The sequence below is a fragment of the Diplotaxodon limnothrissa genome, linkage group LG7 (assembly GCF_057381915.1).
Source record: "Diplotaxodon limnothrissa isolate DT_005_m linkage group LG7, D_limnothrissa_male_GT1.1, whole genome shotgun sequence".
Lineage (NCBI taxonomy): Eukaryota > Metazoa > Chordata > Actinopteri > Cichliformes > Cichlidae > Diplotaxodon > Diplotaxodon limnothrissa.
In genome coordinates, this window is record NC_140602.1 from 55407412 (window position 1) to 55691249 (window position 283838).

A 283838-nucleotide genomic window follows, 5' to 3' on the forward strand; every position below is an offset into this window, starting at 1 on the left:
TTTGTTCTGCATATTTCCAGTCTGCTGAGAAAATGTGGGATCATTGTCTTTGTATAACCAACTGCAGTCGAAAAAATAAAAGACTTCTGAGACATCTAGAAGACTCAATGAATTACACATACAGGTGCTCAGCTGGAAGCATGTGGATCAAGCCAAGTGTGTTTATGAGCAGAAATTTATGTTAATTACTCCTTAGACATGTGACAATTTGGCGAGAAAATTAAAGGAGCTTCATTATCACAGTACAGTATGTCAAGTAAAAGATAATAGACGTCTTGGTTTTATTCTCTTTACTCCTTAATTCCTTTTTTTCCTGTTTTTCAACAAGCACACACAGAAGACTACTGTGCTGCTCATCATCACAGAAAGGAAGTGAATCATTATGATTCAGTGTTATTTGCACACAGAGCCACATGTCCCATGGCCATCGAGAGTCAAAGAGATTAACACTGGTTGGGAAAATCTGGAAATGTGCAAACAAACAACTGTGAGCCCTAGATCCACAAGATATGTTGCATCTGGGCCCACTCCCAATGTCCACACGCGTAGCTTCAAGGACTTTGATGAGCATTCCTGCTGAGACACTGTGATGGCTTAATCTTGTCCTTATGTCAAATTGTGAAGTGCACAGCTTGCTGACAGACTTTTTGAGGCACGCTTTGCATGTGCATTTCTGTAGACTTTGCCTGAGGAAATTACCCACATTGGAGAGCAGTGTTAAACAAAGGGTTACAAGCATGCGACCAACAGCATTTACAACTTCTTTTTGTTGTTTTAAACCTACTCAAATAAGCATGGAGGGAGCAACCAGCCCTGAGGTAACAGAAAAAAAGATATTTGCAAGAAATAGAAAAGGCTTTATTAAACACATCTTATCCTTGAACGTATAGACTGAGAGACTCAACTAGCACAAAGCCTGTTTTGATGCCATCAACATTCTTTGCCATTCATAGTCATACCATTTCAGGCCATAGCACAGTAAATGCCCCTTGTAGGTGACGTCTGTTAAGCCTGTGGACGTTTAGTCATTAGGGCTAAAGGTGCCTACAGAGTGACTCATTATAGAAGCAGGAGGACATATCATAAAAAGAAGGCCTCTGCTTACACAACTCAGCTAGATATTTCCTTTTTGATGGAATCTCAAACACACTGACCTCTATGGGACATTGGACCATGATCAAAGGTATCTCCACTATCACAGTCACAACCCGCCATGATAACACTGGTCTATTGCCCGCTGTTATACAGTGTATCTGCCTCTAAGGTGGGTACTGGTTTGGGGCCCTCATACTAGTCTAGATATTTTCCTCAATTCTCATTTGCTTTCGAGCAGACCACAGGACTGCATGTGATTCTAATTTTCTGAAAACGAAACTTTTGTTTCATAAACCTATCAGGGAATTGCTGATCATCATCTGAAGAGTAATTTGTACTTTCAACCAAGAAGGTGTGTTTCATATCCATCCAGGTAGTCGCTATGTTGCAATTACAGCTGTGCAAACCTTAATCACATGCATACAGTTGGAGAATACTTATGCGTTTTTGCTCCTAGATAAAACTACTTACACTCAGTTGAAAAAAAATCAGCTAAAGTAATTAAAGTGGCAAACCTGTTTCAGCTAATTAAGTGTCTTTGAAATGTAATACATTTAAGAGTGCTAAAGCCTAGCTTTTATTCTGCAATTTGTTTTTGGCCTTTCTTTACCCAGCTATGGATGTTGATAATTTGCATTACTATATTGTTGAAAGAAATAGAAATACAATATGAATGATCTCTGTGCAGGCAAGGGTAAGAAAGTCTCTACTGTGGTCTAATACATAAGTGACTCTAAAGGACATGAGCGATTAGATTAAATAGAAAAAATAATAATTTCTAGGCTGTAAAATCAAGACAAAAGAGTTAAAGGCAAAACGAAAAATTTGTGCCTTTAAATTTGCACGTGTTATTGGTGATTTTTATTATACAGGTGAAAAAAAAACCCTGTAGGTTATGTGTAATAACCACCAGTCTTATTACCATTGGCTTTATATTCATATTAATAGTAAAAGCTGCTGCATCACTGTGGCTGTGACATGTGGCTTTAAAAGAGTACAGACCAGACTTGAACATCACTGCTGTGCTGATATATTCTTGTTCAGTCTTAAATTGCCACCTTCATCTCTGCATTACTGAATACTGTCATTGTTGGCCAACATAACCATAACTTCAAATCTCAACTTGTGCTCAAAACAAATGGCCCTCCATTTATCTCTCCAGGGATAGTGCGTCTAACAAGGGCAGAGGCTTTTTGTTACTCTCTGGTATTTTCACCCAGATCAGCTTCTCTTGTCATACACTGACACCTGTGTTTTACCGCAGCATGTTTTCAAGCAGCATTTTGCCCTTCTTTTAAGTGAGAACGGCTGACTGATTGAGTAGGACAGATGACTATTCAAGTTTAGGCTAGAGCCAATCCCAATCCTTCCTCTGGTTTTCCACTCAAGGTCGATGGTGGAACAAGGGTAAAGGGTGTCATTCGGCCTCCCAGAGGTACAATTCACAGTGGCAGACAAGCAAAACACCTGAGCTGTCAAGCACCAATTTAAGACCTTGCAATATACTTGCCTTACTTTTTCACAACTTTTCACAACTCAGGAATGACTGTTACAAACTGCCGGTTGGAAAGCCATTTTTTAAATTATGACTCGTTGACATCAACAAAAAATGGCAAAGACAAGAAGTATGCATACTTCAGTGATTCACTCAGTGATTTTGAAGAGTCAGAGGCTCTTTGTGAATAGCACGTTCTTTGTTGTAAGTGCCGATGGTAGAAATGTTAAGTCAACAAGCTACACAGTCACATGTTCATCTGACTTTAAGGGAGTGAAGCATACCATGATGAATATTTTGTTCTTTGATAATTTACTGCCACCATTTATAGGTTTTCCATTTCAAAAACAGAATCTTACATGCTGACACACATATTAAATCATAACCGCACACAATTTATTGTGCTTGTTTTGAAATGAGAGGAAATTTAAAGCTTTGTGGTTAAGAAGGAGAAACAGATAATTGGTCTCAGAGGATGTGATACATAATCTGAACTTTGTTCTGAGTATCATTATGCTGTTTCAACATGTACACTGCCAGTAGCACAGTTGGCAGTTGTCCCAGATTTTTTAAACTACTTTAATAGCACTTCAGCTAACAAAGTTAAACTTAAAACTACCCAAATCTAACAATGTGCATCAAAGTACATCAGTGTTCAAAGTACATCAATGTACAAAGAGCATCATAAAAATATTAAAAAATAGCAGTTTTAGATGCAAGTTTTGCCATATACATGCACATGTGTACTTCCATTATTACATTATTATCTTAAACAAACTAAAGTCGTTTAAAATAGCCTTTCATTGCTGAGATGTATTTGAACTCAGTGAGCACAGGTATATACAAGTATTTAATTAAGGTCCCAACTTTAATACCACTTGAAAGAAAACACATGTATTGCACAATATTAAATATAAATATATAAAGTACTATGTTTCACTTACTGCATTATAGCCTTACATTAACCTGTATTATCACTATCCAGCCACAGGGTGGGACACAAGTGTACTCCTAGCACTATTCCCAAGTCCAGATAAATTGGAAGGGTTTCGCCAGGAAAGACATTCTTCAAAAAGTCTGTGCAAATCACATACGAGGATCATCAAGAATGAGATTTCCATATCAGTTCAGTGGAGCCCCTGGGTTAACAATGACTGGGCCAGTGCTGTTAACCAGCAGGGTGCTGGTGGAAACTATGCTGATGTTGGGTAGAGACAAATGAGTTAACATTCTTGTATGTAGTGAAGGACGACATGCAGTGTGTGGCAAAAGAGGATAGGAACGGTGTGAGATGGAGGCAGATGATTCACTGTAGCGACTCCTCAAAGAAATGGTCAAACAGACCTGCATTAATAACCACACATTTTTTAATATTTGTACTTATATGGATAGACTATATTGATATATTTTGTAAGACTGCTCCTAAGGACAGAAAATCATTGATTATAAGATTTGGACATGATTCACGTTCTGGTTTAAACCTCTTCTATTTACTCTTCTCTTGCTTCCTGTGAACCTTGACAGACACTTGACAGAGAGAAAAAAATCTGGCTCTGGAGCCTACCTATATTTCAAGCATGCTGATTGGCTGTAGCTCTAAACCCTGGGGCAATATTGCACCAATCACCAAAGACAGTTTGTCTTCACCTTTGCATGAATGTCAGAAGCTTCAGGGCAAGATTACTGGAGGGGCTTTGCGGGAATTCAGTTAGTCAATTTGATTTCCATAAAACATAAGAAGCAACATATCTCTGCACATCTGACTTGAATAGATTTTTTTTCCCAATCACATCCTAGTGTGAGAAGCATTACTCTGTTGAGAGAACATGGTTTTTCTCTCACAGTGGGCTTGATATACTGTGCACTTTGAATTTTCTGAATGCCGACTTTTAAGGCAAATAGAAATTAAGCTATATTCGTCTTATTTAGAGGTGATCTTACAGTGATACAAACTAAGAGATTATGTACATTTTTCAGGCATCGTAGCTTTTGGAATTTCAACATGTTTGTGGCTGAATTGCATATTCATGACTAATTTCAATCTTTATTAATTCAGAATTTTTTATAGGATATCTGCATCAAAATGATAGGGTGCTTTGATCTATAAGGTAATTTGCACGATTAATGAAAATAGACTTAGCTGTTTTTCATGACTAGTATTCAAATAATTTTTTCAAAAATCACATCTAATTCAATAATATATTAATAATAATAATAATACAATATGATATAAAATCAAGATTAAATATCCCCAGTTTATTCTGACAAATTCGTCTACAAAACGGTCAAATTACATTTCAGCAGTACTAAATGTGTCAAAATCAGGGTTTGGTTCATGTAAACCAGCGCTACCAGGGTCATTACTTTGTTATGAAATCATATGGGAGTGCGGTGGTCTACATATTGATAAATATTAAATATGATATCCAGCATGTACTTGATTACCCTTGTTGCATTTCTTTCTTTTCTTTCTATTAGACCTACATTCATAAAATCCTAAGCCTCATTCCAGAAGCAGTTTATGGCAATATATTAGCATATATATACTCTATAATGATGTACTGCTTCACTCGACACTCAAATATAGTTGAAAAGCAAGGAAGAGAAAGACCTTGAAATCGACTATATCACTGTGCCCTTCTGTGTCAAGAATCTCTAAGTATCAACAGTAGAAATTGTTGCTTGAGAGCACGGTGCAATCCCAATCTCCACCCTAAGGTCTAATCGCTGAACCCTCACAGACTTAATGGAAGTCACAGCTGTGTGACTTCACAAAGGCTCAAAATTGTATAACAAAGGGAGGAATGGGAAATAATATTGTCATATCACAATACACATTACTTGGAAACGGCGAATTACCATTAGGAAAAGAAAGAAAGAAAAAAAATAGCTATAGAGACACAACACCAGAATGTTTTAGAGTCACTGCCAAAACTATCATGTCAGGAGAGAAATAAACATTTGCAAGAATGCTAAGCTAATGGTTAAACTCGCCATAAATAACCACATATTATAAATAACCACGTCAGCAAATAGCCACATACTGTCATGTACAGATGCATTTCTCAACAGTTTTATTCCCTAACCTATTCTTGTGCATACATTATACATTATGGGTCAGTATAGAAGGCTAGTAATTTTATTATGAACAAGTCCCTAAGGATGAGAATGTCTGCAGATATGCAGACCTAGAAATTGAGTGAAAAAAAAAGTTTGGAAAGACCAATTTAAAGCCCTTGTGCCTTTTTATGCCCTTGTGCCCTCAGCCCTGACATGTTTAGCTGGAACACGCCCCTCAAAGTCCATGTCTCAGGAGCCTGGGTCTTTTTGTATAGTTGTGCAATTTCTGAGCACAAACACTGAATAAAGACAATTTCTAGATTTTTTTTTTTTAGTACTGTCTTTCCTGGACATAGCAGGCACTTACAGTTGTGCACGTTCTGTAAGTATTTGACATAGGTTTGTAATTTTGCATTTGTATATCACAACAGTGTATCCTAAATTAAGTATTCAAGAAGTGATTGGAGAGAAGCTTTTCAACTTCAATTCAAGGTTTAACAAAAGGAGTGCATTAAGTGTTTTAGTATTATGGCTATTTTTATACATAGTCCCCCATTTTCAATTGACTGAAAATCAGTTTCATGGTTGAGTGAGACCTGTATCCTCATTATTCTGTGAAAAATTAAGCAGATAAAAGATCTGGAATTGATTCCAAGTGGCGAATTTGCATTTGGCAGCTTTTCACTACAATATCTTAAAAAAGAGGGTTAAAGAGATGTTAATGTAACTAAAGGAGGTCACCAAAGACTGAAACACTGAAATAAATCATCACTTTAGATGATTCTTGAAAAGAAACCCTATGCAATGCCCAGATCAACAACACCAGAAAGCCCAGAAAACCGTGGAAGACAGTGAAGTAGATAATTGCTCTTAGGGAGGTGGGGATATCATTGTTAAAATCTACAATCAAATCAATGCCTTTGTGTTTACAACAAGAAGCAAACCTTTATACTAAAAAAACAGGAAGACTAAGACAAACTACCAGAAATGATCTAAAAGAGTCTGCACAATTTCGGAAAAAGTATCTTGAAACTAAGGTCAACTTGTACCAGAATTAAGTGATGACAGCTCATGATATGAACCATAGCATATCAACATATCATCTGTCAGATATGGTGGAGGTAATCTTATGGCATATCCATGTCTTCAGCAGTAAGTATACAGGGCTAAACGCTCTGCTCAGATTCAGCCAAATGCTGCTTTACTGTTTCATACTGCAAAAGGATAGTCACTAAAAGCAAACTGGAAAAGCAACTCAGTAGCTTCTCAAGGCAAAGAAATGGGATATTCTCCAATCTTTAAGTCAGTCACCTGATCTCAAACCAACAGAGCATGTTTTTTATTTACTGAAGACAAAACCGGCAGAGAACCCCAGAATCACTGAAGGAGACTGCACTAAAGGCCTAGTAGACCATCTCAAAGGAGGAAACATAGTACTTGGTGATGTCCATGGGTTCTAGACTTCAGGCAGCCATTGGCTGCAAAGGATTTTCATCCCGTTATTAGCCATGTACAAAAAAAGCTGGGAAATCTTGCAATACTTTTGTTAACCCCATTATGTCATCATTCAAAAACGTAGGCGCCTAACTGTGTCTGGATTTCATACAGTTGCATGTTGCATTTGATAACGCACTGAATTCACAGAAGTTACTGGCAATAAAAATCCAGTTTTAGTCAGATTCTCACATACACCAATTAATTAATTCAGCCCTGTCCTGGACCTAAGATCCAGCCAAAGGCGAATGATTAGCAGGGGGAGGAAGAGACCTTCAGTCATATCCCTCTTTGTCCTTTTGCACAGAGAATCTCCAAGTATCAACAACAAAAAATTGTTGCCTGAGAGTTTGTCCCAGGGGTCTGATTAGCTCCATGGGCCCCTGGTACTGCCACTGGAATGGCTCTCTAAAGTTTGAGCCCACAGCTTGAGGGCAGTGACTCTTTGTTGTCTCTGGTGTGTCCTGCTTCATTTACCACACACAACCACAACCACAAACACAGACACTCATGCACACAGAAGACTCGAGTCTGCTCCTTGTGCACATGAATCCTGCCTCTTAGTAAGTGGCATGTACCTACTTGTTTATGCTTAAAAGGAGAACAAAGGTTTGTACCTCTAAACTCAGTGGAAGAACACAATCTTTGTTTTTATTTAACTCATTTTCTAAACAAGACCTGAATTCCACATATACTGTCTATCCCATAATACCTACAGGACTGATTCCTAAACTACCATCCTACCATTTACAGGAAATAGGTTCAGGGAGACATCAGCATCAAAAAGAGTGTGAAAGTGAAATAACATTGTCATAAACTCATAAGCCAAATGCGTTTTTGTTTTTTTCCTTCTGATTACTGCAAGTCCTCTTGATGTTCAATGCATTGAAGTGAATGTTTTTTGTCTTGCCAAAATAAAAAAAAACAGGCAGCCGAACTGGTCCACTGTGGAGAGTTTATTTTACATACAAATATTTCCACGTTTGTATATAATATTGTGTATGAGAAGGAAGAGCTACACAGTGATGAGGAAAAACGTGCACATATCCATCTTCAGGAAGCTGATTAAGCCCTTGTCAAAGTGTGCTGTTTGCTGTTGAGGAAGAAAAATCCTTGACATCTTAATGACCTTTGTGAAGTTACACTACATCCAATTAAGTATGGCACATGCATACTGTATGAAATCCCAATATATCTAAACAGACCACCAGAAGTCTTCATGATTTAAATTAGAGTTTAAAAAGAAATGTGCGCAACTGTAACTGCAGCAATTGTTACTTCACTTCCTCTATTGCCATGGTGATAATTGCTATAGCCATGAAAGGACCGCTGCAACAATTAACATTAACCAGTCTGGCACATGGCCTGCACAGTGACCTAAATAATAAACATAAAATAGAGTTATTCTCTTTATCACACCAAGTGCCTTATAGCAAATGGGTTTAAATATATATATTCACTTTTGAAAAAGTAACTTTTGTTATGTATTTTCATAATACTGTTGGTATTTTACAAAGTGCAGACCAGCTGCTTCATATATGTATATTTATAGTATGCCAGCCTCTTCAGTTAACAGTAGCTCTCTGTTTGTCCTTGATAGCTTGCCACGCAGCTGGTAGACTATGTTGCATCTTATTGTGAAGGGTTTTGACTAGATGTTCTAGCAGTTTAGCATCATCCAGCACTTCGGTCACATTTAGCTATGGGCAGAGGCAAAAAAAAGTTTGAGTTTTTGTTCTTCCAATGAACAATGTTTGACTTTTGTCTTTGTCTCAACTGTGACGTAGGGGTAGGCAACACACACAAACACACACATACACACACACTCATTTTCACATGTTAGTGAAGACATTAAATTGACATAATACTTCGTAGCCCCTTACCCTGACTTAAACCATTACCCTAAACCTAACCATAAGCTAATTGTAACCCTAACCTGAAAACCACATTTTGAGCCTCAAAAATGGCTTCAGATTTGTGAGGACTGGCATTTGGTCCCTACAAGTATAGTGGCATGCCAATTATTTGGTCCTCACAAAGATGTTTAAACAACACACACACACGGTCCCAAGCGTACATCCTCACTTGATGCCCAAATGATTCTATATGTTGTTTTTGTTATTGTCATTCTCTAAATCCCTGTATAGCTCTGGTTCACCTGTAATTTGTGCTCTCACTTGGTTAACCTAAATATAGATCAGTGCTAATTGCATGACTTGTTTTTGAAAAAAAAAAGAAGTAGAAGGTTGTTACCTGTGTTAAATCCATTGATTCCATATGTTTGTGGTTTACACATTCAGCTAACATGCAAAAGATCCCTTTTTCAGTTCTGGGTGGAGGCTCAAAGCCCTTGGGGGTTGCATCAGGAAGGGCATCCATGGTAAAATCTGCCAAATCAAACATGTGGACCTGCTGTGAATAAGGTGGCAGCTGAAAAGAGCTTTTTAAACTGTGTTACATCCATCCTGCCTCCTCCTTGCCATTAATTTCAAAGCTTTGCTTTTTGGTTGCCAAGGTGATGAGTTTCAAGTGCTGCTGAAACAAAAGTTCCTATTGAAATATATTATCTGCAAACTGGTCATAAAATAATGTGAATTCTTCTCGCAGTAGACGTGAACAAACATATTGCTTTTATCACAACATTTCACATTTCTCTGCAGGCTGTCCTACATGTGCTGCATATGGACTGGGACAAATTTGTTGTCGGTGTTTGTTTGTTTTACTTTTGTCGAGTTGTGCTTAGTTTTGGATAATATATTAAAAAGCCACCTTAGAGAGAAGTGATGCCAGTATCTTGACAGGGATTTGATTCAGCAACCAGCAGCTTACCAGCGAGGTTAAAGCCAGCCTCACCAAGGAACTTTTATTCCATCCAAGCTTTAAATTAGTCTCAAGAATATTGCAAAGAGAAAGATAACCACTTTTAATCATCATGCTTCTGTCATTTACATTTATATAGCATGGGTGTAAAGAGCCTTACTATCTAACCCAAAATGGCAATAGTTTCCTCAAACTTGGGGACCCTTTTTTAATAAAATAACAGTTGACATAGCTGATGTAAATATTTGTCACTAATAAAATAACACAGACATTTCTTTTTTGTCCTGAAGGGTGAGAATAGGGATAGAAATTTGTTTTGATGAGACAGCAAACGCCAAATGCGCAGCAGGTTAATGTGACCACCGTGTCTTTCGAAACACAAAGTGATTACGAAGAAGACATGATAGAAACATTTAACCAATACGTCCTTGCTTCTTTTTGCAGCACTGGCCTTCAGGCAAAAGAAACTTGAAAAATAAAACAAACTACACAAAGTCGCTGAGTGGGAGGATTAACGTTAAGAAAGTTTTGTTCTCTAAGCTGTAGGTGCAAAGAGGGTCGGCTATGCAACACTAATGCAGACTTTAAAAGTTATATTTTTCAAAACTTAATGTGGATAGAACAGAACAGAACTGTTTACCAGACTGATAAAAATAATATAAATTATAATAGTTTTTATTGTTCTCTGCGTTCATATATTCGGACACTCACTGAGCACTTTATTAGCAACATATGTGAAATATAATGTAAAGAACGAAGCTTGTGTTTTTTTTAATATACAAATAAAATAATGTTGTGATTGCTACTTTGGGCTAAACACTTTATGTTGACCACTAAATTTTTATATCTGCCTTTTTGAGACGTGAGATACTTTAATATTTCTTCATTATGTTAAGAAGAAACAAGCATCAGCTAGATTATTTTATTCGTAGTATACTACTTGTTGTTGTTTTTTTTAATTTTTGTGTTTTTTTTTAATAAATAAACATGCTGGCCATGTTAGATCTTCTACATTTTACACTCAGTGGCACATAGGACAGAAAAAGAAGTGTCATTTTAGCCTTGCTGTGCCACAGAAGATGAAACGTACTGAGTTCTGCAGGAAATTTACATCATAGCTTATGAAGTAACTAAAACCTTCGACATGCACCTCCCGAGAAAATTACATGTCAGGTCAATGCAATGAAAGTTAAAGTGTAGGGTCAAGAGGGGTTACGGTTACGTTAGGACATACAAGTCTAAATCAAGCTTTAGCAATGATATCTTAGGTGTTAGAAACCTTATTAAGCCTAATCTTTCTCTAGTTTCAAGAAGACTAATTATGACGCCGTAATCCTCTAATGCAAATGGCATCTACACACTTTTGCTGTGTGTGGCTGTGTTGTCAACTCATTAGTCAAGTCAGGAAAAATCAACATGGTATAATAATAAAGATGAATGATAACCCTGAATTTCTCTTAGCCTAGCTTTCTGAAAAGGCTTCATAGTTTTTAAACTGGCTTCTTGAGCATAATGATGATTTAATTAATCGACACAAACATTAGTCTACAGATTTGGCACTAGGCTGTAATCTATGAGCCTATGAACTGATCCATAGCTTAAAAAGTGGAAAAACCTTAAACTGCAAATTTGTCATAACAAACGTAACGTATCAGTTATTTTGTGAGCAAAAAAACATACTTGTAGTGAAAGAAATTCACACATCACTGCCACATATCAAGGGTACTTTGATTATGCAAAAATGTCTTCTTGATTCCTTCACTTGCGTCTCTTCCTTTTTTTTTTTGCATCTCTTCCAATCAATAACATCATGTAGACGTTCAAACTAACAGACCTTTTTTCTATACGCTTATTGTTGGGATTTTTACCATCATTTAACATTTCTTGTGAATTTTCTAATTTATATAAGGATTAATGTTATGTGTCATGATTTTCAAGGTTCAAGGTTCTTTATTTGTCACATGCATAGTTATACAAGTATAACACACAGTGAAATGTAGCCTGACACGCTCCTCGACATGTGCAAAAATTGGGGGGGGGGGGGGTGTGTAGAGGAAGAACATTATATATATCTACATATAGTATATACACTGGGTGAATGTGCAGTAGTAGCAGCAAGCAGGTGAATTCTGTACATTAATATGAATAGACATCTGACTATTTTACAGGATAGACAATATAAACATATTTAAAATTAAAGGAATTGAAATGTACATTGTGCCTTGGTTTAGTGTCTGGAAGAGAGTCCTGTCTCAGTCAATTATAGATGATGTGAGAGGGCGGGTGTGTGTGTTTAGGGCATGGATGGCTTGGGGATAGAAGCCTTCCGGGCAAGGACAGTCTCTCTGTCCTTGCCCGGAAGATGCGGAACCTTCTACCAGATTGCAGAAGTTGGAACAGTTTGTTGCCTGGATGGGACGGGTCCTTCAGTATCTGCGCTGCTCTAGTCCGGCATCTCCTGGTGTAGGTGTCCTGAAGCGGGGGGAGAGCAATCCTGCAGCAGCGTTCTGCTGTACGGATCACTCTCTGGAGAGCTTTTTGGTCCTTCACACAGCTGTTCCCGAACCACGATGTCATGTTCTGTGTGAGGATGCTCTCCACAGCGCCTGTATAGAAAATCCTGAGGATCTTTGGAGAGACCCTGAACTTCCTCAGTTGTCGTAGGTGATACAGGCGCTGCTTAGCCTTTTTGGTCTGGACCTGAATGTGGGCAGCCCATTCAGGTCCAGACCATAGTGCCCAGGTCTGAGCACATAGTGCTCAGACCTGGGCACTATGTGGCACCTTTCTGGGCACATAGTAAACCACCACATAGTTCTGAAAAAAATGGGAACTAACACTGACTTGACTTAATAAGCTACTGCAGAGGGCTCCTCTCTTCTTGCTCCGGGTCTCCTCAAAGTGTAATTAAGGAACTGGAAAATCCTACATAGCACAGAGGGAACAATTTCCGGGTCGCAGGAGGAGAGAAGACGAGAGGAAGCATCGGTTAGACTAATGAAAAGCACCCAGAGTCTTTCAGTTAGTCGAGTGATTAAAGTGGTAGGTTCAATTTTAAATGCCCTAAAAAATGTTAATGCAGCCTCAGTTATATGGCACTCCAACATGTTTGGAGTAGCATACATTTTGGGAATATATTCGCATTGAAGAACATGATTTATCCACCATGAGGTCATCTCAATTCTTTTTTCCATACCATCATGTCCTGTTGAAAATCATACTGTTGTTATGAGGGGAGGCCAGATTTTCTTGGTCATCTTCCTGCAACATATATAGCAGTAATGTATACCTTTTTACACAACTTCACTGAGTGTGTTCATCCCGTGCATCTGCTCACAAAATTAATAACAGCTTCTTTACGCTGCCCAAACAGGGCTTTATGAGCATGCACTTGTTCCTGAGACTGTATCCGGATATAAGGCGATCTGTTACCTGTCTAATCTTCTGATATTGTACATGTCTGCTTCTCTCTCACGAATGAGGGGAAACCATAAGAAAATCCCTTAAAAAACAAAACTGAGTTGTTTTGGCTTTACATTAGATTTGCATTATTTAGCATCTATATTTGCAATATGCTGCTGATATATATTGTTCAGTATATGGATAAGTAATTCACCTTAACATGCAACTTGCTTTTTCCACTCAAATGAAATATTCAATAATTCTGTCTTTGATTGAGCAAAATGCTGTATAAACATTTAGCACTAAACGAAAAAGGACAAAATGTATTTAGTGTCACCATTCACCATATGAGTGATTTGTTCAATAAATAATGCTATGCTTTTATCTCGGCTTTTCCATTATAGACCGCAGTGACTGATTTATGAATACTAAGCACTTTTCTGTTGAATTGGATAGAAAAACAGACCAAATACTTTGGTTTTCTCCCTTTGCTTTTGTAACATTATTGAACCTTTTAGCCATCCACGTCCTTATAGCCTCTAAATAACAAAAGGCAGTGGTGAATTGAAAAGTCAAGGCTATTATTTCAGTATTGGCTCACACATTGTACAGCGTGGTTCAAGCAGAGCTGTTGAGCTTCAGGAATGTCGGACATGTACGGTTATGACTGAAGGTTGAAAGCATTTCTCTACAGACACTCCTGCTCAAAGACTGAACAAAGCATCTTCAACCATCTCTTACAGTGGTATACCTCATTCTTATAACCCTAATCTTTGACCTATGACCTTTAAGCAATACATACTAAAATGCTGTATTTTTTTGTCTTTACCCAAATGACTGGAGCAGAACTGGCAGAAATCTTTGGTTTCTATAAGTTGTAAAAACTTGAGATTTTAAATATATTCATGCAGTGTGTGATTTTGCTAAATTGTGTGGTATCACTGTGATGCCATAGGGTGTTGCATTGGGAAAAAAAGAGTATGTTCTACAGCTCTCTCCATACTCTTTCATTTGATATATTACTCATTATGGTTTCTTAAAAAAATGTTTCAAGTAAAGCGCTATACAAATGCAGGCCATTTACCATTTTACCATTCAAAATTGACCTTGGACCCACAAGGCCTGACCCAGTATTGTTGTGTAGTTTGAACCAATCCATAAAAAAATTGGGGCAGTATAGTTTTTACTGATTTACACATTTGCCATGGACCTTGACCCTCACCCACTTTTCACCAAAAATAAATCAGCTCGAGCTGTTATTGGTATCAGACAAAATTTTAAAATTATATCTTGAAAACTGTGGATGCTGTGTAACAAACAGACAGACATACTGTCTACCCTCAGGGGGAGGATAATATTTACTTGATTTATAGTAAGCTCTTGTAATTATGTAATAATTACTAATTGTAACAATAATGTTGCATAATTGGGTCATTTTCACATGAACAGAGGCATTTTATATGACTTTACAAGTTAACAATATAAGTAAAGCATATGTCTTATTTTCCTTTTTCTGTCAGAACAAAACTGGAATGTTTTGGTAAAAAATTATGCACTTTATTTTATTTTTGTAACACACTTTGAAGCAGGGTAACAGATTCCTTAATTGCAAAGTGCAAATCAAACAGTGCCAAATTGTAACTAACCCGAGGACAACTGTTTGTACACTGCCCGATTTGTACACTGAATTTTTTTTTTTTTAAGAAAGTTAAAACAGCATCTTTTCATCGTGGAAGACAGTTTGATTATTTATTGAGTTTTTAAATTACTTTGTTATGAGCTATTAACTGTTTTTGATAGTGGGACACGTATCTGTACTACACAGAAACTGTCCATGTCTATAGCTTCTGGATATCTCTTAGTTCGCAATAGACAAACGCTGTCGTTTTAGTGGTCACAAAATGCCACCCAAAATAATATTACCCACAAAGAGCATTGAGCATTCTTTATTTCCTATGAACACTTTAGGGACAATATAGCGCAGTTCAAAGCCTGATAGAGCTGTCAAGGGACATCCAGTTATGTTATTATTTTATTGTCAATCACCAACAAGCTTCTCAGGATTTTAGCACTTCTGTCATCTCTCAATGAGTAATTACAACAACATATTATATGGAAGCGTTACAGTGCAGCAAGTCAGTGTGTCATTTTACAACAGCTGTTTTCAAAACTGTAAACCAGACATATCCATTCAGTTAGAGCATTTCTATTGTCTATGTTTTCTTTTTTCTGTTTCTTTTTTTTTCTTGGGCTTTCTGATTACTCAGTACTCTTAAAGCCACATCAAATATTTAATGCACAGTTTATAGCTCTTTATATTATCAAGTAGTTAACCTTGCTTGACTGGCTGACCTCTGGCTATGACTTGGGGAAATTAGCCACTACATTTAGGTTCAATAGGGTAACAGCCGAGGTCAACCTGTGGTGATTTAAATAAAAACAGATACACAGTTTGAATGAGAGATCCCAGTATTTGCTCCAAATTGAAACTGATATTGCGAAACAGAATATTTCAGACTTTTTTTAAGTGATTAGAAGGCTGCCATCATCTCGTGACATTTCAAATGCAGTGACAATAGACAGGCTCATCACCATATTCTCACAGTATTCTCAGTAAACGCCAGCAGTAGTTTGCGAATGTGGGTTTTTATATAATCCTGTATTTAGACACAAATTTAAGGCAACTTAATAAATGAATATTAACTTTTGATTACTTTATACTTCTACTTCAGTACTTTTCTTATGGATTTATTGCACTTTAGTATACTCTTATGCCATTAAATTCATCTTACATACAACTTCAAGACATACTTCTCAGTTAAATATTCTTTGAAGATGTATCAAATCATTATGGACTGATATCAGTTAAACTACCCAACTGCATATAATGTAGAGTGATGAAAAGTAGCTATGCATATTAGAGAATTGTAATTGAGAAGTTCTGAGGCACTTTACTGTTTTAATTTCATGCTACTTTATACTTCTGCAGAACCATTTCAATGAGAAATTGCCTACATTGTTCTCCACTACATTTATCTGACAGCTATAATGACTTACTTTACAAATTCAAATTTCAAAAACCTTTAATGAGAATATCTATCCAATAGCAAGAATTATTTTCACCTCGGCCAACTATACCATTAAAATCCTATTTAAATGCTAATGTTTCTGTAATTGTATAACACAAAATAATACAACTCTGACAAAAGCCAATTAGTCGGTACTTCTATATTTATTGTAGAATTTGCTGATGATATGCACTTTCACTTAAGTAGTGTTTAATTCAAGATCCACAGTTGGAGTATTTTCTTAGAGAACAGCACTACTTTTGCTTACAAATGGATCAGAGTATTTCCATTACAACCATATCCCAGCTGAATGGCTACTTACAGTACGGATGAAGGCTTCAGTAATAGTGCAATATCAAAAGCAATGCTTTGCAAGTGTTCTCTGAAAATTAGAGCGGGTATATTATTTACATTACTTAAATATTTCGCGCCCCATTCCACATCTCATTTTGAAAAGTGAGAACTATCGCTCCAATAGAACTTGGGTGGAATGAGAGTAAAGTGAGAAAACGCCCACTTAATTGACACCAATTGTAAGCCATATGGTCATATGTTAACGGCAGTAATTAGAAAATCGTAATTTTCCAGACAATGCCATTGGCAAGAGATGCAACACACCGGTGTCGATTTTAATGACCACACTGTCGTCCAGAACTACAGGTTCGAATGCCTCTGGAAACGTCAGAAACAGGACAGAGGTAATTGGTCATTACATCTGGTCAATACAGGCGCGAGCACAAACAACTGTCTGTGTGCACGTGCACACACGCACACGTTTTGTCAAGCCCTAACAGGTCCACCGGGGTTTCAACAAGACCTCGTACTCACTTTTTTTTTTTTTAATCTCCCTCTCTCTCTCTCTCTCGCCCTCTCTCGCGCTCTGAAACAGCGAAAGCTGTTGGCTCGCGCGCGCTCAGTCTAATTATTCCACTCTCGCGCAGCTGAGTGGCGAGTGCTGAAAGCTCCGCACCGCTTTCCATCTCTTCCTTCCGCACTGCGATTCCGTTAGGAGACGGTCCTCTTTGGCGGACACGTACTAGCCCACCTGGACAGAGGTTTTCATCAGGACACGGAAACGTGTTAAAAGGAGGCTCGTGCAAACCCGAGGCCGGTGCCCCCAGACCCGACGGGGAGGGAGACAAGCAGAGCAGTGATGGGACAGTTCTCGGGAGGATGCTACCTGAGTTTTTTCATCTTTGTGCTTCTTGGTTCGCAGGCGCCGACCACATTAGCGAGAGGTAAGCTCAACACCGAGACACTTTTTGAAGAGCTCAGTGCTTTTGGGGGCGTCTCAGTCCTCCCGAATAAACTCAATAAAAAGGTGTATGCCCCGACAGACTGTGTTTCTGATGCTGACTCTACTTGTTTAGGATTTTTTTAAAGTAATCTTTTTTCATGTCCAGGTAGTGTTAGCAATTTATGTTTGCTTGACAAACAAACAAACAATAAAGCTTCAGACACCTTTATAAATCACATAAATTCAAATTAAATTAGGACGAGTTTTTTCTTCTTTTTTTGTCGTGCGCAACAGACTGGCTAAGATTTGTTTATAAATGCTGCTTTAATAGGTTTAACGTCAGTTTCTTCTAGTGCAACAAAATGCTTATTACTAATCTAAATTTGCTTCCTTAAGGATATTCTCTCTGGAGTACAGTTAAAATGACTAGGTTCTGGTTGACTTTGATTTCACTCAAGAAATGTTTGAGAGTCTCCTCGTGTTTTTTGTTTATTTTATTTATAAGATAACATAACCTTTATTAGTTCCACGCGTGGGAAATTTGTTATATTTTCAATGTTAAACCCATCTCAGTTAGACAAAGTCAGTATTGTGATGGACCAGTTATAAGTGGTTTAATAGCAATTAATAACAATGTCTTAATTCAATGGCAGTGACTTTTACCTCAAGAACACCGACTCATATCCTTTAGCACGGCATAGTCCTGTCCTGTCACTCATTTTCTTACTGCTCTCATCTTACTTTTCTTCTTCTGAGGCTTCTCAAAAAAGCTTACCATTCATTCATTCTTTCTGTTGTTCATGATGACACTCACTGTGAATGAAAGCAGACTGTAATAAAACTGCTCACACTTTAAATACTGATTATATCGTCTATAATATACAAACGTGCTGTTTAGTGACTAAATTATGCACAAGGTATGGTATAAATGACACATTATTCACATTTCAAGTGGGCTTTCTAGCAATTATATGCTTTTGAATATATTAACATTGGTGCCCATGTGCATCATTGTTGGTTGCTGGGTGATTGTATGGTAATGGAGCAAACTAGTGAAACATGCTTTGAATGTAGTTTTCCACTCCTATGCTTTGTCGTACTGAAATTGAGAGCCAGGACAATGTTTAACATTATTTGTTAAATCATGGCATTTTGTTTAATTATGATTGCTGGTGAGGTGGGGGGGGGGGTTATGTTTCGCAATGTGCAAATTGTGATGCTATGTTGATAGCATACTGGTAAAACTAGAGAAGCTGATAGCTTGGTGGCCTTCCTCATTTTTCTTGCTTTACTTTAAACAATAAAATACCTCCCCCCCTTCGCCAAATATGCACGCACATGCATATCTTCTGACAGTAGCTGCTTTTTGTTCGAATGTTGACAGGCATGCAAAAAAAAAAAAAAAAAAAGGCTAAAAGGCTCATTATTTGTGCGCATACAATGTAACTGGGAAAAAGTACTGTACTTCAAAAACCCAATTTGGGGCTTGCTCTAGCCATTTTTATGTCCACTCCTCTGCAACTGGATGATCAGAGGGTTGGGTTTTTTTTTTTTAACCTTATGAGGTTGCAAGTAGACTCCTGCAAAAAGCTGTAAACAACAGATGCAGCTTCAGCTCCTTTGAACATTTTGTCAAATCTAGATTACATGTGTTTTTGGTGTTTCCCCTACATAAGACAGGCCCGTCTTTTATGACATTATATCACATGAAAGTAAACATCTGAATTTATCAGTTATGTGTCACTACCAGATTCAGAATGTCTGATCATCAGTAAGCTGGTTACTCATGATGTGACGTGTTCTATTTAGCCAGCAGATTTGAATGTTCATTGACTTAATGATAATACAGAAAACTGTTTTACTTAACTGACAACACTAATGAAACCTGTGGTTATGCACATGTTATATGCTGTCTTTTGTCAGAGAATAGATAATCAGAGAATCTTTTTTGCTTCCGCCAAATCCATCCTGACCTATTGACATCCATTTATCTCATATGGTAGCGTAACAAAGGTGCATTTGCAAGTCAATTAGTTAACTAGCCCCAAGGTTTTTATTTTTGCATCCCAAGTTTTGAAATCAGCTTCAACTTGGAAATTTACATAGCATAAATATTATATTAAGCCAAAGTATCTTAAGGGCAACTTTGCATGTAAGGATCAGGGGGTTTTACCGATCTTTTAAAGAAAAGTAGGTTTAAACTAAGGCAGAAATGTGTTTGAGATAACCTTTCAAGACTGACTGTAAATTGTATTTATAGAACCAGCTACCATGGCTACATTTCCATGTGAAGTGTTACATGATTTTTTCAAAGTCTTGACCTAACATGCTTGGATAGAAAAACAATAATAATGTTAGTGCATGAAAGGAAAATGTGCTTGTCTGCCCTACACATTTTTTAAAGGCTGCATGGACGTATTTTGTAATATATCTTTCGGATTTGAAATGGCTTTCACTTGGGCTTTAAAAATATTTATAACATACAATAATACTGATGTCTGCAGTTAAATACTTTATTCAGACATGAAATTAAGTGCTATGGAAAGGTAGTCTCCACACACACACACACACACACACACACACACACACAACTGGTTAAATAATGTAAAAGCAAGATTACTTTGCACATGATAAAATATAAATGGCACGTTACTCACACGTGTTGACACTAAATTTCACTTCCATAGCCACATACATGTAGAGAGTCCCCTATAAGTAAATATTATTTATCAGTTAGATGCCAAGTTAAAACACGGTCATCCAAATGCATTCAATGATGGGATAAATCACTTGTGTTCAACAAGCAATTTTATTCTTAATGTGCCGAGAACACCAAGTGACAACAAAAAAAAGACCTTAACCCAAAAGAGGAACCTTGCAGTCAGTGCCTGCAGGGGGATTCAGCGAGGAAATGCTGCTGATAAAATGTTGAGCAGCACCAGTGAACATTACAGACGTGTTCAGTGTTTCTCCTAGGTTGACTGCTTTGGGGGACAGGTAGGCTGTGGGAGTGATAACCCCCACAAAGCTTCTTTAACCTTATCAAGTCTAATTGAGGAAAACACTTCTGACAGCTAGTAAGGAAGACAAAGGGTGAGCTGAGCAGGGTCGCACAAAGATACTATCAAAAACAATTCCAGCAGTGCCAAACAACACCACTTGAACAAGAGGTTCAGTGGTCAAGTGCCAAGGAAGGCTGGTTCTGTGGCTTGATATCCACCTCCACTGATGATCAGATGGATTTCAGGTGTGGATGATTCAGGCGCTCAGAGAGGGGCGTAGCAGACAGGCGTGAAATATAATAAGAGAGAGATCTCTTTTAAAAAGAGGCCAGAAGAAAGTTAGTGGCCATAACAAGCTTATTCCCCTGTGAATAAGAGCTCTATTGTTGTCTAAGAAGAATTAATATCATATCTGTGCGACATGGCTGCAGTGGGTTGGAGTGGGTTCTTCATTATGATGAACATGGGCACTCTAGATATATATTTCTGTACTCTAGATGCATCGAATATATTTGCGGCTGAAAATTGCTCCCCAACAAAAACAGCATCAATTTGTTAAAGAAAAATCACGTAAATATGACAGATTTACAGAGCACAAAGTGGACAACATACAATAGCATATACATGCATACAAATAGTATAACAATGACACATACTATGGCATATAAAAGCATTAAATAAAGCATAGAAAACCACCTGAACACAGCCAATTAGCAAACCATTGGTATTGCAATTACTTTAGGCTATAGCATAATGCACTTTATGTATAGCTATTAATAATGAAGTAGCCTAGTTTTAAATAACGGGTTCACGATTGTCAAATCTTTATGCATAACATCTGAATTAGTGGTTTTGGAATTTTTTTTACTGTCACACCAGTGGGCGAGTCAAAATTTCAAGGTGTATTTATTGCACATGATGTTCCACCAGTTCCTCCATAATAATCCATAGTCATGACTTTTCAGTCATAGCATTTATTTTTGTCTGTGTTTTTAGCTGTTTTCTTATGCATAGAATAACATCAGCAGGCTAATAAAATATTAAGTTGCACTAGCTAGGTTAATGATTTTAGCTTTTGTATTTAAAACCTGGCTTACAGTACACTGGTGAAAAAGGCCAGTCCTACTTCTGCTTTAGCTTGCTGCCCACTATATTAGCAGTGGTCAACTTCTCCTGACAGGTGATTTACTCAGGTGCAACTGAAGTCATAAGACAGGTAGCTTTAACAGCACTGTCTACTGACAGCCTTTCCCCTCCTTTTTTCTGTGGTCAGTCATGTGGTGTGATGGGTATGTATGATTTTCTATACAAATGAAACTGATCCATTTCCTCCCTTGTTAACCTCTTTGCTGTCAATCAAATTGCTTTAATCTGTAATGCTCTACAAATACACTGGTTTTCTCTGTTACAGAAGTTCTTTAAATTATTATTTTAGGGCACCCATACATACAGTAAAACAGTCTATTCATAGCTTTTTGTGTAGGTGTATAGCTTACAGTTTGCAATAAAAACGTATCCCTGCCTGTCCTTGCCTCACAGCCCATCAGTAGGTACACCGTTTGGCAACAACTAATTTCAGTTTTTCAGAAGAAAAGTTTCTGTTAGTCTTAATTTTGAGTCAAAATTCCCATGTTACTGTAAACGTATTATTTAGGCTAACATTCAAATATTAAGTCAATAATTGGTAATGGCACCTCAAATTTTTTACTAATACTGCTAGTATTGTGATTTTGGCTTCTCAAAATTAAACGAACATGATTGAAAGATATTGAAAATGCATTTTCTGCCAGTAGAACACAAAGCAATCAAGTGCTCCCTAAAATCATTGCATAATAACCATGTCTACATGTGCCAATCACAGCTGTTCCCTGCACCACTCAGCGAGAACTTTCCTGAGTGCACTTGACCGCACTGATATACTACAGACCATCAAAACAAAAATCAGCTGTCTGTCACTGGGGAAGGCAAAGAGCTTGGGCCTGTTCTTCGTACCTCGCTAAGTAAGTTAGCTGGATTAGATTGTTGACGATTTTGCGTGATCCTGGATCGTTCGGTTCCCCGAAGCTCATCCGGGACTTGCTGTCATAGCAACAGAGCCGTAAGCGTAAACCTGCTCTGGAGCAGGTTTACTTTATGTAAACAGGATTAGATCGCGGCCACGCAGGTATGTCCGCTTCATTTATACGAAAGCAACAGCGATATTCCACCACTGTTTCACCATAAATAAATAACATCAATGTAACTAAAGATAATGCAGCACTTGATCCTTTTATTGATGTCACACAGATACATACAGGTCATTTCCTAAAAAAGGGAAATGTACTATTAACATTCTATTACATGTATGTGATTATTACAGATGTAATTCATATTTCAGAGTAGTAATTGTAAATTACTTCGTGTAATCAAGATGAGAGACCACGGCTATAAAAGCGAAGGTGGATTTGGGAAGCCTGTCGCAGCCATGTCCTGTCCGTATACGCGAGCCACCCATTGCGGAAGGTGCAAGATTGATAAGGAGAGTCCTCAGAATTCAGCGTATATTACGGGATAGACAGGATCCTTTAGCTCAGCGCGACAGTGTGCTCATAGAGAGATATCGATTTTCCCGTGAGGGTATTATTTACATAACCAACTTGTTGACGAGGGGGTGCAGGACCACCACCTGTCTTTTTTTCCTCTGCCCTTTTCTTGGTTGCTGTTATGAACAAACTAACAGAGTATTACAGGCCAGTATTACCTTGCCAAGAGACGAAAAGCAATCTAAGAGATAAATATTACCATTCTGTAGAATACTCCTGTATTCCACTTTTACTTGTTCCCATGTTCTTGTGGGTCCTGTTGTGGCTCTAATGTGAAAGGGGATATAATATAACATATTATAATATAATATAATGCCATATGATATTGGACAATATAGTGTCATATGATAGATCTACCCTACCGCCTACTGGTGTCGGCCAGAGGGGCCGATGGCGCGATATGGCAGCCTGGCTACAACCGTAGCTGCCTCCACCAGTGTGTGAATGTGGGAGTGAATGAATAGTGGTATCGTAAAGCGCTTTGGGTGCCTTGGAAAGCGCTATATGAACCCAATCCATTATTATTAGTATTATTATTAAATTACCTACGAGTTTGATTTGTCAGCAACTTTCTGCCAGCCCTCTCTCCTTGCTTCTGCAGCCTTTGCAGTTTTCTCTTGCGTTTTAATTAAACTCTGAAACTCCTGAAATCCCTCACTCATGAGTTCTTGCTCTGCTGCCGGAAAATACCGAGCGCGCCCCTTCGACATTTTCAGCGGGTTGCCGATCAATGTTTCTACTATCGATGCGTAGCCCCTTTTACGACACCCAGTGATGTCACATTACTGCGTCCAGCTGTACTAATCGTCAACAGCAGGCGTGTTCGGGGAACCGGATTAGCGAGCTCACGGTTAGCGCGATGGTTTGGTCTTGGATGTGTCATTTGATCTTGGATGTAGTAAGCGACGTACGAAGAACAGGCCCCTTGTCTCTTGAAGCAGATCATCATCAGTTCTTTAGAGAGACTTCAAATTTAGGGAAGTGATGTTCACCAAGAACAACTCATATGCAAAGAATGCTGTAGAGCTGTGTGCACTGTAAACCATCACAACAAACTTATTCAGCTATCTGAAAATACACCACAACTTGCAATATGATGATTGCATGAAAGCAAAGAAGAACAATACAGTGGTTGCTAACATAAATTGTATAACTGAGAATGAGCCTGTAAAGCGGGTGAGTGTATTCATCCAGCTCACAAAGACACACTGAAATCACCACAGGAATCACATTCAATTTGGCTAAATATATTTGTTCAAATAACATACTGGACAAAAGATGTGCTATGCCCTCGCGGATATTTTTTTCCACTGTGGCAAAACCTGTGCTTTATGCAAAAAGCAGGGAAAGTAGAGAGGGATCTCACAGCTGTTGGGACTCTGCAATAAAATGTTGATGTCACCAAAATCAATTATGTATCAGTGACAAATGATTGTGATCTCAGTAATTGTGATAGCCCTTTTGGGCATATTCATGCACCCCTAACCCCTGTGTATTATTTTTAAAATTCAGTCAGTATTTTTATTTCAGGAATATTATTTAGTTTGTCATTTAACATCTGTTTTCAGTGAAGTATTAATTTTATATATTGAAATTGCCGCCAAAAACAGCAACAATAAATAGCAATTACTGCATCTCTGGAAAATAAATATCATTTTATGTAACTTCTACTAAATGTTTTTCTTAAAAAAATACTACATAAACAATTGTTGATAACACTGATGATGATAAGTATTGTATCAAAGCTGTAAAACACCACTATCTTGATGCCACTATTAGTTCAATCAGTTTGTATTTGCATTTAAAGTCTTTCAATTCTCTTAGTCTCTTAACAAAGCAGAAGAACAGAGAGAGATACCAGCCTAGCTGAGCTTTTGAATTCATATCACTGCATACAGTGAGAGAAGACCATCATTTGCATGGCAGTACTGTCCATAGATTTTTGCTGAAGGGCTGTGAAAAGTGGCTACATCTAGTAACAGAGTCGTTTAGTTGGCAACAGTGATGGGATCTGAAGCGTGATGATGGATTCTGTGGGGGAGAGGGATGTTAGGTGTACAAGCTGGCACAGTCTGCATTGAAAAAAAAGATTGAATTCTAAAAGTGAAAAATGAATATCTACCTAACAAATGAAAACTGGAATAGTTGACAATTGTGTTACAAGCCTATTTTGTCTAGGCTAACATGTAGACAAAATTTAAGCAATCAAAGAACCTGATAATTCCAGAAGGTTCACAAACCTTTTCTTGTAACTGTGTGACAAGGTAAGACATTAAAACAAAAACAAACAGCAGAAAGGCAGGTTTCTGTGAAAGGCATGACCTAAGGATGTGAATGAATTGGACAAGATTCAGCAGCTTCTTTTAAAACATCTCTCAACATCTCAGGTCCAAATGGGCTATATTAGGTAGGGTCGTAAATGTGCATTGGACCGTAAATTGTCAACCCAAAGCAAGACTAATCAGGTTGGTTGGATAACTACAGTGCTGTTATAACCTTTGTGCAACAAAAAGCTTATGCTATATGTATAATATTAGGACCATGTTTGTTGTCTTTCATAAATTCATTGATCAAGCTTCTGTGAGTTGACCATGCAACTCCTTGTGCTACTAAAAATGCATCTGGGCTTGAGCATGGAGTAAGTGAAAAAACTTAAGAGAGAAACAGAGATACAGAGAGGGAGGGGAATTGAAATAGTGGATAAAAGGCAATGGAGTCATCTCTGCCATGTTTAATTTATCACAAAAATGACTGCCAGAATCTTGCTCAAGCTCTGGCTTTCACGTAACTGACATTACACATGATATGAATTCACGAGCCCAGCTGGGCTAGTATCCACTGTTGTTTTTATTCTGCTGGAGATCGCATGGTGGTCATATTCCCAGTTTCACTACTGCATTATTTAAGGGGAACCCATTTCTCTCCCCAACCTATCAACCCCATCTTCTGTCATTTATTCTCCACATTCCGAAGGAGCTGAGCTCATGCAGTCAAAGAGCCAAAAGAAATATTCTCTACAGGGAATATAGAAAGCTGCAAAATCAAATATGTGGAAATATTGACCGTGTTTTGGCTGCTTGGACAAAGCCCTAACTGTAAGATAGCTATTCTTTTTTTATGGGATCCTGGGATTTTGAAAACTTTTAGATATAATATTTCCTCCAGATCTTTGATTGGAACAGAGTCCTTTTTGTTGGCTAAAAAAAGCCAAAAATAAATAAATAAATAAAAAACCAATAAAAAAACCACTATATTATAAACTGGTTGCTGGAACATTATATATCTATTCAATTCAAGCATGGTTGTGTAGAGCTCTTCCTTACTACAGTTACTACAGTAGAGTACAAAGACCACTAATTGTCTCAGCAAAGATTTCAATTTATTGTTTGGGATTTTATTTTTAAACACACAAAACATGAACAGATTTCCCTGATATTTATTATGTGTAGTTGTGCATTTACTCATTTAGTTTATGCTCTGCCCTATTTCAGTCATCTGCTAGCTGTGTTTATGGTGCTCCAAATGCAACAGGAAAGTTGCAGAATGCTCTCTGCTGGACAGACTGGACAGATTACAAATGCGGCTACAGAGGGATTGCTTTACAGTTAATGTCAGATGATAATATTTGCTTGGCTATATACTGGTTGAGGTCTACTTAAGTGTCTAGTCGGCTTATGTGAGCTTATATATTTTTATAATCATTATTTATTAAACAGTATTGTTACTTATGTTATCCAGTGACCAGAGAGGTTTAGGAATAAAGAACTGTGGACAAAAACACCAATAGCCACAGAGATCCCGAGAAGAACAAATGAATCCCTATTAATTTTAATCTAGAGTGACACCCCAAATTTTTCTGGAATAGTTGCCATATTTTTTCTTTATACTGTTTTAACATATTAAGGTTTATAAATTTGACAGCATGAAAAGCATTTTTGTATATTTTTATTTACATTTTGTACGGCTTCTCAGTTTTTGTGGTGTAATAGTAAAAAGAGAGGACAGACTAAAAAATAGATTTGTAAAAGTCAGCCAAACCACTATTTATCCATTAACCTAGATAAACCCAGTACTGACAGGTACTGATAGGTGTTGAATCCTCAAGCATAGCTTATACAGCTTGTGTTTTCCCATAAACCCACTGCATTATGCCCATATGTAAGTTCTATGTGCTCACAGGTGGGAAGAATAACATGGTGCCAAATATTGCTATTTCACTTCCCTCCTGCAGGTTTGCCCTCAGCCTTGTATCCACAACCTTTTCACTTACTCTTCGATAAAAGCGCGTATTGCTTCCTTGTGTTTTGAAATAATACTGAAAAGGAGGCCTTGGAGATAACTGCCCATCCACAATGCACCATTGAATGTCTCACTGTTTAACTCAAGGGCACTGGCACAAATGTTAGATTCATAGCGTACACCATTCACTTCAATGCCAAACACTCTCTCTTAACCTCTCTTTCTCTTTCTCTCCCTTGTAGCTCACAGTTTATACCTATGGGTAGCACTGTTGTTTCCTCTAAAGTGCTTGTGTTTTTGTAAATGCCCAGACCCTTCATCGTTTTCTTGTTGTCCACACCTCCCTTGCAATTCCTTTCGGTGTAATTTAGTTTCAGTTGTTTATAGCTGTGACAAATGTTTTGGTTCTGCTATCATTTCTCAACTCACCTGACTGAAGGAGGAAGGAGCCAGGACTGCAGAGGTAATGTAAGAGAGCAGGGCATGTAAGATGAAAAAAGCAGAGGGAGAGAGAAACACAGACGCGAGGTTTACAGTGCAGAATATCTGAGTATCTCATGTTATCAGTAACTGCCACATCAGTTTGTCAGTAACACCGAGCGCCTATCTCTGCTCTCCATGATAAATTAATTTCAAGCATAATCAGAAGCAAATACATATTTAATGACTGGGTAGTAAAGTACTGGTATAGTGTGTGTTTACAGAATGTCTGCTTGGTATGTGTACATTTTTTTTACATGCAGAAGTCATCATGATTTTAACCATCACATCAGCAGTTTTTGAAAGGCACCCCAGTCTAAAAAGGACCCTCACCATAGTCTATCATATTATGAAGGACATAACTGATTGATGTGAAACATACTGGAAACGTATCCAAAAAAAAGGAAATTGTAGGAATTCCATAGAGATAAACTTGCGGATCACAACCAATTAAGGCTCCTTTGTTCCTCACAAAAGATATCTTGCCCCCCATTATATTAAATGGTTGTGCTTTAGACCAGTATGTTTGTCTTTTTTTGTTGGTGGTGGTTTGTTGGTGGTGGTGTGTGGGGGAGGTTGCGTAATGCACAACTGAACCACAGTTATGCACTTGCGTAGACAAAAATCAAAGTTTGCGAGATGAAAGAGTTCTTAAATGCCATGCTTTTTCCAAATTGATGGCATTCAAGATGAACTATGTTTAAATGTTCTGGATCTTGTTTTTTGTTTTGTCTTTGTCCCTTCTCTTTTATGAACACAGTACTTTTTGAAAAGTTGGTTGACTGTTGCGAGACAGGCTGGTTCATCCACATTTCTTATGTCTAGTATTGCCTTTTTGAATTCATATGCATCCTCAAGGGCCATTTGGTGCTTTTATGAGTGTCACAGAAACAGGATGGGGTTTAAGAGTCCCTCTGAGCATATGAAGCTGACATAATACCTCTCTGAAGTCATGTGTGACTATATGTTTTAAAACCAACAAAGCTCTGTCATTGATAAAATAAAACGCAAAGCTGGATGACAACTGCCTTTGTGCCTTTATGTTTTTCATTCCTGGAGACAAAAGAGAAGATTATCAAACACTCTTTGACAATTGCTAATCTAAAATGTATGAAACCGAAAATTATAGTGAACTGTGCAAACAGACTGTCTCATCGGTCAAAAAAAACAAACAATGAATAGCAACTACAACTCAAAATCGCAGCTTATTGCTATGATAACCTATAATTGGTAACTTCTGTTCCCAAAATAGTAAGAGATAATTATTTCTTAAGCAAAGTAAGCTTTTAAACAACTCTAACTCTGTTTCCCAAAGCAATAATAACAACATTAGTGTAGTAGCGAGACTTAAGAAACATGTGTATGCATGTGTCAGTTGTTTGTAAAAATTTAACATCAAACAAACATAAAACAAAATAAATGAAGCTTCTGATTAATTTGATGGCTCTGGATCCTCAAATAGATGCCTGTGTTTTTGATGGAGAACCCAGAGCTCCTGGAGAACATCTCTCTACAGAAAAAAGCCCTTTCTTGGTTCAAACTTGCCCCTAACATTAGTCACTTGAGACTGTTCCTATACATTTGTTCTTTCCATTTTTTTTATTCATTTTTGAACATATTGTGTTCCATCCATCCATATGTTCAAGACAGATCCACTGCTGCTATCTTATCTTGAATATCGATTTCAATGTGTTGAAGTGCAGTTGGTCTGCAGTTCATCTTTGGACATGCATTGGGTCAGAAGGTTTTATTGGTTCAGACAGGAGGCACGCAAACTGCTATTCAATTAACATAGTCTTCGTAGTGAATTCAAAGCCACATGACCTCCTGCGGTCATATTGAATATGTTATATTTATAATTAATTTAAATGTGAAGCTTGTGCTGTTTGATTATTATTTAAATTGAAAGTCATTAAGAATTTTGAAACAAAATATGAGTTCTTTACATTGGTGAATGACTTGAACCACTTAAATGTTCATTCATACATGAAGGGTGTGTGTTTTCCTCTGCGCCGTCAATGTGGTTGCAAGGTTATGCATGTGTAACTTTGATGAGGTTCCCCTTCAGCCAAGGACTCCCCTTTGTCATTAAGACAGATAACGTCTATTCTGTGCATCGATGTGGTTACATTCGTTTAAAAGCTACTTTTGTTTCAGCTCACAGACAGCAGAATCAATAAATCGTGTTACCAGTTTCTGCTTCATTTCACCTTAGCCGGTTTAGACCAACTTAGCCCCAAAGCTGAAGACAAAACAGAACATATAGTATAAAGCCACAGTGCCTTTATATAGCATTTAGCATAAAGCATCTCAGATTAAATAATTATTATTAATTTAAGACCAAGTCACAGCATTTCCCTGAAGACACCAAGAACATCTTATTGTATGCCTTCACCTATAAAACCCCACATTCCTCCCCAAAGTATTAAAAAATAACCTTATTATCCTACAATTCCTTAGAATAATGGATGCTGTTGTTTCCTGATATTTTCCACAGTATAGCTTGGTGATGGACACACATCATCCTGCGGCACTCACTTCCACATTTAAACTGTTTTGCATCATCTGAGAGGGATAAAGGTCCAACAGAGGTTTGCTTAAATACAGATTTTTCAATAACCTATTGGAAAACATAAAAAAAATATGTCACCACATTTATTGTGTTGTCCACATTAAATGTGGTGATTCAGGTGTTTTGTAAAGTGGCTGCATATTCAATAACGCCTCTTTGTGTTTGCGTATATTACTTTTTGACAACTTTGTTGTCAAAAGTCACATTCGAAATAGATGTGGAACCCTCCGTCTTAGAAGGTGAGATATCTACAGTGTTTCTGCTGAATGACTCTTGGAATTGTCAGCCTGTCATGGTCTTCAGCCTGTGCATACACATGTACTGACAACAGCCATATTCAAAGCACTGAATTGTAGAAGCATTCGAAATTGAAATGTCAGGTTGAAACCGACATGCCGCGAATTAGAATGAGGGAAATGGAAAAGATGAGCTATTGTGCTCTTCTCTTGATATTTTTTCTGTGCATAGTGTTTACTGACTGTAGCCAATACTTAGAGACCACAGTGGATAAAAACTGCATTTTTCAACAGAAAACAGTCGAGCTTGTCCTCTGTGAAGTACTATAATGAGAGTCCAGCAATGGCCACATTCTCCCACTTGTTATCTTGAGATTTGCTAATGTCTAGGTATACTTCTCTTTTCCTGTGTATGTGTGTGTTGTATACTTGTAATCCAAAACAAGGCCTGATAAAATGAAGAGATAAAACCCAATTACCAAGTAAGCAGTCCTGAGTCATCTCCCATTTGTTCCAACCATTGTCTTCTCTACTACTCTTTATCTCGATTTGTATGGTTTACTCAAAGACCAGACCAGCTGATTGTAATCTTAGGTGAAAAGAAACGAGATAAAAAAGAAATTCTGAAAAAACAGAAGTGCGAATGAGCTAATCGATGCCAAGCAGCTTGCACACAGGGAATCTCTTTTTCTTTAGTGTAATCTTCCAGCGTGATTGTGAAGTTTGTGTGCGCCAAGCTTCTGAGGGGACCAATTAAGGAACGACGGAGCAGGAGTCTGAACTGGTGGCTCTCCTAATAGCCTACAGGCTGGAGTGGTCCTGATCCATAGTCAGTCGATAACACGAGCCTCCCTAGTCTCAAGCAATGAATGCCAACAATCAGATTCAATACAGCAAAGAAAAATAAAAGCCAGAATGTGAATGTGACAAAACGTCCTTTTCCCCCCCTTTTGGCACCACAAGATGTAAGATGTTTTGCACAGTAAACCCAGGTCATGGCTGAAAATAAATTGAGCCGAAAAGATATTTGAACCCCCAAGCAAGTGTGAGACAAACCACAGAATGATTTTGACCTTTAGAAAAGATCCTACAATCTAAGATCTTTTTAAGCTTTAAGCTCATCATCTGAGTGTAAGTGTATGTGTATTCTTTTAGGTTGGATTTGGTCTGTTTCTTCACTGCCAGCTGAGTACTGTGTTTGTTGTATCCCGTACATAGTGGAGTGATATGCTCCTGACATTCAGCTCTCTCTGCTGACCTACAAGGTATATGATAACCTACAGGAACAGTGGGTTTGTTTTCAAGGCTAATGGAGAACACTCCCAAGACAGAACAGAAGTGGGTGATGTTATAGCCCATCTCAAAGGGATTTTGTTCACTCTTTGCAATTTCACCTAGATGGTATACAGCCCATAATCTAATGTGACTGCTTTAATCTAATCGATAACCATAGCTATCGTTTACCACATTATAGTAACAAAGTATACTTTGAATTACTGCACTAAGTGGGTTCCTTTGTGTTGAGCTGCATGATATGTGCAGACTTGGGTAACCCAATTGCATTGTGATAAATATAATGCATTTAATAATACATTTAAACTCCTTGGACGATCGGGGCAAGCATTTCGCCTGTATACTGGTATAGAGATATCTGAAAAGTTCTCACTACAAATGAAATCATAACCAATATACTGGTACGTCTGGTATATGGCCCAGCACTCAATATAATGTAATATAGTATATTATAGACACACACAGAGAGATATTACTTGGTTGGGCTGCCCAGGTACAGCCACCCATATATACAGCAACTCATCTGTGCAACCATCTGTGATTGATTTGTTAGTGGACAATCCCTTTGCTTTATTGTTTTTCTTGGAAAGTTGACCAGCTAGCTCCAACCATCTTGGTCTTATGTATTCCCTGTTGGCTGACTCAGTAACTCCGGCCTCTGTTGTGGTTTAATTCAGTTGCTTCTCCAAAAAGATCTTGTTCCAAGGTTGGGCATACTCCAAATCAGCTCTTGGACTGCATAATATAATATAATATAATATAATATAATATAATATAATATAATATAATATAATATAATATACACTTAGAAGTGTAAGTTTCATTATGCTGGTGAAAAACCTGCTTTGACATCCTGTCATTTCATATTATTTCCACTCTTCTCTTTTCAACCTGACAGATAAAGGCATTTTTGCATGTCCATTGTTCTTTCTATTGTGTTGTTTCATTAATGCCGCCCATTAACTGCTTCTGGGAAATATCTGAAAGTGGGATGGACAGAAATGCATATTTTACAAGACAGCCTTGTTGTTGGCGTTAAAGCTGTGCAAGTACTGTAATGCCCAGGAATCCTTCTCTTTGTGCTTAATATGCTTTATTCTAATTCTTCATTGAAGTGAGATAAATTGCTAAATGCTGTGAGTAATTGAATATATTTTGTACTCATCCTCACATCTGTATTTGCTATAACCTAATACTGCATGTCCATTGCCATATAAAATTAACATTAATCTAAAATGAATATATTTACATAGGAATAAGGTATTGATTGTATTTTGTGGTTCTTCTAGTGAAGGAAGCCAAGAGACAGGTGAAGTTTGCAGACCTAATGTGGCTATAGGTGCCACTGATTTCAAAAGCATTTGCACCTCATTCCTTCAATTCAAAGGTGAAGTCAGTTTTGCTTGAGAAGATAGCTAAGCAAAATAAGAGTGAAGTGATATTAGTGATATTAAGAGCTGTTCAATTTTTATAACAAATAGTAAGGAAAAGTGTTTCACTGCTTTATTAACTCTTTAAGCATACAGCACACTGGACCATCCTTTATGGCAGATATTTCTGTCCTGCAGTTCATTGTGACACACTATCATACTGTTCATGAAAGCAAATGATGACAAATGAACATAACTGTTAAGTGGTGCAGATAATGTAAATACTAATATTAAGTTTTGAGTTTCATGGGTTAACTTGATATTATGCACTCAGCCTTCAATAATAACCAAGGTAAACCCACAGGTGAACAATGAACATGTCACGGTCCTGGGTCGGTGACCCAGTGCTTTGAGTTTCTTGTGTCTCTGAGTTTTTGTATTATGATCTTAGTTCTCTTTGTTGCCCCAGTTTATTCTATAGTCTAGCGCAGGCATGGGCGAACTACGGCCCGGGGGCCACGTGCGGCCCGTTAAACGTTTTGATCCGGCCCGCCAAACTTGAAAAAAAAATGTAATAAATTAACCTTGTTAATGTTTTATTTCCCCTGCAATTCTGATGTTTCCTCACTAGATGGCGCACTCTAGATATATTGGCTTTGTTGAGGTGAAGCGGCGTAGGCCTATTACTCCACGTTTGCACTTTACCCTGTGACCTACCGCCCCTCTATGAAGATGAGCGGACCCAAGAAAAGGAAAGTGGACAGAGAATGTCGAGTGTTCAAAAAGGAGTGGACAACTAAATATTTTTTCACTGAACACCGATCATCTGCTGTTTGCCTGATATGCCAAGAAACTGTGGCGGTTTTTAAAGAGTATAATATTAGCCGTCACTTTGCCACAAAGCACACAAATTATGCTAGCAAGCTCTCAACAAAAGAACGGGAATCTGCTGCTGAGAAGTTGGCAGCTAATTTGAAGGCTCAGCAAAGTTTTTTTCACCGTCAAACTGCCATTCAAGAATCAAGTACCAAGGCCAGTTTTATGCTTTCATTCAAAATAGCAAAGGCCAGCAAACCACTGTCAGAGGGCGAGTTTTTAAAAGAATGTATGGTAGAGACAGCAGGTATTTTGTGCCCGGAGACCAAAGACAAATTTGAGAAAATCAGTTTATCACGGCGGACAGTGACTCGCCGTGTAGAACTAATAGATGAAGATATCACCAGCATATTAAACAAAAAGGCAAAGTCATTCACTTTTTATTCTGTAGCACTGGATGAAAGCAATGATGTCAAAGACACTGCTCAGCTCCTCATTTTTATCCGAGGAATCAACGAAACCTTTGAAATAACGGAGGAGTTTTTGACAATGGAGTCTCTGAAAGGACAAACACGGGGAGAGGACTTGTTTGAACGAGTGTCTGCTGCCATCGAAAACATGAAGCTTCCCTGGAGTAAGCTTGTTAACGTCACCACAGATGGATCTCCAAATTTAACGGGAAAAAACGTTGGCCTGCTGAGGAGAATCCAGAATAAAGTGAAAGATGAAAACCCTGACCAGGATGTGATTTTCCTCCACTGCATCCTCCACCAGGAATCTCTATGTAAATCAGTGTTACAGCTGAATCATGTTGTGAATCCTGTGGTGAAACTTGTCAACTTCATACGCGCACGGGGACTTCAGCACCGTCAGTTCATTGCGTTCCTGGAGGAAACTGATGCGGATCACCAGGACCTGCTTTATCACTCCCGTGTCCGCTGGTTGAGTTTGGGCAAAGTGTTTCAACGAGTGTGGGAGCTCAAAGAGGAGATTGGCGTGTTTTTGGAGTGGCAGGGGAAGACTGATGAATTTCCTGAGCTGAGCAACAAGAGCTGGATGTGTGACTTTGCGTTTGCTACGGACATATTTTCACACTTGAATGAGCTCAACGTGAAACTGCAGGGGAAGGAGCAGTTTGTGCATGACATGCACACAAACTTGAAAGCCTTCAAATCCAAGCTGGCTTTATTCTCCAGGCAGATTTTGAACAAGTCATTCACTCATTTTCCTACACTAGCCACGCTGAAAGAGGCCGGAGCAAAAGTAAAGAAATACAGTGAGTCACTGGATGCACTGCACGGAGAATTCTGCCGTCGGTTTTTGGATTTCGATAAAATTGACAAGTCACTTCAATTGGTGGCCTTTCCTCTGTCACAAGACCCTGAAACAGCTCCAGAGGAGCTTCAGCTCGAACTCATCGACCTTCAGTCCGACCCTGCCTTAAAAGAGAAATTCAGCTCTCTGAAACTAAATGACTTCTATGCTTCACTCAATGATGCCGCGTTTCCAAATCTAAGGCGAAAAGCGCAGATGATGTTGGCTTTGTTCGGCTCTACCTTCGTGTGTGAACAGACATTCAGCGTCATGAACATCAACAAAGCCAGCCACAGATCAAAGTTAACAGACCTACACCTCAGATCAATCCTGAGAATCGCCACAACAAAACTAACTCCAGACTTTGATGCGCTGGCTAAAAAAGGAGACCAACAACACTGCTCCCATTAAAATGTGTGTCTCCGTGATACGCACGTTGTTAAAATGAACAGTGCGCGCAGATCAAATATAACGCTTCACAGACTGAGAGTGATGTGATATCCTGAAGGATAACAGAACTTTCAGTGCTTTAAAATAAAATGTTCATTTATTTGATTTTCAGTGTTTAAAGGCTCATTTCGAAGTCAGAGATTTTATTGTAATGCTTTTCTTCATTTAAAAAAAATGAAATTAAAGCACATGTTTTCTCCATATCCCAAGATGTGTATTTTTCCCCCAATGAGGTGATGTTTTCAAAGCATGCCATCTATCTACTCCTGTTCCGGCCCATTTGTCAAATGTTAGAACTCAATGTGGCCCACGAATCAAAAAGTTTGCCCACCCCTGGTCTAGCGTCTTAGTTTGGCTTTCTTGTATTCTGTTTAGTTTTCTGAGTATTTAGTAGCTGCCCTCTGTGTCTCTTTGTTGTTTGTTTCTGTGTTTCTTAGTTTCTCTGTCTCCACTAGTCAAGTCTGCATCTGTGCTACTTCCTGTTTTACTTTGAAGGTCTGTGTCTCATGTGAGTGTATCGTACTTTGCTTCCTTGTCTCGTCAGTTCTGATTTCCCCCAGCTGTGCTCTTCTTCTGTGCCTCATTCCCCTCGTTTTTTCTCCAGTGTATTTAAGCCATGTATTTCTCTGTGTCAGGCTATGTCCACACGTACCCGGGTATTTTTGAAAACGCAGATTTTTCTATGCGTTTGCGCCTTTTGTCCACACGTAAACTGCGTTTTCGGTCAGTGAAAACTGAGATTTTTAAAAGCTCCTGCCAGGGTGGATATTTTTGAAAACTCAGTTTTTGCGTTTACGTGTGGACGAAAAAAACGGAGAAAACGCAGCGTCAAAAGTGTGCGCATTTTTTGACGTCATACTGTGTGCCAGGTTATTGTTTCGGTCAAATGAATTTCTACAATGGCGGACTTACACAAAATACCATACTGTTTATTTTACTCTCTGCAATGCTTACATATACACACACAGTTACTGCCCCTCCACACATAGGACTCAGTTCTACTTCTATGCGCCATCTTTGTTTACTCTTTCCCACCCAGGCTGACTTCTATTTGGCCAACATTTCTACACGGATAGGAATATAGCGCCACCTGCTGCTTTGGCATGTTCCTAGCAGCGTTTTCCTTCGTTTTTGACTTTTACGTGTGGACGGGATTTTTAAAAAAAACGAAAACGGAAAATCTCCGTCACAGAAACCTTAAAAAAAGGCACGAATTACAGTGGCTCAGCTCTTTGCCAGGAAGCAAATATAAGAGTGAACAGTGGGAGCAAGTAGTCTCAGTGTGGCAAAGATTTCATTTCACAAGCTAATACATTAATTTTGTCTTTTAAAAAAAACTAGCTGTGGTTGAAAAGTTATTATTTTCACAGTTTAGAGAACATTGTAGTTTCACCACAGCAGACCCAAGTCAAATACATTCCCTGTCACATTATTAGCTGTATCCAGATCTGTGGCACTTAGATTCTGTGAGCACTGAAGTTCACTCTTCTTTATGAGCACTCACCTCATGACATTTTCCATCGAGGTCAAGGACCAATGAAGAGGAAAAGAAGTAGAGGCCATTCTTTGGACTGAAAAGTTTTGTAATACTTTTTAGTCACATGTTTGCTCCTAGATATGCTTCTACAGCAGGTCTACTTTTAATCTCGAATGTGTGGAAACGTTAATGTTTCAATGGTGATCACTTAGCGCTATGGAGTTGTGGATTAATTTGAGGATTTTTGATAATAAAGTTATTCAAGTTACTCGATGAGTCAAGTAACAGTCTTTACCTGGAAAAAGTGATGTTAATATTTAAGCTGTTAGGATTTAGCAATTGCCAAATACTAACTATATTAAAATGGGACATCTAAGTAAGTTGCTATTTTTTTTTCTTTTTTGTAGTCTGTCCTGTCAGGCAGCTTTTGCAATTAGAATTATGATCTGAATACACTGTTGTGCCAAACACATTTTGCTTTTCCAAGGTCGGCTCTATAAATTCTCTATAGGCTCCTCTTGTTCAGGGTTTATCTGTTTATTTCTTCATTTCTGTTTGTGTTATTTAAAGTTATTACATTATATGTGTTAAACAGTATAACAATGTATAAGGCAGGACAGGTGGGAGAGAGAAAAAGGGGGGGGGGGCATGTAATAAAAGGACAGAGTACAAATAGAAATGCATAATGTATCGCCAACTACTCCACCTGTAAGAAAAACATACAATACCTGGAACACAAAAATTTGAATCTAGCACCACACTAGAGCAGGGCGATATGGCCAAAAATATTTATCACGATATATACCGTATTTTCACGACCATAAGGCGCACTTAAAAGTCTTAGATTTTCTTCAAAAAGTACGGTGCGCCCTATAGCGCAGTGCGCCCTGTGTGTTGTAAGGAGGACGTAGTAGAGAACACCATGAGAACGCTAAAGGGTGAAGTGTGGGCGTTGATCGTATATACTGGACAATCGCACATACCTGTATAAAAGGACAGGTATGTGCATTATGTGGAACATCGTTGTTTTAAAACAACCCTGAAAATGGCAAAGAGACACGCTTATGAAGCACAGTTTAAACTGAAGGCCATCAGCTATGCGGAGGAACATGGAAATCGAGCAGCGGCGAGAGAATTTAAGATTAACGAATCGATGGTTCGCAAATGGAGGAAGCCAGAAAACAAGCTCCGGCAGGTCAAGAAAACGCAGCTGAGTTTCCGCGGACATAAGGCGAGGTGGCCCGAGTTGGAGGAAAGACTCGAGCGGTGGATCATCGAGCAAAGAACGAGCGGGAGAAGCGTTTCGACGGTCACCATTCGGCTAAAAGCAGTTTCACTAGCTGAAGAGATGAACATTGAACATTTCCAAGGAGGTCCGTCTTGGTGCTTTCGTTTTATGAAACGGTGCCATTTTTCCATCCGGACCAGGACTACGGTAGCGCAGCAACTTCCAGCGGATTATAAGGAAAAGCTGGCCATCTTCCGCTCCTACTGCAGCAAACACATCGGTGACAAACACATCCAGCCCAGCCACATCACAAACATGGACGAGGTCCCGCTCACTTTTGACATCCCGGTGAGTCACACTGTGGAGAAGAAGGGGACCAGCACGCTAGCGATACGCACAACGGGGCACGAAAAGTCTTCTTTTACTGTTGTGCTTGGCTGCCATGCTAATGGACAGAAACTGCCGCCTATGGTGATTTTTAAGCGAAAGACTTTGCCTAAAGAGAAGTTTCCAGCAGGAATCATCATTAAGGCAAATGAAAAGGGCTGGATGGATGAGGAAATGATGAATGAGTGGCTGAGGGAGGTGTATGTAAGGAGACCAGGTGGTTTTTTCCACGCATCACCATCGCTCTTAATCTGTGACTCTATGCGTGCCCATCTCACAGCCGATGTGAAAAAACTAGTGAAACAAATGAACTGTGAGCTTGCTGTCATTCCGGGAGGCCTGACAAAGGAGCTCCAACCGCTGGGCATCGGTGTGAACTGCCCGTTCAAAGTAAGGCTGCGAACGGCCTGGGAGCGATGGATGACCGATGGAGACCACAGTTTCACCAAGAGTGGAAGGCAGCGCCGGGCGAGTTACGCCACAATTTGCCAATGGATTGTAGATGCTTGGGCTAACATGTCTGCTGGCACTGTTGTTCGAGCTTTCACAAAAGCCGGCATCATTTCCGAGGAGCCGCACGGCACGGAAAGTGACTCTGACAGTGAAGAAAGTGAACTTGGCATGTTTGATGGAGATTTAGCACAGCTGTTCAATTCAGACACAGAGGATGAGGACTCCGATGGGTTTGATTGATGATAAAAATGTGAGTACCAAACTTTGTTTTGCTCCTGCTTTATTTTTATATACGCACACTTGTATGCTTGTGTGTTGTTGATGATGACGATTACTGGTAATAAAAATGTGAGTACCAAACTCAGTTTTGCTCCTGCTTTATTTTTAAATATGCACACTTGTATGCTTGTGTGTTGTTGATGATGACACAATAGAAATGTGAGTAAGGTACCGAACTCAGGTTTGCTCCCGCTTTATTTTTAAATACGCATACAGTACTTGTATGCGCCCTATAATCCGGTGCGCCTTATGTGTGTGTTAAATACAGTAATGGCACACATAACTGAGACTGCGCCTTTTAGTACAGTGCGTCTTATGGTCGTGAAAATACGGCATTTGAAAATTTGCGATAACGATATAATTGACGATATAATTGATGCGAGACAAAATACCAGAGGTGTGGACTCGAGTCACATGACTTGGACTCGAGTCAGACTCGAGTCATTAATTTTATGACTTTAGACTTGACTTGAAAAAATGTTCTAAGACTTGTGACTTGACTTGGACTTTTACACCAATGACTTGGGACTTGAATTGGACTTGAACCGGTTTACTTGAAAAGACTTGATATTTCACCCCAAATATAAAATTTAACATACATATTATATAGAGATTGAAAATGTGACGTCATTCAGGGGTAAAACCGTAAAGGATTCTGGGAACTCGTGGCAAGAGGTACTAGCGCACGCAGGCTTTCAATTGAAATCAGTCACACAGCGATAAAAAGAAACACAAAAAATGGCAAGAAGCTGTTGTATTATTAACTGCAATAGCCGGTCGCATGACAGCCACGGGAAGCCGACGGGTAAAGAGATCGGTTGTTATCGGATTACGTCGTTGAAGAGAAATTGTTCGAGCCATGTTTCCGAAGTAACAAAGAGGCAACGGGTGGCCTGGATTGCAGCCATTCAAAGACAAAATATAACGTCCCAGAACACTCCAGCTCACAGGTTAGTCTGCTCCAAGCATTTCCACAAAGGTCAGTCTGCTGTTGTAGTTAATGCGTCATTTTCATAACATAATTGATGATATAGGTTACAAGCAAGTCTGGCGCTGAACAGAAATTGTCGCGCTATGCTCCTTTATTTATTGTGCATAAATAGTGAATTGTCCTGACACAATATTGCGTTTCGCTTCTGTTATTATGGTACATTGACAAAAACATATACTTTTATTCACAGGATAAAACAGTTTTTTTGTATCACTAATTGTCCAGTACAATTACAGCATACAGTATTATTGTCACTGCTACATTTCTGTAACGCGTACCAGAAATTATTTCCACTGCTAATTAATTACCGTTGAGCTCAAAGGTCCTATTAATAAACGGTTAATGAATGTGTATTTATGAAGACGATTTGTGAGACTGGTAAACTTATGATAGGTACGATGGTCTTTACTTTCTACACGGTGCATTTCAAGGTCCTGTACCCATCCGTCGGTAAACTGTACCTGGGCTTGTTGCAGTGACCTGAAGTTACTAAACTTCATGAGTGTATGCACTCACTCCAAGAACCATATAATTATAAATATGCATATAAATATGCTACAATGAGATAGCTGAATTCATCTAACTAGCAAATGTTGTCCAGGCTAAGTTGGTGATGCAGTTTTTTTTAATATGTATGATATTTTTGTCATGCGATTTTAAAGCCGGTCCTACAACCGCATCCAAGAATAACATGCGGCTTATCTCAGAACTGTCGGTGAAAATTATTCTTGGAGCTAGGTTTAATTGAGCTGCATTTTAAAGAGGTGCAATTTCACAATTTGTGTATATTTTCTAAGTTCACTATTTTGTCATGTGTTGAGAAAAACACAGATTTTAAAATTACATGGTCTAATATTTACATTTAGCATAACTGCAACATGCTTTTTTTTTTTTAAAGACTCGAAAGGACTTGAAATTCAAAATTTCAGACTTGTGACTTTACTCTGACTTTTACACCAGTGACTTGAGACTCGACTCTGACTTGCCTGACATTACTTGAGACTTGACTTGAGACTTGAGGATAAAGACTTGAGACTTACTTGAGACTTGCAAAACAATGACTTGGTCCCACCTCTGCAAAATACAACTTCAACTTTACTAGCGCAAAAAAACCATCCATTTATTTTCACTTAAACAAGCAGCTGTTTTTTTATGTGCATTAAAGCTATATAAAAATTTAACAGTGCAAATGCAACTTCCTTGCTGAAAGTTTAACCAAAAAACATTTCCAGTAGAAATGGGCTGACATATCCTGAGCATAACCATGTATAATATCCACTGAAGTTAAAAAGAGGTGCTTTGCAACATTAAACTGCAGTGTGCCAAATAAAAAAGTCAAATATGTATTTTTCGGACCACAAGGTGCACGGGATTATAAGGCACATGAAGCAAAACAAAGCAGTCAGATAAATCAAGCTTTATTCAACTCATTCTTCTTTCTTCCTCCACTTCTGTACCATTGATTCATTAATGCTGTATTCTGTCACAGCTGCTCTATTCCCATGTTGTTGCAGTATATTAATGACTAACCTTCTATTGTGGATGGACTATCTCAGTTGTTCTCCTGACTGAAGTTTTGTCTGTTTACAGCATCCTGCCATGCGATTGCATTTGTCTCTAACCATCAGGAACCCTCACGTTAACTTCATCAAGTGGAAAAGTGTTAGCGTTCATCCTGTAGCTTCACTGTTTATGTTATGCTAACATAGCTGTGTCGCAAGCAGGGACTGTAATCCGATTACTTTTTTCAAGTAACGAGTAAAGTAAGGGATTACTATTGCAAAAACGGTAATTAGATTACCGTTACTTTCCCGTAGGAACGCTGCGTTACTGCGTTACTAAAACTGTGATTTTTTTGCGAGAATGTCTCATGACAGTGACGTAAGCAAGTGCGACGTTCGTGACAACAGCTGTGTGCAGATCAACAATGGATAATATAACGAGTGCGGGAGAGAGTATGAGCGTGCAGCGTTTAAAGCGTGGAAGTACTGACCTTACTTTAAGTTTGATTCCATAAAAAGTGACAAAAACATTAGCATCCATTGTGCGTGGGAAGAAAACTCCTTTTTTCAGCGAAAAAAAACCCTAAACTTCCAAGCAAGCACCGAGTGCGCTACGAGGTAATGGGAAATTCACAGAGAAACTCGCGGATTCTTCAACTGACCGCTGCGGCACACCTGCACCAGGGTAAACCTCCGCCTACCCAACTCCTGCTTTACAGGTGAAAATAGAGCCAAAGGACCGCTAGTCTTTGACTTTATTTATTTTCTGCTGTTATTTACTTGCATCTATTTGAAAGACTGAGTGTAAACACAAAAAATAATTTATTTTATGTTCTGGAATGTGCAGAAAATAGGTTGAAATATTAAACAAATTTCTTCCAGTTAGAGAATGTTGCATATAATTCAATTTTTGCTTGATGCATAAAGTTAAAAGATTAAAACTAATAAAACTAGTTTTAAAAAGGGACTTTTCCATTTGATTACATTTTGTATGATAGCTTATGCAGAAAAAGTAGAATTGGGCTGAAAGATCTATCGCTTTATCACCTATTCAGGTTGTAAATCATGTTTTTAAAAAGTAACTAAGTAACTAAGTAATTAATTACTTTTGAAAACAAGTAATCAGTATAGTAACGGGATTACTTTTTTGGGGAAGTAATCAGTAATTAGTTACTGATTACTTTTTTCAAGTAACTTGACCAACACTGGTCGCAAGCGATCACGTAGCACATCATTATATACCAGCTAGCCCAACTTCAGTAACCCTACAAACGTCACTGCTGTTTAGTTTTCTGTCTTCATTTATGTTGAAGTGATAGCAGAGCTGTACGTTAAAATTTTGTCAGAAATCTCTCAGTTAGAACATGCTATATCATGCTTAGGTAACTAGCGAAACTAGCGAGCTAACTTCCTGCTAACTCTGTTAAATGTAATAAATTCTGTTTTCATGGATGCCTGGATGTTAAACTTAATTGTCACACCTGGTAAAGCAGCAATGCTGATTGTTTTATTAAAGATGAAAGAATTTAGACAGTTTTTAACTCTCAGTGATGCCGCAGTGTTCGTTTGACTTTGGGACCTGAAGGGGACGGAGTTTTGGACCCAGATTACTCCCATTTTACGAGCACCTTAGTCCAACAAATACGGCAATAACTACGGCCCGCTTGCATGTTCTACTAAAAAAAATGTGCTTTGGTGGGTATCTAACAGATAAATATGTGCGTATGAAAACAAAGTCACTGCACATGCGCGTTTTACCCATATTCTATCGCGATATTTTATTTTCTTATCGTTGCCTAACATTGTACCGGTATTACCGTGAACGGTATAATATGGCCCAGCCCTACACCACACACATTACAGTCTTCTTGTGGTGTGTGTGTGTTTGCGTGAGTATGAGTGTGAGAAAAAGAAAGAGAGAGTGTGTCAAGTGTGTGTCTTTGTCACAAAATGTACTGTAAAAATGAGGGTGGCAAACCGCAATGATGCCCCCAGGAGCCAGAGGCAGACAGAGATGGACCTAGGAGAACCGGACCATTCACAGGCCCCCAAGAGTACTGGAGACCTAAGGCCACACATCTCAGCAATATCTGCACAAACCATCCCAACAGGAGAAGGAAATAGGCCCTAGATGGGGTGCCTACAGTCAAGAGGTGGGAGTCCCAGATGACCAGCGCCAATGGGCAGCCGACCCCACTAGAGGTCAACCACCCTGGTTCGAGCCAAGATCAGGGTCCCAGGACTTCCGACACCCAAGACCCGACACACACACATTCACCATTCGCTCAATCAATCACACAAACCTAGCCAATCAGTAATGACACACAGAGACACGTAAGTTAGAAAGATCCTTTCTAACTCACCATTACAGTGGTCACTTTGCACTTTCAGGCATAAATTATGAACCAGTTCCATTCAAATTCCCTACATGGGTGTTCACCAAAATATGCTCATTAGAGTTTTCTGACCCACTGCTCCTGTCATACAAGAATGACTAAATTGAAGCAAATAAACATTGTGTTACATATACCTTTTCTACTGGGAGAGCACTGTCATTTTTTAAAAAAAGGCCTGTCATATAGAAATAATAGTATTCGAACAAATCACCGGTGCTTCGATTTTTCTAGTTACCACAGTCTTCTTGGAATAATAATGTTGCAGACACAAATTGTCACCCAAGACCCAAGACAAGACATCTTTGTGTTGGGTCCTTTTACGGTCCTTTATTTTCAGTGCTTTTTCTTTCTACTTAACATCCTATTGCAGATAATTTAATTTAATTTGTTTGCCTGTTTTTGTTAGAGAGAACAGTTTAAAATACAGTTCTGCTAAAAATGTAGCATTACTTTAAAGCAGATTAATAAGACACCAGCAATGCTGTGTAGTGAATGCTAGCATAAATAAAATGAACTGAAACAATCATCATTATGTTTTCCAGAAAAAAAAACCCTTTGTCATCATCGTCATTTATTCTCTAGACGATAAACTGGCACTTGCGAATTGAAACTTTTTGATATAAAGTCAACATGCCTGCAACTGCCGTCTTTTCCCTGTCTGCCTTCAGATCTCTGCAAGCAGTTGTTGCATAACGCAAGGTGTTCAACATCAAATTTGTCATTTTTTTTCAGACATAGCTAAGGCTGCTGTATTGGTGGGGTTATCCTCCAGCTTTGAACTACAGTACAGTGTAGCTGGTGATTATCAACCCAGATGGGAAATCAGTCTGTTTCTGAACTAACTGACTCTCTCCTCATTGTACTTCCTTAATGGAGGCTTTACTGTTGAATTATGGGAGAAGCATTGATATTAAGCAACAAAGGACAGAGCCAAGGCAGTCATTAGACATTCTTCTTCATCACTGACCACACATTGCATTGTTTGTTCCTTGACAGTTTTATTACCTATAAAACTTGATGTCCTTTTTCAAAGATAATTAACAAATTTTGCCAGACTTCAGTATTTTAGTGCCCATATCCACTGAGTGCACTAAGGATTAGTCATTAAATATATTTGGAAAACCTTTGACATTGTTAATATCATGGCACTGAAGATGTAAATGTTGCTCAAGCAACCTCTGGATGACCAGTTTCAATCATAAGGTGATTACATAAGTTGATGGTATTCAACCTGTCTCCAAGTAATTGTGGCCCAGCTCAGACTGACAGGAAGCACTCACAGGACAGTTGGCGAATGTTTGGTGTTAAATTTATAAATGCAGTCAAGCTGCGCTGATGAGAGCAACTCGTGTGGAAAATGTCTCAAATGGTTGCCAGCTGGTTGTATTATAAATATATATTGTTATAAAACCAAGGTTACAACACGCCTTTCTCATTTTACAGTGAAATCTGTGTTCTGCAGAAAGTTTGTCAATATTTGTGAAGGAATTTCTGAATTTCTTTGAGGTTCTGGCAAAAAGAAATTCAGAAATTCCTATAATATTCCTAATTTAAAATAACTATTTAAGTTAGATAGTTAATGTTAAGAATAGAAAAGCATTTGTATGAATATGTGAATGGTTGAATGAGGTTTCTGGTAAGAAAACGCCTTGAGTGCTCAAATAGAGTAGAAAAGTGCTATATCAGTACCAGTCCATTTAGCAAAGAGACTCAGCTTGAGGTTTCACGGTGAAACTATTAGCCAGTGGGTTAAATCATTGTAGCTATTTTCTCTTTTATTTACAGTCTGTGGTGGAAAGAAGGGCTCATACTGACACAGAAATGTTTTAATGGTAATTTAAAAGGAAACAACACACTGTTAAAGGTCTGCAGTCAGTGGTCTTGGCAGCCAGCATCCAAAGCTAATAGAAACCTGTTACGGATAAGAGGAACAGGTGTGAAGCAGGTGGCTGAATTTGATTTGACTGTCATGGTGGCAAAACAGAATAGGGGCAGTGAGAGGGCAGACATGAAAGTTGTGATCTCCCTGTTTTATTTTCTTCCCCCTCCCCCTCCTCTACAGGTAGTGGAGCATTAACCTTTAGCCAATGCTTCTAAAATGAGGGCTGGGGCGAAGGGAGTCTTGTACCCTAACAGTACGCTACCAATCTCCAAAATCTCTGCTTTTTACCCCTGTGACCCTTCCTTATTCATTCAAAAATGAGGGCTCAGCAAAGGTGGTAAGCTTTGATCAAGTTAGCCCTCTCTCCATATAGCTTACACAAGACAAAAAAACCCTGTGTGAGCACATCAGAGAATGTGTAACCTGAAAGCTGAGTTAAAGAAACGTGATCAGGGGCATCAAATGAAGTCCAGCTGTTTTTATACAGTGTTCTCTGACTGTTTGACTTCTCAAAGTTTAATTTCTTTTAAAATTATGAATTGCTAAGTAAAATAAATGCTTACAGTCTTGTGATAAGTTTTTTCCCTTTGCATTCCAGATGGTTTAATTAAGCAAGACAAACTGTGTTTTCTGAACAGTTTTTTCTGAATCTCAGCTGTAGACTTCTAACTACTGTAGCTTGGGATAGGGAAAGTGTCGTGCCTTTATGATTTTAACCCTGAGGCATCCTTTGTCGTTGTTGAAACTGATATATGTAATAGGCTGTTTTATCTAGCTATGCTTTACAGTTCCATCTCCTTCTATGATTTTACGCCTAAAGGATGCGCTGATCCAGCCTTTTTTTTCTCTAGACACCAATTCCAGCTAATCTCAATAAAAACTTGGGAGGCTTTAAATAGAAACATAACTTATAGTATTAACTATAAGTGGAGTTTTCTACACATTTTAATTTCATTGGAAACTGAGGTTCTGAAAGCAGTCAAATGCATTCCAGTTGCTAAAACCATTTTTCTTCTGATTTAAAGTCATTTACACTTTATCTTTTTGTTCTGTTGGAGATGTGGAACTGGTGCTGTAGAAAAAAGAAAGGTAATTTTGTGTAAATGTATGTTTTTGTCTATTAGGCTTTTAGGCAGTTGTTATTTCAAGTTGTGGAATCACTTCATCTGTGTATCATTAACATTAGGGCTGGACCATATCATACCGTTCATTCATTGTATGTATAATGTTGGGCAACGATAAGAAAATGATATATTGCGATAGAATATGGGTAAAAGGCGCATGTGCAGTGCCTTTGTTTTCATACACACATGGCAGAAAAAGCATGGCGGCGATGGAGAATGAGGAGGGCGAAAGCGGATGGTTAAAAGAAACGGATGAACTAGAATTGGTTTGTAAAAATGCGAAGACTTCAGTGGTGTGGAACTGGTTTGGCTTTCGTCCGTCAGATACACAACAAAGCACTATTTTTGGTAGAGCATGCTAGCGGGCCATCATTATTACCGTGTTGTTTGGAAAATACGGCACACTTAAAATCAATCCTTTGATTTTTCTGAAAATCGACAGTGCCCCTTATAATCCCGTGTGCCTTATGTATGAATTCTGGTTGTGTTTACTGACCTCGAAACAATTTTATGTCGTACACGGCGCTCGAAAATCTATCAAATGTTTCAGTACGACTTTGATAAGCTACGAACCCGCACAGTTTGATGGATTGTCAGAGCATTACGGCTATCGTAGGCAGGAGCCTCGCGGAGTGATACGTACTGTGCTTCAACATAATATTACAGTACTGTGTGTGTATAACCTCTTTTTAAGTTTTGTGGATATTATACATGGTTATGCTGAGGATATGTCGGCCAATTTCCACTGGAAATGCCCTTTTTTTTCCTACCTGTTTGTCTCTCTACAGATACATAGAATCTCCAAACTATCAGGTTGTACTGTGCCACTGTACTGTGATACTGGAGTTCAGTTGTATGGTATTTTACTTGCCAAAAGGCGCCATATGCTATTTAATGACAGGTAGCTCTGTTCAGTTTTAGGACTGGTGTCCCATTGCGAGGTATTTGTCACTGTAACCCAGATGAACCACCACAGTATTAAATGTCGCAAAAGTCTGGTTTGGAATAGAAGTGAAAAAACTGGGATTGCAGCTATATCATGGGGAGATAATGATAAGTCAATATTTTTTCTGACATACAAAGAGTGTAATGAAATTATTGCTTAAGCTCATGACCCAACTGCATTTTTTGATACATTTTCTTTCTTTGTGGGCCTATTTTTGACACAAATTGAAATCTGATTGCCAGTGAGTATGACAGCTCAGTCTAACCTTTGGAGAAAGGCTAAGAATAAACACTTCAATAAACTGTTTTTGATGGCTGGTAGCTGTTGTTACCTGGACATTCAGACACTGTACTGTTTTGGAAAGGTCACCTGTCCCAAACATATGGATAATTGGGCCTAAAATACCACCTGGCATGTTTTCTTCTCACAAGGCGTCCTGTAGTCTTTCAACCTTTACAGACATCCTATTATACCTTGTACCATATGGAAAGGCATTCATGTTCTGTCAATCCACATAAGACATAGTTCAATTCATGTATGTCAAGTTTAGCGGATCATTTCCTAGAAATTCTCAGGGTAAAGTATTTGATGCTAGATTAAAGCCATTTCCGTCATGTCTTTTTATGGACTATAATTGTTGGTGATGAGCAAGATGTGGTTTTGATCCAAGTTTCAGTTAATAACGTGCTTCTTCAGAAGCCAGCAACACTTCATGCCTCCAGCCCACATTTTTTTTTATCAGTGATTAACATAAAAAAAATATCAGATATTTAATTTAAGTAAAAGGTCTTTTATATATATATATATATATATATATATATATATATATATATATATATATATATATATATATATATATATATAGCAGGCAAGGCATACATGGAACGCCATAACCAAGTGGCCGGCATAGTGTACAGGAACATCTGTGCCGAGTATAACCTGGAAGTCCCGAGGTCAAAATGGGAGATGCCCCCAAGGGTGGTGGAGAATGACCGAGCTAAGATCCTGTGGGACTTCCAGATACAGACGGACAAAATGGTGGTGGCTAACCAACCGGACATAGTGGTGGTAGACAAACAGAAGAAGACGGCCGTAGTGATCGATGTAGCGGTTCCGAATGACAGCAATATCAGGAAGAAGGAACACGAGAAGCTGGAGAAATACCAAGGGCTCAGAGAAGAGCTCGAGAGGATGTGGAGGGTGAAGGTAACGGTGGTCCCCGTGGTAATCGGAGCACTAGGTGCGGTGACTCCCAAGATAGGCGAGTGGCTCCAGCAGATCCCGGGAACAACATCGGAGATCTCTGTCCAGAAGAGCGCAGTCCTGGGAACAGCTAAGATACTGCGCAGGACCCTCAAGCTCCCAGGCCTCTGGTAGAGGACCCGAGCTTGAAGGATAAACCGCCCGCAGGGGCGTGCTGGGTGTTTTTTTTTTTTTTTATATATATATATATATATATATTCTCTATGAAAATCATATTAATTCACATTCATTTAATAATAATAATGGATTGCATTTATATAGCGCAATGTGCAATTCCACTATTCATTCACACACTGGTGGAGGCAGCTACAGTTGTAGCCACAGCTGCCCTGGGGCAGACTGACAGAAGCGAGGCTGCCATATCGCGCCATCGGCCCCTCTGGCCATCACCAGTAGGCGGTAGGTGAAGTGTCTTGCCCAAGGACACAACGACCGAGACTATCCGAGCCGGGGCTCAAACCAGCAACCTTCCGGTTACAAGACGAACTGCCAACTCTTTGAGCCACGATCGCCCCGATTTCACTCTCAACCCACAGTAACTCTGTGTCCCATGACTTGAATGTATTGAATGTATGTAGGTTTGAATGTTTTATTGTAGGGCCTACCTTACAATCTAAAGTGCACTTACTTTATATATTTTATATCACTGTTGTTGTGATTTGGCAGTCTATAAATAAAATTGAATTGAATTGCTGCACTATAATTTTACAAAGGCTGTGTTACATGGTTAAGTTACTTTTTTGGGTTATGATGTTACACTTTTACTTAAAAGTTAAAGAAAAAACTACCCAGACTACATTTGTTCTTACATCTAAGTTGTTATGCCATGTCACTGTGATTGCACTGTAATGCTGCTGTTGCTGGCAGCATGTGGAAATAGATTCACACTTTGAATTAGGTAGTCTGTCATCAATGACAGTAGCTCAGTGTTTGAATTGCTTTCTGCAAGCTGCAGTCATCAATAAAACATTCAGTATTGTCTTTTCTATCATGATAGCAAATTTCTTTGAAATATTAAGATAAAATTTTGAGGCAATATTTTCTACACCTACTTCGGATTGCTGCTTAGTTTCAGACAGTTTAACAAAAAATCTTAGCCCTGTATGATGACTGTGAGAGCAGATATTTCTATTATGATAATCACATTGCTTTAGTTGTGACCACAACCCCATCTACTCCATCAAATATTAGGTGTAATTTAATTTTAATGCAGACTATAGAGGTGGCTTGGAAACTGTAAGATGAATAAATTGGTCCACCATAAATTTTTGTGAAAATTTTTTTTTTCAAAACTCACAAGGGTTTAATTTCAGATGACACAGGATACAAAAGAATGTCATCGAGTAGAGAAGAACTTTAAGTTGTAATAGAATAATTATACAATGACTGAATGTGTCTGACAGATGGCATCACATGCTGTGTTTTGGGTTTTTTTCTGAGTCAGTTCTGAGAAAACTTCCTTTTAGTTCAAGGTCGGGACATTAGTGGGGGGTTCTTCTGTTTGTAAAGTGAATGATTTCCTGTTGTCAAATGAGAAGGCCATCGTATTTGAGTCATAGTGGTCTCTAAACATAGCAACAGATGTGGCCTTGGAATCAGAGATTGAACAGAAGGTTATATTTGTTAAGTTAGTTATGTTTGAACGTTATATACTTCTTCCCTATGTTCAGTGTGTGTGTGTGTGTGTGTGTGTGTGTGTGTGTGTGTGTGTGTGTATTTGATTAATAGTTGATTACAAACTTATGATGTCTTTGATATTTTGTACCAAGCCACAATACAGGACTGTTTGTTACTTGCTCAAAAACAAATTTTTGTAGCCTTGTTCAACCACAAGCACACAACTGTACACTGCAGTGACAATATTGTCCACCTGGGCAAATACATGTGTGTGACATGATAGCATCGTGAAGTTAGAAATGAGGAAAATATGTGATATGTGTTTGTCTGATTTTCTCTCAGCAGGCAAATTCACAAATTGCAGTTCATTTACTTCTTTGTTGTTGTTGCTTTTTTCCTTTTTTATTATTATTATTGTCTGCTCATCCACATTTACAACAAAGCTTTTGAGTTCTACCACTTTTGATGTTATTCACTTGTGTGGAGGTGGGAAATTGCTATTCACTCAGAAATGCCATCACCAAGGGGAGTTGTCAAGCTCTGATCTGCAGCAAGGGCATACATCGATCTGACCTGTGCATGATGGTCCCCCTGGACTAACCACATGCAACCCCGCTTCCCACTGCTAGCTGATGGGTGTGGGAGACCACGAGGTGCCCTCTTCCGCTCATCTTGCCGTTCTTCGGTTTTTCCAACTCGTGTGCTTTTTGTCTTAGTGTTGCAAGGATGAGTAAGGGCTCTGTCCTGGAGGCATCTTACTCGCAGCCCTCTCTGCTTCTCTGCTTGTTCTTCCTGCCTGCTTCTCTGGAGCTGTTCTTTTTTTAAAAACTCAAGTGTCAAAGTTCTCATCTTTCCTCTATAGGGAGGTTTGCACTTTGTCTTAATTTGGGCAGTGTTGTTTTCATCCTACCCTTTTAGGAAGTGCAGAAAGCAAAGAGCAGCTTTGTAGATTTCTGTGCCCCACACCTACACTACAGAACTACTAATTCTTGTTGTTTGAAGTCTGGTCTGTTGGTTATAGCTGTTAGATGATCTTGTGGATAAAGACTGAGAATGAAGTTTGTACAAAGTTTTCAATCAGCAGACTGGAATTAAAGCGATTAAAGTAGTTGGTCACTGTTCCTAGATAGTAGATGCTCACATTTCATTAATATCCTGGCACTGTCAGTGGTTCTGTGGCATTTAAAACATGCTGATTGAGAGTTTAATTATGTTCTCATCATAAAGTTGGCGTAGGAAAAGGCCTGTAAAACAAAGTCTCGGTGAACTTAAGCAATAGAGGACTGTAGTGAGAGAAATCATGGTGAGTAACTGCACTATAGCATCTTGAAATATAGGGAAATAAAAGTCATGCGGTGTAAGAGTCAGAAAATGCTTTGTGGTTTTGCTGCAGCACTGGGTTGCTTTCTGTTCAAGGAGATGTTGTTACAGGTGATTGCTGTTTTGTGTGTGCTATGTGTATGTTATCTGTATTTGTGTGCAGGGGATGTAGGGCTGTCAAGGACTGGTATTGAATAGTTGATAAGTACCGCACAGCTGGCTGAAACTGTCAAAATCCCTACTGTGCTGTTGTCCACACTAAAAGTTGAGTCCTGTCATCCTGCTGGTCCCTTCTGACTACAAATCTGAAGGGGTTTACCCACTCACAATTTAACCATTTAACTTAAATTCTTTTCTAAATCCACTTGTAACATTTTATCTTCGATTCTACCTTTCTTAAGTGACAAAACAAATTTCCCACGTGTGGGACTAATAAAGGTTATCTTGTCTTATCTTATCTTATATGTTTTAATTGTAAGTTTTCTGTCAGCATAAAATAAAGCCACAATTTTTCCTCCTACTTTTGAAGACCGTTACTACTGCTACCTAACCTTTTACAAAGACGATCTTATAATAAACACATCTGTTCTGAGTTTGCTATTTAACCTGTGTGTGAGAGCCAAGTTACACAGGCCTAGAGACCAGCTGGTGACCTCTTGGCAATTACCAGTCGCTAGAGAAAAATTAGCTGGTTGTGACTAGTTTCTATAGCAAAGGCAACTTTGCAATTGATTGCTAAACCCCAGTCAAACACTCACTAACTAACCAGTGAGCTGCAGTGAAACTTGGCAAAAGTGGGATGCAAAACCTAGTGACAAGAGGAATCACAAGGAGGTTTTTGGTTCAGCATCTTTTTTGCAACTGATTTCACCCAGCAACAGCCAGCAGCCTCCAGCAGTTTTTTTTTGCCTAATGACCAGAGGTTGACTCTACTGAAACCATAGATATTGCTTGATATTAACATAAAAAAACCACCGCAAACAATTTTAAGAATCTGCCAAATTTCCATATATATAGATTACCTTTAAATGGAGAATTGGAAGGAGTCAAATCAAAGACATTCATTTAATGAGTACAAAGAAATCAAATATCATTAATTATTAATTATGATAATTAAGGGATTAATCGATACCAAAGCTGTGGTACATTTAGCCTTAAATGGTACAATTCCAATCCTTATCTCTTAGTGTTGCCACTGTTCTTTGTTGCTTTTACGGTAGATGAATGAGAATATGTTGTAATTACAGTTAATCAGAATAGGGGAAATGCCAAGTCTTAAAATGGAATGAAAATTCAATAACCCCTTAGTTCTGCTCCAGAAAATCTCTAAGAGTTCATTTAAGTGATTAATTATGACAACAAGAAAATGTTCAGCCTTGGAAAACACTGGCTTGCAGTAATTATTTTGCACAAGCTCGAGAAAAACTCAGTCGGTCAAAAACTCATTTGGTTAAATCTGCTTATCTTTACTAGTTACACAGTTGATGATTGGTTAAAACCTTTACTTACGTGGCTTCTTATTAAGCCTACATAGAACTTCTTTCATGTTTAAACTCTCACAAAATGCTGATTACAGCAGACGCACTTTATGAGCAGGAAATGTTGCTTTCGTTTCATTTTTCACTAATCTTGTTCATGAGTCTTGAGTGCTCCCAATAAAATGCATGCCAAGGTGAACGAATTTCTCCAGAAATGCTTTGCAAAATGCAAGCAAGAGCATGCCAAGTCCCCTGATCTTCAGCTCATTGAATTTAATATCATTTAACATGTCACAGTGTTTTAGGGTATGCTTTATGTTTTCTTATTGGAATGTGCTTGTATTAAACAGTTTTTTCATGCTTTTAATTACTTTATTCTCAGATGTGTTCCTCTGTGTGTTTTTGTGCATTATACAAAAAATATTCTCTCCACAGTATTTACAACCACAGCTGTCAGAACCATGAAAACTTAACAGTTTATAGTTTAACAGTGCTGCAAGTATTAAAATTTGGCCTTCACTATCAAGGAAATTATCCTCTGTTGTTGCATATCACATTAACCTTCCTTGGCCTTTACCCTTGTTGTTCAACCACCCCTTAAACAGAGAAAACATCATAAACTAGATGGGATAAACTCCTAATGGTTTTTTGTTCTTGCTGTGCCTAAGGGGGTGTCGTGGCCTTTCATCTGCATCACCACAAACTCCACCATCTATGAGTTGGACTCTCATATTTGTCAACTTGAAATGCATATTTTTTAATAAATTCATTCGCCCACATTGGTCATACCTTTGAACCAGTGGAGATCTTATGCTGATACCAGCTGCACTTATGCATGCTGGAAAGTTTTAGAAATAGATTTTTTTTTTTTTTAACTTTAAGTCAAAGTGAGTTTAAGTCAAGGACTACTGAAACCTCCTATACTTAGTAACTTTCTTGGATCTGGTGCTAGGCATGCTAGCAGCTGGTAGCGGGTTTAATTAGGCTTTTAAGTAACCTTAGCACGCTAATTTAGAACTAACTTATTGGATAGATTAAACTTTTTAATGTGTGCTGGTGCTAGAACTAAAATCTATAGTAGAGTACAGAGGGGGAAGATGAATGTCTGTCAAAGATGTTGCAATCCTTTCCATAGTTGCTGGAATATTCCAGTTGAGCTGTTTGGCGAATGAGCAAATTGTTAAAGAAACCGCCATTCCTAGTGTGCCAGTGAGGTAGTTATGTGTATTTAAAAGAAAAATAAATAACTAAACTAACTAAAAACTAATGCATGAGGATGAAATTCAGAATACCAACTAAATTGTGTAAAAAAGGTGGGACCAAAGGAAGTGATCCAATCAGAAGTAATCTTCTTGTGGCATAAGGTTGATCTGCCCCCGACAAACAGGATGAGAAAGAAGCTCCCATGTTCCCTGTTTCTCATGAAAACCTGTCAGTGCTTTAGAGGAAGAGAAGAATAGACAAATGGACACATTTCACATTTGATATCAAGGAAAGTATGAGGCTTTGTAAACTTTTACACTGAATCAGCTTTAGATTTAGTCTAAAATATTTAGCCTCAAATCTAAAATTTAGATCCTAACTCACATTAATTTTAAACGGACTCTCTCAAATGCTTTGTTTTTACATTCATTAAATATTATCCTTAAAAAGTCTGCAAACAAAAAGCAAAGAAATCACTGGAATTAAACAGCAATAAATATTATCATATCTTAAATTTGATTTTAAAAAAAAACTTGAAAAGCTTGAAGGCAGCAGATCTATGGCAATGATGGCATCTCAAACTGATGGTTCACAATCCTTTTATTAAACAGCCGTGTATGTGAACACACCGTAAGAGCTACAACATACAGAATAAAAGACTATTAGTAAATCAAACAGTGTGTTACCTTTAACCTTTTGACTTATTCATTAATCACAAATTAATTCTCCTTACCTTACATAACAAATAACACTAAAACTTGTAAATTATTGCATATAACAGGGAAATCGTTGCATCGCTGCCTAAACATGACGAGGTACGTTAGCGCCCTCTAGTGGGTGAAAACTTAGCCTTTATGCTTAGTAGCGGTCAGCAGCTATATGCTCCGTAAAACAACAAAATACATATCTACAGGACAAACTTTGTTACAAACCTTGTTCCCTCATCAACCAGGTGCTAAGAAACTGCTTTCGACTCAGTGTTGCACCTTAATAGCCGTTCTTTTTCCCATTCCCGTCCATTAACCATAGAGCACACCTTCTCTCTGTGCATTAAAACTCGCGCTTCTGCCATATGGTTTACGCCACTTGATTTACGGCACCTTGTCACTCTGTGACTTTCAAAATAAAAGCATTCACTCCAACAATATAATAGCCACTCATAAGTTTACAAAACACTTTACCAAATATTAATGAGGTCATTTACACTCCCACCAAATCATTAAGAGCTTAACTGGGAATTAACTGAAGCGATAATGATTTCCTAATGAAGAAATGACCCGTAACCATTAAACTGTATGATAACACATAGTTCCATTGAACCTTAAACTTTAGAATACAGTTAAACAGTCTCTAATAGCAAAACCAGTTTCTGCACTGGGCGTTCCACTATAGAACGTTTACTTGAACATTGTCCCTTCTCAGTCTTCCTTTCTCCGAAGCAAATCCTTACTTTTCTTACAAGTCCGTCTTTGTCAGTTACTGTGTCCACTACACGTGCTAATCTCCATTCATTGCGGGGTAGATCATCCATCGTCTCCATGACAACATCTCCAACTTTCAAGTTTCTCCTTGGAGTGTGCCATTTCTGTCTTGTTGCGATGTTGGATAGATACTCCCTTTTCCAACGTGACCAAAACTGTTCTGATAAGTACTGCACCTGCCGCCACCTTTTACGTGCGTAAATATCCTCTTTGATGAATGTGCCTGGAGGGGGCAGGGATATCTTTGATTTCATAGTAAGCAGGTGATTTGGCGTCAAGGGCTCTGGGCTGCTTGGGTCACTTAGGTTGTCCACCGTTAGAGGCCTGCTGTTGACAATCGCCATTGCCTCATAAAAGAATGTCCTTAACGATGCGTCATCCATTCTGCCAGATGAAAGTGAAATTGTGAAGCGCAGAATGTTTCGAACTGTCCTGATTTGTCTTTCCCATACACCTCCTGTATGGCTTGAATGAGGAGTGTGCATTTTGAAGTCACACTGCTTCTCTGCAAGAAATGTGGTAATGCGATTGGAGTCCACTTGTTTTAAAGCTTCTTGTAGCTCATTTTTGGCTCCGACAAAGTTGCTTCCTTGATCGCATCTAATCTCACTGACTGCTCCTCTTATGGCTATAAAACAGCGGAGCGCATTGATAAAGGCGTTTGTAGTCATGTTGTCCAACATTTCTATGTGCACTGCTCTGCAGCAAAGGCATGTAAAAAGAAGTCCATAACGCTTGTGCTCTTTGCGAGCTTGTTTGGTTAGAAAAGGACCAAAACAGTCCATTCCACAGAATGTAAAGGGTGGAGATGGATCTAAGCGCTGCGTTGGGAGATCAGACATCTTTTGTTCCTCTGTGCGTCTTCTGAGTTTGCGACACTTCACACAGTGGTGTATAAAATTTGCTACGGCCTTGTTGATGCCTGGAATCCAAAATCCATTCACTCTGATCTCATTGATTGTAAAACCTTTCCCTTGGTGCTGTCAAGGCTCGGCTGTGTGGCAGGCAGGAGGAGGACCCAAAATGCAAAACTCACACACACGGGGATGAACTCAAAAGGCAGCTTTATTGCCGAAGAGGCAGAACATAGGAAATACAAAACTAAACTGGGAAAAGTAAACTAACACTCGGAGAGAGAGAGACACAGGGAAATCCACGCAGCATGAGGGACGACGTCACGCTGAACAGAGGGAGACGCAGACAGAAATACACAGAGGGTTAACGAGGGAAGTGGGAACACACGGGGAACACAGGTGACACTGATAATCATAACGAGACAGGGCGGGGTGAACTGAACACTGACGGGAGAGGTGAAACAGGAAGTACAGAGGTTCAGACAGGAGGAGAGAGAGCACGAGTAGAACACCAACGTAACAGGCAGGGGAGACACGGAATAAACACGAAAGGGGACGAGGGCTCATAAATACATAGAGGGCACACAGGGGGAAGAGAGAGCACGGGGAGAACTTAGACATAATGGGCAGGGGAAGCATGGAATAAAACATAAGGAGAGACGAGGGCTCACAGATACACAGAGGGGCACACAGGGGGTAAGAGCCATGAAGGGAGAACACTTAGGGAACAACACAACAGGGCAACTCAGAAAACATGGCCTAAGCAAGGAACAAAATACAAACATACAAGGAAACTAAGAACACTGGGCCAACATGGCCCAGAACCATGACAGTACCCCCCCCTCAAGGGCTGGCTCCAGACAGCCCAAACACAGAAAAACAAAACCAAACAGAAAACAACCCAGGGCGGGCGGCGGGGGCCCAGGACGGAGGGCTCGGAACAGAAAACAAAAGAAGAGCACAGCAGACACCGGAGCCCAAGAAAATAACCCAAACACAGAGCAGTTCAGGGGGCCGACCATGCGGAAGGCAACGGCGGAGACGTGGAAACAGTTCAGGAGGCCGGCCGTGCGCAAGGCAACGGCGGCGACGTGGAAACAGTTCAGGAGGCCGGCCGTGCGCAAGGCAACGGCGGCGGCGAAGGAGACGACGGAGCAGTTCAGGAGGCCGACCGCGCGGGAGGCGGCGCCGAAGGAGACGACGGAGCAGTTCAGGGGGCCAGCCGCGCGGGAGGCGACGGCGACGATGACAGCGCTGGTCCGGGGGCCGACCGCGCGGAAGGCGACGGCGGCGACGTGGACGCAGTTCGGGGGGCCGGCCGCGCGGAAGGCGACGGCGGTCACCCAGGAGAAGAGGGTCCGGGGGCCGGCCGTGCGGAAGGCGACGGCGGCCACTCAGGCGAAGGCGGTCCGGGGGCCGGCCGTGCGGAAGGCGACGGCAGCGGCACTCCAGTGTCAGGCGTACTGGCCGAGGCCCGGTGGGCACAGGACCAGTCGAGACGGGACCAGTCAAGGCGGGACCAGGCGAAGCACAGGCTGAGGCTGCAGCAGACGAAGGCTCTGAGGAGGCTGCAGCAGACGAAGGCTCTGAGGAGGCTGGGCCAGACGAAGGCTCTGAGGAGGCTGGGCCAGACGAGGACGAAGACTCTGAGGCCGGACCAGGCGATGACGAAGCGGTCGCAGATGGCGGCTGGACAGGCTCCTCGGGCCCTCCAGCTGATGCGGCGTGAGGCTGGACAGGCTCCTCGGGCCCTCCAGCTGATGCGGCGTGAGGCTGAACGGGCCCCTCGGACCCTCCAGCGGAGACGTGAGGCTGAACGGGCCCCTCGGACCCTCCAGCGGAGACAGGAGGCTGAACGGGCCCCTCGGACCCTCCAGCGGAGACAGGAGGCTGAACGGGCCCCTCGGACCCTCCAGCGGAGACAGGAGGCTGAACGGGCCCCTCGGACCCTCCAGCGGAGACAGGGAGGTGCTGGCCGGGCTCACTGGAACCCCCAGCGGCCGAGGTAGATGGCGGCGTGGGAGCCACGGAGTCCTGGATGAGCTCATCCGAGCTTCCAGCAGGAGCTGATGTAGAGCCAGAGAGGTTTGGGACCCCTGGCTGAATGTTAAGCCGAACAGAAGACCGTATTGCTATCGGGGACTGGGCCAATGGTCCAGGTGCGAGCTGAGCTACTGGAGAGGCGGATGAGAGTGGGAGCTGAGCTACTGATGGTGGTGAAGTAGATAACTGCACGGGGGACTGAACTGAGGGCGTCTGCACTGGCACAGGGGACTGAACTGATGTCTGTTGTAACGGAGGTGGTGAGAGTGGAGTAGGCAGTGGAGTAGATGACTTCACAGGAGAATGAACCAGAGGTGAGTGCACAGGAGATTGAGCTAGAGGTGGTAGTGGTAGTTGAGGGGAAAGTGGAGCTGGTGATTGAGTGGATGACTGTGCTAAGGGATGCTGCACTGGGGACACTGGAGACTGCACTGGGGACACTGGAGACTGCACTGGGGACACTGGAGACTGCAGTGATGGTTGTAGTGGAGGTGTAACGGGTGAAGGAGTGGCTGAAGTGGCTGTGGGTCGGGCGGCTAGTGGCTCAGCTACAGGGTATAGTAACGGCAGGGCTATGGGTTGAATGACTGACTGAGTAGCAGCCTGAGTGGCTGGGTGTAGTGACGGTTGTGGTGGAAGAAAAACAGGTGGTAGTGTGGATGATGGAGCTAAGGGCGACTGAGCGGCAGACCGAACTGATGACTGAAGCGATGGTAGAGGTGAAAATGGAGCTTGTGGTGGAGTTAATGGCTGAGCTAGCGGGGACACAGGAGACTGAACTGAGGGTGGCGGCGAGGGAGCTAACGGAGCTGTGAAGGGCTGCGAGGGAGCTAACGGAGCTGTGAAGGGCTGCGAGGGAGCTAACGGAGCTGTGAAGGGCTGCGAGGGAGCTAACGGAGCTGTGAAGGGCTGCGCAGGCGATAAGCAGCTCGCATTGACTTCCGCCACACAAAACACAGCCCCTGAATGAACAGTCATAATGTCTGGAAAAGACACAGAGTTCTCACTCACCACAGCAGGTGAATTAGAAGGCCGAATGTCCGGCTGTGGGGTGGCGCGTCGGCGGCGTGAATGCCGTTTTCTTCGGGAAGCCGGAGGTGCGGTGATGGAGGAAACCGGCAACGACGGAGAGATCGCGGCCGGCTCCTCATCCTCCGACCACATTGCTGCGAGAAAAGCAGCGGGTGAGTGACAGTCAGAGTGGAGGGTGGATGGAGAGGAGTCCAGTGGCAGCAGCGTGGAAACGTTTCCCGATTGTGGCGGTCGCTGTTGCGGTATGACGAGCTCGCGGATTTGTACTGTCTCCTTGGCTTTCTGCAGATTGGACAGTAGGCCCGAAAATCCTGAGAGCTCGTGGAGATGGGGATTCCCTTTGAGAATAGCCTCGATGGCGTTTATCCCAATGGACATGGTTTTAATGTCCGAGGCGTGGGAAACTCGCTCCCACAGGCCGAAGATGCGGGCCAAATCGCTTTCCCGGGAGGAGCCTGCTGGGTCCATGTCTGGTGACGTCGTACTGTCAAGGCTCGGCTGTGTGGCAGGCAGGAGGAGGACCCAAAATGCAAAACTCACACACACGGGGATGAACTCAAAAGGCAGCTTTATTGCCGAAGAGGCAGAACATAGGAAATACAAAACTAAACTGGGAAAAGTAAACTAACACTCGGAGAGAGAGAGACACAGGGAAATCCACGCAGCATGAGGGACGACGTCACGCTGAACAGAGGGAGACGCAGACAGAAATACACAGAGGGTTAACGAGGGAAGTGGGAACACACGGGGAACACAGGTGACACTGATAATCATAACGAGACAGGGCGGGGTGAACTGAACACTGACGGGAGAGGTGAAACAGGAAGTACAGAGGTTCAGACAGGAGGAGAGAGAGCACGAGTAGAACACCAACGTAACAGGCAGGGGAGACACGGAATAAACACGAAAGGGGACGAGGGCTCATAAATACATAGAGGGCACACAGGGGGAAGAGAGAGCACGGGGAGAACTTAGACATAATGGGCAGGGGAAGCATGGAATAAAACATAAGGAGAGACGAGGGCTCACAGATACACAGAGGGGCACACAGGGGGTAAGAGCCATGAAGGGAGAACACTTAGGGAACAACACAACAGGGCAACTCAGAAAACATGGCCTAAGCAAGGAACAAAATACAAACATACAAGGAAACTAAGAACACTGGGCCAACATGGCCCAGAACCATGACAGGTGCTGCACCTTACTGTGGAAATGATCTATTATTAGTTGAGTGACATGGTGACCTTTTGGAACTATCACTGGGTGTTTCAGTATTGAGGAGAATGAAGCATCTTTAAGTCTTCCTCCCACCTTAAGGAGTCCATCAGTATCAAGAAAAGTGTCCATTTGAAACAGTTTACTTTTGTGTGGAAGTGGTTTCCCGTTCTTTAGCAACCTTATCTCCTCTGCATATTCACTTGCTTGTGTGTCTCTTAGAATAACACATTGTGCATTTTGTCTTTCTTGTACTGTACTGTGGCCTGTTGTTTTGTCTCCCTTGGCACAGCGAATGAGTCGAGCTATGGCTTGGGTGGCTTTGTACCATGAGGAAAACTTTGTTAACTTGTCTGATAAACCTTTTTTCTCTGTTTTGAGCGTGTTCAGTGCCTGCACCTTCTTAACCTCTGGGTCTCCAAGTGGTATGTTCATGTCGATGTCAGCAGGTGGAGGTATTTCCTTAAATGGAAGTGGCATTTCATAATGGCCTTCAGTGTTTTTGTAAATTCCTTCCTTTAACATGTTCAGAAAGAGAATGTCATCTTGAGACACTGACTTGTTATCCTTGTCGTTATCCTTAAAGTCAGAGTCAAGGACCTTGATTACATCAGCTGGAGTCACTAGGGGAAGCTCTTTAACTGCAACTCTGTGACACACAGTAGACATGCTAGAAGAGTCACCATAAGATGATGTCGGGCCTACAATACTCCAGCCCAATGCTGTGCGAACTGCATAGGGTTCGTTCTCGCCTCCTAAGATTACCTGCTTTGGAGCTAGTGCCTTAGAGCAACTGTAGCCAATTAAAAGGCCGACTTCACATTCTAGCTGTGGAGGAATCTCGTTCCTTATTTCCTTGAGATGATTCCACCGCCTTGCCGTTTCACAGGTAGGAATGTGAGAGCGGTTAACTGGTATACATTCTTTAGTGTAAGCAGGAGGGAGTTCAATCATTTCTGAGGAGTTATAGCCTCTTACCTTGAGACCTGAGATGCGTTCGCTTGGCACAACAACATCCTTACCAAGCAGTGTAGTGAGCTTCAACCTTATTGGGGTAGCCTTAGCTTGGAGGTTATTAGACACATCTTGGTCAATGAACACGGTGTCACTTTGCGTGTCTAGGAGGGCATAAACAAGCCTTTCTGTACCTGGATGTTGTTCTGAAGAAACCCATACTGGTAGAATCATGGAGGTGCTCACGCACTGTTCACTGGCTTCTGCATTCAGAGACAGGGTGGTTGCAGCCTGTTCTGTGCTGATCTGAGTTTGTGGCTGGTTTGAGGCTGATTTATCATTGTTATAGTTGAAGTCGTGCAGACAGGTAGGATGTTTTTTCTTACACACTTCACATACAAGTCTGTAATTACAGTTCTTTGCGCTGTGTCCGGGTTTAAGACAACCATAACAGAGTTTTTTCTCCTTTATATATTTCCTTCGTTCCTCAAGCAATATTCCATTGAACTGTGGACAACTGTGAAGTTTATGTCCGTTGTTTTGACAGAACATGCATGGGGCCTTAACATTTGGACCTTTATTTTCAGTCTCAGTTATCGCCTGGGTATGGAGAACACTAGAGGTGGGCCTTTTGTCCTTTTGGCAGCCCTTACCAGTGTCTGTGGTGAAGTTTACAGAGTGGAGAGCCTGAAATGATGTAATCGGGTTGCACATGATCTCTGCTTCAGAAGACATGAACTTGGCAAAGTCCTTTAAACCTGGAAACTTCCCACTTTCTTTCATAAACTGAGTGGCCTGACGATTCCAACTTGCAGCCGCCCAGTTTGGTAACTTTTGAACGAGTTTTTGGTTCTCCTCACAATCGTTGAGAATGCTTAAGCCTTCAATGTGGGGCATGGCCTCGTGACATGTTTGAATGAAATCAGCAAATGCCCTGAATCCTGTGGAGTCATTTGTTTGGATCTTTGGCCATTTTGCCAGTCTTTCTCTGAAAGCCCTCTGTACCACAAATGGATGTCCATACCTGTGGTTGAGACGCTCCCATGCATCTCTGTATGCTTCACTGTCGTTTCTATAGAAGATGCCATCAAGCGTTTGTCGAACTGGACCTCCTATGTATTTCTTTAAGTAGTGCAGTTTGTCAGCAGGTGAGATGTTCCTTTTATCAATGAGAGCAGTAAAGGAAGCTTTCCACTCTATGAATTGTATTGGGTCACCTGTGAACGTGGAGGGCTCTGGCACTGGCAGTCTGTTCAATGCAACACTATCCAGTACTGCTTGTGCTAAGTAGAGGACATCTGTTTGTGGAAGTGAGGTAGACACTACATTGTTGTCAGGGACTTTACTGAGATTAGAAACTGTGGGGGCTTTCTGAGCAGTGTTACTATAGTCAACATCAGAGGCACTGATTTCACTCTTTATCTCAGTGTCATAGGTCCTTAGTCTAGCTCGTGCAGCCTTTAACTCCTTTTCAGCCTTCAGTTTCTCTAGCTCACGCCTTTGAGATTCGAGCTCCTTTCTTTGCCTTTCTTCTAAAAGCTGAATCTTTTCCTTTTGTTTTTCCTCCTCTAATAACACCTCATACTCTGCTTCTTTGGCTGCTAACTCTGCTGCAGCCTCTGCTCTTTTAACAGCTACTACTGACATTGCAGAGTATGACTTACTGGCAGAAGAGTTTTTACTTGAGTGCGTGACTGAGGAACTGTAAATGGACTGAGCATAGTCTGGCTCAAGAAGCTCACGGAGACGTATCTTTACCTTGTCCCTATCATAGTCATCTATGCCTGAGAGTCTTTCATGAGCAATCTTGATAATGTCTCTGGTGACTGCTTCACATGCGTCTATGAGTCGCCTTGTGCCACTCGAGGGAGTAATGTTTTCTCTAATTTCCATATACAACTTTATGACATTCTCCTTTTCATTCTCTAACATGTCCATGAGTGAAGCAATTTGATTGTTTGTTAAGTCTCCTTTTAATTGCTCTCGTGTTTTACGTACTTGTTTTTTCCATTCATCATAAACTTTGAGAAGCCGTTTTTCTTTCTTGTGGGCCTCCTCCTCCTGATACGCTTGCATTTTTTCAGTAGGCCTCCTTCGACGAACAGAGTGTGGAGGCTCCTCTTCCTCATTGGCCTTGGGATCCTCCGCAAACTCTGTCTCTTCTTCAGATGCTTCCATGCTGAGGACGGGGCAATTTAGTTGACCATCAGATCCCAGAAGACTTTGTGTGGAGCTGTGGAACTGGGACCTCGATGCTGAGCGTGGGATGGAGCTCTTCTCAGCTGGGGTCAAGCTCTTACTGTAGCATCCCCGGTTGAAAAGATGGTCTCTCAAACTGATGGTTCACAATCCTTTTATTAAACAGCCGTGTATGTGAACACACCGTAAGAGCTACAACATACAGAATAAAAGACTATTAGTAAATCAAACAGTGTGTTACCTTTAACCTTTTGACTTATTCATTAATCACAAATTAATTCTCCTTACCTTACATAACAAATAACACTAAAACTTGTAAATTATTGCATATAACAGGGAAATCGTTGCATCGCTGCCTAAACATGACGAGGTACGTTAGCGCCCTCTAGTGGGTGAAAACTTAGCCTTTATGCTTAGTAGCGGTCAGCAGCTATATGCTCCGTAAAACAACAAAATACATATCTACAGGACAAACTTTGTTACAAACCTTGTTCCCTCATCAACCAGGTGCTAAGAAACTGCTTTCGACTCAGTGTTGCACCTTAATAGCCGTTCTTTTTCCCATTCCCGTCCATTAACCATAGAGCACACCTTCTCTCTGTGCATTAAAACTCGCGCTTCTGCCATATGGTTTACGCCACTTGATTTACGGCACCTTGTCACTCTGTGACTTTCAAAATAAAAGCATTCACTCCAACAATATAATAGCCACTCATAAGTTTACAAAACACTTTACCAAATATTAATGAGGTCATTTACAATGCTTGTCTCTCTGTACGTATTCATGTGTTCACTGCGGGTCAGGAAACAGCACTGTTTATTTGTGTTTGTGTCATGGTCGGCTGTGTGGCAGGCAGGATGAGGACCCAATCGCAAAACTCACGGACTCAAGGGATGAACTCAAAAGGCAGCTTTATTGCTGACAAGATGACAGGAAAATACAAAACTTAAACTGGGCACAATAAACTAATACTTGGAGAGAGACACAGGGAAATCCACGCAGCATGAGGGAGACTACGACACAGAACTGAGGGAGACGCAGACATAAATACACAGAGGGTTAACGAGGGAAGTGGGAGCACACGGGGAACACAGCTGACACAGATAATCATAACGAGACAGGGCAGGAGTGAACACAACATGACGCATACTGACGAGAGACTGTCAAAGTAAAACAGGAAGTACAGAGGTTCAGACAGGAGGAGAGAGCACGGGGAGAACACAGACATAACAGGCTGGGGAAAACATGGAATAAAACACGAAAGGGGACAAGGGCTCATGAATACATAGAGGGGCACACAGGGGGTGAGAGTCACAAAGGGAAAGCACACAGGGAACCACATAACAGGGCAACTCAGGAAACAGAACCTAAACAGGGAACTGAATACAAAAATACAAGAGAACTAAGAATACTGGGCCAACATGGCCCAGGACCATGACATCACCCCCCCCTTAAGGGCTGGCTCCAGACAGCCCAAACACAGGAAAACAAAAAACCAAACAGAAAACGACCCAGGGCGGGCGGCGGGGGCCCAGGACGGAGGGCACGGAACAGAAAACAAAGGAGCACAGCAAACACCGGAGCCCAAGAAAAACAACCCAAAACACAGTGCAGTTCAGGGGGCCGACCATGCGGACGGGAACGGTGGAGACGTGGAAACAGTTCAGGAAGCGGAGGCTGGGCCAGACGAGGACGAAGTCTCGGACGAGGCTGGGCCAGAAGCAGATGGCGGCTGGACGGGCCCTCCAACGGAGACAGGAGGCTGAACAGGCCCCTCAGACCCTCCAGCGGAGACTAGGAGAGGCTGGAGAGGTTCCCCTGAACCCCCAGCGGAGACGAGCAGCGGCTGGAGAGGTTCCCCTGAACCCCCAGCGGAGACGAGCAGCGGCTGGAGAGGTTCCCTTGAAGCCCCAGCGGAGACGAGGAGGTGCTGGCCGGGCTGGGCAGAGCCGCCAGCGGAGACGAGGAGCTGCTGGAGGGGTCCTCCTGAACCCCCAGCGGAGACTGATGCAGAGCCAGCGGGTGCGGGGTCCTCTGGCACCGCGGGCGCTGACTGTAGCGGCACAGGGCACGCAGCCGGCTTAGGATGCGACGGCTGGGGCTGTGTAGGGCAAACAGTCAGTTTAAAGTGTGTCAGCACCGCGTAATCTTCAGCTGGTGAAGAAGGCTCACTAAGGCTTCCAGCTGAGGTGGGCAGTGACTGAACGGGTTGCTGGGCTAAGCACTGAGCTGGTGACAGAGACAATAACTGAGCTGACAAACTAACAGGCAATGAGGCAAAGGACTGAGGCGGTAACGGAGCGGATGACTGGGCAGACTGTGGAGCCGTTAACTGTGCTGAAGACTGAACTGGTGACAAAACAGGAAACTGTGCTAATAACTGAGCCACTGACTGAGTTATGGACAGCAATGCCAGTTGTAGTGGTAGTTGCGCTTGTGGTAGATTAGGTGTCTGGCTCTGGGTTGCTCTCCTTCTGGGAACAGGAACAGGTGCTAGGCCTGGCCGAACACCAGTCATCCCCACCCGAGGAACAGATACGGGTGCAGGGACGAGCTGGTCTCTGGCTGCCTTTACCCTGGGGGCTGGTGTAGGTGCAGGAGCTAGCTGGACCTCTGTCGCTCCCACCCGAGGAACTGAGACGGGTGCAGGAGTCGGCAGGGTCACGGCTGACCTCACCCGGGGAACCGGAACAGGCACAGGCGACGGCTGGGTGTCCATCAACCCCACCCGAGGAGCAGGTACGGGTGCCGGGATGAACGGAGCCTCTGCCAGGCTGGGGATAGAAGCAGGGACCGGCTGGACCTCAGCCACCCTCTCCCGAGGAACTGATACGGGAGCAAGGGAAAGCTGGGCCTGCGCTGCCCTGGTTACAGGAACTGGAGTTTGAGAGCAGAGTTCAGGAGCAGCAACAGACACTGGGAAAACCAAGTTATTGACGCCAAACTCAGTTTTAGGAGATCTAGGTTTAAAGCAAGCAGGTCCTAGGAAATCCACTGCTATAACACTCTCCAGGTTAGCGCTAGCAGTCCTGGAGGAGGTTAGCTCAGGGACAGTCACCGAAGCAGTTTCAAAACAGACAACATCAACAACTGTCTCTTGAGGAACGGTGTGCTGTCTAACACAGGTCAGAGAAGGAAGAACGCCAGAGACAGTTCTTTTCAGAATCGAGGCTGGAAGGACAAACACAGGTTGAGAAACAAAGTCAATTTTCATATAGTCCATAGGTGAACCAACTCGGCAGGCTGACTCAGATTGAACTGGATGGGGAGCCACACAGTCCAGGGACGAAGTAACACCCACAACCGTTTTCACAGCAACAGGTTCAGAGGAGTAGCGAACAGGATCAAGCATGCGTTGCCGTGGGTCACAAAACTTGACCCAATCAAGCAACTCTTTAACGCTTAACCCTAGTCTTTCAGTTAGCTTAGCAAAGGAAGCGACCATCTTGTTACCGCTCACTCGAGAAACTGAATGATTAAACACTGGTTGTGGACCTGACTGGGCACCACTGGACATGTCAAAAGACACAACGGGTTGGCACATGAAACAGTTACTAGAAGGAGCATCAGTTACAGAACACTCAGTCTCAGATGGTTTGGCTGATGATGGTGGTGGTGTGTGGCTGAGTTCAGACTGGAAAACCCCAGAGTGTACAGGCTGGTTAAAACAGTTCTGTGGGGCTGCAATGCTGGTAGCAGTGTGTGGGTGAGTCTGGTGTAGGATAGCCGTCTTAGGTTCAGCTGTCTCTACATGTAACACATTCATATCGGTTAAATCAAAGGACATACTGCGAGCTTTACAAAAATCAGAGGGCTCAAAAACACAAAGGTTGCTAGCAACTGGTGAATGATCCGACACCGAGGTGCCTCGCTGTATAGTGTCTCCAGAGTCCAAACACACAGTGGTGGAGTTATCCGATTCAGGAAACACAATGGCGGGCAAAACAGAGTTACTCACAGTGGTGGAAAAGTCATGAAGTCCGGGTCCAGAAAACTTGGGCTGAGAGTGTGACGCACAGTCACTCTCACCCAGGGATGAAAACTGCTCCGCTGCTCGGGAACGCCGGCGACGTGAACGCCGTTTTCTCCGGGAAGGGGGAGGAGACGAGCCGGACCGCGAATCCTCCAGCGGACCGGGCTGAACGTCCTCCGACTCTTCACACTGGAGAGGCAGCTCCGGGCGGATGCCTACGGTGGAAACGAGGAAGTCCCGGATGTGGGGGTGCAGCGCGCCGAACAGCCACGGGAGTCCGGACACCATCCGCTGTAGACGGACGGCTACGACCTCCCGGTGTTCGTCTCCTGGCAGCACTTCCCACTCCTGACAGTGATATTCCACCGTGTAGATTAAATCCTCCCGGAGCTCAGCGGAGGGGTTGTGAGTTGCTGGGTCCATGTCGTGGTCGTAGTCTTCTGTCATGGTCGGCTGTGTGGCAGGCAGGATGAGGACCCAATCGCAAAACTCACGGACTCAAGGGATGAACTCAAAAGGCAGCTTTATTGCTGACAAGATGACAGGAAAATACAAAACTTAAACTGGGCACAATAAACTAATACTTGGAGAGAGACACAGGGAAATCCACGCAGCATGAGGGAGACTACGACACAGAACTGAGGGAGACGCAGACATAAATACACAGAGGGTTAACGAGGGAAGTGGGAGCACACGGGGAACACAGCTGACACAGATAATCATAACGAGACAGGGCAGGAGTGAACACAACATGACGCATACTGACGAGAGACTGTCAAAGTAAAACAGGAAGTACAGAGGTTCAGACAGGAGGAGAGAGCACGGGGAGAACACAGACATAACAGGGTGGGGAAAACATGGAATAAAACACGAAAGGGGACAAGGGCTCATGAATACATAGAAGGGCACACAGGGGGTGAGAGTCACAAAGGGAAAGCACACAGGGAACCACATAACAGGGCAACTCAGGAAACAGAACCTAAACAGGGAACTGAATACAAAAATACAAGAGAACTAAGAATACTGGGCCAACATGGCCCAGGACCATGACAGTTTGCATATTGTTTGTTGACAGGAGTCTTTACGCTTCACAGAACAAAGGCAATGTTTTCAATTATAGCGAATTTCATTTGGGTGATGCATTGTCATGGCTACCGACTTAGACAGGTGCTGTTAGTTATAAAACGTATGCGTCTCTTTTTGGGTCTGAGATTGCAGCAGTAGGGAGGAAGCGGGGCTTCTTAGAGGGTTTCAATGGCCTCGGGGACAACTGTAGCACTCAGTGTATTTTATTCATTACACATTAGAAAAACCATCAGTAGTGTGTCCTCCAGAGAGTGTTTTGTTCAGGGCTGCTATGGCCTTCACTGTATGTCTAGCACTTCCATTTGAATAGCAAAGTAGTGAGAGTAAATAATCATTGTTAGAGTAATTGTGATTTACCAATTCACAGAAGAAAAATAATCTAAAATGAAAACTAACATTCAGGGCTTGAGATAATGCTAATGATGTTGGGAATGTAGACTGTGCAGTATTGAAGATTGACTGTAATGATAATGATTAAAGGCATTGATGACACCGATGCTAATGGTGATGTTCCACGGGCTATGATGGGGCTGATGGGACAGGTGCTTGAGGTCAGAGGGGCTCATTCACATTTCCAGCCTGACCATATATGTATATAATTATTTACATGTCCATCATTTCAGAGGTAAGACGAAGACTTCAAAATTAGATCATAATTGTGTCCTATATTCGACCACAGGGCCCCAGTGCCCTTCGCTGGTAGGAGCGCAGTTTGAGTGGTGTCAGGGGTAATCAAGCATTCTATTTTCCCACTCTCATCACTTACTGAAAGTGGGACGCCATCTCCCTAACTGGACCTAGCAGACACACTGCAGCCTGTACAATTATCGAGCCATTGCATGAGGTCACTTACGCGATCAGCGGCAGTTGAAGACAGTTCTTATGTAAGGGTCTACATGCAGAATGTAGCAACTGACAAGAGGTTAATGTGAAGCTGTTGCTGGCATGTTAATGTGCATGTCGTGTGCTTAACTAATTATTCATTTTTTAGCATGTTATCGAATCAATAAAGCATGAGAGACAATTTCGATGGTTGCTTTAACTTCTGAACAAAATCAGTAGCTTTGTATGGAATATGAAATGACACATACGGGGTAAAATGGGGTTTCATTCAGTGTTGCGTGTTCAATACCTTACAGACACCGTGTCTGGGTTTGGATAAGGACTCAGGGCTGAATAAGACAGTGAAATCGGTTCATCACAGCACCAGAAGAGCAGAGTCAAGAATTTTCTAGACGTGTCATTTTAGCTTCAGCTGCCCTCTCTCTTTCATTGGGTTCTGTTCTCTTGCTTTCTTTTATTGTCCTCAACAAAGCTTAAAACTGCTCCATAAATTCCTCGAGGTTCTGCATGCCTTTCTTGTTAAAGGGAACAGGCTCAATAATGAAATGAATAAAAGCAGGCTTAATGTTTTATGAATGTAGATGTGCAAACGGATTCTTGCTGTAAGGCCTTGTTAAAATGTGAGCATGCTTGCTTACTTATCAGGTGAGCTGATTAGTGTAGCTGTATAATATGCAGTTGTGTGTTGCTTTTTGCATTACTTTTCTTTGCTACATCTTGTGTTGTCCGTGAGCTTGTGCTGTGCGTCAGTCCAAGTTTCCAGGCTTTGTGCTGCATGTTTTCTCTTCATGACACTGTTTTTTTCCCCCTGTGTTCCCTGCCTTGTGATATTATGTTTTCATCCAGCTGCTATACCCTTACAGTATGTTGAGTCATCCACGATTCTCCAGAAGCGCAGAAGTGTGTTGTGTGCCAACTGTGCATCGTGACCTTGCTAAGGTGCAAAGAATCTCAACTCAATCAATGCTATTAATTAATCACACATCCTTGTAGTCTGTGATAGAAATTCTGGAGAAAGGTAGTGGGTAAATACAAGCACCCTTGTATACTACTGTACCTGATGGGTAGGCAATAGGCTGAGGTTTTAAGGTGGAAATATATTAATATATTCTTTGGCCCCTCAACCAACCTAGTGCTTAATGTCTGCCGCTGCGCTTTAATCCCATTTTTGTCGGTCTGCCATTTTTTTCTGATGAGGAAATATTGAGTGGAGAACCACAAACCCCAGGGTTGTTTCTCAGCAGCTTGCCGATGTGCTTGAACTGTGAAAAGGAGAGAGGGGGAGGAAGGAGAACAGAAGCAGGGGGTGATGATGGTGTTGTGGTAAAGGTGGGAGAGGGGGCATAGAGTTCTCTTGCAGGTGGAATTGTTTTCTATCTGCTGAACTGGAAAACATTTCAGAGAAAATATGTGGGAGGTTTTGTAGAGGAGTGCCAAACTGCTGTGGTGAATAGTAAAGCTTGAAAATACAGCTCTTAAATGAAACATACTTTACCTTTTTACTTTTACCGTTTATTGTGATCGCAATGAGGAAAGTGAGCGTACAGTACAGTAGTGACGCTGTTTTCATGACATATTCACATAGTACAGATTTTTTTTCTCTACTTGCAAAAACATTTGAATGAAAAGTAAAAAAGGGTGATTTTGTTGATCCAAGTCTCAAGAAAATCTGTTGCCATGTTTAACTGTGATCATCTAAATGTCCTCCCTTAGGGAAAAACCCTGCGAACTACATGCCTCCTAGGAATTTTTCTTTTCTTTCCATTTACATTGCCAATGTTAGCATTTCTTAACATCAGCTCCAACACTTTAGAGATTGCCTTGATTTGATCATGACAAAGAGGTGGAAAGGCAGGGTAACAGACAGAAAACCTTATTAAGCCATACATAAATGAATGTGGAAAAGGGATTTGCTATGTTTTGTTTAGTGCCGACCATTGAGTGTAACACTGTCATACTATTTTGCTGTTACACCAGACAACTTTTCACATATGGTCATGTGATTCTGTATCACATTGTTTTCTCCATTACATAAACACAGCTAATGTTCACACATATATTTTTTTAACATGCTGGATTGCCAGACTGCAGTAATATATTCCTGTATTTAGATCCATCTCTGTATACGTAGAAGACTGAAATCTTTTTCTTTTTTTTAATATTTTTATATTTTTTATTGAGCGTCAAGAATGTAATACAAAGATATACATGTAACGAAGTCACAATGCTCCTTTTTATATGTGTACCCCACCCCAAGAACATATTGGACACCAATCCAGAGAGAAAGAAAAAGAAAAAATTAATTAATCAATGAATTTAAATGAGGCACATCAAAATTCACCATATTTAAAGATGTGCACTTAAAAGGCAATAGTTTGCACAAAATTAATCGCCATCACAACAGTAAGGGTATACAGTAGCTGCCAAGCGAGTATCAGATGGGTATGGTTTGAATTTTCTCTAAATGTTTTAGCAATGTATCCCAAACTGCAAAGAATCTCTCCTTCGACCCCTTGACAGTATACTTTATTTTGCCACTTTGGGTGGCTTTTTTGACTTCCAGTGCAATAATATCCTTCTGCGCGCAAGCAGTGTAGTGAAAGCAGTTATGTTTTTGTAGCTTTTCCTTAATGTTCTATGTCCTCTGTCTGTAGCACCAAATATACCCATAACTACATTGGGTTGAAGCTCAACATTGAATGCTTCAGACAGTGTTTTGAAAATTGTTGACCGGTAGGCTTTTAAAGTTGGACATGACCAAAACATATGTGTTAAATCTGCAGAAGAATTTCTACATCTCCCACAGCTTGCATCTATGTTTGGAAATATTTTGGCCAGTCTCGTCTTAGAGTAATGAATGCGGTGAAGAATCTTGAACTGTATGATGTTTAATTTGGCACAAGAAGTGCTGTTGTTTACTGTTAAAAGAGCACTCTCCCAGGTCTCCTCCTCTAAGTCCACCCCCAGCTCATTCTCCCAGTCCGCTCTGATCTTTGCCATTGTTATATTCTTAAAGGAGGCTATACAATTGCTAATTCTTGAGATAAGACCTTTAGGCTTAGATGTGAGTTTCAACAGATCATCAACACCAGCAAATGGTGTTATATTTGGAAAGTTGGGGTTATAATGCTGAAGGAAGTGGCGAACTTGAAAGTATCTGAATAAGCTGGACCGAGGGAGGTCCAATTTTTGTGACAAATCCTGAAAACTTGCCAAGACACCGTCTATGTTCATGTCAGAAAAATTGTGGATGCCTCGTCTCTGCCAAAGAGCAAATTCAGAGTCTAGTCGGGCGGGAGGGACAAGGTGATTATTATGAATAGAGCTCAAACGGAAAAGATTTTTAAACCCAAAGTTCTTTCGAAATTGAGCCCATATTTTAAGAAATATGGAAGGCTGGAGGTGACCAAGGCTCTAAGGGAGGTGGAATGCAAGATGCCACTTCAATTTGGCACCAATCTTCATCTGGGGTGTGGAGCCAATAAATGATTTTTTGAACATTTGAGGCCCAGTAGTAATGGCCAAAATTTGGAAGGGCTAAGCCACCGAGGTTTTTAGGCCTCTGTAACAAATCCAGCCGTATTCTAGGATTTTTCCCATCCCATATAAATGAGACCAAAGCTTTATCAATAGATTTAAAAAATGATTTTGGAAGGTAAAGTGGGATACACTGAAATAGATAAAGAAACTTGGGGAGTACATTCATTTTTATACAATTTACCTTCCTTGCCAACGATAGATGAAGTGGCTTCCATTTGGCTTCCGATTTGACCTTTTCAAGTAGCGGGCAGAAATTTTCTTCATAAAGATTGTGCAAATCTCTTGTTATATTTATGCCTAAATACTTAAAGCCGTTTTTGGCTGTTTTGAAAGGTATAGCACTGCTCTGTATTTGAAGAGCCAGGTCATTAACAGGATAGCATTTGCTTTTACTGAAGTTCAGTTTATACCCAGAGAAGGAGCCAAAGCTGCTTAGGGTGTGGATGATATGGGGGACACTTGAGACGGGATCAGATACATATATTAACAGATCATCTGCATAGAGAGACACTCTATGCTCTTCATCCACCCTATGAATACCTGCAATTGATGGCAAGGTTTTGAGTGTAATAGAGAGGGGCTCTATGGCCAGTGCAAATAACAATGGGCTGATTGGACAGCCCTGACGGGTACCTCTTGTCAACTTAAAATATCATGAACGCTTACCATTAATGATTATAGAAGCTTTGGGTGATGAATATAAAAGTCTTATCCATGAGATAAAATTAGGGCCATAGCCAAATTTCTTTAAACAAGCAAATAGATAGCCCCCATTCCACCCTATCAAATGCTTTCTCTGCATCCAGCGTGATAACCACCTCAGGCACCACGCCGGACACAGGAGGGTGGATAGCACTTAGGAGCCGACGGCCATTCGTAAATGAGTGACGTCCTGGAATAAAACCGGTTTGGTCAGCAGATATTACGTCGTGGATTGTAGTTTCTAGATGTAGGGCAAGAGCCTTAGCCAAGATTTTTACATCACAGTTTAGGAGTGAGATGGGACGGTATGAACCAGGCTCTGTGCTGTCTTTACCTGATTTCAGCAGGAGGAAAATAGATGCTTCAGTCATTGTCTATGGAAGTGACCCACAAGACAAAGAATCATTAAACACATTAAGTAAGATTGTCGTTAGTTGGTCAGAGAATTTTTTAAAGAACTCAATAGGATCAGGGCCCGGTGCCTTGCCATTTTGCATCTCCCTTAGTGCAGTAGTCACTTCTGCATGCTTGAGAGGAAGTTCAGCTTCATTCCTATGGGCCGCTGTTACAAGAGGAACCTGAAGATCACCAAAGAAATGCTCCATATCAGAGCAGTCATTTGTAATCTCAGATGTATAAAGATTTGAATAAAACACAGTGAAAGTTTCTTTAATTTCTTCGGGGTCAATCGTTAACTCACCATCATCTTTTCGCATTTGTGGGATTTGTTGTGCGGCTGAGCAGCTAATGTGCTAATAAACGTCCGGCTTTGTCGCCATGCTCATATACATAACCTCGTGACTTTAACAGACGTTCAGTTTTTTTGGTTGATAGCAAATTATATTGTATTTGGAGGCCTAGCTTCCTTTTATAAAGCTCAGGAGAGGGAGAGACAGAGCATCTACCATAGAAATGGTTTTAATTAGTTCCTCTTGCCTAATTCGATTAATTTTGTTTTTTCTAAACGAATATGAGATGATTTCTCCCCTGATTACAGCCTTTAGTGTCTCCCATAAGAGAGAAGGTGAAACATTATCTTTCTGGTTAAAAATTAGAAAGTCATCTATTTTGTTTATATCATTTCACAGAAACCCTCCTCTGCCAGGAGAGTCCTGTCTAATTTCCAGGGCGGGCGTTCTGATTGGTAGAGAGGAAAGGCGAGGTCTAAAAGTACAGGGCATGATCTGACTCTACAATGGTTAAATATTCACTATTCTTGACTAAGGGGAGAAGATTCTGATCAATGAAGAAATAGTCTATTCTACTATATGAATGATGTACATTAGAGAAAAAAGAAAATGACTTACTTTGTGGAAATAAAAACCGCCAGGGGTCAACACATCCTATTTGGGCCATAAAATGAAATCTTTTTCTTGTGTCATTGAGTACTTACCTTTGAGCTAAAGAAAAAGGAGGTTTCTGAAACTTCAAGGGTCTCTCATTTCTGTAGTGCAAATATAAAAAGAAGGAAGGTCTGCCTCTGAGAATCCGAGAAGAACTTTGGTTCCTGCAATTCACAGTCCATCAGTGTAGAACATGATAGCTAAGTAGCTGGAATTGTGATAGCATCAATAGATATTATGATTAGTCAGATGGTTTCAAGAGAGAAGAAAATGAGACTGATTAAAATAATGTAAACTCCACAAGAATTAAGAAAAGAAAACCTCCAACATTTAATGCCCCAAAAATGAAAACTGAACACTGAAGTTCCAAGTGGCTGTTTGGCACTTCAGTGTTCTCAGGTGAGCTATATAGCACTTCTATTCAAAACCCCACAGTCGCTCTTACACTGAAGAGCAGCTTTGATAATGCAGATAAAATAAAGCTTATAGTAACGTGTGTAAAGTCTTTGGTTTGTTTACTTGTCCTTTTTCTTTTTGTTCTGTCACCATCGCTTTCACCTCACAGTTTTAAATGCTGTCTCTCCTCACCCTGCCCTTCTCTGTTTGTTTTATGTTTTTTTCTCATGTTGGAAGTATTTCTCTTTTATGCTCTGTTTGTCTCTTCAAATGTTTTAATGCGACATATTTGTGGTAATTATAGCACTGTTTGAACAGCAAGAAATAAGGTGCCTTTATTCAAGGAAAGGATGAGATGAAGTTGTGACATTGGGCTGCTGAAACTGTAGATTCTCTTAGCACATGACGGAGTATTTTTTGCTTTGTTTCTGATGTTTTGTAATGAATATAAGTGATATGTTAGACTGAAATGTTGACATTCCAGAAGTAATTAGCCTCCATCACTGATAGCTCTGACGTGTGACATAATGCAAAGAGAGTATCAAAGAGTAAAGGTCAATAAGTGTTTAACTGACTTGTAATTTTCTCAGTCGCCTTGTACTACCTTGATAAATTGTTTAGGTGGCACCTTAAAAGTCCTGTAATTCTGCCGGGTTTATGTGTAAACAATTACTGCATTCAATTATTGAGTCGGTGTATGTAATAACCTCTGTCGTCAGCCCGCTTGTACCAGCTTGTAATTCTTCAAGCTTTATGTGGTTAATAGAAGAGTATCCACAGTACCGAACGTAAACGGCCTACCAGAAGGCTGCCACGGTAAACTCGTGTTACTGCCCTTGGACAGAGTCACCTCCAGCAATGCGACTGGTGTGCTGTGCTTCCCTACGTTATTTGTATAAACAGCTATTGATCCTATAGGAGGGACTGGCACAAGTCAGCAACTTCATCAGGAGCTAAAAAGAAATGAAATTACATTTTTGATGGATGCTCCTGTCATAGAGAAAGAAAAACAAATGCCTGCAGCATCATAGGTCCTGCTATCCTTTCCAAGCAAGGACTGTGCAGGTAAACCAAACTATACTGTAAGTTAATGTAAAAGCCCTTAGATCTGTCATAGTTATTATTATTCATGTCTATGACTAGCGTGTCTCTGACACTCTTAGAGGTTGCTAATTTGTTTCTTTTTGGTGGGTGCACCTTCGCATTCCTTTAATGTTGCCTTGTTAACTCTCGACTCAGTGATCGAAATGTAATTCCCCAGAGCAGCGCTGGCTTGAGCAGTAGCTCTTGGAATGAGAGTGCTAATGAGAGCCCAGCAAGCTCTTTCATAATGAAACATCTTTGAGGCCAATTGTCCATCACTAATAATCATATGGTAATAACCACCGCAATAACCTGCACTGGGGAGTTACAGTCGTTTACTCTTTAAAGTGCACTCTCCTCTTCAGTAAGAAAAAAAGAGCGAGAAAGGCGGTGATAAAAGTTAAAACGGCAGAAAAAGACAGTAATGAAGAGTGCAGGAGTTTTATAAGAAGGAAAATATGTAGGTGGAATGCAATTAGTCAAGAGCTGGGAAGGAAAGTGCAAGAAAGAAAAAAGCAACAGAGCAAGAGGTGACTGTTTCTAACATATGACATACGAAGCATGAATAACTGATCAGTTGCCATCTTACGGACAGCGTTTAGGTGTTAACAAATGCGCCGTTCATCACAGTTTTCTTCCTCTGATGCAGGGTATGAGGACTGCATTAGCGCCACCACAGGGACTGGCAAACGGGAGAACATAGTGGAATCTAAATTTATTCCATCCAAAATCACAAGTATGCAAGCAGTAATTTGAGAATCAGAAACGGGCACAGAGCCATTTTGAATGCCACTTTAGGTTTGTCCATGCTTTGTTCAAGTTTCTTTCTCTTTTCTTCGTCTTTTTAAGTGTTAGAGATTTGTAGTGCAGGTTTATTAGTATGTTTTCTTGCCTGTCTTTAAACACTCAAGAGCAAATTATGTCTTCAAATACTAATCAAAGCCACAGAGACATTGCATTACTAGAGCCACTCTAAAAGAATGAATATACAGCCACGGAGTGAATATCATTAATTTTTGGAAAATTAAAAATATCAAGGGCAAGGACATCCGAGGCGTTTTATAACTCCATCTCCATGGTTACAAGGACAAGCTGTGTGACTGGTTTTGAACAGAATACACATCACTCTGATATCTGCTATGACATATTTTCCCATTACTTTTCAGCAGGGTAAAATTACACAGGGGAATAAACGGGGAAATTATATAAGCTTTTTATTTTCCACAGTAACTTTTCTGCTGGTCAAAACACAATACAGCTGAAACAGTATAAATGAATACCTTAGAGAAAAGTGGTGGAAGTTGGCACATTAATGGTATAATTGCAGCTCAGTGGAGAAGCCTAATGCTGTGGGTTTCCAGAAAAGCTATTATTTGTGTGATGCCATGGAGTGAGGGAAGGTCTGCAGTGATGGGTCAATAAGAGAAAGAAGAGATGAGCCAAGATAAACAATAATGCCACAGCTCTGTCTGTGCCGGCATCGGTCACACTGGCCTTACATGTGCAGCCCAACACAAATATACACACATACTTGCAGACAAATAAACATACGAATGCTAACCCAGTGGACCGTGAGAGACTGCTGCTGAGGCTAAGCACAGTAAATAGAAATGGCTCAATGCCCAGTGAACCCAAGCCTTACAACGAAACACAAAATGTTACACAACAGGGGCATGCAGGGTTTTTTTCTAAGGAAGGTCGTTCATTTTATTTAGGTTCTGTTAATCTATGATTAATTACCAATTATGTTTGGGCTTCCGTGCTCCCTGTTTCTCATTAAAAGATGAGAAAATGTCAGCACTTAGGAGAAAGAGACATATTGACACATGTCACATTTGATATCAAGGAATATAAGACACTTTGTAAACAGTGTTAAGCAACTCTCATCGGGAAAAACACAGCAAACTGATATTTAGTCGATCAAAACCACATGAAAACTAACGTAATTTAACATGGATGTTGAACAACTGAATGACATTTTAGTCAAAAGACTGACTAAATGCTTCATGATGCATTTGGAAGTACTACAGGTAAAAAGGCATATTTACAGTAGAATGACAAAGGGACCTTTAATGACCAGTATGATATTACAGTACATTTCTAACTCATGGAGAAACAATTATCTCTAGGAGATATTTTAAACCTACTGCAGACCAACCCTCAATTAGCAGCTTGTCAAGTTAAATCAAATTGTGATGAACCAAAAGAGTGCTATTTAACTTTTAACCTTGAGTTAAAAATAATGAACGCATTATGTAGGTCCAAACTGAGAAAGATAGTGGAAGTGATTTGTACTTCTGCAGGTTACATTACATACTATCTTACTTCTAAATGTTCCTGCCTCTCAGGAATTACTTCCTAATGTAAATGTTCTTGACCAGAATTATCTAGAAACGATGCTGAAAAGCTACTTTCTACCTGTATTTGTTGTGCCAGCTTTTCTGACCATAGCTGCACTGATCTGCTAAGCGTGTCCATAAAGCTCCATTTTCAACCATTTTCTTTTTTGCTTGTTTTTTATGCCAAACAGAGCTAAAGTCAGATTCTTTTTCTTCTGCCATATATTGAGCCCAGACATATTTTTCCTGGATTGATGGATTCAGTTACTTCTGAAAAAAAGTGAACAATAAGACTTTTGATTGTCGGACATTTTGCTTTGGCCACAAATAACAGGGGAAGTGGTTATAAGAACAAATTACAAAAGCGAAAATAAATGTATTGAAGTGAATGAATTGGATTGATAGAGTGTATTAAGAAAATTGAGGACTATGTCAACACATAATTGGATCCCCTTTTTGTGTGAACACACATTCCCTGAATGCAGACAGAAATGTGGGGTGCATAAATAATGTTGACAAGGTGTATAGCTTGAGTCATTAGCATTCTCATATATCAAAGCTGGATTTTAATAAAATCCTTAATGGAAAACTAAGTGAATCATTTGTTCAGATGTGTTTGTGGCTTTGCTTTTATTTCTAAAGCTGTAACTCTACATCCTCTATTAAAACTGAATTTTGAATAACTGGTAGCAGCCACTACCAAATCGCGTTTTGAAAATGGTCCCACAAACTAACAGTGAATCTTGACCAGCAAAACATTAACCACTGGGTCAGTGAAACTCTTAAACTAGTCATTAAGCGAGGAGTAAACATCACTGTAGCACCTGGAAACAACGCTGCCTGACCTTGAAATATGAGTGTTTTCAGCTCATCATCTCTGGGCAAAGGCATCCACCACATCATTAAAATCCAGTGCTTAGACAAAATCTGATTCAATAGTCACCACTGGTGAGGAGCGAGGGGCCCCCTAGGGTCATTTTCCTCATTTTCCTCTTACTTTCTCACCTGTTGTCCTGGTATGTGACCCTTTTAACACATACACACTGGATAAGCCGTTCAGTTTTCCAATAAATTTCATTCACAGTATGTCTGAAAATGATGTAAATTCAAATGGTTTGTTATGTGAAGGATGCCGGCGTAGTGCCAAATTGGTGGAGAAAAAACGCCTCATGCTACACAGCTTTTTATGTCTTATGCTCATTGTTCTGGATTTACAGCTGGCACATTTACTACAGTTCACTCATTCTCATCAACTCAAATGTTTTTAGAGGAAAACCCTCTGATAAACCCGCTCCATGCCTGACACAAACCATGGATAAGGAAGTTAAAAATGCTTTTTTCCAAGAATTGTTGGACAGACAGATAAACAGAAACAACAAAGATACCACCAGCTAAAAGCGTGAGTGTTGAACAGAAATCCCAATCTCAATTCATTCGAATGTACACTGGTTTGTGTTAAAAATCTAAGGAAATCATTTATTTTGTCAGCATCAGGCAGTTTCACCTTGAAACATGATAATATTTGTTGTAGTCAGTTTGTTTGCTGGCAGCTTTTAGTCTTGAGTTGATGGGATTTTAAAAATGAGAAATTTGTCCGTCCTTGGGGAGTTTACCTGTGTGTGCGTGTTGGCTCAATTTCAGCGCATCTGGGCCGATGAGCTTAAGCCATGGCAAGGCCTCTTTCCTCCATCTATATGTCCGTCCACAGTTCACAAGAATCCCTACTGCTCCTAGAGCATTGGTCAGATTTTATTGAAACGTGCGCGCAATGATCACCTTATAGCTCTTTACCCAGACGGTGCTCAAGGTCAGGGTCACATTTGTTGTTTTACTGGCAATAACTTGTGAATTGTGATGGATTGTGAGCAAGATGAGCTACTACATCACTGGTGTCATTTTTTATGATTGTAAAGGTAAATGCATTTTCAGTTTTACTAAAAAGTAGTGAGGAAAAAGAAAAGGAAACAGTCTTGTCTCTTTTTATAATCAGACCACATTCTTTTAGGCGAAACAACAGAAAAGTCTGGTGATGTAGTTAGCATGATTTCCGTACCAGTGCAGTATAATTTGTAACCTCTGACATATATATTGTAAACACATTTAAGGATAACATTTTGGACAACACAAACAAGAATATTGGCAGCCTCTATACACGTTTGGGATTTAACCCTCTCGAGGCAGGCGTTGCCAGTTTGCAACAGTTAAAAACTAATAACCTGATTTTTACTCAGAAGTACCACTGCAGGACTTGGTTGTGCATTAGCAACAAAAAGTTTAACTTTAGCCTAAGAGGGTTAACCACTTCATTCATTCGTTTACCTGTAAGTTAGAAACTTATTCACTTATTCACATGTTACCAGCTTTTTCGTTGACTTCAATGACTTTGAAGGTTGGAATTTGCTTATCTGTATTTTGTTTAACATTCCATAATTTGCATAGATCCCTATCACACTTGTGCATCTCATTGAAGGATGTTTATTTTGTCCCTTGAATATCATTAAAGTTCCCTGTGCAGTTCTCTAAGACCAGTAAGTCATTTCCATATTAAAGAACATGATGCAGTGAGTATATTTCAAGGTAAAAAATAGACAAGGTTAAAAACACAAGGCAACAAAATGGCCAAATTAACTCCAAGTACATGTACATGGATATTGATGATTTTCCTCTATACATTCAATTATTTTGATTAACTAATGTTTGTTTGGCTAGATTAACAGAATCCAAGATGATAACACAACAAAGAACGATTTGTACTCCTTAAAAATGGTTTAGGGTGAAGCTTACTGCAGTGCATCTAACACTGCAGGCAGAACAGCCAATAATAAACATTAGTAGTGAATAAACTGCTTTTAACTGTTATTCATGGTAAGGCCATCTTAATTACAAACACTAGCTAAATTGGTGAATTAGAGGAATTAGATCCCCTGGGATATGCAGTGTAGTGGCAAATAGCACCAGTTATCAATGCAGGGTTATTTAAAGGCCCTCTGGCATGCTTTTATCACAGATGTCTTTGTAGAAAATCTTCATCTGCAACCGTCTCTGGAAACGTACACTCCCACTTCTGCTACGTTACGTATTTCTGCATGCAAATAAACACAGTTCACAATGCAGCAGTTTATTACTTCACTCCTATCTGCAGCCTGGTTTTGTATAACTGAGTTTCTAAGTGTGAAAAACCGCACATACAGCACACACAAACACACGTATACACATCCTTAGTACAAAGGGGTCATAGCCACGTTGGCTGCGCACCCTAAATGAATGTAACAAGCATTTTAGTTGACCAGCTCATTATGACGTGATAATTGGCTCCGGACCATCAGACTGTGAGATGATGGGCTCCAATCTTGTTAGTTTGGTGCATGTGTGCAAGTGTAATATAGAGTGAATTGTAGTGTGCTTCTGTTTACAACAAAGCCTCTGCCTGTTCCCCTGGGTAAACTAACCAGCCTCACAGAACATAACAATAATGGTTCAATTATGTCTTGTAAGTTGTTGTGGTAATATATTTAATGGACATTAAAGGCTTCCCAAAGACTTTCAAATCTTGGTTTCACATCATGATGTCCATCTGATTTCAACTTTGAAAGAAGTCCTTGTTTTTTTAACTTGCAGGACGTTATTGTACTTGACCGGAAAATTGCATGCGTATTCAACTGGTTTTCTCTATCCTACTAGATTTCTAGAGCACTTTACCAGCAGTTATTGATGCCTTCCTCTCGACAATTCTGAGCTAATATCAGTTGTGCCTTGATGAGAAAAACCAGTCTAAGCAAAATGCTTGAGACATATTAAAATATTGATGACACCAATATGGATGTGATAAAGTTTGTTTGATTATCGCATTAATTTTGAGTGGTGCATTCTTAACCTGAACTGATTACACACAAGTGTGCATCAGTCTTTCCTGTAATTATCCCTCTCAGCAATAAATGATGCATTAAATGAATCTTTTTTTTTAACAAAAGTGTCAGTTATCAAAACTTTGTGCAAAATTTTAAAAATAATTTCTTCATTAACACTCAATTAAAGTGCGAATAAACATTTCCATTCACAATGATTTTAGAATAACAAACTACATCTGAGTATAATTATCGGCAGAACATGCCATCTATTTTAAGTCTGCCCCCCATAGCTAATTACACATTTATTTAATTCTGTCTAGCAAAATATCTGAATGAAAAGCATCTTTATGGTCTTCCAGCTGGTGTCGTTTTCTTATTAAACTCTGTTTGTTGAGTTGGACTATTTAATACTGATGGGATGATATTAGTAATTTTACGGGACAAAGGAGAAAAAGATGAACTAAGAATTAAAGTCAGAACAAGATGGAAAAGGAGAGGCACGAGGTTAAAGAGTAGGGGGAAGGAGGTAGTTTCAGAGAAATGAATCAGGGGTCTTGACGGTGACAGGGGCCCTAAGGCTGCGTGACACCTGGCATCTTTCATCTCTAGCCATGTCACGTCTCCCTGCCACAGTCCTCAAGCTAAGGATGCTGCAGCTACGCAATGGTATAGAAATGACAATGTGCAGCAAAGAAAGAAATTAAACAAAACCTCAGCATGGGCTGCATGTGGGGAGAAACTAGAAAGCAGACGTTTTGCCTCAGATCTATCCATATCACTGATGCAAAGACGACCCCCAAATCCATTACAAGCCAATTATATGTGCTGGGCCAGGGCTGGGGCTGGGAACTCACTCGTGAACTGCAGTGCTTAATCCACAAAGAAGAACTAATAGGAAATTTGAAAATAGAATCCACACTTGAGTAACTTTGGAGGGATTTGGTTGGATTAATGAACTGTCAGACTCACTGTCAACATGCTGGGGAGTGCAATCCTTTACCAGCCTTTGCTAGTCCGTTTCTAGTCTCAGTCTTTCTAGTTTCTCTCTGCTCTCTCTAACACAGCAAGTGTTTAAACTGACATGTTCTCTTCCTCATGAGCAGGATGCCAGAAGAAATAAAAATGGCTCTTGTACCACCTGTGCTTAATCTGTCTGTGCTAATGTCTCTGTGCTTTTAACTGTAGATCTCATCTGTTATATCCACACACACACACACAAATAGGGCAGAATACTGTTCCCTCATGAGTGAAGAGCCTAAATGAGTTTCCCCTCCTGGAGCAAAGGCAGCATCTGCTTTAGTCCGAGGGGACACATACTACAATCACCAGAGCTACCAGTCACCACTTAAAGATAGCACAAGAGGAGAGGAAACGAGGGCTGAAACCAAGAGGAAGAGAGGTTAAAGCGACAAAGAGTGGCTCACAAACAGAAGGGAAAAACACTTAAAGGAAAAGAGTGAAGGAGAGCTGTACAATTGAGCCTGTATGAGATCAATGGTAAGGATCCTCAGCGAAAAGCCTGAGACAGGAATACATATTCAAAGAAATCCAATTGTTTTCAAGACACTTGACAGGAAAGATAGATACACCATTTGTGGTATCTAGCAGTTCATGTCATTGTAGAAAATTAAAGGATAGATCCATCAGTGCATGATCTGGCCACAAACACAAGCACAATAACAAAGAAAATTGCTTTTTGATGAGCCTGTTTATAACAGATCAAACAGGAAGCACAGCAGCACAGTGAGTCATTTGGTTACCCTGAGGCAAGAATGTCTGAACATGTTGTAGACCTTTGCCTGTGGGACTATTTGTTGAAGCAGACATTTTTAGATACACAAAAAAAGAGTCGTGCCACTAAACTGGATACATAGACAAAAATGGTGAGCGGGAAAGTCCAGAGCATGTCATGTTCAAAGGCACTAATGAAATCCTTGTCTATTTTAATTCTGCTTATTTCAGCTACTGCTTTTGACACCACTATGTCGCCCCCCTGATAATTGAAGTTGGTTGATGTTTTTCGTCACACTCTAAAGGGTCCATACTTGGAATTTTTGAGCAGCAATTGCAATCTATTTGTAGCTGATTATTTTCATATTTTTAATTTGAGTGAATTTAAGTGTCAGAAATCATACTGATGTTACATTTATGTGAGAGCTGGGCTTGTCTGGCAGGTGAACTATATGGCTCCTTGTATTGAGATTTGTTTCAGCACAGAAAGCTGGGACAATAAGTAGCATAGCTGCAAGTGGTTGCAACAAAACAACAGCAGTAGATGAATGTTGCGTGGTTTGTTTTAGTATTGGAGCTGTCCAGCTGACTGAGAAGAACAGAGTGGAACTCGTAGAGAAAACACCTCTTAAAGAAACAGAAAATACATTAGCCGTGATGGTAGTCCTTGCCCTTGGGAGTAAACCACGGTAATTCTGCAAACAAAAGCCCATTCACTTTATAGCTTTCTTGCCAACACTATTCACTGTGATACGTCACATACACCAGATAAAATGAAAGGAACAGCCAATGACAACCACAACAAGCGCAGCATCACTTTACTGCTTGGTATGGTAGTGCTGTTTCGTAATACATTTTTAATATTAGCAGAAAAAATATATTTTTCAGTCAAGCTGTCATTACCACTACCATTTCAGGGTTTTCACTTCATGGCTATTTTTTCTTTAGTCTTAAATGAAAGTAAAACTCTGCCAAATCAAACATGCAGAGCAAACTGCTGTGGTGACCCCTTGTGGCAAGAGAACAGCTAAAAAGTTTCTTCTTCTCCTGGCATCTGTCACTCCTCTCATTTACAGTTTCTCTCTTCTCCAACATTGAAACTCCCACTCAGACTCCGTAGTAACTTTTCCATCCTACTCCTGTTCTTCATCTTCTACCACTTCTGTTTTTCTTCAGGTCAGTTTGGTGCGTGAGTGGGTGTGGAGATAGCACTTTTGCTCTCTACTCAGTGTTGTACTTGATTACCTTGCATCATCTGTCTGTACTATAGGGAATAGGCTTCTATCCAGTTTGACTGGCAGTTTATCTGTAAGTAGAGAAAAGGGCCACGGCAGAAGCAATGAGTTTTGGTGTGTATTGTGTATTTTACACATGTTGGATCACTGCTCTATTAAAGCAATAAGATATTTGTAGTGATAATCTGCCAAGAGAGACAAGACACAAAGCCCACTACTTGCACACTTGGTCCTACATCCTTGTCTTTAATATTGATTTTTCGTAGACATGATACATGTTTTTCCATTTACTTGTCAAATTTTATGTTCACAGACCCAATGCTGATCTAATAAAAGACAGTCTGAGATCCATTCTTGCTATTCGCCACCAGCGAACAGAAATGTATTGGCCTATTCCTGTTGGAACTATAGAGCAGTACGGCAGTCTAAAACACAGCAGCCTTGGGCATTTTGTTTGCATTTGTATGTGCGGGTAGGAGAGATGTTATGGCACTGGAGGTGATGTGTGTGTTTTGTGTGGGTGAGAGCTTGTGACAGCACTGAGTGACTCCTTTTTCACCTGTTAACAAAGACAAGTTGCTGAAGTTTCACATCAAAATAAAGTTAAATATGAAAGAGCACCACCTTTCAAATGCAGCAGACAAATGAAACTGTACTTAAGTCAATAACATAGCCTTTACAAGCCTGCCTCTGTGCCCCGGGGAGCTTTGTATGTGTTGGCACTTACAACCTAAATGTATATACTCTGCCGGGATCACATGAGGAGGAAATGAGGCCGGTGTTGACAATGAGTTGACATTGGAAAAGCTAACAAGCCATTTGTTGTTGGTATTAGTCCAATACACAGTAAAGTCATGGACTGCAAATAAAAGATGGACATGGCTGTCCACTGTGACGTGAATCATTGATTGCAAGAGAATTCCAACCAAATATGTCCCAGAATGCTTTTTCCTTCCACTTACAGGTTTACAATAATCAAGTCAAAGCAACACTCAAGAAAAAAACATTATAATCCAGAAACCCAGCGCTTACAAGTCAAGAGTATTTGTCATCACATTCTCAGCATGAACTTCACATGCAGGCCTGTAAACAGTTCCTGGTAGATTTAGAACTTTGACTGCATTATTGGAACTCTTTTGGGTTTATCTTGATGCACATGTTGTCTTTTTGCAAACTGTGAAATAAATAAGCATTTTATTTTTTACTTCTGGTACAGTTTATAAAAAGGATTGTATATAGTTATGACATTTATATCTAGATAAATATGTGTAAAAATATAGACACTAATGTTATCACATTTTATAGTAGTTTATTTCATTACTGTGGACTTACTGTGTTAAGCTGGATTTTTAAACATGACAGTCTTTGAGTTTTACCTGCTTGTGCAACCAGCCTCAAGTGGCCTCTCAAGGAACTGCATTTTTGACGCTAACAATTATATTTCAGCCCGGGAGATTGCCGCTTGGATGAAACGTGTTTGATAAAGTCGTTTCTGTTCTCGTGCAGATGCCTGGCATTTGAACATATTTAAACTCAATATATAAATACAGTTTAACAAGAAAAAGAAATGATGAATTAATAGCTGTCACGAGTGGAATGCGACCCATGTGACTGAATTTTTAACAAAACATTCATTTTCTGTTTGTAAATATGAAAAAATAATAAAATTCATAATAACAATAATTTAAATGAGTAACTAAGAAGCAGTTTGAGAAGTATTCGTCACTTGGATTCAGTCGTATTCAAAGGAGGATGCAGTGTCCCACTCTCACTGAAGATTCCTGACGTTGCTCCAAAAAGAGATAAATATGAAATATGAGAGCTTTCAGTACTGCTTATGCCTGCAAAATAAGTCAATTAGTCACGGCAGGCAGCAGTCAAATGGAGATTCTGCATGATGGTCTTAACGAGGGCCGCATAGGACAAGCGTCCGACAGCTCGTTAAATTAATCCTTTGGGTCTGCTGCAAGTGGAATGAGGCATGTGTCTGTGTGACCTGCTTATGTCCTCCACATTACATTACACAAAAACGTACACACACAGGCACACACTCACACAACAGAGTCTGAGCTCCAAATGGACTGGAGAAAATATTTCTGATCAAAGTTTCTTTCTGGCCCCATGGTTGCTCAGATTACATGAAAAACCCTGCCAGCGGGGAACTCGGGAGTCTCTCGCTCGCTCGCTTACTCACTCTGTCGCTTTTCCTCAGTCAGTTTTTTTCTGTGTTGTTCTATTTTTCCTTTTCTCTGACTCATTACATCTTATAAACATAGCCCCCTGCAACACAAGTGGTCTCAGTATGTGGGATCTAATGACTATGTTATGTGACAGCTTGATTCAGGAAGTCTGGGTTTTCCTGTGTGGTTTATGTATGATTCACAAACTAGACTAGCAAAGTTTGACTTTTTGCACCATGTTTAAGTAAATATGTACGCGTGTGCCTTATACATGTATATGACAGAAACAGATAAACTTGGAGTATTTTCCTTTGTTCATTCCCTCTATGGCCTCTTTATTCCCAGAATTCTCTCTTAACCAAATATTTTCCAGCTCCACACCGCACCTCCATCATATATGAAAGATCTCACCCGAGTCCCTTCCCATTCCACTTCATGAATAGCAAATCCACTGATACACTCTGTATTGCAGAATGGACATTCAGCTACCCTGGTCAGCAAATGGCTTTGTCCTATCCATCTCAATCTATTCAGCATTGCAGCCTCTGGTCACCCAACTGAAACATAACCAAAACAGGCTCTGGCTTATGTTTGTCATTCTGTGTATGAGCAGAATGTGAGACTCTTTCTTATCCTTGGGTGCATCAGCTAGCAATTTACTCCCCACTTCTTATTTCCCAACCTCAACAGAGTCCAATAAATTGCCCTGGGGAACTATTCTTGACCTCTTGTGTTTTCTGCTTTTCAAGGTACGTCTGCCTAAATCACTGTCTCACCCTCTCTGACACCTGTGTCTATGCGGCACAATTCAGATACGCCTCATAAAGTTATCACAAAACAGCTTTGATAACCCCCATACAAGCCCACACACACAGACACACAAATATCCACACAATATATACTTCACCATGCAGATAATAATGGTATAGACATTACTGGAGTGATTTAAAGTCAGGAATTGCACTAAAATATGTTATTAGAGAATGTTATTGGCAAATTGTGAAAGGATGCTATAATGCAGAGTAGAGTGAGAGCGAGAATAGCTTCACAGTAAATGTAGAGGATGAAGATGTGAGACAGGCTATTGAGGCTAGCTCGCAACCATCATTTGTTTTTCCCGGGTCCAAAGATTATCTGGTTGAGTGATAGAGGTGGCCTTGATCAGCTCTCTCCCCACGCACGGCCATATATCAGATGTCACACTGCTGCAAAACCATCAACCCTTTACTGGCCTGGGATGCACATATTTACCATGGTAAATGGCACGCCTTCTCAGTAAACACTCCTCTTTTTCACCAACCATCAGCATGCAGGAATTGATGGTGCATCGCTCGCTGTACATTCTCTGTAATTGCTCACTTCCACATATGCAGGGCGAAAAATGATCTGGACTAGTTTCTTGAGTGAAACTTTCTAAAGGCAAAGAAGGCTCTTGGTGCTTCCTCCCCCTTTTCTTTGTGCTTTTGATTATAGCACACACTCATTAGGCTGCCAGCATTTGAATTGTACGAATCTATCAAGTCGATCAGAATTAGCTGCAGGTCCTTTTTGTAAAAAGAAGTACAGGCTTGTCATGATAGAGAGGATGAATGAGTTCACTGAGCAGAGAATGGACCTAGAAAGCTGATTGCAAGGACTGAACGGAGAGGGGGAAATATGTTCACCCATTAATTAATCTAATAGTTTTCATGGGACAAAGACAGCATATCTCTGCTGACTGCATAACGAGAGTCTGGAACAAAGTCATTCACTGCATCTCATTTAAAATTATGTTAGTGTGGGCTAAAGACCAGGAGACGAGGCAGCTCATGAAAAAGAAAGCCTTTACCATACATATTTCTCTTGCTGTTTATTTAATAGAATATTCATTAAATCCTTTACTGCTAAATCCAAAAGAATATATATATATATATATATATATATATATATATATATATATATATATATATATATATATATATATATATATATATATATATATATATATATATATGTATACACATGTATACACATGTATATGCTCTTTTGGCTGTAGAAATGAAAGATGTTCTTTTCTCTGAGAAAGATTTTATTCTGCAGGGTTCAAAACATTAATCAGTTATGAGCGTGTCACATTGGAAATCAACAAATTAATTTTTAGCTGTTTTGATTGGTTGATGTAGCAGTGTGAAAGTGGTACCGGGATTTGATTGGAGAATTGAGGTGATATCACAGCTCAGTGGTGCAAAACATTCTGGGAAACAGCCTAGATCTTATTGAATTTTAATTCAATGGATCTATGGTCCGTATGATACAAGGGGAATGGGAGCAGGAGGCCTTCTGGGCATCGTAATTTACCTTACCCATTTTTTCCAGAGATTTCATATGATATCAATTTAATCTTCAACGTTTTATTTCACACATAGTGTACACAGTCACACATAGGCGAAGGATTTTATTTAAGGTGTTGTTTTGCTTGTCTATAGACCATTTCTATAACCGTTGTATGAAGTTGAATTGTATGCATTTAACACTAAAATGGAAAGGACGGCACTTCAAATAATGCTCGACAGGCTAAAGGTCTTGAGGGATTTTTGATCATTATAACTTATTCAGCTTTTCTGCACATTCACAAATGCTAGCTTTAGGTAGGCTGTTGGACCAAGGTAATTATCTCACCCACAGATCATGTGGTATTTTATAATATTTATTTACCAACGTTGGTGGTGAGAAGTATTTAATTAATTAATTAATTAAGCAATTAAATGTGTTGACTTTTGCCATCAGAAGTCAGAATTTGTGTTTCAGAATGTATGGTGAAGGCCATTAGTGGTACTGCACTGTATAAGGCATGTGGATTGGTTAAAAAAGAAGTTCATTATACTAACAAGTACTAACAAGAAGGTCACTGAGATTGCAGTCCTCCACCAAGGCTAATGCCCTATCTCGTAGTTTATTTAATGGAACGAGATCCAGATCTGCACTAAATTTACTGGGAACAGCAAACCAGCAAGTGGTGCTGAATACACACCTCTGTCAACTATAATTTATTAATCTAAAAAAGGGGAAGACATTCTAAAATGGGAACAGATTAAAATATGACATGACAAAAATAAGAGAGAAAATTTAACAAACAAAACGAAAAAACACATGAACAAAATAATGACAGCTTTCTGACCTGAATATGGGACCTAGGAGAGAAAACTTGCTCTCTCTCAGTCATTATGTTCCCTGAGCTGCAGCATCGCTTTCATGAACCAGCACACACCTTATCATCCCATGAGAAGACATGAAAGATGTCGTTTAGGGATTAGAGGTAGAGTCATTTTGTCTACTAATAAAATCAGAATCTAGAGTCATTACCTTAGATTTCTGAGCATTTAACTATAAGAAATAATAACAATTTTGAAGTTTGTTTTTAAAGTAAGCAAGTCAGCATTCTGCCATTTACATCAACCACAAGAAATTATTATTAGCTAAATACAATACATTATATTTACATCACGGTGACCAATGTCAGAACTGAAAATACTCCACAGGAGCAGTACACAAGTGGAAAAGTAAAGTCTATTATAAGATTCTTTCACTACAATAATGGACAAACCCATGAGAGAAAATGAAGCTGCTAACAGGTAAATTATTACTTATGCAAAAAGCAATTATAAATATAAGTAGTTGTGTTAAACAGGTTAGCCGAATGCAGTTATTGACACTTTGAAATTTAGGAAATGGGTAAAAGAACACATACAAAAAAGGAGTTTCGGTGTTTGTCTTGGCAAATATTTGCAAATAATCACTAACTTATAAATGTAGACATGTTGACAGAATGTAGCAATCAACCAAAGTCTGCAATGCTGGTTGCCAACTGGTTTTATTCTGATTATATTCATGGTTTGTTCGTAAACATTCATCATGTATTTGAATGTCATGGTAATTTGGGCTTTTACCAGTGGTAGCTATGTATATGTAGCGTTACTCCCACGCCTGAGCAGATGTAGCATTTCTGTGTCATGAATCACCGCACAGTAACACTGACTTTGTAGATAGAACATACAGCCTGTTCTCTGCTTACTTGATAGCTCTTGCTTAAAAGAACTGCTCTTTGGGGTGGCATGATTCCACAACATATATCTTCAATGACTAAAACAAGAATTTGAATTTATTTTATATTTCTTATATTTCAAGTATACATACAGACTCGCATATATCTTATAATCTTATAAAGTGCTGAAGGTTCTACAATATCTTTTAACTCGACGAGGCTGAGGGTTGTTAATTTTTTATTTATCAACGACAACTGTTAAAATTTTCCAGCATAAAAAGGATTTTTTTGACAGAACTAATTAGAATTAGAATTATGCTAAAAGCTTGTTGATGGGTACCAAAAGCCCTTGGATGAGGTGCAACTTGCTAAGGGACTTATTGGAGGGGTTCTGTGTGAGTATTGGATAAAATAGTAAATATATAGTGGGGGGGTTTCCCACTTGAGCACTCAAGTGCTCTATACAACATCACCCATTCAAGTCCATTCATAGACAGCACTTTTTTCTACACCCAAGTGATTTCTATCTAACATTCACACACATTCAAACACATTGGAGAGCAGCTTAGGATACTGCTTTCCAATGCATTAGGATACTGTGGGATGCAGACTGGAGCAACCAGTGTTTGACCCACAACGTTCTGACTTTTGAACCCATTTCTTGTTTTGGAAAGTCATTAAAGATGTGTGATATGCAATTATTCCACAATGTGAAAAGAAAAGTGCAAATAATTCATTAAAAGTCCAAGATTCTGTCCTATATTAACTCTGTAACTATTTATGGAAGAATTTCTGAATTCCTGTGAGGTTCTGGCTGGATTGTGAATGGAAATAGTAAATGGGAATTTCTGTGTATGTAGATGGAAGCAGATTTGCAATAAACAGCAACATTTTCATAGATTTATTACAATTAATCACAATATTATCACAAACTGAGCAATTGCCAACTTGACTCCATTCAGTTGCAAACAGATAGCAGACTGACTGCAACTTATTGCTGTTTTATCTGGACATATCAAAGTCACTTTGAAGTGAACTGGCTGTGAGTGGTTGCAGACCTTTTTCCTGTGTTTGAAGCAACCATTGTAGCAGCTAGTTTATTGCACATGGGAGAAATAATTTAGGTTGTACTGCAGTCTCCAGCCAATGTTTTCCCTTGTGTAACTGACTGTAACATGAAAGTTTGTTGTTTTGGTGCAGTTTATGGCTTTGAGATTTGCCCCCCTTTTCTTTTTATCAAGAAAAAAAATATTTTCCAGGGCTCAGAGAAAATGTGAAAATGCCCTCAGTTATGTTTCTGCTTACAGGTTGTCTCTTGACCAGATTACCCGAATTACACTAAGTATTCTATGAAATGCACTTAAAACTTGAAAGTATATTGAAAAGATTAATAAGAGCAATATTATTACAAAAATTGTTAAATTATGTTCGATTTCATTTCTGCGGTTGCTTTAATCTAGATTTTCTAAGAAAGTGCCAACAGGGGCAGGTGGCAAACTCTCATTAGTGGTGTGGTTTAAACTTTTGATTTGCATTAAATTCCTTTTAATGTGCTTTGCTTGTAATTATTTTTGCCAAGACATGGCATTCTGACTGAAAACTTAATCACACTGAAACAGATTTGCAGCTTTATAACGCTGATCAGCTTGGTTTCCCACAAGTTTGGGAAACGATCACATTGTACTCAATAGTATGTGCTCAAGAGCAATCAGTCTTTAATGAAAAAGAGAAAACAGCGTGACTTGAAATAATCAGCGAGTGAGTTGCTGGAACTCTGGAGGGCCATTACTCGCAGTGTTCATATTATTTTATTTTTATTTAATTAATAAGAAATGAGTTACAAACTTCATTGAAATTAGATAAAAAGACAGGCAACAGCACACACTGCAGAGCATTTCATAAAAAATGAAGATATTTCCATAGTACACAAAATGCTACCTTTTCCCAAACAAATTATTATATCAAATGAGCTTATCCCATTCTTTCAGCTTGTGATGGTTGAAAAGCTGCTTCAGCCAACCAAACTGTTCTTGCCCACCAAGAAGCCATAAGGAAATCCTGTAGCCCAGCTGAAAACGGTGAAACTAGACAGTTACATTTATCTCGACTCCGATTGTGCCTCTGTCTGTTTAGTGGTAGCTTTATATGGACACCTGACACGGGCGCTCTTACTGCTCTGGACAGTGCTCAGAGGGACTTGGGCCCCAAAGCTTTTCTGAAGAGGAATGACAAACCTAAGGTGGCGAGTTGAAAGTCAATCCATCAGTCTGAATGAATCTCTAGTAGCACAGCTGTGGACAGGGAAGATAAAATAGAAAAAAACATTATTGTAACATTGGATTGAGGGCAGTTCAGGGAGAGCTCCACTTCCAAGCATTTAACTTCGACTAGGCAAGGTTCCTTGGCAACAGGGATTAGTCACAATGCTCTGTTTAGGTGAAGATATGAAATGATGTTTTATGGATAAATTGTCATTGCAAAGGAGAAGATTACAAAACCTTTAACATAAGAAAAAAAATCTTCTGTAAAATCCATTAATACCCGTGAAATTACGGTTTTTAGTGAGTTACTTTGTAGGTTGTTGAATCAGTTTGTGAGAAGTTAACTCTGGGGGACAGAGCCATGGATTCACACCTGTGACAAGTTGTCTTGACAGCAATGACCTTTGAGGAAATGTATTACGGAAGCTGATACCTTATGGACAGGGTTGATTATTAGTCTTTATGTAGATTTTATAATTGTAAGATGTTTCTGAACCCTTAAAGAGTCATAAACCCTCCACTATAGCATGTCTGGCTAAAAAACAAAACCCCCAAAATCTGAGACTGTGCTTCTCATGTTGCCTCTGCAATATTTGCCTTTCTTTGTATTCATTGTTGCAGTCTTTGGTCAACTGTTGAGTGGTGTGCTCTGCCCCATAATGCTCCACTTTGTTCACTACAGCTAAAAGCAACACACTGGAGAAGGAGACAGAGAGAGACAACACTGAGCAAAAACAATTCACTACAAAGCTTTATAAAGACGGATGTGGGGGGCTGCATAATTTAACTGATAATTCTTTTTTAAGTTCATCAACATAAGCACAGTGTAATATTCTTTTATAACATAATTTTATGCATCATTGGTATAAAATATTTATTATTGATGGCTTTAATTTCAGAAGCAAGTAAATGCCATGAAATTAAGAGGAGCTGTGTTGTTGTCTGTGCACTTTTCTCCTATGACCTTGCCATGACTCTTGTGAAAAAAGAAACAACTAAAGGCCACAATAGTTCAACATTTTGTGTGTGTGTGTGTGTCTTGAGGAATATCTTAGCTGTGAGGTGAGATTTACTGTTTAGGTTGTATTTTGTTTGCTCAGCCATCGACTTTCTATTCATACTTATCCTTTTAAGGCTTGTGCGGAGTTCGGGTTGGAAACTAAAACCGCATCCACAAGTCAATAGTCAGGAAATACCCTGAACCCTGAGAACAGAGCTGCACTCTGTGCCTTAGAGAGAAAAGTAAAGTCTTTTGTTCACCTATCAGCTGAATCAGTGATCACTAAAAAATGTTTTCCCTTATCTTCTGAAAGGAATTGTAATGAAATGTCTTCAAATCTGAACCTGTTTGAGGTAATATTAATAGTATATGTAATTACATTTTGTTCTCCATCTGTGTATTCCCAGTTATTTATTTTTGCCATTGCGGCATTGAGACCCCTCTGAATATTCTAACACAGCAATCACTTGATAATCTAGACAGGTGTGGGCTGATCCTTTAGTAAACCAGGAGGTAATTACACTATTTGCCGTATCGACAGACTAACCAACAGTGATTTTACTCACACAGTCTTGGAAAAAGAAACAGAGAAAGCCACATTATATCCCAGTCTAACCATGGGAGTCTCCAAGGAGGGGGGTGGATTTCAGCAGAGAAGGAAAGAGTGAACACAGTATAAAGGGAGCTGCTGAAAAGACCAAGAAAGGAAGTTGGAGTGTTGCATAGTGAGCCAGTGGAAAATGGAAGCGTGTGGGAGAAAGAGGGAGTGAGTGAGAGGTAATGAATAGCAAATCAGCTCCTTTATAAAACTCCTGCTTTCACTGTTCAATCAGAGTAGCCCGGATTGGCAATTTTCCTCCGGCACAATAGAGCAGGCCCAAGAGGGCCCTGGCCTCAGTTCAGAGAGGGAGAGAGGGAGAGACAGAAGTAAGACCTTGCCAGTACCCGGCCCTACCAGCCACACTTCTGTCAAGTTTAGCAAAAACAGCACAGACAACAGGAGGTACTCAGTAGCGACTTGCCCTTTGACTCGTCTTTTCTCATATACATTTCTTCTGTTCACTGATGTATGAGGGTCGTGAAAGTGAACCTGTGAAGGTGCGGCAAGCTCCTCTTCCTCGCTACAGTTCATTTGCATAGAGGAACTCCCCGTTTCCTCCTGTGATGCAAAATAGCCTCGGGGGTAGAGAGAAAAGGGGGAAAGATGCGAAGTGACTGACAGTAGTTCACATTGTGCACACTGCTGGGTCAATGCTCCTTTTGCATTTTTTCCACTGCTTGGAGCTTTCTGTGTATGTGCACACACTTTTCCCGTCCTTAATCATTCTGTTGGATGAGACGTGCTTTAGTTCAGGAGCAGCAGCTCACCTTTCATATGAACATTCTGAATGCAGGATTATAAGTTAGTATGTGTTTCATTTGTTTTTCACACCCAAGCAGTAATTCAGTTAAAAGACAGTTCGTCCCCAAACTAGAGTTAGGCATCTTTTTTTCTGGCCTGCAGTGCTATTCATCCATCTAGATTGTTTGGGGTGAATTGTCTGGTTTTGGAGATATTGGCTCTTGTCTCTTTAAATAAAGTGGAACCAGATGGCAATCCTTTTATATTGCTCAAATTGCTACAGAAATTACATTTGGAAAAGTAAGCATTAGTGTCTGTTACCAGAAATTATGGCCCAGTTATTGGGCAGTTTCATTTTACTATTTGCCTTCCCCAGCCAAAAGAAGTGGGCAGCTAGCTAACATTACAGCTGAGCTAATGGGGCGGATGCTATTAGTGTTTACATCCAGTCACAATGTTACTAGTGTGACTGTTGTGATGGATGGAGATAGGTATGAATACATCCATGGCTCTGGAGAATGATATGGTTGGAAGGTGTAGTTTGGCAAAAAGAAAATAGTTCCTTCCTGAAATTGCTCACAACAAGTTTGGTGGATATTTTTTATTTTATTTTATTTTTTTGAGTAACTTGGTTACAATTTCTGGAAGCAGACATTTCTACTGAAATATCTTTTTGGGGGGGCGATTAGACTGCAACTAAGGAGTAGCCATTTAGTTCCATTATATTCAAGAGAAGGCAGACGTCTCTACAGTGGTTATCCAAATAATAATAATAATAATAATAATAATAATAATAATAATAATTGAGACAGATAAATAATGCTGAAGGCCAGAGGAAATTTTCTGAAGTTCTGATGATCCTGAGACATTGGTAGTATATTTCTACACTGAGCAATTTATGGAGTGAAGCAGCTGTCTTAGTTTAAGACAATTGTTATTGTATGACATGCCAACTGAAATTAGAAAAGAACTGCTCATTAAAAGTGAACTGAGCTTGAAAGAAAAAAAGCCAGTGACACAGGGCCTAGAGTGCCCTGTGTCACTCTAGGCCACCAGGCCCCTGAAACAGCAACATCTCCTCCCCCTGCATTAAGTCCCTTACAGCTGGCAAGCAATGTAGACACAAGGCTTAGCACAGAAATCTAATACTGGCATAGGCACAGCATCGGAAAGGCAGAATTACTAGAAGAGCAAGTTGGAATAAATAAAGGAGTTCAATATTCTGAAGTTTGCAGACAAGACTGTCATTGACAGTCTCTTCTAAGCATTCTCTTCATCGCCTTATAGTAGACCACCACAAAGTGCAACACAGTTTTTCAACACCAAGAAGTTTTATGTCTGTTTTGTTGAATCTATTCATACATTATCTTTTGTCAGCTGGTATGGGTCACTGAAAAAAAAATACAAGTATAGTCACAGTGTGCAGCAAAATGATAGGTGTTACACTGAATGACGTTTCTCACGTTTAAGGTCAGGACTAAAAATCTCCGACTGTTCTGGCTGATCCTCGCCACCCTTTGTCAAAGGATTTGAAGTTTTTTCTGTCTGGATGCAGGTACTGTATGCACGAGAAATAGACTCAAAAACTCATTTGTTCCAGATCTCATTGGTCTTTTGAATAACTTACTATAATTTTAATGTTGCTTTTTTTTTTATTTATTGGCTATTTATTAAATTTTCCTTAATGGGTGTGTGATTTGTGCTGACTATACAACAGATTGCCTCTTGGGGATAATAAAGATATGCTTGATCTTCAATCCTTGATCAGCAGGGGTAACAAAACATAGTAGATACTGTTGTGGTTTAACTGTGAGGTCAATATTTATCAGTTTCTTCATTTTTACGCCTCAGCACCGACGTAACCGGAAAAGTTGTATTTCGTGTTTATTAAATATAGCCAGGTGATTCAAGAATTTTATCTGCTTTAACTTGTTTCAAGGTTTTCTCTTACAAAAAAATTGGCCTGGCTCTGCATGTCGTATTTTATGTTGTACACCATCTAAGGCAAGGCTTTTATTCTATTACTGAACACTCAGAGAAGGAGTGCTTCTGACATCTGTTTTTCCTTGTTGGTTATTTAGCTATGGTTATTTTTTCGGCTCTGAGGTACTGACCTAGGGCCTGAGGAAGCGCTTGTTTTCTAATACAGCTGATACAGACAGGAAAAGATTATTAAAGATAGGTTAGAGAAATTGTTTGCCATCATCAGTGCATTAGTCTCATTTCCCTGAAGTGTTCACATTTTTTTTTATTGACTCCAGCATCATGATTTCTGCAGTTGTTTGTCACATAGGGGAATTTCAGAAAGCCAGTGAGGCAGCTGTATTTTTATATCTACCTGTTGCTCCTGACTTTTATATTCTAAATATACTTACCTGTATGTAATGTAGGATTTTGTTGGGCTCATATTTGTAGCAAGTAGCAAAAATCCTATATTAATTCTTTAACTAAATAACTGGTACAAAAAACATCCAGTTGAAATTTTTTAAGAATATTTTTAAAACAAAATACAGGTTTTTTTAAAAAAAGAAAAAAAGCCCTTTTTCTCTGGAGTACCTATGAGTACCTACTTGGATAAACTCACCATGGTTCAACAACGTTCAAAAGCAAATGTGACATTGTGAGACTGCATGCCATTGATTGGCTGGTTGGTGGCATTGTGCGATGAGTCATGAGAGCATCTCCTTCACAAAAATCAAAACTACCATTTTGGAAACCTGGCAACAAAAGACATGGCGACAAAAAACAACGCAGTGGTCCCTGAGTCTGACAAAAAGCTACAGACCGAGCAGCAGGTATATTCTTGCCATCCACCTTTGTTGTAGCATTCATGTCGCATAATAGTTATGTCATGGGATGCTTGGCCACGTTGCTATGACAACGGCCACGTAAATTAGATGGTGGTCAATTGTAATGAAAAAACAGTCAATCTGAGTCGAGTTGTGGTGAGCCATGGCGAGTGCGAGTAGATACTAATGAAAAGGGCTATACAGTTAAGGCAACAGGGACCATCCATTGTGATGATGTTTAATTTTTGTTTAGTCACTTCCTGCTTAGAAAGCAAAGGTTACTGTTTCAGTTCTAGCCAGAGGCACAAATCCACTTTGAGGGTTGCATCAGGCAGGGCATCACCTTGCTTTGTTCTTGTCATATTTTTAAATTGCTCTCTTTGGTTTTATTGTTTCAGTTCTTGGTCCTTTATTTTCCTTCTTTTATTTATGCTTTCTGGCCATTTTCTGTTTCCCTTGTCCTGATATCTAAGCCAGTATATATACAGCCGTGCTTCTTCTTGCTTCCTGTCAGCTTGTCTTGTACTCTCAATTAATCAAGCATCCCAGCATTCATAGTGTGTCATGTGTTTTATTTTTATTTTTTTCCTTATGTTGACTTTTGAGCTTCTTGTGTATAATCTTATGGAGTGTGTTTGGATTTTGCTTTTGATTCCTGCCTGCTTTTACATTTATAACTGCCGAATGATTTTGGATTAAATATTTGGATTATTGAACTTTCATTCGGTTCTGCATGTCTCCTGTGTTTGGGTCCTCCACCTGTGGAACCCTCACATCAATTATATGATTGCAAAATTAATTGCAAATAGTAATAATGATATTAAAATGTGGAACTAGGCTTGCACCTTGAGATGACTTGTTGTAATTTGGCACTATGTAAATAAAATTAAATTGAGTTTAATTGAAATGAATTGATGCTGCTTACAGGGAAAATAGTAGTTGGACCCAGTGGTGATCTCAAACCACTTATCAGGAATGTTAAAAGCCCACCAGAGTCAGCCAACTGATAACTGCTGTTCAGTTTAATCATTATAGGGATCCCAAATAAATGGTGCATATGATGGAAATTATGCTCCCATGAGAGGATGCTGATGGGGAATTTTCAGAGGGTCTATTGTTTATATGCAAACATAACAATTACAGTTGATCAGTTTTTGTGACTGGTATTCTGGATATTGTGTATGTATACTGTCTTAAAACCCCTTATTTAGGTAGACGTGTCGACCAAAAAGCAAAAGGTAAGACAAGAAGTTGTAGATTTCTATTGACGTGAGATGTTTGGAGTAAATCTTTGTATCTGAGGTGACGCTGAGAGGTCAAACACAACTTCCATTGTGTTTTGTGTGCTTTTGCAGCATTTTTCTTTTTGCTAGTGTTTTCTTAAATTGCAGTGTGTTTGACCTCTCAGGACCATCGTATATATCCTTAATAGAAATACATTGTCAGGCTTTATATAATAATTGTTAAGTTAATTGGTAGGGATCTGCATTTTAAACTACCGGTAAGCACAAATTTATATACTTATATGAGTTGTTTTTTAAATATTGATTAATCATTAGGTTTGATGTCTGTGTTTTCTTGTAATACCAACAGTTAAAAATGCACAGAGTATTTTTGTTACGCCAAGAACAAGTCTAACACTTGAGAACTTAAATTTGCATGATAATCACCTTAAATGATTAAGCTATATCTTTTTTTTATTTCACTCCCCTGACAAATCTGCAGCAATAGTTTATATTCGTTTATATGTTATTATATTCGTTGTCACTTGTTTTATGTTTGTAACAATACCCGTTCTAAACATCCTGTAGCATTATTATGTCCTCTGTCTTGTCTTCATCTGTTCATGTTGCATACTTCTTAATTCAAAGTGGTGGGACTTTATTCATTGGTTTCTTTTATGTGCAGAGCATCCTCATTGATTTATTGACCACATGTTTGGCCACATGTAGTTGTCCTCTTTCTGCTATCAGCGGGTCCCATATGGATCCCTTCAGGATGGACACACAGATGGACACAGTGGGGCTCCAGAGCCAGCCTGGCTGACACACCAGCCTCCTGTTTCCTAATGTCCCTCACAGAATGGCAGCACATCACAGAGTCACATCAGGAAGACTTTTGATTTATCCGTTAGCAATGAAATTATTAAAATGCAAATTTTCCTTAGCCTCATATATTTGCTCTGGTTGTATATTTTTCAGATTAATTAGTGCCCAGTGCTAGTTTATTCAGCTAGCATTCATCCATAGAAAGTAGTGCTTTCTATATGATGATGTTACACAACAACCATTTGAAAAGATACACATTACAGTTCAGTATGATTATCATCCACATACATGCACAGCTGTATAAGACACAACACTATAAGAAACGTTCCTCGTACTTCCAGTTATTTAACATACATGTATTCAATAAAATTAGTCCACAACAAGATTTGTTGCCCTCCAGTGAGGTTGGTAAAGGGAATTATCAAGCCCTCGTGATTTTGTATTGCATGGTGGCACTGAAAAATTAAAAAGATAAAAGATTAGAAAAGTAGAAAATATATTAAACTTTCAGCTCTTGTGTGGTGATAATAACCAAGGGGATCCAATTCCATCTCAGACAGACTGTTTGAAGATCAAAGCATTGACTTTATCTCCCAAATAGTTGAAAGCGACCAGAAAGAGGGCAGGGAAGGCCAGTGCTCTCCCTACATTCTTTTCCAGGCCTTATGTACCACATACAGTAGCTTATGCTGTTATGCTGGACAGTAATTATATGATTGATTCAGATGTGAATGTATAGAATATCATTCTCCAGTACAAATTTTAGATTTTGAAGAAGAAAAAAAAACTCTTAAAGAAACAATTTAGCTGAGCCTGGATCTTCTTTGCCTACATAAATGATCTACAGTAGATAATATTCTTTCATTAGTTTAAGAGAAATGTAGCTTTCAAGTAGCTCCAGCTTATATTACAATTAAATCAATTTTTACATGTAATCACAAATCATGTTGTAAGCCATGTCTTCAGGACATGCTCGTGAGCAGCAGTAAATTATAAAAGATCCCAAACCTATGAAGTTCTGAATATTAAATTAATTTCTACCTAATCTCCAGAACTCAGAAAATGGTACTTTGGGCTGCTCTATAGTCATCGTTCTAATTCTGGGCTGGTATGATTGAAAGCGTGAGTATGTTATATGTAGATAGAGTATGTAGATATTAATAAACACTATAGCTCAGAATAACAGCTTTAATTACAGTGGCAATATTTGCCGTGAAAACAACAGTTACACACCTTTCTATTTTTAAAGTGTAATATATTATCAAAATTCTATGTCAGTGCCATATTGAATATAGTAGACTGGTTTGACTGTATGTATGTTCACATTTGTTCATTATGCAGCACACCTTTCCTGTGCTTTAGTAGGAGTCAAATTTATTGTTTGTTTGAGGTGCAAAAGCACCGGAGATTAATTTTGCAAAGGGTCGCGCAACCTTAATCATTTATTTATTTTCATTGCCTGAGGCTCATAATATTCATCAGCATTTTGATGTATAGGTGGATTCATTTACTTCCATTTTAACTGTGGGGAGGCCAGACATTTATGAATATTTTCTGTGCAATTAACATGCCTTACAGTGTCGATGAAACATTTCACTAAATTACAGGGGTGAGATCATGTTTTAATTATCTCCCAGTGTATTCGAACAATGCTGTGAAAAAGTGTGTTCAGAGTTATGGCCATATTCAGTTCATTATTCAAAACATTAAAGTAAACGAGCCCAGAATATTGTATTTGTCCTCCTCTCACTCTGTAAACATCTGGGCTCTGAGGACAACTATCAAATTCACTTTCCAAATCAACAGCTATCTTGATCGCCGGTCTTACTGGTGTGAAGAAGCAATAACTCGATCTAAAAAATTATGACCTCTAGTTAGAGACATTGTCCCTGGTGAATACTATAACAAGGCCAACATTTGGCACTGGAACCGAGCATTTACCCAGTGGGAAGGCGAGCGGGATCAGACCTCTGGATGTCAGGATAATTGGCAAAGGCACCTGGATCATACAGCAGGAATGACAGACTAACATTCATTACCTTTAATAGTATTTCCTCCTTCACTCTGTCACATCTCCCTTTCTCCTTTTCTCACCATCACACACATTCACTCTTTTTTTTCCACTCTGTTTGTGTCTTTGCCCTCGTCAGCCCTCCCACCGTCATCCCGTGGGTCACCATGCAATGCCTCTTTGCCATTGTTATCCTTGGCACCTGAGAGATAAAGTCACTCCTGATGACTGATGACCACAGGTCCATGCAGAAATGAGCAGCAGTTTGTAATGATACAGATACCCTCAAGGCTGTATCTGTACAGCCATGTCAGGTCACAGGCTGGATCAGCAGCAGCGTTATGAAGTACATCGTAAAAGTCCTTGTAAATAAAGCAAGTGTTCTTTCAAGCAGCACTCACAGAGCAGAAGTTGAAAGAGACAAGTTCTTAATATGAATAAATGGGAGTTTCATCAACCTTTAACCTGAACACAGCAGAGGACTACCTAACTGATATTTGAGGGGCTTTTTTATGATTCTGCAGTGACTGGAGCAGATAATGACCAGCTGTGGGCATCACTCTCTCAGCTACTAAGGGACCTCATTGGCACACTAAACAACCTCATTATGACACTTTACAGATGCCATCTTGGCCACTTGTGAGGCTTTTATGTTGGCTTCTCACAATCCCCTGGTCCTGACAGTGCAGCCACGGTTCGGCTTTAGTTGGGGACCTCCGGGCTTCTGGGCCGGGGAGACATGAGGTCGACAGCCAAGTTTAGACAGTAAGCAAGCTGCAGCTCATTGTGCATTAATTATTCTACATCTCTCTTTTAACTTTCCACTCCCTCAGGTTGTTTACAGAGTAAAGTGAGATGTGAAATCCTGCCATAAATTGACTTGAAAATAACAGATTATCCAAAGAATTATGTATATAAAGTACACCCTCACACTTGTAAAAGAATTGCAAAAGCAGTTCCCCTGTCTTGTGAACAAGACGCAGAGTAAACAGTGGTTCTTAGCCAAAGGCACTGCTGCGATCATTTGTACAGCAAGATGTTTAAAGCATTGGTGTACAGTAGGATATTGATTTGACCATTCAAACCATCTTTCTGCAGGGTTTAAGATGTACTGTGTCTAGAGGTTAGTCAAGTGTAAGTGCAACTACATATGTCAAACCACACAGCTCAACTTCTAACACCACTCAGAGGAAGGAAAATCACCCAAAGGGCAAGTTATGCAGTACAACACATTTCATAACAAGTGAACTCATCTCTGCTTTGCATGGAACTATATAGACGTACAGGAAGCACCTAAGCATTTAAAAGTATAACAAAAGACTGGGAAAAACACATTCCTGAATGCAGAAGCAAATCAAAGATGAACAGCACTAACAAATGTATTTTAAAAGAAAGATATATACTGGGCTTTTGGGAATGACCGAAAAACTCAATTTAGGGAGTAAAACAATTCTATTATCGACTTATTAGCCTGTATTGTTTACAAAAGTACATACATATATAAAATGCCGAAATTGTACTGAAAAGGAAAGTGATGTAGCCATTGTTTCTTAATATTGCAGTAATGTTTTTCGTAAACTACTTTGCATGAAAACACTGGCAGACGCTCTGTGGCGTGAATAAGACACGGCGGGACCACGGAGCAACGTTCAGAGTCATCTTTATTTACATCTCACCACACCACAACACCCCCAAACCCCTCAGTCCCCGTGTTTTTAACTAGGCGGGCGTGATTAAGGATGCCGTGCAGGTGCGTCCGCCCTCCCTGCACGGCACCGCAGACCACGCCCCACCACATACCCCCATCGCCCGATTGAGGCCGGGGAGCCATCCGGCCGAACCTACTCCCCCACCGCCAGTGGGAGAGGGAATCAGCCCGGACAGCTGGCACCCCCAGGCCCCGGCCAAGCGACGGGGAGGTGCGAGTTCAGGCGGCCGCCCGCGAATCCAGCGGCGCAGGCAAAGCTGGTTCGGAAGTCGGACACGTGACAGGTGCACCCGGCGCGGCCGGCACAAGCGTGAGCCCCAGCTCACAGGTGGCTGGGCAGAGGTGTGGCGTGTACAGGCCTCTGGTGGTGGTGAGGCCGGTCTGGCGAGCACGGCGATCTCAAGCGTGGCGCCCGCCTCGCTCGCCAGTTCCACTCCAGCAAGCTCCCCTGGCACTGGGACCTCCAGCTCCTTGCGCGGCCCCTCCGTCACCGCTGTCGCTCCCTGCTGGAGCAGCCCATAGCGCGACTCCTCCGTCACTACTGCTCCCTCCGCCGCCACTCCCGGCTCGAGCAGCCCCTCGTGCAGCTCCTCTTTCTCCAACCGGCGCAGACCCTCGCGCACCTCGTCTGCCGCCTCCGGTTGGAGCGGCTCATCCACCACTCCCGGCAGGAGCAGCCCTTCACCTGGCTGTTCCCCCTCCTCCGGCAGGCGCAGATCCCCGCGCGCCTCGTCTGCCACCTCCGGCTGCTGAGGTGCCTCACGCGGCTCCTCCACCGCTTCACTGTCCTCGGGACACCCCTGTGGGGGTGGCGCCCAGGCCCAGAGCAGCGCCGCCAGCTCCCCAATCCTTTCCAGGTGCCGCTCGGACTGGTCCTGCAGCTCTTCCTGCTGGCGACGCACCTCCGCCGCCTGCTCCCGCTGGGCGGCCGCCATTTCGGCCACCCTCTGGGCCAGCTCCTCCATTCCCTGGCTCCGATATGGACCCGCCGTGCTGCCTCCTGGGTTTCGGCACCAATGTGGCGTGAATAAGACACGGCGGGACCACGGAGCAACGTTCAGAGTCATCTTTATTTACATCTCACCACACCACAACACCCCCAAACCCCTCAGTCCCCGTGTTTTTAACTAGGCGGGCGTGATTAAGGATGCCGTGCAGGTGCGTCCGCCCTCCCTGCACGGCACCGCAGACCACGCCCCACCACACGCTCTAATGCAGTTTTGCCAGATGCTGCCTGCATTGTACCATTACTCACAAGGTATCCTTTGGCGGTGGTCCTTGACACACTGGCCACAGCATTGTTGGCCACTGAGAGATAATAGTCCCATTAGAGACCTGCAAACTCTGCGTTAGGAGGTTGTGGTGATTTGTTCAGGTTCATTCTCTGTTCTATTTCACTTTAACTCACTTTTTACCTTGCAAAATAATTAGTAGTTAGGATTAGGGACTAAAACTACTTTAATAGGTTTGGGAAAAGATCACGGAACCCTGCAAACGGAAGACATTACATGCTGGGAGTAACAGGCCCTTTCACAAACCACCTTCAAAGGACATTTTTGTGCATTAGTGTGGCACCCAGCTTTGACAAAACAGCATTATCTGACACCCTGGAGTTGTACCTGCACTGATGGACAAACTATGCTAGGACGGATTTCGCTATCAGGTTTTCTTCAATTTTAAGTCTAATTAGCTGGAGATAAAAGAAAAGTCTTAAGGGAACCTATAGCATCTGCTGTGAAGAGCTATACTAGACATGTAAAGATCTAGTCTTTTAATGCTCTTATATTATAAGCTGAACATATCTTTTCGGTGCTGACATCAAAAAGGTAATTTAAGGCATGAGTCGACCTTTGTTACATGATAGACAGATAGAAAGTTAATGAATGTTAAAGAAACCTGGCATGTGCAGGACTGGATTGTAATAATAATTATTATTAGCTGAACATAAACTGATTTCAGTTGAATTTTCAGACTGGTGATTGCCAAGTGGAGGTGACATTGCTTCTGTAGCTCCAGTATTACCACTTAACTGCATCAGCATTCATTGCCCTCTATGCATTTAGTACTTTCCAGATTCTTAGTTAGATCCTATGTGTTGCCCTCCTCCTAATTTGTAGTATTCACAGGGAACACCCTAAAATATTTCCATGGAGATCGGCTAGTAGCACACAGCCTGAGTTTTAGTTCACAGCAGAAATTCCTTTTTCTGTAGATTAGCAAATGATGTTTCTGCTGCTAGTCTTTTTTCTTCCAGTAACAGCCTTAGACTTTTTGCAAATGATAGCTTGTTGAAGTGACAAAGAAGTTTTTAAGGCACAAGCAGCAAAATGTTCAATATTCAAAACATAAACACCAGCATTAAGCGAGGTCAAAGCAAAACTATAATTACTGCCACTTGACAAATAACTAGAACGCACTGCTTCTGTTCTGTGTGTGATTGCTTCTTCTTTACTTTGGGCTATTCAGTTTCAACCTTGGTATTAACGTGATATTGGAAAGCTCCTCTACAATTTAAAGTATTTTCCTGCAACTTCATTAGTCACAGCAGACAGATGCATTAATCCTGGCAGTTAATGAACTGCCTCGTTCTGTTACTCAGACTTGATTACATATAAAAAATGTGCTAGCTTTCAATAGCGCCGATGCTTGCAGATGTTATTCATTTCAGATTTGTTACTTGGTCAGAACACAAAATTCGGATTCAATTTAAAGAGTATAATTTTTCTTTATAATTTTTCCAATAATAAGATCCTTGCTATGTCTGCATTATGCACTGTACCACTAAGATCAGATCAGCATCACACTGCAAAGTAATTATGCAATCACAGTGAAAATACTTGAAGGTTCAGGTTGTAACCTTGCGATCTGCAGAGATATTTTTAGGAGCTGGGACACACACAAAACAATTTTCTCTGACATTTTCAAGCAATCAAACTGTTACTCATCTTCTTGACAAACCATATCGACACATCAGGAATTCACTTTGGTGATACAATTAGAAATTATGCATACATTTGCATAAATGTTTCCATAAAATCCTTTTGTTTTGTGCTTTCCCTCCAGTGAATGATGGCCTATATTCCTCTACTGATTGCAATCTAAACCTACTGCAACAGCAAGAATATTAATGGATAAGCTGTAATTCAGTTAGGTCGTGATTTGTAAGTACTCGATGTGGTTGAACTCTAATAGCGGCGTTAACTGACAAAGTTATTGACAGCATTATTCAAATGTCAATATGTTTTGAAAACTGTATCAGTGTGGCCATTAACCACCTTTCTGTTTCTTCCTAATGCTGTCAGACAGTGTTAGGAAGAGAAATCTTTCTGCTATTATCCTTCTTGAATTCACAGTTTGTGTGTGTTAATCTGAGTTTTATGCATTTGTAGCTTCATCTCAGTAGGTATGCAGTGATGTTGATGTTGTACCTTGCTGTTTTTCTGCAACATGCAACCTGTGATGATCAAAAGCTTCATCAAAACAGCTCGCTGTTGCAGATCAGCTGCATCACGCTCAGAATGTCCATTACAGAGTCTACATTGTGAAACTCTGAACCGTTCAGATAATTGGATTCCTCACAGTTTATCTCTAAATACACTATACTGTTCAAAGAAACACTCTTCAGGCAGAACCATTAAACTAAAATTATAGCAATTCTTATGGAGTCAGAAACATACAAGTGGAGCATGACAGCTGTCTTTGATTAGCTTTGACTCTACTGTTACTCGGTGGCCATCCTTATCTACTGTGAAACATATTTGCAACTCTCAAAGTCTTCGTGTTTCGGCTGCTGCGATATCTGTCTCCATCTCAGCCTATTCAAGCATCTTCTTCTGTCACACCAATCCTCTGGATGTCCTCCTCCATCACCTCTCCCTGTGGTCTTACACTTTTCGTCCTGTCTGTCAGCTCCATATTTGCCATCTGTTGTTCAGTATCTCCACTATCCCTCCTCTGCACATGTTCTAACCATCACAGCCTTAGCTTTGTCTCGAACACCCTCAACGTGAGCTGTCCCTCTGATGTACTCATTTCTAATTCTGTCTGTGCTGGTCACTACTTCTCATGCACACATGTATTGTGTCTTACTTCTAATGACTTTCATTCCTCTTCTCTCCAGTGCATACCTCTACCTCTCTAGGTTCTCTTCTACCTGCTCCTTACTCACACTACAGATCGCAGTGTCTTTTGCAAACATCATACCACATGCATACACCTACACAACGTCATCTCTCAACCTGTCCATCAAAAGTACAAACAAGAAGGGGATCAGAGCAGCCCCCTGTTTTAATCACACCCCCACCTTAAATCCTTCTCTGCCATTACTTCGTCATGCAGTACCGCAGTCCCTCTCTTGGCATCCTATCCCATGCTTTTTTTGAAACTCTCAAAATACTTGAATACATTTTTAGACAGCTTTGATGGCACAATACAATCAAGCTGTGCCACAAACTGCAGTTTTGAAATATCCACTTGGTCCAATAAAATCCTCACAGGGCCCCGTGTTAAATTGGCAAACTGAATTAAGGTTTGTGACTCTATAGCTAATTTCCAACTGCATCAAAATTGCACGGTGTGGGGGTGGGGGTTTAATAACTTAACCATTTAACTTTTACAGAGACTTAAAGTTATGCAAGATTAAGGATTTGGCTGCTTTGAATGAAAACTGGATACAGACACAGGCAGTTACAGCTACTAGCTAACTGCTGGACATCACGCCCATTAATTCCAGTCACTGAACTGTAGCAAACAACTCTGCTCGTGCTATTGTTGGTACTTTTTGAATGTATATTATTATTATTATTATTTTTATTGTTGTCATCTGGCAAATACTATTGATTGATTGATTGATAATACTTTATTCATCCCGAGGGAAAATGGGTTAAGGCTAACGGCCGTGCCAGCGCCATCTTACCCTTCCGACCATACATACATTACACAAACATCACATGGGGAAGACAGGTCAGAGAGGTATAACAATGGAAAATGCACAACATGAGGAAAGACGAGGAGAAAAAAGAACTCCCCCCAGACTGAGCTCCAACAGGGAGATCAGTCTATGCTATGTCTATACTTTGCTCTGTGTATAATTTCGCTAACATATCATCCAGAAAGTCTGTGCTCTAGTTTTGTTGTGTGAATTGTTATGTGAATAAGGTTAAGGTGGCAACAACTATCATTAATATACAATCTGCAGTTACAAAAGTTCTTTCAACGTTAATGTAACTCTATGTTATTTTATTATGTTTGGAAATTTCTGAAACGTGAATTATATGACACCAAGAGTCACACTTAAACACCAAGGCTGCCTTGCAGTTTTCCCTTCAAACATATTGATTTAGGTAAATATTGTTAGCTTTGTCCATAAAGAGAGATTGCACAATAACAGCAGGGAAGATGCAAAAGAAATGGAGCATGCTTTTTGCTGAATGAATTGTAACATTAACTTTCATATGTAAAATTGTCAACATTAAAGACACAGCTAGGAATTTTAGCATCTGTTGGCATCAGCTTGACAAAAGCCACACTGCTAATTTAATATGTACTGCAGCAAGTCTGGCTCTTAGCGTCACTTACCTGCATGCCAGATACCAATTTGTAAGGTTTTTAATTGGATATGTGGAAAACGAGTACATTTATAATGTAAATACTTGAGATTTACATTATAAATGTAAATCTCAAGTATTTACATTATAAATACTTGAGATTTGTGCAAGTTTTATTGCACATATTGCTACCTGTAAGGTCAAGATGTTCTTACAGTGTAATAACATGCATGACCTATATAAGATTTAGCGCTGCTTACTGATCACGTCACCCTAGTTAATAGTCAGGAATTGGAGGAGGGGGTGGAGCTTTTGTGACAACATTGTCTCAATTAAGCCAGCCAGCCAGCTAAAACATGCTTTGTATATTAAAGATGTGCCATTATGAATAGATTTTGATGGACAAAGCACTGGCACCGTCATTAAAGAAGTCCAGTGACACGCGTGACCTGGGGTGTGGAAAAACAACGAGGCTCCCAGAGGAGAACATCAGGCCAGGGTAACAGTGTCAGAGGAGAATTATGATGAAGGGATACTGATGCACTTGAAGTGTTTTTGTTCTAGAGGCTTGTAATTACAGCCAAGAGAGCCAGGGAATAATTATGTAAGCTCTATCAGTGAATGAGGGGTAGGTGGAGAAAATGAAAATCAGAGATATCATCAACCTCTCAAAGAGGAGGGACGAAAGAAAAGTGGAACATTACTACATTTTCTTCCTGTGTTCAAAATAAAAAAGAAAGAGAGCAAAGACTATTCTTTCTTCTCTCTCTCTCTTCTTGAGCTGTTCTGATATTTTCCTCTCCTTTTGTCTCCTTCTCTGGCATTTTTTTCCCCCCTCGACTCTTTGACTTTTCTATCATTTGCACTCTCCACACTGGTCTGTCCGCCTTTCCCTCCCTCCTTCCTCTCTGAGAGTGTTCCAGACTACTCAGGGCAATTACAATTTAAAATGACAAAATGGAGATCATCATCATGTCACAAGATCAAGTGAAATGAAATGGCCCATGGAAAAAGCCGACGTATGCTAGTGTGCAGCCCTGTGTGTGTGTGTGCGCGCGCTCAAATGTGTGTATGACGCAGTGTACTGTGCTTATTTGCTCTGCTGTACTTCTAACAGTGTATGACATCTGCCCAGTACAGTGCATTTGTATCAGAGTTTCTGAGTGAATCGCCCTCAGATGCAGTCAGAGCTAATGTAGTGGAACAGAAGGAGGGTCGTCCTGGTCTGCTCATTTTCCCATCACCATTACTCCCAACTATTCACTTGCACTCTTGATTGGAGCTGCATTCCTCTCGCGGTGAAGTCAGCATTTTTTGTAAGCCAGTAAAATACATATAAATCCTGCATGCACTGCTCCTTGATAGTCGTGATCCCTAAGCGGGATTTTATTCTGCATCTCACCACACTTTGACTCTCTTCACAGGCTTTTGAGGAGGGAAGAGAATTGGAGCTAGTCATAAAAACACACACTCCAGTGGGTTCTGTGTATTCTGTGGGTTGCTGAATTAGTTTTTCCTTTCTCTGCTTCCTGTAACAGATGGTCTTATAAACTTTAACACGACTTATGGAGAGAAAAAGATACACTAGAAGGACTTTAAATTCAGTTCTGCTGTTATTCAAAAACACACTTTTACATCCTAATGCTCTTCCAATATTGGGTGTGTGTTTTAAAACATGTTTCCCCCGCTTGGCACTAAATGTGGCATTAAAACCTGAGGCTTGTGCATTGAGCACTCAAACTTCCAGGTTGACCATACTGAGCTATAGCATTTCCTCACACATATTTCTCCAAGCGGGGTAACCTGTATTCAGTGCTACATATCTTTTTCCTCAGCTTTAATTACACTATAGTCAGACAAGTCATAGCAGCAGCCTCCCCCTCCAGTTGCTGTGCTGATCAATAAGTGGCCTGAATCCAAAGCCATTGCTTCGTGTAAGGTATACTAGCAGGAAAGTGGTTAAAAAAAAAAGCAGAGAAAAAAGCAGAAATATGAGAAAATTATCTCATTGCCTTGCTGCTGTGCACACATGCAAACTATTCAACTGATCATCTTTTCATAAGTGATTTAATTTTATCGTTTCAAAAGCTAATTTAATTCTTTACGCTCATTTTAAACTTCTGGTTAAAGAGGTACATTTTTTTGCTTTTTGTTTGCAGCAAATCAGCACAAAAAGAGTGTTTCCCCCTTGTTTTCCTCTTGAGCAGTCACAGGGCGTATTGTTTGGTAAATGTACATGCTGTTTGTCTAAATGCAAAGCTCAGGCAGACAGGATGAATACAGCCTTGCTCATCTTTAAAAGTGCCTCTTTTTTCCTTTTCCTTTTTTTTTGTTGTATATCTTTTCAAAAGAAATGTATTTCTGATATTCAGATATAAACAGAGCCACTCTGGGGATGATGCTGAAATGAACACGGTGGCAGAGTGCACCATTACTGTACCAAGTGCTAAGATAGAAAAAGAGGGAGAGAAGCAGGGGGTAAAGTGGGAGAGGGAGGGATATGAAGTGAGGGACACAGTGCTTGGATGGGTAGAGTGGAAGATTTGTGTAGACAGAGAGCAATATGGAAGAAGATGATTGAGAAAGATGGACAGGGAAAGATGAGAGAGAAAATAAGAGGGTGGATGATTTAGAGACAGCAGGAGAGCGCAAGAAAGAAATAGGGCCAAAAAGCAGTGAAAGGAATGGAGACAAGCTAAGGAGCCGGTGACAGGAATAGTATAGAGGAGGTGTCATCGTCAAGGGTGTCCAAGTAAGATGCCATAAAACACTCCCTTATTCTGCGTACTGTCACAGCATACCGGCTGAAACCCACAAATTGTCAGGAATCGCTGTGCGGCAGGCAGGAGTTGGACCCAAAATGCAGGACTCAGACTCGGGGAGGTGAACTCAAAACACAGCTTTATTTGCTGGGAGAACAAACATACAAACTAGACTAAACTGGGAAACCATAAACTAAGAACACACAGGGAGATCCACACACAGCATGAGGGACGACGTCACGCTGAACAGAGGGAGACGCAGACAGAAATACACAGAGGGTTAACGAGGAAAGTGGGAACACACGGGGAACACAGGTGACACTGATAATCATAACGAGACAGGGCGGGGTGAACTGAACATGACATGTACGGGCGTGAGAGTCACAAAGTAAACAGGAAGTGCACAGAGGTTCAGACAGGAGGAGAGAGAGCACGGGGAAAACACAGACATAACGGGCTGGGAAAACATGAAACAACCACAAAGGGAGACGAGGGCTCATAAATACATAGAGGGCACACAGGGGGTAAAAGCCATGAAGGGAAAACACTTAGGGAACAACACAACAGGGCAACTCAGAAAACATGGCCTAAGCAAGGAACAAAATACAAACATACAAGAAAACTAAGAACACTGGGCCAACATGGCCCAGGACCATGACACAAATAGAGGTGTGAGACACGCACACCAAGACTCAGACACTAAAGGCGCACTAATGCATTAACATCTCGCTTGGGTTTATTTGCCAACATTTTTTCTTTGGGTTTGTCGCGTATTACAGGGACACTGGTTCCCCTTCATATTTTCTTTTGGAGCAGGAGCGGCAGAAACAGAATAACCATTGAAGAAATTTATGTGAACAGGTGTTTTCTTTCGTGGGTAATTTTTCAGCCAATAAGAAGTGAGCGTATGAAAAAATGTATCTGACTGAAAAGTGTATTCCCCATCAGTTGCAACTTGTTGCCGGCAGTCACTGTCAAATCAGTTGAAGTCCCTTTTATGCTAGCTTAGCAAATCTCTGTGATTTCCTTGTAAATACTGGTTGCTGGGGGGAAATGTGCATCCACAACTGGTTGGCAAGTGTTTGCTTGCAGATGCTAGCATTACATTTTTCACACAGTCAAACTTCTCCCTGTGATTGCTCTGGTCACTAGCAAACATTTGCAAACTACTCAGAAAGTGTTAGTGAAACTGTGAGAGGTGTGATGTGAAACAGGGAACGTTAGCATTTGGTGTTAAAGTCGTGCCTTTTGAAATGTGTATTGCAGCAGCAAAGCTGCTTTTACTCTTTGCGGTTGGTGTCATACTTTCTCAAGTTTCACTGCAGCCTGAGAGTTAATGGTAAGTCTTTGCAAAAAAGTCAGCATCTTCCATGCAAACTATGGCCAAACGTGGCAACAGCTTTGGTGGACTGCACTCTTTGCAAACAGTTTCAGCTGGCAACAGTCAGTAACTAAACCCCATGCGGTCGGGGAATTCACATTTTTGCCTAGACGTGACGGTTTGTGTGCAATTTTATGCACAGTGCAAGTGGTACACAGCAACAATTAAAACAGTACACAGTTATTAAAGAATGTTATTAAAGGTTTAAAAAAAACCCCGAAATATACTTAAAACACTTTAAACCTGTCTGTTATTGTGCACAGGTCTGACTGTTGTGTGAGTGTTTTCTTAGTTTTAGAATAGGCAGTTAGTCTCCTGTTTAATCAAACAGGAACATCCCTATTAAATTGTCTCTAGGTACATCTTAGCTTTTCTTTGCTGCTACCTACATAATATAGTAGTCATTTATGCTAAGTGAAGTCATTTAAATCCTCTAATGACATATTTCAAATTTGTGGCAGATGCTGCTTGTGCTCTGTTGCTTTTCCAATATTTTTTCATAAATTAGGGCCACTAATTGGATAATTATGCTGTATTTTCTTTACCGACAATCAAGACTAATATTTTTCACTATCATCTTTTTCAACACTAACTCTTCTTTGAAACCACAGAAGACAATAAGTAAACATAAAAGAATGAGTGAAGTACCCCCAAACACTTTAATGTAATATGCATAATACATACAGAATGGCAGATGCCTGTACTTTCTTATTAGTGAGTCAGTTTCACACTAACTCCTGCCTTTTGGCCAGAAGTTATAATCAAATATACATAACTTCTTTCTTTGTTCAGACTTTTTTCCCTACATAACTAGGGACTCTCTGATCCCTGGAAGACTTAGTGCCTGCCTCCTGTCTTTCTGGCCACTGAAAGATAGGAGGAAGGCAGATACGCTGTGGTTCAGGAGCTGTTACAATTAAAGCTAAACAGTGCTGACTAGATCATGCCTATGTGTCTACAAAACCAGAAATGCTTTAGACAACTCATGCCATGCAAATCGACCTCTTGCAGATTAATTATATCTAAACTGCCACTGCATGTAACAGATGACACCATCTGCACATCAGTACAGTGCAGGCTCAGACACACCTACCATCATTGGTAAGGTTACACTAATGAAGCTATTGCAGAGGAGTGTGAGCAGGTGGTGAACGGGAGCCAAAGAAGGGTCAGTAAGGCAGCTGAAGTGACACTCAGCTCAGAGTTTCTAATTGCTGTATTGGGGGAAACATGGGGATATGACATGTTCCTACTTTGTTTGTTGCAGTATGGTGTGTGTGTGTGTGTGTGTGTGTGTGTGTGTGTGTGTGTTTGTTGTGCTGCTGTCATTGCCAGATGTTGTTATTTGTTAATAAGAACTGTAGAAAATCTGTTTTGCGGGTAGCATTCACTGAATGTGCTGATGGATATTTTCTTATAATTGTACAGTGACCCACACATAACACTCTTGTGATAAATGACACCTTAGTGCCTCAGTATAAACTGAGATTGGCTGTCATTATAGTGTAATTGGTTGTGAGGGTAATGTCCACACAAGGGGTGAGAGAAATATTTATGCTGATGCTGTCGTACTTGGCATGCAGGAGGCAGCACACACTGCAGCCAATTTTTGTGTGTATTTCTGTGTATGCACCTAAATGTTAGTTCGTGTGACACTGCAATGTGACATCAGACAGATGTTGAACTAGGGAGTTAAAGAGTTAAAGACCGGATAATGTCCAGTTTTGGTCTTGCATGCTTCTCTAAAGGGTAAATTGTAAACGTTCAGGGATGTTGTGCATCTGTGAAAACACAAATAGTTTCCTGAAGTGTCTCCAACATGTGTTTACTGATACTACTGTGAATTTGAAAAGCTGCTACAGGTCTCTAAGACTTTTTCAAATAATTTCAGTACTCTTTTAAACAGTCAGCATTCCTCACTTGCTGATATCAGGATTTCAGGAACAACCCATTAAGCAGCTGTTCAATTGATTCCCATTAGAAAGAAATGGCCAACAGCAAAAACAAGAGCAATTTTCACCAACATTGAAACCTCAGCTTTGGCAATTACTCTGCTACTGCAACAGGGGTGCTGTGTTCACTGACAAGGAAGGTACATGACTCTTAGATCTTTTCAAAGAAGCTGCGATTCATCTTTTGGACATTAATAAACTGAGAATCCTTGTTAGGAGGATGAGACTTGTTGACACTTGTAGGCTTTCAACAGCAGACAGACCAGAGAGAATATAAAAGTACATGTAGGTGAGCTAAGAAACCAATCAGTCATCAAGAGTTCTCTTTTAAACAGTATGGTTAATATTCCCCCAGAAGTGCATGCATCTTTCTCTGCTACATGCTTAAATTTCATGCAAAGTACAAGAGCAGAAAATTAAGCAGGATAGCTGCTTAATTTTAAAAGAACACACACCATGCATGAAAACTCTCTGTTATTGCTACAGAAGTCTCATTCATGTCCCATCAGTAGCTAAACTAATATAATGTTCTCAGCCATAAAACACATCCAACTTTCACAACAATGTGAACAAAAGTTTAAGTGACCGCAGCCTGTGGTCAATCTTTGTTCCAATTTTTGCCCGTTGATGGCCCGTGATGTTTTCTACATCATAAACCAACACAAAGAAAACAGCTTTTAATCACAATGCATCACCTCAGGGACATTTTGCATGCTATGTTAATACATTTTAAGTTGTTTTGTTTTTGTTAATCTCATTTCTTTTCACGCTTTTTACTTTGAAAAAATCAAGGTAAATCAGTTACAGTTACACTGTGTCTGCATAGACACATGCACACACAGACACACACTAGTGTGACACTTGCAACATGACACCTGCTCTCTCCCTAACAAGGTTTCGATCAAACTACTTTAGGAGATATTAAAATTTTCACCAAAAAAAAAGAGCAAAACCAGTTTCGTGTAGTGAAACTAATTTTGATCATCTCACCCCATCTCGTTGGGGTCTTCCTTTCACTGCTGCACATTTTGAACTTCTGAAGATCTGCCATGTGTCCTGTCTGTTTCAACTCCAGAACAATTTAGTCACTAAACTGGCAGTCCAGCAAGCAGAAGGTGGAGTTGGTAAGTGGATTGCTGGAGCCCTAAAGCTGATTTTGCTGATAGATGTTTGGACCTGACCTGAAGGCCTGACCTCTGGGGCAAACTGTAAATTAGATTTTTTTTTTTTTTCATCCAGCACAGACTGTGGTGCTGTGTCGCCTGTTTGTCATCTCTCTACCACCATCAGCAAAAGAATCATTTGATATACAGATATTATGAACTCTATGACAGTGAGTGTGCTGCATCTCCTGGGACCAGTTGAAGTTGTGGATGGCGTGACAGCATTAAGGCAGAGAGGAGAATGGAGACAAAAGAGGAGGCCTGTTTGGGATGTGAGTGATAGATGGCATGGCCAGGGAAATGGTCTGGAAGAGAATGCTGCGTCAAGCAGTCAACTGGCCAGGCATCGATTTAATCTTGTGCACTCTCCTGATTTGACCGCGTTACAGAGAGATTGAAAAGCCTAAGTGGATGTGGGCCTCTGTTCACTCACCTGAGCACACAGCACTGATAAGAGCACAATGAAGCTAGAAGCAGGCTGAAACACTGGCCGAAAAACAATGGGGGTAGAACATCACAAGACACAGGGTAAGACAGTTGTTTCAGGCCTGCTAACAAGCAGCTAAATCCACTAGAGGGGCCGCTCTATCGATTTATACCGGGGTTGGAGAAGTCACAAAGCTTATGCAATTGGATCTTGCGTATCCAATGGATTTTGACTCAGATATCTACAGAGATCCCTCTGGCTCTAAAACTATTGATTGGGCTTAAAAGAGGTTATCTAATGAATATTCTAAATGGTGTGCTAACCGTGAAGCATGTGTGTTTTGAATAAGTTTGATGGATTCTAATAAAGCATGAGGACTATCCTGTGGTCTGTTTATGTATAGCAGAGGGAAATTGATATTGATCCCACAACCATCCATGGTTTCTGTGCTACATGGCACTGCTTCTTTGATTTTTGCTGACCCTCTGCAGCCTCCAGTATAGGCGTTCAAATGTCACAAAGTAATCTTTCATTTAAAGAGAAGTTGTTCACGAATAGCATTAAATGTAAATGATCACATTTTGACATTTAGTCTGCTCACATTGCATTGTGGGATCGGTCGATGTTCAGGATTAGTTGTAATCCTGGGTATTTGGTGAACACATTCATTAATGGAGAAATGTGTCAACTGTGGACACTTTTGCTGACTTATGTAGTTTTGGAAAATACTTGAACATGCGCACATGCGTTCTGCCCCAGTCACTCCGCTCAATAAACCAGGCATCGGTTCTTCTTCACCTCTCCTCTCTGCCTGCACATTATGCACTGGTGCACATGCAAGTAGGCGTGCAGACACACACTTGACAAGCTGCATAAGCAGGAACCTCACAGGTCGACACACCGTGGACCTCTCGCATGTTTTTAAGATTAAGTGGCAGCCTCACCTTGACCCCCCGTGACCTCACTGTTGTTATGAATGCCATCGCTGCACTCTGGGATCCCATTAAATGAATTGTCTGGGACAATCAAAACAATATTAATTTTAGTGCTATGGTCATAACAGGCTTCTATTTTCATGTAGATAATGACTGCCACATTTAATCATGATTGCTTATTGATCTGCTCAGTATCCTCAGAGCATTTCTCATCAAACTTGTAAGCAAACAAAACCATTCCTCAGTAGTCAGATAGTGTAGAGTTATATAACTGCAACATTAGATGCATGACCAAAACCAGCATTTCCCGGCATCTATAAGAAATCCCTGTTTGCAAGTTATTTGTTTCTCAATTCTAAATTGGGTGTTGCCTGCGATCAGCAAAGATTTGCATGCTTATATGGCATTATTTAAGCATTGCTTACACATGATTTATAAGGGGAACGGTACACAGTTGCACCTTCAGCAAAACTGCTTGTATTCATATAGCTACAAACACATGAGGGAGCTGACCAGTAGATTCAACCCCAGTTTTTTTCCTGCTGTCCACTGACCAGAATACCAGAGCAACTGGGAGCCTTTTGCCTTTTGTTTTGCCCAAAGGCAACACAGCTGACAGCACAGTATCAAGCCGAAGTGTGTAACACACATGTCACCAAGTTTCCTCCAAGAAATCAAAGAGAAATCCAAAGTGGTTTTTCTTGGAGTGCTTTTTTCTGACACTGGCTTTGAGTCAGGTGAAAAATGATTAACAGGCAACAGAAAACTGCTTTGTCACCAGTTTTAGGCAAACAATGACCAAAACTCCAAACTTTAGCCTGTAGCTGCATCCACAATGAGCTGTTCTAAATTGCCAGTAGTTCATACAGGGTGCTCAGAGCTCCGTAGACATTACTGTCATCATCGTCTCAGTTTGAACATGCACAGTAAAAACACTGCAATTAATGAAAGAAAAGAGAAAAATAGAATCGAGGCATCTTTTTTTCATTTTGTTTTTTTGTTTGGTTATCTCGACAACATTTGTAAATAGAGACAGTACCCTTTAAAAGTAATGGGTTAATAACCATTCAATAGTTATTTCTCTACTGCATGCTTTGGCGAGATACTAGTTTGTAACAGATTCCTTAATGAGGCCTTTATGTGTGTGTGATAAAGAAACCAAGATGCAGTGATTTTGACTGAAGGCTAAAAGCTACTAGTTATCAATGTATCAGAACCTTACTGCCTCTGACGGTTGGTTGTTGCAGTGGGTTTATAGTTGCCATAACCTGTTAATTAAAGTCTAAATAAGAGATACCCTTCTGCCTAAGGTAGTGGTAGATGTTATTTTCACAATATTCATCTGGACAGCTGATGGCGCAGCAACCTCCTTATGGCCGCTTTAGAATTTCAGCTGGCTTTACTCAGCATTCCCTTTTGTGAATCTCACACATTGTTATGCTGAGATAGCAAGCCCAGTGTATAGTTCGTGCTCAGCGAGGTAGCCTGCAATACCTGAGACACTGAGCAATGAATGTGCGTTCTTATTTTTTGTTTGTCATGCGTATTTGTATGGTGTGCACAGATAATCAGGTTGCATAAGGTGGAATCTGGGACACTATGTGCAGAGGATATGCCACAAGGTGCTGAGCGTGCCCTGCTCCCTTGCTCACTTGCTCATTTGGTTGGTTATTCGAAGTGAAGCATCATTTGTGTGAAAACAGCAAAGAGATTATGTTGACATACTTTTGCCATGTCCAGCTAAGCTTGACAAATTTGGGTATTCAGCCTTAAAAGATTTCAGTTCTTGTGGGGGGTTTTTCAACTTTTTCTCTGTTTCTTTAAAAATTCATTAGGAGTCTTTGGCATATTACACTGAGGTCCTTAAGTTACTTGGAAGCAAAGCAGGAAATAGTCCATTTGGCATGTGTTACACAATGAAGCAGGCCTTTTCAGCTGCTTTGGTTTTCAAAAATGAAATAAATCCTGGTTTATGATATTTTTTGTGCATCTGAATGTGACTTGTCGTATTAAAAAAATCAGTAGATAACATGCCTGACAGCTGTCTGTATACTATATGATTTGAAAACATCCCTTGTTGAATTTCCCTTGTTTATTATTCATGTTACCTTGATCACATGAATGCCATTTACTGAAGAGCTTTTTGGCTGAATCACATATTTGCCATCCACACAGACTGCATTACTGGGGTAGTTAAAAGTAATGTTTGAAGGCCTCCACTGGGACATAAAATGCAGGCCAGAATGGACTCCAATGCAGTGCTTTGAACCACTGGTCTATGCTCACAAAAGAAAATCAGAGAGAAGGTGAGAGAACAACGCTTGGTAAGAGAAGGGTTGCAGGATAACATTACTTCCTTTCTTAAATTTTTAAGGGGCCATCAGAGATCTTTCCTTTTGATATATGCAAAGACTCTGGCTGACATGGAAAAGCACTGTACAGATGTTTGATTGTTATAAATTTTAAATATGAAGAAATCAGACTACTTTGGGTTTCTTGGGTCAGCTCTCTACTGTTGTCATAGATTCTTTTACCTTTTATTTGTCTATATTGCCATATATTTGGGATTAACACCAAAAGTAAGCAGTTATGGGCTGTGGGTATGACTCAATTCTCCAGCAGGAAAAGTAAAAAGAAGTAAATTTCACTGAATGATCCAGGCTGATAATCAAAATGACAGGAAGACTGTTTTTCCTGAGATACATCTTGAAGTAATATATTACAGTACTAAAGGATCCCATTTTGGTATTGTTTTGACTTAAAAAATTCTACTGTAAGTCTTTTAGTTGCAAACCAGGCACCAGTACCAGTATTTCACTGACAGACTGTAGCTTCAAATGATAAAATCTAACAATAAAATGAAAAAAATACTATTACCAATCCAATAGAAGTGTTTTAATTTAAGATATTGATTATGTGTAACGATTTGTAAGTCCTGTCACATAGTGGAGAGCAATATGGTGCAGTTTGGTGCAGTTTTTCATGTTTCTGTCAGGATGAACTGTAATGATTTATTACTTAATTAATGCTAAATGAAGTCAGAATTTTATGCCCCAAATCTTTAAAACTAATTTAGAGTCCAAAACATTAATTTTTGTTAAGTAGCAACTGACAAATGTAAGCAGGCTGACAAAGTAAATAAATGTTAGGTTATAATCGTCATTACTTTAATACAATGACATTTGAAATGAGCCTATTTAGAACCACACAGAAAGAAGAAGAAAAGCTTTTAAAAAGCTGCGGTCCATTAACCACCTTGTACTTTATGACAGGCTAATCAATGATAATAAGAAATAAGTGCAGCAAATAACTTTTAAAAAAATCTGAGTGTAATTTTTCCAGTCTCAAACATTTAAAATGGAAGAAAACAATTCTTAGCCTTGGCTCACATGTGGCCACATGGCAATAATTTATTGATAAATTTGTTCAATATTGAAGTACCACCACTCTCATTTGTGGTCAGCATTAAAGCTCTCAGGAAGACATGAACAAAAAAATGTGTGAAAAAGAGCACGAGCGGGTCAGTAGCTGGGGTTTGACTTATTTATCGCGCCCTCTTACGAAGTACACTCACAATAGAGTGAGCTGTCAGGTTGCTGGTATGAATGAAGACGAGATTGTATATGCCACACAATGCCTTTAATTATGTCGCCGTCTCTTCCCTGTCAGAAAACACAAAATGGATCAGAGGCCATAAGGGAAAAAGTAAGTAAGCAATTATCTTCTTTTGTCTGCTATTGCTGTCAGTCAGTGGAGGCTTGGATTCTAAACGACACCAATGCAAAAGCGGAACCTGAGCTCTGATAGATGATGTAATAATAGTGCTGCACACAACATTTTAATAAAGACACTCCATATCTCCATTTGTCATTTCTCAAAAGTGACTTGATTTGTCTTGTGAAACTAAGACATCCAAGTCATCTAGTAATCTGGAGGCCTTCATATATTTCCTCCAGAGGTGCAGTTAATTAAATCAGGTGTGCGGCTGTAGAAGAATAGGCATTACAAAAGCTCATGCTATGAGCAAAGGCTTGCTGATCTCGCACACAGTGCAAGTAATTTTCCACACAACAGAGAACAGTTGGTCATCTTGGCTTTGCAGCTTGTTGATTGCAACTCTTCATGTAACACCTCACTTTAGTTTCTCTCCCTTCCTCCTACTGTAGGTAGAAAATGGGAATACTGCATGAGAATTTATTTGCTGAATAAAAATGCATTAGTAGCTTGCTACTGTTGAGCAAGAATTGTATCAAAGCAATTACTCGTTCATTGCAACTCTTACTTCGAATAATCTATTCCATACAATGGAAATAAATGGGATGTATAATTTACCTCTTGTGCTCATTTCCATGTGTATGATTCATAATTTTTAAAAAATTAAATAAAATAAAGATCCATTTTTACCTGATGCTGGCTTCTAAGCTCAGCCCATCAGTTCATCCTCCATCCAGAAAAGGAAAATGAAAGTTCCTGTATCTGGAAGGATCCCCATGTTAAAAGACTTCTGATTGGCTGCCTCTCATCTGGTTCCCAAGAGAACAGTGTCCATATGTGTGCGTGATATTAGTTGGACATGATGCCAGTGATTATGTCACAGTTTCTAGGACAGAGGTTTGTTTGTTGTTTGGTGAGCAAATTTAAAGTGAAATACTTGAGTCCAACAAAATATTAAATTAAAATGCTCACATATCAAGACACCATAATGAGTAAATTGGAACTGTCCATCACTGAGACCTGGTCATTAGAAGTTTTAAAAAGTCAAGTCACAACTCTGACTCGATTTTCTAGGATTATCCCTGCACTCTGTGCAGATACAAGTCTGGAGCTTATTTGTTATATTTTTAGTTTACACTTCTCATTTCTTTGGTGGAATAAAAAGCCTTCTAGTGGGATCCTTGATGAAAGGCATATGAGAATGTGTGTGGCATTTATTTGGATAGGTTTGTCCCCCCTTCCTATATTAATCTGTATAAAAGCAAAATCTTATACAGAAATTGTTGATGGGATGGAGATTGGAGACTTTTTCTGTCAGTTTGACATCCAGGTAACCCACTTTTGCTTCAGCCTGTTTACTCTTTGATTATCGGGAGAGCTGAGGGAAGCACTATCTCCCACCTGCCAAAATCAGCCTGGCAAGCTGTCACAATAGCAATGAAGACACATATACCACCTGGGTGTTTGTAGGTGACACACATTCATGCAAAACTGCAACTGTACGCACACATGCACTGCTTTGTTATGTTGAAGTGCACATAGTTTTGTTTTGACAACAAACTATTCCTGTGGTGCTTTAGAAAAACATTATATGTCTGAAGGTATTAAGAAATCATAACAGCAAAAAGCAGGCCACAGTTTCTACACAAACGTACCAAATTTCCTGAAGCTGCTTTGAAATGCCTCCCATCTAGATATTAATATTCTGGCAAACTTTATTAACTTTCATAAACTTAAAAAACAATAATTGTGTGCACAGGTGTGAATTTATTTTAGATTTTCTCTAAACCAAACACACTCAAAAGTGTCATGGGTTTGCAGGAGGAGGACCCAAATGCAGACTCTTAAGGCAGGAGAATAAACTGAAAGTGCATCTTTATTTAAGCTGGTAGAAAAGTCCAAACTCCAAATAACAAGGTCCTTGCAGTGATCTTATAGTTCAGGCAAGGAAGACACAAGCAGCAAAAACAGGATGCTGTGAGAACGACTGGGGGGAATACACAACTATATATACACAAGAGGGGAATTAGAGGAAGTGAACACAGCTACAGGACATGAACAGAATCTAGGTAACGAGTCAAGCAGGAAATAAAACTAAATACAAAGCACAAGAGGCGAAGGAGTGCCAAAATAAAGTGAGAACATAGACGGGGGAAATAGACATAGACACCATCTAGCTGTTGATTTGAGGTGAATACAAAGAATTTGGAAGCAGTCCTCCATCCTCATAATTCAGTCCACTTTGTGCAGTGTGCTAGGACCACTGGCAGCAAAACAGGTCCAGAGCATGATGCCACCAACACCATGCTTGACATCTTGTACAGTGTTTTGTGTTCGTTAATACTCCTAACATACACTGTAAAAAAATGTAATATAAAAGTATTTTACTGTGTATTTTACAGTTTTGTACTGTTCTTGTAGAATATCATTAAATTCACATAAATAGACTGATTATACATTTCAAATGTAAATTAACGTAAAATCACTGTAAATGTAATAAAACATAATTGTTTTGTTTGTTAAATGTATCTGTCTGTACATATGCATATTTAGATTGTTAAAATACATTCACAAATGTATCATAATTTCACAAATATCTGTCCGTTATTTGAAAGATTGAACTGTTAAATTCAAATGTAATGCTATGGAAAAAATATATAAAATGATTCTTATAAACTTTTACATCAAATAATAATAATTATTATTGTCATTTAGGGCGATCGTGGCTCAAGAGTTGGCAGTTCGCCTTGTAATCAGAAGGTTGCCGTTTCGAGCTCGGACAGTCTCAGTCGTTGTGTCCTTGGGCAAGACACTTCACCTACCACCGACTGGTGATGTCCAGAGGGGAATTATAAAGTGGATTATTATTATTATTCCTATTACCGCAGTCATTGACCTTGTTTATAGGTAATTTCATTGTTTAATCACATTAAAATGTTCCTAATTTAATGTTTAAAAGCACTTGAAAAAGGCACAATCCCATGTAAAATTAGGGCAACAAACTATATTGTCATTACTAACCGTATTTTCATGAGAAAGTTATTTTCTGTTATTTTCTGGTATTATTTTGGCGCCCCGGCTGCCAGAATATTAGTGTTTTTTTAGGATTTTTACGGTGTACCTCTTATCACTGGGACCAGTTAGCCTAGTTTTTGTCTCGTCTGACCATAAAACCATAAAACTTTTCTCTAGAAAGCGTTTAGCTTTTTGATGTGGGCAGCTGCAAGTTTCAGTCAACTTTGAAGGTGTTGATTTTGGAGCAAGGACTTCTTTATTGCCCAATAAGATTTGACGTGTCAAGTTAAAAGACACTGTAGCACCTTCAGCACTATCATATTTGAGCCTGTCAGGATAGAAAGTAAATTCTAACTTGTGAGCTTGTTGTTTAAAGTCATTAAACTCAAGTGCACCAGTGCTAACACCTGACCAGTCACTCACTAACATATGTGGGAAAAATCTTCATTGGGATGAGTAGTGCTTTCTCCCTCCTTTATTTTTCACCATCCAGGCGTCCAACCCCCTACTGCTACAGTTGGGCTGTTGTCCAAAAGATAAGAGTTTGGTCATACTGAGCAGCTCCCATGTGAAGCAGGGTATTGCTGATAAAGAGGAACAAGCACATTTCTCTTGCTTTGTTCATGTAAATGTGAATTGAATGAGCTCAGGAATACTAGCACCTAAAAGAAGTAAAAAGAAGTGGTCTTCAGAGGCTAAAGTAGTCAATAACAGTAAAGAGTCAACATTTGTCTGTTGTTGTTTTGATTGGACAACATCTGGCATGCGTGTCTTTGTCAGTGCTTCAGTTGCACAGAGCACATTATCTGAGTGCGTGTATGTGTGAGAGCATTGTGTCCTAAGATGACAGATGAGAGGTTTGCATCAATATTTGAACAAAGCGCTCTGGCATCTCTTTCGGCTGAGGCCATGCTGGTTTTAAGACTCTGAGAGGCAGAGCAGAAACATATTGCTTGTGTGACTCACAGTGCAAAGAAATTACAAGTTGGAGAGTAGATTTAGCGCTCCGGGCATTACTGCAGTCTGACTGAAGTCACTGTGAGACTTGCCTGGGGATAGGGAGGAGAAAAACTGTAGGGAGGAAACAGAAGTGTGACTTAAAATAATGGTATAAAATCCATCTATTATCTGTGGACCAGCGTTGTTAATCAAACTTTAGTTTGGCAAGTTATTGCCAAAGCTATCAATGGGTTGTGCATAGTGGAGTCTGTTTTGGGGCATAGTATTTGTGTGCATCCTGCTGGCGCGCATAACACATTGAGTTTAACAGTTCATTACCTGTCATCTTGTCAGCAGGACACCTCTTGCTAGAGGCTGATGGGTTTTGATGTGGTTGAATCACAGATACTAAACATAATCAAAATTTCACATGTTCTGCGCCTCATTTGCCATTGTACCAGGAGATCAAGAAATCCTATTGTTCCATATCTATCTTTCTCCTGTGGCATACTTGTCATTCAAAAATCTTGAGTGGGAGTGGGGGGGGGGGGGGGGGGGGTGTCAATAACAGTAAAGAGTCATAACTGCAAAGGTTGCAATTATGCAGTCAGCTATAGTTGGCTGAGGAGCATAAAACTAGCGCATTTTAGTTCAGACTCATGGCTTATGTGCATTTCCTGAAAATGCTAAACATTTTTTTTTTTGTCTTCCTCCTGTACACTCGGTGATCTCAGCAGATGCTCCCCCAGTGCTTCTCACGATCTTCAACACCCACCTATCATCTGCTTCACCAATCTCCTTCCACCCCCATCTCCTCTGCTAGCTTCACCTCTGATCCTCAAACTAGACAATCCATCTGCTGCACCGATTTGCGTCAATAGTGCCTATGAAGACACCTCACACTGGGCATATATAATTAATGCAGCGTTGACCATTGCCAAGCTGTATTTATTCATGTATTTACAAAGACACATTAGCCTGAAAGTCAGTGTTTACACAAAGGCAAATAGCAGCAAATCCACAAATGTGTCTCTGGTTCACCAAGAAACTTTGCACCTTCTTTTTTCAAACTGTGACTGAAATGGCAGCACGGTGAAATAATTAACAAATAATTATGCCACTGACCCTTAATCAACAAATTTAGAATTAATTAGTATGTTTTTTTGTTAACCCGTGTACATACAGCTGCTTCTACTTATTTTTATCCTGAAACCTCTCGTGTGAGTTAATACCATTTCCTGTGTTTCTCTCCAGTTTGTTGTGTCATTTATTTGGTTTCCCAGGCTAATTAAAAGAGAACTGGAGATGCAAGATATGTTTTAGTTGTAATTATGTTACCAATGCTCCATCTACAGAACATTAAATGAGGTCCAGTTACTCATATGTAAGAATAATACAAAACATGAGACGTGCTGTAAAATGTTTCAGGCTTCGAATATTGGACAACACATTAAGGGAATGTTGCATTTTATTAAAGCCATACATTCTCCTCCTTTCTTTGTTTTTCTCCCTTTGTTTCCTGCAAACGCCCACACAGTCAAACACATTTTTCTCGTCTTTGCACTGTTGTCGTGCTTATAATCTCTGTACTGAATGGTATACGCTGGAGAATTGTTTTTGGTGCCTTACACCTGTTGGAAGTTTGAAATCAGAGGTCACACATGTGCCTCTGTGACAGAAAGCAATCTAATTCAATTCGCTACAGTGAACATTATGCATGAGACAAGAGACCCAGGAGCCACAAAAGGGACACAAGTGAGTAAATGTGCATTTAAAAAAAAGCTTCAAAGTGTAGAGAGTGGTGATGTGGTGACAGAAACCGCAAATGTAAGTTCTTTTTCATCCATTATGACTCTTTCAAACTGAAGTAAGCATGCTTTGTGTGAATGAAGGAACAGAAATTATCAAACCCGTCTATGTGGCACTTCATGCCTTGCTGTATATTCAGTTCCTCTCACTACAGCAGGAATAAAAAGTGCTTGTTGCAGCAAGCAGCTTTTCAGGGTGACCAAAATTAACGGGCTATATTAGCTATTGGTATCAGTATTTACAACAGCCAATAAATAAAAAGTAAAGTAAAGAAGAGGTATGGAATACTCCCCTCAACCATGTTATGAGTGCTGATGCTGCACTTTGCAATTTCCCTGTTGGCAACATGCATGTTTGTTACGCCACAGACTTAACAACCAGCTGATCCAAGCAGACACGAGTATAAACAAGTAACTAAACAAGTAGACATTAATGTTTTGTGTGTCTGAAAAACAAAACAATAATTAAATGACCAACATATAAGAATGTCAGATTTTTAAAATCATCACAATTGTTGATATCAGTCTTTAAATTCTTATATCAGTGGTGCCCAAAACCATACTGCAAAGACAGCAATGATCAGTTAACCCAGAAGAAAATATTTACTGCAGATTGTCAAGTTTGAATGTTTGATCATTTACAATAAAATTAAGAATCTCTAACTTTTATTGTAGTTTTATTTTGATGCAGAGAGAAAAAACAAAAAATGCATTACATAAAAATTATAAGCCCATCTGACTTAACAAATAACACTCAAACTTTTTCTTTTTTGAAAAAAACTGAGCAATCACACACAGCACATCCTGGAAAACAGTACATTATAAAGCCACCTATACAGCAAGAAGCTTCAGCTCAATAATGAGGAGAAATTTTGTGCCATTCCTCCTAATTGTGTCATAGACTTGCGTTAAGATCAAGACTTAAAAAAAAAACAAATTTTTTGTGTTGGGTCTGTGTGTTCATAAAGTGTTACAACCACTTCCTGTTAAGAGCAGGGCTTTAGGTTCTGAAGGCAATTGGCTCCTTAACAAAGAGGATCCTTCTGCAATCAGTTCTGCCAGGAAATGGAATATACATGCCATTTGTGAGCCATTCACAGGCTTTGTGTGGAATGTGGGTTGTGTGATTTTGTGTGACATTGGGGAAAATATCTATAAAGGCAATGTGGATCATGGTAAGCCTTTTTGCACTAGATGCTGGGTGAGAAGAGGTCTTGTTGTTAACTTTTCGTTTCCATATTGATAGCTCGCTATGAAAGCTGTGACCAAAAACAGTATAGTTTCTCCTCTTTCGTGATATTTTGATATAGAGACATGGGTTATTGCATCAGTGAATCCCCGGGAGCCAAAACAGAAGACTAAGTAAGTAAAGGTCAAAAAGGCTCTGCTTAAATCGGCCAATGTCAGTAGCATGCAGGTAGAAGCAGACAACACAGACAAAGACCAGACAAACAAATATCAGATTCAGGCAAAGGTCACAATAAAGCGGGCACAAACTAGCCTAGCTCTGTGGGATGCTATAAGCCTACTGAAGACTATCTGGAAAAAAAACTGATATATTTAAACTGATGATAAAGGAATGAGCACCAGATGTGAAGGGAGGCTGGAAGGTCAAGTGATGCAGGTGGTGGGGATATCAAGGTAACTGTAGGGCGAGGAGAAGTTTAAAGGTTTGGCATAGAGACACAAGAGGCTACTGGCAGGGAAAACAGCAGAAGAAGTGCACACGTAACATCTGGGTCATGATCTGTAGTCTGAACTCTAAGGTTGGGGTGGAAGTCCATATAATGTCTGAATTTGATAAATTTCCATCCATCCATTTTCATCAATTTATCGAAGTCAGGTCACCGTGGCAGCAGGCTATGGAAGGTATTTCAGATGTCCTTTTTCCCAGCAACATGTTACAGCTCCTCCTGTGGGATCCCAAGGCATTGACAGGCCAGACAAGATACAAAAAATCTCCAGTGAGCTCTTGGGTCTTTCCCAGTTTGGCTCACCCAGAAAACCTTTCAAAGGGAGCTGTCCTAGAGGCATCTTGATCAGGTGCCAAGAATTTGATAGGCATAAAACAAGAAACAGCAGGAAGAGGACATGTTGTTGGAGCCCTGTGTTTGTGCTGGCACAGTCAGAGTACCTACATGATCTTCAGCAGTTTGTGTGTCAAGATGTCAGTTTTCCATAGCTTCAGCTGATGTTTGACATGGATACAGGAGAGCGATGGGACATTTGAGTGTGCTGAATGTAGAGGAGAATTTGGCAAACACCAGCTTGTCTTTCTGAATCACAGCTGTCATCTTTCTCTTTGGGAAACAGTCTACCACCCAAAAGATTTACCGAATTAGTCCAGTCAGCGAGCGGCTTCTCCCCCTCATTTTCTTTAGATAGCAAAAGCGAGGAATATATTGAACTGACAAAAGAGACCACACATTGCTTGTAATTTTGCATATGAGGAGATGGCGTGTTAAATTGAAACATTAACAGGTGTCCTTTAAAGATGCCTTAGAGCTAATGTTATATTAGCAGACTGTTTGTGTTTATGGTACAAAAGTTTGTTTGCTTGTGATGCTGATAGAGAGGCAGGGAGAGGAAAAGAAAAAGAGGGTGTTTAATAGAGCCATCACTCAGCCCTTTGGCAGTGATATCTTGTTTTCCTCTCAGAGTGGGCTAGATGTGTTGGTGCCCCTTATGTGTTATTGCCAGGCGAAGGCATTGGTTGTAGATCACTGTGAAAACCGTGAAAGCACAAGGTGCAACGGTTCCCTGAATGACAGTGACGAGAAATATTGATAGGAGAAGATTCAGCCTGTCCTGTGAACATGCAGATGAACCAGTATAAAATCTGGCCACAAACTGAAAGAGTGCATGTTGCTAGAATGTTAAAAAGTATAACGTAATTTGAGCCAAATTGCAGAATACTTGCAGGAAGTAATGTGTGCATACCTCAAGCCAAGCCTGATTTTATGTATGTGTGTGTGGACTGGACTAAAGGTTACTTCACCTTGCTTTGATTTTACAACCACTACCAGTTCAGTACTGAATGATGTAAGGTGTGTAGTAGGCTTGTGTTGCTCAGACCTATCAAAAATATATTTAGGGCCAGCTCCATGTAAAGAAATGCTACAAGACTTTAAATCCTATAGCTTACTGGCAGTGAGTGTAAAGATTTAGGAGCGGGGGTGATGTAGGTTTTTCTAAAACTTAGTTTTCAAGTTTCTTTGGCTGTGTTTATAAGATGAAACAATGCTGATTTTATTATCACTTTTGCACGACAGTAAGGTTTAAGACACCCAGGATTTTAAAAATCTTTAGAAATTTTGAGAGATGTATTGTTAATGTGGTCATTGCATTTGGATGACACATTTTAAACATAAGGGAACCGAGGACTGCTCCCTGAGGAACACCTACATTTTAAAGACTGTACCAGGATCTAGAAGCACTTCAACCCATCTTCTCTAAAACAGCGTTAACAAGCAAAGAAGCATCCTACAGTATAGGCTTTGCTTGATGTTTGTGATATATGATCAGTAGTTTCAAGAGCAAATAACATAATCTTGCTGCCTAAACACTTAAGTCCTTATGTTTCCAGTTATACACCGAAATTACCCAGCATTTTAAATCAGAGCAGGTTCTTTTCCTGTATCTGTCTTATTATGTTCCAAACAGCTGAATAAAAACTGAAAACCTGAACAGACTACTTAGTGAAATAAACCTGTAATACTTTACTAATGCAGATGTTGATGGTACAGGTATTAATAGCAGAGGCATTAAACTGCCATGTTGGTAAGCATTAGTATAATACCTGATCTATTACCAGAAGAGTCATTACTCTGAGTGCTGTTGCTTTATTTGACAACGATTTGTTTGCGTATTCTTGCTCCCATCTATCATTTTCTGGATGCGCTCTCACGTCTATGTTTTGCATCTATCCAAACACAAACATGCCATGTCAATGTGCCGTTCGCAAAACAAATTGGAGCACTCTGTACAAGAAAAGCTTGCCTGCGGCTAGTCATTTTGAAATTAAAAGCATGTCTCTTTGTTCAGCTTCAATTCCAGGAATGAGGGAGAGAATGTGAATGTGAATGTGTCGCACGGTGGGGAGAACACCAGGCAAGTGCTGTGATTTTCACAGCCAAGGAATCACACAGACACTTTTTATCTATTTCCCTCGATCAGGAGACATCCGGCAGGAAAGGTAGGAGGATTAGATTAGCTAGAGAGAGGAAGAGAAAAGGGGAGAGTGGGTTCTCTAATCCTGATGGGATTTTTCAGAGGTACACACATCACTATGGAGTGCAGTGTGCAGTGGGGAGTTGGTATCAGGAGGGGAGGTGTGCGGGACGGTTTGCCTCACTAAACCCTTCACACTTGCATGAAAGAGGTTCCAGCAAACTAGGGGATTAGTCAGAGTGTAATTACACTTGTGGGCCTCAGAAGAAGCAAAACGTGTGCCGACTGGAACACATCTCAGACGGGCAAAGGAAGAAGGGAGTAATGCCTGTTAATGTGTTGCCAGTGTCTGTTCAGTGAATTCTTAAACTGAATTAGCTGTCTTTAGTGAACACCAACAACTGACTCCAAAGCTGCTTTTATAGGACTATCATTGATCTTCCTGATCAACATTAGGATGTCTGTATCTTGATCAATTTCAGTGAGATATTTATTGGAGTAATTACACTTAAACTTTTTTATAATAGCTATTTTTACTTTGTGGGAGTGCTGTCCATAAATTCAGTTTGTTCATTGAAAATTGTGTCTCATCACTCAAATTCTAGCTGGTTGTGAAGTAGTGTTTATATTTCATGTTTAGCACTATAGCAGGTTTACCTCATATCTCAGTTATCCCGAGAAATTCCCGTAAAATTGGCATTCTTCACTTTCTAGCAAAGCTGTTTCGCTGCTGTTTTTTGTTACCTTTTTTTTTTTTTTTAAACTTAAGAAAATAATATATATGTTGAGTCAACTATTGATGCTAACTGAAGCTCAGGTGTTGACACTCTCTTGTTGTTTTTGCACAACTGTGCACCAACTTAATGTGACTGAGGTAGTAAAGACCACAAGCTGGGCTGGTTGCAGAAATCCAGAGGAAGAGGATGAAATGAGGGAATGCAGAGAGACAGCTAAGTTAGCTTTATATGATATATGGATTTATATAGCACCTTTCTAATCACTTTTGAGCACTCAGAGCACTTTGTACTACATTCACCCAAACACAGTCACTTTTTCTACACCCAAGCACTATTATCTAAAATTCACATTGTAGATCCTGGGGTTCAGTGTCTGGCCCAACGATACTTCAAACACTGACTATTGAAACTGGGAATCAAGACCCTGACCTTATGATCATTATTATTATTATTATTATTATTATTATTATTATTATACAACACACTCTACCACCTGAGTAATAGCCAATATTGTGGAAATACTGCATACTCTAATTAATAATGATAGATTATTGTTTAGTAGGTGATGTGGCCAAGCAAGTAGCCAAAGTAGAGTTTTCCCTGGACATTTTAAGGAAAAGTAACATAACTGATTAGCATTTTACTTTAACTTTTACTTTAAATTTCTGTAGTCTATTGATACTAGATAGTGGAAAAGGGGTGGGATTAAATAAGCTTATGCTTCTTCCTGCTCCTTTTTGAACATGGACGTTATTTGGAGTTGTGGTTGCTCGTTTTCCTTTTGTTTGCTTTGTTCATTTGTCTCTTTTAATTCTATTTTTTTATACTTTTTCAACATGTTCAAAATAAAGATTCAATCAATCAATCAATCAACAGTAACTCAAGTAAATTAGTTCAGACTACAAGTAAACCTTGTGCCTGCACAACATTATTGCGTAGTTAACAGAAAAATGTTTTCTAACTGGGATATTGCATTTAGGGTCAAGTAATTTGTTTACATTTGGGTGGCACATCACCAGCTGCTAGTATCTCCAGGTTTGCAGACGGTTGTAGTCGACGGTGTGTCTTTGCCTGTGGTGAAGCAAGTTTGTTTTGACCTTTAGTGAGAAAAGTTTTATTGTGTTTGTTGCACAGCACTGTGCTTTGTTAAAATTATTGAAGTAGCTCTTTTTATATGTACTGCAATGTCACTGGATGCTCACACTTGTGTGTCAGCTCTTGCTGCAAAATCTGCCTGAATTAGTCTTGTTATACGTGCACTAGGGAGCGCAGGAGCTCGGGGTTGCTATGACAATGATAAGGTATGATCAGACATGATCTTGCATTATTGTTTCATCAGTCTGAATTTCGTTCTCATTTAATCCTTTAGGTCAACGAGGTGAAGCCCTCCAACATGGACAATCTGGGACCCTGCCTCACTTCCTGGAGGAGCCTGTCGATGCCTACATTGTCAAAAGTAATCCCATCAAGCTCCGGTGTCAAGCTCGGCCTGCGCTCCAGATCTTCTTCAAGTGCAATGGTGAATGGGTCCACCAGAGCCAGCACATGTCTCAAGAGCACACTGACCTCACAACAGGTACAGAAAGTTGTTTTTTTTAACATACATAACATGTGTAGGATGTGTGTATAGCGATAGTGTATGGTGTATTAAAAGAGTTGTATACACACATGATGTGTAAATGTACACATAATACTCAATTCCATCCTCCCTGTCAAACCGTATCTGGCATTTTACATTATGTGAATATCACTCATATCGCAGACAGCAAGCACTGAAAGTCTCAAGCAGGAACTTTGCTAATGGGGCTTTGTGACAATGCCTACGGCTACATCCAACCCTGTAAATGTATTTGCCTCACTTCTACAGACTACACTCTGTGTCACATTTGATCTGAGCAGAAATGACAACTGTTAGAGCATGAAACGCATCAACTTGTTCAATTTTGGGATTAGACTTTGAACTCTGAATGGTGTCTTTTACTGATGCAACTTACTGAAATCCAGTTGTTGTTTTAACTTCAAAATAAATCCATTCAGACCACAGAGGCATTTTTCCCTCTTTTCTAATACTCTTGTCAGTTTTTGTTGCATCACCTCACGATGGGTATAAATATCTCATGATTGCACTTGTGTTTATACAGCGAATTTAGCTGTAAAACAAAAATAATTATACTTCCCTTTTTCCTCATAATGTGCTTGTATTGTAATTAACTTTTTACAAGCGTATCTTGCAAGCAGCTCCTGTTTTTATTTCAAAAAACGTTCGTTTTATTTGTGGTCTTGTATCCATTTGTTCACAATACACATAATCACCCGTACTCAAAAATTAAAACTGTAAAAAAAAATGTATTAGTTGAATGATGGTTGGTGCTTCACTTAACACACAGTAGCATGCATTAATTCCTCTCACTGCTAACAACGGACCTCTAAATTTTTACTGCCTCTAGTCTGGATTCATAGCTCTGCTCCCATCTGGCTTTTTATCACCACTCATATCCGTCTCCAGTAGGACGGTCATAAGGAAAGGGATGTACAGAAGGCAAAGGGTTTCCAGAGACAGAATAGTATCTCCTCAAGTAAAATAGTTTTTTCTGACCTGGACTGTGTCAGGATGTTCTAAACGCTGGCTGCTGGAAGATGTATCGTAATAGTTTATTCTGAACTTTTGAGGAACTTTTGCAAAACAGAGGCAGAACACAGAAAAACTTAAGTTTTCCATGTACATCTGTATTTAGATGAATTGTTAAACTCACTCAGATTTTTAATGCTATTCTGAGGACTGTTTTCTGTCCTCCAACTGTTGTTATAGCACCAAAGATGTGGTGACAGTAAAGATAAGAAGCTCTTGCAAAGTAATTTAATAAAATATTTGATCAAACATATACACATATGTACCTATATATAGAGAAACTGGTAGAAACCACCCCCATAAAGTGACAGCTTGATCCTCCTACAAGTAGGATTTATATTTTGTTTATTACAGTTATACTGCAGACTCTTTGGAACAGTTCTGTTAAGCATAATGCATTTTTTACTTGAACTTAATAAATTAAGTTTAAGTTTATTAAAGCAGTAGGATCAGATGAATGTTATTAAAGGAGCCAAAACCCTATGCCACTCTGCTGTCTTTCTCAGCTCTGATGAGGTTCATTTTATTATTATTATTATACTACACACAGCATGATCAAGAAACTGACCTGACAGCCCATTGTTGATCAGCGGTGCTAGTTTCAGTCATTGTGCAAAAGTACTGTTTATAAGGTTGGGAAAATCTGCAGTCAGCTGAGAAGTCACTTGGATGAGTGACGAAAACATTTCTCCCACTGAAAACTGTCTTAAATTTTTGAGCTTAAGTTTCTGTCTCCGTGTTTGAGTCTACATTTGGGTCCTCCATTCCTGCCTACACACAGCCGGACCATGCATGAAAACATACTACACACTGGCTTTTGAGTCTGGTCTTATTGTTACACTACTACTCTACACTGCTATTTTGAAGCCAGCTTTTGTTTGTTTGTTTATGTTTTGCTTTTTTCCTAAAAACCAAATTATATTTCCCTTTTCCTGATAAAGTGCTTAAACTATGTTGCAACAAGAGTTTCGAAATGGGTTAATTATACTTGAAAAGCACAGAAGGTGGAAAATATGGATCTAGCCACAGTGATGTCATCGACTGCTGTGTGAAGTCTGTTTTATTTTCATTGTCACCATCTTGGTAAAAGGGGTAGCCATTGTTGTTAGCCAACTATTATAACTTTTATAAGTATTTGAGAACTGGGAGAGAAGACAGCATTGCAGCTAGAACTGTTGCCTGTGATGGTCGCGGGATAGCGTTTACACAGTTTCTCTGTCAGTTTAGGCACCTGGCTGCGTATTGGTTCATTTCAGCTTAGAAAACCATTTTTGGAGATGTCATATTTGGGAGCTACAAGGGGTCCATCATCATCCTCATTTCAGGGTCTGCTTACAAGTGAGGACACAGGAGATTGACAGATGGATTGGTGCAGTGTTTGCAGTAATGTAATAGGTGTAGTGGTCTGTTAGGATGAAGAGAGAACTGAACGTGAAAGTGAAGTCAACATCCTCACCCGCCACTAGCTATGGGTAGTGTCCAAAGAATGAAACTGTGGATTCACGCAGGACAAATGATCTCCCTCTGAAGAGTGGGAGTGGGAGGGTGAGGTGCTCAGTATTTGGTGAGGGGCTCGTGTCAAATGGACCCAGTTTTTGTGGCTCAGGCGTCAACCATAGAATGGATAGATGGCATTAAATAGCCTTAATGATTCAGTGGGGTATTTCCATATTTTATACAGTCTGTGTTTGGAAGCCAGATTCAAGTGGGCATTTCTGGAAGTGCTGTTTTTGGTACTTCTGTGTGACATATTTTTAGACCCAGAGCTTGCTGGTTGACCTGAACACTGAAGGACATAAGGGCAAAGTCAGTGACAAGCTGATGAACGTAGAGGAGTTTATAGTGACTAGAAGGCCTCAGAGTCACTAAACACACGCATGTGGCACATATTCAGGAAGACAAAACAGTCACTAAAAAATATTTGCTCGCTTCTTGAGGTTAAGAAAAACACAGCGAGTCTGTACTGCTAGTTACTGATATTCCCTCCTCTTATGTGTGTAAGCAAACACACATGTGCAAGCAAACACACGTGTGCAAACAAACACACGTGTGCAAACAAACACATGTTACAGATCCCGACTGATAGATAGACATCTGACCTCTGCTGCATATTTCAACATCTAACCCATGCCAGAGTTATTTCATTACTCGTGTATTGTATATGTCACGGTTCTGGGTCCGTTCGACCCAGCATTTTGAGTTCCTTATGTTTTGGTTTATTCTGCATCTTGGAGTGCTTTGGGGTTGTCTGGTGTTTCTTGATTATTTGTGATTTGTTAGTTACTATTTGAATTCTATGTTCTGTTTATTCAGGTTTAAGGAATTGTTGCCTATTGTTTGAGTTGCGTATTATTAGAGCTCCATGTTTCTGTTTACTTGTGATTTGCGTTCTCATGTTTTGTGTGGGTTTAGTTCCGTGTGTCATTTTCTGTCTGTGTCTCAATGTCGAGTCTGCGTCTTTGTGTAGTGAGGTCTTGTTTCCTGTTTTATTGTGAAGGTCTGCGTCTCTTGTGAATGTGTTCAGTTTTACCTCTTGTCTCGTCTCGTTAATTGCTCCCAGCTGTGTCCACCACCTGTGTGTAATCTCCCTGTGTTTCTCTGTGTGTATTTAAGTCGTGTCTTCTGTTATTGTAGTTGCTGGTCCGTCTGTGTATCTACCATGTTCTGTTCGTGTGTTCTCCCTGCTGTCACGGTCATATCTTCCTTCACGTTCAGGTTCGTGTTCTTGTTCAGGCTCAGTAGTTTAGTTGTCCCAGTATAGTTTAGTTCTCCATTTACCGTTTGTCCATCTATATTTTTGTGTTTAATAAACCACCCTCACACCTTTATAAGTGCCTGCGTTTGGATCCTATGCATGTTCAGAAACAATAAATACTAGCCTATTAAGTTCTTCATTCAGGCACATTAGTCCATGCTGAAGTAGTATTAAACTCTGAGGTAGATACACCAGTGAAAACAGTAAAAGTAATTAGAGAGCAGAAATCATTTGAGTTTAATGTATTCATTATAAGTGTCTGTTATTGATACTTTCTTTGGTCAATGCACCCTAATGGTAAATTGTACATTTTCATGATTATAAAATAATCTGCTTACCTTACTGTAATGACTGTAGTGTATATATGTCTGTATGTGTTATATCTCAGCAACACTTTGCACAAACATTATCAGATATACAGCGATTATTAATACTATATGGTTTGAAAAAACATTTATTATAAATTCTTTTGATTGAGAAAATGCAATGCTACATTCTACATTTGCATGTTTCACATTCTTTTTTTTTTTTTCTTTCTTTTTTTCTTCTTCTTTTCTTCTTCTTTTCTCTCTTTTATCCTAAATGATGAGGAGGACCAGAATACACAGCGCTTGTTCCACCTCCCTGTGAATGTGTGTTATCTTTCCTAGACTAACACAGGCCCTCATTCATACTCAGGTCTTTATAACTGGCCAAAGAAAGACTAATTTGGGTGGAGGTTGTTTTTTTTTTGGTGGAGGGGGGCAGCATGGGGGAGCTGTATTGTTTGCCTAATCCGTAGTGACTGGGAAGTTGTACACTGTGCAAATAGTGCATATTTGAGCAGCTCCGCTCCAAAGTAAAGCTCCTTCTGCCTTAAACGTTGAGATAAGCACTAGGCTTGGTTTTATTCAGAAAGCACTGTCTTAACGGTCATATTTTTTGCGGTGGGGGGGGTTTCCTCGTGGCATTTTGTCTTTTGTCTTATAACAGATCAGATAGTGTCACAGGGAATATTTTGTGTTGTTGTTGGGACAATTTTTATTTTACAACAATTTAGCTTAGCTCTTTGAGAGAAACTTTCAGGTGAAGGTTTTAAAAAAAGCTAAAAAACTGTGATTGATTTAGTTACACCAAAATGTCCTATGTGATTGGATGTTAGGGCTTTAATCCATTTCTAAAATGACAAACTGATAGCCATCTTTAAACAGTAGTCTGCCCGTGAGGAACCCACCTACCTTCACAAACACACTTCCATCACATGGATCAATAAGCAATCATGTCATTGGCAACCTTGACCAATTACTTTACAGTCAGCAAAGCTTTGTCAGTCATTCTGTAAGTTAGATGAAGTCCAGATTCATGAGTCTCATCTGGGGCAGCGTGATCCCCTTTTACTTTTTATACTGCTGCAATATTTTGTGCAATGGTGAAGTGCTCTATTCTAAAGAGAGGAAATGGAACATGTCTGCGAAAGTGGGTTGTACAGAGCAGGGTAAGCAGGGCACAGTCAGAGTGTTTGTGGGTTTGATAGTAACCTGGCACTGTCAGGCCTCGTTGAAATGTTTACCCTAGTGTATGTGGAACAGATAGGCTCATATTGTAGCCCTGGGCTGCATGCCGAGTGCTCTGACAACGTGTCAGTGTAATTATAAAAGTTCTGACACAATGCCTTCTCAATGTTTCTTGCTGCATGGCCCAAGGCTGACTTTTACCAGTGCTACATTACATTAGCATAGCACTGGTTTCAAACACTACAGACTTTCTGGGTTGGAGTGCACCAAAAGGTTTGATAAGGAGTATGAGTACCAACAGCTAAATCTGGTGTTTATTCATTCATGTTTAAGGCTCAGTAAATTCAGACAGCTGCAGCATTTAGAGGCATTGTATTACCATTTGAATTATTGCGATAGATCTCTGCATCAGAACTTTAAAGGCCTTGTGTAGTTCAGGCCTTTCCTAATCGTCCTGTCATCTGCATAGAACTGCATAAAACTGCTGCTCACAATGGAAGCGCAGATCAACACCAACAAGGCTAACTTGTCTAACAAAGTGCTGCTTTATTTCTGCCACCCTTTAAAACACACAAGCTATAATCTATGGGGGGAGTGTTTGGATTTGTGGTCTGAATCTTTCAAAAGCAGTGCATGTTTCACATTCAACATATGTCATTCATGCCCAACCTATTATATATTCATAACATAGTGCAGTGTGTTTTATCATGGACAATTGCAGTGGTTCATGTAAAATGTATGGTAAATTAAAAAGTTTGCATGAGGGTAAATGAATTGTTTTATGTAAGTAATCTTAAAGTTTTTTAAAAAGTTTATATTTTCTATAAAGAAGTTCTTGCTTTTTGAAACAAGGGATCAGCATTTCTGTGTTGAAAAATAGCTCACTGTAAAATGATCTGCCATAGCTACCAGATTGATTGAGTTTAAAATAATTCAGCTCTGCACTTCATGTTTAAATCCAATTATTCAATGTGTGGCCCTTAATTTATCTTAGCCAGTGTGGCCCTCTGGGGGAAAAAGAAAAGAAAAGTTTCCCGCTCGCACACTAGCAACTGAATACTGGATTTACTGGATGGGCAGAAACACAACACTAAATATATCCTACTTGTCAGAATGTCTCAAAAGGATTTTGTATTCGTTAAGAGGACATTTGTCTCATTATTGACCATCTCAGTGCACAACCATGTTACCCGACACTGCAGAGAGAAACTGAAAATAAATGGAGCAGTTTGGTGTGGAGCTGGGGAGAACAAGCATGAAGCTGTGACCCTCTGGCGTTACGTTAAGTGTCTACAAACTCATAAAGCTACTTGATTGGATGATGGCTGAAATAGTACAGAACAAAATGTTTCGACATTAATGCCAGTATCATTAGATTTTAAAAAACACTGGACCTGGACATTTGTGACAGCCCACACTTGGATGTGACTGCATACTCTGACAGTCTCCCTTTGAAGGCAGTAAATCGCTTCAAATCTTGAAATTATCATTTCTTAACACATCATTTGTGCACTGTGGAGTTGTTCTTTCGAGCGCAGCATAATTTTTTCCCCTATACCATTTTTTTCAGATATCACCCCATTCCATATTTATTTGTTTTGTTCAGTTAAATTGTAATGAGCTTTTGCAACTAAAATGGAAAAAATAATAGCCAGCAGCATTATTACCCATCACTTTGTGGCTCTCTAATACCCTACAGTACTTTTAAGTGAATTTCTCTTCTTTTTTTGTACTGAGGAAAAATAATATGCCTTTTCCACTTGCATTCTTTGATCTTTTTTATATAAAAGCACAATTTGCAAGCAAAATAGAAAAACTATTCGTTATTGCTACGGGGTGAGAGAAAATAAGACTGCATCTTAATCATTTAGTTTAGCAACTCAATACCAGGTTTACTTTTCAGAAGTAACCCTTTCTTTCAGTGACAAAGAAAGGATAAAAAACATTACATTTTGTGTCTGAGTTTATGTCTAAAAGATATTCTATTCATGTATTATGATTTTCTGACATTCTGATGATGATGATTATGTACGTATTATGTATGACTCATTAAAAGCAGAAACCAGTATCTCAAATTATTAGCTCATTTCCTAAACTCAATCAAAGAATGATTCACAATAAACGCTTAAAAAAATGAACTGTGCTCAAAATGCTGACTTAAATCATTTGAATACATGTAAATTCTATGTAAGTACCATGTGAAATTTACTGTTAGTAACAAGCACTTTTTTCTTTAATGATTAATTATTTGGATTAATAAACCTTTAATTTTAAATACCTCAGCTGAATTTTACTCAGAATCATGTTTATAACGATGAAAAGCATGTTTTTGAATCCAGAAATGCTCAACTTTTTTATACATTACATACTTGCTTCAGGCTCCTTTGTCACAAATTACTGCCTGAGAGTGGACTGGCATGGAGATGATCAGCTTGCGGCACTGCTGAGGTGTTATTGAAGCCCAGCTTGCTTTGATGGAGGACTTTGGTTCTTCTCTATTTTTGGGTCGGGTGTTTTTCATTTTTCTTCCTATATATTGAACATTACCTGTCAATTACTGACCCGTCCTCTTTGTTTATATGAGAATCTACCTTAAAGCTATTGCTCACAGAGCCCTTAGCATGGCTAAGACAGTCAGACTGCACATCACACTGACTCTCAGGGGGGTGAAATGACAGCTTCTCTTTCACAGACACTTTTTCACTCACATATGCATGCTTGGAAAGTAATGTGTGTTTTCTTCTTCTCGGGTCTCAGCAGATGGTCACTCTTACTGAGCCTGGTTCTGTCTGAGGTTTCTTCCTATTTAAAATTGTGTTTTTCCTTCCCACTGCGAAACAGTTGAGTACTATAAGGTCTTGGCCTTACTATGTATGTCATCATTGCTGTGTAAATATAATAGAATTGATCTGATTTATATTTTTTCCCTTTCTCTCACATTAATGTATTTTGATGACTTCTGCTCTTTTTCTCACTTTTTTGTCTTACCTAGTTACTAAACCTAAGCTCTAATGCATGCATGTAATAAGACAGTATGACCTGTTGAAACCCCAAGCTGTTTGGTTACCATAGTGATATGTGGCTTTGCTTCTTGGCCATGCTTTAGTACTGAGACTTCATAAACACAGAGGATTTCTTTCAACCTGACCAAAGATTTCGTGGGCCTTTTCGAACAGTATCCGTTACCAGCCATATCTATGTTACACACAGACAGAGCTGAGCCAACAAAGCCCATGTTGAGAAAATGAGCATCTTGCCTTAGACACTGGCTCCCCATCAAGCTTCATCTGTAGGAGGCAGTTGAACAGCTATATCTCTGGACAACCTATTATAGTCTGACTCAGGTGGTAGAATGGCCACTGGGTTCAGGAGAGAGCAGGGTGCTGTAGCTATTAAAGCAGTAAGCTGTGAATTAAATGCAGACAGACTCAGCAACACATGCCATAACACTGTCTGCCCAGGGGGTTTAAGGCACAGGATGGACTGTATCTTTCCAGAGGCAGGTAACTCAGCAAGGCAGATATACATTTACCATTGTGTTGTTCTGTTTTCCTCAGATTTAGCCTTATATATGTCCCTCCCAGGAGGCAACGCTGTAAAAAAGGAAAAGAAATGTAGATGTGTAAAGTGGTGGCTTTGGCTCAGGAACTAGAGGAGCTTGAGTAGAGATAAGATACTGAACCTCAAATTGCGGTATGTGAGTGAGTGATAGATAAAACCACCGTATGCCTATGGGTGTGTAAATTTGACTTACAGTGTGAAAGTACCTTGAATGGACAGTAAGATTAGAAGAGCGCTGTACAAATGTGAGTCCATCAACAGATTAAGTGCAATAAGCAGAGCATTGATGAATCATGAGTTTCACAACTTTTAAGATGTGTAGCACAGTAAAATATTTTTAACAGCATGTAATGGCTAAATATGTGTTTTATACCTCTAATTCATGTCCTCTGGGAGCTAATCGTGACTCAGCTTAAACTTTAACACAAAAAATACTGAGGTTTTTTTTTAATTTTTGTGCAGATCATATCTATTTATTCCAGGATGCTGCTGTGTATGTAACTGAACTCTTACCACTTCTCTGAGACAGCACTGAGCAACAGGGTCACTGTCTTTCTTCACTTGAGGTTATGTATTTTCTTCTTGACAAAGTGTGTCTACAGAAAGATAGAAGTGCCTTTTCATTGGCATTTAGTTACTAAGTGGTAAACAGCCAAAGTGCTGAAAGAGTTAAAGGTATAATTTCTTGTTTTCTGAAGAATCAAACCATGTCACTGAGATATATAGTGTAGGTTGTAGAACCTCTAATGAATGTCCATTTGTTATCATTATCCATGAATAATAACGTTGTTGTGCTATTCAAACCATTAAGTGGGCAATGGTGCGCTGTCACCCTGAAATATATTTCCTCTATCAATACAGAAATGTTTGCTGAGATAAATGATGACACTGAATGCTGAATTTCCAAGCATTGTGGAAACCATTTGAGTTTTATAGGTTTTCTTGCATTTGAGTGAGGTGATTTTTGATTGTATAGGTTAAACTTTGGGAATGAGTGCTTTGCAACTGACCACGTTTTATTCACTTTACTGTGCAAACGTCTCGAGCCACCAGTAGTTTATTTCTGAAAGTTTTTAGAGTTTTTCTTTGGACATTCTTTGCTTTTTCACTCAGACTTTGTATATTACTTGCTTCAAAGTAACTGTTACTTATTTGGTAAGCTCCGTAACATTGCCCTAGGGATCATTCAAGCACACTGAATCCTCTCAATTTGAAAAAATGGACAACTCGAGGACAAAATATAAAGGTTCAGGCCTGAAAAACTATCTACAGCAGATCAAAAGTATCTGAAATAATGCTCTTAAGAAAATAATCCAGCAAAGACCAAACACAGGACCTTTAGTTTATCTATCTACTGTTCACCGAAGTTTCATCAGAAATGGTGGCTGCCATTCCTAACAAAAAGAAAATAGGGTGAAAAGGCTGAAGTCTGCCAATTACACAGGAACTGAATTGAAGTGTCATCGGGTCTTATGGAGTGATGAATCCAAATCTGAGATTTCTGGTTCAAATATGTGTCAATATGTAGAGAGGAGGTCAGGAGAGAGGCATAAACAGTGAGTGCCAACAGCCATCTGTAAAACTTGGTGAAGGCTTTATCATGGTTGCCTTTCAGACACTGGTGTTGGGGATTCTTTAAAAGTGTCATCAGTATTTTGACCCACTATGTAATACCATCTGGAATGCACCTAACTGGAAATTGCTACATTTTTTTTAGCATAGCAACAATTCCAAACACACTGCCAATGTAGTAGAAGCCTGGATAGATACCTGGATAGAAAAATACACACAATGAAGACTATCGGTCATGAACTGGTTTTCCTCAACACTATTGAAGCAGTGTGGGATCACCTTGACAGAGAACAGAGCAAAAGGCAGCCAACATCCAAAGAAGTCCTTCAAGAAGCCCGGAGAACTAAGATGTTTGCAAATATAAAACAAAATGAGGCAGCTATATATATATATGGGGGGCATATATATATATAGCTGCTGTGCACCTGCAGTTTAGAGGTGCTGGAAGATGGCCTTTTGTTACAGAGTCAGGCTAGCTGTTCATCCCATGAGACATGAGATCAGCATCAGTCTTATTTTTTTGCTCTCATCACAAAGGTGAATTACTCCTAACCCCCAAATTCCAAGCTCTCCCATTTAGATACAGTTTTTTGAGCTGTTACAAAAAGCAAAGTTTCTTGCGTGACGCCAGGCATTGTTGGATGAAGGGGAGACGCTTTGGATGGGCTAATCAAAATCATGAATCAGTGAGGGAAGAGCTAAAGCAGACAACAAGATGGAGGGCTGTGGGGACAAACATTAAACTTCTCCGACAGTCTCATTACTGCTCTCATACCTTTTGAACAGATCTGGCAATCAGAGTGGCGTTTTGAAAACAACTCACTAAAAAAAGAGTTTCTCCAAGCATGTTGTCTGAATAATGCAGAGTTTGACGTGAATGTAATAAGGCAAAACAATCCGCAGCTGAAAACAGATGCTGTGGCATTCAATAACAAATAGTGGAGATGTGTGATATAGCCCAGTTAGATTTTCTAGTGATGTACTTAAACTAATGTTTGGGCTGTACATTAACTATAGAAATCAAAAAACACAATAGGAATAATTTATTAATGCCATTACTACATTTGGCATTTTTGTATTTTTATCACATAAAAGCTAAAATGCTTTTCAAAAATTGAAAGTAAAACACCACTTTGCCAGACAAAAAAGGAGGCCATGACACATGGGAATATTGCCTGCTGGTAATCTGGTGTTTTCAGATAGGAGGGGGGGGTGAGAAGAGAACTAATGGTCATGAGAGCAGTGTGAACTTTTAATCATGTCTGATTTCTTTTTTCTTTTTTAACCCTAAACTGCTTGTGTCCGTTGCAGCCACGGGATGTCACATACACTGGCACAACAACAAAGATCTAATTGAGCAGTCTGATGTGCGCAGAAGTCTGTGTGGTTATTCTGCAGCAGCCTACTTCTGTTTGCACATGATTTAATCAATGTAAACACAGTGAATCACTGCACACAATGGCTCTGCCCAGTGCTCTACTTTTCAAATTAGAGGCTGCAGATTTATCACCAAGCTGTCCTGCTTCCTTTAGACAGGCATGTTTAATTAAAGTAACTAAAGGAAAAGGTTGTCGTATTTCTTTTAGTATAAAGCACCTGTGTGTGCTTAGTATCACCTATTAATTTCCAACTCGTTGAATTATCTTTTCTGAACTTTCGTCTCCTCATTTGTAAATGCTAACTCAAATGTATTATTTTAATTTTTAGCATTATTCCTGGAGTTGTGGCTCAGTGAGAACTGACAGAACCTGGTTCTTTTCTGCGTGTATTCCCAGCATGCTTATGATCCAGCTTTCACCAAAATACCAACACTTTGCTTTTGTGCAACCTCATTTGAATGAAACTACAACTACTCTCTGTGCCTCTTCTCACACATTTGTGCCAAACACACTATGCAATAAATGAAAATACCAAAGAGAAAAACACCAACATTTAAAAGTGCTACTTGTGGCCTGTCATAAAAAGTAAGCTGTTGGTGAGGTATCCAAAGGGAGGATGCTTTACTTTATAACAAACACAAAGCAGAAAATGACCACTCGGTTGACTCATAATTGGCAAGACAGTAAAAATAATGTGTCACTTACTTGGCATCTGCATCCAGTCAAAGGCATGAGAGTGAAATATGTAATTGCAGTCACAGAGTCCAAGTCAGCAGCCCACAAGGAATAAGAGACGACCAAAATCTCCTTCTTGAGGCTAAACTGCAGTATTATTTTTTTCTCTCCCTATCAGAGAAAAGAATTTTCTAGATTTTTATTTGCCTTCTAGGCGGGTTCTTGTTCAGTTATTGTAAAAATTACATTAATGATATCACAAGTGGTTAAAAAAGCGCATAATTTTTACTTGACTGACTTATTCCTAGAGGGCAAAACGTTCCAACATACTGAACAGCCAGAGCTACAGCCCAGACGTGTTCATTTTCTGTCTTCGGCCACAAATATTTAGATCGCCTCTCAGAAGTGGCAAGTTTTGGGCAATGCATGCAATCCATTCTGCTCCTGCTGTTTCTGTATTTCAATGAGTAAAAAGAGTCCCTGACATTCATATATATTTCATCTGGATGAGCCAGAAATTCTGTCTGGGAACAAGATACTCTGATTATTCAAGATATTCTGTTGTCAATTAAAAGGTTGGAGCTAATTAATTAATGCTAATAAGCTACCTAAGATCAATTATGAGTAAGTAGTTTAATCTTTTAGGCATTTTGAAGGGCTTAAGAAACAAAACACATTGGTCAGAGGTACAAAAGTAATTGGACAAAGTAACATCATTCATGTAAATCGTTTGCAGACTATGACTCCCTGAAGTCAACAACCCATGGACATCACCAGATGCTTTTTGCTCCCTTGAGATGAGAATTTACAGTTGACACTTTCAGTTGCTGCTTGTTTGTGGTTCTCTCTGCCTTTATTTTTGTCTTCTGTTCCTGAAAGGCATGTTCTTTATAGGTGAGATCAGGTGACTTACTTTGCAGTATGGTGTGAATCTTTATCCATTTGGGATCCTGTCAGTTTTGCAGCATTTGGTTGAATATGAGCAGAGCCTGTTTGTTTTTGATTCACAGGACAAACTCATACTGCTACTTCGGTCACAGTTTTATCAATAAACATTTGTGTCCCAGTTCCATTGGTAACCATACATCCACCATGTTTTACATATATGGAAAGCACAGTTGTAGATCCAGGCAATGATACATTGGCAATGATACACTAACAAAAGTTTTTGACTTGTCTGCATTTTGTGAAGTTTCTTTTCTGAACCATGAAAATAGTTCATTCATGTGCTTTAGTTGTTTTCTGTGGTCTTTCAGGCCTTTTTGTTTTGCCGAGTTGGTCCAGATTGGTGACTCGGCAACTCCTGAAGTTTTTACTGTCTTTCCTATAGGTTCATTTTGGTTTTTCAGCTGAAAGACCACCTCCATCATTTGCACTAAAATGTCTTTTTAGCTTTCACATTTAAAATGATATTATTAGAAAGTTAGAAAGCATAGATGTAACACTAATAATAAACTTCAGATATTAAGTCTACTTCATTTGTCCTGAAATAAGAAGGAAATGGACCCCACCTGTCCATGTAACTTCTTGTCAGTCAGTTATCCAGTTAATTTTGAGCCTTTGAGAATGGGGGACCCTCTATTCTTTCTTTCTTTCGTTTTTTTGTGCAAAATCCCTTGAATTAAAGCTGAAAGTATCCACTTCAAACATTGGCTGTTTGATTTAAACTCAACACTATGGTGGTGTAGAGAGGCAAAACTTCAAAAATTGTGCCTTTGTCCAACAAATTATGGACCTAACAGTATCTGGCAGACTGCAGAGGGAAACCGTGTTTCACCATCCAGGTTGGAGAGATATGAATGGGCAAATTGATATTGAAACTACTAATATAGAGAACATGACCCTGTCAGATTAACACTTGTAATCATTTCATTTATTTAAAATCCTAGAAAATACATTGAGGGAGAACCCTCATTTTCAATAGCACTGGAGTGAATAATAATACATAAATGTAGCAATGAACGTGCTCTTTATTGTGTGTGCACTCTGTGCTTTAGATCTTCACAATCAGCCAATTTTTATGTGCCACAAAGGGTCTGTGATCAAACCATATTTTATTCTGGGATCAATATGGTGTCCCTGTATTTTAGGGAAAGGCAAACTTTGACTTTTTTAGAAAACAAAATGTAAGTAATTATTGCTGTGTGTCAGTTATAATGATTATGCTCCCTCCTGATTGCAAAGAGCTCGGAGAATAATTTAACAAAAACAAAAATTAGACATCAGAGGGTTAAGGCTACACAGGACTGTAATCACTAGGGATGGGTATTGTTTAGGTTTTATCCAATACCAGTACCAAACCAGTACTTTTGACACGGTGCCGGTGCTTAAACGGTGCTTAAAGAATGGAGAACACAAAATTGCCTACTACGCTTGCAAAGGTAAAATAATTGGCTAGAATCCAAAGTGTATGACATTTCAGGAAAAAAAAGAACTGTGGTGTGTCTGTGCGCATTTTTTAGAAGTGAGGGGTGTGTCTGTACGCAGGTTTTAGAAATGAGGGCACTTCTAATGGCACCGGATACCGGTACCCATCCCTAGTAATCACCAAGCATGCATGTCTTGCATCCTTATAAAAAGTAAGACTTAAAGGGCAGAAATTCTTATCCTCACAATCAACAAAACACATTATTTATTTATTTATTTTTTACTATTTAATTTGTAAAAATGTGTATACACACACACACACACACACACACACACACACACACACACACGTAGGAAAATATTTAGTATACACATCCAGAAATGCATACACTATTATATATTGTACATATATTTATTAGTTTCAGGTTGGCCATTCTTGTATTTTGCTCGTTTGTGTTGTTGTGTTTGCACATCTCTGTTGCTTGTGGGGCTCGCACACAAGAATTTCACTCGCATGTGCTGTGCCAGTGTGCCTGCACATGTGATGTGACAATAAAAAGTGATTTGATTTGATTTGATTTGATTTATAAACCAGCAAATGTTTGAAAAAATAGACAGGGGTATTGGCAGGCTGTTTATTAACAATTAAAGATGAAATTTTCAAACGAATTATTAATTATTTGTAATTTGTTTCACTTTAACCATTAAAGTGCAGTAAAAACAACTATTTAATAATTTAATAACTAAAAAACAATTTTGAAAAATCAACACTCACACACACACAGATGTTTCAACAAATGCTTCATCAGTCCATCCAAGCACTCAAATGCTACTCTTTAGTGTCTTGATAGAGACTGGAAACAATGAGTTTGGTAGAGGTTTAGTTTATATTTTCAGTTGATGTCGGAAGAGAGAGTGAGTTAGATCACTTGATATATTGTTGCTAAGCACACACTGCTTTAAAAACTACATTGAATTGTATCCCTTTCTTCCAATAATCCTAACACAACCTGTCCAACATGACAGAGCAGCAAATCCTTTCCTTAGCTGCTTATCTGACTATGGTAACACCTTTGCATATAGCTGTATCACACCATGGTATATATGATGTCACACATGATTCTTTTTTTTGACACATTTAATATGAGATGATAAACATAACACCCTTAGATGATGTGTTTTGACAAGACTGCAAATGACTAAAGTTCAGTTCATTCACCACCCAGTGAAAGGGTTTATCATTAGAGTTCTTAGAGTTATCAATGAGATAGTTAACTTTTAGTGTAGTACAGGTTTTCAGTAGTTTGGTCAGCACACTGTTAATTAATGCAGGAAAGCAATAACAGAAGTCAAAAAGCAAGGGTGGAAGGAACCATAATGTAAGTCTTGGCGAGGAATAGGTGGCGTAGCCTGACTGAATTTACAGCATCTTACCAAAATCTAAATGCATGTTGTATTTGTATATTTATGCAATAAGTCAATTTCCCTGTGGGTATCTATGACTGTTTGAGAAGTGTAACTGCATACTGTGTTTGACGCATCAAAAATGGGTGGTTGGTATTAACCAAATAGACCGACTTTGCTAAATGGGCCATTAATGTATGCATGCCTTAGCTTTAGCACTAAAGGCAACTTTGAAACATGAGAATGATCGGCACTGACAGTAATGGGAGTCTGACATAAACACAAACAGAGAGCTTTCTGTAGGGAACATATTCATATCCATATTCATACATTGTTATGCAGTTCCTGAAACTCTGAGGGGTTGTCTTGTCTAATGGATGAAACATTAGACAAGATACGGAGAAAGTGAAATTTACTGTGGGAGAAAAGAAAAGAAGAGACAAACTAAATTATGGCATAGAAAGTTTAGCACCCCGAAGGCTTAAATGATTTTTAAATTGCTGGAAATTTGATCGGAAGGCATCTTCATATTCACTCTGAGTACAAACCTATAGTTTGGATTTTGTAAGAAAAATAAAGGCATCACTGACCGGCATATAGGAAAGCACAATTACTGCTGAACGGTACAACAACGTAATCTATTTACTTATCCCTTTGTGATTGCTCATTTTTCTAAACCTGAGGCAGACAGAGCTACGCTGGATATTCCATGTAATCATCACTACTCACATTCTAGCCTCCCTTCAGGAAAACAACACACACAGATAAACTATGTTTTTAGGGAGTAGCATCAAATCTGTGTGCGCGTTAAATCTATGAGTTTCTGCTTTTTGGTTGGAAATGGGCTTGGCTTAAGATTCTAAAGACAAGACAGCGCACCACATGCTCTGACCCGAGTACGATGACTTTATTTCTGTCTCTTCTGAAGTGCTGTAAGAGAGCTTGAGAGATGGAAATGAGTGATAGAACTCAAAAGATAATTGAAGGACAGAGTGAAAGAAGAGGAGATAGGAAGGTGGAACAGAGGGGATATCTGTGCCAATAGACTTCAGCTGAAAGCATGATACTCTGATTGAGAGATAAGAGAAAGAGGGGATAATAGGAGAAAGAGGACATTGGAAATAGAGAGGATGATTGTGGAGCGAATGAGAGGCTGAAAATGGATACTACATTGGTTGTCTCGAGGAGGAGAGGATAGCAGCTCATGCAGATCTAGTGATGAACTGATTAAAGGAGAGTGTGTGAGTACCCACTGCACACAGGAAGTATGGATATCCATTCCTGTTGATGTCCTGTCAGCAGACTGACCCCACTGCTGTGCATTGTGATCCTAGAAGTCGGCGTGATACCATCAGCCATGCATAAAGTCACAACAAAGAAAGGAAGGTGCGGACTGGTGAGAGGAAAGCGAGGTGCCTTCGAGTCTCTAAGTGTCGCAAACTATTAGTTAAAGAAATGTAAGTGAAACAAATGAAGTGGCCCACAGAGTGAAAACTACTTATGTATGCAGAAGTGGTTCCTAATAAGCATCCATGCGGTTTTTGGATAAACATAAACAAGGCAACTGGGGGAATGACACAAATAAGGACTCGCAGCATTTTAATGGCTGAATTATCATGATTTTTTTATGCATGAAGTAATGCGTCCCTTTGGTTCCAGGATTAAGTATGACACACACAGCTGGGACCAGACTGAAGATGTTGCTGGGAGCATGTTCCGCTTGTCTAGCAGGGTTCGTCTGTGTCTGGCCTTCAGCCAACCCTCATAGCCCCCACATGCTGAGATGCATGCCGCAATGTCACATCACACAAACATTTCCCCAAAGCTGGGTTCACATCAGACAGACGCTTTCCTAAAGCTATATCCATCCACCTCAACCCTCAGCCCACGCCATGTCACCCACTAACTATGTACACAGCTGCCTCAGAAGGATCCCTCCGACAAACAGAATGCTGAAAATCCCCTTTTGCTGTGGCGTTAAGTACGACAGAGACATCCTGTGGACTGAGCTGAGCCGGACTAGTCAGGCCCTGTCGGATCAAGCCACTTGTAGTTGGCGCTGCCTGGCTCTCCTAGGGCCTCTTCATCAACTCAGCCAAGGCGAAACAATAGACTAAAGCTAGTAGGAAGACACCACAGGCCTCATGCCAAATGCACTAAAAGAGAGACAGTGAAGGAAAGAGAGAATGAGAGCAACCCAGAACGGTACGTGAGCATCAGGATTGGTATGTCTCTTGTGAAGGCTAGATTAGAGATATATTAGTGTACATGATTAAAGAGGCAAGAGAAGCTTACTCTTCATTGAGGTCTGTTGTCAGGGCTTTGTGGTGCACTGTCAAAAGCTATTGGCATGAGCCTGAAGGGAAAGCAGAATGAGCACAGGAGGGAAAAAGTGGTAAAACAGAAATAAACGGGCACCTAGGGACAGGCGCGTGCAAGGAAGTGAATGGATGTTAGTATTCCTGAATGCACCATCAGGACCAGCATGACTGAGCAGTTATTGGATAATTTCTCTAACATGGTGTCACTTAGTGGCATTTCAGGACACTTGAAAAAAGGGAATAGACCCTTTGATCTCTGCCTAATGTGGTGGAAGCTTGTACTCGGAATAACTTTCAAAAGAACAGCCAGAGAGACAATACCCACCCTTCCAATTTGGGCTTTTATTACCAGTTTCTCAAGGATTTGTACACATTTGTGAGGGAAAGACATATAAGAATACTGAGATTATTTTTTGTAAGTTTGCTTTTGCATAATTATAAACAGCTTGACAGGGAAGACGTCACTTTTATTTTCTTCCTTTTAATTTTTGTTTAATGGTGACTGTGTGCCAGAGAAAGGTGTTTTTGCACTAAGTCTGCAGAGCTGTAGCTCCCTTCACCTCAGAATAAATTTCGCCTGCTTTCAGCTTAAAATTTGGCATCAGGGACAGCAAACTGGTGGTTTTTTGTTGTTTTTTTTCTGCTTCCCTCATCATTAATAATGATGAGAAGCTCTGCATTTGGAGCTCACATCCTCCACCGAGAGAAGTGACCTATTATAATCCCGATCTGCCCCAAAATTTAATGAGTTCTTTCCTTCCCCATGTTCCACCTTCCCATCAAGTTTCATTAAATTCACCATTGTGATTTGGTTATCCAACAGATAAAGAAACTGATCATCATCATGTTGCCTCAATAAAGAGGCAATGTCACGGTCCTGGGTCGGGTCGACCCAGTATTTTGAGTTTCTTATGTTTTGGTTTATTTTGCATTATGGATTAGTTATTCTCTGGTGATACTGTTTTGATTACAATTATATTCTGATTCTTTAGTTATCTGATGATGATGATGTTGATGATGATTATTTCTGGTTTAGGTTTTGTTATCTTGCCCTTATGTTTGGTTTAGGTTGCCTGTGCTTAGTCTTCTCTGCCCGTATGTCCCTCTGTTTGTCCATGACGTCATTATGCCTGTTTACGAGTCTGTCTCTGTCTGGCGTGTGCTTCCTGTTTTATTTTGTAGGTCTGTGCCCTTTGTCAGTGCGTTCAGCTTTGTGCTCTCCCTGTCTCGTCAGTGTAATCAACGTCAGCCGTGTCTCCCAGCTGTTTCCTCTTTGCTCCGTTCACCTCTTGTATTTAGTGTCTGTGTCTTCCCCTACTCGGTGTCGCATCGTTAACGTCTGTTTACCCTCGCTTCCTCCGTGTGCTCCGTTTGCCAGCCAGCCTTCCTGCCTACTCATTCCGTTCTTCCAGTTTAGTTAGTGTTTTTCTGTTCTGCTTCTTACCAGCAATAAAGCTGTGTGTTTTGAATTACTTCCGCCTCAGTGAGTCCTGCATTTTGGGTCCTCTCTTCCTGCCTGCCCACACTCAGACATGACAGGCAATATGACCACCCCATTAACTAGTCTCCTTACCTTTAAATTATTTTCATACTCATAAGCCCAGTGGATCAACTGGACCAGTTTTCTATTGTCCATGCACTGTAGTGTACTTAAAAAACTACTACTATTTTAGCAGCTCGTATTTTCTCTGTATTGACAATTGCATATCTTACTCTTAGGTTCAGGGTGTACAGTCATTTGGCGAGGCGTATGTTTTATGGCGCCGCAGACCTGGCAACCAGCCTGATAAAAAAAAGTCCATGTAAACATCAGCTGTGTAAACAACATTTAGCTCTAAAAATAGACGAATATGCTGAGAAGTGGACCGCTGGTGAAGTCCAGGCTTTATTAATGCTGTATGCGAATGAGAAAATACTGACTTGCCCGATTCTTAACCTGCTACTGGGACGTTTACACAGGAATGTAATGCTGAGAGAAAAGGATGAAACTGGATTACAGGGAGTGCAGAATTATTAGGCAAATGAGTATTTTGTCCACATCATCCTCTTCATGCATGTTGTCTTACTCCAAGCTGTATAGAAATATCTCAAGACTGATTCTTCTAAGGTTTTATGGACTGATGAAATGAGAGTGAGTCTTGATGGGCCAGATGGATGGGCCCGTGGCTGGATTGGTAAAGGGCAGAGAGCTCCAGTCCGACTCAGACGCCAGCAAGGTGGAGGTGGAGTACTGGTTTGGGCTGGTATCATCAAAGATGAGCTTGTGGGGCCTTTTCGGGTTGAGGATGGAGTCAAGCTCAACTCCCAGTCCTACTGCCAGTTTCTGGAAGACACCTTCTTCAAGCAGTGGTACAGGAAGAAGTCTGCATCCTTCAAGAAAAACATGATTTTCATGCAGGACAATGCTCCATCACACGCGTCCAAGTACTCCACAGCGTGGCTGGCAAGAAAGGGTATAAAAGAAGAAAAACTAATGACATGGCCTCCTTGTTCACCTGATCTGAACCCCATTGAGAACCTGTGGTCCATCATCAAATGTGAGATTTACAAGGAGGGAAAACAGTACACCTCTCTGAACAGTGTCTGGGAGGCTGTGGTTGCTGCTGCACGCAATGTTGATGGTGAACAGATCAAAACACTGACAGAATCCATGGATGGCAGGCTTTTGAGTGTCCTTGCAAAGAAAGGTGGCTATATTGGTCGCTGATTTGTTTTTGTTTTGTTTTTGAATGTCAGAAATGTATATTTGTGAATGTGGAGATGTTATATTGGTTTCACTGGTAAAAGTAAATAATTGAAATAGGTATATATTTGTTTTTTGTTAAGTTGCCTAATAATTATGCACAGTAATAGTCACCTGCACACACAGATATCCCCCTAAAATAGCTAAAACTAAAAACAAACTAAAAACTACTTCCAAAAACATTCAGCTTTGATATTAATGAGTTTTTTGGGTTTATTGAGAACATGGTTGTTGTTCAATAATAAAATTATTCCTCAAAAATACAACTTGCCTAATAATTCTGCACTCCCTGTATAAAGAAGTAAAAAACAACACTGACTGCATGTGTGACGAGCTCTGCTGTGCCATCTGTGCCACATGCAGCATTTTAGTGTTTTTGTGCTACAGTGTTATAGCACTAAATATTAAATTGAACCCATCCCCCCTTTCAGCCTGGTTGCAGCCGCTGGGATCAACAACTTTTTCTGTCTGTCTTTTCAACTTTGTTATAATCATGAACCCACAAAACACAGAGCTGAGATGACATCCTTCATCTTGTTTTTGGAGTTTTTGCTGCTCTGCCAACTGCCAACATCACATTACTGTTACATCTGGCTGCTGTAAATGCTAATAGAGAATAAAACCCTTAAAGGTATGTGGTGAGCAGTCCTTCTCAGAGATTCCCCAGAACGAATGCATTTAATAATTAGTTTTTATTCATCTCTGGCTCTCTTCCACAGTGTGCCTTTTGCCCTGCCTCCCTCAACTTAACCCCAACCCATCAAAGCAGATGGCTGCTGGAAGTTTCTTCCTGTTAAAATTGAGTTTTTCCTTCCTACTGTCGCCAAGTGCTTCCTTGAGGAAGGTTTTCTGATTGTTGGGTTTTTTTCTGTATTATTGAAGGATCTTTACCTCACAGTATAAAGAGCCTTCAGGCAGGTGTTGTTGTGATTTTGCGCTATATAAATAACAGTGAAAAATTTAACAGAACTGTGTGGTGTTAAAGTGCCTGCTGTAAAGGCCGTGTAAAAGTAATAGTAGTAGTGTATGAATGGTGTATGTGTGTTTCCTGAGTTCTCAGTGTCAAAAGAAAATGAGAGGGTCAAAGGGAAACAAATCCACCTGTCCATATTAAAATAGCTGAATTTCAGTGGCACACCACCCCTGCAAATTTCTCATGATTTGATTTGACAAAATTGTCCCTCTCAAGGGTGCAATCATGTGTTTTTTTATTTTCCTGCAGTTAAATGTTCTTCACTCTCACTTAATCAGGACTCTTGATTACGTCTCTAATTTGTTACAGTGGAAGGGAGGAGTGCACTGAGTGTGGGGGCTTATTGTACATAATATCAGCCAGTCATTGCAGAGGATTACAGTGTCTTCAGAGAACATTTCTGTTTAACATTACTTCATTAGGCTCCCTTTGATAACCTTTCATTTCCCATTATTAGTTTTCATTTAATCCCAGCCCATGTCTAAGCTGCCGTCTATGTACGGAATGATGGCAAACGCCTGTGGAGAGACGACTCCTCTACAAGTGTAGGTCTGTGTAATTAAGCAATAAGCCACATGAGGCCAAGCTTTATGGTGATTTTTGAACAGCTGTTATGAGATATGCTGTTAAGTAAGATTTGGTAGCTGTCCCATAAATCAAAGACGATCTGGCTTTAGGACGTTTTTTAAAAAGTTTTACTTATATGGAAATCAAACCATTGTTGATTGAGTGTATACATCAGTAATTACATTTCTATAGAGAAAATATTCTTGTATGTGGGGAAGTCACCCATCCCCATGCTGGATTCTGCATGCCTACAGATAAGTAATTGAAAACAATGCATCCATACATCCCAGTGTTATTGCTGTCAGTGTAATGTCATTGATAACAGCCTCACAGTTTGCAATTATCTCTCCGAGAGTCATATCAGAGTTGTATTAAAATACTACTAAATGGAGACCCAATTATTTTTCTAGCAAAACACCAGAAGCCAGAGGAAACAGAGTATTAATGCGGCACTGAGCATCCAACTTTTGGCAATTTTTACAGCTGTCTTTTGCAGTTTTTATCATTCTAAGACATAATAGACCGAGAAGAACCAGCTCCAGATGGAGGTTTGTCAGCGAAAAAACTGCCTATGGTGGAAAAAGTCCAATTAGTCCATTGTTAGTTTGTTGGCTTCATTTGACAACAGAATTCACTCCTTTGGTGTACTTCTATCCAAGCAGCCACTGGGCAAGAGACAGTGCAGTTGTGTCAGGTTGCCGTTCATCACAAGGTTACCACAGAGAGACAGACAACCAGCCATGCTGGTATTCATACTACCAGATGTAGAGCACCCAGAAAAAAACAAACAGAAAGGTCTCAGCTGACCAGAAAATTTTAAGCCTGTGCTCCAGCACATTGTTCATTTTAACACTACTATTAGAAGTCAAACTCAAGAAATGATGACATGAGTGCATATAGTTACTGCACTTCATTTACATTTCTGTTGTAGGTCATTGCTGCTCCAGGCTCTAATACTAGTTTCTTTCCAGGGGTGGGTCTTTGTTATTATCTTATTCCACAGTGTTCAGGTTTAATTGCATGCTGCTGGGAATGACAACTTTGGTCACTAGAAACTGAACATTAGCTCCCCGTTACTCTGCGTACACATATTAATAAGTCTGTTCAACCTGGATGGCTGAAATTGAGCTTTCTGCAAGGCTAGACAGACATCACACATGTTGGGTGAAAGCTACAATTTCCTTGATACCCGATGAAGCTACCCTATTATGCATTAATGGTCCAAGCTTGTCATCTTGCGTGCATGGTCTGGCATACTTGATATACAGCACTTTTATATTCTCATCTGTAGTCTCAGAAACTTATCTCATTATGGGTGCATCACAGACAATACACATCCATAAAGAATGACCAGAAATGGACCTTTAAATGTTTTTAAAGAAAAAAAAAACATTATCATGCTGTTCTTCACAACAATAAGAAGCTCATGTGTTCCCCCTCTCTCAGTTAATGCTTCCGCTGGAAAGCATTTAGTGTCACTTCATTATAAATGGATTATGGTTTGCAGGCTGTGTGAGAGAGGATATGAAGGCTCAAAACCAAATATATCTACCACAACAAGAACTTTGCACTGCTGCCCATCTGTTTGCCGGGCTAAAACTTGAACAAGGCTTTGTTAAAGTGCTGCTGGTGGCATATATATATTTGTGTCAATAATGAAATGGTCTGCTCTGTGACTTAGCCAGATGAAAGCATAACATCCGGCTACACTTTCATCCGGACAACATTTTAAATTGTTGTCTAAACAAAAATCCCTGAAATTGATTTGATTTGACAAGCAGACTGTCCTCCATCTCCTCCTGGCAAATGGCAGATCTGTTTACTGCTGATAATCTTATCAGATTCAAATTTCACTCATCATCTTGTCCCTGCAAATCTTCATCTCTTTGATTGATCATTCCTGCAATATAATGAAAGCTAATCTAAACAATCATGCGTTTCGCCTGCAGGGTTGAAGATCCGTGAAGTGATGATCAACGTGTCGCGTCAGCAGGTGGAGGACTTTCATGGCCCAGAGGACTACTGGTGTTTGTGTGTCGCCTGGAGTCACCTGGGAACTTCCAAGAGCCGCAAGGCAACAGTCCGGATTGCCTGTAAGCGAAACCATGTCACTTTGATACCAGCCTGACCTTACTGTGTCTGCGAAGGTTATTTGACTTTAAACCAGTGAGGGGATTATATAGAAAGCATTCATTGTACATACATAAACAGAGAAGGTCACACATGAAACAATTGTGCATATATGTTTGTTTGCTCCTTCGTGCTATTCTTCTATAAAGCAGGGCTGTTTATTCTCTTGCCTAGACCTGCGGAAGAACTTTGAGCAGGACCCCCAAGGCACCGAGGTGCCTCTGAATGGCATGATTGTGTTGCACTGTCGTCCCCCAGAGGGAGTGCCTGTGGCTGAGGTGAGGGCTTTCTTGCACTTCAAACAAGTAACGTTTTCTCCTGTGTTGCTTGGAGAGAAGCCGTCATCCATCTGCTTTACTCACAGTATAGCTCTGTTTACGTGACATGTTGTTTTGTTTCTCTCCAGCCACAGCAAATCCAGGACACATCTGTAATTTTTTCTCTTCATTTCAGTGTAAACAAGACTAATACTTGATGAGCTGACACAATTAATGTATTCCTTTCACTTTTGCTATCTTTGTCTGTTTTCTGAGGGTGAGTATTTCTGTATGAGCATGTCTGATAGAGAGTACCCGTCACTGCTATTTTAATTTTTACTATGAATATAAAATGAGGCTCTTGTGGACAGTCCTGCTGAGTGGTGCTTCTGTGCTGTGATGCTGCGCGCCTTCGTGTGGAAACTCAGTAGGGTGATGTGTCGATAGATATCAAAGCCTGCGTAACCAAGCATCTGAAGCTTTGCATTTACTTAAAGGGGCAGTCTGTGATCTACCATTACTCCCAAACTGATTGACGTGCCTTTGCATAAACCGACCGATACGTTTTCTGATGCTAATGGATAAAGCTTTGTGGAGGTCAGTAATGTTTGCAAACACACTGACTTGTTTTTTAATCATAACTTCCGTTTGCATGTCTTCCAGCTCTTTTATATGAAACAACAGAACAGTTAAGAGTTGACATTTTATTTACAGTATGCATCTATACTGGCAGGGTCACTGGTATGTATATTCCCAGGATTATATAGTATATATAACTATTTGTTTAGTTTTTGTCTTTTCTGAGCCACAGCTGTCTAATTCTCAGTTTTAGTATAGTGTAGTGTAAATAGCACTGAGATTTTGTACATACTAAAAAGAAAAGAAAATATTTCATCATGTGTGATTTTGGACACAAAATTCCTCATCCCAGCAAAAAAAACAAAAAACAAAACAGAAAATAGAGCAAATACAATTCCTGTCAAAATATCCAGACTTGGCTGTTTGAACAGAGCTGTTCTTAATCTGTTTGTCCTTCTCACTCATTGTTAGTCTTGTTAAACTTAGGAGTTATCTGTCTCCATTACAGGGAGCAGCACCTTTCAGAAACAGATCCACTTAATATTAATTATTCACTAAATTATTCACTCATTCCTCTTTACAGGATTTAACTTGAGAAAATATGCTACATAGCAGGATAACATTAAGTTTTATATCAGATAGTATTTGTTTATTTCATAGTTATATATGTTCTCATTAAGTCATATTTAATTGTAGAGCTTATTCATTGCTTCTGGTAGCTCTGTAAAATATATAACATTAACATTACAACCAAATCACCTTTTATATTTCCACTCATAGTAATGAGTCATTAATTAATTGCTTAGAAGAACTGGTAAAAGTTCACATCAATGTCCATAACATCTGCAGTTACCACAGACCATGGGGTGTCAATTAAATGTGGAAAGGCAAAGTGAGCCCCTCTCCAATGTATTCTTTTTCCACTTTGAGGGACCCAATTAAAATGAATATCAATGGAAGTGAGAGACACTGCTGATAGGGGTTAATAAATACCAGTAGGGTCCAACCATCAGCTACAGTACTATTTAATAAGGATAGGGTCTCACTGGGATTAGAAAAATCATTTTTTACAAGTGTCCTAAGTCCAAAAAAGTAATAAGTAAAGATGACACCATGTTTTCTGATGTCTGTAGGCTTGAGGCAGTGTTTTGGTTTATAGTAAAGCAAAATGTCGTCACTGATGTTATATCAGTGATTTCTGGAATGCCAAAGCAGCAACATAGTATACGATGATGTAACGGGGGTATTTTCAATTATTATATTTTAAATCTTTCAAAGTTATTATTTATTAATATATTTTGTATTTATTTTTTAATCAACAGACTTTTTATTCGTATTATTTTTATTTCGTCAGTTTTATCAAAGCAACTGACCACATGTATGAATTAATAAAGTTCAGTGAAATGAAATGAAAAGAACAGGGGTTAAGCACTGTCTGCCGTACTGAATATTGTTTACGGATATTTGAGAATTTGTATTGCTCAAACATTTTCTTTGGTGTGCTTCATTGTTATGTCTGTCATGTTGTGATCTGTCATATTAACAAACTGTTCTAAAGCCATTTGTTTTTTCAGAATCCAAATCGATGCTTTAGAATTCCTTAAAGGTGAAAATGGACTCCAGTTCAAATTGTGTGTGTGTGCCCGTGTGTGTGTGTGTGTGTGTGTGTGATGAATGATTCAGCTCACACAAATGGAGCATCGGTGTACCACGAGTCTCCCCGATGCATTGTGGTCATCAAACTCCTCATGCATTCATTAATGTGACTCCGGCTAACAAAGAGAATGGTTATAGTAAATAATGCAGTGACAAATCCAGCTCCCTCTAGTATGACTTGCACTGAGGGAAGAAAAAAAACTACTGACATCCAGAGTTGGAGATGTGGCAGTAATTTTTTTTTTCTTTTTATGACTTTAGACATTGCTGAGAGCCTTTTTTGTATCCAGCACTGTGAAGGAGAGAAGCTCAAGCTCAGCTAAAGTTTGAGTTTTAAGGAATTGAGGTCATGCAGCATGATCTGTTAAACCCTGTTTGTATTCTGAGGGATATTTATTTTGGCCATGACATTTATCTGAACGTCCATACTCCCACATTCAGCTGGAAATTAATACTTGTGATGTTGAAGAAATGTGAACAGTTAATTTTTTGGAGCTGATATTAAATGCACAGTTGACGAAATGCGGATTTAATACGCTCCAACTTTCTAGGCTGTTTTAATACATTAATGCTTTACATCTGACTGTAAAGCTTGAAATCCCTTTATGTCACTGCTCTGTTCATGATCTCAGAGGCAATGCCATCAGTGAGGGAGAGGGAACTTTATCTGCATCTTGCTGTAACTAAGCCACCCGGGAGTTTACTGGGCTGCTGTGTAGGATGTTAATGAAAACCAGAGAACGCCATATTATCTGTCCCAGCAGTAACAGAGGCAATAATCTGTGCACAATGCAAGTCAGACCACAGAGAATGGATCGTAGTAAAACAGCTTAAGTCTGCTTCAGTTTATTGGTGACAAGAGTTTTAACTGGCTCTGCTTTTTAGAGACAGAACAGTTACCAGTACATATTATACTCAACTGTGTCCTTACATAATATTTTTGTAATTAAATGTCACTTTTTCTCAATAAAAACAATCTTGTTTTGAATTAGTAGTTATTTAGTTAAACTATTAATAGCGCTTTACAGCTCAGTGATAACATGGTAAATGTGGGGTAATCTCAGAGAAAAGTCAACACTTAAGTAACAATGCAATAGTTTATTTTGTTTTTGATAGCAGTATGGTAACCTGCTTACAAGACAGCTGGTATTTTTCAGTGCAATATTTGGATTTAAGAAATTATCTGTCAGACGCATTTGGAGTTTTTTTCATTTTGAGTCTTTTATTGTCCTTTCTGTTGTTTAGCTGTGTTACAATTTCTACGTCTGGCCTTGTTTCCTGCTTTATTTTGAAAGTCTTGTGTTGCTATGTTCAATGCGTTTAGTTTTGCTCTTCCTCTTTGACATCGTTATGTTGATTTGTGTCAGCTGTTTCCCCATGTGTTTCCACTTCCTCTGATCACCTCCAGTGTGTATTTAGTCTGGGTGTTTTCTTTCAGTCTTTGTGAGGTTGTTTGGGTCACAGTCATAGAGTGAGCTGGAGGACCCAATAGCAGACATGGAAGGAGACAGGACTAAGGTTAAACAAAAAGCGAGCCGTTTATTATGGCTGGTAAACATGAATACAAAAATCAAGCAAAAGTGAACAGGAGCGACACTAAACTGAAACCTAAACTGGGAAAACTAAACTGTGGTAACTATGAAAACAGACATGAACACTGTTCTACCAAGGAACATGTGAGCAACTGTGATGGGGAAAAACAAGAACAAGAAACATAAACACGACCTGAGCAGAATCATGGAATACATGGAACAGATGACAAAGACTGAAAGAAAACACACAGAATAAACACACATTGGAGGTGATCAGAGGAAGTGGAAACACGTGGGGAAACAGCTGACACAAATCAACATAATGACATACAGGACAAGAGCAAAACTAAGCACACTGAACATAGCAAACAAGACTTTCAAAATAAAACAGGAAACAAGGAGAGATGTAGACATGACAACTAATAATAGCAACAGAAGAACTTAACATATCTCCAAATACAATATAAGAAATCTAAAATACAAACATAAACTCCAAATGCTGGGTCATAGACATTATCCTAAAGGAATAAAAACTGGATTCTTTCACTTTACAAGCTGATATCAACCTAAAACCTTCAATATCACATTAAAATTCTCTAGTAAGGTTATACTATATAACAGGTCTAAAAATATTGTGACGTCTCAGATATACTTGTCCTTTTCATCTCTGTTTAAAACTATGAACTTAACCATGTCTTTAAAATATAAACCTCCCTTTTTCTGTTTCATTTCATGATAACATTGCCTAAAATTGGAAATACAAAGCTAAATAGTCACTTTCAGTGTAATATTCATGAGTTAAGCATGAATACTGTGGCAGTTTTAAAGTACAGTGGCACCACTGGGATCTGGGATTTTAATAAAATTAAGGATGCCACATATTAAAGTAAACATCTAATACATATAATCTAATATATATGTGATGCCTGAAGGTTGTTTACATTTATTGATGAGTAAATATATGATGCCGTTGCTGCTGGGAACACACTGCGAACACAACTGAAGAGCTTTGCAGGGGAACAAAAATTAAAGACTAACATCTTTAAACAACCTGACCACATGGCAAAATAACCACTTGTTCAGCAAAGCATTAACTTACTTAATTTGTGCACTGTTCACATTATAAACTTTAGATACTGGAAAAACACATAGACTGAACTGCTTTTATAACTTAGCCATTTGTTCAGCTTTACAGAAGTCAGCTAGATCTAAAACATGTTGTCATTTAAAATACAGCAAATCTATAAAAAGTGTCACGCAAATCCCAACCAGCTTTGTTCCCATGTAAGTTAGATGCTCAATTGTACCATTTTTCTGCATTTCTACTTTTTTCACAATGTTGTCAATCCCTGAAGGTTCAACTCAGTGTTTTACAAAGGGATTGTTCGTATCACTCATAGACAACACTTTTTCTACCTGTTAAAAGTAGAGTGACAACAAAGATTTCCAAAATCTTCTCTGTGAAATCTTTAAACTCTTAAAATGTCAAGAAAATATACAAAAATTTTCAACATTGCTATACCCAGTGTTCCGATTTATAGATTTATGAAAGAGTTTCCAATTTCAGAAAAAAAGGGCAAGTGAGTAATTATGTAATCAGGGCCTGTATCGTACATGTTTGACATGCAGAGAATGAACAGCAGAAATCATGCTGGAGAGATTAAAAGGTTAGCAGCTAACTAAAGGAATAAATGCTTTCAATTATTACCCACCCAAGTATTCCCAAGCATTCCAATCATCAAGCCACTCACCCCGAGACATTTAGATTGCTTGAAATATAATTATTAAGTGATAAGCATAACGTTTCCAGAGATGGTGAAGAGATAATCCAAGAACGCCCTGAAAGTTTAGCCACTCCTGCCTCCAGAACAGGCGTGCGTCAGATTTGGTGGATTAATTTGTTTAATGTGATTTCATGAAAGCTGTTGTTGCACTGAGAAAAGGCCAAACATGACTGAGGGGAGGCTGAGAGGGTGCAGGCATGAGTGAAGGGAAGGAGGGGAGGGGGCGGTTAATGAAGCGCAATCCTAATTGAATCAGATGGTACAAAACTTACTGCAATGCTTTGTAATTGTCTTCATGTCGCTTTCACTTCCCATTTAAATGATTGTAAATGTAGGTCATTACATCTGCTTTCAGAATAATCAAGTGTTTAGGCCAGATGCTGAGGGGAATTGAAATGACTTCTCTGTTAAGTTTAAGATGATACCTTTCTGCAAATAAACACGGCTCTCCAGACTTGCCGGCTCTCTCACCTCAACAGCTTTACACAGCTTGAATTTATCAGAAAATGAAGCCCTGCTGCATGCTTCATAGACACTCTGCTGATGATGTGATGCTGCTTACCTGGCTTTATTTTATTTGCTTTCTCAACCAAGAGTGAAAAAGAGCAAAATATACTGGTACGTATGAGTGACATGTAGAGGTCAGTACGGTGGCCTTGACACCATGCCAATAGACTGCCAGCGCTGCTAGGTCAGGTGTTCTGTAGTGCAACACTAGTTGCTGCTATCGAAGTGGGACACATTTGCCAATTAAGCAAATATGTTTCCTGTCGTCCCCGGGCGCTGGCTTATCAGGCTCATTTGAGCATCCCTGCCATCTCATCAGCATGTGCATCTCTCCATAGTTTTTGACTCTAGGACCAACAGAGAGTGTCTCGCACTCCAGGATTATACTCTTCTCTGGAAGTGAGGGAGGGTCAGAATGACACAGATTAATCAAAGCAAAATCACAAGAGGAAAAACCAACCAGAGAACAAAGAGATTATTTTAATTTACTTCACTGTAAGAATTTCCTGAGATAAAGGTCCCAAAAAATGAAAAGTCACCACCAAAGAGGATTTGTCTGATCACAGAGAGGATAAAGAGATAATTATTGGTCAGTTTTATTGAATAGTACTGCTGTTTAATGGTTTAATTAAGTTTCATCTTTCTCTTCTTATTATGTACTTTCACAAATCCTTTTTTTAAATCTCAGATGGCCTTTACCACGATGTGAATGAGAATCAAACACCATCACAGTTTAGAAATTAGGATAATGTTAGCATGAAAAAAAAAATCATTACATTAATCTCTCAGTCTGCTTCTTTTCTGTTTTGGTTGCCTGTTAAATTCTATCCACAAACACAAACACCCACACTACTTCTAAAAGTGTACACGTGCATCTTTTTTAAATCACATATAACTTTAAAAAATCTTAAGTGTAAGAAACTAACATATATAATACAACACACTGATTCAAAAGGAAAGCACATGCCTTACAGCGAAACAGTACGAAACTTGGAATCATTTTCTGAGACAAACAGCGACCTAACTAATTCAACGGCATTGCAGAAAGGATGAGAGAGATCTATACACCAGCAATCCATACTTTACCACTCAAACTTGGCTTACTTTCTATCAATACCACCTAAAAAGAGTTGATTAGAACATGTAAAATTCATGTAATAACAGCCTTAGTTCAGTGAACATAAAATGAGCCGTCTAATGAATCTCCACATACTTGACAACTTCTGTCTTCCGGAGTCAGTGCTTATTGTTTGTATAACACATTCTGGAGTGTACAACTGAAATGTTTAATCTCTAGTTACTGTGGAGTGGCACAATGGGTTTGCATGTGTGCCAGTTTCTCTGACGTTTGCTGTCTTAGTTGGCAAGCAGTGCCTTCTCAGTTTCAACTGGTGATGTAAATTTAACAGTTTTAAAATTGTCCTTCTTTGTGTGTGAGAGAAGTAAAGCTAGAACAGAAAAGCATCAAATGCAACTCTGTTTTTAACATGTACTGGTACCATTGCATGACTAATGCGTAATAAATAGTAAATAAATAGTTTCTTTGCCAATGTCATTATGAGAATACATTTTGGCTTCTTTTTTCAGCTACTGAATATTTGGTTCCTCTGCATTTCCTGGTTTTAAATTGATCTCTAAAGGACTGATTAGCTAGGATTTGTCTTAGGACAGGATTTTTTTACGACCAATTTCAACACACCAAGTTTGGGAAAGCCTAAATGCTAACCTCAAAGCTTTATAGCAGATGAACTGTTAATGTCACAGTGACTTTTACCTACAGTCTATGTCACAGAACACCTCAACCAGCTAACTAGCCATCTATATCTACAAATACATACCTACAGTGTGTCCTGGAAACCCTAATAAGTAATTAAGTTTTCATTGTCAAGTTGAACAAATTAGGTTAAATGAAACGCTGCTGAGTAAAAAGCCCCAAGAGTCGATTTGAATTGTTCTCCAGGACGACTCTGGCATCAAAGTGCTTCTTTACTGGCAAGGGGCTAATCCCATCGGACCTACATTTTCAATAATTCCCGATTTCCCAGTGGTTAGAGTAGAAGAAATAAAAAGTCATGAATGTTTGATAGCATCATTTCAATTACCCTGATCTTAAACAGCAAATCTTCTGGCATTTCATGGATATCTTTCATAGATTTTTTGTTTTAACTGTAATGTATAATTTATCATCTGCATAGGTAGAGAGCTACAATAAACACAGGGAAAGGTGGGGAAGGGTAACATATAGTATCATATAATACAGTGTCATTTCCGTGCCAAAAAATGCAAATTTTGGAGCTTTTAATGTTGAGTTGCGTTTTTATTTCAGATTTTGGATCTTACATTTGAGTTGAACGCAAGAGGAATGTGGTTCTGTTTTAAATGTATCATGTTGTCATATAGTCCTGTCATTTAGTCCAGTTATAGCACCGCAGTGATTTACCTTTGTATTGTTTTTTTTACTTAAATGTGGTGTAAATGGGAAAAATGCTTTCCTCCATCGTTTTGATATCTAATTTATGAAAAATTTCTACCTGCATGTGGAAGAAATTAGGTTTGTCATTGTGTTATGTAAAAGATGCAGATGTGAGTTCTTATTTTAAACAATGCAATTTGTTTTGCTCGGTGTTTCCTGTGGTGACATATTATCCACTTAATATTGAAATATATTTAATTTACACAGTGTAATAGTTACATCTTGGTACCTGTCAAACTCAGTTTCAACACTTTGCTCTAAATATTCATCCCATCTGAATATGAGAACAAAGCACTGGAGGTTAAGCTTCGATATAGTCATATATTCCACACTATATGACTATAATATACATTAAGTGAGTAATATAATGTAGACCGTTTTTAGTTCAGCTATTTTCTGAAATAAGGGGTGAGATAAGTGCATATCTTATAAACCTAATGTCTCATGGTGACATACAGTATTGGTCTTTGAGATGGGATCTCATTACAGTTTAACAAGCAACAAGTCATTTAGTTAGTTAGGCATCAACACTACAAACATGGTCGAGTCTTCCATTTCAGTTTGAATTAGCTGATGTGAAGCTTAGCAGCTATCTAAGTACCTGTCTTTCATTTACTGTAGGCTTGCAGACTAATTGAAAGATGGGTGCAAGCCAGTGTCAAGTGACCATTTGAAGAACTGCCGTTTTTGCAACTCCACGGTGGCTTTGTTTTTTAACCCCAGCAAAAACAACAAAGCTCACCAATCAATCACTTCAACTCATTTATTACTGTTTGAGAAGTAAGGGTCACTATTTGCTGTCAATCCTTGCATAAAGCAGACTACAAGAAAATACTGTGATTACATGAATAAGCTTGTAAAATGGGCTCATTTTGTATGAAATTATTCAATTATATTTGCTCCATTTTGTAGAAGGTCAAAACTGACTGCTTTCATAACTGACAAGACTGACCAGCCATGACAAACACTGGGGTTGATTAGACACTGGCTGTGAAAGAGTGAATTATAAAGAAAGAACTGATGAAGGCGCAATGTTGCACACTAGTATGAGCACTTGGTACTGTATGTCTTGAAAGCAGTGGAGCCAATTCATGAAAAAAAGCTACATGATGAAAGACTTCTTGGGCCATCAAAAGGAGCAAAAAACGCTTGTGACAACATGACTCCAGATTTATTGATTTCCTAGCTCTTTTTTTTTTCATCTAGAGTGCTTTGACAGAGCAAAGCAATCTCTGAGTTTGTTGGCTGTAGTTACATTCCCTTGGCAAATGGACACTATCCACAAACACACATGCTACTCACACACTGGAGTACAACCCCATGCACAAACACATGGCTCTCCCAGTGGGGCGGAGTTTTTAATCCTCAAATACACTGCCATAAATCAAAACGCAATCCAAGTGCCCTAGCTCGTCTCTCTGAATGAAAAGCTCAAGCTACTGGCACATTAATAGCAATTTACAGGGCCAGTCATGCGAGGAGAGGAGCATCAACTGAGCGTCTTTTATTTTGTAATTCCTTATTGGTTTCGCTCACTACATGGCCACTGAATTGGTAACGCTGGAGGATGTGACCTACCTACTACATCACTTTACTCTGAGCTGTTGTCAGATGTGTTGTGCTTCCCAACCCCCTAATCTTGCAATCAAAATGTGTCCCCTTACGTGGGACGTGTTTCAATTTTTGTCCTCTCCTTTTTTGCCAAGAAGAGAGAACAGAGACTTCTTTACATGATGAAATGCAAAATGCACGCTTCAATCAGCACGACTGTGAAGCATTTGTTAGCAAATACTGAACTGTACGCAATCCTCAAAGGAACAATTGTAGCAAAATTTTTCTACTGTTATACTACAGTGACCTGCACATAACTAACTGGATTTTGAACCAGTTACCAGGCATGTGAGTGTGGGGAAATATATTCAGTTTTAATTAAATTACTAAAAGGGAATAATATAACTTTTAAAGGTAATGAATTGTTGTCTTAAATTTTCTCCCTCAAATATTAGGGACTCTTAAAAATGTTCTTGTAATGTTTAATTAAACAGGTAGATAGAAAAACGCTTCATGTATCACATCATTTACTATTGATGGTGCCTTCAAAGGCTCTCTTACTAATGCCATATGCCATTTGTGCATATCACAAATACTGGCTTTTTATAGTACAGTCGTTAACAAATCCGACGATCTCTCTTTTGCCCACGGGACAAAGTGTCCATGATTTCTAAAGACTAATTTTCATTGGTGAGCAACAAGACCGTTGACTGACAGCACTTAGAAATAAAATAATTTTAATGCACTTCCACCTGATGCCCTCAAGAATACGGCCATTACTAGTTTTTACCCTGCCTCTCCTGCACTGAGTACAGTCTCTTTAACGCTTTGTGTACCATAGATGATGAAAGAGAGCCTTTGCCGTTATATTCAGTTCAAATTGTTGAACTTTTCTCATGTAACTTTGGGTGAAGTTCACTTTATCTCTGAAAGCCTTTTGTGATACTCTATCAAACTACTGACCTTTTTTAAATTACTCTGATATGTTTTGAAACATTCCACCAGATGTTGTTAAGTGTATTTGCTTTTTTATCACTCACACCTGTCCGGTTGTCAGATGTTTGTCTGCCTGAATGAAATTGACATACTTTTGTTTTCAGGTGGATTGGCTGAAAAATGAGGAAAACCTGAGCTTTGATGATGGTAATATCATGGAGAAAAAAGGTGACCACAACCTCATCATCTCAGAGGCCCGGCTGTCTGACTCTGGAAACTACACCTGTGTTGCCAGCAACATTGTGGCCAAGCGACGCAGTGCCACTGCTACTGTTATAGTCTATGGTAAGATTACAGTTCTTTTAATTTTGCAATTTTATCTCTGACAAAAAATCATTAGAGTAGATTTGCCTGGTAACTTATTACAGTAGTGTTGAAGAATAGTCTTGCCTACATCAGAATATCAGTTTTCACTAGTATGGTATTCAGTTAGCGGCTAACTAAGCTTTACTCCCACCGAGGTTGATTATCTTGTTAATAGTGTTAGATCCTCAGTGCATAAGACCCTGGAAATTGTGGCTCGTTAGATAGTAAAATCTGCCTTAAAGCAGATAACATGCAAGTCAGAAAGGAAATAGTGCTGCATTCTTTTGGGCTGGAAAAATGGTTTGTTACTTCATTTTGTAAGTCCTCCTTAAAGCTAGGACACCTCACTGTTTGTCACTGATTGAGAAAAATGGGAACAACCACACACTTCTTTTCAGCGCTGTAGCCAAGCTGACAAATAGTCAGAGCTCATTCTTTTAACCTTAACTAGAAATGACTTTCTTCAGAGACAAGATTTTAAAAATTAGAGAGAAAAAAATAGATTCACAGCTGTCCCGCAGTTATGCCACAGCAACTTAACACTTAACTGCTAATATTTACCTCTTATTTATTTCTCCCCAATAAACCTTGTTGAGTTAAGGTCACAGTAATTTATCCTTCTGAACCATCAATGTGCCTTTTAGACCCTATTCCTTCAAAACTGCTCAAAGTCTAAGTATAGTTTAATTAGGTTTCTTCCTGTTAAAAGGGAGTTTTTCTTCCCTACTGTCACCAAGTGCTTGCTCATAGGAGGTCATGTGATTGTTGTTGTTTCTTGGTAGTGTTGTAGGGTCCTTACTTTACAATATAAAGTGCCTTGAGGTGACTTTTGTTATGAATTGCACTAAATATCAGGGCTGTAGAGAGTGAAATAGTGTCATACTAGTAAAAACTCCTTTTAGACTGAAGGGCAGCCTTAAATGAAGTGTCTCATTGTTCATTTTGCTGACCTTTCATCCTGTTATTTTTATTCTTTTAAAGAAGGCATTTAACTGCTGCAGGAATACATCTCATTCTTTCTGACATCCCATTGCTCCGGTCCATCAATCATTAATTTCCATAATGCTAATGAAGTCCCTGACAAGCTTACTATTCCCGATAGCCTCCAACAGATGTACAATAATGGAACAGTAGTATTTCTTCCTTTCCTATGACAGCAAATGAGCTCATTAGTCAATCATCCTACATTACTTTAGGAGACATATCCGAGGAATAAGTGTACATTGACAGAAGGGAAGACACTATTGATCTTTTTTTTCTGATGTTCATTACCGTCTTTGAGTGAATCCTCTGACTGTGATGCAGGCCAGAATTCCTTTAGTGTTTCTTCATACCCTCCTCTTCTGACACGTGCAGTGAATGGCGGCTGGTCATCCTGGACGGACTGGTCTCCCTGTAACGTGCGCTGCGGTCGAGGTGTGCAAAAACGCTCTCGCACTTGCACAAATCCGGCGCCTCTCAATGGTGGAGCCTTCTGTGAGGGCATGTCAGTACAGAAGAGTACTTGCAACACAGTGTGTCCAGGTAAGAGCAATAGCATGTTCTTTTCACTCTTAGTGATAAAGAGCATGTTTTAGTGTTACTAATTTTGACCTTTTGAAGCTTCCCTTGCATCTTACAGCTATGGGTTAAATAAAAGATTTACAGTTGCCAGATAAGATGTGCAAATTTTAGATTTATGACAGTTGAAAGTCTGTATTGTTCAAGTAGTTTTTTCTGCAGAAATCACTTCTTATTGTGAAAATGCACTTATTTGCATTCATGAGAATATTTGCATAAGATCAATACAATACAGCACCTGTGTCTTTGCAACAAAATCTAGATTTCTGTAGATGGTTAGCTTTACTTTACGTTGCACAAAGAATAGAAACTGGAATAATTGCTGGACTGACAGCTAGCAAAACAAGAAGCTAACAAAACTCTTCATCTGTCATTGTACAAAATGTATTTATATTTACGTACTATTTGTATAACATCCTTGTGAATATAATATACCTAAGTAATATGTAAATATCATTAGCACAAATACACAAGATTGCATATAATAGCATAAATAGTTTAGTAATACTGTCTTTATTTAACTTCTTTTTCATTATTTGGTCTAAATGTAAAAAATAGTTGGCTTACTTTTTCAGTCTCTGTTTGAAACTTTGTGTTTTGTAATAAATAAATAAAAATTATAAATAAAAATTATAACCAAAAACTCAGTGATGAACCATAAACATTGTTTAATTGGTCCAGAAAGCTCAGTCTAAATACTATTATTTGTGTTTTTGCAGGAGCTACACAGTTGAATAATTTTTGTGCAGCACAAGACCCACTATTTAACCACAAATTGTTGCTGCTATCCTTCAATCTTTCTACAGAAATTAGATATAACATATGCCATGACACTTGTCTTAAAAGCTTTGGGTAGGTTTTATAGTTAGCACTAGTCTTCTTTCAACCTCAGAGATTTTACTGTGAAAGCATCTGCAATGCACTGGTGACAGTGGGTTGCTATCTGAAATCAAATGCAGTGCACCTGTGAAACAACTAATGAAGGGGAAATGTCTGGCAAGAGGAGAAAGATGCACAAATGGAGAGGGGTGAAGATAACATGAGAGAGAAGCTAAGAGTAGAATCTCAGGTTGTAAGAGGAAGTAGGAGTTATCAAAATTGTGCCTCTACCCGTGTGTTTTTTTTCTTTTATAGACAAGCCCAAATTTATGATTTCAACCACAGTGGAGTATAAAGAAAAACGCTCATCAGGTTTAAGTTTAAAAAAAAATTATCAGTCGAGTACAGTGCACTCCTCCAAACATTATCTCCTCTTTGCCAAATGTCTCCTTCTGACGGATTCTTTCTCTGCATCTGGGTTTGAGCATAAACAGGATGCCTTTGCTTTCAGATTAGCAGGATAAGGGGATCTTTTAGACCATATGGAGGGGGAAAGGCGAATTGATGGAGTCTCTTTATGCTCCAGATCAGAAACACCAGCTTTGTACATGTTTTTGACACTTTAAGTGGGACATTATTTTTAGTTGCGCAACTGTTACCTTGAAAGTGTTTTGCTGTAAAGTTCCACAGCGCTATTAAAAAAATACACTTAAACCTGGAGTATGAGTAGCATGCATTTTTTGGTTCCTGTTGTGTTTCATTGCATTTCTTTATACAGTAACATGTGCATGTATTCACATTCAATGGCTCTATCTTTGTGTTTGCCCCTGCAGTGGATGGCGGCTGGGGAGAGTGGAGTGAGTGGTCAGCGTGTAGTTCGGACTGCGAGAGGCAGCGCAGCAGAGAGTGTACGGCTCCGGAGCCCAAGCATGGGGGGCGACTGTGTGACGGGGTGGCAGTGGCTACAGAAAACTGCACAGGCGGCCTCTGTACACAGAGTGGGTAACATCAGCTCCACACTTCACTGGTTAAAAAGGAGAAAAAGATATAGTGGTTTAGCACCATTACTGTCAGTCCCATTGTGTTCATTGACTGTGTCATCATAGACTTACTGTTCATAATTTTTGGCAGTGTGGGCTAGATCATGATCGTCATGATAATCATGCTCATTAGCAACGCCCTCATCCGTCTTCATTATTCAAACACTTTGTTTCACATACATCACACACAGTGTGCACCAGCGTGGATTTGCACGCAGGCAGTGATTGAATCAGCTAACGCTTAAATGATATTGTGTGTTTCTGCAGATCGGAAGTTGCTGCATGATGCCAAGCCACAAGGTGAGCTTCTGTTTAGTTTCATTTCTTGCTGATGTTTTATTTAAAAGATATCACTCTCTCCAGCCGTGACCTGGACGATTGCAAGATTAGGGATTGGGATTAGAAAAAGGTGTGACCAAAAGTTTTTTTCACACATTTTGCAACTCTGAACTTTTGTAAACAAAACCCAACAGAGGAGTATATAACAACTCAAACTAGGCATTTTTAAACACCCTTTAACCTGAACCTCCCTGACACAAAGTCCACATATACTACAATAATAAGAATTGCTGAATTTACATTAGCAAGTCCAACATCCTAATTATCTGTCTGCTCTACCCAGACAGCATCCTCACTTTAACCAAAAAGTTTTGAAGCCGTGTAAAATGTAAATGAACACACAATACAATGGTTTTCAAATTTTATATGCACATATCAAATGTTTAAATTGAGGCTAACAAAAGGCTGGAAAAGTGAGCTGAACAACGAAGAGACAAATTTTCAACTAATTAGGTTAATTGGCAAAATGTAAATATGATTGGGTAGTACAGAGGAAAACTGAAAGCAAGAGCTTGAAGGATCGATGGGTAGAGCTTCACGAGGTAGCAAAAAAATCTACACTCCCAATTATTTTGTTTTAAATAAAAGTGGAAGTTTAGAAAAAATGGAAAGATTTATTTAAAAAAAAGAAAAACAACCACATCTTTATTTTACACCAACACATATATGATTACCAGTAAGCAAAGTGGTTGTTTGTTTACATATTGGTTAAGAGTTTGTTTCTAAAAACATTTTCCGACTATAATATGCAGTGTACCTTTAAATATCATTTGAATGTCTATTATAAGGTTAAAACTGATGTTTCACTCAGTTTTCAGTTTTGTTTTAACTGTTTGTTTAGGTTATAGCACCAATACTAATGTGTTAGGTAGAAGGCAAATTATAGTTTAGATTAAAATACAGTGAGTTATGGGTAAGACCTGGCACATTATTATGTGCCATTCATGCAGGAAACATTGTGAGTATCTCTGAGACGCCAATTGTTCATACTTAAACCAATAGCATGGATGAATATCAATTATAACACTGCTGATTATGGAACATTATTAATATCATTACCATTGCATTGCTATTACAGTAAGTATTCAATATGTTTACTCAGTTTTACATGTAATTTTAATGTACTGATGTACTGATTACATGTACTGATGGTATTACGAAGCCCAATATGTTTTCTAAAACTAAAGTATAATTTAGGCTTTTTTTGTTAAATGCAGGTATAATAAGTTATTTTCAGAGGGTAGTTCCATTCACACCTAGTTGAGTTTTGTCTTGTAAACACCTTCTGGGCTGATAGCAGCAAACTGGTGCGATGTCATTAATGGCATTTATAGGAAGAGACTGGCTCTGGCTGCATAATCCCACTGTTGGAGTGACAGAAATTCTCTAGCTGACAAGAATAGTTACAAGAAAACACCACGCTCATCAGCAGCCATTTGGTTCTGGCACTGGTTAAGCTTAACAAATTACTAATGTTGCCCTCAGAGAGGGAATTGCCCTGAAATAGGAACAATAAGCTGCCAAGTGGTAAATCACAGGTGTGGCCATAGAGAATAACGCTGTATGACTCACTGTGAATTAGCTTATTTAAATACATATGTTTTGACGAACAGACAGCACATCAAATGACACGTGAATGAATAATGATGATTAATATTAACAAATGGCAAATTAAATTCATTTCTAAAGGTTGTTTGGCTTAGCCGTTTGTTTCCCTAACCAAACATTTGTCATTGATGCTTCTTATCTCATTTCCTGAAATATTTAAATAAAGTGCATTGTGACTTTTGCTGTGTTCTTTACACTCTGCATCCGTTTCCACATGCTGTATGTTGTTTGACTTGGATTGTTACCAAGTCTCTGTAAAAATAACACAAGCTGTATCAAACGTCCCAGCTTTTATTGCCATTATTATCTCAGTTTCACTCCTACATTAATGATGCTGTACACTTCTACTTATTTTTGATTATATCGGGCATTGTGTTTCAGTTTGAGCTCTTTGCGGTTAACCACTGTAAATCCACTGCTTTATGCATTATTGCTGTGTAGGGAAATGCTACTGCGTAGCTTGCACAGAGAAAAATCAATTTGCCCATGTTTTCCTGACTTGTCCTTTCACATAGTTATGTCTTCTTGTTTGTCAGGAATGGGAAAAAGAATGCGACCAGGCTGCCAAAAACTTCCCAAGCCCTCAATTAACCTGCTACTGTAGCTGTTAATACCGCTTTGCATATTTTGTCAATTTCTCCTGATTTGAGCTTCAGGCTACTTAGAGGATTTCTCAGCATGTCCTGTTTTAGTGCAGATCTCATTATCTTTCAAGAACAAGCTAGCAGCTCCTTTATTTCCCCACTCACTCGTTTGCTTTGTGGAGTTGGACGCCGCAATACTGGTGGGACCAGATAGAGCATAATCGCTGCCGATGAGCTAATTTAATGAATTGGTTTTGTCACATTATCCCAGTGGAACACAGAGTGCCTCCAACACCAGAGCCAAGCAGTGTTTGAAATGACAGTCAGGTGCTGGGTTGATTATAATCGCCTTCCTTCCAAGGTTCCTCATTAGTAACTTTAACACTGAGGAATGGAACAATGAAGCTGTGCATCATGGAAAGAACAGAAAATAAAAAATGCACTAAAGTAGCATGAAACCAAGGTAGACTTCCATAAAAGCGCTACTAAGCAACACAGATTTCCAGTTTATTTTGGGAGAGAATGTCTCCAAGCATCCTAATTAACCACAGAGACTCCGAAAGCAAATATAAGAAGTCTTGATGCATGCTCAATCATCCAGATAAGGAAATCCCAAAAAGTTGATTGTGTTCATATGGACATTCAAAATCATGTTTGTTTGTTTTTTTCACTCATTCTGACATTTCAAGGTGTGGAGAACAGCAGTGACGTTGCCCTGTATTCAGGCCTGGCTGCAGGGGTGGTGACAGTTGTACTGCTCATCGTCGCTGTCACTCTTTACCGAAGGAGCCAGAGTGAGTACGGTGTGGATGTCATTGACTCCTCCGCCCTCACCGGAGGCTTTCAGTCCTTCAGCTTCAAGACCTCTCGTCAAGGTGAGTCATTAACTGTGGCTCTCAAATATCAGAGACAATTTGCCCTCGAAATTGTGTCATAAAACACTGAATCCAAATGAGAACTTTGTACAAAAATCTAAACGTGAAATTTTCAAAAGCAGCAAAGAATGGATGGATTTGGGGGTTTTCCTGCAAAAGGCAACTGAATTTGGTTTTAAATCCAAGTATGCATCCTTTATAAAGCTCCTTGTAAAAATTGAGGATTCATGTTGTGTTGGAAATCTTTTTTGGCGTTTTGACATTTCACTGTATGCACATTATGTGAACTAGCTTAACAGTGTGCAGAAGTTAATTTGTTGAAGTCTATTGCAGCTATGATTATTTAAAGAAGAATTTAAAGACTACACAAGATATGCACAGTCTTTAACTTGTCATTTAAAAGCACAGACAAATTGTACACAATGCAATTGGAAACTCAGAGAAACTCCAATATGTAAACACTGTTTATTTGCTCTTGAAGAGCCTTATCTCCATGTAAAGATATTTTAAAAAAATTGTTTGTTGGACTTTGCAGTAAGATCTTAAAAAGGCAGTTTATAACAACTGACAAAATCTCTGTGACACCTCTACACCCACCCTGCCACAGATGGAGCTAACATGCACAACAGTTAAATATGATGTGCAATTAAAAGTGCATCACATTATAAACCAGAGCGTCAAAATAGCTTGTTTTTATGTTTTTATTTTGCATGTGCTTTTATTGCTTTTAACTTTTATTTTTTATTTCAGTTTGGCTGTTTAAAAGACCACAAAGAAAGCCCTAAAAATTAAAGCTGCAATTGTTGCCTGCTAGTGCAGAGAGCTGGCATTGTCTTTGACATTAATAGCCATTCTAACACACACATAAAAGCAAAACACAGAAAAAGAATACGACATAGACATACAATCATGTAAAAAGGAAAGTACATCCTCTTTCATTTCTAACATTTTACATATTAGGACATAATACAGAGTCCTCTGTTCCTCACCAGGTTATAGATTTGTGTTGATAAAGCCTCTGATGAACAACACATGACATGTTACACCATGTCATTAACTTTAGTTGTTGGAGGTACTTGTATATACACAGCTTTCTCAAGGTCCTGTTGCAGCATTTCAGTTGGTTTGAGGTCTGGACCTTGACTGGGCCAGCCAGAATACTTTAGTTTGCTGAGGACTTCAAAGTTGACTCAAAAACTGCAAAGTTCCATGTGGCTGCAAAACAAGCCCAAATCATCCACCCTCCACCATCGTGCTTGACAGTTGGTGTGAGGTATTTGTGCTATTTTGCGGTGTTTGGTTTTATCAGATATAGCACTGTATATTCTGGTCAAATATCTCCAGTTAGAGAAGAAGATTTCTCCTCGCAACATTTCTAAACAAGCCAATTACAATGTCACGTATTTTAACATTTGATATGTTAACTGAGCCCCGTGGAGTCTTAGACATAGCTCTTGGGTTTTGTGTAGCTTCTATGAGCATTGCATGCTCTGGTCGTTGGGTGGTCTGTTTTCCACTTTTTTCACTGTTTATCTTTCTCCCAGATTCATGGGCAGCATTTAGGTGTATTAACACCTAAAAGCTGCAGAGCAGAAAACTTCCAAAACTGCTGCTTTTATGGAGATCACCCTTCCTGATTGTCAGTCAATTAAATGCTTTTCATTAGTAGCACTGGGTGGTTCCTTACCTTCGTAATTCCTATAGGAGCAGAAAAGGTGTTTAATTTTTGTTAATAATGACACTGTGTAATATGTCATGAGTTGTTGCTTATCTCAGGTTGTATTTACCTCATCTTTAGAGCTGCTTAGGACACAACTATTGATGATGACCCTTGATTTCCTTTTTTACTCTGCTGCTAACGTTTTAGCTGGCTATTATAACTGAACACACACCCCCAAAAGTTCAATGGTGATGAACTGGAATAGGAATTAGTTTATTATTTAATTATAAATAATAATGTAATAAATAAAAATAATGTAAAATGTTGTTTCTGGTACACCTTGTAAGAGAAATACTGCAAAGTGCTTTATGAAAAAATTCTAACAACAGAAAGGCAAAAAATTACATCTAAAGCAAGTAGAATAGTTATATAATGAGGTTCTATGTAAATAACACCAAAGATCTATGCAAGCCATACAGTTTTCTATGTATCTGTATTTATTCATCTTTATGAAATATGAATACATTTATTTGTACGATATATATGCATTAATTATTAACACGCTTTAGGGGCCAGAACTGAGTTTATCTGTTTGTTTGCTTTAGCCATCTCAAGCTTTTTTTCTGTCTGTGCTGTAGTGCAATAAATGTCCAATAATTTACAGCTTAACCTATAAAACATGCATTGCATTTATTACTTTATTGCAAACATCCATATTCAGCAAGCAATAAACTTATGGTAACAAGCAGATTGTGCACTCTAAACAAATGTATAATTTCACTCTTATCTATTATTACTCAGGCCTCCTCTTAAGTACCATAACTTGAAAAGTTAGTTGAAAGGAAGTTGAAAAGTTATCAGATAATGTCTCAGTTTTTGGTATTGTATTTTATTACAAAACCACAATTAATAATTCACGTCTGCAAAATTAAAAATGTAATTTATTACCGCTATCTCTTTTTTTCGCTGAGCACCACAATGGAGCGTTTGCGGTCCCGTGTTACTAAACGAAGAAACATCAGAGCGCCGTAGCGTGCTGTGACAGATTGAGGCATATTTTTGCAAGGCTGGCATTATGGGTCGCCACAGCGGCAGCCCTCAGCAGGGCATAATAAAGTTCATTTTGATAACACAGCAGGAGGCAGGGAAAGCTTTAATCTTGGTCCCTGTTCACTGTGTTAGAGGCGCTAAAACAGCCAAGCCTCCATAACATTCTGCATGTCCTCCCCTCCTTGCACGTTGCGCCCTGCTGTATGCTGCTGCAGTTATCATTTCATCACGATCATTTCATTTCAATACTTTTTTGCAGTCACGTTTTTCATTATGAGTAACTGTAATAACAGCTCACCCATTAAAATGATTGGCCAATTTACAGTACTTTGCTCATCAGGAGATACACACACTGTGTACTCAGTGTCTTCAGGTCTTATTTAATGCTTGCTGGAAGCAGCTGTCAATGGGTGCTGTTCATTATGGCATTGTCTCTGCACGCCTTTCTTTACTTTCATCTCTTCTCCTCTTAGTTCCTCCCAGCGAGGATCTGAGAGAGAGAGAGATGCGAAGAGAAGATGTGAGAATGAAGGAGCCATAGCTGTCATATGAGAAATCCGTACTTTTAGAGTCAGTTTTAAGCAGCGTTAGTTACATCAGCAACATGCTGCACAGCTGGATCACTTGTCACACTGACTGATTCAAATGTCCACAGAAATTCTTCTCACACAGGCCTTTATTTAAACTCATTAACACAGCCGATAAATCGTATTATTGTTGTTGCTCGTGTATTGATCAAAAATGCTGCTTTGTTTGATGCAGCTATTGCTATTAAAGTATCTAATATATTCTAATGTCTTATATAGACATAAGAAGAATAAGACATACTTCCTTTATCCCAAATACTGGGACATACAGGTATATTACACAGTACCATATAACTGTGATGTGTGTTAATCAGTCGGTTTATATACAGCACTGAAAAGTAACCAGTGTGAGAACATCTCTGTTATTTATTCTTTTTTTCAGTTAGATTGTAGAGTCAGATCAGTGTTGTCAGTTTAGTTTTAGCTTAGATTCCATCGGTTTCAGTTTTAGTCTAACTATTAGAATACGGTGGGTGTTTTTTAGGGGCAGATTTAAGAATTTCTGAATAAGTTATTTACTTGCTGCTTGTTTGTGGTCTCTCTGACTTCAGTTTTGTCTTCAGTAGCTTTAAAGCATGTGTATACGTGCCCATTTCATAATTGCATCCAGCTCTTGCTTTCTTTTCCAAACTTTACTAATCCCATCATTCTTGTGCAAGTTAATTTTGGCTTTATTTTGGCCTTCCTGTTCTTGAGTGAACCAGTGGTTTTAACTGGTTTAACTGGACAATGATGCCTGGTTTCTCTATAATATTCTTGATAATATTCTTGATTTGGTTCAATGTTTTTCTTAAACATAGAAAGAATTCTACGATCCGCATTAAATGTCTTCTGTGTTTTTTGAGGCCTTTTGCTGTGTTTAATAATATTCCACAAAAAAATTTTATCCTTCTCTTTTATTGGTTTTTTTTTTTCAACCTAATGACAACCTTAAATAACATCAAAGTCTTTTAGGGGCCTCATCTGGAAAGTTCCAAACATAATTTCAGCATTTGAAATCATCTTCTGCATAATTAAGATGATTATCTGCATAATTTGTCTTGGAAAAACTGAGGGGACATGTCTTACTTGACCTGGTTTGTCAGTCAGTTATCTAATTACTTTGGTCTAATTACTTTAGCCTTTCAAAATGGAGTATATGTATTTAAAAAAAAAAATCATTGTAATTACTTAACTAAACAGTTGATTCTTCAATTGAAGCTCACAGTCTGCACTTCAGTCACATCTTAATTGTTTGATTCAAAATTCACTGAGGTGTTGTCCACAAATCTATGGAGCTAGCTGTAAATTGGGTTATCAGTAGAAAATGAATAGAAAAAATCAATAACAGTGTCACTTCTAAGTGAGTCACACTAAGATATATGTCTTTTTTTCATTGTATTACAGCAACAGCCACGGACAGAGAAAACATATTTGTGATGACATACTCTTCAGGTTGTTTTGTTTTTTTATTGATGATGTGGGCTCTCATGTGTAATTGCTGACATTCATTTGCTTTTTCTCTGTGTGTGTTTCAGCAAATCCTCTGCTTATTAATTCATCCATGCAACCTGATCTGACAGTGTCACGTACCTACACCAGCCCCATGTGTTTTCAGGACTCCATTGACAAGGAGCTAATGGCTGAGCGCTCACTCCTTGACCCGTTGCCTGATCTTAAGGTTAAAGGTTAGAAAACAGAACTCTTATGAAAGTCCATGTCTGTGGTACTCAGTTACTTTTGAAAGGGCAAGTCTCACAGAGAAGTGAACGGCTCTGTGGATGCACTAGGGCAGATAATCTTACTTTGGATCTGTTTTTTCCTAAGGCAGTCTCTAGGAAAGTCAATTTTCAGTGCATCACGAACTAGACACTCAACACTTCATGTTGTTGTTTGTTAGTGCTGGTTGCTGCCTTTTATTCCCTTGGTGGCATGATTAGCATTCAAAATTAAGGTGATCTTTGAAATAATTGGTCCTTAACTTAGACAGTGTATAAAAAAGTAGATGCTTAGTCCAATACAGTCATTGTCAGAAATGTCGAAAAACAAGAGCCTTTTTATTGTACTTAGTGTGATTTTATAAAGAAAAATATTCTTATTAAAGTCATATCTCCATTTGGCTGCCTACATACTATCAGAATTTGCTAATGATGATCAGAAGACTGTGCCAGCTTACATTACAGCAGATAGACACACAATTTAAACCCCATTGCTCTTGTCTTTATGGGTTTGTTCCGGATAAATGAAAGACTCCACCCCCCGAACTCATTTAAGTGCAGAGTGTTGCAATTACTACAGCCCCAGGCATACACTTTTTACCTTGAGGCAAAAAGCTTGACAGTGACAGGGTTCTTGAGACTTGTTAGTTGGGTTTTCACTAAGCTTTGGCTGGACAGTTACTGTTTAGAGCAGGGGTTTAGTAAACAGTTTCAGAGTGATTGGTTTTGCAGTCAAGAGCAAGCTTTTAAAAAGCTTTAAAGGGCTGTTTTCCTACTGTTGGATGTTTGACTGTTGGACCTGAAAAAATGTGTTAAAGCTACACAAATTCTAATGTCACAGAGCTTTCACTGTATCCTCAGGGGTGACGGAAAGGGCAGAGTACCACGTCATGTCCCACCCTCAGACATTTCCAAGGGGACTGGCTCCAGACTATAGAGGGGTTGCAGTGGGGACAACACTGGGCAGAAGAGGCAAAAACCTTTTCAGTCCACACGTCTCTCTAACTCCCCGCTTGCCTCTGCACAGAGCAACTGCAGTGTTTGGCCATGCTGGAGGCAGGCTCGTGGTACCCAACACAGGTGAGTGTACGATGAGGCAATTATCATTCAATATCTTCCTGCTGAAGAGCATGTGTCGACTTCAGTTCCTCCAAATTCAGCTAGCATTCACAGAGGATAGAAACTATAAAAACAAGTTGTTCTCATTTGCACTTTTTAAGTTGTTTAACCTTGTCAGAGTTGATCGGTAGCAAAAATGAGGAAAAAAGTCACATACTGAGTAGGCAACATGATTATGGAAATATTATTTACAAAATGATGAAGTTAAAAAGCACTAGCATTTTTAGCCAATCGGTTCCTACCCTGCAAAGTATGGAAAATGTTTTTGATCACAAAAAATACTAAACTTTTTCCTCAAATAAATTACTTTTTTTAAAGCATTTTAGGAACATTTTAAAGCACCTAATGCGTGCTGAAGAAATATAAACAAGTGTATTTAATGTGCTGCTCAGTCTATTGCATTATGCAGGCAGCTCTTTCTCGTGGCCTACATTCATCATTGTGTCCCCTGAGGGGCTTTATGTACTGCTAGATTGGCAGTAATTGTTTATGATACAGTAGAATGTTATGCATATGTCTTTGTGTTTAAGAGGAAAGGATGTCTGTGATGCCTGCTTCTGTGCATGCTTGTGAATAAGAGATCGCTGCCAGCATCGAATCACAAGGGGACTTGCTCTGGCGACCTTTTTCTGGGGCCCGTCACCTTCACTAAACAGACCTGACAGCTGAGCAGGTGTGTGTCATAAGTGTGCATGTCTGCTTGTTTGTTGATCAGCATGCCTCCTTCTCTGCAGGTATCAGCCTGCTGGTGCCTCACGGGGGGATTGCAGAAGACACTACCTGGGAGATGTACATGAGCATCAACCAGGAGGACAGCAGGTGAGGGACTCTCACTGAGGTGGTGCTGTATGCTTCCTAGTCTGCTCTCTTTTAATCCTTCAACAACACATTCCTCATCCCTCATCCTGCCACCTCGTCTCCTCCTCCTCCCTTTGCCGAATGAGCGCCACAAACACAAAACCTTTCTTATGAAGGCTACGCTGTGACATGTAGTGTACACATGCACATGCACATGTTCCCACACGGCATGCGGTCCTTGCTTATCTCACAGACACTACAGGGGAGGACATGGTGTGTCACAAAATACATTGGCAGCTGTAGACAGATTGCATTACTGCCTTAAGCAACTGTCATAGCAGAAGAAGATACGCTCCGTGACTCTAGTAGACCGTTTTGTGTTTGCATACGTAACTGTGACAATATCTCTCTCCATTTTGACTGGTTAGAGTGATGAACTTAGTGAAGTCATGATGATTGATTAGGCAGACAGAGATAGAGTCATGGGCATGTGTCAGAATTTGGGTGACTATTACCTGCAAGCAGAAATCTATTTCTGTAACTTTCTTATTTCTCGCAAAGCTATCACTTGAGGAAAAAAAGGGCTTGATAGATAATAACTCGGTGCAAAAGGGCTGTAATACCTTTGGATTCCATGCAGCAGAGCTTTGGATGCTATCTGACAACCAGATGTCAGTGTTTGGACATGTTCTTGATTCACAGCAGACAGTATCAACATGTCAGTATGACTGCGTGAAGCCCTGCTAGCTAGCTGTCACCCCAACCACACCGCTAACCACCAGTGATTCTCGATGAAATTGGATTTCTACGTCCAAGGGGGAATCATAAGTGACATCTAAATATCAGCTGTCTTTTCACCTTACTTCCACCCACCCATTTAGTGCCTGGGGTCACGTGGGAGAGGGAGCATATCAAAGGTCACATATAGGTTGTGGCACAGAGCTCAGTTAGCAGACTGGTTGCACACTCCCCCGCCTTAAGTCTCCCCAATTCAGCCAGACTGTTGCCCTCCAAGCTCCTGCTTTGCTCTGATAAGCCCGATGCTGTTTACTTCTCTGGCTGCCGCTTAAGAAGCTGCAGGAGCCGTGCACCACTGAGCTGTCACTCAAAGCCTATCTTCTGACAGCCACAGAGTCCAGGGGAGAAATTGGATGCTTTCTCCCCATTCAAACCTTAGCCATCTACATAAGACGATGCTTTCCTCTGCAAAGAATAGGAATCGATCAGCTGGGGCTCAGTTTCATGTGTTCGCGAGAGCTGCCATCCATCCTCTGGGCTTCACGAGGTTGTTTTGTGTGTGATCTTCTTCAGCTCAGCAGGGGACAGTGAGTTGTCCAAGGACAAAATGCACCTGATACTCTGCATCTTGCAAAAGTTTCAAGCATATTTACGAGGCAGGCAGTTTTTGCTCTGGTGTCAGTTACATCAGACTACGCAAACTTTAAAATTGATTGGCACTTGTTTTTGGTTGAGTCGATCTACCAGTGCGTATCTACAACCTACAGCCCGACCTACAAAACTCACCCTCAGACCTCCCTAATGATCCTTCCCTCTTCCTTCTTTCCTAAAATCCACATTTCCATCATGCATTACTATTTTTAATGCATGATGGAAATGTGGATTTTAGGATTTTAACCTTTTTATTTTTCACACTGACTCTGACAATGAGTAATTATGGTAAAGCTGATGAAAACCGTTCTAATCAGAGTGGGAGTCAGAAAAATAAGTATTTTTTTAAGTTTTTACATTTTCTGGCATTAATACACTTACATTGCACAAAATATTAAAGGAGATTCACATTACCTTAAATCTTGAAGTCTTTGTCATGGCTTCCGTTGTTACCTTAATTTTACATCCTGATGAACTTGATGCCTTGGCAAGATGTCATTGTCCAAGTCTGGCTAACTTTCAAACCATGGTCACCTACAGGGTTTTTATCGAAGGCCTAAGATTGTGTGGAGGTCTGAGTCATATTTTGTCACGGTTCTGGGTCATTTTGACCCAGCATTTTCTGTTTCTTATATTGTGGTGTTTTTCTAGATTATGATTTATGTTCTAATTCTTGAGATGCGCTGTTTTGCTTATTTTTATTCTAGGTTTCAGTTGGGTTCTGGTCATGAGTTCAGTTTGATGTTAATTCTTCCTTAAGTCTCTGTCGTCTCTGGGTTCCATGTGTTGTATTCTTTCAGTCTGCCTCTCAGTGTCAAGTCTGCGTCTTTGTGATTTGTTTCCTGTTTGATTTTGATAGTCCCAGTCTGATGTCAGTGTGTTCAGTTTTACTTCTCCCCTGGCTCGTTAGTCTAATTTCTCCCAGCTGTGTCTCCCTCCTGTTTCCCATTCCCTGATTACACCCAGTGTATATAAGCCCTGTGTTTTCCTTTGCTGTCTGTTGTGTCATTAACGTTTGTTTCCCCCAGTATAGTTAGTCTTCTGTTTGGTCAGCAACCTGCAATAAAGCTTTTTATTTTACTTTTCCACCTTTCCTGCCTACCTTCACACAGACATGACATATTTGTCATTTTTTTAGTGCAGTAACCTATGAACTGCGATGGATGATGAGCTGGATGAGCTACTACACACGGACATTCTGGTTGACTTTTCTCTGGTTTCTGAGTTTTTTCCTTTTTCCTTTCTTTCTCTGCTTCATCTTGTTTGTTAGCCTAAATTACATCCTTGTATTTAATTTTCATTTAATTTTTCATCATTAGGTTTATTATTTTCACATCCTCCCTTAGATCTCTTTCCGCCCTCATTAGTGCCTACTTGAGTTCACCTGTGCTTTGTTACCACTTTTCTCATGTTGTGCATTTTGTCTGTGTGTTTTTGTCACATCACTGTGTTACTTACCTTTGTTCCTGCTTCTTCTAATCTTCAACGTGGAGTTTCCTGCTTCCTTCCAGCAGTGCCTTTTGTTATATATTCTTCTATAAAACTTTAAGATCCTTTTCCTTATCCTGTGACTTTTCACTTGGTTTCCTACCTTTAACATCTGATGGTTTTATAGTGAGGAATATTATAGTAGATGTGGAAAAAAACATAAAAACCATTTTGTAAAACTGCACTAGCACTGCACACTAGGTATACATGCAGCCATTGCATAGCTTTAATTTTAGATTTTTACCACAAATACTTTTTCTGACTATAACAAAAATAATCTGCATGATCCGATAACAACTTGCTTGTATTTTCCACAGAGTGCCTCCTTTAGCTAAAATTCCAGCTAATGAGGACACTTCTGTTTCTGCAATTCCGTCAAACGGCATGCGGCTGTGACAGCTTGAAAGAAAGACTGTCAAACACTAACAAGGAATTGTGAAAATATGATTTGAAAGTGTGACCTGAGAAAAAAAAAAAGATGCATTACACTGGATGTTGTTTTGTTTAAACCAAAAAAAAACAAAACAGGAAAAGAAGAGTGAGTATGAGACAAGGCTCCACTGTTAAAATACACACAACCATCATCATGGAATGATATTTCTTTGTTCGCATATAAACAATCAGAGTTGCTAAATAACCATCTTTAATCTTTGCTCGCAGGCAATCCAGATAATTAGTCTCAGCAGTAGGTAACCTTGGTTTCCTCATAGCTAAGGGCTGATTAGCACGAAAGTGCAGCTGCAGGCCAAGGTGCTACTGCGATGTGTGATTTTATTTTTAGACCCCAGATCATAACCTCTTTAATTTTTTTAGTGTTGATTGGTAACAGCATAACGGAGAGGGTTGAAAAAAGCTTCACACATCACACTGCACCAGAAACTGTTAATATAACAGGAGGTGAACAGTCTCAACCACACATCATACCCTGTCTGCATGCAGGCACATACACACACCGTCTTACACCATGCGCCACCTAAAAAGGTTGATCTTACAGGTAATTTGCTGGACGGGCTGGAAAACTAAAAAAGAAACAAAAATTCAGGTGCTGTTTTTTGAATTAAATCTGTGAAAACTAAATTTACTTGTTGTTTCTGTGGCTTAAATTATGCTCATTATAACTTTACTTGCTAACAGTGCATACGCTTAACACTTAAAGATGAGAAGTCAGCTTAAACTGTGCAATGCCGCTGCCAGTTAAATGTTCCAAAAAAAAAAGTAATAGATGTTTTCTGAAGTGCCATTACATCATCATCTTCTGTGTCAGGCGCTACAATCAAGAGCACCCTTTGAAAATTAAAAGTGCATTTTGTGTTGAGAAAATCTGGTTACTGGGAAACAAGACTGACTGTATGATATCTAGTGAGGGTTTTTTTTTCTACGCTGCACTGACATTTACTGTGATTGTGTGAGCAAAACTATGAGCTGCATCCTAAAAGTCAGAGACACTGTGTGAGGGGGCCATGACGCTCAGAGGATCCTGAATTAATGTAGCAGATTTATACGACAGTAGAGATGGTAGTGGGAGTGGGAACAAAAAAGCCTCAGATATGATTCATGATCATTTACATGCTGTCTGGGGGGACAACTTATGTTAGTGTAGTCGTTGACAAATTTGCCTCTCAAGCAAAAAGTCACAGGTTTGATCCCAGGAGGAGATCCCTTGGGGTTGTGTCAGGAAGGCATCTGGTGTAAAAAAAACCCAAAAACAGCAAACATGCATGAAAGTAGATTTACACTTCAAATTTAGATAATAATAAATACCTCAAGAAGCCTGCCAAGTGCCCAGACCTGCTTCTAAAAAAGACTTTGTAAAAATATTTGCTCACAATCAGAATATAATTTGGGCGTAGCTTTTTGCTTAGTTATACACGAGTCGGTTGCTGCTAAGATCGAAAACTACATTACACACAATACACAAAACACAATAACAACAAAAGAATTGACAAAATTCAACAGCATTCAAAAACGAAAAAATTTTTTACCCTTTGGCCAAAAAATTGTAGGTATTGTCGCCAGGCAGGCTGGTGGGCTGTGTGGACACCCAAGTCTGAGAATATCTCAAGAACAAGGCGACAAAAGACTTTCAAATTCATTCCATAGATGCAGCTACTAAAAATCCCAGATGACCTCAAGGTGAAGGTCAGAGGTTAGCTTTTCTGAGAATCACAAAGGCGTTTCAGCTGTATACCATACATGCATCTACTAAAAGACTGAGGGGTATACACTGACAGGCACCCATATTTTGTCACATGTACAGTGGGGCAAAAAAGTATTTAGTCAGCCACCGATTGTGCAAGTTCCCCCACTTAAAATGATGACAGAGGTCAGTAATTTGCACCAGAGGTACACTTCAACTGTGAGAGACAGAATGTGAAAAAAAAAAATCCATGAATCCACATTGTAGGATTTGTAAAGAATTTATTCGTAAATCAGGGTGGAAAATAAGTATTTGGTCAATAACAAAAATACAACTCAATACTTTGTAACATAACCTTTGTTGGCAATAACAGAGGTCAAACGTTTACTATAGGTCTTTACCAGGTTTGCACACACAGTAGCTGGTATTTTGGCCCATTCCTCCATGCAGATCTTCTCGAGAGCAGTGATGTTTTGGGGCTGTCGCCGAGCAACACGGAGGTCTGGAGACTGGCTAGGCCACTCCAGGACTTTCAAATGCTTCTTACGGTGCCACTCCTTTGTTGCCCGGGCGGTGTGTTTTGGATCATTGTCATGTTGGAAGACCCAGCCTCGTTTCATCTTCAAAGTTCTCACTGATGGAAGGAGGTTTTGGCTCAAAATCTCACGATACATGGCCCCATTCATTCTGTCCTTAACACGGATCAGTCGTCCTGTCCCCTTGGCAGAAAAACAGCCCCATAGCATGATGTTTCCACCCCCATGCTTCACAGTAGGTATGGTGTTCTTGGGATGCAACTCAGTATTCTTCTTCCTCCAAACACGACGAGTTGAGTTTATACCAAAAAGTTCTACTTTGGTTTCATCTGACCACATGACATTCTCCCAATCCTCTGCTGTATCATCCATGTGCTCTCTGGCAAACTTCAGACGGGCCTGGACATGCACTGGCTTCAGCAGCGGAACACGTCTGGCACTGCGGGATTTGATTCCCTGCCGTTGTAGTGTGTTACTGATGGTGACCTTTGTTACTTTGGTCCCAGCTCTCTGCAGGTCATTCACCAGGTCCCCCCATGTGGTTTTGGGATCTTTGCTCACCGTTCTCATGATCATTTTGACCCCACGGGATGAGATCTTGCGTGGAGCCCCAGATCGAGGGAGATTATCAGTGGTCTTGTATGTCTTCCATTTTCTGATGATTGCTCCCACAGTTGATTTTTTCACACCAAGCTGCTTGCCTATTGTAGATTCACTGTTCCCAGTCTGGTGCAGGTCTACAATACTTTTCCTGGTGTCCTTCGAAAGCTCTTTGGTCTTGGCCATGGCGGAGTTTGGAGTCTGACTGTTTGAGGCTGTGGACAGGTGTCTTTTATACAGATGATGAGTTCAAACAGGTGCCATTCATACAGGTAACGAGTGGGGGACAGAAAAGCTTCTTACAGAAGACGTTACAGGTCTGTGAGAGCCAGAGATTTTCCTTGTTTGAGGTGACCAAATACTTATTTTCCACCCTGATTTACGAATAAATTCTTTACAAATCCTACCATGTGGATTCATGGATTTTTATTTCACATTCTGTCTCTCACAGTTGAAGTGTACCTCTGGTGCAAATTACTGACCTCTGTCATCATTTTAGGTGGGGGAACTTGCACAATCGGTGGCTGACTAAATACTTTTTTGCCCCACTGTATCTTGTGTTTTCTGTTCCATTGTTGTGTTTTTTGTTTTGTTTTTTTGACATAGTGTTTTGCACTCGAGGGCCATTGTAGCTCATGTGTTTACATGAGAGGCGCCGTCCATAGAAATTGTACTTTCAGTGTGTGTTGGTGTTTTCCATATTTGTACAGATGTGTGGTGCCCCATTCATGCCTTACACATTAGTAATGCATCTGTGTTGGCTTGTCATGGTCATTCCCCGCTGCAGCTGTATTAATGACCCTGAGAAATATCCACGCTGTGCCTGTGACAACAGCACCAATATCGTGTCCTGTGTATGTGAGGTGTCCACCCAGGGCAGCTGCATGACTGATGGTGGTCCCATTGATTACTCTCAGTCTTCGGGGCTTCCAGCCAAGATTGGGCTCCTGGCCAAGAGCAGCTTGGCCTGGCTCATCTGTCACTGGACTGGCCTGAGCAGGCTTCATAAGCTCCATCGACCCACAAAGCTTACACGCACTGTGCTAAAGCCTGTCCTCCCCAGCCTCACTGTCCATTAGTCTTGGTGCTTTAATCTCCTTCTATCTGTGTGTATGTGTGTCATCTAGTCAGCAATTGATTCATTATGAGTGTCCAAGGATTTGAGTTTACTTTGTTCATAGGCAAGGGTCACACTCTGAAAGCTTGTTGAAGCAGTGATTCATGTTTTTGTTAAAAAACTTGTAACGAACCCATCCAGCTTCATTAACACGATCACAGATCAAACATGAAGTTTACCATAAATGTTTTCTAATCATATGTTTCTCTACCTCTACAGTACTGCGTCCGACGATGGGTCAGAGATCTTTTTGAGCCCTGCAGTGACATACGGCCCACCAGGCCTTGACCTCTCCTATCCAATAGCCATGACCATAGCCCATTGTGCAGAAGTTGCTGCTGATAATTGGACCATCCGCCTAAAGAGACACATCCAAGACAACAAGTGGGAGGTGAGCAAATTCTGTTACCCTTCACCTGTAGTTAACATGTTTGAATTTCCTCCTGTGGCACAAGTGCAGAACGCTAACAAATACAAGCACACATCTCCCGCTAGTGCCCAGAATATCAATAGGATCAGATAAACTGCTTCGACCTACTTTGATGAAAATTTTCTTCCTGAACTGTAGTCATGCAGGCAAGGAGCTGATTTCAGGGTTGCCAGCTTAGATTTGTCATTCTGCATAAAATTTAGCCTTTCAAGCTCTACCTCATGCGTCATTTGCATTTGGTCTGACATTTCTTTTGGATGTAAGACAGATACCTCAACATGAGGTCAAAACCAGATAAAAACCAGCAAAGGTGCTTTTTAAAAGATTTAAGACGTTGCTGCTCTAAATGTGTTATTCTTGTGATAGCTACTTTTTGGATTTTTTTTCCCATTTATTTAGGTCTTTCAGTGTAATAACCCCTCTGAAAAGCCCTTCCACTCCACCCTATAGAGCTACTTCACAAACCCACAGAAGAACACTCAGACATCCACCTCCACTCCAAACACCCTCTATTCATTTTCTTGTGTTTTCTTGGCAGAGTACACACATCTGAGATCTTATCTAAGATCTTTTTAATGTTTAACTAACCTCATCAAAGACCTCTAAGAACCTCATTGAGGCAGAGCGACCCCAGAGCCACCGAGTTTGCTTGACCTTGGGGGTCTGTCACTCTCTACCAGCCGGGTCCTTTCACTCTGCGTGACATTTACACAGATGTAATTTGTCAGCACATGCATTTCTCAAAAGGAAGCTATCAAAAGACCCATCACTGGTGGGAGCTATATGCCAGCAGAGAGGAGAGAAAACAGGAGTAAGGACTCAACAGACAGAAAGGGGGAGGTAGACTCTGGCAGAACGGCAGAGAGATTCTTTGAATGTAAAGCTGTGGACCATCTCTGTCACTGAGAAATAATGAGGCCTTTATCTCAGACAGGATGCTTACTCAAAATCTAATCTCTGGAATTAGTGATATAATGGGAGATGGAGGTTCCTCTTCCACTCTTTCTTTCTCTCTTTCCTTCTTCCACCTCCGCTTCTATTTCACTGTGTCTGCCTCTCAGTGCCATTCCCATTAAAGTCTGCACTTTGGTACACTAGATTTTGACTCTATCATTTTTCCCTGGCTGCCTGGCGGGGATGAGCTATGTCATGGAGATCCTTCATGTCTGCTCCAGCGCTAATGGGGCAGGTTTAGGAAGCTATGGGACACTAAATTACCCTACATTGCTTTATATGCCTCAGCCAGGCCATATGCAGAGGGAACCTGTGGGTCACAGTTATGTTCCAAAGGTGATTTAGGGAGAATTGAGCACAAGATGAGTAGCAACTGGCCGTTGGATACAACTGTGCCCCACTAATCCGTTTTGTCAGTGTTACTATATCCCCATCTGTTTAGTGAGATGTGTCATTATTCATTTGGCCGTCATTCAGCTTTGCACAGCTCCTGGTCCTGTTTAAGTCTATGTACGAGGGAGAGATTCCAAGTTACTGTCTGCAAAGTGTCTTAATAAAATGCCTAACAGCAATGCAAAAACGCTGATCAGTGGCTCCCGTGAATTGTTGGTTAACTGCATGACCATTCAAAGTCTTTATTTGTCTTTATTTTCTACAGGAAATGGTGGCCAATGAGATAATGTCCAAGCAGTCAGCTTACAAACTATTGCCTTAATCATGCCAATACAGGCTGGATGTGGTTAAGCTTTTAGTTTGTAAACTTAAAGCAGGTTTTTAATGCAGTTATGTGCATTACAGTCAGCACTACTAAAGAACATATAGCATGCATGATTGCAGCACAGCTGAGCACAGTGATGCAGAGTCAAGTGGTGTCTTCATATTAACAAGTGAAATGCATTACTGAAAAGCTGAGAGTAATTTAAGAGCACTATGCCCTGGAGCCACTAAGACCTTTGCTTGACCTTGGGGGTCTGTGACGCGCTACCAGCCGGGTCCTTTCAGGCCTTGTGACATTTATATAGATTTAATTTGTCAGCAGACACATTGTTCAAAATGAAGCTATCGAAAGATGCGTCGCTGAAGGCAGGTGCCTGCCAACAGAGAGAAAAAATAAAAAGCAGACTGTACTGGACAGACACATTAGAATTTTTTCAACCTCCTGAAACCCGTTTTCAACAACAGTATCACTCAGGATGCATCAAAAATCACGAGTATGACAGAATTCCAATATTACAGTGTTCTTATGATTAATTACTAAGCCACTGAAGTCGTTATACTTAACACCTCCATATTTTTATCCTTGGACTCTACTAGAGTTCCTGTGCATGACTGACAGCTTAAAATAAACTTATTTAACTTATACTGTGCCTCGTTGCAGCCCCTCAGTTAATCCTCTGTCTGAAACAAGCTGTTTTAGCTCCCTCCACTTTTCCTTTAAGCAAGCTTTTTTCCGACTGACTGCCCCTTGCAAACAGAGGGTTTGAGCAGCAGGTGGGTGAGGCTTCTACTCACAGCCAGAGCTATCTGCTCTCATTGACATCATACGGAGCCAAGAGTCAAAAAAAACCTGTCTGACTTGGAGTGTTCAAACATTCTGTAGCCAGAGCATTTGGCTCACAGGGCTTACTTGAAGATATGCAAATATCAGTGTTTGAAACTCTGGCCGTGTTTAATGTGAGTATTCACCAATGCAGCGGATCATGTGTGCATATATGCATAATATAACCAAAGTAAGAAAAAGCATATTACATTTAATCCTGGACCTAAATTAGTCTCCTTTTATGTCCCTACCACCAAAGGAAGTGATGTCTGTAAACGAGGAGAGCACCTCCTGTTACTGTCTGCTGGAGGCCCAGAAGTGCCATGTGCTGTTGGAGCATCCAGGTCGCTACGCTCTGGTGGGGGAGCCGCTGAATCAGGAGGCAGGCAAGCGTCTGAGGCTGGCTGTGTTTGGTAGTCCGGATGCCAGCAACTCTCTGGGCTTCACCCTCAGGGTTTACTGTGTGGACGACACACCCCATGCATTTCAGGTAAGAGGGAAGAGAGAAATGATGAAGATCAGGAATATACCTGGTCATTATATGAATGTAGGTGTTTCCTACATTAATAATTTTATCAATAAACCTCAACTCGTACTAGCATACTCACATACTTACATTTGCCACTTGATTACTCAGTTGATTTTATCAGTGGAGCACCACTAACTATTGGCTGAGAGCGCCATTGGATGCTCCACAAAGACACACAGTATGCTCCATTTTTGTCTTCTTTGTCTATTTAAAGACTGTGAAAGTGACAGAAACAATCTAATAAGTCTGATGTAAACAGCCTGCTGCTGAGTTATTAAGCTCCTGTGCAGGTGCAGGCTAGTTTTGTTCTGAACTGAAAGTGACAGTTCCACCTAGTAAAGGGCTGAATGTGTTACTGATCTGAAGGCAGCCTAAACCACATCAAAAATGAACAGTGATGCCTTCACTTGTTGCTAAAAAAAAAAAAAAAAAGCGAAAGTGCCTTTGAAGGTTGACTCATTTTCCTCCTGTTGTACGTACTGAAGTCGCTTTGACCTGTGACGTATTCACTTATTCATTGACATACTCATTGAACTGCATTCAAATGGTAAAAAGACTGCTTAACTTCACAAAAACAAAATAGATTCATGATTTTCCCTTCATGCAACATCAAGAGAAGCACACAAAAAAAAGAAAACACAAAGGAAGGACAAACTCTGTTTTGTTTGAAATGGCCAAACGTGTCTCAGTGGTACACATGAAGTCATATAAAGGCTGCTGAACATCACTGCGGCTGTGATTTAGCTTAAGGCTGATGTCATCATTGCAATATGCTAATATTTAGCTAAACAGAGCGTTGGAGAATCAAAAATTTTGACCAGATTAAAGGTGACCTGCAGAGTTATAACTAAAGTAACAAATTCAAAGTATTTCCCTTGTAAAGTTAGTGGTAGTACTACAGGAAAAGTTCAAGAGCAGAGAATTCACCTCTACACCTACATTCACAGAGTTATGCTGCTAGCCTGGTGACCAATATTATTTCCTTAGAATTATGATGTATAATGAAGTCTGAATAGATTATGTAAGATGTAAAATATGCTGCAAAGCTAATGCAGTAGCCTGGGTTCCACTTTGACCTGTTAGCCCTCGGTGGCTCCCTCTCTCTTTATTGCTTCCTCTTCAATGTACTATGTAATAACAGAAAAAGCCCAAAAGATGATTTTTAAAAAACCTCTAACTCTCACTGCCTTTTAAACAAATAAAATGCCTGAATCTTTATAGCATGATCACACATGACAGCATAGTACCCTTCATAAAAAAAAGAGTTAATGAGCCTAGCGTTCTGGTGTCCCACTAATAAAAATCTTCCCCCTTTGATGAAATTCAAATCTTCTAATGGTGCAGGATCAGGTCTGGAGATTAAATGTATTTTAATTGTAAGTTAAAAGAAGGTGCCATTTTTAAAGTTGGAAAGTTGCTGGTGGTTTTGTCTAGAAGATTTGCTGTCTGGAAGAGTTTTTTTGTGCTCCACTGAAGATATGTTCTGTAACATAGCCGCTGGGAGATGCCTGAAGAGACAAAGAGGGACTTTTAATTACAAAGACAACAGATGCTTCAAGGTTGTGTCTCTGCCCTTTCTTTAAGTAATTTAATTTGCTCTCTGTTAATTAAATGTGTTTCAGTATTGCATTCCATGTGACGAGTCTTAGAATCAGACACAGTCTGAGATGGTGCACAAGTTCACTGGTGTGCTCTTGAGTGATGAAAAGTTTGCCTTTCTCCTCGCAGCGAAAGCCAGACTCAAAAGTACAAATGTACCTCTTTGTTAAAAGATGCTGCAGTTTAAAACACGACTTTTTCAATGATTGTTTCTTTGCTGTTTTAATTAAATTATTCTGAAGTTGTGCTGAGAGCTGTCCCTTAGCCGCTCGGCCTGCTTGAATTTTTTGGCTCCACCCCAGAGGCAGAATTCCAAGTGAACAAAGAGAAATTGGATGTAGGTGCCAAGAGCCAATTTACTCCACCTCTCCATCAGTCAGACTTGGTTATTTGTTCATTTGTTCTTTTTTTTGCCTTTGTTTGTGCTCCATACGACAAATAATTTCCCCTGTGAGCTTGAAGCAGGAATCGATCAGGTTCAAGGCAGCCTGTGTCGTTTGCATTGTGCTCTTTTTCCCACCCTTCCCTGCAAATCCAAGATACAGAAGATGTAAACACAAACATGCAAGTCGAGCACACGCCAGCACATGCACGCATACAGAGCCCTTCAACAACAGAGTGAAATTTGATGCTTTTGCTGCTTTAGGCGAATAAATTTCCAGAGACTGGCTCTGAAAGCTCCTGAATATTTTAGTAATTTTATACAATTAGCCATTCTAATGTCTCTCTGTTCATATGTGCAAAAGTCAGCTGTGAGTCGCTGCCCCGGATGTTTCCAACTACATGCATCGTTAACACGTAAAAGGTGGCAGCAGCTGTGTACCCTTCATTTTACTCTGTCTTTTTATCTGTTAAGAATGCTGGGAGGCATACATCAATGTGAGCACCCAGAAAATGCTCCATGACTTTTAAAAAAATACACTATAACAAGAGAAAACAAAAAAAATGTTGAGGAGTACAGCAGATGCAATAGATCAATTGTGGAAAGGTCTTAAGACAAAAACGGAAAGGAAAGCTGTGGTGGACTTAATAAACAGGTTGCCCACAAAAACAGCGATTGCGGACGAAAACCTCGACACAGTGGTCAGTGGCACAATCATCATCATCACAATCTGCTCAGAGGAGACTGTGAAAGCAGCATCAAGGAGCCTCTTGCAAAAATCAATCAATCAATCAATAATTAACTGTTTCTAAAGTGATGGAAAGCCAAAGTATGGAGAAAGACAAACTATTTCACTGCATCAATATAACACGGATCATGTCAGAGCATGGCTGCCTCTGGAAGCGGCTCATTTGCCTTTATCGATGATGCAGCAGATGACGGCAGCAGCAGGAGGAAATCTGAAGATAAATTTTGTTTGGCTGCGTACAAAGGAGCTCTCCCAGTCTCACAAGACTGTGGCCACCGAACACACTGGCTGTGAAACCAAAGCTTTTATCAGTGACAACTCAGACCTCACCAGATTGAAACCCTTTTGGGCATTTTACCTGGAGAAAGAAGATTGAAGAGAGAGCAGCTGTAACAAACATCAGCTAAAGGCAGTTGCTTTGAAAGCTTAGAAAAGCATTTGTTATGTCAGCGGCTGTCATTGCGTCTCAGGGCTATGCACTAGACATTCCCACTGTTATTTCCCTCGACATTCATTTGTTAACTTACCTATTGGTCAGAGGGCCCGGTGGCGCCAGTGTCCGGCAGCCTCGCCTCTGTCAGTGCGCCCCAGGGTGGCTGTGGCTACAATGTAGCTTGCCATCACCAGTGTGTGAATGGGTGGATGACTGGATATGTAAAGCGCTTTGGGGTCCTTAGGGACTAGTAAAGCGCTATATAAATACAGACCATTTACCATTTACCATCCACACCTAAATAAATGGGGAACCTACGCAGTCTTTCTCTCTTTTTTTTGTGGAGCACAGTAAGTTCCTGTCACTCTGCATATTAATATTGTTATTGTGAATTTTCTCTCTGCTTTGAGGGAGCTTTTAGTATTTTTAGTACCCACTCAGTCTGGGCACATTTTGAAAGCATAAAAATGATGTTTTTACATTCATGGTCACAGTTGCTCTAAAAGAGTGCAAGCCCGTCTGGCAGGGGGGGGAAAAACAGAGTTTTTCTTCCATTTTTTTTTCCATTTGAAAAATAAATATAATGTTTGGTCACATTTTTCAGACTGGTTTTAGGGAAATAGCTTAAAAGTTCTAGTTCAAATCTGACTGTTAATGCTGGGTATTACTTTCATCAGACCATTGCTGTTTGGTCAATAATTGTCAGAAAATATTCACAAATTTCTTTAAATTGTTCATTTTCTCCAACCAACAGTTCAAAATCCACAGTGACTTAATTCAGTGTTAAAGACAAAGACTAAGGCTGATGTAGCTGATGATTAATTTCAATCAACTAATTGTTTGAGCTGTTCTCAGTTTCTTTCATTCTTCCCTTTTTCAACTTGAACTTTTGGCTCTGATTCATTGGTGCATGTTTTCAAATCTGTGCTCTTTTGTCTTTATGTCTTTTTCCTGACACACTGACACTTAACAACCTTTTTTTCCTGTACTTTGCTAACCCGTACCCCACCACTGGAAAAAAAACATGTCACACCTTTCCTTATCAGGAGGTGGCAGTGGGCGAGCGCAGCAGGGGCGGGCGGCTGCTGGAGGAGCCTAAAATGATGCTGTTTAAGGCGAACACTTTCAGCCTCCAGGTATCCATCCAGGATGTCCCACAGTTGCTCTGGAGCATCAAGCCTTTCACCACCTGCCAGGTAGGCACTTCCTGTTTTCTATCGTTTCGAGTCAAAAGCAGGACATGTGTTAACTGCGTGTGCATGTTCAGTGTTTGTCACGGTCATGCACAATGAAGGAAGCTGTGCACCTTCATCAGCTTCCCTGTTTTTTTATTTGGTCACATCAAAGCCAGAGGACAGCAGCAAGGGCACAGCAGGGGATCACTATGGCTGGCTATCTCGCCCACACACACACCCTTACGAACTTAATTATGACTTCCAGGCAAGGCATATACACACACACACCCACTCTCATATCATGCTTATCTTCCTTGGGGTCTCCATGCTGCATGTTCTGCTCTCCCCCGTGATGTTTATCCCACCAGTGACATCCTATTAGCAGAATTAGCCTGTTATAATGCCCCAAGTATACTAACTAGGATTTCTCAGGGAAGAGCCGCTGTGAGAGGATGCTGCAGGGAAGACGACGACAGGCTTTCATTCAGACATTACTCTTGTCTAAAGGAGGCTTTTATAAGAGTTTGTCCCGCTGTCTGATGGATCTGAAGAGAGGATGATTCATCTGTAGAACAGTGTTTTTGACCTGTTCTTACTGCACCACTGTCTGGGTTACACAGTAGTTAGTAATTGAAGGTGAAATGGACCTTTTAGACTGCATAGCTCTGTTACTTTTAGTTTTTTCAGTTATTTGGAGGAAATGTAGTGCGAGCTGCCCTAATACCATCAGCACAGCACAGCTCCTGATCCAACAGGTTGCAGTTACATGTATGGGTTTTGTATTAGGAGTATTAAAATGTGGAAAATTAAAAATAAGTTAATGAAGTGTTTGATGTCAGTAGTGTCGTTATGTTGACCATCTCTGGACTTTCAGGTAAGTTTGGTATTTAGTTGCTTTATTAAGAATGCTCGTGCATTTGTAACTTAACCATTTTTTTCTCAAGCAGTAGTTAAGTTTTTGCACTAATGATTGTAGCCTTTACACGTGGTTAGCAGAATGTATTTACATCCTGAGGGCTCTAACACCCACCGGTGCTCCTTCTGATGGGTAGACTTCTTGATTAGGCAACATCATCGATTGGCTAAAGAGGCCGCTCGTTCAGTCTTAATTAATCATGTAAACAGCAAAGCGGGTGGCAAAGCAGGATTCAAATAACAAATGTCTTTAGTGGGGATTTAATGAGTGTGTTGTCTCCACCAGCCTAATCCTTTCATCATTATGTTCATCCTGTCCGCCCTCCCGTCTCTCCTTGCTCCGCAGGAGTTCTCCTTTTCTCAGGTGTGGGCCAGTAACCAGCATCCCCTGCAGTGTGCCTTCACTTTGGAGCGATACAGCCACTCCTCGTCTCAGCTCTCCTGCAAGATCAGCATCCGACAGGTCACGGGCAAGGAGCAGATACTACAGGTCTACACGTCTGTAGTGGAGGTGAGTAGCACTCAGAGAAGGCGTGGTGTGTGGGCAGTCATGCGGCCTGTTAATAGGTTCTTTTACTGCGCTGAATAACTCTTGATTTGATTTAAGAGCTTGCTTAATGAGCCTCTCAGGGAGCTTTTCATCTATAGATTGCAAAGTCCTTGTCCTTGTCTTCACGTTGAGGAGGAGAAACTTTTTGCATCAAATCACCCTGACATCTCTTACTTTTTGTCTTGCTACTAGAATGAAAAGGGAGTGGTTCCCTTTTTCACGCAGTCGGACTGTACCATCACCTCCCAGACAGGGTCAAGGGCCTTTAAAATCCCCCTGTCCATCCGTCAGCGGATCAGCACCACCTTTGACACCGCAAATGCCAACGGGAAGGACTGGCAGCTCCTGGCTCAAAAGCTCCACATAGACAGGTCTGAGTTTTAACACTCTGAATGCTGCATTTCATTCTCGTGCCTCAGCTGCCATTTACATACTGCTGAGTCAAATAAAAGAGCAGGTATGTTTTCTTTAGGTCCGAGGAAGAAAATGGAAAATGTTCCATAATGTAAACACTGTTCCCACTGTGAAGACTTTTGTTTAAATCTGAAATTTAGACACCACGTCAGAAATTATCTTCTCCAGCCTTCAATAACATGCCACACCGCCAGTTTCATTATAGATCGTAAAACACATGCAGAGAAAGGGAGAAATGTTAGGCACAGCCAGAATACTGTAGAGAAGAGATGCAGTGTTTTGTAGAAATCTGAAGAAAGGTCTCTGACTGCTGACAGGCCAGCCTCTGGCAAGAAAATGTGTTCATGTTAGCACTTCTCATTAGCAGCATCTCTGCATGTGCTCCGTCCTCCAGCCTCTCGAGAGGTTGTGCCAGGTCAGTTATTTGCGTAGGCTGTGCAGGATTTCAGTTGTTTGTTGATGGGGTGATCTCTATTTGTGCTTCAAAGGAGAAGTCAATAATCAAGTGCTTATAGCCACGAAGACTTTAGATCTGTGCACCCAGCTCCATCAAGTACTTGAGGAAGAGAGTACTGACAGTGAGTACACTCTCCATCTTGCCAGTTGGAGACACGTGAGAGGGAAAAAGTTCACTAAGAAGCTATGACGGGAAACTGTGTGATTATGGAATTTCGCTTCAGCTGAGTCTGAAAACAAACACCTGTGACTGAGAAATGGGGAAAAGGATTTCTGAGCTTTTTCTACCCAGCCAAACACACCAGGAAGCATCTAATGGGAATGTCTCTACCTAGTTAAGCTGATTTTTGTAATTATTTCTCTGAGTGTGTGGGAACATCAGCATACAGAGGTGGGAAGTAGATTGGCAAAGACAGGGAGAAGGCAACAAATGAAATCCCATTGTAATGAAACAGTGCACTCTCTTGGAGAGGTGCTGTAACAACATCAGAGGAAGAAAATAAGTGGAGATTGAATTTAAAACCTGTTTTCTCATGAACCACACAACAAAGTGTGGCTTAATTTTATTGTTCTACTGGTGTGTTGTATTATTTTTTTATTGATTGTTACCATTGTTTAAAAAATAAGAGTTATATTTATCCAAGGATGGTAAATATGGAGCTGCCAGGCTGGACTTGAAGAGGAAGATTCATGGAGTTGTTGAAGGAGACACGCAGAGGGTTTGTGTGGCAAAAGAGGATGCTAGAAATAGGATGAGATGGAGGCAGATGATCTGCTGTAGCGACCCCTAAAGGATCGTACAAACCCATGTGAATCAAAACAGAATGCAATGATTCTCTTAAGCCCGTGTTATTAAAAATGGAACATAGAAAACATATGAAATGTGCCATTTTAAGACAAATATTGACTCATTTTGACTCACTTTGACAAAAAAGTGTGGACAGGGCCATGTTTACCACTTTGTAGCATCCCCTCTTCTTTTAACAGTCTGTAAATATCTATCTAAATATCTGTTCTTGTCTGATAGAGGATTTATAATAGTTATCAAATCCAAATATTTTCAGTTGGTGAAAGGTCTGAAATGCAAGCAGGCTACAAAGTTGTGATGTATAGATGCAGTATGCACGACCTTTTCTGAAAAGGTTGTAACCTAGACGGGAGCATATTTTCCTCTAAAAGCTGTACATACCTTTTAGCACTGATGGTGCCTTTTCAGATGTGCCAGCCCCTGAATTGGATGGATGGATCAATGGATGGTAAAATGCACAGTTTGAACACTTGATATGTTTGATATGTTCAATTGTAAATAACACAAGCTTAAAGGAATTTGCCATTTCGAAGGCAAGAAGGGTCTATTGAAAGATTAGACTGAATATTCACAAATCCCTGTACCAATTTCAGGCACAAAGTTCAGGATATCCCAGCTCCTGCAGCTTTGACTCCTCTTTTTAGTCTCATCTTTTGTTCATCGTGCCTTTTTAAAAAAAATATGTACTTAGAACAAGCAAAATTACCTCAGTGATTTGCATTGGCATCTTTGGCATAATAACTGCAAAGTGATCGCCTCATTACTACTTCACTTGGTTGTTATCCATCGTCAATATTATAATGTTCGATTTTTCCTGTTCTGCAGGAACTTGTGCTACTTTGCATGTCAGGAGAGCCCGTCATCAGTGATTCTGACTCTATGGGAAGCCCAGCACCCGGATTCTGGGGACCTGGACTCTCTGGCCAGTGCCCTGGAAGAAATCAGCAAGGTTCATTCCCCTAAGGCGGTCTCTCTGAGCTGCAGCAAAGAGGAACGGGACTCTGAATTCACAAAACTGGCGTAGAGTGGCTGTACATCAGATGAAAATGATGAACCTTTACTGCATGAACATTTATGTTCAGGTGTAGTAGCTAACCTACAGTGAGGTGGAGGAGATGCACAGAGGCCAGCAGGGCAACTTAATTATTGACTGTTACTAAAGGAACACCTCTGTTAAACCAAATGAACCATAGAGGCAGAAGGAAATCAGGAAATGACCAAGAGATGTGTTATTAGGAGGCACCAAGAAACTTTGGAAAGGCATATCAAATTGACACACAAACACACACACATTCATCTTTCATTGAGAAATGTCAACTTCTGATACTTCTGAAGACCAATTTGATACCCTGTGTTGAAGGATTACAGAAGCCTGTGAAAAGAAGACAAAGTGTGTTTTAAGGAAGCTGCCAATCAGGTTGGTGCCGTGACCTCCCAGGATTGGATGTGCCGGTACTTGCCCTCAAACAGTCATCTGGGCTGTCAAAATGTTTAGTGTAATGCCATATTTTCTTTATGTCACTGACACCTCATGCTTTTTTTTTCTTTTCTGCACATATTTCTGCTGAAGCTTTTTAAAAAACACAAAGAAAAAATGAATATTGGCTCTTTATTTTGTCAGAACATCTTATTCCACAGTGATCAGTATATAAAAGGACCTGGAGTCCACATGCTAAGGAGATGGAGATTTATGAGAAATTACTTTTTAAATGCCTTTGAGAGTCATTTTACACACTTTTTTCAGCTCAACAGACAGAGTCCACTGTCAAAGCACCGACAGCAGAGGAGGGTAACTCACCCACCACTGATCTGTGCCTCATATAGCAATGCAGCCAGAGGTCCATCCCTGAGTGTCTCTCTTCTTAATTTGGAGGAAAATTACGTTTTACTGTGAGTGACCTCATAGCAGGCAGACAGTGGGGACAGAAGTGTGTAAAACGAAAACAAAAAAGATTTCTGGAGCATGGAGATGATCAAATACCAGGAAATGGTTATTCAGAGACACTTTGCCATCTCTTACTCCCTCTACTCCTGTCTGATCTTCCCAAGCAGAGGCAGCATCCACTTGAAAAAGAAGATAAAAAAAAAGATATCCTGATCAGGAAGCTCCCACATTCGGTTGCTCCAGCTGCCCCCTCAACTTAATAAAGTGACTTTGTGTTGAACTCTGCGTTGGCACTCTCTTTTCATGTGCTTAATGAATTGAATTCTGAAAGGCCAGACAGCCCACATGCTGCACAGTGGTAGAAATCAGTCCATGTTCAAAAACTCAGATAAGAGATTAAGCAGAGTTTCAGAAAGGTGTAAAATATATACATATGCACTATTTGAGTTTGGACAGCAGATCATTGCCATGTTGGTGTTGCAACATGCAGCTGTTTGAACTCCATCTGAAGAGAAATATCTGACAGTCTCTTGGTTCTAACCCATCAAATTTGCCTAAATTAGTAACCCCCCTTGAAAGGCTCAAATATTTTTAAATTTTAAAACTCTTGATGGATTTAAATTCTTAATGAAGACTTTCAGCAGAGTTCGTCTGCTCAGTAAGACCCTGTGCTCCACGGCACTCCACAAAGTTTGACATGGTTTAAACATTTTAAAAAGCAGCATGTTGAAAGAGCACTGCTTTCTTTCTTACTTTGATGCATACTTTGGCATTTTGAGAAATTCAGCCATCGCACATAGTTTGCCAAGAATGTTGAAAATTTGACACTACAGCCGGTAGTTGCTTAGCTTAGCATTACAGCTGAAAATGGAGAGAAATAGCAAGGCTTGCATAGGAGTAACAGCATGTGCCCAAAGGTACCTCTAAATCTCAAGTACCTACCTGTAAAATTTGATTATAAAAACATTAGATTACATGCAGGACTATATGCCATCGCTTCACCATGTATCTTTAAGCTAAAGGCTAAGTTTATTGCTAGCTGTAGCCAGCATCAACATTAGGTTCTGGGAGTCCAGGCTTACCTAGTAAAGTCGCTGTGTCCCCTCAGCTGAATTCCACAATTATACTTCAACTGCTCAACTAATTCATCCAATTTGGTAATGAAAAACGCATTTGTGGTAACCAGGATGACTAAGGAGGACACTGAACCCACAGGCCTATGGAGGTCAGGTCAGGTCAGGTCCCGAAACTAAATTGAGATCATTTCAGCTTGTGCAGCTAGTTTTAGCTAGCATGCGCCTAGTCAAATATTGCAAAAACACACGAAAACGTGTTGAGAATACTGTACGCTCACAGTCAGCTTTCCTACTGTGTGGTGATTTTACTTATCCACTTTGGCACCAAGAGAAAATGCCTACTACTATGCATATATCCGTCCAAATATGTATAGGGTGTTTGGGAAGTGATTTGAGCCGAAAGCCCCCTGCTGGGAGGGGGCAAAGTTGACAACCATCCAGTTGTCATGGTCTGCTATTGATCCACGTTGGCTGTATCCTTCCACAGACAAACTAGTGTGCAATCTAGTGAATTTCTCAACATGTGGAACAGTTCTTCTATTTAGCCTCCCAACTTTGTGGTCAAGCTGGCAGAAAAAGATGCAGATTGAAGTGCTCATGCTGGCTTCATACTAAAAAATGTATTTCTTATTGATTCGTGCCATCGTGGAAATAGCACAAAGACATGCAGTTCATTCAATAACTGCTGGGAATCTGTTTTCAGTTACCCACGACTGCTCACTGAAAATAATGCAAACCTGTACACAGTTAGCAAACATATCCAAACCTTGTTTTTCTATCTGTCTGCATCAAAGAACAGCACAGAATAAGTTGGACTGATTCTCCACTATTAGCTAAAAAGTTGCTGACCAAAGTTTGGAATGCAGTCATGACTGCAGGAAATTTATTGACAGACGCCCTCTTAGTAGTCGCATGCTGAGTCAGACCTCTTACGTTTAGTCAGGATCTAAACATAGCATTTAAAAACACAGCTCACAGTACAGTAAAGATATATATTTATATATCTATATTTTACTCTTGGATGTATCTTCTGAAGAGTGTAAAGTGTCCGTTCCTGTCTTTTCAGTTTTCCCATTCAGATTCCCCCATTCCCAGTTTATAAAAAGTGTGAAAAGCAAAATAACATTACGATCTGCCTTTAGTCAGCATGGTGCTGACTAAAGGCAGATCGTAATGTATTTTTCATGTCTTTGTAATGCTGTTGACATCTATTACCTGCATATCTGCTGAATGAGGACTAACAGCAGTGGAGTTCTTGATTCATCAGCTACAGCTCAACAGCTGAACTCCATTCACTCCAAAACAGGTTTTCTCAATTGTGAGAAAACTACATGGAGCAGATTTTTGTCAAACTTACAACGGAATATAAAGAGTTTCAAAATTAGAATCAGGTCCCAATAGTGAACAAGTAAAGTAATAGAAACTGATGTATGAACAGGAAAAGAAATTGGTCCGTGCAGTGCTGTTTTTCTACAGCAGCTGAATTATTCCCATACTTGCTTCTTCTGTTTGCCATCAGGAGATACTTTCCATTGCCACACGAACGGGGCCAACTTTTAGCATGCTCACATATGGGAGTGCAGGAATCATCTGGAAGAACAATCTTACCTATTCAGAGTTTGGTGCAGGGGAGCTCCAGCAGAGCTGCACCGTTGGCCTGCGTTGCTAAACATTTTTCTGCAGTTGCTCACCAAAGAGCAAAAAAAATAATCTAACACATACCCCACTGATACATCATCATTCCCTGAGCTGACTCCTTGAAAATGACTTCTGATGAAAGGCTGGATCTGCCCTGCATCCTCTGCAAGCTGCTGTGTGGCAAATCATTTCTATTAGCTTTCAATTTTTATGATTTTTTTTTCTTTACCGTATTTACAGATGTATCTTAGCTCGGGTCTTTTTAGATCTCAAGAAATACACACCATTCCAGCCATCTACAGCCTTCTATAGGGCAAGTACTGGGAGAAAAACATCACATTGAGAAGAATGCATAAAGGGAAGGAGGGCATGCAAAAATATGTGTGCTTGAATTGATGAGAAATACAGCCAGAGATGAGCCTTTTTATAAAGAAAACAGTCAGTCGCTCTGGTACTGCTGCTCCACCCTACACATTATTATTATGGAAATATCAGAAAGTCTAGCAGTAATACAAACAGCCTGAAAAAGGCCATTTCTCCAAGCTGAGCATCTTGAGAATGCTGCAGTGGATGGGTGAAAGCTGATGGTCTACTGAGCAACCAAATTGTATTCAAAGAAAAGGACTGTGAGTCTTGATTGAAAGGTTGACCCACAAAGACGGGATATAGCCAGTATTTTCTGGCAGCACAGAAAACCACCGAGCACCTGCCAATGGGCAGTATCCATTTTTCTACATCAGAGTGGAAGATACTTTATTAAGTCATTTTGTCTCCATGTGGAATCAGCATTACTCTGCTCTCCCTAGTTTTCAGTGAGCTTTCTAGTCAGGGAAGGAACCACACGATGCTATGCAGCTCTCTAACAAACAGTGACAACTCTCTGATTTATGCCACCTCGCAAAGATTTTGTGGACACTGCTTGAATTAAAAATGACTTTGGACATTTGGATTTTGTTTCTGGAAATTAACAGAATTTCTTTTTTTCTTTTTTTCTTTTTGGCAGAAGGAGGAAACTTGTCAGACTTTTTTTGGCTCAAGATTTGGACAAGAAGGTGTTGCTTTGCCAAATGTTCCCCTTTTCCCAGATTGTCCACTCAGTGTCTCACATACCTTGAACTTTGGAGATTTTTCTTTAGTGAAAATGTTCAAATGCCAAATTTTTCCATCTTCTTTTACTACTTCAAGCCAGCTTCCCTCTCGCCCTACATATGCACACGTATACACATGCATAGAGGAGTCACAACAAAACTGAGAAGCTTTACAGTTACCCGTGTTGTGCATCACAAAAATGAGTTTTCTAACTAATTGTGCCTCTTTGTGTGGGTTTGGTGTCATAGGAAAAATCTGTCCAGAATGTTTTATTATTGTTATTATTATTATTATTATTATTATTATTATTATTATTATACATCATATCAAAGGAACTAATTTGTTAGTTGCAATTTGTTATATGCAAGCTGTATTGTTTGATGCCATGCGCATACATCTTATATACACTGCAGAGGTGTTTCCAGAGAATACTGAAGCATTCAAACCTGCTAGCTCCGATGCTAAGACGTGCAGTGGCGATAAGCTAGCTAGAGATTGAGGATGCGCTTTGTGCCCATCAGTGTCCTTTCCATAAACTCAATGACTCAGAGTGTACATGTGCGACAGTGTGAAAGAGAGTTATGTGTATACTTTAAAAAGCTGTATAACGTGTCCTTGGAGAATCCAGCCTATAGTAGTGCTACCATCTCAGTTTGTTCAGAGTGTGATGTAAAGTGTTTGGGTTTTTTTTTACTGCCTACTATCTTAAGATCGACACTTTGGGAGAAAAACAACAGATGCTAACTTAAGTAAAATGATCTGAGTTCATGAAACGTGGTGACAGTTTCAATCAAAACTTTCTCATTTTACTGTTTTTTCTTTCGGTTGTTTTTTTACTTCTGCTGCTGCCTTTAAAAATTCGAGCATCCTACAAATCTATTTATTGTATCGAACAGCTGGGTATGTTCAGTATCTATTCAGAAGGTTCTGTATATAATTTATTGCATTTTCTGTATGTTTAGTTGGAAACATTTCAATGCATTTTCTGTGCTAAACAGTTGAGTTAAGTGCTATATGAATGTTAATGTTGAGAACAGTCACTGGTGATGTTCCTATGGGCCAATTCTTTGTCCTTTTTCCCATTTTTTTTTTCAAAGTTTTGCAAAAATTTTCAAACTGTATATACTGTATTGTGTTGAAATAAATATGCAGTGAAACGGTATTATTTGTTGTTGCTCTAGGATACAATCAGTTTCCTTTCAGATTAGCTAAACTGCCCTAAATCTGGCCAATTTATTAGGTACCTAATCAGCCAATCATGTAGCAGCAACTCTACTTCTGCTACTACTCCTCTGGGTATTTCAGAAGACGCTGATCTACTTCCACATAAACCTCTCTACAGTTTACAGAATGCTCTGAAAAAGAGGAAATATGCAGCGAGCGGCAGTTCACTGGGTAAAAGATCCCCTGGTGATGCCACAGACTGACCAGGCAGATTTGTGATTTGGGTTAAATAGAAATTCAAATCACCACTTGTTAAAACCGATTTATGCAGAAGAGCATCTCTAAATACATAGCACATCAAATCTTGAAGCAGATTGGCTACAGAAGCAGAAAACCACACCGGGCACCATCAGGAAGCTGAGGCTATTGGACAACAGATGATTGGAGACTTTGCCTGGTCAGAATTTGGCATCTATAATATGAAAGCATGGATCCAGTCCACCTTGTAACAGCAGTCTTTGGCTCTTTAGCACCAACTATGTATCACAGCCTAGCCGAGTATTTCTGTTGGCCAAGGCCATCCCTTTATGACCAGTGTTGAGTATAACCATCTCCTGATGGCTGCTTGCAGCACAATTATTTGTCATGTCACAGAACTCCAGGCATGTCAAACTGGTTTCTGAGTTCACTGTACTCGAATAAGCAAAACTGAAACTCATCACTAGAATAATCACAAGTTAAAAACAGAAATGAAAGCTTCAAAGGTGTCACTGGAAATAAAGCTTGCGATCACCTGAAAAAAAAGAAATCCAAAAAGGAACCAAGAAATCCAACAAAATCAAAACTTCAGGCATAACAATAAAGCAATTCGCAAAGAATTAAAAACCGCCAAAACAACAAATAACCTGAGGACGATGACAGGAAGAGCTTACAGAGAAGGAGAAATTCGCTTTCTTTCACAATTAAACTTGTTTTGAAGGATTTTATAGTCAACATAGAAAAAAGTATGAGGCATTTGTAAACAAGCTTATTGATAGACACAGCAATGCTGCATGCTACATCCTAACGTCTGGATCCTCACATGCACAACAACAAGAGCAGCAAGAAAAAACTTTGCTGCAGTACTACTGAACAAATAGCCGCTAACTTTGCTTAGCTTCATAGCTTGGTAGCATTTGCTAATCACTATGAAATAAATGAACAGATGGATAAACCTTGACCGTATAATAGCACAAGATGGAAATTCAGGGGTAATTCCAGTAAATCATTTTCACTCAGTACTGCACTGTAACGGTTACATAAATATAAAGTGTTGAAATTGAGAGCTTCAGCAGACAACCATGAGTAACACTTGAGTATACTGAGTTGAGACTACTGATGCTAGTTTATAGCTCTAATACTGAAAATGGTAAATGAATGAGAACTCATGCTCCCATAACACTGAAATTAAAGTCTGAATTCATTTAAAACCTATATACCTCTGCTGTGAACATTAATATTAAACATTAAACACTGCTGTTTAATATAGAAGCCTAGTTATGTAAAGGATTTACTGTGTTTTATGAAAAGCATCTTGGTGCTAATGATTTTCCCCTTACTCTAAAACACAGGTTTGTTCTAATAACTACTTGGTTCAAATAATGGCTGTTTGATGATTGAATACCCTGTTATAAGCCCACTAACTTTCACTTTATAAAAAAGTAGTTAGTGGCAAATTAATTTGCAGCAATGCGCAGCTCACTGTGCTGCAGGAAGCTCTAACGCCTCCGCCAAGCACCAGGTAGGATGAAACACGGGAAAGCTGAGAGCTGAGCTCAGTGTGATGCATTACTTTTAGTTCTGCATCTACATAATTGCAATAAACAATAACATAAATAAATAAAGGAACGCTGGACTAGAACTAAAATTTGTCTACTGCCATTGATGAATGAACTCTCTTCCTTTCAGGAAGTCTGTTCTTATTAAAAAGAAGTTCTTCCTCCCCATTATTGCCAACAGCTGGATTATCAGATAATTGACATTCTCTGATATTTTAGGTTCTTTATAATATTACATATCACTGTTAAATTAAAAAACCAAAAAATGATCCATCTATATGAATTAAATCAATGCCAACAATGGCAACAATCAAACCTCAGTCCAATCAGCAGATGGCACTGTATGCCGTCTTCCTATTAAAGGTTATCTTGTCTAGACATGCCTCAACATTCTCTGTGTGCGCATGTGCACACAGAGACAACTGTAGCTTGTTTCCATGACATGAGGCAGCCTCACTTGTATGTGCCCCTTCACAGTGTAGGTAAGGTCTGCTCAGGCCTGGCAGTCAGCAGGCAGCTACACCCTGTCTGCCAACACCAGCAGTGGAACATTCACCCAAGAGGCTGCAGTAACTGCAAGACTCTGTGAAGCACAAGTGTCACTTTGTCCTTGCAAATCCTGCTTGATCTGCATTACTTTATACTTTCCCACAGCAGAGCTCGAATTCTAAGTTAATTTTTATCTATTCTAGTTGAGTATCGTCACTCAGCCATGCAAGCGATCTCCCGGCCGGATGTCATCTGTCCCAGGAAGGCAAACAGGCAGGCTGCAGGCCTTCCCAGCAGGCCTCTCTTCCCCTCCAGACACTACACACACACACACACACACACGCGCACACAAATCCCTGGCACAGCCATAGCCCTCTCACCCCTTCTATACCATGCCCCACCCACTCTGTGTCTCTGGACAACTGCTCTGACTCAAAGTCATTAAAGATGACTCTCTTCTCGCACTTTCTTTTTTTTTTTTTTTCAGCCCCTCTCTCCACTTCTCTTTTCTTTCCATGCTGGATGAAAGGCCTCCCAGACACCCACTCCATGCACATACCATTCAGGCCAGGACACACAGGAAGTCTATGTGCTGCGCTGAGAAGGGGCTAGGGAAGGGGAAGGGGAGGGCGAGGGGAGGGGGGGAGTGACAGAGGAAAGGGGATGGGAGGAGGGGGGTGAGCGTTCAGCACAGAGGGAGAAAGAAGGGAATGAAGAGAGGAGCGGGGGGGGGGGGCTAAATGCAAGTCATGTGAAGCTCATGAGAACTAACCTACAAAAGTTGGAATCTTATTTTCCTTTTACCAACTCTTTTCACCCTCCGCAGGCTCTTAATCTCACATGTGTTTATTTGCTGCTAATATGCCAGCTCCATCTATACTTTAAAGAACATTTTTTTGAACTTTGAGCTTCAACTTGGTACAAAATGTTTCTCTCATCTCAAACAGCCTCAAACAGAAGCTTCAGTTAAGTTGTTGTCAAAGATTGATTTGGACATTGCTAAATGTAGTGCACAGCGATTATCACATATTAAGTTTATTGAACTGTCCTAAACTTTGGTTGATAGGAAGCCAGATGAATTCCTCGCAGTTGTTTGGAAGATCTGGGTTTTTCTTCTCTTTTTTTTGCAAAAGGCGCCATGCCTTTTAGTTATGAGATTAGCTTCAGCCAAAATTTGCTATGGAACTGTGAATAATTGCATCACGTGGAATGGAGCACTCAGTGCATTTGTTACTTTTACAGGGTGTACTGCTTCAGTGTGTGTGTGTGTGTGTGTGCATGAGTGGGTGGGTGACTGCAGCTCCAGCTAGCAGGGAACGGCGTCACGTCGCATGCTTTGAATTACTGTACATTTGCGGCTGGTAGACAGGCTGCTGCCAACTGTCTCTGAGTGGATCAGACAGCTAACATCAGCACTGTGGGCTCTGCCACGAGTCCCACTTTAATTCCCTCTCACTTTTTCCAGCGTGCTCTCCTTTTCTGTCTGCTGGAGTTCTCTCGACACTCTGTCTCATTTTTGCGTGCTCTTCTCCATGCCTCTATTTTTAATCAACTTCACACTCTCTGCCATTTTTTTCCCCGTTTTTCTCTCAAATCGCAAAGTATATACAACAGACACACAGACCCTGACACCCACACACATTCCTATAACGCGGCTCAGACAAACACCCACATTTGTCGGAGGGTTTACACGGTTCACCACTCAGCTAATCTTCGTGGCCTTGCACACAGTGAAGTCTGCCTTCTGTCGAAATGCGATTATAAAAATGTAAAAACAAAAGCGGACTCAGGTGACTACTTGGGGCGCATTACAACAGCGTGATTGCTTTTGCTTTAAACTGGCCTCCTCCTGTGGATCCTGCCACAGGTGGTGCCAGGGAAAGTACTGATGACATCATGGGCAAAGGTTTCAACAAAGACGAGCATTCCTCACTCAGTCATAATCCGCGGCCTTCATATACGGCTCGTCTTTAACCAGACAAAACCGGTCCGGACGCTTTTCTCTCACACCTCCTTTTTGCTCTGTGACAGCTCCTTTATTTCGCCCCCTCCCTCTCCCTCATCGGCACCACTATTAACCCTTTTTTTCTCTAACTCAAGCAAAGTGTTAATTGGTTTGACACAAAGGCACTTGACACTGTATTTCCAGTGTATCTTGCCAGGAACTCCCACACGACGTGTCTTCTGTTTTTGTCAAATGACTTTAGGAATTTGGCATGAGTTGATTTTTTTTTTCCGGCACTACTAAGAGGACATTGATTCACAAAGGCAATTTTCACAAGACCCGTGTCCTTACTTATCCTCACTATTGCAGTCTAATCTTGTATCAAATATTACTAGCAATAGAATAAATTGTCCTTTTTTATGTAAATCTACTTCATGGGACATACATTACATCCAGGAAGTGGTCATACATGGAAACCAATGCCATGAAGTTCCCAGCAGAGTTTCTTTGGTGTTAATACCAAAGAAGGTTTGGAGCTCTTCAGTTACTGAGTCAACAGACTGCCAGAGACATTTACGGACTGTGCACCTCAGTGCTTATAATACCACTTTACACCTGATCGTGGAATATCGGGGGGAAGAAAGTTCATGAATAGACTTGTTGCAATGATGGCTTCCTGTTACAGTGCCACACTCAAATTCACTGAGCACTTCAGCGTGATCCCTTATTTCACAAATGGCGCTGGGCAGTATGCATCTGAGGCAATGAGACTGAAAACACCCAAATTCAAAAATTAAAAGTGTGGCCCAGTACTTTTCGTCCATATGTTGTGTGATGTGCTATACTTCCTGCAAAGCTCACATTGTCAGTGTCAGTGTTGGAGTCAAGGCCTACACACATTTTGTCTGTAGTTTCTCAAGGTGAAACTTTTTCCTTACCCCTACTTTTTGAGCAACAACAAAAAACCTCACATTCAAGAATGCTTGTGCTGGACATTGAAATATGCCTAAATATCCATTGCCCAGCATTTATGTGTGGGGGAAAAACCTTGAGTCTTTTTAAAGCACACTGCTTTCATCTAAATTAAATTTGCGACAACTGATTTTTTTGGATGACTTGGGAACAGCACTAATAAATCAGCTGATTTCTTGATACATAAACTGTTTATTTCTACCAGTTTTATCACCAGCCGAGCTTCTGCCTTAATCATGCAATCAGTAGGTTTTCTTTACCTGGTTTCCAGTCTGTGACACCATTTGTGTGAATGCATTTCTTCTCCACTGCTGTGTCTGTAATGAGAAGGAGGACTGTAATAGATGAAGTTCATTTTCCAATCCTCCACACAGATGATGGGAACATAAACACAACATTCACAGTACAAACTTTCAGCTTTGATTGAACACAGTAACCACCCTCTGGCTGTTGCTGTTCATGCTGAAAGCTCTTAAAGAACACCACTGTATGTTTAGAGTGCAGTCCTTAATAATGCTAGCCTCTCTTACAAATATGAACGCTTTATTTGTCTTAATTCAATCTATATAACAGGCGTCAGGGGTTAAAGTCCACCATTAAATGATTAAACTAAGTTTGATGTTCCAATGTGCAGTATAACAAATAAGAAGTGATGCAAGGCCGCATGTCTCTGCTCTCCAAAGAATGTGGATCACATTTTTAGACAATTCTGTATCCAGAAGTCGCTGCTATGCATTTTTTTTCTTTTAAGTTTATAACAAAATCAAATCAGAAACAATTACAGGACACGGCAACAGTCATGCTGCAGTGACATAACAGCTCTTCTGTTGCTTTTCAAATAATCTGATCTCAGTCATCTTCACAAGGCTTACATCCTCTATTTCAGCTCCTTGTCACTTTTTTTTTTTTGCTCATCCCTCATAAACAACAATTGAAACAATGCACAGCCGGCGTCACAAGATAAGTCACTGACGCTCAGGAAGGTTTCCCTTCCCTTTATTTATTTTTTTCACCCGTAGGTCACTTCTCTTAAAAAGAAAAAAACAAACCTCATCTGTTGCATACGTACACCTACAGATATGCAATACAGTGCACAGGGCATTGCTCACTTCTTTATATTTTGCTTCTAAAAAGTTAGATTTTCTTTAATTTCTCATTTTAAAGTGATCCCTAGCTTTGAAGGTCTTACAAAGTTTTATTTTGGACACTGACTCACCGAGTCTTTGTACATGACCATTTTCAGAGCTGTTTTTTTTTTTTTTTTTTTTTTGTTAAGCCACTTAACACTGACCTATGAGTCATTCAAGCATTTAAAAAGACACATAACTCAAGGGATGAATCAGTGTTGTATGTACACATAACAGACAACTGAGCAAAGAAACAACTGTAATTGTATTTTTAGGCACTTTGTTACAAAAGCACGTCACTTGCCTTGCAGTGCGTCCTCAAAAAATTTGAGGATGCACTTCACCTGATCCATCTACCAAAGCCTTATCAGAAAGGGTCTCAATGGAAAGGATGGCAGCCAAGAAGGTATTTTTAAGGAAGGGAAACAGGAAGAAAAATGTTGAAATTTTTGGTTGAAATCAATATGTACAGAGGAGATCAGGAGAGAGCAACAACAGTGGGTGTCTGCAGCCATCTGTTACATGGTGGAGGCTCTGTCATGGTTTGGACTGCTTTTCAGGATTTTGTTGAAATTGATGCAATTATGAACGCTGAAAATATTGTCAGTTTTTAATCTACCATGTAATATCATCTGGAAAGCATCTGATTGGCTCCAACACACCTATTTCTGAAGACCAATTAAAGGCTGTGTTGAAAAATAAGGGTGGTCATACCAAATACTGACTTTTAAGCTCATTAGACTTGTACAAATGGTGTTTTTGCTTTATATCCTGTATGTTTATTTGTGTTTGCAGATGTTTTATCTGCTCCACCCATTTCCAATTTTCCTATAGCAAAATATAAAGAAATGAAGGGTAGCTCAAGACTTTTATGCGGTACTGTAAAAACAGAAGTGCTATATCACACTACTCCCACACAGGCTATGCAAATGATCCCTCAGCTGCACGTCTTTTTATCCAGCAAAGATCCCTTTCTGAAGAGGTCAGAGATTCTCCCTTAAATTCAAGATGACAAATTGGACAAGCTGTAAAGAAAAGAAAAGTTGTTTTTCCACAAGTTTGCTATGTGAACTAATCAACCCAGTAGCCATTAATACAGACTCGCTCAGGATAAGCTTGCAAATAACTCAATCACACACTTCCTGTTTTTCAGCACGTAGCCTGTGACCTCAGAAGGAGGAGCACAGGATGTGCTCCAAGTGGAAGATACACATAGAGATTTCCTAGACAGTTTTAATTGAAACACATGTTGAACGTTGGGGGAGCAGATAAGTTGCATCTGTTGGACAACTGGATGAGTGTTATGCTGTTTGTTCCTGTTACTGTGATTGAGTTTCAAGTCCGATCAACTTCTAGAGAAAACTACACGGTTTATTTGATAGTTCGTGTTTATTTAATGTTTCTGTCTATACACAGTGAAATATGCTTCCATTTGGAGCTTTAAGTCTCACCACTTTTCAGCAGCTTCCTGTGAATAAACAACACAGCTGGGAGAGGACTGTGAATTCTGTATTTTTTTCTCAGATGGTCTGCCAGGCGTGAGAACTCATCTGTGACCAGATCGCTCAGTTTTTAATCAGCAGTTAATTTACCCAAGCGGTTTTTGTTTTTGTTTTTAAACCAAAAATCTCCTTTCGGCTCCCTACTTTCCTGTAAAATTCACGAGTGCGCCGTTGGTCACAAGACATTTAATTAGTCACTGTAATGTTTCAAAACACAGCAATCGGTCTGTCCGCTGGTGAATGAGAAGTGAGACACACGCCACACAGCATTCACTCTAAATGTCTCTAGAACTTGCCCAATCTTTCTTTCGTCACATGCCTGTCTGAGTGAGTGGAGGGCATGTGATTTATTTATACTAGTTGTTCGGCTCTGTTTCTTTATTTGTATGTGTTGCAAATTAACCCGGCAAGGTCTAATGTAGGTACACCTCGATATCTTCTGCTCCCCCCCCCCCCCCCCCCCTTCCGCTCCCTAGACATCAGGCTTTAGACCACAGCCCCATTCCAGATAAGATGTTGTCAGCAGGAACCACATTTGAGAGGATGTTTATTGTTGTGATGTAGTCTAAATGGTGGAAAAATGTTATGTTGTCATTAAAAAGTAGCTGACTTTCTCCATAAACTGAAGCACTGTTTGGGTTTCTTTTCGCCTCATTGTATTACATCCCTGTTTCCATAATATATTACTCCATATCCTCGTATGGATTTGGATGCCAGTTGAACATTTCAAAGTCACACATGTTGATAGTTCACATTTTATTTCCATCAAACTTTCTTTTAACAGCTCTCTGGGAGCATGTAGGAACTCAGGACCTATTGACATAGTTCTGAAAAAAGAGTATTTTGTGTACTTCGTTTATTCTATGATTGTGCTGCTGTTTTTCAGACCGCTAAGATCATCTTTATTTTACGTGCCAAATGTTCTCAGGAGGGCAGCAGGGTTCTTTGAGTCCCATCCATCATGCAGAACATGCTTTGGCTGAAATGAGCGAGCCGTCTTTGAGAAAGATGATGGATAATAGCATATGCTGCTACAAAACCTGTATGTATCATTTCGTATTAACTCTGTATTAAATGTTTCCTTTACCTTATCTTTGCCTATATTTCCTTACTGCCTCACAAATGCTTGCTTTTAAACTACAAGCTGATAAAAAAAAAAACCTGATTGTCCATAGGAAGCAGTGTCCATGATATCTAAAAACTATTTCAAATTTTCACAGTCCACAGGACAGTTTTCGACATCAGCCTACTTAAAATAAGATGCTTAGAGAAGGCTCCAGCTCTTCTTGAGCTAACTTAATGTGTTTTATTTCTCTTCTTATATTGCAGAGTTCTAATTTGCATTCTCAGACGCAGCATTTGTTCATTTCCACCACTGTTCCTGAGCCCATGCAGACTGCAGAGTCACCCAGAGCTATGCAGGTCTGCTTTTCAGCCTTTTCCCTCGCATACAAGGATTTCTTTTCATTCTCTAAATCTTATGGTTGACTTTACATGACAAAAATTGCCACAAAACTATTTCAGTTTGATTTTATTTATATAGCAGACAACAGTCACCTCAAGGTGCTTTATATTGTAAGGTATAAAGCAACAATCAGATGACCCCCATAAGCAAGCAGTTGGCAACAGTGGGAAGGAAAAGCTCCCTTTTAACAGGAAGAACCAAGCTGGTGGGGGGCTGCGTGTGCAGGATTGAAGATACACTATGAAAGACATCAAGAGTTTAATAATAACTAACAATTAAATGCAAAGTGGTGTATGCACACATGGCAAAAAGAGGTGAGTAAGAATAAACTATTTGCTGGCCAAGTCTTTTGGTTAACCCCTCCCCAGCTTTACTTCTCAAAGATTCATCCTCTGTGGTATGCTCTTTTATTCCCAGTCATTTTACTAATTAGTTGGGGGGGGGGGATTCCACCAGATGTTTTCTTCAGCGTTCCATAACTTTTCCAAGCGTTGAGTCCTTATCCTATTATGATGTGCAAATAAATAATTACTAGTAAAATTTCCGTGTGACAGTGCATCTGATCTTTTTGTAAACAACCGTTAAACTGTAGGTTTAATAGACCTTCTGATTAATCATCAGAAATAAGAGCGAGTCCACTTCAGTGCTCTGCACGCATGGAGGGTGTCACACTTTGGGATCACTCATTTCTTCACTTGAGTTCCAACTTGTTGCACATTAGCCGGTTGTTACTAGTGAGTTACACATTACATACCCAGGTTAATGTAGCTGGAGTGTGATGCCACTCCACGCTGATCAAAGTCTCGTGGCGTGATGATTTGCAGACTTCTGAGAAACTCCCTCTGCTTGCATGGAACAGTGTTACACACTTCACCCAGTAACAACACACGATCTTCAGCGAGCAACGCAGTGAAATGCGTTAAAATGTTGCTGTTTTGCTTTGCTTTGCAAAGCTTCGCAATTTCCTCCTTCATTATTATTCTAAGGGACGGGTTGTGATTGGCTCGCAGTCTGACGTCACGCGAAGTGCTCGAAGCATGAAAAAAAGGAAAAGCTCCTCGCTGGTGCTCAGACCGTGTCTGTTTCTCCTCTCTCAGGAAAAATCCGTAAAGTTTAAACACTAAAAGAAAAAAGAAGAGTTAAACTCATGAAAGAAACCGGGCGAAGGAGCGAGCGTAGGTCGAACTCGTGTCACTGTTTTCTTTTTCGCTGTATGTGTGGGGTTTTTTAAAGACTTCAGAGTAGTTTGGGTTTTGTAAAGCGACTTTCCAGCTCTCTGGGATTGTCTCTCAACGCGAAGCTCCCGAGATGAACTTCGATCCGGTGGTCGGGAAACTTCATGTAAGTAAACACGACACTTGCTTTCTAAATACGCTCTTTGTTGAATGCCTACCACTCTATTTGCGTGTGTCCAGTGGATTGTTGATTCATTGACGCTCCTAACTTGATAGTTTCTATAAAAATCATTTACCAAAGTAGCCTCTTAATTCAAGCTGCCGCTAAACGTTTATAATCTAAAAGTATATATTTTTTAAGAAAAGGCTTCTGTCTCATTAAGTTAAAGCGAAGAGCCGACACAGATAAGAGTGTCGTGGAAGCTGAAATCACGTCCAGGCCTGTGAACTTGAAGATGAAACAAGTCCGTGCATTGTCCCAGGCACAGGAAGCAACACTGTGTTTATTGTTGTTAATTATTAAAGTGTTTATTTCTGGAGAAAATGCAGAAATACTTTGGTTTTTGTGTCTTTGCTCTCTTCAGTGCATGTGCTGGATCATTCACTCGCTCGCCCCCCTCTCTCTTCCAACACTACAGCCACCATCTGTGTTGGACATCATGCGGTCACACTCCTCAGACATTCAGCATATGACGGCTCTCGGTCTGTCGCAGCGGATGTAGCTGGCCCTCTAGCCGCTATTAATGAGAGCTGTGCGGCCGTGGGCCTGCTGCCTCAAACGAGCTTTAAATCAAATTGTGTAGAATGTGAGAAGCATGACTGAATGTGTAATCAGAAAGCTAAGAATTCACCTTATCAGTTAGTCCATAACAACTCTCAGCTATTTCTCTCTTAGAGTTTATTCCACTCAGACCTTCACAGAGACGTCTTTTCATTCCTCCCCTGTTGTTTTTTCCAACTGTGCCGCCTATACTACCAGCACTGTGAGCAGACTGGAAGCCTTTGTCCTGCATTAAAAGTACTTTGATTAATGCAAAATACGCATTTGAATTAGAGGAGATCTACTTCCTTTGTCACAGTTTACTGGATTACACCAGGATAACGCTACACGAGATAAGATGTGGAAAATGATATGAGTTCCTAATGACGGAACAAATCAAGCGTTGGCATCTTGTTTAGCTGATGAGGGTAGTGGCGTTTGTCAGTGGCATTTCATCACACATGCCCACTGTCGCTCTGCTCACTGTACATGGAGCTGTTTAAAAGTAAATGTAATATCTTCTGATGGGCCTGGAGCTCCAGTGTTTGTTTTCCCAGTTGTCTGATCTGCGTTTTAAGTCATGCAGTGTTCCATTACTGAAATCCGATTTACTTCTCCGGGTGGCAAAGTCAATGTTTATCTCTTTTGTAAACCACAGTACATTCTGGAGGCCTCGCCAGCAGGCCTTGTTGCTAAGGGACTATGAGGAAACTTCAGCCCCTCCTCATCTCCTCCTCCCCACCTCTCTAATCCCCCCCTACACACACACACACACACCACCCCTCCAAATTGCCCGAGTGTACGTGCCTGGCCGTCCAGTAAACTTCCTGTCTTGAGTATACAGATTTGCTGATATTAGTGGCATCAATTTACTTCTTAGAATTGTCATGCCCATGCAAATGTACACTAGATTTTTATCTGTGATTGTTTACTGTGTGTCTGGGTGTTGGTTCACACAGGAAATAGTCCTCTCCGTCTCTGTGGACTACACAGACAAGGGCAGGACAGGCATCTGGGACAAGCGGAGGCCAAACTATGACACTGGGGACAAGCAGTGGTCGGCAACGCTAGTGTTCCTAATACTGTAGACACTGCTTGTTGCCGCTCTGCTCGGTGACCATGTGAACAGTTATAACCATGCCTGTGGCTTAGAGAAGCTGTAGAGAGGCCGAATGATGCAATGCAGCGCAACTCAGTGTCTGATACCAGGTGGCGTCTGTGCCTTTTAGTGTGGGCTCTTCAGAGAGCCCAGGATGTTTTATTGTTAGTCAATTGTTTATCCTGTGTGGACCTGCAGTTGCTAAGGTGAATCACCCTAGTCTTATCAAAGGACTCGCTGACTCATGGAGGGAGTGCCACCTGTTCAGGTGCTGCCTACCCACGTGATGCATACCAACAGAGACGAGTCACCGCTCACATCTGAATGGTCCCGAATTGAAGTAAGTGGAGATAATTGACTCCGTGTCAAACATCCCCACTATCAAGATAAACAGAATAACCTCATCTAGTTTCAGTTTGCTATGTTAGCTACTAATTACATCTTTCATACATGGAAAACATTCCTTTGGCTAACCCTGTGTCACATTGTGAGTGCTAAAAGGTAATCTTTACTGGAAGTCACTTTTTTTCATGTCAGAAAGTGCTACGAAGGATTGTTGTGGACATAGAAGCCTGTTTCTAGACTTTACCTGATATAGGTGCCCATTAAAACAGTTCATTTTTATTTATATAGCAAGAAATCACAACAACAGATCCCTACAATAGACCCTAAGATAATACAGAGAAAAACCCAGCAATCAGACGAGCGCGCACTTGGTGACGGTGGGAAAGACAAACTATTTTTTTAACAGGACGAAACCTCCAGCAGAACCAGGCTCAGAGACAGGCCGCTATTTGCCACCATATCCATGTGATGTTTAGTTATGCCTGTTTGAGAATAGCACATGTAATGGCCCTATGAATGCACAGAGACAAAGTTTTATTATGGATAACCTGTGTCATCTACGGAGGCAGTCAAAACAAAACGCAGTGTTTCATTAGTAAGGATAACCCTGGAAAAGGCTATGTCAGGACACCTGCAGGACACCGGCCCTCATGGACTGGGATTGGGGACCCCTGGGCTATGTCCTGCTGCATATTAGAAAAGGCAATGTCCTCATCTGAGTCTAATAACTGTCTGGAGTTCAAGTGAGAACATGGCTTAAAATAGCTAAAAGAGTAGAGTGTGTTGTATGAGCACATGGCACATAAGTAGCTGTTCATATATACAAGAACATCATGAAGTGAAAGCAGCACTGTGATGTGTCTCTCTCCAAATGTTGCTAACACAAATTTGGAATTTTCATTATGGATAACTCAGTCATGCAGTTACTCCTCCACTGTTTTATTGCTCTTTTCAGTCACTTTTTAAACACAGCTCCACATGGTCCCTGATTCTAGCTTCTGTGGTGTGACGGACAGTTTGGTATTACTGATTAGTGATTCCTTTTGGTTTTGTACTGGTTTAAATAAAGCTCGAAAATTGCTATACTTCTATTTTCAATTTTCGGCTTCCACCGAGTGTAAAGAATCATTGTGCACTATTCTATTTTTTAATAGTGCCACTGTTGGTCTCGTGTTAAAAATTTTTACACTGTAATTATTTTTTGAATTTCAGAGAAATCCCCGAGTAAAATTATTTATTAATTTTTTTTAAAGAAAATCCCGACTGATCGAACTCATATTTTTATTTCTGTTTGTTTACTATGTTTCTGTTGCTATTTCTTTACTTCTTTTACTTGTTTGCCGATAAGCCAATATCAAGGTTGATATCAGCTGACCGCATTCCTTTTGATTATTGAATTATTCCATGATTTCCTTTCCTTAATAGTCAATAATAATCGATTAACGTAGTCAAAAGTACAGTCCTGGCCTAAAGGCACCTTTCAAACCTGACATACCATGAAGCCAGATCAGGAAAAGGTTTTGCAGCGGTGCTGTATCTTCTGATTTCCTGCTCTCCTGGAATGAATGAGCAGATTATAATAAAAGTGTTGAGTCTCGGAACAAGCTCAACCTTTGTCTAGAAAATGGAAGTCTGTTTACAAAGACATAAATCTGGTGCAAATTCCAACCATTGATGGTCACTTAAGTCCTTCTTGACCCGCTACACCAGTCACATATTCTACATTTTTTGCAGCGGTGTGTTTATAGAGAACTCAATAAACCGCCAGCACTTCAAACTGCCCCCCTCCCTTTTACACAAAGATGAGCTTTAGGGAAGCTAATGTGATTGTCTTTAAAGCGAGGTGATGGATTCCTGCTCATTCTTAAATCTGTTAGTCATCCTTTCTTTGCTCTCTTTTTTTTTAATTCCCTCCCTGCAGGAGTTGTCTTGTGATTCACCGCGTAGCTTTCCTGTGACAGGCCTAATCACGATTTGAAAAGGCCAAGTTAATCGCCCGGCAGCACACAAATGTGATTTGTGGATTGACATTCAAATTGGATGTCCGTAACGTTCTGTATGAGTTACAATGACGTGGAGTACACGTACGAGCAGTCAACCTTTACAGACCACCGAGACCACATCGACCTGGCAACAAAATGATTCGAACGAAAAACTAAAGAAGCGCCACGCTGCACCTGCTTACAACTGCGTGGAACCTTTTGAACTTTCAGCAACCCACTTTGTTTCACTCATCAAAACAATGCAGCCATTCTTTTGCGGTAAACATCAACGTCAGGGTATCAGTAATTTTGACAACTTGTGGTCAAGAGTCTCTCAGGAAATTCAATACAGCTGTCGTCATCGCGGATCATCGTTCTTTTTCCTTTTTTTTTTTTTTCTTTTTCCCCTGGTAAATGTCACCAAACCTGCTTGTGACACACTGTCATCCTCATCTAATCAGTGGAGTGCACCTCCTGAGGAAACTCAAGAATTTGTGCTATGGAGCAGCAGCTTCCCTGAGTTATAAATATCCAGCCTAGCGGATATGCTGTGGGTCTAATCGGGTGCTGGGCCTGCTCTAAGGCAGGCTGCTGTGCAGGGAACAGTTTGGAGCTGAACCCTGCATGAAGCCTCTGTATTGTCTCGAGCTTCCTGTGCTCCCTGAGAGGAGGGGGCAGCCGCTTTTCACACGCTCCCCACACATGCACTCTATGTGTGCTTGTGTGCTATATTATGTGTGTGTGTGTGTGTGTGTGTGCGTGCGTGCGTGCACTGCGTATGCGACCTAACAATGTGGTTTTGAAACTGTTAGCGCCTTCTTGTTCTTAACTGTACTACACTGACACGGGAGCCATTCTCTTTATTTTCTATCATTCAGCTTTATAATGATGAATGTGTGCGAGCTTGGCTGAACTTTGAATTTATTTACAGCCATGCAGCGAGTGTCAGACTTATTTCTCCTGACAGAAGCTGGGCTGTACTTGTCTTCATAATCTAACCCAAAATGTCAGCGTAATTTATCACTCAAGGAAAGTTGTGCATGATCAACCCCCTTTCTCCAGGCAATGCCAGGATTTATCTGTAAAGCACAGAGCATTCACTGTCATGTCAAGGTCAGTCGTGGGGGATTTGAGCTGTACAATACAAAACAGTTTCATTAAGACCCAGAACCCCTTATTGTAACATGTAAAACATATTAAATAAAGTTTAATTTAGGACAGAGTATACGTGAAGATTCATCTTAAATTAGGAAATGAAATCACATTAAACATATTTTGAGTGATAATTATCAATTATATACTCATGACATTACAAAAGAAATCAGTATTTCAGTTCTTAAATGACTACATGATGACAGAGTAACACCAGACATCATGAATTACACAATCTCTTGATCTGGTAGATCACATGTTTTTGAGTTCATCGCCATTAACTAAATAAAAGCACTTTTCAAGTTCTTCTGCATGAGCTAAACAAAAGTGCAACTCGTCATACAGTAAGGACAGCGCTCTAGACGCAGCAGAGGTGCATCGCAGGGCAACTGACGGACAAAGCTACAAGCAACGAGCTACATGCAGAGACCTCCACTTCCAGTCAGAATATTAAGACAGGAATCGGAGCCAAAAATAAGCCTGAAGCTAAAGCAGAAGTAGGTCTCTGGCACACATTTGACTCCTTCCAAAGTTAATTGAGCAGATAGAAAAAGCCTTAAGAGGTCAACAGTCGCACCATATAGAACAACAAGGCGAAACATGCGCCATGTTGTGCTCCGAGTCTAGCTGGAGCTTTGTCCTCTTAAGCCTTGAGCCAAAATGACAAGCTTTTTAGTAAGGCAACCCTATGCACAGCTAATCATGTGATCTCATGAGTTCAGCTAAATCTGTGGGGAAAATTGTGGTTCTATCCCCCCAAAAATTGTCATATGATCTTTTGGCCGGTTTGGTCACCACTGTAATACATTATTCCTTCAGAAATATGTTTAAAACATACGAGACAGTGAATCGGTTAGCTTGAACTCTTAACCCCATTTTATTGTTTTGGGGGTTTTTTCTAGTTGTTTGTTTTTTTCTTTTGCAGTCATATTGAAACCAACTACAGAGCTAGGAAAATTAATCACTTAATTTGAATAAATTGGGGAAAAAACAACCAGAAGTAGTTGAATCATCATAAATCTGACTGATATTCTTTGTGGTAAATGGAGTGGCTTGTTAAGTAGTGGATGATGGTAAAGGGCAGAAGAAGCCACGTGTTGAAATATGAAATTAAATTAATGTTTGAGTCAATTTTGATGTGCTGCAGAGCCTCGGCTGTCGCGTGCTGAGGTTCTCAAACGTTGTCAGGGTGAAATGAGTAAATTCCTGCATTCAACATGGAAATAAAGGAGTGGTGGTTGATAATCAGTGTTGGTTTACTTAGTTGCTCAGAGCCTCCGGCTGCTGAGCGTCGATAATCCAATCAGATGATTAGGCTGCTATCAGATCGAATAGAATAACCTTTTATTGTCATTTTACATGAACAACGAAGTTGTGGGTGCTTCACACCAACTGTGCAGGAATAAAGTAGAAATAGAATGACAGTAGAAATAAATGGCAAACAGGAGAACAAGTAGAGAACACAATAGAGAACAAGTTGCAAAGTGCTTGGAAGAAGTGCGATAGACTCGATCTGAGAATTACTCAAACCATCAGGCAGCCATGGTGTGTGTGTGTGTGTGTGTGTGTGTGTGGGGGGGGGGGGGTGTTAACTGTCAAAGTCTAAGGAGAAAAAGCAGATCAACAAATCAGTGCAAGTTACTGTAAAAAAAAAAAACAACAACTTTCGATTGAAGTGATATGAAGTGACAACTACAACTGGTTTCCTTTAGACTACACCAAAGAAAAGTGTAGGCGGCTGAGTTAAAGGTGTGTGTTTTATGAGTAACAACATAACTGTGCTTTTTAATCTCAACTCTTTTCCTCGTCAGCCGTATTTTGTGCATGTAGTGTCCCTTAATTGATGAAAGAAATTTATTTTCTAATAAGAAAAGCATGATATGGAAAATCAGGTCCTGCTCTGGATGCAGGACTATAATGAGGTGCATGATGTCTTTGCTTATCAGTTGGCTATGATTGAAATCATCTGTCCGATATGAAATGAAGACGCTATCTTAGTTTGTTTGTACGTATTGTGCATGTCTGCGTGAGAGACGGGGCGAGAGAGAGACCCTCGCATTTTCTGTTTCTGCCCATCTTTATTTCTTTAATAAAGGGGCTTACTGTAATTTCCTCAGGAATACAGGGTGATCACAGCCGTCTAAATGGCCCATTGATAACCTGGGTCAAAACTGAAAGGATGTCCTGTCATTTAGTCACAAACGCATTCTCAGTGTACATGGCATGTGCAGAGTTTGTGCCAAGGCAATTTGGAGGAACCCGGGTGCTTAGAGGAAGTGGAGTGTTGCTCCTGTTGTCGATGCACAGAAAGTCCCTTATTATTGTATTGCTACTTATTAGTTTAACTTGCATCCACCCATGTAGAGTATTAACTTATCATACATGCAGACTGTATAACAATAGGACACTGTTTTAGCAAATTATCTGTAGCCAAGCTCTCTCATTTGGCTGGGGAGAGAGAAGGACTGGGCCACTTCTGCTGAAGTTGGAGTGTTTCCAGGAATTGGAGGGTTTGGAGGGCTTGCTACGCTGAGGTTACGGTCACTCCACTATTCCTCCTCACTTGGTTTGTGGAGGTTAAACCAAGCCACATTGTGGCTGCCCATAGTGTTTGTATATGCTCTACTTTTGTGCCAGCGTAGTTCAGAAGCCTTAGGATATTAGTGTGGACGTGTGGCCTTGTTTCTTTTCCTTGTGTGCAAGTAAGGCTGTGTTCAAGAAATACCACAAGACTCATGGTGCTGTGCTTGTAGTCCTGTAGGTGCAACGCTCTGTAGGTCCATGTTTGCACGTTGGAGCTTTCTGCTGTCACTTGGGTTGCTATGAAAGTTATGCGTTTGTGTTGTTGCCGGTCCTTTAGCTTGCAGCAGAGAAGATAGCAGTCATAATAGACAAAGAACATCTTTGTAGTGTGGACTAAAAAAAGTGTTAAACACTAAAAACTGCTTTTCTTTGGTATTTGATGTTCCTTTATGCATTTCTTCCTCCTCATGGTGAACTCCACTATGGTTTCCTTTCCTGGTAAAGCTAACTTTTAAACCAGTCAATATTTGACTGACGCACTGCACCATCACTGTTGGGACTGCGCATGTACTGTAAGTGCATGTTAGCAGCTTCTGTATTATCTGAAACCCCACAATTGCACCAGTGCAGGGCCATAGATCCAACTTTAGAGAAAAGATTATATTTTTGATTCCGTCATTTAAACCCTTTATGGTTTGCTGAGCAACAATCAGTGAATAAATGTATTTGTTAGAGCTACTTCAGTGTAAGAGTTAGCTATTTTCTCGGTTTTACGCAACTGCGATCAGACCAGTAAGACAAAGAAGCAAGGTAAAGAAGCAAGACATTTGTTTGGACTGTGAAATTAAATGAAGTGGCAGAGTCAACAGTTTAAAAAAAGAAATGTTGCATCTTTTCTTGTCGTAACCTTGCCGATCATAACAGGTTAGCTACTGAGAACGGCTGCACCTGGGAGTGTTTGGAATCGCAGGCCTTGAAACGAACAAAGCCTGGAAATGATGTAATATCAGCACTGTCCGTTCATGTTTACTGTCAGAGAGGCACCCTTCAATGGGCTGTGCTCTGTAAAGACACTCTATTAAAGATATTCCTGAATACCGAGCACAGCTTCACAGTCTGTGCCTGCGTTGTGGGGTATAAGATTACCTTTAGCGCAGCTCCTTCATTTCTTTAGTTTCCTGTTTTCTTTCCACTGTTTTTGTCTGTAGCGTGCGCTTGTGCACAGATTTTCTCCGTCTCTCCACATCCCCACCCAGCCCACAGTCTTACACACAGTATATTCAAGTCTAAAGACTCACCCTGTGTCATGCAAGCTGTTAGTTCCCCCCCCCCTCTCACTTTCTCTCCCTCTCTCTTCTGCCTCCCCCGTTCCCCAGAATGTTTGGATAGATGTAAATGGTGTGATTGTGACTGCTCTGCCGGCCGTCTGTAACTCCACGTCTGCTTCTCAGCGTCTTTGGAAAGTCTGACGTGAGCAGAGGGAGAGGAAGAAGGGAAAAGGCAGAGGGAAAGAGAGAGGGAGGAAAGTTCCTTTGAACAACAAGGCATGGCGGCCCTCCAGAGAGTCAAGTCTGGCGTCAGGAGTCGGTCTCTTCCCCGTTCCTCTTTCTCTACCTCTGCCTATGTGCTCTCAGCTTTTATTCCCCTCATTCTCCCACACTGTCCTTTTTAGAGTGCCTATTCCCTGTAGAACATCCCATCTTCAACCTGCTGTCTACAGTTTCTGCCCCCCCCTTTCACTACTCAGCCCTTTCCACCCAGCCTGTCCCATATTCTCTCTCCTGCTTTAACAGAGGTCGGGGTGGGGTGGTTGTGGGGGTGTGCACACGGGAGAAGACAAAACCTCCAAATCTAGGACTTTCATTTACCCACGAGGTGTCGTGTTGCATTCGAGGCGCTTCATGTCGGTGTCGCATGTCCCGGCATTCAAAGAGTCTGGCTTTAAGAATGTGGGTCATTTGAAGTAGAGGCACTAAAGTGCGTTGTTTGCCAGTGAATGGGGCCTTCTCACGTTGACACGGTGAAAAGCGTGTGAATAAACACCATCGCCCGGGGGCCGCACTAAAGTGTTTCGGCTGTATTCTTCTCAGTACCCCACCTATACAAGCCTGTTATTATCCAGCCCATGAATGGATTTCTGAACCCGCATTTGATATGGGCATCATGCTGCTGTTAGTTAAGATACCTTATCAAACTCTGTCTTTTACATCCACAGCAGAGGAAGCAGATTCTCTGCCTTTTTTTCCCCTCCCTTTTTTTGAACTAGAGGAAAACCAGATCAAGGCCTAATTAAGTTTGGCTGCCTGTTGCGCTGCATGTAGTTAACGTGTAGCTCTGCATCCTGCACACACGAGTTTGTGTTGCCTCTAGTTCTGACCGGCTGCACAGCTCCCTTAATTGCTTCCCACGGCAGATGTTGAGATCAGATGGTTCAAATTAAGATGTAGATTGCTCACACAAGGTTTCCTATGAAGATAGATTCTCCTCTTTGCTTTCCTTTATCTTATGAGTTTGATTGCGGGTTAGTCGGCCTACTGTGGATGCACAAAAATAACCCGAATCTCATCTTTTCTTCTTCCTCCCTGTTTGTCTCCCAGACCTTGACGATGCAGGTGAAGGTGGCAGCACTCTTCATCTGGGTTGTGTGTCGTGCAGCAGAACCTCCAGCAGCTCAGTGGTCCAATGAAGCATACGTAAACCGAACACTTCGACTACACAAATCCTGCGTGGAGAATGAACAGTACTTGCACCAGGGACTCTGCTGCCTCAATTGCAATGCTGGTAAGGCGGATAAGAGGAGTTACACTCCCGTGTCACTATATCTACAAAAATGATACAAACATAAGACAAACTGACACGAGGGCAGTTTGTAGCCAACGTTTAGATTGGCATGGTGTCTTCTTTGTTTTTGTTTCTAACTCAAGGTAAATGTCAAAGCCATAAGCTGAATTTGATCCCAAACTAGTTTTTAAAATATTCCCCCAGCCTGATCTGGAAAGAATGTGTGAACCGCTCCGTCTCAGCAGATGAGAGTGAAGCAAAACGTGAAGTGAAATGTGCGGGGTGTGACGCAGAGGTTATTTTTAAAGCTGTAGTCCTTAAAAGCACTAATCCTTTTAATTTATTATGAAAAAAATTCAATAAAGCCGTTTTTTTTTGTTGTCGTTTTTTTGTTTCTTTTTAAGTCTGAGCGTTTAGCTGAGACACAAGCACCGCATGGTTCTGCTAACTGATTGAATTATTTTATTTGCCACAGTGGATTCTAAGAAATGCCTTTTTTTTTAAATATTCGATCAACTCCAGTTTTTGTTTTTTTACATGAACTTAGAGATTCACAAATGATTACTTGTGAAAAAGCTGCAAATGTAATCATCACTGCCTGCCACTTTGAAGTAAGAGTTAATAGATTATCAGTTCACAGTTAATTAATATAGTAATAAGAGGTCGTCATTGTTTGACACTGTTCGGCTTGCTTGTGTTTGGTTCAATAATGTGTGATGTTCCTTCCTCATGCATTATTGTGTTTTCTCCTCTTTATCCCAGTTGCTCAGCTGTTACCACATGTTTTAAAGCCACAGTAACCATTTAATGGTGTGGAATGATAGCTTTCTGCTTCTTCTTGTCAGTATAAACTTTTATTTACGAGTAGGGCTGCCACAAACGATTATTTTGATAGTCGACTAGTCACCGATTATTTATGCGATTAGTCGACTAATCAGATCATCATCCACTGGACGTAAAACTACAGCTTATTGCACCAGCAGCATCTGCTCTTATATAACTATCATTAGCTTACAGCTTTAAGCTTTTAAGGTGCTAACTAAAAATAAAGACAAGATGATAGTTTATTCAATTTTAATGAAATTTGCAGATTGTTTCGGTAAAGTTTAATAAACTCCTTGCTATCTAAAATATAACAGGACACCGGAGTATATTCTCCAGCATCTCACACTTCTGATAATCAGCTGTCTGCTTGACGTTTATTCAGCTGTGTAAAAACTATAACTTTAATCTCAGCCAAACCGATTTACTCAGGAACAAATAAAATACTAAAAAAAAGCCAAACAATAACATTTTTAATTTATCTAAGTGACTCATATATATTTAACCTGAGTCGCGAAAGACGGCGGTGGGTTTGAAAACAATTTGCCGGGAGTCCGGTGTTCTCACGGCGCTAGTGACCTAGCCCCCGGCTAGCTATCGAGCTAGTGGGTAACAGACGTCTCCGAAAACGTCGGAGCGCTTTTGAAAATATGTGGTGTCCTGATAAACTGAGCCGATATTTGAGGTTTACACAGCTACATTCTCGCCTGAAAATATGTTAAACGTTTATTTTGTGACCCAGAAAGAATAATAAGAGTAATATTAAAACTAACTAGCTACCGCCATTGTTGGAAACTAAGCTGGGCCGCGCTATGAATTCTGGGACACAGCTACTTCTTCTTCTTCGGGGTTTAACGGCAGCTGGCATCCTTGTACATGCTGTGCTGCCATCTTCTGTTTCAGTCCGTTATTACACTCTTAAATCCTGCTATTATTCCTGTGTCTTTTGCGATCTTACAAAGCTTCAAACGACACGTCGACTATTAAATCAGTCGTCGACGATTTTGATAGTCGACGTAATCGTGACTAGTCGACAAATCGTGGCAGCCCTATTTACGAGCAAATAGATTTTTTTTAAAATCAAAAATTAGTTTTGGATCCAGTTAAGTATGGGTGAAACGGACTGCACTGTCTCTAAACCTAAGCACAATACAACGGCTTTATTTACTAGATGCTTAGAAAGTCCAACCACAGATGTTTTTTACTTTTTTTTAATTGATTTTTTTTCCTCCTGCTGTTTTTTTGCCATTCATGCAGCAAACAAATCCTGAAGACACATGAGAATCAAGTGGTCGTACTCACAGCATGCATGAATCAAGTCTAAAACTGCAAAGCGTGACAGTGTGCGAGTAAAGGAGATCGACTTGATTCGCTGCAGTTCAGCAAATCTGTTCTCCTCCGAATTCCAGGAAAAAATGATGCAGAAATGTAAAATAGTGATAATCAGTCTCTGGGGCTTGGGTCAAGCTCTTTTTGTTTTTTTCTAAGACGATGCCTCCTTTGGTTTGCAGCTTTATGAACCTAACGCGTTGCTTTGTTTTGCTCTGACGTCGGCAGGAAACGCAGTGCGCCACTAAAAGTTGGCATTCACATATTAAATATGCTGTTTATATGGGCGTGCAAAGCGTTTATGTTTTGGGCTAGTTATGTGATGTTTTTCTCCTTTATTTGCAGGAACATATGTGCATCAGCCCTGTGAAAGAGACCTAGAACTCGGGATCTGTCTTCCATGTGAACATGGACAGACCCACACAGAGCACAACAATGGGATGTTCCGCTGCTTGCCGTGTACTCACTGCCGCTCAGGTAATGAGACTCTCCTCCCCTGATAAATCAATAGTGAGGTCATTACTTGTATATAGACTATAAGTATACTTTGTATATAGATTGGTTTTTTTGGTCTACACTGTTTTCCCACATAGATGTTTTACATATTGTAAAAATTTCATAATATTAATTGCAGTATTATAATACTGAATGCTTAGACAATGTTATTGGTCAACTACAATATTGATCCTGGGCCAACATTATTATGATGGTATAGGAACAACACCAACACGGGCATATATATGTCTGTATGTACCTGTAAATATCACAAAATACTCAACTATTATTGACTGAGACGTTTTACTAATCATTTGCTTGACCGTTTATCCGCTTATCTAAGACATGTTTATCAGCAGCTGCACACAGTCATGACGTCAGGTCGGGTACCAGGAAATGGAATAGTCAAATCTGAGTACTGACAATAAATCTGAGGTTATAAATAAATACAGAAGGCTTTTTTTTTTTTTTAACCTTAAAACAAACATAAAAGTCGAGTGTTCTGTAATCCAGCTGGTCAGATATATCATTTTAGGAAATTTAATACCTTTTTGTCTGCGCCCCCGCCTTTCAGAGCCACTCATGACAATGTGATCTTATGATGTTACACCAAGTGGCAGGGCGTGTCTTTGTTGTTTTTGTTTTCGTGGGCTGAATGTGAGTGTGTTCCACGTCTCAGGAGATTTGCCTGTGTGTCTGTCTTACCTGACTGAGCTGGGTGTGGCTGCATCTCATTGTCTCCCACACTGCTGTCTTTGTGTCCAATGAAAGGCAGGAGCTGCAGAAAAGAGACTTCTGTTACATAGGATGTGCTTTGTGCTCATTCATTGCGGTTTTAGGAGAGTTTTTTTAATATGTGTGGGTGTGGATGGGTTTGTTTTGCTCTAGTTTTAACTTATTTATGACCATGTAACAATTAAAAGGAACACGCCAAAGGAAATGTGAATGAAATTTTTAAAAGATGCCTATTGTTGGACTACTTTTACTTAAAATGAACTGCAGTGTTATCTGGAACGCTTTAGAACTTGCTGGTCGGAAAATATTTCATATTGACAAGGCTGCTGTTGGTTCAGTGAATCATTTATGGAGTAAGATGGAACTTAAGTTGCTTGGAGCGGAGACCGCAGTTTGGTTTTTTGTCTGTAAAAGTTATCGCACAAGTAAAAGATGTTATGCAATCATTTAAATCAGGGGTTATCAAACTTTTTTATAGGGCCAAGCATCCTCTACAGGCAAAAAATGGCTTAAATGGCCACATTTTTGCACCGTTTTATAATTTATAGCAAATTGACCGTGTGTCCTTGACCCTTCCCTTTGTAGGGTAAGCTTTTAATAGTCAGTTTGGACCCATGTCTCTATCTGACTTTGTGGCGCAGACTCACACAAATGGTTACCAGTTTAATGAATTAACCAAAATCGAGAAATCACCAGCCTCTTGGTCTATTTTAGGCTTGGAATATCTCCTCGTATCTCCTTTGTATGTGATGATCTGTCACTATGCTGAGGTACTACAACACCATTGTTGTATGTAAAAATTAGCCACAGCAACAGCGACTGCTATGTAAGGCTGCCACAAACGATTATTTTGATAGTCGACTAGTCACCGATTATTTTTGCCATTAGTCGACTAATCAGATCATGCATCTATTGGATGTAAAACGTACAGCTTACTGCACCAGCAGCATCTGCTCTTATATAACTATCATTAGCTTACAGCTTGAAGTGTTTAAGGTATGTGCTAACTAAAAATAAAGACAAGCTGATAGTTTATTAAAGTTTAATGAAATCTGCAGATTGTTTCGGTGGAGTTTAATAAACTCAGTCTCGTCTGCTCCTTGCTATCTAAAATATAACAGGACACCGGAGTATATTCTCGAGCATCTCACACTTTTGATAATCAGTTGTCTGTTTGAGGTTTATTCAGCTGTGTAAAAACTATAACTTTAATCTCAGCCAAACTGATTTACTCAGGAACAAATAAAATACAAAAAAAAAAAAAGCCAAACAATAACATTTTTAAGTTATCTAAGTGACTTATATTACATGTTTAATCTGATTAGCGAAAGACGATTTGCCGGGAGTCCGGTGTTCTCACCGGCTCTAGTGAGCCTTGAACCCTGGCTAACTATCGAGCTAGTGGGTAACAGACGTCTCTGAAAACGTCGGAGCGCTTTTGAAAATATGTGGTGACTTGATAAACTGAGCAGATATTTGAGGTTTACACAGCTACATTCTCGTCTGAAAATATGTTAAACTTTATTTTGTGACCCAAAAAGAATAATAAGAGTAATATTAAAACTAACTAGGTGCGCCATTGTTGCCAACTGCTCTGGGCCGCGCTATGAATTCTGGGACACAGCTTCTTCTTCGGGGTTTAATGGCAGCTGGCATCCTTGTACATGCAGTGCTGCCATCTTCTGTTTCAGTCCGTTATTACACTCTTAAATCCTACTACTTATTCCTGCGTCTTTTGGGATCTTATAAAGCTTCAAACGACACGTCGACTATTAAATTAGTCGTCAGCGATTTTAATAGTCGACGTAATCGTGACTAGTCGACTAATCGTGGCAGCCCTAATGCTCTGTTGTCAGCCACATATAAAGTGTAATATCAGATAAAATCCCCATCACCAACTTGTTTAAAGTGCAACAAAGTCAATTTTGGTAAAGTGGCAATAGACAGGCTTTTTAATACCTTGTTTTGGTTGTGCAGTTGGGCTTTCACAGCCAAGCCCAATGCTGATAGTTGTGTCACTCTTTGTGCAATTATGACACTTCACTCCGACAAGAAACACAGATAAATTTTCACCATTTTAAGCTGCTTTTGTATTTCAACTCATTTTAAAACTTCTCTTCTTTAACAGGAAAAGGTTAAGACCGTAAAAATCTTTGATAGTTCTTTTTATGCTACATAATTTCACAGTTAATCCCTTTTAAATATTTGTGTGCTCTGCCAGAATCAAAGCTTCTAGTGTGCCGTGGGGTTTAGTGTTTAACAAGCGTGCAGCAAATGATATCCTACCAGTGTCTTTTTCGTGCCCTGCCTTTAGAAAGGAATGAAACAGAACCCGTGTCGCTCTGTATTGGAAAATTGTAATTTAATTTTGATTGTTACATGTCATTAATATAATAACAGTGAAGCCTGTTGTCCCACATACTTGGAATAAGTAAGAGTAGATGTACTAAACTAAAATAGCAGCCTGTTTGTGTTCAGACTCTAATCAGAGAAATGCTTAAAATACAAAAAAGCTGTTTGTTGGTTTGGAAATCCAAACCTCGACTGACAGCTTTACTTTTCCAACTTGTCTTGCATAAAGGGAAAAAAATACGTGAAGCAAACAGGCTACAATCCAAGTTGTTGCATTGAGCCATCGACTCATCGACGACAGCAACTTGGTGCATTTAGGCATGTAGACGCGGTCAATAAGACCTGTTGAAGGTCAAAGTGAGCATCTAAATGGGGGAAAAAATGAAATCTGTGTGACTTTAAACATGTCATGGTTGTTACTGTCAGACAAAGCCGATTGGAGTATTTCAGAAACTGCTGATCTGCTGTGATTTTCCCGCTCAACCATCTCTAGTACGCCCCCCCCCCCCCCCCCCCCCCCCCCCAAAAAAAAAATCCCAATGCAAACCTGCATTGTCAGATTACATCGAGCTGATAGGAAAGCAAGGGTAGCTCAAACAAGGACTCATACAATCATTAAACAGGGGTTTCTGCAGTAACTGTGTGATGCAGTCATGTCAACATGGACCAAAATCTCAGAGAAATCTTTCCAGCGCCTTCTTAAATCGATGCCATGAAGAATTAAGTCAGTTCTGAAAGCAAAAGAGGGTCCAAACTAGTAATTCAATGAAATTCAGTTTTATTTATATAGCGCCAAATCACGACAGCAGTCGCCTCAAGGTGCTTAATATTGTACAGTAGATCGTACAATAATAGTACTACTAAGTTATTACTAATGAAATGGGAAATGAGTGCAGTCTTGCATCAGGGTAAGGTAATTTTTTTTTCTTGCCTAATCACATGGAGATCATTATGATCTTTACACTGATCATCATTAACACTTACGGCAGAACGCACATTTGCCTCTATGGGCAGTGTTGAAGCAAACAGAAAATAATTGTGCCATTTCAACTCCAGCTTAGATTAGTCACGATTGTTTAGTATTCTGTGATTTAAATAACTGCAACTAAATGCACCAGCAGAAACATCATCAGTGACCTGATGAAGGTGGCAGTTGTCACCTGTGGGAAAGTCGCCTTTATTTGGATCACATTAAAATATGCAGTGAATACGAAAAAAAAATCGTCCTTACTTAGTTCTATAAAACTCTTTAAAATATCCATAGCTTGCTATAGAATGAGCTTAATCGCCTGTATAAAACGATAGGAAGGTTAGTGTGAAAGACAGTGTGCACACATTTTGCAAACCAACCTAACAAAGCCATTTTTCTTTAATTGGCAAGCATGAACATGAGATTTTATATGAAAGGGCATCCTGTGGAGTTGGACCGCTGGCTATTTATTATTACTAATTTTGATCGTATCCTAAAGGCCAGGGCTACCATCTATTTAGGTCTCATTTTAAGAAATGAACCGTGGCAGATTCTCCGTTCCTTATTATCCCGTTAAAGTGAAGCAAAATATGTCTCAGAGGGAGATAAAATTAGTAACCTAATTATCTAACATATCTTTTTTTTTTCTTTGCAAAAGATTGCCACATAATTGCCGGTGTCCAACCAATTAGTTGAAGGTCTTCTATTTGTTCCATCATGTAATGCATGCTGATGGTCGTGGGAATACGTTTTTTTAGAAGTTCACTTGTTAAAGTCTGTAGCTGTTTACGCAGTTTGCAACATTCAGAGTTGAGCTTTGCTAAATAAAAGCAGACATGATGCCATGTCTTGAATTTCTTTTTTTAATTGTTTTTTTTTTAGCTGTTTATTTCCCATCGTGTCCTGTTAGGCACTTTTTGACTTTGTTCTGAAAGGTGCTACAGAAGCCTCTTTGTCTCACAACTTTCCTAACTGTCCACAGATCAGGAGGAAATTGCTTCCTGCACCACAACTGCAGACACCAAGTGCCAGTGCAAACCGAATACCTTCTGTGTTCCGGACCAGGCCTGCGAAGTCTGCAAGCGCTGTGTCAAGTGAGTGTCACTTACCTGTTTCCTGAAATTATTCTGGATTGTTTTTGCGTCTGCGTTTACCCTACAGTCAAAATTTGGGACTCTGTTTTACTGTTACTTAAAATGTTTCTGTGCTTCAAAACTGCAGGTGTAAACCTCATGAGGAGGAGGTAAAAAAGTGCACACCGTTTTCTAACACAGTGTGCCGAAAACGCCCTCTGTCCCCCACACGAATCACTCCGTCCCTTTCGCCCACGTTGGATCCTCCGGCGAGCATCGGTAAGTTTCACTATCAGTTTCAGATTCTGCTGCTGAAAGTTTTTTAGCTATCATTGCTTAAATTAAATTTTTTGTGTTCGTGGCATTTGTTGTTGTTTCTTTCAGTTGTACCTCTGTGCATTTTCCTGGCCATCGTTATCATCATCATTATCGCACTGGCTCTGTGGTGGTTCATTTTCAAGCAGCGTTCATGTGAAATACCATGTGAGTTGATATCAAGTAATGTGCGTCTGCAGTTAATGTTTTGCTCATCAGATGTGTTCCTAATGCTATTTTCCTGCTTCCAAAATAGGCTTGAAGCTCCAGTGCGAGTCCAGTGAAATTGTCAAGATTCCCATTGTAAGTTGTTTGTTGTTATTTTACATGTTTAATTCAAACCATTTCAAATGGACATTGAACAAAGTGCTGTGCTGCTGAAGGAAGAAAAAGCAGATGGATCTGCTCAGTGTACCTCAGTGATCTCGCATGAATAGAGCAGGTTACAAGATCAGGGAGTTAAAGTGGTGCCACTCCACTCAGTGACTTAAAAACAAATATTGAAATCAATTCTAAAACTGAATGGGAGCCAACAAGGAAAAGCTAACGTAGTTGATCTCTCTTATAAGTGCCTGTTAAGAGTGCGAGGGGGTGATTTGGACCATTTCCAGTCAAGAACGTAAAGACAGGCTGACACCTGAAAAATGACAGCAATAAAGTAATCAAATAGACATAAAATAAAAGCATGAATTGTGTCTTAAAGTCAGTGAAGAAAAAAGAGAGAAATGGTTTAACACTGTTTTATATGTTTTCATAACAAGATTCACAAGTGTTTCACATTAGCAGATTTTTACTTCACAAAACTTATCAAAGATTTGGGGGGGGGGGGGCTTAATTCTGCCTGTGAAATCTATCTACAGAACACACTCATGGAAAAGTAAAATGAGTCATTATTATTAGTATTATGGCATGATAAAGCCTGGGCCAAGCATGGACCCCTGAGGCACGCCTCATGTAAGGAGATTTGATAATACGATAGTACACCCTGTGTCTGTCAGTGAAATGAGATTTAAAGCATTTATTGGAGTTAAATACCAGTCGAGCTTTTCATCCACTAATCAAAACTTTGATGCGTCAATCTTCAACTCTGTCCATTTATTACACTGTTTGGACAACATATACCATTGTTGTGTTCACGTTTTCTATACATTTCCTTTTTCCTGCTCAGGATGAGAGTGGAGCCACAGCAGAGGAGCGACAGAATGATCAAAACGCGGGTCTAGAAGGCGAGGAGTCCCGTCCAGACTCAAGGCCGCTCCTGCAGGAGACCCAGGCTGGGATGACCAAGGCGCCCCTCGAAGATGAAGACCGAGGATTAGGGGACAGCTTGCCCAACACCACTAGTTCCTCTCAAACTAGCCTGTCAGCCCTTCCCACGGCGGTTTCCAACACCCCACACCAGAGCCCCGCTACCTTCAGGCAGCTGCCTGCAGATCTGGTGAGGAGTAGAGTCAGAATGAGCTCAAATGGGTCACACTGTATTTTAAAATTTTCATCACGCCTTAAACTTTCTATTTTGTCTCGTGTTGCAGGATGATCCTCTGCGATGTCGACTGGTGCCACTACAAGGTAAGATTCACACAGAGTCTTGTGTGTGTGGAGGGGGGAAGGGGGGTGTCCACTTTAAGAAACATTTTCACAGAGCTCTTTTGAATTTGAATAGCCTTTATTGTCATTGTACAAAGTACAACGAAATTGGAGTGCCACTCCCTTGGTGCAAAATGCAATAATAAATATAAATGTAAGTATAAAAAGTTCAATAAAACAACCGAAGTACTCAGACAATAATAAGTACGATATATACAGGATAGCAGCATTAATATAATGATAGTATGAATAGCAGCATAATATAGTGACAATGGCAAGTATGGTATAGTTAAGCAGGTTCAATTGTTTTGTGCTTATTTACTACAGTGATAGCTCTGGGAAAGAAGCTATCCCTGAATCTGTTTGTCCTGGTTTTATATGAACTATTACCGTCGGCCTGACGGTAATAGTTCAAACAGTTGATTACTGGGGTGAGAGTGGTCCTTGATGATATTGCCAGCTCTGCTGAGGTACCGAGAGTTTGCAATGGCCTCCAGACTGGGCAGAGAGCAGCCAGTGATCTTCTGGGCTGTGTTGATGACCCTCTGCAGTACTTTTTTTTCCCCACTTGATTTACCCTAAGAGCCAGACAGCTTTACATAAAAACAGTACAGTTTAATGCTGTTCATGGCAATCCAAAGGGAAGTCACAAAATCTCCTCCAGAGCTCATCTTTGCTGCTTGATAGATTTATAATCTCATGATAGTCAGGCCATATCTGAGCCTCTAGGGCTTCGGAACATGCAGCCTTTTTTACTGTTGTTTTGTTCTCATGGTGAATTAAAGAGGACACGGCTTAACTGATTTTTTGATCCTCTGTTAATAGTATTATACATGCCTCCCCTGACAGAAAATGTATTGAAACTTGCTGCTTGTTCCTTTTGTTGGAACAATGCCTATACTGTTATGATTTGCACGCTAGTGTTCACAGTCTGTTAGGAGCAGTCTGTAAAATAACAAGATGCACATGCATTTTACACGTTGTGGCTTTCTGTTTTCACAGTCGAAATTCTTCCCTGTCTCATCTGTGTGTTTTGTTTGGGTTTTTTTTCCCCCAAAAGGTTCTGAAAAATCCCTGAGGAAGAGCTTCGATTTGTTCGACGAGTACTTGGACGTGCGGATCCACAACAAGTTCTTCAGAATGATTGGAGTCAGTGACAACCACATTCGGCTTGCGGAGAGCGGCACTTCCAGCGATAAAGTGTATGAACTGCTGAAGAACTGGATGCAGAGGCAGGGACTCCGAGCCGACATCAACGACCTGCTAAACACTTTGCTGACTATGGACCAGCGACGTTCAGCCGAGAGCATCGCCTCCGAAGCCCTCCGAAGGGGCTACTACAAACACGCAGACACGCCCTGAAAAGCAGCGGGGACTTCAAATGAAGTAAACACAAAGTACTTAATACAAAAAGACAGCACACAGACACTGCCAGTGGACGTTGTGTCTCATGAACAGGCTTACCTCTTTTGTGGCTGATCGGCCACGTATTCAAAAGCCAGTAGTTTAAAAAAAAAAAAAAAAAAACAAGACAAAAAAGATGAAAGCAAAAAAGGGGAAAGTCAAGCTGTTTTGATGAACGGTCTGAGGATGCTAACCTCTTGCCAAATGCTGAAGCGTAACCATGGAAACAAAAAGCCTGGTGTAACAATTTTAATTTTTTCTTTTTTTTAAAAAGAGCACAAGAACATGAAGTTGTCATCTTCCGCAGGCGCTGCGGCTGCATGATTTAAGCTGTAGAGAAGCGTAGCCAAGTACTGAAAGCTAAGACGTTTCTGGCTTTGTGTTGGTCATCCGCCCGGATGCTAACACACTAGCGCAAGACAAGGATATATACACTGGTTTGTAGGAGTGGCATTAACTATGTCACAAATACTGTGCCGCATCGATGCACTGACCTCAGGCACATGTAGGATTTAAAGCAAAAAAGTCACGCTCTGTCAGTTGTGCTGATTTCAACTTCTGTATATTAGTCCATGAACACTTTTCCGACTAATGATTGGAAGATAGCCTCCGTTTGTTATAACAAAGGTTAACTTGCATCCTTACTAATCACAAGCTTGACCTTTGCTGCGCTGTTTGAATACCTACATTTACTTAGGTGTCTTTTTGTTATTGTTTTCTACGACCTGGTCACATCACAAATGGCCTTCCTCGTCATTCAGTCCTGTTCAGTGTTACTACTCACACATAACGCTGAAGAAGGAGTTTCACCAGCTCTTTCTGCTGGGACGACGACGAGTAGCTTAGTAAAAAAAAAAAGTGTGTCCTTGTAACTTGGAGAATTTCAAAAGGTCATTTTATTTATTGATATATTTATTGTAATAAATAAATAGTTATCTCTTGTTGTTTAATGCCATTGCCAAAGTGACCCCTGGAATACACACGCAGTATTAGTGCTGTCGGGGTTTGTAGCACCAGGGCAAAAGGACTGAAAACAAATGTTTCAGGTTGTAGTTTCAGCTCGTAGTGTTTTCTTAGAATCCGTTCGGCTGCGGGCGTGTCAGTGATTCGGTGCCATTTCTTCCACCGAGACCGCGTTGGGCACGTTGTCGAAGCGTCCGTGATGCCCAACGCTGAATGCGTCTTTTCAAAGTGAGCCGACTGACCAAATAGTCCCTTCATATCAGCAGTGACGCAGGGTGCAGGTACGGATTGTTTTGTCTCACAAGATGAAGGAAACCTTTTCTGGTTTCAAAAAGAAGACTCCTCCCCCCCAATTTTCTCGCATGTATATGTGTAGAGAGCATAGAAGTCTCACAAACTATATATATGTATATATGCAACTATATTAACAGACTAAAATGAATATAGTGACGTATGAAGTTATTGAGGATAAAAAAAATTTTTTAACTAGATTTTGTTTCGCCCATTTTTCTGCAGTTCCTCATGTATAAAGAAAAGAGTTACAGAGTTATATATTGTTGCTAAAGAATGATGCTACAGTGCTGGCACTGCCATCTACTGAAAGACAATGAAAATACAGCCTGCATCAATTTCTAGGGACCCTGTACGCCCTTTTCATGCTCCATTTGGATCCAGTTTTTTCACCTGATAACATTTTAGTTCTTTTTTTAATCCCCCTCAGCCTTTCCTGGTGTTGTATAGCAGTGAATAGGCTTCAGTGGATGTTCTGTTTACTAAGACAAATCATGTTTTTGTAATATTTCTGTGGTTTTACATATTTCATTGCAATTCCTAAGCTGTTCACAAAACTTCCTTGTATAAAAAACCATTCTGTTCATGATTTCCATTAAGCCATGTCTCCTTAGTTATTGTTTGCTCGTCGTGGATTTCAGATATGAATGATGCAAATACATCAAAGCTGTTTTTATGTCTATTTCAAATAAATGTTTTGTACAGACATTGAAATGATGTTTTCATTGTTTTGTTTTGTTTTTACAGCAATGGCTCAGTGTGGCTTTCGGGGATCTGCATGTTTTTTTTTATTTTTATTTTTTTATTATGAGTCATTCATTGATTGTGTAAATTCTGTCTTCATCATTTTTACTTTTTCTGATCTGACGATACATTACTTTAAAGAGCTCTAGTCTCACGGGTCATTCACTAAAGTTGTGCTGTTTCCTAAACACCCAGTGCAAGCCGTTTCATTAACAAGCTCAAAAAGTAAGGCATGAATTTGTTGGCGTTAAAGATCGGTGTAACTGGCAGCGAACTGTGTGTAACAAACAGTAAATACATTTTTGCACTTGATTTAAACATTATCTTCCCGATACTGCGCCATACTTTGTGCCTTGACAAAGGAAATACGTATGCACCGGGGTCAGTGGCAAAAAGTTCCCACCTCTTACTGCACTCTTTTTGTAAATACCCTCAGTCCTTTTTATTTAACCCAAAATTCACCCTATGTTGGTGAATCAGGCTCATAATGTCACAACTTAAAATTTTTATGTTACGTTTTTCAAGTCATAATACAGCATTTACATATAAATCCTGGCTTCAGACTATGGTCACCTAGCACACTCTGGCAAACAATTACCAGTATTTCAGCTTACAAGCATCGTGTGCTTCCCCCTCATCATGCTTCCAGAGGACAGCCAATCAGAAGAAAGTGGGCTTTTAGCCCTCTGGAGTCTATACGTCTGTAATTTAGGATGACCTAGCAGCAAGACGCAGCTGCTGAGTGTCAAAAGTGTTGATTTCAAACTATGTTAGAATTAAAATCTAGTACAATCTAGTTATGTGGATTTTATCAATAGTGTGATGCATGTAAGTCCTAAACACTTTTATTTTAAAATAAAGCGCTAGACATGACCCTGGAGGTAGCCCTCTTTAAATACTACATTGACTGAATATGATCAGCCTGAATTTATGCATTATCATTAACTCATTAATCCAAAATAGAAATGTTTGTAGTCATCATGCAGCAGTGAAACAACATGATAGTTATTTTTTATGGACAGTTTGACTAGGAGATACACAACACCATTAAAGACGCCCGACCATTAAGGTGTTTCATTTCGCCAACCAGGTGAGAGTGAAATAGAAATACAGTACTTAAAAGACATTAAGGTTTTCTTAGTCATGTACAGATGTTAAGGCCGATATTAAATCTTTTTCTTGTTGTAATCACGCCTCCTGTTCATAGATCTTCTTTAACACACTTTCAGTAAAAAACATGAAGGACACGCAACATTACAAATACATTTGTGAATCCTAAGACAGTGTTTACGAGCTGAGTGAGCAGTTAAGGGGGGGGCAAATTATTATTAGAAAGGCTGTAGTTTTTAATTACTTCATTGTAGTCAAATTGCTGACACTCATGGCTTTAAATTAACTTGTTTCTTGCATTTTGTAATAGCCAATATGAAAAGAAGGAATCCTCATAGTGAGGGAAACCTGTTTCACTGTGTGCAAACAGTTAGATCCAGATGTTTTCAGGAAATTACACAATTTTTGTCTCTGTACACCACTTTTAACCTCCTAGGACCCTGTGTCCACATATGTGGACATCACATATTGGATTATTTAGACTAAAATACTCAATTTAGCTCTACATGGGCCTGATATGCACTTACGAGGACATTAAAAATGCATCCCGTGGAAGAGTTTGGGTCTTAGGAGGTTAAAATAAAACTATCAAACAATTAAGATGTGACTAAAGTGCAGTTTTTCATGTAGATTTTGACTGAAGAGGTTTAACAGATGAGGCCTTTTCTCTTGTCAGTCTATGACAGAGTAAGCAAATAAAAGATGTGGCACTAATTCCAGTTGAACTTGAATTTGCCTTCATTGAAACTCTCAATATGAGGCCCAAAGAGATGTTGATGACATCAAAGGAGATCCCCAAAAGGCTGAAAAACTCAAATAAATGTGTCACAAAGATAGCAAAAACTTTGAGAGTGGCCAAATCAAAGGCCTGGCTGCAGTAAAGGCCTGGCAGAGCATCTTAAGGGAGGAAAGAACAATTTGTTATGCCCATGGATTCTAACTTCGGTGCTTCACTGACTCCAAAAGCATTTTCTTCCAAGAATTAAAAAAATAAATAAATAAACAAACTAAGCCCACTACAAACACATTTTGAGTGTTTCAATAGAAATCCACTGTGGTGGTGTACAGAGGCAAAACTGTCTAAAAACATATGGACCTAACTGTACATGTTTCACAAACTCGCAGTTCACAGAAAAATCTCCAAATTCAGCCAACAAATACTAGAAATATCCAGTCTAGACAATTTATACACAGTAATTGTTTTATTTTGTGTTCCCACTTTCCCAGTACATTCAATCACTACAGGTAAAATATCAAAACCACAAGTCATGTACAAAGGCTGTGGTGAAAATAAATGCTCTGTTTAGTTCTGCTAAACAGAAAGGCTGATTAATTATATTATATGAATTAGAATTACTCTGTGAAGTCTTTTATAATACATAGTGCAAACTTCAGGCCCTCTTGGCTTGTGCACAATTAAGTGCATCAAGTCAAAATGTGAACACGTTTAGGCAAATCTCTCTACATTCTTATAAGTTATATTCAGAGGTAGGAAATACATTTTTTAACCAGTAAAATTCAGGTTCACAGTATCTTCACTGTGAACTTCACTTTCTGTCCTGTTAGTTCCTCAGACTGTCAGTATTTAACTGGATATAAAGAGAAGTTAGAAGCAGAGGTGTGGACTCGAGTCACATGACTTGGACTCGAGTCAGACTCGAGTCATTAATTTTATGACTTTAGACTTGACTTGAAAAAATGTTCTAAGACTTGTGACTTGACTTGGACTTTTACACCAATGACTTGGGACTTGAATTGGACTTGAACCGGTTTACTTGAAAAGACTTGATATTTTACCCCAAATATAAAATTTAACATGCATATTATATAGAGATTGAAAATGTGACGTCATTCACGGGTAGAACCGCAAAGGATTCTGGGAACTCGTGGCAAGCGGTACTAGCGCACGCAGGCTTTCAATTAAAATCAGTTATACAGCGATAAAAAGAAACACAAAAATGTCAAGAAGCTGTTGTATTATTAACTGCAATAGCCGGTCGCATGACAGCCACGGGAAGCCGACGGGTAAAGAGATCGGTTGTTATCGGATTACGTCGTTGAAGAGAAATTGTTCGAGCCATGTTTCCGAAGTAACAAAGACGGCCTGGATTGCAGCCATTCAAAGATCTATCTAATATAACGTCCCAGAACCCTCCAGCTCACAGGTTAGTCTGCTCCAAGCATTTACACGAAGGTCAGTGTTTTTTAGTAGTTAATACGTCATTTTCATAACATAATTAGTGATATAGGTTACAAGCAAGTCTGGCGCTGAACAGAAATTGTCGCGCTATGCTCCTTTATTTATTGTGCATAAATAGTGAATTGTCCTGACACAATATTGCGTTTCGCTTCTGTTATTATGGTACATTGACAAAAACATATACTTTTATTCACAGGATAAAACAGGGTTTTTGTATCACTAATTGCCCAGTACGATTACAGCATACAATATTGTTGTCACTGCTACATTTCTGTGATGGGTACCAGAAATTATTTCCACTACTAATTAATTACCCTTGAGCTCAAAGGTCCTATTAATAAACGGTTAAGGAATGTGTATTTATGACGACAATTTGTGAGACTGGTAAACTTATGATACGTACGATGGTCTTTCGTTCTACACGGTGCATTTCAAGGTCCTGCACCCATCCGTCGGTAAACTGTACCTGGGCTTGTTGCAGTGACCTGAAGTTACTAAACTTCATGAGTGTATGCACTCACTCCAAGAACCGTATGATTATAAATATGCATATAAATATGCTACAATGAGATAGCTGACTTCATCTAACTAGCAAATGTTGTCCAGGCTACGTTGGTGATGCAGTTTTTTTTAATGTGTATGATATTTTTGTCATGCGATTTTAAAGCTGGTCCTACAACCGCATCCAAGAATAACATGCAGCTTATCTCAGAACTGTCGGTGAAAATTATTCTTGGAGCTAGGTTTAATTGAGCTGCATTTTAAAGAGGTGCAATTTCACAATTTGTGTATATTTTCTAAGTTCACTATTTTGTCATGTGTTGAGAAAAACACAGATTTTAAAATTACATGGTCTAATATTTACATTTAGCATATAACTGCAACATTATTTTTTCGTTTTTTTTTTTTTAAAGACTCGAAAGGACTTGAAATTCAAAGTTTCAGACTTGTGACTTGACTCGGACTTTTACACCAGTGACTTGAGACTCGACTCTGACTTGCCTGACATTACTTGAGACTTGACTTGAGACTTGAGGATAAAGACTTGAGACTTACTTGAGACTTGCAAAACAATGACTTGGTCCCACCTCTGGTTAGAAGTTTTGAATGATCCAGCATACTTGCTTTCCACTTGTTGTCCTGTGGATAAAGCTCTTGTTATTGCATACTTTTTCGTTCAGGTCCTTTGGTCACCTTGTGGATTTCACTTATTTTCAGACACTACTGATCATGTCTCTAGAAATCATCTTCAGCACCTAATCTTTTGAAGTCACTGACCCCTATTCCTTAACGTAAGTCGCAGAATATAACTGAGAAGATTTTCACGAGTGTCTCTTTTTTGTCTCTCTGCGGGAACGCCACTCTTGTAGTGAGGGTAAAAATTGTTTTGAACTCTTTTGAGAACTCCATCAAAATAATAGAAGTGTTCGTTTTCTTCATCATTACGTCGGCTGTTGTCATCGTCTCTGATAGGGTCTGTCTGCAGTTCACCTGGAACCATAGGATGCCTTGAAGCAAACATCTTTGTTCCTCCGAGTCTCTCTTTGCAGTGTTTCCAGCCAGCTTTCGTGCGATGTATTAAACCTGTGCAGAGCGGCACAGTGTCCCCTGAAATCTGTTGAGAAGATCTTTCATCAGCACCGTCATTGTTGTTCATCGTGTTATACTCAAAACAAAATGAATGCCCAAAATAGTGAGTTTAAGACATTTGAGTACATGTAAATTTTCGATGCAACGTTATTACATAAGTACAATGTAAAATCTTAAATATAATTCAATCCAGTCAAATTAAATTCACTTGACTGATATACATTCAGTTTATACAAACCACATTTTCCAACCCCATTTTTTTCTTTCAAAGGTAAACATTTACTTGGAAAATACTATATAATGCAATAAGCTATCTATTTGATGGCCTTCCTGTCCTGAAGGCTCACCTATCACTTCATTGCACTGCAAACCAAAATAAATTTGCAGGCCTTAAAAAATTTATGCAACTGAATGCCTTATTTTTCTTAAGTTGTAGAACTTAAAAGTTGAAATACTGTTGGATTAGTATGTTTAAGTACTATAATCGCAATTTTTTTTTTAGTTAAGGTTACTTAGTATTCGTTCACCTCTCAAATTGGATTAACTCTAACTTTTCATTTCTGCAAATATCTGTGAATAAAATCATCATTAACCCATCAACCCACTGCACCCCTGGTGTCACTGCTTCCTCTGGCATGGAAGTAAATAAAACAAATTCTCAGCCTCTAAAAAAAAAAATAATTGAGCAACTCAGTACGAGATGTCGGGGGGACGACAGTAAAAGCCAACATTAATAGTTAATGGTTAAAAATAGTTAACCCTTGAACTCAAATGATTTGTTGAGTTATTAAGACATTGTTTTCTCCTGAAAAACCTGATGTTTACAATCAAACTCATGAGGCCCTATGTGAGCAATAAATTGCACAAAAATATCAGATGTAGCAAAAACAATACAAATTAAAACGTATTTGCAATTCTAGAAAATTTTCTTTGTTTAATTACTTCATGGTTCAGGCATTACAGTGTTAATCAAAAATCAAAAGGGCGAATATCTCATAGGAACTCAAAATATTTCAATTGGTTGGATTTGAAAAGAAAAGGAAATTTCAACCCCAAAATTTGGGTTTAAAATGATTGTTTTCAACATTTCTGTTTTAATATAGTATTTCATTACTCATGAAATGTAACTAATTTAAATGATAGTTATATGAATCTAACAGTCAAACGGGACATATACTTCCGCAAACATTCAACTATTTATTTAATTGAATCTTGAAGAAATACTTACTTTTGCATGCTTGTGTGTGGGCTCCACTCGTGGATGATTTTGATCTTCCTTTCTTTCAGTTTCTGTCCTGCTTTTTAAAGCTTCTTCTTCACTCTGTGCGTCTTTCAGAAATTTGGTTCGATTTTCTAGGACGTCTTCTCTCATCCTGAGGCTCGAGAATGGCTTCACGGTCGTTGCTTGCGTAGTTTCTGTTTCATTCTTCAAAAATCCTGGCTCAGTGTGTGCCTCGGGCTCTGGACTCGCTCCAGTTGTTGGTCTCCTCTCTGCGCTCGGCTGTCCATCATCTTTGTGTGTGCTGCTTTGAGTGATGACTTCCGTACTTATTGTTGTGTCTTTAATCTTTGTGTTTGCTGTAGTTGTGTCTGTTATGTGTTCTGTTGTTATCATTTTGAGCGGGCGAGGTGAGGGTACGACTGTCTCCTCTGGTTTCAGATTTCCTTCGTGTTCAGTGTGGTTTATTCTTGTTGTTTCATCGTATATATTAGTTGTTTGTGAGTTCTCTGGTTTTTCTGTGGTTTCCTTGACTTGTTCCTTTATAGTTTTTCCACGTTTCACTGCTTTCCTATCTAAGCTCTCTATTACGAAGATTTCTAATAAACATATTCTTCCTTTCAAACATTTACATTTTGAGTCGTATTGTTTAATAGCGATGTCCTTTAAAGCTTTAGTGATGGGTGGCAGGTCACCCAGCTCAGGAATATTCACTTTCCATCTAAAGTCTGTGTTGGAAATAAGCTTTCTTTCAGATCTTGGATCCGTTTGTATCTCCATCACTGCTTCTGGCAGGAAAAACATGATTAAGGCTTCTTCTCCCACATCAGACAGCATTTGTTTTTCATTGAAATCATGAATATCTGTTTTATGCGTGGAGCGTGTTCGTAGGACGTATGCAAATCTCTTTTGGTTTCCATTTTCCATAGGATTCATATTTTGTTCTGCTTTACTCTCTCCTACTGGGTGTCTGAGCTCTGGTTGTTTTGTGATCATTTTCCAGCTAGATAATTCATTATTATCATCCTGAGTGGGCCTCGTCTTATTCAGTGGTCTATTTCTGAATCCTTTCTTCTCCTTCGATACTAAGAGGGGTTGCCTCGTAACATCAAATCCACCATCATCCACACCAGATGCTGCTTTTAAAGAAAGTTGTTTCTGAAAACTTCTTTGGTTAGTGGAGTCTTCATTCAAGTTCAAAAGTTGCTTTTGCTTCACTAGAATGTTTTCATGTCCTTGTGTCTTTAACTGTGACACATCTGACCTTTTCCTTGAAGAGGTGCCAGAGTGCAGAGTAGCTGCATGGAAAATGTCACGTTGACCGACTGAAGCTCTCAGAGATCCTCTTTGATTGTGCTGCATGAGAATTTTAATGTCCTTTGGTGCATTTAGTTTTGTCTGTAGTGGTTCAGACTCTTCCTTTGAGGTCCTCCTGATGTTCATTTCTGCAATTTCACTAAGTTTTGGACAGCAGGAAACAATCATAATTGTAGTCACACAGATTTGCTCCATCTGCACTTTCTGCAAATGAGCAGTGACGGTGGCTGCCCAGCCCTCGGGTTTCTCCAGTAAGAGAGCCTGAAGGTTTTGTCCTGAGACAATGGAGCGGTGGAGCACTAACAATGAAGGTCTAGAATCAGGGCTATCTTTAATTATATCCATGGCAATGTGACTGGTTTGACTAACAGTCTTAGTTCTTGGAGTATCGCTAATATGAAACAGGGCTGTGTTTGACTTCATCGTGAAAGCTGGAACAAGTTTTCTTTCACCACAATGAAGAATGGCCTAAAGTGACAAGAGAGGAAGACTGGATTAGTTATAAAAATGTTTCCAGATAAATGCGTGGGCCATAAAAACAACTTCCATCACCATGACTGCAGTCCAGATGGAAATATCCATCTTGGAGACTTGGACACTTTGGGCACTTGTTCTTCTGAATGAGACTTTGTTAGTGAGGGGCAACTCTGACAGACCGCAAACACTGCACACGCATAGAACAATTACCATGTCGGATCAAATAAGACTTGAAAATGTAAGCTGCTCAAAAAAGTAACACTTTTTGATCAGAGTATAGCATTAAGACAGTACATACGTAGCAGAGGGGGTTGTTGTTTCAGCTGCTTTTGGAGTTAATGAAACAGATGCACTAAAGGGGCAACAATGACACAACCCCCAACACAGGAATGGTTTTACAGACGGAAGCCACTGACATTTTTTTCCTTTTCATCTTTTCCAACAGTTTTTTCTCTAGTTTTGCATTTGGCCAGGGTCAGTGTCACTACTGGTAGCATGACGCGATACCTGGACCCTACAGGGGTTGCACAGGTAGTCCTAATCCTCCAGGATGGCTCATGAGTATGTGCCACTGCCAGAATGTTTGCTGTCTTTTTTACTTTGATTTCTGAGGTGTCTTTGAAGTCAACCCTCACTAGTTTGATTATTTTCTTTTCCAACAAACTGTCATGGGCTTGTTGTGTGGCAGTCAGTGAGAGGACCAAAAATAAAGGACCTGGCAGACAGGCTTAACTTAAGGCAAATGGCTGATTGAACAATATAAGAAGCAGAGCTGAACTGGAGTAAACTAACTGAAACCACAAACCTTGAGTAACAGACATGACAAGGAACAGATGAAAACTAAGGACCTAATTACACAGGATCACGAGAGGATGGGCAACAGGTGGAAAACACAGCTGAAACAAAATCTGACTGACCAAACAGAGGAAGCAAAGTTAAACGTAATGCACATGAGACTAGGGACTGTCAAAATAAAACAGGAAGTAACAAGCACTCAGAGAGTCACGTGACATGCCAAAACATGTAAACTTGACACTTGGACAGGGGATAATAGATATGGAAACAGATGACAGACCGGGGAGAGAAAACAGACTGGACCAAGTCCATAACAGCATAGAAATCTACCATGATTTTTTTCCTCACTGAGATCTGCTTTCTTTACCATAAAGTGTATTTGTGTTTTTTGCAGCACTGCAAACACACAAATATGCTCCAAGCACACGCCCGACTGTGCAGCACATCCATTGTTAACTGAGCAAGTAGAGGGAGAACAACTGTTCGAACTGTTCTTCCATGAAATCTATTTTTAATATGCCTGTTTAACCCAGTTGGTCACAAATTGTGGGGCAGGCCCCACTGGTGGGTTAGATGGAGCACACATAAGGAGGCAAAAAATATTAAATAAGATTAATTAAATTTGAAGGGGAAATAAACCAACAAGCATTTATTTATGTAAACCTCAGTTTGGAACATTTTTATTGTAAATGGTCGAGTGGCGTTACGAGTAAAATTTTGACATCTGAAGTGGGGCACACGTCTTCTATTTGATAAATGTGCAGATTCTCTGGAGTAAATATTAAAATCACATGCTGAGACTGTCACGGTGTCACGCTTAGTTAAAAGCATTACCCGAAAAGGCTTTTTCTCTCTAATAAATATTGTTATCTGGCACAAAAACACGCCACATGTCAGATATTCTTATTATCAGCAGCATGAAATGGGTGTAAAAATAAAGCAGCTTGTGACTGAGTCATCAGCTTCATGCTTTTTAGGTAGTGTAATGTGGGAGACTCTTGGCTGCTTTGCAAAATGTGACATTCCCACCTGGTATGCTGATAATTCATGCACAGAGGAGCAGCATAAGAGGGAACATGTATAAATTAAAAACAAATGCAGTTGATGGTGGGAGTAGTTTTCCTAATGAAGAACAAGACATAAAAAGGAAACCTTTTTTTAACAGCATTACTGAATAAAATAAGCATACCAATACAGGAATCTGGTCCCTTTGCATTATTCTTCTCAAGTCTTTGAAAGACAGAGTGTGTCCATGGTCACTGTGGACTGTGAACGGCCAGCAGAAGGAGTAGCTCCTCTGTTTGTGTAGCAAAACAGCATACATGTAGTTTCTTTTGAAGCATGTAGACTCAGTTTGGCTCCGAAGTATCTTCAGCCCTTTGGGAGCCATCTGTCCACCGAGGATCAGTTTTCTGCACAAAGTCCAGCTGAAGTAATCCATAACCCAGTTCCCGTCTCCTGGGGGAGTCAGGTCAGAGACGAGCAGAGACAGCAGCAGCCAGGGCCTCATTGTGCTGAAAATAAGTGCTGGAAGGCAGCCTGAAGCCAGCAGTTATGCTTTTATCTTTCCTGCATTTCTCTACTTTGTGTATGCAAAACACAGAGCAAATAAAAGATTCTGTTCTGTCTCTAACAATAGGCTGTAATTACACAAAGGCAAGTTTTCATCGTCTCACACTTGTAGAAGTGTCAGGTTATTAAACCTTAGTGGAAACTGTAAGCAGTTCTGTAGTTTCACAAATAAAGTGGTGCTGGCTATTTTTGCATATATGCACTCAGATAGATGTAATACTCTTTGTTATATGTATCGTTATATCTACCACATTGCAGCAATAGAGGTCTGAGGATAAGTCTGTTATTCTAGATTTCTTCCAGTGTTCAAAGCCCACTGTGAAGTAAACCTACTGTTTATTTCTCTGCATCTAAGACCTGACAGAACTAATTCCTGTGCAGTGCCAGCCTACATCGTTCTCCTACTTTCGTCATTCTACTTTTGGACTAGACTAAAATGTTAAGTGGAACTTGTGATTGCTATTGCATAATTGTCGTTTAGTTTACATTTTTCACATAAAAAAAGCTGAAAAAGCTTTTTTTTTGTATGTGCCACTTTAGTCTTGGATTATGAAAACATTACACCCGGTGCTTCTAATCTTTAAAAGCATACAGTACGTTACCTCATGTTCATGTCTTTTCATCTTTTTGCATATTATCAGACTTTGTCCGTAAGACACGCACAGCTCAGGTGAGCAGCTACAGAAACAGCTCATTATTGTCACCTGTCCTTCACTGAATCAGCAGGTAAGAACTCAGTCTATATTTGATTTGCTTAAGAAACTGCAGAGGATAGCTTATTTTGGTGCCTAAATTGAAAGCACTTGAGCATTTTTAAATGTATGAAGTTAAAACAGTTAAAGCATTCCTGGCTGTCATACCAGAGATAGTGAAATAAGCGTAAGTGAAGAGACATATCATAGAGACTCAGAGTGCAATAAAGAACTACAGTTAGAATAATTGTCAAACTGTTATGTTTAAACAGTTATTGTGAAAGGAAAAAAAATATTATTATATCCATCTTAATAAGGTCACATAGATGTGCAAATTTTGATAGACTTAGGGTTAGGTTTTTTTTTTTTCTTGTAAGCTAGTAAGGGAGAACAGTCTTTATTGTGTTTATATTGGTAAAATAAAAAGAGGAGAGCATCAGTCATGGATGTCACAATGAATAAAGATGTAAAAATGTCAAGATTAATCCACTCCATAATACCAACAATACGAAAATGTCATTACCTAGTGCTTCAGTTACTTAGAGCATAATATTTTATTAGGTTCCTGTAAGAACTTGACCTATTTCTGGTGTGTCTATCTTTAATTATGTGTAGGCAAATATAATTACATTCTAATTTCGAATAAAATACATTTAAATTCTGTTTAATTACAGGGGAATTGTGGTCTTGGTCATGGGACATATTGTGAAGTGTTAAAGTATTATGAAGTTTTTGATCACAAGCTTAATTTGTTTAAAAAAAACATATTTAGGAACAAAAATGAAATATAAAGAATGAAATATGGATCAATACTCCCCACACATGTGGGTTTTTAGATAATGAGATGCTCAGAATTTAAGCAATATGTCTGTCTCAGCTTCCACTCAGCCTCCTGACTAATCACACCTTTGGAAAAATGGGCAACATCAGCACTGCGTGTCAGTTGAGCAACAACAGCAAGAGGAACGTTCGAGTGTTCATCACAGGGAAGGCTGTGGAGATTGATGCCTTCATCGTTTCCCAGTCTGATGACGATGCCGATAAGGAGACGACCCCCTCCGTGGTGAAGTTCACCTTCAAGAAAGACATCGACTGCATCCGTGTGCTGGCATCCGAGACCAAGGAGGTGCCCTGGAGCCCTCAGCACTTTCTGTCTGTCCTCGTGGAGGATGAAGACGATGAAAAAATTTGTTCTAAACAAATCATTCTAAGCAAGGCGTTGAGCGCTCCGGTCGCCGTGCTGCTTTATGACGTGTAGACTTCTATTTATTACCGTCTGCACGCATACAGATAATGGCTTAAATGCAGAATTGTCATGTTGTTGTCACAAGAAAGTCAAATTGAATAAAGAAAATATCAAATTCTGCTGTTAACACGTCTCTTGTGATGCCTTCAATAAAAATGCCACTCAGCTTCATACTCTTCTGGCCTTTTGTCATTGCAAAGGAAGATGAGCTCATTTTGTGTCAGTCTGCTTGCATGACTGGTCCTCTGTGATCATCTGCTTCAGTCCAAGCCGCAGGATCGTTTCTACACTGCAAAGGCTTTATTCATTTTGGAGTCCCATGCTAATTAAAATGGCATGTCACACACTCTGTCACAGTCATATTGGGTTTTTTTTATTTGTTTCAGTCAACAAGTTCAAGTTCTAAAAGTGCACAAATATCAACATGTTTTAGATGCTGGGTGTTATAAATAACAAGTAGCTCTTGACTGTTGTGGCGTGGGTGTGGTCCCTGGCCAGCTGCAGAGGAGGGGTGACGCAGTGAGCTCCCGGGGCGGCGCAGGGGCGGGGTGAACAGGTGTGCTGGGATCTGACAGTGATTGTGTCTCTTTATATGTTGGCAGTGACAGACGGAGACGGAGGTGACAGCAGAGAAAGAGAGCGCGGGAGTATATGTGTCCACGTACAACCCCGAGTTTAATAAAAAGTTCTGCATTGTCAAAGTCGCTCCGGCTGGTATTTCTTGGGTCCACCGTTACAACTGTATACTTGCTTGATGATGCATCATAAATCATTCTCAACTCAAAGACGTTAATTATTGTGCTTGTGATTTGCTGCAAAGAGAAAACAAAAGTGAGTTCAAATTGTATGGCAACTGATTCGACATCAGTTCATGTGAGTAAAGTGTTCACAGAAAAAACTGAAACAAGTTCTCAGCCGTGGAGAAGTAATTCCCAGAATGCATTTCCTCCTTATACATTAGGTTACCCAGCAGGCCCGGTCTCTGTTCCTTCCCTCCCTCTCGCTCTGCCCTTCTCTTTTCCTGTCAGGCTTCCATCATCTCATTGCTGCTTTGTACTGTCTCTTACCTCCATTTTCTGCTGAATTGCTGTCACTCCTGTGATGTCTACTTTCTACGTTTTGTCCTCTTTTCCTAGTTTCTCTATGGTGTGTGTGGCAGTCAGGGTGCCATTGTCTACCCTGTAGAGGTCTGTGTGTCCCTCCATGGATATGCCTCTCCAGACAATCACTGATCCCATCACCAAACCAAACTGGTCATGCTGAATAATGTTATTGGCAGCATAACGTTCTCCACGGCTTCAACAGAGTTTTTCAAGTCTGTCACATGTTCAGGGTAAACCTGCTCTCATCTGTGAAAAGCACAGGGCACCAGTGGTAGACCTGCCAATTCTGGTATTCTGTGGTAAGTCAGACTTCATAGTGCCCAGCAGTGAGCACGGGGCCCAGCAGAGGAAGGGGGCTCTCAGGCCACCCTCATGAAGTCTGTTTGTCAGAGAGATTCACACCACTGTCCTGCTCATCAGATCATTTCGTAGCTCGGGCAGAGCTCATTCTGTTCCTTCTTGCGCAAAGGAGCAGATAGCACTCCTGCTGGTGGGTTAAGGACCTTCTATCCAGCAGAGTCCTAGAGTAACTGCCTGTCTCCTGGAATCTCGCCCATGCTTTTGAGACTGTTAAGAGACATATCAAAACTTCTGGCTATTCTGTATTGATCTGGCATCCTTTTTTTTTTTTTTTTCTTTTTGCCTGTCCTGTTTGGCTCTTTTGCCATCAGAATTGTTGTCTAAAGGCAAAGAAAGATGCCCAACGGATTTACTTTACCAAATTGACCATCCCAGCCTTGCCGTAATGGTCCATTTGATTCACCTTTTATTGTTTATTTTATTTTCACTTGCTGAATACGGGACAGACTTGACTGGGGGAAAGAAGGGGAGAAAGAAAGAGGGAAAGAGAAACAGCTGAGAAGAGGGAGGGGGGAGAAGGGCAAAAGACAAAAACCAACAGAACAGGCAGAAAAAAAAGAAAAAAAGAAAAACAAATGCATATATCAATCACCTGGATCACCTGCTGAGAAAGAAAAAAGAAAACAAGCAGAAGAGAACAAGAGTAATAGAATAAACAACATCACAATGATATATGGGAATATGACAGTAAATACTAAATGTTAAACATTATTGTGCAGCACATAAGATCAACAGAACACAGTGTGCTTTGAGGTAGGAGCCAAAAAGGGTGTAGTTTGTGGGTGTGATCACCCGTGTGTACACCTGTGAGCATGGACGCGCTTGTTTTTTGTTTTTTTTAAAAGGTTCCTTCATGTAATAATCTGCTAGAGGGTGTGGGGGGGCCACAGCCCCGTCCTCCAGGGCATGAAGCAGGTATGGAGGAGATCAAAACTCCAGACATCCAGAGGCCCCCAGAACACAAGAGACCAAGGAAGACCAACAGAGGGGCAGCCGCGCCACTGTCCCAGAAAGAGCTGAGGAGAGTCCCAGATGAGGGCTCACTCAGCAGCCACGGAGCAGAAGCCAGGGGGAGTTGCAGTGACGCGCCCGTGAGCTCCGCCGGCAGCCAGCTGCGCCTGAGTGACCGAGCCCCAGGCCGAGAGGCCGGGGGCACCCCACCTCCGAAGTGGCCCGAGCGAGCCCCAGGCTCCAGGCCCCGATAAGCGGCCGCCAAGGAGTGAGCCGGTGTGTACCCGGACGCCCACCCCCGGACACAAAGAACCACCAACGCACCGATGTCTGAGGGAGTCCGCCACTGGCAGGGGAAGTGGTGGTAGGGGGAGATAGGCCTCCAAACCTTGGAGGGCCTGAGATGTCCCCAGAGAGGTGGCGCCTGACACCCAACCTGACATATAGACACAGACATACAGGCACACACAGATACAAACATCCATTCCCACCCTCATGCTCTCATATGCACTTACTCCACACTCAACCAACGTGGAGACAGACATAAAGAAACGCTGTACACACGATCACACTCCCCAAGTGTACTCTACAAACCGGGTCTAGGTACCCTTGCCCCTGGAGGGGGGAACTGCACCCAGACCCAGGTGGTGTTACCCTTTTCCCTGCGGTGGGGGGAGGCAGACCGCCCCGACTCCGCAGCAGCAGGGAGGCCCCACACTCCAGACCGCAGTCGGACGGCCAACTCCTCCTCCTAGCCCCCCCGCTCCAGCAGGTCGCAGAGAACGGGGGTGAGAGAAGACTCCAAACCTCCCTCCACCCGCTCATTGTAGTGTTGATGCATGTGTGTTCTAAGGTGCATTTAAAACCCAGGAGGGCATGGAGCTACCCGCCAGAGAGCAGCAGGTAAGCGCATGGTCCCTCCTGTTAGCCCTCAATGTCTACGTGTATTCAAAATTGAGAGGTGGGCAACGACGCCAGGGGTGGGGTGTACACCCTGATGGTACTTTGGATTCCGTGTATCGTGCCCACCCCCAAGATCCTATATGTATGTGTAATGAGAGTGTGAGTAATGTGAATGTCTAAGTTGTGGGATAAAATTGAGGCAGAGGCAGCCAGAAGGGGACAGGGGGGGGGGGGGGGGGGTAGCCTCCTCTGCACCCTGGTGACATACCCCTACTCCAAGGTCCTGCATGTGTGGGTGGTTGTGGTGGAGCGGGAAGAGGGAGGCAGCTGGAGATGGGGAGGGAAGGAAGGGAGGGGCAAGTGACCCCTCCCTGGGGCCAGCTCCCCCGCTGACCCCAGTAGGCACCCCCATACTCCGCGACCCGCCAGGGAAAGGGGGCCCAGGCCCATCCAGACCGGGGCCCAGTGCAGCAGCGCCTCCCGGCCCGGGCCCCAGCCCAGAGACGGAGCTCCCCCAGAACCTCACGCCCATCCCGGACCCACCCATCTGGCATCCTGAAGGAGTTGGACTACCTGTGCAGGTATCTCCTCATTCTATGAGTATTAACACTAATCCTAGCCAAAAAAAGAGAAAAAAAACAGTCAGAAAATATGATGAGGGAAAAATGTCAGTGACCTCCACCTGTAAACCCATTCCTGTTTTGGGGGGTGTCTCATTTTTGCCCCTCTAGTTCTGCTACTGTTTCTGTATTTAACACCAAAGTGGCTGAAACTTATTAACAACTGCCTCTTTCTTAACTAACTATACTGTCCTGTTCCAGGTCTCACTCACTGTGGGGTCTCCTTTACCAAAGAGTCCTCAGAGTGGCCCCTGTAAATAATCCTACTCTTGCTTACCAACTCCAAATTCTTGTTGAAGTTCTCATGTTCCTAATAAAGACTATTAAACTTGTGACTGTGTCTGGGTCTTGATGTTCTGGTCTTTATGACTATGGATAATTTGAAAAGTGGTGGTTCATACAAAATCTTGTATTTGTTTGCAAAAACTAAAGTTCTTTGTCAGTGAACAGTTTATTGAGCGCAAAAGGAAAACTTAATTTGAAATTATGTGAAGCAGATCAAACTGGTATGGTCTTTGGTCAGAATAACAGCTGATTTGAAGTGTGTCCTCATCTTTAATTTCCTTGCCTGACGTGATTTCACTGACACTGAACGGCCACTGTATCAAAGTCTGTTCTGTATCAACGTGAACATGACTCAGCTGCTTATGTCAATAGCACAAGGTTCTGCAAAACACTGGCTTTTGCATGAATTGTGATGGTGGAGAGCATTTTTGGTCACACAACTAAAGTAAAAGAAAAATTACTGCAGAGAAGAAAACATGTAACACCAAATAGTGCATAGTGTGCAAAATGAGCCTAATAACAAAACAGTGCTGAGAATTGTTCGATATCCTTTCACTTCTGTGCCTTATTTTGTTTTCTGTTGACACCACAAGTGTTTCCATGAACACAACTGTTGTAACTTTATCACGCTAAGGTTCTTTAAATATGTTTTGCAATAGTCATAACTAACAGCAGTACACTTGGCAAGTTTGATAACAATGGGGAGTATTATTGTGCATGTGAAGATTTACAAAGTGAAAGGATGCTGGCATGTTTTGATCTATTCTAAATAAGTGGAGGCAATATACAAGGAAACTTTATTCAAATTGTTCACCCTTGCGCTTAGTCATTCATGTTATCTTGTGTCCATAGGAACTCCACAGGACATAAACTCTATATATACACCGATCAGGGATAACATTATGACCACAGGCCTAATATTGTGTTGGCCCCCTTTATGCTATCTGGCACCAAGATGTTAGCAGCACATCCTTTAAGAGGTGGGGCTTCCAGGGATCAGACTTGTTTGCCCAGAGCATCCCACAGATGCTCAATTGGACTGAGATCTGAGGAATTTGGAGGCCCAGTCAACACCTCAAACTCATTGTTGTGCTCCTCAAACCATTCATTTTTGCTTCGTGGCAAGGCACTGTATGCTGCTGACAGAGGGCACAGCCATCAGGGAATACCGTAATTAATGAAAGGGTGTACATAGTCTTCAGCAAGGCTTAGGTAGGTGGAACTTGTCAAAGTAACATCCACATGGATGGCAGGACCCAAGGTTTCCCAGCAGAACATTCTCCAAAGCATTCCTCTAACACAGGGGATCATGGTGCCAGTATTCACCTTGTCAAATCCTTATGCTTGCTCATTTTTCCTGCTTCTATCTCATCAACTGTGAGAACAAAATATCCACTTGTTCCACAATATATCCCACAAACTAACAGGTGCCATGATCAAGAGATCATCAGTGTCATTCACTTCTGTCTGTGGTCACGATGTTATGCCTGATCGATGTATATATGCTACATAACCATTATCAGTGAGAAACTGCGCAGTAAATGCTCATGCATTCACTTGATGACAGCACAGTGCCTTCTTTTTTTAAGAGGAAAACTGACTAAATCTCATATCATCTTATTTGACACTGGAATTGTTGCTCTATAAATCAGAATGCTGACAAATTTGTAGCTTTTCTGTAGCTCAGCTTCTCCGTTTGCTGCATGCAGATGAAAACACTGGTGCTGCTTACAAGCCGTGCCCGTGGAAGCAAAACTAACAAATTTCTATTGCTATTTCAACACAGCAGAGGTTATGGCCGAATGTAATGCCTCTTCTCACCGCTAGATGTCAGTGACGTTTATCATTAATATCACGTTTTATCTATTTATTCGCGGTTTGGATTAGGAATAAAACATATGGTAATATAAATTAAATTGTCTAAAGTACAACTTATCAACGGTGACGAAAAGAAAAGATTCTCTGTTGTTGTAACGCCCATCTCGCACTATTGGAGGCAGTATAACATGTCAGGGGTGTCCATCCTGTCCCTAAATGACATGACGAAGAAGAAACTGCCTGTCACATAAGCAGCTAGCAGAGTGGCTAATATCACCCTGATTAGGCTGTTTTCACTGTCAAAATGGATGTAAATCAGGCGAAACAGGAGCACCTGCTCGCATTAAAAGGTATTTTACTGTTAACATATATGTTGTGACTACAGAGGTTGTCTTCATGGTTAGATGTGTCAGTGTATCGCGCTGTTGTCATTTGCTGCTGCTTCAAGTTGCTAGTGGCGCTAGCTAATGCAATATCATGCATTTACTTTTGTGAAGGTGTAAACAAGGCTGATGGCCAGTGGTGCGACTTTAAAGACTTTTCTTTTCGTTTGGGGCGCTTAAAACATATATTAAAGACCCTGTTTAGCAAAGTGTAGCTTAAGGAACTGTGTCATAGTGTAAGCTAACTCTCTCTTGTGCTCTTAGTTGTTGCAGCTAATTTATTTATTGCACTAATTCGTTTTTTGTTTGTTTGCTTGGGTTGGACTTTTTTTCTCGAGGTAACATTTTTTTTTGCTTCTACTTCCTCTAATCTGAATCTGAATCGGACTCAAAGAAAGAACTCTGGGAAGTTAAAGTGTTCATTTTCCTGTTTCTTTTTGTTAGCTTTCAGCTCACCACCCGCAAAAAGAAATTCTGAGCATAAGTGATATCCTGCAAACTGTGCAGCAGTCAGAATACTAACGGTATTACTCAAGTATTAGCTACTACAGCTACAGGTTTTATGCAGTAGCGAAGGGAAGATTTTATTCCCTGTTTTTAGTGCACTTCATGGACCTGGGCTTTGACATTTGTGTGAGGACTGCAGAACATTTTATCTGTTAGGCAGTTACAATTTTTTTATCAGTGAACAGCGTGTAAGAAATGCATCTTACAACAGTTTTGAGACTATTAAACAAACTTCTGGAACTTTAGGCTTACTGCATTTACCTAGAGAGGGAGTTGTAAAAGTTGCATTCAGATAAGGTAACATATAGTTGTCCTTCACACACAACCTGTATAATTTGTGCGTTTTAATTTTAATGTCAGACCACCACTTTCCCACTCAGAACTTCTCTTTGTCAGCAGATTCTTTGTTGAAATAATCTTTAGATACACCCCTGTTGTGAGTGATTTCAGTAACTGGTAAGCATTCATTCTTGAATGCAGGCTCCTGAATCCATGTGAAAATATCAGCTTGGTCACTAATTGGCTGCTAACCAGTGTCACTTTACTTTACAGTGATGCGCTTAACGAAGCCCACTCTCTTCACAAACCTGCCGGTGACGTGCGAGGATCGAGATCTGCCAGGTGAGCCTGTTTAAACTTGCAGACAGAGTTCCACCCACCGAGCCTGAAATGAATTTCACTCCATATTCTTTAGCAGAGCTGTAGCAAACGAGAACAACAGGGGTCAGGTCTGTGAGACTGAGCATCATGATATTATCAGGGAATCCAATTAGCTCAGTTGATGTTAATCAATCCAGTGCAGGACGTGGGATAGTAGGAGGAAACCACAATGGCTGAGCCACTGTACCACCACTCATAGTAATGACAGTTTATTAGTCAGAGGTCTCATACTCATGTTTATCAGGACGTAGAAGATCAAATAAGACAAGAACAGTAAAACAACAGCCTTGTGTCCATGGTATAATCCCTTGCCTGTGGGTTGTTTTTGTTTTTAAATTGGTAGTCTAATGCTTTTGTTTGCATTGTGTAAAATGGAAAAGTTAATTCAAGGAGAAATCTGTTTGAACGCTTAAAAGCTTCTTGTTCATTAAATCTCCACCTTTTTACATGCATATACAACAATCTGAGAGATTTTTTTCCCAACCTCTGTAAATTCATGATCGTGTTCGAGAAGCTCACAGTCAAGCATTGTGAAGCTGAATGATAAGTGGGTTTTTTTTGTTGCTGATGTTTTATTTTTTTTAATGCTGTTGTTTTTCAGAGGTCCACGTCAGCATTGCACTCCACTACAGGAAATAACACAAGTATTGAGGCCAAACTTGGTCAGGCAGCTTCCTCAATTTTTTTTTTACACTCATTTAAACATCCTCTGTGGTTGCACCAGGAAATCCCACTCAAGTCAGCTTACAAACGAAAACAAGATACTGTGTCTGCAATAGAGTCCTTGTTGGGCAAGAAAAAAAAAGTTAATATTTTCATGTTATCAAGCTTGTCCAAATGCTATAAAACAGAGGTAGACACATTAAAGTTGTTGTTGTTGTTAATTTATTTCAAACATGGAAACGATATACAGTTACATTTAGTAAAGAAAATAAGAGAGAGAGAAAAAATACTATACAAAAGTCAATACATTTCAATATAGCTACCGTTCTGATTCATTTACATGTTGAAAGGGAGTGGGAAGAAGTACACACTTATTTAATCCCACACCATTGCCATAAGTTATCAGTTAATATTTAGTCAGTTCATTACTGATATAATATGTAATAAAAATAGTGAACAGATTTCTACATTATACATATCCATGACACCTACCTACCCATGTTTTTGTCTCCACAGGGGACTTGTTTGGTCAGCTTATGAGGCAGGATCCCTCCACCATCAAAGGCGCAGAGACCTTAATGCTGGGAGAGATGCTCACATTACCACAGAACTTTGGGTAAAACACCAATCAGCTGTAACTCTTTAAAGTTAAAAACAGCAGCAAGTGCTTTTTAAAAAAAAAAAAAACGAATTCTTGTCTTCACATCATACAGAAATATATTCCTCGGCGAGACCTTCTCCAGTTACATAAGCGTGCATAATGACAGCAGCCAAGTTGTTAAAGACATTCTGGTGAAGGTACTGTAAAGAAGGAATACCTGCTCAGTTCAGATTGTGCGCTTTGTCTTCCATTCGCACGTAATCACGATGTGGTTCCCTATGTAGGCTGATCTACAGACGAGCTCGCAGAGGCTGAATCTCTCCGCATCGAACTCTGCAGTCGCAGAGCTCAAACCCGAATGCTGCATCGATGATGTCATTCACCACGAAGTCAAAGAAATTGGGACACACATGTGAGTGTTCCCACTCCCGAAATGTTTTCCCAACTCACCAGTAATAAAAAAAAAATAATAATAATAATAATCCTGTTTGTTTGTTGCTGTTTTCACATTTCCAGCTTAGTTTGTGCAGTCAGTTACACCACCCAGCAAGGGGAGAAGCTCTATTTTAGGAAGTTCTTCAAGTTCCAGGTAAGTTATGGCTCAGTGTTCTAATTAGGAGATGGTTGTAAAGTCACGAGTAAGCTTAGAGATGAGTGGAGAAATGCCACAGAGCTACAACAGATTGCCTTCCTCTGTGTGGGTTTGGTGTCAGGCAATCTTCTGCCCTCAGTTCAATAACCAGCTGTAGCCTTGCTGCCTTTCCTTTAGATGAATTTCTGTCACTCTGATTCCCACTTTCAGTAAAACTCCAGTTGGACTAAACAGTGCTGCATGGAAATATTATTTTCAGCTCGATGGCGGTATCTTATGAGAAAACTTCAGTGTTCAGCTTGCAATCTATTTTTAATCAGGTTTTGAAGCCGCTGGATGTGAAGACGAAGTTCTACAACGCAGAGGTAAATTAGCTCTTCTCAAGCAGCATTGCGAAGCTCTTATTTCATTTTATAGTCAGGAACATTTACAATAGAGGCAGTTAGCATTAGTTAGGCCTCCATGAAAACCTGTGTGCCTCCAGGTGAATAAATGATCCTGGAGATAAGTGGTTTTCCTGGATAAAGGCATTAAGCTCCCCCCCCTTTTTAAATTTTTTTTAATACTCATTTTCATATCAGTAGCTTCGTGTATTGCAAATATTCATTGTCATCAACATTGGCATGTAACTCCATTTGTTTACTGTGTCTTGTCTTGTATTTTATTTTCTCCATTAGAGCGACCTCAGTTCTGTGGTAACTGTTTCTTCTGTTATCATCACTGAACATTAGCTTCTACTAATCATTTCTGGCGATGGACACTCTTTCTTTCTGAGCTCATACAAAGGTGCAAAGTAAAAGAATGGAAGAAAGTCTGAATATAGAAAAGATCTTCAGTGACTCAGTTGTTTGTTACCCCTTGACATAAACTTCCATTCTTTTTCTTTTGCCCTCTCTTTGTTTCCTCTTCTTTCAAACTGATCCTGCACGGTGTTTGTGGTGTCACATTGTTGTGAGTGGGTACGGCATTGATTGCGGTTAGCATCACAGAAGGTGCTATGATTAATCTCGTATCTATTCGTCTATATGTGAATGATTATGTAGTAGCGCAAGTTCAGCGCTGCTCGTTTTTAAAGTGGACCTATTACTCTTTTCATATGCTGTTCCTGTTAAACACCAACAAAAAACCTCTGCAAAAGGTAAACGGCTAATAGCAAGCATGTATCTACACTATGATATGAATCATGTGATTAAAGCGCACGTTGCTTTACAGTGTTTTTCTGTTAGCTGGTGTTTCCTTAAGTTGCACTCCATTTGACCTTTCAGGGCTGCCAGTGTGCAAAGATCACAGGCTTTAACCTGCTTCAGTTTCACACAGGTTTTTTTCCTTTGTCATAGAGAGTGGACATCCCTAATGTGGCCATCTAATCAAACAGCTCAGACTATAAGCGCGGAAGCCCCACCCACCTGCTCTCCAACCTTCTGTTTGCAAGGGTCAGCCAATCAGAACAAAGTTACTTAATTTGTGCTGTGAATCACGAAACGCTGCCCTAGTGCAGTCTGAGAATAAAATATTGAGCTACAAAAAGCAATTTAATAGGTCCACTTTAACTTTTGTATCACTACAATTATGCTCTTAATAGTTAAACAGCCAACAATGACAGAAGTTTTTCACTATAAGCACTAAAATGTGAGGTTTGGCTGATTTCACACTAACTTCACTCAGAATGATCAAGTCACTTATGAATAACAGGCACAAACTTATCCACGCTTCCTTCTTTTTGTTTCTCACTTTACAGTTGTGGCTGCACAGACAAGTTTACTGTTGTAAAGACATCTGAGTGTTGCTCAACCAGAACATCAAGTAGCTTCCTAATTAAAATAGGAAAGCAGAACATTCTCCACATTTCAGGCATCTAAATTCTTTCTATGTGACAACCTAACTTTCTCAGGGATTAAGAAAATACTCTGATTCTACGTTTGAGATGCATTTATTATGCCTCTGCACAAGGAAATAACTGTACTCTTAACCGGTAATGATTGCTCTCGAATATTAATAAACTTATTGTTTTACTTACTGCTGAGCGACTGAGTAGCAGTATTGAATTTGGCCTGTTACTACACAATACCAATACTTTTAACCTTTCCAAATGGTTTCATTTTTGAGCTGACCAATTTTATATATTTATAAAATCGGTGTACACTTGCAAAAGTTTTATTTTTCTATTTTTTTGGTTCTAGTTTAAGCTTTCTAAGAACCCATAACTAGGGTCGCTCAGTGGCCCCAGAAGTATAGTTGTACACCATAAGATCTAAACTGGTAGAGCCAGACATTTACTGCCTGGCGTTACCTTGCTCCACATTTCCTGTCTTGACAGTACTGAACAAATAAAGTCAAACATTTCTAAACATACTTTCATAAGCCAAACTGCTTGATGTTTGATAAACTAATGTTTCACTGTGCAGCCCGTACTGTGCACCTGCCGACCAACAATTGTACTAATATGTCCTCAAAGGTACACTGAGCAAACTTAATAGGATTCAGTTAAAGTTTTTCTTTTAATGCCAGTCTTCTCATTGACATTCAATGTATAACTCCTATATGACCAAAGAAATTTAAGGTTCACATTTAAGTCTGTCTTAAAACACCTCTCAGATGTCTGTAAGAGTTACAGCTTCCTGTGATCTGTGGTGTCCATGCTGGCTGTGAGAAACTTCCATATGTTTCCTAGAAGAAAACAGAAAAATCTGATTGCTCTCTGTCATTTTCAGTGAGTCGAACATTAATTGCTTTCGAGAGCAGCACTCGCAGCATCTGTGGTCTGTCTTTTCTTTTTACACGGCGTCAGAAGTTATATTTTTAGTATCATTCCTCAAAGTCTCAGAGCACATTTGTGACAACAACGGGTCACAGATGTGCTCCCCAGTAAAGAAGTAGCGCGTGCTGTGAGAACCAATGAAGCAAGTGTGCTTGCTGGATCAGGAGGTTTTACCCACTTCCCTCGGGGAAATAACCACGAGAAACTCTAACAGCCTCTGTGAGCATGTGAATATCGTTTTAAGACAAACTTTAAAATATGAGCTCATCCTTTTGAAGCTGGCACATTGGCAAAAGCCCTAACCCAGCTGTTAATACCTGACATGTTGCTCAGTTCACCTTGGAGATTATGTAGCTTGTTATAAAGGCTAACATCAAATAGCCTGTTAGTGTGACGCTGTGCTTCTGCGCTCAGACAGATGAAGTGTTCCTGGAAGCGCAGATTCAGAACATTACCACCTCGCCAATGTTCATGGAGAAAGTGTCTTTAGAGCCATCCATGATGTACAACGTTACAGAGCTCAACACGGTCACACAAGCAGACAAAGGGTAAAACAAACACACATGTGTCCTTATTTTTGATAACATTTTACACTCAATACTCAGCTGTAACTTTTCCTCTGCAGAGAGTCCACATTTGGGAAAATGTCCTACCTGCAGCCTATGGACACACGGCAGTATTTGTACTGCCTGAAGCCAAAGCCGGAGTACGCAGAGAAGGCCGGCATCATCAAGGGAGTGACGGTCATAGGCAAGCTGGACATTGTATGGAAGACCAATCTTGGAGAAAGAGGGAGGCTACAGACCAGTCAGCTGCAAAGAATGGTATCTTGATCTGTTAGCCTACTGCTAGAACAGAGGCGCTCATTTCACTTACTGTATCCTCTTATGAACGAAAATACAGTTTAATCCCCACGTGTCCTCCAGGCTCCAGGGTATGGAGATATTCGGCTGTCTTTAGACCTGATTCCTGACACTGTCAACCTTGAAGAACCTTTTGACATCATCTGTAAAATCACCAACTGCAGGTAGAAACCCCTGAAAAATGAAATCGCCCTCATAATACAACCCTTAGTATTATTCAGTTCACTGAGGGGTTGAATTAGCCCATAATAACCAGCTTTTCTCTGCTTTTCTGATATTGCAGTGAAAGAACTATGGACCTGGTGCTAGAGATGTGTAATACTAGTTCTATCCATTGGTGTGGTATATCAGGGCGACAGCTGGGGAAACTTAGTCCTGGCGCCTTCCTCTCACTGCCCCTCACAGTCCTGTCTTCCGTCCAGGGTCTGCAGGTACGATCCAGACTTTACAATTGACCGTGTGCTCAGATCAAAGTGCTCTTTACCGACTTACTCGTGTGTTTGCCTCTTTGTTTCAGAGCATTTCTGGTTTGAGGCTCACAGATACATTTCTGAAGAGGACGTACGAATACGACGACATTGCACAAGTGTGTGTGGTCTGCCCGTTTACGAGCAACGAGTGCTAGGAGTTTTCTTTACCCTTTTTTTGTTTTTGTTTTTTTGCATTTTACATATGAATGGACCAACTGCGGCATTCTGCACATGACACTATGTTTTTTGCAACTTAATGGAAGAATATTGTATTTTACAATTAATTGTGAATAATATAAATCACTTTCTTTGAAAATAATGATGTAAATGTGCATAAATGTTAATAAATCTGTCATCTTTGATTTAATATTGCTTTTAAAAAGGTGCTTCATGGCATCTGTGTTGGCTTTTGTTATTAAAACTCTTACAAAGGCACAGACATGTACTGACTTGATCAATGAGTTTTTGGAAACAGCAGGAGCTGTGTGAGGCTACTAAAGGCAGGGCTATAACATTTTTCTGTCATCATTTAGATTAAGTCCAAGAGTTGTTAGGTGTGGATAATTAAATTATAGTTTATTGCAATAGCAAGTTGTGCCTTGTTCTCAGATGGACAGCAAGTGGAGAGTGATATATGAAATGATGGGATGGAAGGAAGAAGAGAAGCAAAGAGTGATTCACAGGCAAGACATCCAAGCGCTGTCACTAATCTTTGCATTTTGTTATTATCTCATGATACTTGTTTAATCAGCTACCATCTCTCCTATGGACTTTTTAATGTCTACAGTCTCAGATCAACACAGCCCTGCCCTCCAGCACTATCAGCAGCAGGAGCAGCAGAAACCCCTCAACAGCAACATTGTACTGTGGCTGTAGCTCAGGTGGCAGAGCAGGTCAACCACTAATCAGAAGGTCGGTGGTTCGATCTCTGCTGCATGCCAAATATCCTTGGGCAAGATACTAACCCCATGTTTGCCTACTGGTGGTCAGAGGGCCCGGTGGCGCCAGTGTCCGGCAGCCTCGCCTCTGTCAGTGCGCCCCAGGGTGGCTGTGGCTACAATGTAGCTTGTGTGAATGGGTGAATGACTGAATGTAGTGTAAAGCGCTTTGGGGTCCTTAAGGACTAGAAAAGCGCTATACAAATGCAGGCCATTTACCATGTACCCATCAGGTAAAACATCGGTGACGTTTGCTTTGCCTTGTTGCCCATATTAGATTCTTGATGAATGTGTGTTGTTGTTATTCAGTCTGGTTCAATGTGCCCCTTTTTAACTTTGAGCACCCGCCCCTTTAAACCTCTCTGCACGGCCCTGGTCAGTGGCTTCTATCTCCTCCTTTGGCCAGCCTATTACCCCAGCAGGGTACCTGATCACGGGCAGGGCGTACGTGTTGATGGCCCGGATCTTGTTCTTACCATTCAGCTGACTCCTCAGGACTTGCCTGACCCTCTGCAGGTACTTGGTGGTTGCAGCTTTTCTAGCGGCCTCTTCATGGTTCCCATTCGCCTGCGGGATCCCCAGGTACTTGTAACTGTCCTCTATGTCTGCAATGTTGCCTTCTGGTAGTTCAATCCCCTCAGTTCTGACTACCTTCCCTCTCTTTGTTACCATCCGACTACACTTCTCCAGTCCGAATGACATTCCAATGTCATTGCTGTATAGCCTGGTAGTGTGGATCAGTGAATCGATGTCTCGTTCACTCTTGGCATACAGCTTGATGTCATCCATGTACAGGAGGTGGCTGACAACTGCTCCGTTCCGTAGTCGGTATCCGTAGCCAGCCTTGTTAATGATCTCACTGAGGGGGTTCAGGCCTATGCAGAACAGCAGTGGGGACAGAGCATCTCCTTGGTAGATCCCGCACTTGATGGTGACTTGTGCTATGGGCTTGGAGTTGGCCTCTAGTGTTGTACGCCACATCCCCATTGAGTTCCTGATGAAGGCTCTTAGGGTCCCATTGATCTTGTACAATTCATATATAAATATAAAAAATACACATACATACACAGGTAGTAGAGGATGTCGGACTCTCGGGCCACTCTCATGAAGTCTGCTTCTGATTGTTTGGTCAGACATTTACACCAATGTCCTGCTGGAGGTGATTTTGTAGGGCTATAGCAGAACTCACTCTGTTCCTCCTTGCACAAAGGAGCAAAAACCGATCCTGCTGATGAGTTCAAGACCTTCTCTGGCCCTGTCAAGCTCTCCTAGTAACAACCTGTTTCCTGGAATCTCCATGGTCTTGGGACTGTGCTGGGAGACACACAGCAAACTTTCTGGCAGTGGCACACACTCATGTGGTATCCTGGAGAAGTTGGACTACCTGTAGGGTCCAGGTATCCCCTCATGCTACCAGTGATGACACTGATCCTAACAAAATGCAAAACTAGTAAAAAAATAAATAAAACAGAAAAGATGAAGAAGAAAAAACATTCCTGTTTTGGGGGGTGTCTCATTTTTGCCCCTCTAGTTCTGCTACTGTTACTGTATTTAACACCAAAGCGGCTGAAACTTATTAACAACCGCCTCTCTTACTTAACTGATCACATCAGTATCCCACAAGTTCAACTGACTTGATGCTGTACTCTGATTAAAAAGTTCCCTTCATTTTTTTGATCACTATACTTTCCTGTTCCAGGTCTCACTCACTGTGGGGTCTCCTTTACCAAAGAGTCCTCAGAGTGGCCCCTGTAAATAATCCTACTCTTGCTTACCAACTCCAAATTCTAGTTGAAGTTCTCATGTTCCTAATAAAGACTATTAAACTTGTGACTGTGTCTGGGTCTTGATGTTCTGGTCTTTATGACTATGGATAACTTGAAAAGTGGTGGTTCATCCAAAATCTTGTATTTGTTTGCAAAAACTAAAGTTCTTTGTCAGTGAACAGTTTATTGAGCTCAAAAGGAAAACTTAATTTGAAATTATGTGAAGCAGATCAATCTGGTATGGTCTTTGGTCAGAATAACAGCTGATTTGAAGTGTGTCCTCATCTTTAATTTCCTTGCCTGACGTGATTTCACTGACACTGAACGGCCACTGTATCAAAGTCTGTTCTGTAACAACGTGAACATGACTCAGCTGCTTATGTCAATAGCACAAGGTTCTGCAAAACACTGGCTTTTGCATGAATTGTGATGGTGGAGAGCATTTTTGGTCACACAACTAAAGTAAAAGAAAAATTACTGCAGAGAAGAAAACGTGTAAACACCAAAAAGGGTATAGCCGTACTCATCCTGTTCCTCCTCACACAAAGGAGCGGATACTATTTCTGCTGATGGGTTAAGGACCTTTTACAGCCCTGTACAGCTTTCCTAATAACTGCCTGTTTTCTGAAATCTCCTCCATGCTCTTGCAGCATACAGCAATCTTTCTGGCAGTGGCACGTGATGATGTGGCATCCTGGACAAGTTTGACTACCTGTAGGGTCCAGGTATCACCTCATGCTACCAGTCATAACACTGACCCTAGCAAAATGCAAAACTAGTGAAAAAACAGTGGCAAAAGATGAGGTGGAAAAACTGCACCTGTAGAACCATTGCTATTTTGGGGACTGTCTCACTGTTGCCTCTCTAGTGCACTTGTTAATTTCATTTACACCAAAGCAGCTGAAACACATTAACAACCCCCTTCTGTTAACTTCACAGACCCGATCAGTATCAAGTTCAAAACACTTGATCTTGAAGTATCCTTGGGCAAGATGCAGAACCCTGAGTTACAAGTTGGGTGTGTAAATGTTTTGTAAAGAAAAGTGCTCAGGCACTGAAAAATAGCACAGTATGAATATGTGTGTAATTACCTTCATGTAATAAAAAAGTGGTTCACTGACAGTAAACAATGATTCTTTTCATATAATAATGACATTAATTCAAAGACATAAAGGCGCATGTGAGTAGTTTCGTTTCAAGACATTTATTATTTATATGGTTTGACAAAACAATGTGCTGCCTTAGCATACCTGTGTTTCCATAAAGCATCTGATCTCAAATACCAGATTCAACAGCATGCAAAATGAACAATATGAATATGCTGTAAGTAGTTAATCAGAAATTAAATAGGCTTAAAGTTAGGATGTTAATTTTAGCTAAAGTGCTGTAACAACATAATGCAGGCGGCAAACACTGGTATACAATTAGACTGTTGTCTTAAATAAGTTAAGTAGTACTCACTGAAAACCACTGATGTGAGTCTCAGGAACGAACGGTGTTCATCACCCAATAAACAAGTACAGTGCATTCTGTCTACAAAAATAAGACTAAACAAATCATATAAACCCGATGTGTATTATTATGAGGGAAAGCCGAAGTGCTCTCCACAATGCTGTAAAAGTACATTCCTCTCAAACCCTCCATTTATCATGACTTGACAGAAGGAACCCCTAAAATCACAACATGAAGAGGGCGGTCATTTCAGCACACAGAAAACATGATCTCTGAAGGACGGAAAGAAGTTCTGAAGAAAATAGTTACTCGTATTCTGTCGGTAGGCTGAATGCATTCGTGGCTCTTTTTTATGGTTAGTGTTTACATGTGTTGTCCTAAATGTGTGAGATGCTTCACTTCATGGTCCAATCTCCAGGCTCTCATATCTCCACTCCAGAGCCTTTAGTCACAGTAAAGTGCCTAAAACCCCATCCTTGTCTCTTTATTCCAGCTATGCCGGGGGCCTGACTTTAAGAAATGGGTGTAGAGATTGTGATCGCGCCATATGGATGCCCTTCCTTGGAAAAACAAAAAAATCATGAGGCTGAAATAAAAACATTAAATGTTAATAAAACAAATATGATCCAAGTTTGTTTTTTTAGTTAGCTACAGGTTTGATTTTGAAATATTAAATAAATACCTAAATAGAACATTTTTTAAAAAGAAAATACCTGACTAGATCATGAGTGCTCCTCGGCGCTGCCGCTAAAGGAACGGCTCCGGATGTGGTTCCTCAGCTGTTCAATGAGCTCTGGGTTCTGCTGCTGGATCTGCTGGGCAAACTGTTGTCCTCTGAGAGAAAGATAACTTAGCTGAATTCTTTTCAACGAGAACAGGAACAGCACGACGAATTGTTCTGTTCTTAAAAAAAATAATGCCTGTTGCCTGGTCATGTCTCTTCACAATATGTATGATATTGTACCAATATGTGTATTGCACACTAAGTCAGCACCACTGTGCTGCCCTATAACACTATATAGTAATAGTATTATACTATTGTACTATAGTATTATGTTTGCCAACTTTCATATGTTTAACTAAAGAAGTGGGAACAAATTCTGTGTTTTTGTGACAGGCTGCTAGCAACAATCTTTCCTAAGTTATTTGTTGAGTGTTGACACAACACTAGTTTACCTCTTGAGCTACAAATCTTTTTTATGCTTGAAGGTCAGTGTTAAGTAGCTTGAAGGTGGTCAGGTACAAGGACGGGAAAGAAAATGAGTGAAAACATAGCCAAAGACCTTTAGGAGAACTACTGCTCAAAACCAATTTAAAAATTAAAAGAAAGTCTGGCTCGTTGGAAGCAAAATATAAAGAAATTAGGCGTGGCTCGAGGCTTTTGCACAGTACTGCAGTGCAGCTTTTTGATGCCGAGTTCCCAGTTAATGAGTGATGTCTGTTTAGGATTCTGTAACATGAAAATATCACATCAGTTAGATTGTAGCAACTCTAACAGCTGTGCCTTCTGTCCCTGCTTTAAAATCCTTTCAATCATTCAGAATCTGCAAACAGGTACTTTAACACCCCAGAGTGGGTTTGCACATCCAGACAAGGCAACAGGGATAAAATATTACAACCAATATTGTCAAAACTGCAAGTATTGTTTCAGAAAGGTTGAAATAAATCTCGGTACAATTTGGGGAATTTACTGCCCAGCTGTCCCTTGCCAAGAGTCAGATCAATATCAGTAGCTACAGTAGCTGACACAAAAAACACTCATAGGTAACAAGTTCTCCTTAAATCCTCTCTACAGCTGACAAGTAAACACATTTTATCCGGTTTGTTGAATGTGTCAAGTTGATATGGTTTATCTGGGGAACTGTACAGCGCATTACTCTACAGCGAGATGCAATATAAAGACTTTACAAAGAAACTGCCACATCTTTCAGTATAAAAAGTACATATAAAAAGGTCATTTAGCTCAACTAAATAATGGTGTAATTAAGCAATGCTTTTAATTTTTCATTCAGTGTACTTACGCTTCAATCAAGCTGGAAATGTCTGAGAGCCCTCCTACTCCTGCTGCAGGGCCTCCCACTGCATTAGACATCATTCCTGACATGCTGAGCACAGTGACACAGTTCGTCAGTTCACGGTGGGACTCGTCTTTTGAAACTACACTTGAATGCTGAAGTAAATGCATAAAGTTCGACTTACAGCTGTTGTACCTGCTGGTTCTGCATCACGCTGGCAGCCTGCAAAGAGAAATCAACAGCAATTCTTGATGTGTTTCTCACGTACATAATAAAAGGGCAATTTATTTTTTATCACACTGGCAATTTTGTCAGAAGAACAATCTACCATCTAGCGCTGTGGGGCCTGAATGCGCATACACAGCTATCGGATTTAGATGTGTCTTGTCCTTGATGCTGCAATAAAATCCTGGCGTGCTCGGAAAAAACATTCTCGGCCAAACGCACGCTCCCGTGTGTCATAATTTAATGAGCTCGGGTTGTCAGGCTCTCATTTCTACTAGACAATTACTGCGGTTGTTTAACAGGCTAACTATCACTCATGGGACTAATCCAGTAAAAAATAAAACCAATCCTGAGGCTCCTGAATGGAAGCTGCGCCTGTTAGAACTCATGCTCTTACCATGCTGATGAAGGCTGGGTTGTTGATTAAACTAGCCATGTCAAATCCCAGTCCAGCTGCTATCTGTGGCAGAGATGTGTAAACGACAGTCCAATAAGAAAATATCAACATTAATCCCAATTACATTATGCTACACATGTGGAGAGGATTAAAAGCAAGAGGCTTGTTTCTACTCACAGGGCTGGTTGCTTCTTTCTGCTTCTGCTCTGCGATTTTCAGGTTGGATTTGTACGTGTCATTCTCGGGGTCCAATACCAAAGCTTTCTTGAAGTAGGTAATTGCCTCTGGATACTTGTTCATAGCTGTCAATGCCAACCTGAAACCACAGAGGAAACAGTGAGCAGTCATTTTTGGAAAATATTATGGAGAGAGCAGTTTATTTCAAAATGACTTGTTAATAGTAAATGACCCAACCCCATCCTCCCGTATGCTTTGCTGTAGGTCGGATCAATCCCGATGGCTCTCTCACAGTCACTAGTTGCTTCGGTATAATTCCCCAGCTTACTGTGAGCTGCAGCCCTGCAAGTAATAAATTCAGAGCGCTGTGTAATGTTTGTGTTCAGGTGGGTAATGAAAAAGGGAGGGAATCGGTCAGCAAGCACTTTCTCGAACAGTTCAAGCATTACATCACATTTGGCTCTGCTTTGTTTGTCTACTGTCTGCTATTATATTAAACAAATGTGCAAATCATGATTAAGGGACAAAATTAAGTTCAGATAAGTAACAGCGTAAAATATCAGTTCAGTAAATACCTGTTGCAGTAGTACACAGCATTTCTTAGATCCAGATCAATGGCCTTTGTGTAGCACTCCACTGCACTCCTGTAGTTCTCCTCCTTCATGTGATTGTTTCCTAAAGAAACAAAGTGTGTAGTTATAACAACAAAGTTAACATAAAGCTCATGACTGGTTCAGTCAATCTTATGGAAAAATAGGATGACAATTCAGCTTTAGGGTGATAGATGTGTCTTTTTTTCCTTTTCTTGAGCTTTAGAAAAGCATTGGCAGGTTTTTAAATCTTGTAGGTGAAAGCAAATTGACATGTTTCATGTGCCACCAGCTACAGGTTCAGAAATCTGAACACCACCCTCCACCTTTTTTAAACTTGTGAACATACATGCATAATCCTCTCCAACATCCAACCACCAGAATAAAACCCCGAAACTAAACACTCAAGCAAGGACAGAGAAACAGCAGAAACATCAGAACACGCCTACTCCCATCAAGGCCACCCAAATCATCAGAGAGCAAACACCCATACACCCGCCCAGAAACCCCCAGTCGCCGCAACCAAGAGCAAAGACAAAGTGGCAGTGGACGCCAACATGTCGACACAGAAACATGCAGGAAGGCCTCCACCAGTGTCTGGAGCCCTCACTATGACCCAACAGAGGCCAGACAGCACATTCCAGTCTCCGGGCAGCATATACAGCCAGGAATAGGATCCCACTGCACTGATGAAGCCTGAGCTTTTGGCTCAATGAGGCCTTTTTAATATGAGCCTCCATCACCTTAACAGTGTATATATGATAGATAATGAGGAAAATAACACAAAATTAGATTCAAATGCACTTGAGAAACATCAACTGAACTTGCACTGCTACAGAATCATTTACATCTCGACAAATGTAATCAGTGTGGTCCCCACCCACAACAATTTGACAGCACAATTCAATAAAACATTCCAAACCCTGTGGAGGATGAATTTACAAGAAAGCAAGAGCAGACACAGAAAGGTAGAAGTTTAGGGATTATTTCAAACTTTGTCCATGTTTAATATGATCAACAAAACAGTGATAATAGGAAATTATAAATTAAGTACTAATAATACAAAATAAGATAATGCATACATGTCCACTGAAGCGCATCAGAGCTGATGCAAAACATTTAATATAGAAGCTCACCATATTTATTTATGAACCTAATGTAATCAGATGTGAAGTGTTTCAAGATTACTACCTTCATTCTTAAGCAGCTCTGCTCGTTCGATGTCTTCAGGAGATGGGGAGCTCTCTGGTATGGTTAGATTGTCATTCTGTGAAAATGAAAAATAAAAGAGTCAGTGAATAAACACACAGGACATTCTGACTTGACACAAAAAAGCAGCGGTGTAATTAAGTCGGCATAATTGTACTATGTATTTTACAGTACTTTAAAGTGTTCACTACCCACCTTGAGCAGGGCATTGAGGAATATCTCTCTAAGTGACTGTGGCACTGCAAGATGACAGTCACTGGAGCTGATCTTGAAGGTGGTCTCCAAGCACTGTATAGCAACTGTGGTGGAGAATCAGCCAACATATGACAGAGTAGTTTCGAGTTAACTGGACAATCATGTTGAGTCAGAACTTGGCTGTACGCTCAGAGCAAGTTATTTGAATAATTCTCTTCAACTGCACTGCTTATCAAAGCCTGATTTTGGTCATGTTTTCTTACTACCTTGACAGTCCTTAGCTTACTATCAAGAAAAGGGACATAATGTATGTACAGTTTGTGCAGATTCAGAACTCTGAAATGGATGAGACAAGGCAGAGTGCCCAGTGTTTGCACAGACACTTTCTAAGGCATAAGTGCAGTGAGTTGACCTACCTTCGAGGCTTTCCTGCTCATCAGAATTTAAAGTACCACAATGTGTTTGATCTCGTAGGAACTGCACAATAGAGAATGCCAAGCGCTTTTCCACAGCCATTTTTACCTAGAAACTGGTAGAGACAAGAAGGGGTTTGGAATCAAATGGAAAGGAAACCACTCAGTGGTGACTGAATTACTAATTCACGAGGTGCCATTTCATAATAAAAATAACAAACACATGCTTAAATAATGCATAACTGATATATAAGTCAGTATAAAATACTGTAATTGTGCTTATTTAATCAAACTCAGACAGACTCTATGCAGTCCTCTGAAGTACACACCTACTGCTTCCACAGGAATTATGAGGGTAAGCAGCAGGCAGATGCGACTTATCAAATGCACTTGATTAACTTTTGCAGCTTGCTGGTCTGGAGCATTTAGATGTGTATTCACCTCAAGGCCAGACCATGCAATGCTTAGAGAAATGGCAAAATACCCAAGAGCTACATCTCACACTCTACAGGGCTCAGTAAGCATTTTAAATGGTAAATTTAATGACAGTACACTTAGAAAAAGACTAAAATGCTTTGGAAGGCTTGCCATGAGAAATTTTCTTCTCTCTAAAAAGAACATGGCAGCATAGCTTTAGTTTGCAAACTTGCACATGAACAACCCACAAGACTTCTGGGACAATGTCCTTTGGACAGACAAGACCAGAGTGTCGAATTTAAAATGAGCACAAACACTTTTTACCAACTGTCTGGTGGTGGGCTGATGATTTCGGCTTGTTTTTTATTTGATTTGTTGAGCCAAAAAACCTCCACAGCAATGTGAGAGAGTGACACAGTTATACATTAAGGTGGTTCTACAACCTACTGAATTACAGCATGTACTTAGTTTTTCACTAGAGTGCATACAGTCCAGTGAAAACGTTCTTTTTCAAGACTGTATTTTCTGGCTGATATAGCAATCAGACAATTTTATTGAATGATGCTGTTCTGCCACAAGTATATAAATAATGTAGAATATTTAATAAAGATTAATAAAGAATAACCTTTTACTTTTTCCAGTTTAATTTCTGATTTATGAGTTACATGTTTATATTATTGAATATTTTTTACCCCCAAAAAGTCAATACGGGCATTACAATGCAAAAATTCAGTATCAGTGTGACTCTATTAAAAGTGGGCACTACTTCAAAACAAAGAAGCTGGCTTAGGGAGTAGATTTTTGGTGCTTTTAATATATGCATTTCATTTTTTATTCAACAATACATTACTTTTTATATTCTCAGGTTTAGAAGAGGCTGAGATAGTAGTTATGACCTAATTATAAACCTGGGCTCAACTATCCCAGGTTATTTTTTGGGTGCCAGTAGTAATCTTGCATTTGTTAAGGACTCTGTAGCAGTGAAGGAGAATATCAAACGACTGCATTGCATTTTGATAGTAAATCTCTACAGCTACAAAGTTGCACTACAACTGATACTGGCGATCTGCAGTTTCGTGTCATTTTATTGCCTATAACAAAAAAAAAAAACCTTGCCCCTCAGAAGGCTAGTTACTGCTTGATTTTTCCAAGTCGGACTGAGGCAAAAAGTCTGTGGGGAAACTGGGGCAAAAAAATAAAGACATGGCCACAGAATCACAGTGCGGGATGCTACAGACACAAACACTATTGCCTCATACGTCTATCACGTGCTGAAACCAAGCATTATGCTCATTTGAGTCTAGCTAGCACAGCTACTCCTCCCTTCGTGTGTTGACACACGTAAATGCAGTGATGCAGAAGCTGTGATGTAATAGCATAATGGGTGTTTTCATTCACTGCACTGACTTTATACATTTATTTCAAATAAATGCTAAAATAAAATTATAATTTAGCCAGTGGCGCTGGCAGGTGTTTGTCTTTAAAGGAAACCTACACCCTGACGGTCCGGACAAACAAGGCTCGCGCGCTGCTTGTGTGATGCTGGCTAAAACAATCACAACCCAAAAACAAAACAAGACAGGAAAACAGGAGGAGGAGAGGAAACAGAGGTCATCCTCGGAGCCCTACAAACAACACGAAGTCATATTAAAAATAACACTCTATTAAAGGATGCTGTTCAGTGTGTGTCCCCCTCCCG

At 40.1% G+C, this 283838-nt stretch overlaps 4 protein-coding genes and 2 pseudogenes across 4 annotated transcripts; 4 read left to right on the top strand and 2 right to left on the bottom strand.

Annotated features, from left to right (window-relative positions):
• Positions 1-17587: 17587 nt before the first annotated feature.
• On the top strand, positions 17588-206548 carry LOC146629274 (netrin receptor UNC5D-like). Its single transcript, XM_085358470.1, has 18 exons — positions 17588-17672; positions 136748-136954; positions 161767-161910; positions 162122-162225; positions 173387-173567; positions 174945-175112; positions 176801-176965; positions 177275-177307; positions 180228-180413; positions 185228-185377; positions 186269-186487; positions 187261-187345; positions 194811-194982; positions 197775-198005; positions 202253-202402; positions 203643-203807; positions 204039-204217; positions 206350-206548. Exons 1-18 carry the CDS (start codon positions 17588-17590, stop codon positions 206546-206548), a joined length of 2823 nt encoding a protein of 940 aa, XP_085214596.1.
• Positions 34553-35986, top strand: LOC146629275 (general transcription factor II-I repeat domain-containing protein 2 pseudogene; annotated as a pseudogene).
• A 16202-nt stretch (positions 206549-222750) lies between the features above and the next one.
• tnfrsfa (tumor necrosis factor receptor superfamily, member a) lies at positions 222751-246507 on the top strand. The gene is made up of 10 exons (XM_085359971.1): positions 222751-223034; positions 233327-233510; positions 236007-236138; positions 241196-241307; positions 241435-241565; positions 241671-241769; positions 241858-241904; positions 242770-243039; positions 243134-243170; positions 244249-246507. Exons 1-10 carry the CDS (start codon positions 223002-223004, stop codon positions 244548-244550), a joined length of 1347 nt encoding a protein of 448 aa, XP_085216097.1. The 5' UTR covers positions 222751-223001; the 3' UTR covers positions 244551-246507.
• A 4629-nt stretch (positions 246508-251136) lies between these two features.
• LOC146629277 (uncharacterized) lies at positions 251137-253105 on the bottom strand (annotated as a pseudogene).
• An 11972-nt stretch (positions 253106-265077) lies between these two features.
• Positions 265078-272575, top strand: trappc13 (trafficking protein particle complex subunit 13). Its single transcript, XM_085358471.1, has 13 exons — positions 265078-265198; positions 266291-266359; positions 267578-267677; positions 267775-267859; positions 267947-268074; positions 268179-268251; positions 268575-268619; positions 268932-268949; positions 271427-271560; positions 271638-271836; positions 271939-272039; positions 272159-272306; positions 272393-272575. Exons 1-13 carry the CDS (start codon positions 265153-265155, stop codon positions 272498-272500), a joined length of 1254 nt encoding a protein of 417 aa, XP_085214597.1. The 5' UTR covers positions 265078-265152; the 3' UTR covers positions 272501-272575.
• Positions 272576-277027: 4452 nt separating this feature from the next.
• Positions 277028-281825, bottom strand: sgtb (small glutamine rich tetratricopeptide repeat co-chaperone beta). The gene is made up of 11 exons (XM_085358472.1): positions 281726-281825; positions 281310-281413; positions 281097-281172; positions 279891-279990; positions 279553-279657; positions 279316-279454; positions 279139-279201; positions 278701-278738; positions 278523-278606; positions 277215-277335; positions 277028-277087 (listed from the first exon to the last, which is right to left on the bottom strand). Exons 1-10 carry the CDS (start codon positions 281823-281825, stop codon positions 277224-277226), a joined length of 921 nt encoding a protein of 306 aa, XP_085214598.1. The 3' UTR covers positions 277028-277087; positions 277215-277223.
• Between the last annotated feature and the right edge of the window lie 2013 nt (positions 281826-283838).

Coding starts and splice junctions, on each gene's coding strand:
- LOC146629274 (XM_085358470.1), top strand. CDS start 17,588: ATGGGACAGTTCTCGGGAGGATGCTACCTGAGTTTTTTCATCTTTGTG. Junction 186,488..187,260: donor GCTCGTGGTACCCAACACAG/GTGAGTGTACGA, acceptor CCTTCTCTGCAG/GTATCAGCCTGCTGGTGCCT. Junction 187,346..194,810: donor ATCAACCAGGAGGACAGCAG/GTGAGGGACTCT, acceptor CTACCTCTACAG/TACTGCGTCCGACGATGGGT.
- tnfrsfa (XM_085359971.1), top strand. CDS start 223,002: ATGAACTTCGATCCGGTGGTCGGGAAACTTCAT. Junction 241,308..241,434: donor GTCTGCAAGCGCTGTGTCAA/GTGAGTGTCACT, acceptor TCAAAACTGCAG/GTGTAAACCTCATGAGGAGG. Junction 243,040..243,133: donor GGCAGCTGCCTGCAGATCTG/GTGAGGAGTAGA, acceptor CTCGTGTTGCAG/GATGATCCTCTGCGATGTCG.
- trappc13 (XM_085358471.1), top strand. CDS start 265,153: ATGGATGTAAATCAGGCGAAACAGGAGCACCTGCTCGCATTAAAAG. Junction 267,678..267,774: donor ACATTACCACAGAACTTTGG/GTAAAACACCAA, acceptor CACATCATACAG/AAATATATTCCTCGGCGAGA. Junction 268,075..268,178: donor AAAGAAATTGGGACACACAT/GTGAGTGTTCCC, acceptor TCACATTTCCAG/CTTAGTTTGTGCAGTCAGTT.
- sgtb (XM_085358472.1), bottom strand. CDS start 281,825: ATGGCTGTGGAAAAGCGCTTGGCATTCTCTATTGTGCAGTTCCTACGA. Junction 279,991..281,096: donor AGAGCTGCTTAAGAATGAAG/GTAGTAATCTTG, acceptor TTGTTTCTTTAG/GAAACAATCACATGAAGGAG. Junction 279,658..279,890: donor GCTGTGTACTACTGCAACAG/GTATTTACTGAA, acceptor TATTACTTGCAG/GGCTGCAGCTCACAGTAAGC.